Source organism: Podarcis erhardii (assembly GCF_964252035.2).
Source record: "Podarcis erhardii genome assembly, chromosome: 6".
Lineage (NCBI taxonomy): Eukaryota > Metazoa > Chordata > Lepidosauria > Squamata > Lacertidae > Podarcis > Podarcis erhardii.
In genome coordinates, this window is record NC_138510.1 from 77,666,119 (window position 1) to 77,904,822 (window position 238,704).

At 43.2% G+C, this 238,704-nt stretch overlaps 5 protein-coding genes and 1 long non-coding RNA gene across 53 annotated transcripts in view; 4 read left to right on the top strand and 2 right to left on the bottom strand.

Annotated features, from left to right (window-relative positions):
• MTF2 (metal response element binding transcription factor 2) overlaps positions 1-13,035 on the bottom strand; it is a 21,800-nt gene extending 8,765 nt beyond the window's left edge. Inside the window, exons 1-8 of the mRNA XM_081865933.1 lie at positions 12,755-13,035; positions 4,972-5,170; positions 4,806-4,887; positions 3,785-3,880; positions 2,974-3,074; positions 2,734-2,882; positions 1,815-1,910; positions 851-919 (exon numbers count right to left, since the gene is read on the bottom strand). Of these exons, the coding sequence (XP_081722059.1) occupies positions 851-919; positions 1,815-1,910; positions 2,734-2,882; positions 2,974-3,074; positions 3,785-3,880; positions 4,806-4,887; positions 4,972-5,170; positions 12,755-12,759 (797 nt within the window). The 5' untranslated portion in view covers positions 12,760-13,035. The remainder of the gene's footprint in view (positions 1-850; positions 920-1,814; positions 1,911-2,733; positions 2,883-2,973; positions 3,075-3,784; positions 3,881-4,805; positions 4,888-4,971; positions 5,171-12,754) is intronic.
• A 7,446-nt stretch (positions 13,036-20,481) lies between these two features.
• On the top strand, positions 20,482-50,109 carry LOC309343845 (putative ferric-chelate reductase 1). 2 transcript variants are annotated; one of them, XM_081865966.1, is made up of 17 exons: positions 20,483-20,738; positions 26,991-27,183; positions 29,037-29,173; positions 31,717-31,808; positions 32,309-32,393; positions 33,133-33,150; positions 33,671-33,856; positions 34,864-34,965; positions 35,809-35,953; positions 37,902-38,015; positions 40,366-40,478; positions 42,694-42,780; positions 43,924-44,021; positions 46,229-46,287; positions 47,546-47,683; positions 47,787-47,812; positions 48,877-50,097. In XM_081865966.1, exons 2-17 carry the CDS (start codon positions 26,991-26,993, stop codon positions 48,964-48,966), a joined length of 1,683 nt encoding a protein of 560 aa, XP_081722092.1. In that variant the 5' UTR covers positions 20,483-20,738; the 3' UTR covers positions 48,967-50,097. The 2 variants fall into 2 exon arrangements, 1 of the variants encoding a protein (XP_081722092.1); XR_014157407.1 differs by lacking the exon at positions 46,229-46,287 and having other exon boundaries at positions 20,482-20,738; positions 48,877-50,109.
• Positions 50,110-57,696: 7,587 nt separating this feature from the next.
• LOC309343778 (uncharacterized protein) lies at positions 57,697-191,877 on the top strand. 45 transcript variants are annotated; one of them, XR_014157400.1, is made up of 71 exons: positions 57,697-57,856; positions 63,877-64,072; positions 65,016-65,152; positions 66,399-66,490; positions 67,279-67,651; positions 68,660-68,692; positions 70,218-70,256; positions 70,942-70,983; positions 72,096-72,143; positions 137,368-137,409; positions 137,780-137,818; positions 138,554-138,583; positions 138,769-138,807; positions 138,910-138,927; positions 139,723-139,755; positions 140,157-140,189; positions 141,344-141,382; positions 141,614-141,643; positions 142,135-142,170; positions 143,479-143,517; positions 145,318-145,602; positions 146,101-146,133; positions 146,440-146,478; positions 146,733-146,771; positions 146,892-146,930; positions 147,068-147,106; positions 147,222-147,254; positions 148,700-148,744; positions 148,901-148,945; positions 149,751-149,822; positions 149,997-150,035; positions 150,547-150,585; positions 151,612-151,650; positions 152,036-152,071; positions 152,874-152,912; positions 153,952-153,987; positions 154,698-154,736; positions 157,440-157,487; positions 158,113-158,151; positions 158,637-158,681; positions 159,620-159,652; positions 160,551-160,592; positions 160,724-160,765; positions 161,892-161,960; positions 162,905-162,940; positions 164,237-164,278; positions 165,411-165,449; positions 167,537-167,569; positions 168,394-168,420; positions 169,157-169,189; positions 169,521-169,547; positions 169,707-169,747; positions 171,072-171,114; positions 171,808-171,849; positions 172,044-172,079; positions 172,428-172,499; positions 173,142-173,186; positions 173,616-173,648; positions 174,276-174,308; positions 174,755-174,787; positions 174,964-175,002; positions 175,164-175,208; positions 176,441-176,557; positions 180,240-180,278; positions 183,341-183,370; positions 183,744-183,851; positions 184,410-184,472; positions 185,784-185,822; positions 187,357-187,386; positions 189,180-189,460; positions 190,749-191,877. XR_014157400.1 is itself a non-coding variant. In XM_081865725.1 (70 exons), exons 2-70 carry the CDS (start codon positions 63,877-63,879, stop codon positions 189,264-189,266), a joined length of 3,801 nt encoding a protein of 1,266 aa, XP_081721851.1. In that variant the 5' UTR covers positions 57,697-57,856; the 3' UTR covers positions 189,267-191,877. The 45 variants fall into 45 exon arrangements, 44 of the variants coding, with proteins under 44 accessions (XP_081721851.1, XP_081721830.1, XP_081721872.1 ...); XM_081865725.1 differs by lacking the exon at positions 171,072-171,114 and adding an exon at positions 170,046-170,084 and having other exon boundaries at positions 169,707-169,748; positions 189,180-191,877; XM_081865704.1 differs by having other exon boundaries at positions 189,180-191,877.
• LOC309344237 (uncharacterized protein) lies at positions 72,789-91,453 on the top strand (the record flags this gene model as incomplete). Its single annotated transcript, XM_081866486.1, has 21 exons — positions 72,789-72,857; positions 73,418-73,579; positions 73,812-73,835; positions 79,807-79,845; positions 80,992-81,012; positions 82,535-82,570; positions 82,896-82,949; positions 83,257-83,286; positions 83,846-83,881; positions 84,621-84,668; positions 85,238-85,288; positions 85,720-85,767; positions 85,867-85,914; positions 86,266-86,313; positions 86,931-86,975; positions 87,462-87,503; positions 88,431-88,463; positions 89,075-89,170; positions 89,728-89,769; positions 90,414-90,455; positions 91,236-91,453. The coding sequence occupies 20 exons, from the start codon at positions 72,789-72,791 to the stop codon at positions 90,450-90,452; spliced, it is 1,011 nt and encodes a 336-aa protein (XP_081722612.1). The 3' UTR covers positions 90,453-90,455; positions 91,236-91,453.
• On the bottom strand, positions 123,147-126,179 carry LOC309344044. Its single transcript, XR_014157575.1, has 3 exons — positions 125,406-126,179; positions 125,023-125,111; positions 123,147-123,473 (listed from the first exon to the last, which is right to left on the bottom strand). It is a non-coding gene; the product is annotated as an uncharacterized lncRNA (long non-coding RNA).
• A 3,201-nt stretch (positions 191,878-195,078) lies between the features above and the next one.
• SLC35A3 (solute carrier family 35 member A3) lies at positions 195,079-224,823 on the top strand. Of its 3 annotated transcripts, none has more exons than XM_081866117.1 (8): positions 195,079-195,189; positions 209,554-209,758; positions 210,548-210,702; positions 210,804-210,926; positions 214,196-214,367; positions 216,691-216,809; positions 217,663-217,796; positions 222,639-224,823. In XM_081866117.1, the coding sequence occupies exons 2-8, from the start codon at positions 209,572-209,574 to the stop codon at positions 222,727-222,729; spliced, it is 981 nt and encodes a 326-aa protein (XP_081722243.1). In that variant the 5' UTR covers positions 195,079-195,189; positions 209,554-209,571; the 3' UTR covers positions 222,730-224,823. The 3 variants fall into 3 exon arrangements, with proteins under 3 accessions (XP_081722243.1, XP_081722241.1, XP_081722242.1); XM_081866115.1 differs by lacking the exon at positions 195,079-195,189 and adding an exon at positions 201,742-202,152; XM_081866116.1 differs by lacking the exon at positions 195,079-195,189 and adding an exon at positions 202,312-202,333.
• The last annotated feature ends 13,881 nt before the right edge of the window (positions 224,824-238,704 follow it).

Consider the following 238,704-nt stretch of genomic DNA (forward strand, 5'->3'; position numbering starts at 1 on the left):
GCCATGCCCCAGCTTGCTTTGCCTGCCAGCCAGGCCTACCTCCCGCTCTCTTGACAACCCCCCTTCTCCATTCCTTGCTCTCCCCTCCCCTGCTCATACTGTCTTCTTCACACCAATGACACTGTTTGAGATTCAGCAGAAGAGGTAGGAAGTGAGGGCAACAGAAGAACAGGACAACAGCTGGAGAGCCTTCCTCGCTCTCTCCACCACATCCCTTCTCACCCTCCAACACTGATATGATGGCCTAGCAGCTTGCAGAAGTCTGTTGTCATGCCATATTTCACAGCACAGCACAGCACAGCACTACCTGTTGGTGACCAAGAAAACTGACAACAGCCTTACCTTTTTATTAAGAATGACCACTTACTAGACATTTTATTTCTGTTTCTCAATATGAAGCCAGAGAGGAGGAATACACTAATAACAGTAATTGTTCACAAACTTACTAGAGGACTATTTGTGCTTTGTTTACAGCAAGGGTAGCTAATCTGTGCCCTGCTGTGATACCCAGTTTTTTGTCATCCTTCAACGTCGCCTCCCTTAACCCATTTTTTAAAAAGTATTTTAACTGACCACTCTCATGTGCACCCTACTGCAATTCTGTGCTGCCAAAACATTTTTGTGACCTTACAAAATCCCCAAATATGTCCCTTAGAAAAACCTTTAAAACTGTTGCACCTTCCTTGGCCATGCCAACTTTGACATCTGACCCCTAGAAGCCTGATCATGAGTCAATGGGGCCCTTGCCCCAGAAACATTAGCGAAAGGCATGTTATAAGAACCAACTAAAAACAACTTACTGAATTATTAGGTTACTGAATGATTTCTTCCAGTGCAACATTGTACTTACCATTGCAAGGGTAAACGTTTGAGGTATTCTGGTCCAGAACTACAAACTGAACAAATGAATGTATAAAACCTAAAAATAAAAATAAATAACCAAAAAAGTAATTGCTGAAAAGGTACTTACTTGTAGCAACATATTCACTTTTCACGATGTCTATGACTTCAAAGCCCAAAGGAGCCAATACATGCTACTTAGTAGCATATCAAATAATTATTAGTTATCTAGATTTGTGAACTTAAAATGCTTCCTTTGTTTTATATACATGCAAGTCCCAGTTACCAAACACAATGCATTCCCTGAAAATTGTTCGTTAAGTGAGCGTTCACAAAACAAGTCCATGATTCATATTGATTCTTATGGGAACATTTCTAATCTGGATTTGTCTGACCTCTTCACCTACCCTCTATGGTTTCTTCCCGAAATGTTTGCAGCCAACCAGCAAAAGAGAGACAAAGGAAAAACTGATTTGTCTAATCTCTCCTGCTCTCTCATTTGTCTCATTCCCCACTCCCTCCATAGTTTCTGCCCAAAATGGCTGCAGTCAACCAACAAAGCACGGAAAAGGTTGTTTGGCTATCTAAATCTGTGGCGTTTATGGTGAGGTTTGGGCATAATTCTTTAAGTTTGGAAAACTGAATTTTTGCATAAGGAGCGGTTATTATAAATATAATTGTTAAGATAACAATCTTTATCTAGGTAACTTTATATATACAGGCTAACTAAATACATAGCTAGGTATATATTCTGTCTTTCTGTAACAAATTACAAATAAAAATATAGACTAATACAATCCTAATAAGGAACAGCAATAAGAACGTCACCACATGTCATAACTGCAAGTGTGCAGAAAATAATAGTATTATGATGCTATAGGTATAAATGCATTCTTTCCTTGTCTCTCCCCCTGCCCTGCCCCCCAGAATAAAACCCTGACAAACACAAGTAAGATCAAGAAAATACACCTTACCTGTCACCAAACAGCATTGGCTTTTGGAGGCACTGCACACAAGCCTCATGAAACCACTGTTTGCATTTGCAGCACTGTAGCATCTTTAAATACCAGCTTCGTTAACAGAAGGAAGAAAGGAAAGAATTGAATTGGAATGTGTTACGTGTTCCCTACTGAAGTGCAAACACATGGGGCAGAATCCAAATTTGTGCAAACAGACTTCTGCTCACGGAACATGATTTCACCTTTCTCTCCTTCTCACTGCAGCCCTTCTCCAAAAAAACTTGCTCTGGAGAATCCCCCAACCTCCCGTAGGAGATTTTGAGGGCCCATAGGAGGCTGTAGGTGGGAAGAAAGGAAGGTGATGAGTGGAAGCCTGTTCTGCATGGCAGATCTGGATGAAATCCATTCCATTTCAGTAAATGGAAAAGTGACACTTAGCAGGCAAAAAGCTGAAGGAAATTTTATCATAATTTTACTCCAATGTGTGGCTTAATATTATGCATGTTTACTTGAAAGTAACTCCCACTGGGTGCTATTCAATGCTAGTCCTATTCAGAGTAGACTCACCTAAGGTAATCAACATAACCCTAGGTTCATTAATTTCTGTGGGTCTACTCTACTCCAAGTAGGACTTAGTTGAATACAGCCCAATGTGTTTAATGAAGCTTGCTCCCAAGTTAAACGTGTAGAAACGTGAGCTTAACAATCCTATTTTTATGAATGCAGACTTTAAAACTGAACAGAAAGTGTAATGAAAGCCTAGGGTCGCTGATACAATGGCCATTACTGTACTAAAATTGCCTTATAAATATATACTTAATATTTCTGGAACAGAACACAGCATTCAGCTCTCATACAGATTACTGGCATTTAATAGAATATACAGCAATAAATCTGAGAGAAAATCTTTTCATAAGAGTTTCAACATGCTTACTCTCCAGGACCTCCACAGTAGCAATAACACTGTTGGGCATTTGTTTTATGGCCTGCATCCCATTCAAGGTCGGATACATTGTAAGGCAATGTCTGCTTCATGACTTGCAGGGCTTTGGCATTTGGTCCTTTCTTAAGTGCGCCACCTCTCTGGAATAAAACAGATTGAAGCAGCGACCACTACTATACAAAATCAAGTTCAAATTTAAACTGTAGTCACTTCACTAAGTGGATAACTTACCTTTGTTGTTGTTGCAAAGACACACTGCCGGCAAAGCCATTTATCATCTGAATCTATCACGCTTGAATCAATATTTGGTGTGTGACACAGCTGGTGATAACCTGAATTTAAATATATATATATATTTTTATTACAGTAAGGTTACTAAACACCCTTGCCACCTTAACCTTTATGGCACGTGACAATAAAGAAAACCCAAACCATCTTCTGATTTACATTATAATTCAAATGTATTTTATGTCAAGAGGTACAATACATATCCCATTTGTACACAACCGTATCAATAGGACGACATGTAACAGTGCCAGCCTGTTTATGTAACAGACCTACAAGAGAACTTCCAATTCCTCTCCTACACACACCACACACACACCAAATCTGCTCTGAAGGGCTAGAGGACTCTCCAGCTGGAGGAGGGAAGAGAAGGATGAGGAAGACCTGTCAGGTCCACTGGCACAACACTCAATCTCACCCCATGTACTTACAGTGGATACAACACTAACTTAACTGTGTCACTCAGCTGATGGTAAGGCTTCCATCAGCAAAACAGGAAGGGGAGCAATTTTCTGCAAACCCCTGCCTCCAGCAATCTGCTCCAGAATTTTAAGGGAACTTGTGGAGTAGCTTCAAGAGCATATGAAAAGCTGTAGAGGGAATAGTAAATTGGCTAAATAAATAAACAGATACATAGATAAATAAATAAAATCCCCTTCCTCTTTTGCTGATGGAACCCTTGCCATCAGCTGAGTGACACTGTGTAATACAATCCTGAATTTTTTTTAAAATCTGCACATTAAGAAGTTCACTTTACCTTGACCACACTTATCACAAATAACCATTTCATTGGGTGCTTCTGAATATTCTTCCTGGCATATTGTACAGACCATTTCCCCACTTTCAGTAGCTCCTAAAACGATAAAAAGTTATGGTTTACATTAAATAAATAAAATACATACAGTAAACGGATACCAGTTGTATTACCGTATTTTTCTGTGTATTGTACGAGGCTTTTTGACTCAAAAATCACGTCAAAAAACTGGGGTCATCCAATACACCGATAGTGGCATTGAGGGGGGGGCAGGGAGAAGCAGGGCGCCGCCAGCCATCTGTTTGGCGGAAGTGCGGCTTCCCTCAATGCTGCAGCAAGTGGGGAGCGATCTGGGGAGTGTTTCCTGCCCGCATCTTTGGGGGGGGGGGGAGAAGCTGCACACCGCCAGCCAGCTCGCGGAATAAAACTACATGTTATTATTAAACTGATTTTTATATCACCCTCTTCGCCTCTTTCCTATAAAAGCTCAGGATGATGACCAGTGTAAAAATGATTGCAATAGCTAATCATGTTTTGGGGGCCAGCTGTTTACATCTAAACAGAAACAGATGCACTTCCCTGGGGAAGTTCCTCAAACAGGACATTGCCATACAGATGGCTCAGCCAGGTCTTGCTTCCAGCATAGGCATAAGAAATCGAAGGAGGTAAGACTTTAAGGCAGGCATAGGCAAATTCCGGCCCTCCAGGTGTTTGGGACTACAATTCCCATCACCCCTAGCTAACAGGACCAGTGGTCAGGGGTGATGGGAACTGTAGTCCCAAACATCTGGAGGGCTGGCATTTGCCTGTGCCTGCTTTAAGGCCAATGCTGATAAATGTTGCCCATCCAAGATCAATGCAGAGTTGTCAAAAAGGGACCTAAAGTGTCTATTAACGCAAACTCCCTGACCAAGCCTTCAACTTTATTCTGTTCCCTCCCGCGGGGTATCTCACTGGGACAAGACTGGAAATAGATGAGGCCTGAAATTTCAAAGTGTCAATAAAAATAAAGTAAGGTTCTTGCCTGTTTGTATGTCCTTCCAGAGAACCCAGGATTTGGAACTGTCTTCAAATATTATGAAGCAGCTCTGCTTAAGTTTGTTTATCTGAAAAGGACAATAAATGTTAGTGTTTAGGTGGCACAGCCTCAGAAGTATGATAATTTTACAAGGATGTTGGACACAAATTACCTTTTTGATAGTTCCAAGATAAAACAAGCCATCTGACCATCTAGCTAGGACATCTTGACCTTCTTCAAATTTGCACACTGGCTTTTTGGTTTTCTGTCCATCCCGCGAGGACAGTTTGGTCAAGGACGTTGGTGGTTTTTGGTTTCGGCGTAAAGGAGACCGCTTGTGGACCAGTGAATTACCCACCCCCGTAGAGTCTCTAAAGTAAGAACAAAAACAAATGTAGAATATGAATAATTTGTCACTTGCTCTTCTTCTTGTAGTAAAAATATAAAGCCCTCTTTGCACCTTGCAACCCTCCAGTTAAAAGCCATCAGAAAACTACAAGCCATGTGACACTACAATGCAAATAAATACAATCTAATAAAGTTAATATACTGAAAAAAGAGAGTACTCAAAATAGGAGTGGGACTGAAAGCAGAACTTATCTGAAGAAAAATCTGAGATATGAATCTGAAAGATGAAGTTAGCCTTTTTCCTGGGGAATTGTAGCTAGTGCAATATCAAAATACAGGGCTGGGGAAGTAGGTCATATTCCTGGATGTCAAGATTGAGCTGTAAACATCAGAGTTCTGCCATTTCTACTGCCAATATAATCCTCTGAAATTTCCTTTACAACCTGTCTCTTTGCAGTACTTTCCAAATACTCAAGTAGTACTGATCCGTAAGCAGTGAAACTTGCACATGCTAAGCCTATATTTTAGGGTGTCATCTGAATTACTTGCACAACTAACAAGTAAAATGGTCATTTGGTGCCATTTGTAATAATAAAAATCAATGTCGTTTTTAATTTTCTATTTACAGTACAGCAACAAATGCAAAATGCTTCCTTTCACTCTGCAAGTGCGATGTTGTACTTGTTCAGTGAGTATTTGCATAACACATCGGAACACAAAACCATAACCAAGGCACTTACAGAAAGTTATAAGGAAATAGAGCAAACACTGCTCTTGGCTTCTAAATCTTGGGATGGATGCAGTGCCAGGTAAATCATGAATTCCAACTTTCCGCACACAGTGAAAAGGAGAATGTGGTATTAATGAAAGAGTGTTCCCCTGCACCCAATAATTTATCTACCAAATTTTAACAAGTGAATTAGGCTAGCCTCATCTTCCCTATAATCACTGGGGAACACTGGGATAGAGGGATGGAACTCATCCATTGAAAATGTCTACTGATAGAAGAGCCCCCAAAACCAGCTGTACACAACACAACAACAATCTTGACAAGTACAGAATTGTGTTAAAAGAGAACATTCTATTATGTTCTTATATATGCTGGAAGCCACCCATACTGCCTGGGGCAACCCAGTCAGATGGGTATGCTACAAATAATAAAATTAGCATTATTATAATCCTACTCATGTTCACTACAGTGGTACCTCAGGATGCGAACGGAATCTATTCTGGAGCCCCGTTCGCATCCTGAATAGAACGTAAGACGCGACTGCGCGTCGCATTTCAGTGCTTCCGCTCATGACATCATTTTGACCGTCTGCGCATGTGGCGAAACCCGAAAGTAACGCACCCTGTTACTTCCGGGTCGCCGCGGAGCGCAACCTGAAAATACTTATCCTGAAGCATATTTATCCAGAGGTATGACTGTACAAAGCCCCACTGTGTTCAATGGGGCTTGCTCCACAGTATTTTAAGCAGTCCACATAAAAATACAAAATTCAATTTAAAAATTCCTAAAAACTAGATAAAAAAGCAAAACATGTATCACAAATAAAACCCCTTTAAAAAAGAAAAAGGACATAATCAAGAGTCCAGGAAAGCTTGGATAAACATATAGGGTGGTATTCAGCTAAGTTTTATTCAGAACAAACACTGAAATTAATGGGTCTACTTTTGAGTAAAGGTTTGCTGAATATGTTTTAGAGATCATTGCTGCTTCCATCCCAATTACCTGGGAGACAGCGTTCTGGAGAGTGGGCGCTATCACCAAGAAGGCCCATTTTACTTTTTTACCAAGTGACAATCCACTGGTCATGGCTACTTAGGATATTCAAACTGCAATTCTAAATTTATATTAATACTACAAACTTGCATTTGGTTGCCAATACCCAAATATACCCCAATAATTTAAAAAGGCAATGTCATCATTAAGAAAAGTCAATATACCACTAATACTTGTATAATCATTTTTTAAGATAAGCAAATTATGATGTTTTTGTGATTGTCAAGTGTTATGCTTATGAAAACAGTAGTAAAAAAGGTAATATTCCGTCATACCATTGATGACATGAGAGAATAATATTTTCCTTTAATACGCTCTTACTTTCTTAGTGATGGAAGGAGAAACTACAGTGGTACCTCGGGTTAAGTACTTAATTCGTTCCGGAGGTCCGTTCTTAACCTGAAGCACAACTTCAGCTAACGGGGCCTCCTGCTGCCGCCAGAGCACAATTTCTGTTCTCATCCTGAAACGAAGTTCTTAACCCAAGGTACTATTTCTGGGTTAGTGGAGTCTGTAAGCTGAAGCATATGTAACCCGAGGTACCACTGTATAGGAAATCCACATAGGGAAGCGGGCTTCTGCTCCCACAGTTGATAGATATCTGCATTCAGCTAGACCTCAAATAATTGGCTGAATTACAAAAAATTATATATATATATACCCAACTTTCCAAACAAGAACACAAAGCTCGTTACATTGGTTTCTAAATACATACGATTTCTAGACGTACATGGAACTAGAAGTGCACCAGGATGAGATTGGTAGCTTGGAAGAACTGCATAAGGAGTAGATGTTCACAGCTGATCAGTGGCACTGCTATCTAGCTCTCAGCTCAGTGCAAACAAAACAGGAAAGCAATAGTGCAACACTGAAGCAAAATGGTAAAATACTGTAGAGATAGCTGGACATGACTAAACTGGGGGCAGAAACAGAGCTGGCAAAGTCTAGAGCAGATCATGGCAATAGAAATGGTCTCCCCCCCCCCATCCCCATTTCCTCCTACTCTACCACCAACTGATGCTGGTAATGCAGAAGGTGGTACTTCCCCTTTCTGCACACCACAACTATCAGAAAACACGACACACAGATGCAGCAGACTGAGACTTACACATGTTCACACTGTGCACACAAGATGATAAAGCGCCACTGCACAAAGCAAGTTGAGCTTGCTCCCGCACGTATTCTTCTGCTCGAGCAAGTTGGTAAGCAGGAAAAGGTTAAAATTCTGAGTTGCCGCTGCTCTGAGAAGGGCTTGCTGCAACTGACTCTATTGGACTCCAAGTAGACCTACAGGATGCCACAGCCCTGCTTCCAGAGTAGGGCTAGCTCAGAGTCCCATTTCAACCGCTTAATAATGAGGACCCAGCAATGAAGCCGCTCTACATGCTGTAAGACATAGAAGTAAGTGATGGGGACTCAACTTGTCTGCCATGCAAATGGTTGCTGGCTACTGAAGGTAGATGAGATGTTAACTGGCCACCAATGACCACTTCACATGCTCCAGGGAATGTGAACAGCAGCCAGGAAGCAGCTGTGAGGTAATGAGGAATGGAACATGGCAATCACCAATCCTTCTGTTCTGCAGAAGGAAGTCAATGCCTCAATGAGGAGGTAAGGCTTAGATAAGAGCTGAAGACCCTGTCTTGTTTTGGTAATATGCACAAGGGATTTTGAGGATTGGGACAACCTGCCCACTAGTTTTCAAGTTAAAATAAAGAAAACATACAGATAACAGAGTATAGCTTTTCTTTTTTCCTTTTCCAAAGTTTGGACTGAAAAGTGAGGTGCATTCATATGTCATTGTGCTTTGCAGCAGCAGCAGCAGCAGCAGTAGTTTGAATTTGATATCCTGCTTTATCACTACCCGAAGGAGTCTCAAAGTGGCTAACATTCTCCTTTCCCTTCCCCCCCACATCCAACACTCTGTGAGGTGAGTGCGGCTGAGACTTCAGAGAAGTGTGACTAGCCCAAGGTCACCCAGCAGCTGCATGTGGAGGAGTGGAGATGCGAACCCGGTTCCCCACATTCTTTGAATGTGCACAAAAAGGCGGTTGCCTGTATTACCCTATTTTTTGCTCTATAAGACTCACTTTTTCCCTCCTGAAAAGTAAGGGGAAATGTGTGTGCATCTTATGGAGCGAATGCAGGCTGCACAGCTATCCCAGAAGCCAGAACAGCAAGAGGGATTGCTGCTTTCACTGCGCAGTGATCCCTCTCGCTGTTCTGGCTTCTGAGATTCAGAATTTTTTTTTCTTGTTTTCCTCCTCCAAAAACTAGGTGCGTCTTGTGGTCTGGTGTGTCTTATAGAGCGAAAAATACGGTACATTTCATGCTTTTGCATATAATATAACATGTTCAGTCCCAGGCAGTTCTAGTTCTAACAATTGTGTGTATTCTAGCTAGGAAGACCTCCACCTAGAACCCTTAAGGTGGACAACAAGGACAGTGTGGGTGTAAACTACTTAGAGGTTACTGTAGTTAAAAGTGATATAATAAGTGTGTAAATAAACAGCTAAACAGAGCAGGTAAGGAACTGTGTGCTGTGCAATGAACTTTGTAGGAAGTGACTATCTTACTTTTTTACACAGAAGTTTGAGGCTGCTATGCTCCCCCTCGTTTGTGGGCTTCACAAGCAACCAAGCTCCCATGTGTTGATTTTATCACTATCACTGAATCCACAATTTCTTTCATTTGTTGTGCGAACGTGCAGAAAGACAATGCAGGGGTGCACTTAGCTTGAATATATCAATTAATATATCAGAAAGAACGTGCTTCCCCAATACCCAGTCCCATGCTAATGTGCCCTCAGTAAGCCTGCAGTCCCCGCAACCTCTTGTTAAATCAAGTGAGATTAATTACCAAAATATTCCAGTAGATAAATAACACCTACCTGGAATATATTTTAAATCAATTAATTATATACTATATTTCTTGCAAGGAGCTCAAGGCACCCTACATGGCTGGTTCGATTCCCCGCTCCTCCACATGCAGCTGCTGGGTGACCTTGGGCTAGTCACATTTCTCTGAAGTCTCTCAGCCCCATTCATCTCCCAGAGTGTTTGTTGTGGGGGAGGAAGGGAAAGTGTTAGCCACTTTGAGACTCCTTAGGGTAGTGAGAAAGCAGGATATCAAATCCAAACTCTTCTTCTCAACAATCTTGTGAAGAAATTAGGCAAAGACTAAGTGACTAGCTAGCCCAGGGATAGGAAACATAAGGCCCATGGACCACAATCGGTCAACGGGGGTTGTTTAAATGGCCCATGAGCTGCCCTCGAATCGAGCCACCTGATCGGCGAGCCCCCTCCCCACTGCGCTAAACCAGTGCAACACGGTGCGGGGACTTGCTTCCGCGGTGCCGGAAATCGCGTGCGCACTCACACACGTGTACAATCCGGTCCACGGTGGGATCTCAGCTGGAGTGAACCGGCCCAGGGAAGGTAAACCTTGCCGACCCCTGAGCTAGCCCATGGGAACCCAGTAATCTTCACAACTGAAGAAGCACTTGAATCCAACTCTCCAAAGTCCTACTACTCTTAACCTCTAACCAGCCTTTCTCAACCTTAGGTCCCCAGATGTTGTTGGGACTACAACTCCCATCATCCCTGACCACTGGTCCTGCTAGCTAGGGATAATGGGAGTTGTCGTCCAGCATCTGGGGCCCCAAGGTTGAGATATGTTGCTCTTTCACAATACTGGCTCTCTCTTTTTCTTCACCAAAGAATAACTGACATTTTTCATTGTATAGTGTTAGTGGAGGCTTCGTTACTGGGCTGTCACAATGACTGCCTGTACAGGTAACCTGCAACTTACATTTAACACATGCAATTTCAGCTTTATGCAGTTGAAGGCCAGCTGGCTAAAATCACACAATTTACATGCATGGAAGCTGAAGAGCTTAAAAGCTCTTCTTGTACAGGGTTTTCCCAGGGTGGAAAGTTTTTAAGCTCTTAAGTCTTGCTTACCAGGCTCTTAGTCTTGCTTACCACGAGATCTTCTGAGAGCCTCCCAGAGTCTGGTAAGCAAGACTGACAACTTAAAAGCTCTCTGCCTTGCTTGTTGGAGCAAGACCCATGTGGTGCATCAGCTCCAGAAGGTAAGATTGCTTGCATGGAAGCGGTTCCAAGGGGGTTGTTCGAGTATATGTATTTTTGTGTGTGCACACCATCCCCAAAACGTACCCACTGTGCGATCGCACTGTACTTACTCAGCCTAACCATCTTCAGGGTTACTGCAAGGATAAAAGGGTGTGGAGAGACCTATGTATGCTGCCTTGAGTTCTTCAGAGAAAGGGTGGTATGTGTATGTATATATATATATGTATGTATGTGTGTGTGTGTGTGTGTGTGTGTGTATATATATATATATATATATATATATATATATACACACATATTACCTTTGTTCACCAGGAGGGTTGCCATGCCCCACTTATCTAGACTTTCTCAATATAGTTTTCTTACATACTGCTGCTCCAATTCCACCATACTGCCACAGAGTACCTGGAGTTCAGGAATTCTAAAGAGAGGCTGGCAGTCATAGTGGAGAATTTAGCATCCCAGAAATGAGTTAAAAGCTTGTGAAACTGATTTTTCCCCCAAAGAAAAGAGGACACCCTCAATTTAATTCATGAACTGAATCTGCTTTTCACATAAGGAACAAACAACCAAAACACTGAGATGAGTGGCACAGTAACATTTGAAAACCAGAATAATGTAATCTGTGCAATCCACATCAAAGAGAAAAAAAACCTAAAATACATTGCAATAGCGGTTAAGTGACAGTGGAAGGACATCAACCAAGACCACTAAGCAAACAGCAGCTGGACAGAAATTGCAATTAATCACAAGTAGGAAGGGACAACAAGGAATCATCTAGTCCTACCCCCTGCAATGCAGGAATCTTTTGCCCATCATGAGGATCGAGCCTAAGCGTGTGTGTATGTGTACACACACACACACACACACACACACGGTGAGTCCTTTAAAAGAGGCCCCACGGATACAGAGCACACATATTCCATGGGGCCTCTTTTAGAAGACTCACTGTGTGTGTGTGGCCATTTATCTATCTCAGGGCTGCTAAACTTCTTTTGCTCTAACATACCAGTAATGTGTTAAAACTATAAACATGGGATGAAGAGAAGGAGAGTAACGAACACCCTTTGAAATAATATGCAATACCATCTTTATTGGGGGTTGTTTTGTTTGTTTGTTTTTTTGCAAATCCAGAGTCTAAAATTACCGGACCCCCTCATTTTCTAAACACCACAGAAACATCTACACAAGAGCGACGATCATAACAAAACAACAAAACGCCGCGGGCTCGTTCATAGGTACGGATCAACAAAGCCAGGAAACTTCCCCGTTCCCTGGGAGTCGAGGTCGCCACGAGCTATCCAAGTGCCACCCTCTTCCCCACCCCCACCCGGGAGGCCCTCGCCTTTGTTTTGGTCTCCAGGTTGGGAGGGGGAATACAACCAGAAGCCCCTTCAAACCCACAAATACAGCTTTTCTGTCGCCAGTAATATTACCCAAACACCGCCTTCTTTTAACAAAGCGCACTTAAAAATAAGGTCGGAGTGGAGGGTGGAAGAGAGAGAGAGAGAGAGGCCTTCGTGATGTCGGTTCCCTCCACCCAACAAAACCGGATTTGGGGAGAACAGAGAAAGGAAATCCAGCCAGCGGAGGAAACTGAGGGCGCGGAGGGGGGAGGGGAGGGGAGACGGAGCCGAGCTCTTTCTCCCGCTCTCTGCGCCAGCCGGGGGGGGGGCTTCCCTTCCCGGGACCCCCCCCCAACAGCTACCCTACCCGCTCCCTTCACCCACCTCATTCGGTCTCTCCGGTGGGGCCACCCGCTTCATACAGGGAAATCAAGTGAGCTCAACGCGCTCCTCCCGAGAGAAGCCTCCCGCCGACCGGGCTCCTCGCGAACCAACCGCCTCACGGGGGTGGGCTGGGGGCTCTATAGGGCCCTTGGACCGGGGAGGGGGGGTGGGCTGGACGAGGACGAAGCTCAAGGCAGCCTCACGGGCAGCCCTTCGCCTCCACCGCAGCCCTTCGCCATTTTGCTTTCCCGCGGAGGAGGAGGAGGAGGAGGCGGCGCTGGTGCATTGTGGGGGAAAACACAAAAGGAGCCGCTTTCCAACGGCAACAACGGCGGCGGCGGCGGCCCCTCCCACGCGCCGGCCCCGGCCTCGCGCCGAATCACCTTCGGCGAGGGGCGGGGCGAGGGAGCGCGAGAGCAAGAGGCAGCCAGGCAGCCAACCAACAAACCCGCCCGCTTCTAGCTGCGTGCGGAAGGACACGGAGCCGCGAGAGTGCCTTGTCTGCGGGTGAACAAAGAGGGATTATTTTAACAGAGAGACACGGCTCCCTGCTCCTCCGCGTCTTTTTTAGCGAACTCTCCAGCGCGGGTAGAGAGAGTTTTGGAAGGAAATAGGGAATGTGTGTTAGGAAACAAGGCAGAGCCTTTAGCTTCGAGACCGAAGTGGACAACTTCTGCTCTTGCCTAACAGCGATATACTCAGTCCTTTTTTTTTTTCTTTAAATAAATGTTTAGGGGTACTCTTATTTTGACTCAAGAAAATCACAATTTTATAGTTCAAATCAGGAAAAATAAATACAGTAAATGGACAAAAGTACAAAGATTCACAGAATGTTTAGGGGTATGCGTGCCCCTGCGTAGCCCCAGAAAAAAGCACTGGATATACTCTATCCTGTATATTTTTCTGAAATATAAAAATGCATTCCTAGCTAAGGTGTTTTGCAGTCGCCACCCTGCTGCTCTTCTATGTCCCTGCTTCAGCTCAGAGAGGTATAATAATAATAGTAATAATAATAATAACAACATTTATACCCTGCCCATCCGGCTGGGTTTTCCCAGCCACTCTGGGCAGCTTCCAGCACAGGCTTCCTCAAACTCAGCCCTCCAGATGTTTTGAGACTACAATTTCCATCATCCCTGGTCACTGGTCCTGCTAGCTAGGAATCATGGGAGTTGTAGGCCAAAAACATCTGGAGGGCTGAGGTTGAGGAAGCCTGTTCCAGCACATATAAGAAAACTGTTTCTGCTCCCCTGCCCTGGTGGATCAGGCCCAACAAGGCACATTTGGTGGTTCTGACATCATGGTTCCTCTGGAAAGCCTACAAAAGGGGGCACAGGGCAACTGCCCTTTCTCCACTTCTACAACCACTTGGATGATGGACTCAAGGGCATCCTGATCAAATTTGCAGATGACACCAAACTGGGAGGGGTGGCTAACACCCCAGAGGACAGGATCACACTTCAAAACGACCTTGACAGATTAGAGAACTGGGCCAAAACAAACAAGATGAATTTTAACAGGGAGAAATGTAAAGTATTGCACTTGGGCAAAAAAAATGAGAGGCACAAATACAAGATGGGTGACACCTGGCTTGAGAGCAATACATGTGAAAAGGATCTAGGAGTCTTGGTTGACCACAAACTTGACATGAGCCAACAGTGTGACGCGGCAGCTAAAAAAGCCAATGCAATTCTGGGCTGCATCAATAGGAGTATAGCATCTAGATCAAGGGAAGTAATAGTGCCACTGTATTCTGCTCTGGTCAGACCTCACCTGGAGTACTGTGTCCAGTTCTGGGCACCACAGTTCAAGAAGGACACTGACAAACTGGAACGTGTCCAGAGGAGGGCAACCAAAATGGTCAAAGGCCTGGAAATGATGCCTTATGAGGAACGGCTAAGGGAGCTGGGCATGTTTAGCCTGGAGAAGAGGAGGTTAAGGGGTGATATGATAGCCATGTTCAAATATATAAAAGGATGTCACATAGAGGAGGGAGAAAGGTTGTTTTCTGCTGCTCCAGAGACACGGAGCAATGGATCCAAACTACAAGAAAGAAGATTCCACCTAAACATTAGGAAGAACTTCCTGACAGTAAGAGCTGTTCGACAGTGGAATTTGCTGCCAAGGAGTGTGGTGGAGTCTCCTTCTCTGGAGGTCTTTAAGCAGAGGCTTGACAACCATATGTCAGGAGTGCTCTGATGGTGTTTCCTGCTTGGCAGGGGGTTGGACTTGATGGCCCTTGTGGTCTCTTCCAACTCTATGATTCTATGATTCTACCAATAGACCAAATGCAACTATTATGGAAACCCAAATAAAGATGAGGCAAGGAGGGCTGGGTGAGTGTCAGTGTGTTACCATGACCCAGACTCAGCCTGAATTAGGGAGCTTGTAACTGTTGCTTTCTATCTAGAGAAGGTTGCAGCGTTGTTGTTATCTTCCTTCACTGATGGAAGGAGATGAGAGAGTCCGATAGGGAGGTTATGTTTATGTGATGATTCTGCAATGTTATTCAAATAACGAAGAGAAGAGTGGAAATGTTCCCAGGCTACCTTTGGCAGGGTGGTCCAGTCAGGGAGCATCTTCATTTCAGCTTGACAACAAAGCCAGTTCTCCTGTGGGGAGAATCTGGTCACAAAGGAGTGAAATTGAGCTTCTAGACCAGTTCCGGCAAGGAAACACAAACAGTCAGAGCTCAGGTTATTATTGGTAAAATCCCGTCAAAGAACACAGTGGCTTCAGACCGCTGATGATATATAAGCAGTGCTTGTTCTATGCACTTAGAATATGGTTTGGTCTCATATCCAACTGTGCCACTATCTCAGTGCAATAAATAACTCAAAAGTGAGATTAGCCAGTTACACCTTCAGCACTGCAGGAGAATATGCTGATTTGCCTGATTAAAAATATGATGTGTTTGTACTGCAGATCTGATTGGCTATTTTTACTTTGGAGCCATACTATAGCTAGCACAAAGGTTAATTATTTCAGCAGTGTTGCTAATGCTTATCTGCAGAGCAAAATCATACTGTGTGGAGTTTAGCTGAGGTTATACTGGCCACAGTTCAATACAGCGGTAGATGCATTTAAGCCAGTTGAAGTAAATGCAAGTATCCCTGCACCTAACCTTGAGTAGGACTATAGCAGAGCTTTCCAAACCGTGTGTTGTGACATGTTTAGTGTGTCGGCTGCAGTGTGTAGGTGTGTCACAGGAATGCTCTCTGCGATCTGCCCAGGGTTGGAAAAGGATTAGTTTAACCTCCGGCTTGCGAGGAAAACTGAATTACTGTGTCGCGAAATGATGCGTGTCTAAAAAGTTTGTCACCAACTTGAAAAGTTTGGAAAGTTCTGGGTTATAGAAGCACGCAGGTAGGTTAGGAATAAATTCCATTACATCTGTATTAAGGGATATTTAATCTTTCAAGAGTTGATTACTATTTCATTTGTTCATGTTGGTGCTTTGATAAGATGAAAACTCTAGGTGACCATAATAGCTGAAATGTTATCTCACCATGTGCAAGCGCACTTGGAATACTGTGTACAGTTCTAATTGCCACATCTCAAACAAGGTATTGAAGAGCTGGAAAGATTCTGAATAAGGAAACCACAGTGATCATGAGGCTTGAACAACTGCCCTATGAAGAAAGATCCTAACATTTTCTGGCTTTGGGGGGGGGAGGTGAGTAACGGGGGATGAACATGATAGATGTGTCTGAAACCAAGCATGTTGTGGATAAAGTGAATAGGGCGGCCTTTTTCTCCCTTTCTCAAAATACTAGAAGAAGCTGGGGTCACCCAGCGAAGCTGAATACTGGAAGATTCAGAACAGACAAAAGGAAGTACCACTTCACAAAGCACATAGTCACAACTATGGAATTTGCAACCACAAGCCAACTTGGATGGCTTTAAAAGGGGGATTAGACAAATGTTGTTTATCCTTGATGACTATGATCTCCCGCACTGGAGGCACCATGCATCTGAATACCGCTTGCCATGGAGTCCAGGTTGCAGAGAGGGCTAATGCATTCATGTTCTGCTTGCAGGTGTTGAATGGACATGAGGTGCCCACAATGGGAACAGAATGCTGGACTGGACAGGCTATTCTTATACTCTTCCCTAATCCCTGTTGTTGCTCTATTGTTATTCATTTAAAAACAACAACAAGTATATTGCAGCACTTTGTCAAAAGTTGTCTGTTTTTGAGATTCCTAATTATGGGTAGTATCCAGTGACGTCTCCCCACTTGTGAAATGGAATTCCACTTGTGCAATACAACATCTGGTTTCTCTTCCCCACACACCTTTACCCCACCCCCACAGGCCCAAAAGCCAATCTAGCAGGTTTCTCAATCCTCTGGAGCAGATTGTGGGGGCTGCAGGAGGAAGGGGAAGCCTGTTCGTGCTATCCTGGACCTCACTCACTCATGTATCAGATTTTCTTTAGGTTGTGCAATATACAGTTCTTTTTAAAAAAACCAAAAACTTCTCATTTATAGTTGGGGGGAAAAGAATCTGTTGATTGCCCCCCCCCCACAAATCCTACACTTATAACATATATAGAAATATTTTCATAACTAAATAAATACATTTATATACATCTCTATACATCTACACACACACACACACACACACACAATATTTACAGTGGTACCTCAGGTTACAGATGCTTCTGGCTACAGATGCTTCAGGTTACAGACTCTGCTAACCCAGAAATTGGGTTAAGAACTTTGCTTCAGGATGAGAACAGAAATTGTGCGGCGGTGGCAGCGGGAGGCCCCATTAGCTAAAGTGGTACCTCAGGTTAAGAACAGTTTCAGGTTAAGAACAGACCTCCAGAACAAATCAAGTTCTTAACCCGAGGTACCAATGTACTTGAATGCTAGGGCCAATTTGCAAGAGCAAATTTCTTCCTGACCAGGGCTTCCCTACTTTTGTGGGCCCATTGGAAACATCTGCCATGAGCACATGCAAGCATGCACAACCGAAGGCTTGTTTGGGCACATGGGAAGGCATCTGTGTTGCTCACAGGAGCTGTGGTGGCCATCCATGCTTGTATTGAACCTCTTCAGGGAGCTATCATGAGAGAAGCAAACTAGCTGAGCAAATAAGCATGCAGCTGATTCTGCACCTCCCGAACGGACATCTCCCACACCAGAAAACAATTGAGAATGCTCACCTCGGAACATGTCTTCTCAGAGATTATGTTTGCAGTCCTATTTTATTGTGTTTCCAGTGCTAGGTTTTTACTCCATGTTCATGTGACGTTATCCAAAATGCATATGTGTCCTTTAAAGCCTCATCCTTTAAACTGCAGAAAGAAATCTCATCCCACATTTAGAAGGACTGAGAGGAGCTTCCAAACGCACAGCTGAGTGAAATTGTGGGCTGTTTGTATTGCATTCATGGGTGTCCACAGGAATTTTTGGTGGGTGGTTGAGGGTGGGGAGCAAAGTGAAACACTGCAAAGGGGGCTAGCTTCTTAAACAAAACAAAACAAAAATGAGACTTGTAGTGCTTATAAATTGTGCCTCACCTTGAATTCTACAGATGCTGAAAACTTACTTTTCAAAAGAAATGAAAGCTGTGAACCTGGGGCTATGGTGACCACACCTTGCCCACCACCCATGCCCATTCTAGTAGGATTTAGACAAACATCCTGATCTTGGAAGTAATTAGGCATATGGAAAGGGGGACACGGGTGGTGCTGTGGGTAAAACCTCAGCGCCTAGGACTTGCTGATCGTCAGGTTGGTGGTTCAAATCCCCGCGGCAGGGTGCGCTTCCGTTGCTCGGTCCCAGCACCTACCAACCTAGCAGTTCGAAAGCACGTCAAAGTGCAAGTAGATAAATAGGTACCGCTCCAGCGGGAAGGTATACGGCATTCCGTGTGCTGCGCTGGCTCACCAGATGCAGCTTGTCACGCTGGCCACGTGACCCGGAAGTGTCTCCGGACAGCGTTGGCTCCCGGCCTATAGAGTGAGATGAGCACACAACCCTAGAGTCTGTCAAGACTGGCCCCTACGGGCAGGAATACCTTTACCTTTACCTAGGCATATGGAAGGCTATATTACCTCACATTGGGTCAGGCAAGGAAGCCTGAGGGTTGGGTAGAGAGGATAAAAGGAATGGAATATTTCCCAACCCCACAGCAGTGGGATGAAACAAGCATATTAAAAGGGTAGGAGCAAATTGCACAAACCACAAAAGTCTTTGTGGAACTATTTGGCATTCACATATCGGTGGGGCGTGTACAACACAAGCCTAAGACAAACGCTTCCCCCCTCGTTTATATTTTTCATAACTTGGACAAGGTAACAGTGAACTTCATTGGGAATAGCAGTGGAAGTGCCCTATACAGAAAATCTCTGCTTTGAGGCTCCCCACTGGCTACCACTAAAGGGGGAACTGTGGTGGCACTGGGACCTTCCTTCACCATGGTGAAGCCCCCTCCCCAACTGGTAGCATTCTTTGGTGGAGATTGGCGTGGGGAGAAAACCATGCTGAGAAACCTCAAGGACCGTCGCTTTCAATATGAACCTACCCAGACCCTGAGATCATCTTCTGAGGCCTTTCTTCGTGTGCCTCCTCCTTGAGAGGTGCGGAGGGTGACAACATGAGAACGGGCTTTCTCTGCAGTGGCTCCCCATCCCTTCTCCCCAGGGAAGTTCGCCTGGCGCCTTCATTATACACCTTTAGGCGTCAGACAAAAATGTTCCTTTTTAACCAGGCCTTTGGTTGCTCTGATTTACATCCTATGCCCTTTTCAAATGTGGGGTTTTTTGGGGGGGGGCTATTGGATTGTTGTTTTTATTTTTATTATGTATTTTGTGAGGGACATGGGTGGCGCTGTGGGTTAAACCACAAAGCCTAGGACTTGCCGATCAGAAGGTCAGCAGTTCGAATCCCCGCGACGGGGTGAGCTCCCGTTGCTCGGTCTCTGCTCCTGCCAACCTAGCAGTTCGAAAGCACATCAAAGTGCAAGTAGATAAATAGGTGCCGCTCCGACGGCAAGGTAAATGGCATTTCCGTGCACTGCTCTGGTTCACCAGAAGTGGCTTGGTCATGCTGGCCACATGACCCAGAAGCTGTATGCCAGCTCCCTCGGCCAATAAAGCGAGATGAGCGCTGCAACCCCAGAGTCGGCCACGACTGGACCTAATGGTCAGGGGTCCCTTTACCCTTTACCTTTTTGGTTGATCTGATTTATATCCTATGCCCTTTTAAAATGTGGGTTTTTTTGGGGGGGGCTATTGGGTTGTTGTTTTTATTTTTATTATGCATTTTGTGGTTTTATATCTTGATTTTATTCTGTGAACCGCCCTGAGACCCCTGCATATAGGGCAGTTTATACATTCAATAAACAACAACAACACCACACACACACGATGTGGGGGTTAGGATTGCACCCTTAGCCTAGATGCGACTTGATATTTCCGGGACCATTCAATGTCGGTCTAGCAACATCTCGATTCCTTTCCTTTTTCTTCGCGACTAACTTGACCCACTGAACTCAAGGGGACCCAAGTTCAGCTGACGTCCGGATCCAACCCTTTATGTCTAATTAAAGTTTCCCGAGTGGCCGTGAAGATAAAGGCACCCCCGCCCCGCGCGCCTTATTGATATGCGCGTGTTCCCGGGTCACAGCAATAAACAAAGCTCCGGGGAAAGGCAGTGGCCCACCTTGGCCAGCAGAGGGCCCAGGCGTGGTCTTAAAGCCAGGGAGGGGCGAGCGCAAAGGCTCCACTTTGCATCCAGCAGGCAGGTCGGCGGCTCGTGCGCAGGATCCCAAGGCTGGGCTGCAAAGAAAGGTGAAGCGAAGGCGAGGAGGAGTGGCCGCAGCAGGAATATTCGGAATGCGCCTAAGTTTGCCACGCTTTCCGTCTTGAAAGGCTCCTGTGCCTTCAAGAAGCTGACTTCGAGGGAGAGGCATTGCACGGCTGCATCTTTCACGTAGGAGGAGGTCCCGGGTTCATTCCTTGACCTAGCCAGGTAGGGCTGGAGACTGAAATGTTGGCAAGCTTTGGGCGTCTGCCTTGCATGCAGAACATCCCAGGTTCAGTCCAGGTTGGGCTGAGACAGAGACTCTGGCATGGATGTAGCCAAGGGGGTGGGGGGTAGAGAGGGGCAGCTGTCCCTCCTGTAAATCAATAAAAACACATAGCTAACTGAGGTTTTGCCCCTTCCCCCAAAGGTCTGTTCCCCTAACAAAAGGCCTGCCCCCTCCCAAACAAAAATCCTGGCTACGCCCATGGACTCTGGTCTGAAATTCTGGACAGCTGCTGCCGGTCAGTGTAGACCAGGGGTAGTCAACCTTTTTATATGTGAGCAAGTGTGGTGTAGTGGTTAAGAGTGTAATCTGGTGAACTGGGTTCGCGTCCCAGCTGCTCCACCTGCAGCTGCTGGGTGACCTTGGGCCAGTCACACTTCTCTGAAGTCTCTCAGTCCCACTCACCTCGCAGAGTGTTTGTTGTGGGGGAGGAAGGGAAAGGAGAATGTTAGCCGCTTTGAGACTCCTTCGGGTAGTGATAAAGTGGGATATCAAATCCAAACTCTTCTTCTTCTCTTCTTATACCTGCCGCCCACTAATGCATCTTTCTCAATGGTAAAATTTCCTTACCACCCACTAGTGCTCATGGAAGGAGGATTCAGCTTGTGCCGTAGAAGCCCCTATCGCCCACCTAGAATCCTGAAACTAGTGGGCGGTAGGGACCAGGTTGACAATCGTTGGTGTAGACAATACTGAACGAGATGAACCAGTGATCTTTATAGGAAGAGAACATAGTTTCCTACATTCCTGATATTCATTAGGTGAAGCTTTTCCAGTCAGTGCATTTTGGGGTTGATGAAAACTGCACCTGTTGAATGGGCTGCCTGCCTCGCAACTCTTAGCTATGCAGTTAATGGGATGTAGGAAGTGGGGAGCGAGACAGAGAATGAGAGGTGTGTGTTGCACCCCTGGATGCAGTTTTACTGGCCTCTTCACTATATACCTATAGATTGCTGGCATGTGGAATTTGTTAGCTTTGCTCCTTTGAGCTCATGTGTTTGAAAATGCTGTGTGAATGAGGCCGAGCTGGGGCCTGTGGCTTTATTTGTGCAAAAGGCATGGGAGATGTCATTCTGGGGAAATAACCTCTCACTTTTTCAGTTTGCCCATTGTACAGAATGGAAAGCACCAGAGCACAGTGGCTCGCTGCTTCGATCCTGGCAAGTGTGCTAGGTCTGTGCCTGCCCACTCATACAAAGCACCCTTCACCTATTTTAGTGCTGCATTTCTTCCAAGGTGGAGGAAATGGTACCTGGCTGATGAAAGAAAGCAGTGGTTTATGCAATGCAAAGTCTAGAATTTGCTTCCACAGGAGATGGTAGTGATAGGCACGGAGTTGGATGGCTTTAAAAGGGTAAGGCTATTGGTGGCTACTAGCCACAATGACTTTGTTATGCCTCCACTGTTGAAGGTGGATGCCAAGTACAGGGAATCACAACTTGGGAGAGTGCATAGGCTCTTTTTATATTCTTAAAGGTGACTCCAGAACACCTTACAGCCTCCAGTTCAGCCACATCTATATTACGTTGCTCACCTCCCAGTTCTCCAGTCCTAATTTTGCTAATTTCATTACAGGTCAGTTTTGTGTGTTCTATTGTATTTGCATAGCACCAAACATTAAAGAACACAGCACTCTTTTAGGGGGAATAAATGGATGCTACCAGCACTCAAAGTAACTAAGGTTGCAATCCTATACACCAGGCACTTAGCCCTTGAGGTGCTGTGGGACTACAGCTTCCATCAGTCCCAGCAAGCATGACCAATGGTCAGGAATACAGTGGTACCTCGGGTTAAGTACTTAATTCATTGTGGAGGTGCGTTCTTGACCTGAAACTGTTCTTAACCTGAAGCACCACTTTAGCTAATGGGGCCTCCCGCTGCCGCCACACCGCCGGAGCACGATTTGTGTTCTCATCCTGAAGCAAAGTTCTTAACCCGAGGTACTATTTCTGGGTTAGCGGAGTCTGTAACCTGAAGCGTCTGTAACCTGAAGTGTATGTAATCCGACTTACCACTGTAATGAGAATTGCAGTCCAACAAAAACTGCAGAGCACAGTGTTGGCTATGCCTGCTGTACTTACTTGGGACTTCATTGTGGCCTACTTCAGAGTAGACATGTATAGGGCAGCAGCTACTTATTTTATCACTTTCTGTATCTTACATTTGTGCCTCTACCTTTCTCCAAGAACGAAGGGCAGCTTTAAGTGCCCCTACTGAGGGTGGAAGAACAGTAAGCAAATCACACTAGGCTTTGTTGAAGGAGTACTTTAGTATCACTTAAAGCTTAAATCTTGAAGTGTTAGGCAGAGAGATGCTTCTTAGGAATAGGTGAAAGGTAGGTGATGGATATCTGCCTTTATAATGCATCGACTTACAGCTGAGTGCCTCAGGTATTACTAACACTTAACAAGGGCCAGCAGTTTCATAAGGGGTGGTTTAAATGAGAAGGTATTTGGTCATAGTAGATCTTAAACCAGAACTGACTTGTCTGTGGAAATCACTGAGAGATATAGAGCCCAACATCTTGTAGGTATCTCTGAACTGCCTCTGTGGAGAAGTATCTGATCTGAGAGGGACATCAATGATCTAAGAGCTCTGTGGTGAGTTATCTGCAAAGGGAAGAACTGAGGTTCAGCAGTAGAGCAAATGTTTGGCATGTAGAAGGTCCCAGGATCTATCCCTGGAATGTCCTGGTAGGGCAGAGAGAGAGAGAGAGACCCCTATCTGAAACCCTGGAGAGTTTTTGTCAGTAGCTGCCAGTGTAGCAGAGCAGAGCTCCTTACCCAGCTTCCCAGCACAGAAATCACTGCTAGTAAGGGAGAGCAGGGGACGCGGGTGGCACTGTGGGTTAAACCACAGAGCCTAGCACTTGCCGATCAGAAGGTCGACGGTTCGAATCCCCACGACGGGGTGAGCTCCTGTTACTCGGTCCCTGCTCCTGACAACGTAGCAGTTTGAAAGCACGTCAAAGTGCAAGTAGATAAATACCGTATGTTTCGCCCTATAGGGCGCACCGGCCCATAGGGCGCCCTTTTTTGGGGGGGGGAATAAAGAAAAAAAAATCCCCCCGAGCCCCAAAGAGCAAAGAAGCCATGACAGCGAGCGGGATGGATCGTTTTTAGCCTCGGGGCTGGGGGTCCAGGAGCGAAGGCGAGGTTGCGCTCAACCTCAACCTCAACCTCGCTCCCGGAGCTTGCTTGAGGGATGGGGGAAGCCCGTGCTTCCCCCGACCCCAGCCCCCAGAACAGGCTGTTGCCCGCAAGCCTTGCGAACCTGGCGGGAACTCCCGCCGGGCTCGCAAGGCTTGCAGACATCTGCGTGAAGCATGGGGCACGCTCCGGAGCATGCCTCGTGCTTCGGGCTGCAGGCTGCTGCCTGCAAGCCTTGAGAGCCCAGCGGGCACTCCCACCGGGCTCCCAAGGCTTGCAGATAGCTTCCTGAAGCCTGGAGAGCAAGAGGGGTCGGTGTGCACCGACGCCTCTCGCTCTCCATGCTTCAGCGAAAGCCTGCATTCGCCCCATAGGACGCACACACATTTCCCCTTCATTTTTGGAGGGGAAAAAGTGCGTCCTATGGGGTGAAAAATACGGTAGGTACTACTCCGGCAGGAAGGTAAATGGTGTTTCCATGCACTGCTCTGGTTCGCCAGAAGCGGCTTAGTCATACTGGCCACATGACCCGGAAGCTGTATGCCAGCTCCCTCGGCCAATAAAGCAAGATGAGCGCCGCAACCCCAGAGTCGGTCACGACTGGACCTAATGGTCAGGGGTCCCTTTACCTTTAAGGGAGAGCAGAGAGGTGGGGAGGTCAGTGCGGTGTGGACACAGGGAATTGCAGATTGACTCCACCGTTGCGCCTGCACCCCACTGACATCGCCATTTCCTTTACTGGCAGCCGCAAATCTCCACATTGGGAAGCCAAGCAAGTGACTTTGCCCTGCTCCTGGCTGCCCACTCCTGGCTTCTGATGGTCAGTGTTGACAGTATTGAGCAGGACAGACCAGGATACTATGGATAGCTTTGAATAGTCATCCTTAGTTTAAAAATGCCAAACTTGAAAATTATTATTATTTCCCCTATTTCTCTCTTTGTCCCACCCTAACCTCCAGGTCCTTAATTTGCTCTCATATTTGTCTGAAGTTTCACTTTCATGTGTCAGAAATCAATAAGCAACAGAACCCTGTGACAAAGTTCATTTTTAATTGGAAGAAAAATAGCTATTTATTTTAAAAGGCTGGATGGGTTACGTGAGATACGTGCAGCCGGGAGACTTTAGCGGTTTGGCTCTATTCCTGAAGTCTTAATCTCAGAAACAATGAAAATGCTGAATGAATTGAAAGCTGATAAGTTTAAGAAGAGAACCGCCCACACGTACTTAAGAGCTGCGTGTGAGCTGTGGGATGGGGCCGGGCGGCGATGACATGCTGATGGAGCCAATCTTGCACATCTACTGGTGCACCTATGCGAGCCCTGACATCACCACCTTTGCACCACTCCTGGAATTCTGTGTAATGTGGAAATTTGCTAACATCTATGGCAGGCCTGGTGAGGAGTACCCAGAGACTATACAGGCTTCCAGACAGCAGACCTAACATGGTCAAGTGTCATTTACATTTTCCCAAAGGGGTAGCTGGCAACAAGCTTTTAAGAAATTTAGATTTTTTTCCTGGAAAAAGTAATAAATCCAGATTAAACGGGGGTGGAGTAGGGAAATACGGACTGACGTTTTGCAGCCAATGGCATCCTATCGATGCTGGGGGGGGGGACCCCCAAAAGAAATTACATGAGGACACCCATCGCACAGTGCAGAACTGGCCCTGTTGCAGCTGCCATATTATACTCCTTTTTTACCCTGCCATATTATACTCCTTTTTACCCTGCCATATTATACTCCTTCTTTACCCTGGAACTCCCTGCCCACTGACCTCAACCAGGTGCGCCTTCACTGTATCTCCCTTTGGCACTTTCTAAAACCATTTTTGTTCAAGCAAGGCTATTCTGACATGTAGAAGCCGTCGTGTGTTTTATTTAATTCTAGCTTAATGCGGTTTTGAATTATTTTTAGTTTTAAATGCTTGATTTTTCACTGTTTGTCACTCTTAGTTTTATTGTTTTATTACCATCAAGTAGTATATAAATGTTGTGAAATAAAACAACCTCCTTGCCACCTCACGCTGCTCTGCTTTGGTGACCCAGCTGCTGGTGTCTCCCCACACAATGAGCAATGTCTGCTTCCAGGACTCAGGGAAATGAATTGGGGGCTCCTGCCAACCCCACCATCTGCCACCTGAGGCAGCTTCATCACTCTAATAGCAGGACTGACCCTGGTGGTCTTAATGACAGTGTATAGGACAGTCTCCCAGGTACAACAACTTTGTTGTTGGAGTAAGCAAATCAGTGCATAGCGTATTATTACCACCTTGTTGCCTGTTCAGCCCCACCCAATGCATGTCAGCACAATAACCAAAACAGTTCATTGGCATGGTGGAAGGTTTGGCTTTTTGGACTCACTGTGTATTGCTTCTTGCACCCAGAGGCTTGTAAGTGTGCTGCTCTGTGAATGCATGTGCTTGTTCCAGCTTGCTAAATAACTGCTCTGGGTTACAGTTGCTGCTGCTGCTGCTGTAATTCACCTTGTCTCTGGTATCAGTGGAACACCACATAAGTAGCATTATTGGGCCCCTGGTCTCTTGACTGGTGACTGGGGGCGGCCGCCGAGACCATATAACACCGGTCCTGGAAGACCAACATTGGCTCCCAGTACGTTTCCGAGCACAATTCAAAGTGTTGACCTCGGCCCAGTATACCTGAAGGAGTGTCTCCACCCCCATCATTCTGCCCGGACACTGAGGTCCAGCGCTGAGGACATTTGCTGTCTGCATCTTCATGGATGCAAAATACATGCTGTCTGAGGTAATGTCTTATTCTGTGGCTTATCATCTGAAAGTGTGTTTCCTTTAAGCTTAATTTTATTGCAAAAGTCTAAGCAACTGAGCAGGGCTGGGGAGCCTGTGGCCTTCAAGGTGCGGCTGGACTACAAATCCCATCATCGCTGGCCATTGACCATGCTTGCAGGTTCTCCACCCCCATAACAGAGGATATTGAGATATCCTTCCCCCATTTGCCTTTAAGCCTGCTTGTGCAATCGTCTGTTATCCTCACTTAAATGTTTCAAATGTTTTGCTTTCTTCACAGATGGAAAAGTTGGCTAGCTTCTTTCTTTTATGGGGAGCGTTTTCTTCAGGAGTCCTCGGCTACTCAAATGGAAAAATCAGTGTGGCTTGTAGCTCTATGGTTCCTGGACACGGACTCACTGCACAGAACTCTGCACCGCCATATGCCATCTCCACCTCCAAAACTTCATTTGCTCCAGGAGATGAAATTATAGGTGAATTCAGAACCATTTGTTGACTGCGATGTAAACCAAAAGTGATGTCAAAGGTCCACTCTAGGAAGTGCTTCCTTCCCACTCTACCTGCCCCCCCCCCATGTCTCTGCTTAACATCAAACCTTTGTTAAATAACTTTTTATCTCTAAGCCAAGGATGGGCAATCTGTTGCACTCCATAAATAGCTTTGACCGTCATTCCTGACCATTGGCCATGCTGGCTGGGGCTGATGGGAACTGAAGTCTAGCAATATCTGGAGGGAAGCAAGTTCTCTATCCCTGGTTTAAGCCCAAATGTGAAACGAACAGGATCCAAATTGCTCTGTGGGTGTGCATGTATATGCATTGATGCCATGTCTCCCTGCCCTCTGCCTCACTTTTTGCTGTAGCCCTTCACATTAGATCCTCCTTTTTTGACAATCTCAGTCTATTGGGAATGGTTGTTGGAACGGCGGGGGGGGGGGGGGAGCCCTGAATGCCATGCTAGATTCTTTTGGATCATTGCTCAGAGCTGCAATAAGTGTGTCATCTTTGGCCAACAAGATCACATGGATTAGTCATCTCTAGAGAGACAAAAGGATTCTTTGTCCAATGGAAAGCGTTTCCTATTTCAATCACATTACAGTTTGCTATAAAGAAAGTAGGCATGTTTTTGTACTTTGCCATGTGTGCTTGTCTGTGAAATGTACAGTTTGTTTTTCTCTGAGCCACACTGTAGTGGGAGGGAGGGTCTGGAGATCAGAGGTACTCATATCTCTGCATGCCAAGCCTAGAGAGGCAGTACCTAGTAGGCTTTCTACCTGGTGGGGCTGGGTGCTGTTTAGTGATAAATAAATAAAAAAGGTGTGTGGGTTTTTTTAAAGAGACCATTTTGCCCACTTTCAAATGTGTTCAGAATTTGGGCTTTGGTTATAGTTTGTTACTGTGATATTCCATGGGAGGGAGGGAGGGATAATAGTAGTAGTAGTGGTAACAACAACAACAACAACAACAACAACAACAACAACAACAGGAAGAAGAAGAAGAAGAAGAAGAAGAAGAAGAAGAAGAAGAAGAAGAAGAAGAAGAAGAAGATAATTATTATTTCCCCAGCCACTCTGGGCGGCTTCCAAACTGAATATTAAAAACAATACAGCATCAGACATTAAAAACTTCCCTAAACAGGGCTACCTTCAGATGTCTTCTAAAAGTCAGATAGTTGTTTATTTCCTTGACATCTGATGGGAGGGCGTTCCACAGGGCGGGCGCACTACCGAGCCAATATAGGTGTTTCAGGACCGGTGTTATATGGTCTTGGATGGATGAATGAATAGATAGTCATATTTTTCTTTAAAAAATGTTTAGGGGTACTCTCATTTTGACTGAAGAAAATCACCATTTTACAGTTCAAATTGGGTAAATGGACTAAAGTACAAAGAATCACAAAATTTTTAGGGGTATGCGTACCCCTGCATTCCTCCAGAAAAATGCACTGGACAGATAGATAGATAGATATAGTTGAGTGAGTACAGATCCCTAGTCTCTGGAATTTTGGGGGACTGGAGGAAAAGTCATTAAAGGCAGGGGAGAACAACACAGAACACAAATACATTTCATCAATCAGCCCCTACTAGTGTGGACAGGAAACATCAAGATAGATTTGAATTGAAAGCACTCGGGTGTAGACAAAAGTGCACAAATTAAAATCAGATCTGTGGGACACACCCTGGTGTGTGTACACAGCCCTTGTAGATTCTCACACTGAAGTGATGGTAGTAATTAAAGCAACTTTCATTTGTTGTTGCTTTTTGCCCTGAATATTTGTTGTGGCAAAACATTTAAACTGACTCTTTTTACAACATCCTTCGTACTCAGTATCTCTTACGGCAAGCGGCGATTCCAGTTTTGAGGGATTTTTACTCCAGGCCCGAGCAGTTGGAGGTGATGTTGCTGTGGGACATTTTCGAATCCTAGACCCTAACTCGCAAGGCCTTGCGTGTAACGACATTCAGGTATGTGTAACTTGTGTGGCTTGGGCTTGTGTAATTCTTTTGTTAGTAGCTTTTGCGATGCAAAAACAAGCTTTGGTTGCAGAGCAGAGACTCGTATACACTGAGGGAACTATCCTATGGCCTTGAATATGATGGGGGGATAGTCTGTTTTTTTGTCTGAAGAGCTAATCCCACGCTATATCCTACCACATATTCTTTTAAAACAGTGATGGGAAACTTTAGGCCTCCCAAGCCCTCTTTATCTGGCTCTCAGGACTCTCCTCAGGCTTGAGTATTTCTGTCTGGCTGAAATGTGTCCTTGAAATCTGATGATGCCTCTGGCTTGTCTGGACAGAGAGGCGTGAATGCAGAGCCTAGCCTACTCTACAATGGTAGACATTCATCGCTCTGCCCACCTTTGTTTCCTGCTCTGCCCATGACTGGCATGCGGCTTCTAGAAGGTCAAAACAGATTCCCCACACATGTTTTAAAGGTATATTTTGTTTTCAAATGCAGTTGGCTGTGAAAAGGTGTGGAGAGGGGAATGCTGATTGACTAACAGCAGCTCTGCAGGTGTCTTGGGTGCACAGAACTATATTCATGGTTCTTTTTGACCCTCGCCACAATACATGTGGAAGGAAGGAAGGAAGGAAGGAAGGAAGGAAGGAAGGAAGGAAGGAAGGAGTCAGGGCTGCAATCACAGCTTTGGGCCTCAGTTGGCAGAAAGAGAAGGATATTTTCTCCTCTCCCCCCCCCCAACCACCAATACTCTTTTCTGGGCTCAAAATGCTTTATAGTGGTACCTCTGGATAATAATATAATAATTTATTATTTGTACCCCGCCCATCTGTCTGGGTTTCCCCAGCCACTCTGGGCGGCTTCCACAAAGACCAAAATTACACTAAGATGTCACACATTAAAATCTTCCCTGAACAGGGATGCCTTAAGATGTCTTCTGAATGTCAGGTAGTTGTTTATCTCTTTGACATCTGATGGGAGGGTCTTCCACAGGGCGGGCGCCACTACCGAGAAGGCCCTCTGCCCTGTAGCTTTAATTCTCACAATGAGGGAACCACCAGAAGGCCCTCGGCGCTGGATCTCAGCATCTGGGCAGAACGATGGGGGTGGAGACACTCAGGTATACTGGGCCGAGGCCCTTTAGGGCTTTAAAGGTCAACACCAACACTTTGAATTGTGCTCGGAAACATACAGGGAGCCAATGTAGGTCTTTCAAGACCGGTGTTATGTGGTCTCGGTGGCTGCCCCCAGTCACCAGTCTAGCTGCCGCATTCTGGATTAGTTGTAGTTTCCGGGTCACCTTCAAAGGTAGCCCCACGTAGAGCGCATTGCAGTATTCCAAGCGGGAGATAACTTGAGCATGCACCACTCTGGCGAGACAGTCTGCGGGCAGGTAGGGTCTCAGCCTGCGTACCAGGTAGAGCTGGTAGACAGCTGCCCTACCTGGTTACAGAATTGACCTGCACCTCCATGGACAGCTGTGAGTCCAAAATGGCTCCCAGGCTGCTCACCTGGTCCTTCAGGTGCGCAGCCTGGAACGGGATCCGTTCCGGAGCCCCGTTCGCATCCAGAAGCAAACGCAACCCATGTCCGTGCATCTGCAGGTCGCAACTCGCTGCTTCTGCGCATGCGTGTGACATCATTTTGACTGTCTGCGCATGCGCGAGCAGCGAAACCCGGAATTAACGCGCTCCGTTACTTCCGGGTCGCTGCAGTGCGCAACCCAAAAATACTTATCCCGAAGCTACTTCAACCCGAGGTATGACTGTAGTCCTCAACCCAGCAGCTCTGAGACTCTGTATGTCTTATACTCCCCTTCCAGTTCCACAGGAGAGCAAGCCCATGGGAAGAAGAAGAAGAGTGTATCTTTGTTGTCTAAGGGGTCTCTGGCTCTCTGAGCGCTGCTGAACTTCATTTCTCATCAGCCTCAGCCAGCACATGGCCAGTGGTCGGAGTGGTGGGTGTTGTAGCCCAACAATATCTGGGCCACAAGATCCCCATCTTTGCACTACTGGCAGGGGTGTAAAATTGTGTTCCTAGCGGAGTGGGAGACACTTTCCCATCTTCCCCAGTGTGACTAATCAGATCATTGGGCAGACTGCTCCACTTCCCCATCACCCCAATACCAGTATTATTTTGTTTACAAGAGCAGCATGGTTCTTGTTTGTCCAACATCCTGCTAATCAAAATCGGACACTCCTTTTTTAAAAAAATATTGATCTTGCACAGGAGTTAGTTGATCCGCACCAGAGATCGAGATAAAAAACCAAGCATCTTTTGGTCCGGTGCTCGGCTGACTCACACCAGAAAGCTGAACCAAAATCAGGATATTCCGGGATCCAATCAGAAGCCTAAGGTGTCCCGCTTAATTTGGGACAGTTGAAGGGTATGCAATGAAAGTTGTTGGTGGTGGGGAATGGTTCTCTGTAATCACCCAGCTTCTCAAGGGACTCCATGGGCCCACTGTTCTGAGTTGTTTTTAGCATCTGAAATGTGCCTGATTTCCTTCTGCATCAGGTTTTCTTTCTCTTTCCCCCCCACTGTAGAATTCTTCCCTGAGTCACACAAACAAGGCAAAGAAGCAAAACATAACAGCAATTTGGATTGCTGCTCCTGGTGTAGGGCATGTTGAGTTCAGGTACAGGCTTGTTTTCTCTGTATAATGGAGCAGCACTTCCTAATGCCTTAATTTTCCCCAAAGTCTTAAATTACTTTATGGTTGTAAATGTATACTAGACTAGGAAGCCTACATCCTGCTGGGATTGGCTACATGAATCCATGTCTCTGCTGCAGAAGGGCCAAGCATTTTTCTAAATTTCACTGTGGCTTGGCTCTTTGGCACTGGGAACTGCTGCAGTGAAAACAATAAGCAGCATGCATAATTCCCATGACTTTAATCTGTTTTAACTGTTTTTGATTCTGAATTTTAAGTTGTTATAACTCACCCTGGGTAAAGGGTGGGTGGTGGTGGTATTAACAGTGTAGACTGAAGCTGTTAAATCAAAAAATTCCAGGCTATATAATAAATCAAATTTTATATTTGAAAAATAGAGTAGTGCAATGTGGAAGACTTGGTTGGCTGTACCTGGGCAATGCTTTCTAAAATTATTTACATGCTGTGTATTCCACCATTTTCAGAGCAACAGCGGTCTATAATTTTTCGGTATTCTGGACTCAAGTTCAAAGTCAAGTTCTCGTGTCTTCCAGTTCACCACTTGTTCCAGTAAGTTTTAATCTGGTTTACTGGCCACCTTGTTTTACAAGCATGTAATAATACTGTGCATTTCATTTAAACTATTCTTAGAGAACTCTATTTTTTGGTGTAAGGACTACCAGGTCATGTCAATAGTTTAAACATTCTATTGCTGAAAACTGCAGGGGGGGGGTGGGAACCACACTCATAAGCACAAAGGAGACCAACCTTTTTTTGGCCTGAAAACTACATTGACTGTAACCCACATCTCTGAAGGCCAAATACCAGCAACGTATACATACGATACAGACATATGGAGTAACAAGTGCCATATGTTATGTACTGAAGTTCTCACCCTGGGCCAGCAGGGGGATACTGTAGATAGTTTTCACTCAGGTCCACATATGCAAATAAGGGATTAAAAGTGACATTCAGTGATTGGATAGTTACAGAAAGTGTTACAGTTGCGTTGCAGTGGAGCTCTATATAAGCAGGCTGGCTGAACCCTTCAGTTCAGTTCTGTTCTGCCTATGAATAAACAAGAGCTGTTTGAAGAATTGCTGTGTCGTCTGATATGTTCACCCACAACTTAACACCATACACACTCCCCTGACATTTATTTCCTGGCAGGGCAGGGTACAACAATTAAAACAATATAGATAGCTCACAATCTCCTCCTCAATCCCAGGTTTTTTGACGGAAAAGCTGAGAAGTAAAATCCTTTTCCTTAACCATTTTTAAATGTAACCAATGTTCTTTTCTTTCACAGACCTTCTCCTCCACAACAGTAAGTGTTTGATCTTTGCATTTTGTTTTAATGTGACTTGTTTCCCACTTCATCCAAGCCCATTTCTTCCATGTCAGAAGTAACCTAAATATGTTTCTTTTGGAGAGGACAGTCGTTGTGTCCGAAACCCAGGCTCGCTTCTAGGTAATGTATGGAATTGTGCTATAAAGGGTGCTGTAAGTTTGGCAAACTCCGAGAATCCCTCCAGTGGAAATGTCACAAGGATTGTGTATCGAAAGCATGCTAAAAACAAATGCAAGAAGGCCTGCCAGCATTTATGCACTCCAGGTGTGTGTGTGTCTGTGTGTAATGTGTTCATTATGGTTGCAATGAATTTATCGACTTACCTGGGACTTACATGTACCCCTGAACACACATTCAAACAGGATTCCATTTATTTATCATGTACCTTTAGACAGGTGAACATAGTCTTATCGTAGAGGTGGAATTAATATTTTAGGGATATAACTAATAGCCATGTTTATTGCTGATGGTTGATGGGATCTACTCTTCCTTGCAGATCTCCACAGAGGAAGGGTGTGGCAAATACAAGTTCTGTTTCAGTAACCCTGCAGGCTGCAGCCCAAGCAACCCAAACTGTTACTTCATGTCATCTGCGGCATTACGGAGCGATGCTTTTCAATTCGAAATCAGTGGACTTTCAGACGGATATGTAGCCATTGCCTTTTCTGATGACACCATAATGGTGAGATACTGAATTATTTTTAATTTTTTTTTTTAAAAAAAAGATGCTTAGGGTCTAACTATATTACTTTAATGTACAAAGCTTGCAGCCATGTCACAATTTTTTAAAAAAATGTAGCCCTAGGTGCAGCAAACATGACAAAGGTAAAGCTAAAGGTAATAAGAGAGGAACAAGTTAAAATTGTGTCGTTTTCAACAGAATTTCACAAGTGTTCACATTGCATTGATTCTGCATACAAATTTGCAAGATTTTATTTCTTGCAAAAATTGAAAGCGCTATTTTTTTTTTAAAAAAACCCTAAACATTAAGCAACCCTTAAAAAAAAAAACAAGTAAGAAAAACTATTTGTATTGCGTTACATGTCGCTGAAAGTCAGCAGTGTTATGTACTGAAGTTCTCACCCTGGGCCAGCAGGGGGACACTGTAGATAGTTTTCACTCAGGTTCACATATGCAAATAAGGGATTGAAAGTGACGTTCAGTGATTGGATAGTTACAGAAAGTGTTACAGTTGCGTTGCAGTGGAGCTCTATATAAGCAGGCTGGCTGAACCCTTCAGTTCAGTTCTGTTCTGGCCTGTGAATAAACAAGAGCTGTTTGAAGAATCACTGTGTCGTCTGATATGTTCACCACCAACTTAACAAGCAGTCCCTGTGGTTATGAAAGCATAGAGCATTTATGGACACCAGAGCAAGCATGAATCTAGGAACATAGTAAGATGCCAAATACCATCATACCATTGGTCCATCTTGCTTAGTTTTCTCTACGCTGAATGGCAGTGGCTTTCCAGGGTACCAGACCACATATCTGCCTTCCCCTTCCCCACCTCCATTCATTGTCGTCAAGGCTTCTTCTTTTCTTATGCAATATGCATCCCATACTCAAACCTGGACGTAAGGTACCCTTAGCTAAACTGGCAGATTTTCCGTGGGCTAGTAACATTAGAATAAACAAATATAGCGTGCACTCATTCTGAATAACAGGAGACTGTTGTGTATCTTTTCCCAGGGAGATGATGATGTTTATATCTGTGGTAAGAATGAAACAGATCGCATAGAGGTTCAACACGCCTTCTCAACTGGACGTAGTCGTCCCAGCCCAAGGCCTCTGGTACTGGAAATGTCTTCTGCTACCTCCGTTTTTTTTAAAGTATGATGTGTGGAACTATCAGGAGTGTGGGAAACCTGTGGCCCATGATTTCTTATTGGATGACAGCTCTCCTCAGCCCCAACCGCCATGGATAATTTTAAAAGTCATCCTTATTTATTTAAGGCATTTCTACACCACTTACTTAATTCATATTTCTATGTGGTGTACATAAATATATATATATCCACAGACAATAAATAATACAAATTCATCATAATGCCAGACTGCGAACACTGGCCGCAGGCAGTGGGATTTGCAGTCAGACAACATCTAAAGGCCCATTGGCAGAAATGATTTGATCTCTGCTTAATAGGGCAAAGATTAGATGATGATCATCCCTTTCAGGGAAGTCAGTAAGCTTGAAGCCTATGCCGGAAACACCCAGAGTTCTATCCTTTTGTTTGGTGCTGGAAATGCTAGTCAAACTAGTCAAACTAGAAAAGCACAAGGGAATAGTGCCTTTTCTTCCTGAGTTGCAGTGGTGGGTTTTTCAAAGAATGGGAGAGAATATAGGTTTTCTTTTCAGGGGGGGTTGAGGTGCAATAATGATGAATCTTCAGGATTTGTATAAACTTATCCCCTTTTAGCTCTTTATTATAGGAAGAAAGCAGATACACACAATTGTGGATTGTATCTCCACAATTAGGTGAAAAGGCAGAGATATTATAATAGCATCACATTATTTTACTTGATTATTATGAGTTTATTCATTACTACTGTGTCTAGTTCTATAAGTTTATGTATAATGGGCAAAATGACTGTGACTGATAACTTTGCTCTGTGTGTGTGTGTGTGTGTGTTTAGGGTAATGTGGACGTTCTGACAACATCCTTCAGCGAGGGAATTATCAGGTGTTCTTTCATCTCGAGAAACCCCATATCAACCCAGCCAAGAAGCACTGACAGTTTGTACTACATATTTCTGGCTTTTGGGCCATCGCACGCTGATGGTGAGTTCCACATAGAAACTGGAAATGGGGACAGTGTTTACAAGAGCAACAGAATTCTGGAGCTCAAGGCTTAAAGAGCCTAATTGTAGCAAATTCCTTTACTTATCGCTCCAATACCGTCTGCAGATACTTAGAATGCCAATGGTATTCAACCAAAACATGTTATAAGATGCAAAGAGATCTTAGATTGTTGCCTAATCCTCAGACTAGGAGTGTTGTTGCTCATATACCCCCCCCCCAAAAAAAAACCCTACCTATGCAAAGAAGAAGAAGGAAACAGGACTTACCAGCAAGCTTGGGTGGAATGCTAAGTTTTGTGGAAGAACAGAAAAAAGCCCAAAGGGTGGGGATTCCTCTGCAAACAACCCGTTAGGGTAAGCATGCTCAGTGGCCATGGACTGCTGACTTGAGGGTAGGATGCAAAACCATATGTGGAATGTTAATCTGAAGTAAGGCTTAATAATAATAATAATAATCATAATCATAATCATAATAATTAATAATAATTTTTATTTATACCCCGCCCTCCCCAGCCAAGGCCAGGCTCAGGGCGGCTAACAACCAATAATAAAAAGGAGTTGAATGAATACAACTTAAAAACAAGATTAAAATACAACATTAAAACATAAAAAAACATTAAAATGCATCCTCATCACAGGAGGAGAAAGGAAAAAAGAAAGAGGGGGAGGGAATCAAATTGACTCCAAGCCAAAGGCCAGGCAGAACAACTCTGTCTTACAGGCCCTGCGGAAAGACCTGCAGGGTCCTGGTTTCATGAGACATAGCGTTCCACCAGGCCGGAGCCAGTGTTGAAAAAGCCCTGGCTCTGGTTGAAGCCAATCTAACTTCCTTAGGGCCTGGGACCTCTAGGGTGTTGCTATTTATGGACCTTAAGGTCCTCTGTGGGGCACACCGGGAGAGGTGGTCCCGTAGGTACGAGGGTCCTAGGCTTGAAACTGAACTACCAGTGCCTTGTTAAGGACAGGGCTGGCCTGAGCCATTTTGCCGCTGAAGGCAAAATGCCCCAGCAGTGCCCTGTTGCAGATTTGAGCTCCTGCCCGGCCCCTGCTGTCACATGTGTGCTTCCATCGCCAACTCCACCACTGCAACGGCACCCTGACACAGCGTCGGCAACTCGGGTGCAGCAGGTGAGGGGGGCAGCAGCACTATGGTGGAGCTGGCAGTGGTGCCACGGTCAGGGAGGGCACAGATCTGCCACCTGAAGCAGATGGCTTCACCTTGCCTCATTGAAGGGCCGCCCCTGGTTAAGGAGATGGTCGGGTTCATCAGATGCAAGCAAGGTCGGGTTTTAAAAGCACAAAGTCTAGCTTAAAAACAAGAACATTTTATGATTCGTTCCGAATCATAAATAACCTTGCCTTCTCATAACTGAAGATTTAAACACAGTTTTGGTTAACATACAAGTCAGTACCTACGTAGTTCGTGCACAGTGCTTCTCTTACAAAGCTGATCATGCTTAGACCAAAATTTCTAGGCTACCCAGAGTTTACCAGCTCTGAAAAGTATAAACAGTTTGAGTTGTGGAAATGGAAACGTCAGAGAGTATGGTGGTGCCAGGTCCATACTCCACACTTGCCCTAAATATTTTTTGGAAATAGATCTTTTTTGGAAATAGTCCATAGCTTAGTGAAGCAAATATTAGCACCTGTAGCCTGGGGCTGAAGTGCCCATATGTGGTTCCTCTCCTGAAGATTTTATTCTTGTTTTGCATTATCAGTATTATCTACCTTACTATGATACTGTGTTAAGTTTGGAAGACCCAGTCATCTTCCTTAACGTTGCCTGTACAGAACCTTCTTGCATGCTTGAGACCTGTTGATATTTAAATACTGTCGATAGCTTTGTTCAAGCAGGAATTCATTTTATAGCAAGAGGCCCTGTGATAACTAGTTCTTCTTCTTTTTTAAAAAAACAAAAACACTTGGAGGGACGATACGGAAGCATCCCAGGACACCCTTCATTACTGATCAGAAGGTGAACATTTCAAGCTTTGCAGCAGTAGGTGGCACCAGTTCTAGACCCCTGATCATCAAAGCTCATGGTAAGTAACTGTTTTGAGAGTGGAGTCCCAAAGTCTCTTCTTTCCATTCCACCTCTTGCAGTACCTCCTGTGAGAGATGCTCCTGGTGGGTCTTGTGGATAGATTATGTACATGTTTAAGTGAGCCTAGTTTAGCGGGGATGGATTAGTTGCCTTGTGTCTTTGTTTGTCCCTCCTCTCAAGTTCTGATAAAGGTAAAGGGAACCCTGACCATTAGGTCCAGTCGTGACCGACTCTGGTGCTGCGGCACTCATCTTGCTTTACTGGCCAAGGGAGCTGGCGTACAGCTTCCGGGTCATTTGGCCAACATGACTAAGTCACTTCTGGCGAACCAGAGCAGCGCACGGAAACACTGTTTACCTTCCCGCCGGAGCAGTACCTATTTATCTACTTGCACTTTGACGTGCTTTCGAACTGCTAGGTTGGCAGGAGCAGGGACCGAGCAACGGGAGCTCACCCCGTCACGGGGATTCAAACCGCTGACCTTCTGGTCAGCAAGTCCTAGGCTCTGTGGTTTAACCCACAGCGCCACCCATTGCGTGTTCAGACCCAGAAACCTCCCGCCTAAGTAAATTCACACATGACTCAAATTTTGGTTTTGGTTTTTGGCAGAATTTAGGCCACAACTTTATTGATTACAGAAAGTGATTGGTTGCATAGGCTCTGGTTCGATTAGCTCCCTGCCATGCAGGTAGCGCTGACCCAGGGTTCCAGCATAGGTCAGCCAAGGGTGAACACCTGGATGAGCGGAAATCTGGGATCGAGCTAACTCCGCCACCCAAAAGTCCCCCTGGACTCAGGCACAGGCACAACCCCCTCTCAGGGTTTGACCAAACCACTGAGTCCCTGGATTCCTTTAATGGAATACCCTTCTCATACGGATGGCGAGAGCTTTCTCCCATCCCTATCACCTGAACCAGAGCCTATCCGCAACCTTACAAGTTGTGATGATTTGCTACACGGCAGGCGAAACCCAAATGGCAACAGCCAGTCAGCCAAGTGGGGAAAATTCCTGCCGTGCCCCTGTCCCAACGAAAGACGACACAAGATGCCATAGCAAGGTCAAGCACAAAGCCCCCCAAATAGGGAGAGGTGGGCGGGTGTTCCGAATGCACACGCCAAAAGAGGAAGCTCTGGGTCACGTGCATGGGCATAAATAGGTCCCTTGATCCATATAGCTTGCATCCCATTGGCCTGATTAAACCCAACATCAAGGGACCTACCAACTGGGTGTTGTGGCTATTCAATTAAACCCACCCACAACACAGGGTTTGGTTGCCAGGTCTCACTGCGACATGTGCCCTCTTTAAGGGAGGACCCAATTTATCATCATCCTGCATGTCCATTTTAATTTTTAAAAATCATTAAAATTACTTATTGTCCATTCATATTTCCTTACAAATATTTCTAGAATCCTGCTAATGTATTAACCTGTGTACATTGCTTCTGTATATATGCAACAAAGTCCTTCCAGTCTTCTTCAAACTCGTTGTCGTCTCTTCCTCTTAATTTCAATATCAATCTTGCCATTTCAGCATATTCCATTAATTTAACTTGCCAATCTTCTTTAGCTGGGACACCTTCTTCTTTCCATTTCCTACTAAGGATCGAGCTGCTTGCTGAGTAATTTGAGAGCTGCTTTACCTTATAAACATGGGTGGCGCAGTCAGTGGCGTAGCGTGGGGGGTGCAGGGGGGGCCGGCCGCACTGGGCGCAACATCTGGGGGTTAGGGTTAGGGGTAGGGTTAGGGGGCGCAAATCCATGGGTTAGGGGGCGCAAATTACTTGCCTTGCCCCGGGTGCTGACAACCCACGCTACACCACTGGGCGCAGTACCCTACGTCGCCTGTAAAAACAAAATAAAGTACATGTCAGTTTACTAGAGAAATGGTACATCTTCCAGAATAGCTCCTAGAGTTTTGCCAAACATATATTTATTTTTATTAGTAAATATACATTCTATTTTTCTTGTGTTCCTTTGGCGTAGAAGAATGATGGGCATACCAATGTGTTTGTGAGACACAACACACTGTACACTTATTTATCTGAGGTACTTGCAACTCCTCTTCAATGGAAAAGAGCTCTGAGTGACTCACAACAGTCACAAAACAAGATGGCCCCTGCCTTCATGCTTAAAATCTAAAAGATAGAACACAAAAGGATAGGAGATTGGGACAGAGGAGGGAAAACTCCCCCCCCCCACAAAAACACACTCTTGAACACTTAATGAAAACCTTGTAGTTTTCGGGCGGGGAGCAGCTGAAGCAAGTTCCATGGAGCTGCTCCTTCTCAGGCCACTGATAAGTTGGTTTTTCTTTGTCTCCATGTGTTTTCTTTGCTTCTGTTCTAAGGAGCCCTCATGTTGATCGCTTGGATGACCACAGGCAGTGTGGGAATGATATTTGCCAGGTACTTGAAGAAATCCATCAAGAAACCTCTCTTGGGTAAAGATATTTGGTTTCAGGTACGCACATTAATAGATCTATGGTTGGGTAGAAAGGACTGTTAGGTTGGCCCCTACAAACAGGGGACTAGAGTAGTTTCAGCTGGCGAAATCGCATTCAAGCTTTGGGATTGCACAGATCGTAATAGAAGTGTGTGCACATCTTCAGGTTTTTTTTCTGAGTTCAATGCAGCAGCAGCAGCAGCAGCAGTAACCACAATACAACCACCACCATTTGTTCTGATTCTGCGCTAAAGTTACTGTTTCTCCAGAGAAAAGAGGCAGAGCAAATGGAGGTGTGGATAAACCCTCAGATTTTTTTAATTTATTGAATTTTATAACAATTAATGATACAAATCTCATTCATCATGTTATTTACAATTATTCTCCCTCCCCTCCTCTAGACTTCCCTCAACTCCCCCTCTGCTGAGTAATTTAGTTTTATTTATTGTATCCTGCTTTTCCTACACAAAAATAAAATCCCTTATCATTTCTCTAAAATATCTGTTACTCAAATGAAGTTGTGAAAGTTTATTCAAATCCTGCCAGTGAATCCAGTCCATTCTGTTGTTTCTGCAAATAAACTGTAAATGGTTCCCAGACTCTTTTGAAGTCCTTTTTGTCCTTCTCTCATAGTTTGTCTGTTAGCTTAGCCAATTCTACATAGTTCATCAGCTTTTCTTGCCATTGTTCCTTTGATAGTATTTCTTCCATCTTCCAATATTGTGCAATCAAGATTTTTGCCGCTGTTGTAGCATACATAATGTCCATTTTTCTTTCGGTAGCTCTTGATTTGAGATACCTAACAAAAAGGCTTCAGGGTGTTTAACAAAATTCATTTTAAACATTTTTTTCAATTCATTGTATATCATTTCCCAATATTTTTTAATGCATTTGCATTCCTACCACATATGATAAAATGTTCCTTCCTTTTCCTTACATCTCCAACATCTGTTATTTTCTTTCCTAAATATCTTTGCCATTTTCACTGGTGTGATATACCATCTATACATCATTTTTATGTAATTCTTTTAATAGTATGCAATCTGTGAATTTTATATCAACTTTCCATAATTTTCCCCAACTTTCAAATTGGATGTTGTGTCCCACATCCTGAGCCCATTTAATCATAACTGATTTAACCTCTTCATCTTTGGTTTCCCACTCTAATAAAATACTATATGCTTTTTTAAACAATTTAACATTCTCTTCCACTATTTCTTTTTGAAATCTGGAGATTGTATAACTAAACCCCTTTTTATTGTCTGTCTTAAAAATTTCATTTAATTGCCTATGGTGTAACCAACTTTGTAAATAGTCTTTCAGCTCATCATACTCTTTTAGTTTCAGTTTACCTTCTTTTGTTAACAACTCTCTATATGTCAACCAGCTTACTTTTTTGGTCGACTTAAGTGAAAATGCTTCAGTGGGTGACAGTCACCATGGTGTTTTCCACTCTAACAGATCTTTATATTTTTCCCACACTCTTATTAATGACTTTCTTATTATATGGTTTGAAAAACCTTTATGTATTTTCCCTTTCCCATACCATAAATATGAGTGCCAGCCAAATCTAGTGTCGTGTCCTTCTAAGTTCTAAGTTCTAACTCTTCTTCATTTTCCAATTTTATCCAATCCCTTATCCATACAAGACATGCTGCTTCAAAATACAATTTCAAATCTGGGAGAGAAAAGCCTCCTCTATCTCTTAAGTCTGTTAGTATCTTATGTTTTATCCTTGGTCTTTTCTCATTCTAGATAAATTTTGAAATATCTTTTTGCCATTTTTGAAGGATATATTGTTATTTCTGAAATAGAAATAGTATCTTTGGCAAAGCACTCATCATTATTGCTTCAATTTTCCCTAACGGGAAGGTTCATCCTTCCCCAGATTTCTAGAAGCCCTCAGACTTTTGAGTCTTACCCTGTTCTGCCTGTAGATGGTGAAAGTGAATTGGCTATTTTAAAGAAGGAACCAAGGCCACTGAGAGACTGTTTCCCCATCTGTACTATATATTTAAGGCAGTAACATTCAACTTTCAACTGTCATGGCTTCTTCGAAGGAATCCTGGGTACCACTTTGAGAACTGCTGTTCTGTGAGGGGGAATGAGGGTTAAAAATAAAAAAATAAAAATGGCTTTATACATATCTATTCTATATAATGGCAATAGACCAGTTAATCCTTCACTTTTCGCTGGTTTGCAATCTAATTTAAGCACATTTTTTCCCTTTCAGATCCACTTTTTGTTGATGTTGCTAACTGTCGTGGCAACGGCAATCGCTTTCATATTAAGCTTTGTGGCAGCAAATGGGTGGAGTGAAGTAAGTTTAGCTTTCCTTGATTTCTACAGTGCCTAGATCCCTGCTGAACAACTTACTTTGATGAAGGGTGATGAAGGAGGCTGATGATAGAGCAGGGTCCAATTTGCTACCCCTTTCCAAAGCAGATTGCCAGCAGCCTATAGCCAAAGCCGAAAAGACGTGCAACACACATATACTGTAAGACACCTCTGAGTTAGCAGCAGGGACCCACATGGTATCTTGAGGGTGCAGAAAGTGTTGGATTCAGCACAATCCTCTGCATATTTACTCATAAGCAAGCATGCTTCTGAACTGTTCATTGGGACTTACTTGTAATTGTGTGTTTTGTGATTGCAGTTTAAATTTTAAGTAATAGTGGTTGGTTTTTTTTAAAGGAAATGTCATCTAAAAATGCCCTGGAAATGGTGGCATGTTAAGAGATGTCAAACCTTCCTGAGTGACTGTACAGAGAAATAGCCGACTGACCACTTCTACCTATGGGTAGAATTCTTTTTTCGTTATACAGTGGTGCCTCGCAAGACGAAATTAATTCGTTCCGCAAGTTTTTTCTTCTTGCGAGTTTTTCATCTTGCGAAGCACGGTTTCCCATAGGAATGCATTGAAAATCAATCAATGCGTTCCTATAGAGACCGTCCGGGGACAGAGGGGAAGCGCCGCGCACCTTCCCCTTTGTCCCCAGACCTGTTTAAAGCAAGGGGCGGTGGGGGGAAGATTGCTTCTCCCCGTTGCCTGCCCCGCAATCTCTGGGGACAGAGGGGAAGGCGCCCTGGAGATTGCGGGGATTGCGATCTTCTCCCCCACCACCCCTTGCTTCAAAAGAGGTCCGGGGACAGCGGGGAAGACGCGCTGCGCTTCCCCGCTATCCCCGGAGCTTGCGGGGCAAGCTTCGTTTTGCGAAGCAAGCCCATAGGGAGATGCGTCTTGCGAAGCGGCTAAGAAAACGAAAAACTCCTTCGTCTAGCGAGTTTTTCGTCTTCCGAGGCGTTCGTCTTGCGGGACACCACTGTACATTGTTCTTTGCTGCCCCACGGTCCCTTTGCGAACAAGGATTTCCTACAAGAATAATTAAGGTGCAGTCTTTTCTAAAGGAGAGGTGGCTTTTGCAAAGCGTAAATAGGACTCATACCCTTTACTCTCTGACAGAGTGCAGGAGCCCATGCTGTTATTGGATGCATTGTCCTGATTCTCTCTTTGATTCAACCAGCCATAGCTTTCTTCCGACCATCTCTTCAAGATAACCGGTCAGTACATCAAATGTAATTAATGAGGTAAAAAAATAAATAAATACTTCCTTGAATTGCAGAAGCATTATACACTAAATGGGCAGAACAGCCTTCCTCCAAAAGCTGCTTTGGCTCTCAGCTGCAATACCACAATGTGTTGGTCATCAGTAACTCAGCACAGTGACAGCTGGATGCTAGCTACTTCAGAACTGCCTGTGGCAGAGTAAAAATATATTCATCGTAAGATCTCAGGGAGGTTCGCAGAAGCTACCCTTTCCCATCATCATTTCAGAAGCACTGAAATTATAGGGTTTTCTTGATTTTTAATTGTGCTGAGCAAAATTGTAAATACAGACAAGTGTTATTTTTAGCCATTTATTTCTCATAGTCAGAGCTTTTTTTCAATCAGAGCTCACAGGAACAGAGTTCTGGCACCTTTTAGGGATGTTCTGGCACCTGTTTTGTGAGCTACCTGCATAGCCACTGAGCAACCAAAACCATCAAATGCCAACAGTGCCCTTCAGCTCTCTATATTGGACAAACAGGACAATCCTTACGCCAAAGGATAAATGGACATAAATTTGAATCATAAAACAGAGAAACCAACAGGAGAACACTTCCATTTCCCAAGATCTTAAAGTAGCTGTCTTATTGCAAAAGAATTTTAGAAATACACTTGAAAGAGAAGTTGCTGAGTTACAACTCATTACCAAACTAAAAACTATGGAGAGACCTGGTTTGAATAGAGATATTGGATTCATGTCCCATTATGCACGCTGAAGCTAATTTTGGTCATCTATCCCTTTAAAAATCCCTTGCCCTTCCCTGTGGAACCAACTGCCATCATTAACAGTCATCAACAGTTATAAAGTTATAAAGTTGTAGCAACCTCGCTTCAGAGTATCTGAAGAAGTGTGTATACACACAAAAGCTCATACCTAGAAAGCTTATACTTAATTGGTCTTTAAGGTGCTACTGGAATTATTTTTTATATAAAAAATTGTGAAATATTCTTTTAAAGACTTTCTTAAGACAATAAGACTTGATTCTCTTAAGCGAGTTCTTTTTGGATCATCTTTTAATATTTTTTTCCCTTTCATCTTGTTATTTATTACAACCAAAACCAGTTCACAACCATATCTGGGATTAGGCAAAGCTAGTGGGGCTGAAGGCAAGGCCTTGGCACTTCTAGAACTAGATAACAATGAGATCCTGATTCCATAGCTCTGTATTTTGCCCACTGTGCAGTGTGCCAGGAATAGCAATGGAATTCCTGGCACAGGGCATGGATGGTGGCCAGCTTGCAAGACCTTTTTGGCGTCCAATGTGGAAGGTGAATCTGAGTTGGGGAATCTGTTTGACCCTTCAGAAGTTCTTGGGCTCCAATTGCCATCAGCCCCAGTCAGCATGGCCAGTGGTTAGGGATGATGGCAGTTGGGTGTCCAACCATGTCTACAGGGCCACAGGTTCTCCAGCCGTGTGAGAGCTCTTTGTGTCTATGCATATGTATGTTGGGGAAGAGGGACTAGTAGGTGTCTTGCATGCTCTCTCCCTTACGCTCTCCCTGTGAGATGTACTATAAGTGGCTTTAATTCTGCCCCCCTCTGACAGCATTGTCATAATCACTGCTGTGTAACTCAAGCCTGTTAGCTAGGCCCGCTGTTGTTGACGACATCCAGTGCCTTGTTGTTTTCTAGCTTACGGTAAAAACAAACCAACCCCTATTGCATTTGGGAAAGATAATGCTTTGCTCTGGTGCAGTGCCTTTAGGACTTACAGAAAACAAATCTGGAATGTGAACTGAATACAATGGTGTGCATAAAAAGAGACCTGCTGGAGCAGAATAAAGAGCCACCTCATTCATCATTGTGTTTCATGCAGAGACCAGCCAGATACTTTATAGGAAGTCCTCAAGCAGAACTTGAAGGCACCAGCATTCGCTGCTGTTGCACCCCACCAATTTGTAGTCAGTGGCACATGCCCTCTGAACATGTTTCAATAGGCTAACAGCAGTGTTGGTGTGCTCCATTTCCCCCAGTGGCAGCCATAGGTGTGCTAGATGAGTTCTCCACCTCCTATTTAGTAGAACTGAACCTTACTGCCCTCTCAAAGTCTGCTCCGACACGAGGAGAATGCAATGGACAGAGTAGGCATGATGTAACCAGCTGATGTTTACTCCTTGGGAGAGCAAAGATATCTAACAGTGTTTTGCATTGCACCAACAGGAGGTTTATTTTTAATTGGTTTCACATGCTAAACGCATTAGTCATCAAAGTTTTGGCAGGTAAGTGGATGGGTGCTTCTGTTGTAACTTACAAGTAGGGTGCTCGATTCCCACTGCAGAAGGCAGTCTAGAAAGGTGCAAGGCTAAGGTGGTGCGGCACAGAATGAGATGTCACCCACCTCAGTAAAATTAGGTCAGCAGCTGCAGTGGAATGTGAACACCCTGGTCCTAAGGACACATACTGAGAAACTCCAGCAATAGGTAGATACCTGGAACACAATAGCAGGTAATATACATAAGCAAAACTCGACATGACTTAGTAGCTCCAAACACGTGTGTTCAAAATCAGGCTGCAGGGAATCTCTGTTTTTGTTTTGAACAAGAAAGATTCTAGCTTTGCATTGTCCAGAGAAACCTAAGTACAAGTGGGCCATTTCTGTTGCAAGGGCTCCAGGTTAACGTTTGCCAAAGTCAGACAGGACATACTGTATACCCATATTAGAGACATTGGCATAACTGTATTTTTACTACTTATTTTCTGGGAGTCCTGCAAATTCTGTAGACCGGGGAGGAATCTTCCGACTGTGGAAAGGCCTGACAGTTTTAAGTGGTAAAAAGCCCCCAATGTATGTTTATAGGGCAGTATTCAACTCACTCTTCACCTGTGTAGAAGACCTTTTGCTTGTACAAGGCTTGTGCCCTTTGCTGTAGAATGGGCCTCCTAATTTTGTTCTGGAGTTTTCTCACACACCCCCCCCAGCAGATTTGGGGAGAGTGCAGGGCATGCACAGAGAGAGGTGGAAACATTCCCATTGTGCAAGCGGAAGTCATTCTACATGCGCAAGGTGTTAGCTGAACACGACCCAAAATATAAAAATTCAAGGAGGCAGGATTTCAGGGACACTTTATGAACCCGGTTGGGGTGGTGATAAAACTTCTCCTGTACCATTTGCACCCTGTAGCTGGGGGACCAAATGCGTTGATTATTACGCCTAGTTTTTTAAAAATTAAAAATAACCAGCCAGTGTGTCTCCAACAGGCTATTTTTCCACATGCGTTTGTAGGTGCTTCCAGATGCTGTGGATGTCAGTGTTCCTCATTCATGCAACAATGTTCACACAATGTCATGGATGCCAATATGCCGCCCCTAAATCCCCCCCCCCATTTGATTCAGATTTTATCTTTGCGAGGAAAATTTGATGTTAAAAACAACAACGTCCCAACCCTGTTGCTAAAACAACCTGTTTGTGGCGTTAAGTTTCCACTTGGAAGCACCAGATCATGGAAAGGTCTAATGCCTCACCTCTTCTTTCTTTAGTTGCTGCCATATTTCTGGGACTGCGAATGCTCAGCAGCTCTCCTAGCCAATGGATGGTTAAAACAATGGGAGGCTTTGTGGCCTGGGAAGTCTTAGCTGCTATCCTGATGGATGTAACTCTGTGGTTGAAAAAGAAAGGTGAAGCTTGATTCGGATCTATGTCTAAAAAGCTTTTCTTAACAAAGCACACAAGTAGGAATTAATAACATTCCTGTTTTTTGTTTTGCTTTGTATTTTACAGAAATGTATGAAGATTCAAACACCAAGGTAATCTTTTTGTTCTTGCAGGCATTATCAGTGTTTTGTTTTCTTAGATTTCTACTTGTGTGGAAGCTCCAAACCAGAAGGTTATTGGGAAAACCAAACAATATTGAAAATGTTGCTAGCTAACTATATGTGTGGGGTCCCGGTCCTCCTCTGCCCCACTTTAAGGAACCCTCCAGGCATTATTTTTATTATGCATGCATTATGATTTGTGCTCATGAGAGTATTGGACTGCTTATATGTGCAGCTCCAAAAGTTTGGGGGCAGTTATACTACTTTGTTTCCAGTCGGTGTGCATCCTGTAACTTCCTGTTGAAACCTTGAAATCACAAATATTCTGGTATTTATTTATTTATTTATTTTTCCTGCTTTTGTTGCGCTATAGCACAGGAGTGCCCTTCTGGACAGCAATAATCCAACAACATTGGGGCAGCATCACAGAAAAACTAATAATGTGGAATGGCATGTGGACAGTCCTGTATAAACCCACCACTAATGCAGTATTATTGCATCAATGGCATTTTGTAGAATAATACCCCCCCCCAAAAAAGTCTGGAGGAAGCCTAAAAAAGCTAAGTTGCTTCAGGAAGGGGGAAAAGCAGCCAGATGGTGTTGACAAACTTGCCAGGCCACAGTTATTAGATCTTCTCTCTTTTTTATGAACATCGATGAGCCGTTCAAAAGGAATACAGTGGTACCTCAGGTTAAAGACGCTTCAGGTTACAGACTCCGCTAACCCAGATATAGTACCCAGATATAGATATAGAACTTTGCTCAGGATGAGAACAGAAATCGCGCAGCAGCGGTGCAGCGGCAGTGAGAGGCCCCATTAGCTAAAGTGGTGCTTCAGGTTAAGAACAGTTTCAGCTTAAGAACGGACCTCCAGAACGAATTAAGTTCTTAACCTGAGGTACCACTGTATAGTGAACAGATTTCTCATGGAAGATCTCAAACTGTATATCACGTAGAGATTGTGATTAAGCTGCGTACAAGCTGCGGAAATAAAATTCAAAAACTTATAACTGTTAGGCAGAATTTTCATTGTTTTAATTTTGTTTCCTTTCTAGGTGAAAACTGAAGTGATACTGCTGCTGTTGTACCTGTGTGGCAACCTGGCATTTTTAATAGCTCTGCTTATAGGTATTGGAAGTTCTTAAAATCGGTTTCCCATTTGGAGGAAGAATGAAAATGGCTTCTGCTCTTTTTCTACCCAGACAGAAATTTCCAACCTCCTCTGTGCAATTGTCTACCTGGATGTACCGACTACTTGTCGAAAGGCATTAACCCTGATCATGAAAGTTGTCTGATAATGATTCTAAGGGAAACTAATTTACAAATGAAGCCAAATATGGCAGATGCAATTATGTGAGTGTGTTGACTTGAAATGCATCTTTAGTCCTGACCATGTTTGACGTATCTGATCAACCTTTGGATATTGGTAGGGTTTCTTTTTCAAGCCATGGCAAGAGAAACTCTCCCCCTTCTTTTGTGATGCCATCTTAATCAGTTATTCTGTTACTTTAAATTTAAGGCTGGATTTACAATTTCACTCTCAGACAAATTCTAAGTACTACAGAGGCTCCGTTAGTACTCCCTTTAACTTGACAAATGCAAGTACAATCAACATGCTCATTCTACCATGCTGAGGCTGCAACCCTGAAAACATTTATTTGCAAGTAAACCCTACTGGCTGCTTTGGAATGCAGGTCTGATTAAGACTGCAGTGCCTGTGTGGTCAGCTGCATGGAGATAAACACAGACCTCTCGGCTCTGCAGACTGCTCCATTCATTTCAGAGGAAGAACACAATCTGTGGTCACATTCTTGACATGAGTTCTGCTAGGGAGCTCTTTCATCAGTGAACAATTACTGGAGCACAGCATATATTTAATTATGACAACCCCCAAATTCATCACATTACTCTCTTAATGTTTTCTCCCATGGTTTTGCTGTCCTTAAATTACTGATCTAGTCCAGCAGCTATTGGCAAGACCTTGGATCGTCCCAAGCTGCAAATGTTTTGTCACATTTTACAACTCAGTACCAGTGTTCTAAAACCGTTAGCAATAGAAATATGTTTGCGTGGCGATTCCCGCCCCCTCCCACAGATGGAATAAATAAAGACACCGGACACCAGAATTTAGGTTAACGGGCGAAAAATGGCCACAACTTTATTGATTACAGGTAAGAGCGGTATTGGCTTTAGGCATTGGCCCTATCAGACTAACCAGTATAAGACCAGGAAGGGTTAAGCACCAGCAGGGGGAGCCCCCGAGATGCACATCCCTAGGCGCTCCCCGAGGGCTTACCGCTCGGGAGCGTGCTTTAGGCCCTAGCCTCCATAGGTTTCGGACGAGGCGATGCCCCCCGGAGTCCTTTAACGAACTACCCTTCAACATTTCCAGCGACCAGCCGAAGCCCATAGCAAAGTCCAAATGCAAACCTAGAGGGTGGGTGGGTGGGAAACCGCAGCAGCTGAAAGGGAAGAAAAGGGGCGAGCACGGGCTGCTCCGACCTTAAATGCCCCCTAGTAAGCCCGCCCCTGCCGCCAGCCATTTGGCTGGCACAATGAATAATGAATACTAATAGCCTGGGAATCCCCTAGTCCCGCGGGGCTGCAGCCAGCCCTGCGAGGATGTAGATGGGGACGTGAGCCCGCAACTCCCCCTCCTTATGTCGGGAGTGGCTTTCACATGTAACACTAATCATGATAGCTGTCGAAGCACAGATTTATGAATTTAGAATCCATTTGGCTCTGCGATCTAAATGCAATACTGCCTGCCTGCCCCTTACCTGAGCCTCGTTCTCTGTTCTTCATCCTCTTCCTTGATGCTTGCTCACTCCAGCCATCCAGCACAGAAGAGATGACTTCTTCTTTTTGCCTCCCACATACCTGCATTGTGTTATTTGCCTTCAATCTGCAATCCTCAACAATGTCCAAAGGGAATTTTGTGGTCTTCCTCCACAAGACAGCACTTGCTATTTAGCCTCACCCCCCACCTGTCCCTGAATACATAGAACCATAAAATTGTAGAGATGGAAGGGACTCTGAGGATCATCCAGTCCAAACCCCTGCAATGCAGGAATGCGCAACTGTCCCATACGGGGATCAAACATGCGACCTTGGAGTTATCAGCACCACACTCTAACTGATTGAGCTACCCATCCTATTCTCTTCTTGGCAACAGTGGCCAGAAAGAGGGGAGGAGAGCTCCATTCCCCCCCCCCCCCTGGGTTGTTGACAGCCCCAATGGGAACAGTCCATTTGGCTATGTAGACCTTGGCCTGGTCCAGCATGTTAATTCTTACGTCTGTAATAATCCAAAGCAAAACACCAGCATCAATGTTATGATCAACTTTTGTATTATTATTCATATGCTGATTTTTAAATATTCCTTTTGTATTGTTCAGATTTTATATGATTAAATGCAATTCTTTTTGCATCTGTAGAAATAAAAGTCTTGTTGAGCGACAAGTGGCATTCTCTCTTGCAAATGCAAGCAGGTCTTCTGTTTTCCTACAACTTCCCTACACAAACAGCTCAGAGAAGCTCAGGAAGCATGGTTATAACTCTTAAGGATTTGGAGAGTTGCTGCCCAAGATGTTTGATGTCTGATGCAAAGGATAAGAAGGGAGCCCCTTCCTGGTTCACCTACAGTTTGCAACCCATGAGGGTCATTTAGTCCAACCCCCTGCAATGCAGGAATCTTTTTGCCCAACGTGGGGCTCAAACCCAGGACCCTGAGATTCAGAGTCTCGTGCTCTGCTGTCTGAGCTATCCCACAGGATATAAGGCAACTTGATCTGCTAATCTCTAGAGAACCACAGCACATCCTTGATGAGGGGGGAAATGGACAAACCCTGAAATAGGATAAACGTTCCTACCCTGTGCATCACTTCTCTTCCTCTGTTGGTAACACAGGAGACCCCTTTCATAATTTGCCTTCCATCCATGGCCATTAAAAACGCTAACACAATAATGATTATAGGTATTCACTGTTGTTTGTACCAATCATCGTTGCCTCATTGCATAGCTTGCTGGCAGCCCCACATCCTCCAGGACAAGGAAGTAGTAATTGCTGGCATTCATGTGTACAGATAATTAGCAATCTGTTATAATCCGCTGACAGAAGGAGCTCTCCTCTTAAAGAATCTACATTTTGGGCTTCAGAGTATGTTAAATCTGGTCAATATCATGAGCACAGAACAAACTGTTGATGTATTATGTGCTCTTTTCTGCAGCTACAGAGAACTTTATACGAGCTCACAATGTTGTTATTTCTCCCTCCGCTGTCCCTGTGAAACCTCTCTCTCATATGGAGTTGCTCCTAGTTGTACCTTATTTTCTTGCCATTTCTTTCATTTCCTCAGATGTACTAGGACTTTTGATATCTGGAATACAGAAAATCAGTACTATTTAGGGGGGTTAGAACAGCAATATTCAAATTAAGGTAGCGGAGAGAATCGAAGAATTGTAGAGATGGAAGGGACCCTGAGAGTCATCTGGCCCAACCAACTGCAATGCAGGAATATGCCTCTGACAACCTGAGACAGGTTGAGAGTGTGGGGATCTTGGCGTTACTGGTTCCAGCATCCAGAGCTGGACAGTACTAGGACCAGCAGGATAATGTATAGGGAAGTTTTCAATCTTTGATGTTTTATTGTATTTGTTGGAAACTGGGCAGAGTGGCTGCAGCAATCCAATCAGATGGCCTGGTAAAAGGACCCCTGACCATTAGGTCCAGTCGTGGCCGACTCTGGGGTTGCGGCGCTCATCTTGCTTTATTGGCCGAGGGAGCCGGCGTACAGCTTCCGGATCATGTGGCCAGCATGACTAAGCCGCTTCTGGTGAACCAGAGCAGCACACGGAAACGCTGTTTACCTTCCCGCTGGAACGGTACCTATTTATCTACTTGCACTTTGACGTTCTTTCGAACTGCTAGGTTGGCAGGAGCGGGGACCAAGCAACGGGAGCTCACCCCGTCACGGGGATTCGAACTGCCGACCTTCTGATCAGCAAGTCCTAGGCTCTGTGGTTTAACCCACAGCACCGCCTGGTTACAAAGAATAAAAATACAATCACCATCATCATTAACCCATCCTTCTTGATACAGGAAATGTAGGGCAGCCCACAGGACAGAGGGTTGTTGCTGTTGCAGGATTCACATGCCAGTCTCTGAATCTGCCACCTCTGCAGCAGGAAAACTTTTGTTGGGGAAAAAATCAAAAGTATTATCGAAGACCAAATCACCGTAATGGTGTCCCATCGTATTCCGCTTGGTGGAACGGAAGACTGCATTCATCTATTTTTGAAGCTGCCCCCTGCTAAAGATGGCCAACAGGACCCCAGAGAACATTTTCCATAGGGTTGGGGTGTCTCAGAGGGAGCCCAGCACCCCAATAAAAGAAGTGGCAAATAAAGTTATGCTGAGGAAAAGAAGAAGGCTATGCCCCTTGGATGGTATCCAACATTACACGACTGGACCTCCCCTTCTTTTCCTCCTGAGGAAATAAAGAATGCATTGGGAGGGAACAGTGACCCATACTGCTGAAATTATCTACATCTTAAGGTCCACAGGTTAATCCTGTTCCAAATTTGAATGAGCATTTTTGCTGATGTAGGTCTCACATTCTCACTGAAAACTATTCAAAACAAGAAGCAGGAGCAGCGCTGTGTTAAAAATTGATTTAAAGGCAGGGTCAGTTACAATTGGCCAGTTCTGACTAGGAAGTCAAACTGGGTTCTTTCAGTCAGCTTTGTAATCTTACCAATGCATTCATAACCCTATATTAATAATCCACATCTTTATAAGAAGCAACTGGATGACTCTATTGAAACAACAGCTGTTGATCCGTGCTGTAACTTGTGTAATATAGCATGATTTGCTTGGGCTTCCTTATGTTTCCAAGCCGCACCTCTTGGCAGTCATGTCTTAAAATTAAGACATAGTGACACTTAGCTGGACATGCCTCAACGCACTTTCAATGAAACTGATTTTGGAGCCAGCAGAGCACAGGCTGAATATCAGGATATAAATGACAGAAAGCCAAGTTGCCCTGTGTTGTTCCCTTGGAAACAATGATCTGGTATCACCTGAGCGATTGCAGCACAGGATGTCAAGTGATGGAGAGATAATAGGTTTTGTACACAGTGGCCACACGCCCAGCTCTTCTCATTCTGCAGGGTTGGCAAGTAAGTCATCTTGACTCCAAGAGTCCTGCTTGCACAGCACAGAGGCAACCTCCCTCACTTAACAGGGAGGAGGACATCTACTCTACTTATGTGCCCGGCAAGGCTTAGCTTCCCCCTCTCTGTAGATAACAGCACAAAGAGAAAGCGGTCTTTTGCAGCAACAGAGAGGTTTACTGAACCCAGCACAAACATCCAGCATCCATTCTCATTGTGCAGGTGCTCCCATTTGAGTTCCTCCCACTTCCCTCTAGTTACTTCCGTCTTCCTGTCTCCTCACCACGTGATCCCTCCACCACTGAGCCTTCTGAGAGGCTGCCCTATCCAGACACATGGCTCTCAGGCTCATGGGATGCATACTTTCTAGTGAGGGAGAATCAACCAGCTCTCTCTCTTCCTGTTCCTCTCCCCTTGGTTGCTCTTCTCCCAGCTCAGCCCAACTGTCAGTTCCCAAACTGTGTCCTTCCACGAACCATTGCTCTAGGTCAATACTATCCTCCTACTCCAGAGGAGCTTCAGGATTAGGCCCTTGAGCAGAGGGAGAGGGGGGCTCCCACCATTCTTCCTCAGAGCAATAACCTTTAGTCTGGTTCCTGACATCATGGGATGAGGCATCCAGCTTACCTTAGTTATGATGACGTCACATGAAGCTCATACTCTTGACTTGGTTTTTCCCCCAGCCGGAACTTGCCGGAACTCAGTTCCAGCACCTCTCAGGTGGGCGCCATTGGCATTCTAAGAGAACAAGGGAGGTGGTCATGGTGAGTTCCGGCACCTCTTTTTCTAGAAAAATAGCACTGCTCATAAGGTCCAACTTGCAGAAGCCCAAGTACATGGAAATATGGGCTTCTGCAAGTTTGTTATACAGTGGTACCTCAGGTTAAGTACTTAATTCATTCCGGAGGTCCGTTCTTAACCTGAAACTGTTCTTAACCTTAAGCACCACTTTAGCTAATGGGGCCTCCCGCTGCTGCCATGCCGCTGGAGCATGATTTCTGTTCTCATCCTGAAGCAAAGTTCTTAACCTGAAGCACTATTTCTGGGTTAGCAGAGTCTGTAACCTGAAGCGTATGTAACCAGAGGTACCACTGTCTTTATATTTCACACAGGGTGTATGGAGTGTTAGGGGAGGGGTAGTAACTCTGGTGGAGGGCAGGCCATACTCCTTCTGGGGTAGTTTGTTCACCTATGGTCCCCACTGATCTTTCACTTGTGGCTCCTAGAAGCTGTCAGAATGGGACAGTGGCCACACCCCGGGAAACAGCTTTGACTCCAGCTAAATCAGATGATTGGTCTCAAATCCTTGGTGAGTTAGGGACTTTCCTTGCATACATAAACAGGATCTGGCAGATTGAGCAACCACTAGTAGGCCCAACAGTCAAGAAAGCAGTTTCTGCGTGTGCTGTAGGGGGAAGTGATGTGGCTTGTCAACCTGGGAAGATAGCCCATCTAGGAGAAGGAAAACTGACCCTAAACCTCCACTGCCTTGTGGCATGTCTTCGGGAAAGGAATAAGCCACAGGGTACATCGCTTATGTGTTTGGGGAAGGTATTGACTGCTCTGGCTAACAGCTGCTATAGCAACTTACGAACTGATGTCAGCAACAATTGTCTTCTGTAAGTGCTAAATAAGTCATCCCTGTTAAAATTATGATGCATCCTTGAAGCTCACAGGCACCCATCGAAGAGGAAATACTTATGACTTTATGTGACCTGATTGCAGCAGGTAGAGCTCTTGCAACATTTCCTAGAAAAGGCGATCCTGGTTCCTTCCTTTCAGCAGAACTGTCCCTTATGTTTCAAAAAGGTTCCTTTGTACTTCAAGAAACAAAGCTTATCCAACAGAGTTCATTCAGCTAGGAACATTACACAGTCACTCTTCTCTCAACCTGGTGTCTTCCAGGTGTTTTGGACCACAAGTCCCATTTTCCCTGACTGGGGCTGATGGAAGTTGGATTTCAACAAGAAACGAAGGGCATCAGGTTGGGGAAGGCTGCACACGGTCATTTGGGGAACATGGGAAAGCTGACATTTAAAGGAAAGCGAGAAGTAACATGGTCTCTGCTTCATCAAAAGAAACCTGTAGGCTTTGATCCAGAAACACACAAATCCTCACACGCTGCAGCTAGGGTTGCTGTTCCAATTCAAGCCAGGTCAGGAGAAAGGCACCAACCTGTTGTTTTGGGGAACAAAAGACTGTTGTCCAGAGGACGCCAGGCACTCCTGTCCTCCACTGCCTCCTGCAGCATGGTCAAACTCATGCTGGTAGCTTCGAGAACACTGTCCAACCATCTCATCCTCTGTCGTCCGCTTCTCCTTGTGCCCTCAATCTTTGCCAACATCAGGGTCTTTTCCAGGGAGTATTCTCTTCTCATGAGGTGGCCAAAGTATTGGAGCCTCAGCTTCAGGATCTGTCCTTCCAGTGAGCACTCAGGGCTGATTTCCCTAAGAATGGAGAGGTTTGATCTTCTTGCAGTCCATGGGACTCTCAAGAGTCTCCTCCAGCACCATAATTCAAAAGCATAAATTCTTTGGCGATCAGCCTTCTTTATGGTCCAGCTCTCACTTCCATACATCACTACTGGGAAAACCATAGCTTTGACTATACGGACCTTTGTTGGCAAGGTGATGTCTCTGCTTTTTAAGATGCTGTCTAGGTTTGTCAAGGTTTGTCATTGCTTTTCTCAACGAAAGACTATAGAGACTAAATCCAATTCCCAAACATCTAAATGGCATTGCTGCCAATATTCTCTTACCAGGATTATGTAGGCTGAGCTGCAAAGAACAGTGTCCCCTCACACAGCCATTCCTGGGTGGGCTCACTGTTTTTAGGAAGTTCACTTTACGCATCAAACTCCATTTTGTAGCTACACACCCCTAAGGTATTTACCACAAGCTCAACATAACCATATGCTGCAAAGCTGTTTTGTAATGGCCACATGATTTACACCTGTGCACAACCCCAAAAGTATGAGTGGATTGTGGATACAAAAAACCCCCCAACAACAGCACTTGAGTAAAATGTGAGAATTAGGGTCAAACCAGACATTGGAAGAGATGTAGATTACCGTATTTTTTGCTCTATACGACTCACTTTTTCCCTCCTAAAAAGCAAGGGGAAATGTGTGTGTGTCTTATGGAGTGAATGCAGGCTGCGCAGCTATCCCAGAAGCCAGAACAGCAAGAGGGATTGCTGCTTTCGCTGCGCAGCAATCCCTCTTGCTGTTCTGGCTTCTGAGACTCAGAATTTTTTTCTTCTTGTTTTCCTCCTCCAAAAACTAGGTGCATCTCATGGTCTGGTGCGTCTTATAGAGCGAAAAATACGGTGGTTCCCGTGATGTCTCTTCCTTGTAACACCTGACACAAAATGGCACAGATTAGTAGTAAATGTTGTATTTATTCACATCCTGCCTTTTTCCCTGTCAGGGACTCAAGGTGCCTTACAGCTAAAATAGAAACAGCTTTAAAGTTGTCAGGTTTGGGGTACAGGTTTGCTCTATTTCCCCACTGTGAGGAGAAAGACTTTGGGAAGTTGAAAACAACACAACAAAGCTGAAGCTTTGATTTGGCAAACTGTTACAACTTTAAGCAGCAAATGCAGATCACAGAAGGAAGGAAAGTATCTTCAAGGTCAGGGAAAGAATGACTACTGCCATAGATGATTTCATTTGCCATGTGGTAATTTCTGAGGTGGAGGCTAAGGTGTCATTAATGGGCTGTTCTCCATCCTCTGCCTTGCGACAGGTTGAGCCACCCAGTTCTTCCCTGCTATTTGTTACATTGCTCTCAGAGTCCTACACTACAAGGTTGCAGGACAGAGCCACAAGTACCAAGGCTGACCAGAAACAGGATTATTAAGGTAGGTTGCTGGAATTCTAAACAGTTTCCCCTTGCACCATTGATTTTCATAGATACTGAATTGTACTTAATGGAATGTCTTGACTGAAATGTTTTCAACTGGAGAATAAAGCCAGGCTTTGATATTGAACCCCGATAGGTGGACCCAAACTGGCTTGTTTGGGTTGTATTTTATTCAGAAAGTAAAGTTTGGGATGGAAAGGTGACATAACTGAGTGCTTGTTTAAGGTATTTGTTGTTACTATTAACTGAGGGGTTAAACCAAGATGTTGAGGATCAAATACACTTACTATGAACTTGGTAGCTGAGAAAAGTTAATGCAGAGAATGCAGGTTTATGGTGTATACAGTCCTATGAAGTCATGCCAAGTTAAATGTGAAGATTGATGGGCAATTGGGCATACATTCTGTTAACAGCAAGAAAATGAATATGGAAACATACAGTTCATTGAAGAAAGAGAAATCTTACTGCCTCCACTTCCTACATAAAATTCAATGGCCTTAAGCAGGAATTATCTCCATGTATCTGAAGAATGCAGGCAATTACTTTACTTCAACGAAATTGCTCTTTATTTTCACTCCGAATTGCGCAAGTTCTCGGGTGGTAAATATACACATTTCTTTCTCAATCTGAATTTGCATTTGGATTTCCTTGCACAACATTGCTAGCCTAGTCCAACCAGCTGAAAAAAGAGTGGGTTGTTGCTGTGACCGAGAAACAGGCCCATAGACCTGTTCGGGTGCATTCATTGTGGGCCCCTCCTTCATGCATCTGGAAGAAAGTGGGATCATCCAAAGTATACGTTTCATATTGGGCCTGGAAATGGCCTGTTGAGAGTTCTACCGAGGCAATTCAGGCCAGAAGACATGTAAGATCCCCTGCAAGATGAAGGATCCTACTGAACACCGAAGAGAGATGTGCAAGTTTGCCAATCCTTAGAGCCCAAAGCAAGAGTTGAAGGGAGCTGCTGCCCAAAGCATAACCTCTGAGTTGACCGCTCCCTGTCCCACAGGAGAAGGACTGTGAATAAGATGGGTTGATGTTTAGAGTGATTCTGCAGTGGCTAGTCTATACACTGGGCCTCTCTTCCTGGCTGCCAAGACTCCCTTGACCCCACTTCCTCCAAAGAACTATTACACTAGCTACACTGAATATTCATGCCTACACTTTACTGAAGGTATTTCCTCATGGGGAGGGTCTAAGCAGTAAGTCATGGAGTGTGAGGTCAACCCAAACTCTATCTCTGCACTAGTCTTGGTGTTGTTGGGTGGATGCACATTGCCTCTCCTCTGGAGACATTGAGAGCATAGCAATAGTAGTGGGGTTGTTGTCAGAGATCAAGATCTCCTACCTGAGTGATAGTCTTCCATATCCTAGGGAAAAGGCTGCCTTGATCTCCAATAGAGTCATTGGAATTGGACTCCACACTGTGATAGAGAATAACTTCTCCTCCATCTGCAATATAACTGGCCCTATGTCAAAGGTCCCAGTGCCTTTCCAGCATTGGCTGGCTTGCGTCAAAGTCAGCAAAAGGTCTCATGATAAGCAATATTTCCCATCCCTTCTTCTGGCCTTCCACCTTTGCCTGTGCTGAGATGGCAGGAATTGGAGCCACATATCTGGCCTATACAGTGGTACCTCGGTTCTTGAACGTAATCCATTCTGAAAGACTGTTCGAGTTCCGAAACGTTCGAAAATCGAGGCGCAAAGGGCTGCCTGCAAATTCAATTGAGAAAATTGAAAAACATGCAGCGGAAGCTGTTCAACTTTTGAGGCACGTTTGAAAACGGAAGCATTTGCTTCCGGGTTTTTGCCATTCGGGTTCTGAAACGTTTGTCAACGGAGACGTTCAAGAACTGAGGTACCACTGTACTTGAGATGTAAGAAATGAGTTTTCACTGCTTGGGGTCCATTTTGTGTATGCATTCAATATATTTCACATTTGTTGAATCTTTAATGCAAGGATTCTGGGAAAAAGTAACATGTCCTGTTGTTGTGTGGGATGTGGTTGTGCAAGTGTGATTCAAGGTGCCCATTGTGACATGTCTGGAAAGACCACAGTTCAGTGGCTGAACACACAGGGTGGTACCCAGCTAACTTGCTCCTTCAGCTCAGGGAATTCTGCTTGCGCAACAGGATGTTATGCCTCTCCGCCCCTGCACACACCCCTAAAACAGTTCTGGAGGTTCCCTCAGCCCTCTAGAGCAGATATGGGGATGATGAGGAGCATGAGCAGGGAAGTTCCTTGTGGTGATAGCACATTAGTTGGGTGCCATCCATGCTCTCCATACAGAAGGTTCCAGGTTCAATTCCTGATATCTCCAGTTTAAAAAAGAAACGTTGGAGGGTATAACAGAGTGGTTTGTAAGATTTCACCATTTTTGCCCAGCTTAATCCCTGCTTCCAAGCAGCCACATAACTTACAGCTAGTCTGCTCCCAGTCAGAAATGAAGGATCAAGAAGATTTTCCCCAGAGTCTGTCATTTATTTGGTGACAAGCCAGAGCATGTAAATCTATTGAGTATCTTAAGCAGCATTCCTGTTTACCAGTTTTTCCAGACCAGCTAATTTGAATGCAATGGAGTCAGAGTATCGATGGGTGCACACAGACTAATTTGAGTAGCAAAACACTTTGGAAGAACGTTCGGTTTCATGTTGGACCAACAATTTTGTGCCTGGGACTGAATTTAATTGGAACTGGTTCTGTTAGTTCGCTGCCAAAGCTGTCAGTGAATAGCACAGATTGGATTGGTCGCTGTGTTGTTACAAAATGCCTCCCCCTGTCCATTCGCCAGAGCAACATTTGCAATAATAAAAAGGAGTTGCTGGGCACTTTTAATAATAATAAGTTAATGGATGAATGTTCGTCTAACTGAATAAATGTAAATAAACAAAATGCCCATCTGAAACCTGAGGAGAGTCTCAAGTCTGAGAACTGAATCAGCCATGCAACTACACATATATTGTGTGTGTGTGTGTCATTAGTAGTGTGACAATTAGTGTGGGGAGACAGACTCGCTACCAAAGAGAAACAGAAGCACTAACTCCTGTTTTTAAAGTGCATTTGGTTGCACTATAATTAGAACAGAATCAAGTATATCAGCTTTATGAATCAGATGAAAATGGTTTCAAAAGAGCTCTAACTCAGGGTTTAAACTGGGAATACCGATTACTCACTCACTATATTGCCATGACAGCTCACAGGAGTTGGAATTGCAGGTGTTAGTAGAACTCTTTTACCTAGTAAGTCAGGTGACTCGTGGATATCCAATGAACTTCCTCCTGTCTTCTCTTATATGACCTCTGAGAATTCCTGAGCAATTTTTGATACACTTTTAGGAAACACAACACATGGCCGGCTCTCCTTTGCAGCAAGAATGAAACTAAATATTTATTATTCTTATTTATATTTTTCATTTATGAGAAACATTTCAAACAGAATCATCTTTACATATCATATTTCGACTTCACTCTCCCTCTTTCTGTGGTTTCTTATATTTACTCTATTTTCCTACATATCTCAATTTAAATCTATTTTATATTTTATTTCCATCCATTTCTCTCTTTTTTTAAAAAAAAATTGCACGTTTTTACATTAATCCTGCTAATGCCCTAATTTGTTTACGATGAATTTGAAAATATTCAATAAATGATTTCCATTCCCCCTTAAAGACTTTGTTATCTTGATTTTTTATTTTTCCAGTAAGTTTGGCCATTTCTGCATTTTCCATTAGTTTCTGTAGCCATTCTTCTTTTGACAGGACATCTTCCTCTTTCCATCTTTGGGCAAATACCATTCTTGCAGCAGTGGTTGCATACATAGATAAAATTTTATGGTGCTTAGGTAACTCCAATCCCATAATGCCTAAAAGAAAAGCTTCTGGGGTGGTTTTTTTTTTTTTTTTTTTTTTTACAAAAGCTCTCTTAAAACTCTTTTTCAATTCATTCTGTATCATTTCCCAGTAAGCTTTTATTTTACTACAGGTCCACCACATATGGAAAAAGTTACCTTTATTCTCTTTATATTTCCAACACCTACTCGATTTTAATTTGTACATTTTAGCTAATCTACCAGGTGTTAGATGCCCTCTATATAACATTTTCATATATATATTTTTCTTAAACCATAACATGCTGTAAGCTACAGATAGGTAGCCGTGTTGGTCTGCCATGGTCAAAACAAAATAAAAAAATTCCTTCCAGTAGCACCTTAAAGACCAACTGAGTTAGTTCTAGGTATGAGCTTTCGTGTGCATGCACACTTCTTCAGATACCTTCAGGTCATACCTAGAACTAGCTCATACCTAGAACTAGCTCATACCTAGAACTAACTCAGTTGGTCTTTAAGGTGCTACTGGAAGGAATTTTTTTATGCTGTAAGCTAAATAAACCCAGCCAACAATATACGACTGAAGATGAAAATGTGAATGAACAGTTTGCTACCTAGGTAGCTAAATGAAGAACAGACACAAACATGTTTCATTCCACCAGCTACACCCACAACCTACATTTAAAGAGCATTGCTCTCCCATCCACCAAAGGATCCTGGGAAATCATGGGTGTAGCCAAGGGTGAGGACAAGGAGGGGCAGCTGCCCCCCAATCAATAAAAATACATAGCAAATTGAGGTTCTGCCCCCCTAACAAAAGGCCTGCCCCCTAACAAAAATCCTTGCTACTCCCATGTGTGAAATGTTAAGAATGCTGGGAATTGTAGTGCTCTGAGAGGTAAACCACAATTCCCATGATTCTCTGGGGGAAGCAATGTGCTTTAAATTCCTGGTGGGGTTGTGACTTTCCATCATTCTTTCTACTGCTTCCCCCTACCCTCTTTGGTCGGGTCCAGTTCCAAAGTTTTCTTTCCAGACAGAGAACTATTTCCTCAACTGTTTCCTTATGGCATTAGAGGGTTAATTCTCAAGAGGAATTAACCCCACCTGCTTCCCTTCAGAACAGCACCCCATAATTTGGTAATTACAGATGGGAGTGCCCTTCAGCAATTCAACCTAGCAGTCTAAAGTTTCTTTCGGATTGCCTCGTGGATTTTGCCAGCTAACATGTCCCAAGCAGCTGTTTACAGTATTTAAAGAAAAGAGTTTCAAAGAAGATGTCTGCATATTTCTTACAGACACTAGGTTAATTCCCTAATATTTCAAAGATTCCCCACCTCCCTGTTTTAAGGGAGCACGTGTGACACCCTTATTCTGTGGCAACTACAAGATATAATGCCCTTTGGCATTTAAACCAGAACTATAAACCGCCTCTGTGGTTATAGGTTGCCTTAATAAACTATTGTGTTGATTAGTTCTGTTAGGCTGGCAAGTTCAGTAAAAGTCAACTGTTTCTTAATTCATTGAATATGGGCTTCATATGACTGTGGGGGGAAGATTAGCAACATGGGATTAAATAATAACAATGCATAACTTTAACTATATATACTATTATTTCTGAAACTTAACCAAGATCCATAGAGCTGAACTTATGCACACAGTATGTCATTCTTGGTCTGCTATGCTACTCCATTTCGACGACGAGGCAATTTTGGACAAGCCTGCCTCTTGGGATTTTCAGGTCTTTAAAAGTGGGAGATATATACTAGAGCTCACACATTATCTGGTGAAACTTAGTTTGGGTTAATAAAGTTGGTGAGGTCCAGTGGAAGCCAAAACAGCACTGTACTTTGGGTTTTTGCGGGTTTGAGCAACAGACGACAAAAGATACTGACTCGTTCCTCTTGTCCTTGGGTCTCCTTCTTGTAATACAGAAATACTATTGAGGTTTTCACATACTAAATACACAAGCAAGGTCCAGTTTGAATAGGTAAGGTTTGCTTATCAAAAGTGCTATGTCCATAATAACATTACTTTTACTAATATAATCATAATTAAGCAAATAACTGAATATAACAAAGATGCATACTCTTATTACCATTAACATTTAACTGAATTAAATGTTCTTTGTACATTGGTGTGAGCCATGGTATCTCCACCTTCTTATAAATAGCTTTATTCTCTTTCTTCAGATGGAGAAGTATTATTCCTTCGTGGTCATTTTTTGTGCTGTCTTCCTGCCCAAGGCCCTTGGATTTCCATATAAAGATGTTTCAATAGATTGTTTCTCCATGTTGCCGAATTGTGGAGGAGGACCACAGACATCTACTCCACCGTATGTCGTCTCTGTATCATTTGATAGATATGATCCAGGAAATGAAATACAAGGTACAATGCATAATCTGCTAACGTTGTGGATCAGAGATAGTTAATGAGTAGGAATGGGGGAGAAATGTGATTCAGTTCATTTTAAAAAAGCAAATCTACCAAATGTGTACTTCCAGAACTGCTCTTTCATATATATGTGATTTTATATTATGTTATCTTGCCTTGAGCTTTTAAATTTTGTAATTGGCGTTTTTTTAAAAAATTATACTAGTCATTGACCATAATAAAATGACTTGACTTGCACTTCCAGAACAACGCAAGAACCAAAACAGCCATTAATCAAAATTCACACTTCTCCAAATTTTCTAGTTAAGTAATTGCATCTTTCTGGTTAAGTAACGTGTTGAAAAATCATGTATTAGAGCATATATTAGTGAAAATGCACTATATTAGACAAAAATGTACTGGATTGGAGAATTCCTTAAATAGGAAGGTGCTACAGCTAGATTATTGTACCGTTTTGTTCTTTGAAGTTAGGTTATGTAGCAAAATATATTTCAGGATTCTGTGGTGGAGTCTAGTTTTTTGAATGCTGTAATTCCACAGTGCAGAAAAAACATAGGAGTTACTGAGCAGAGAATCTGAGCTTCTTCCTGGGTATTTAAACTCAAATTTGAAATGGAAATGGAAATAAATGCCGATGCATGTAGTCTTTTCATGAAAGCAGTGTTTCTTTGATGTAATGAACTCACAGAAGACACACTGGAGATGAGAACATATCTGATTCCTGAAGCTATTCAGAGGCGATTGCTATTCACTGCCATGGATGTAAATCATCCTGGCTTTCTAAATGCTGCAATCACTTAGCCAGTAAAGTTTTTGACCGAGACAAACCTGCTCTGCAAAAATGAAAGACCCAAGCGATCAAAGGGGGGAAATTCTGTTGCGTAGTTTAACTCTGTTAAAAGTCATTATATTAAATTTATCTGTTGGTTCCCCCCAGTGACTCTAGAAGGAACGTCGTCTGCTGGATTCACAGCATTTATGGTACAGGCTCGGGAAATTGATGGCAATGTTCCCGTTGGCATGTTTCGCATCAGGGATCCAAATACGCAAGGCTACCCATGTGCCAACATGACGGTATGTGTTCATTTAACATGAGAAATTGCTTTCTTGATGGTGCCAGAGTGGTATTCATTAGCCTCATACCAGAATGTATCATTGCTCTGTTTCTTCCTTTTCTTTAAAAATACGGAAGATGTACTGTATTTTTCCGTGTATTGGATGAGGTTTTTTTGACTCAAAAATCATGTCAAAAAACTGGGGTAGTCCAATTCACGGATAGTGGCATGGGGGGCAGGGAGAAGTGGGGCACCGCCAGCCATTTGGTTGGCTGGAGCGTGGCTTCCCCGATGGCACAGCGAGCGGGGAGCGATCTGGGGGGTGTTTCCTGCCCACAGCTGATTGGGCGGACAGGCTGAACAACTTTGGGCCATCTCCCCTTATTTTCTTAAAACTGAGTCCCCCCAAATAGGGGGGGTCTTATACATGGAGGCGTCCTATAGATGGGAAAATACCGTATCCGTCTTCCTCCTTTTTCATAACCAAACTATTTGTGATAGGCAAGGTAATTTTCCGCCGGGGCATCTGCCAAGGACACAAGTGTTTATAGAGCTGGGATAAATTTGCTACTCAAAATTTTTCTGTGTGGATTTTAACGGCAAATATTCTTGAAAACTGAATATCCAGCACATATTTGATATTTAATGGTGGCATTGTGCATACATTGGTTTTGATGGTATCTGGTAGCTGAAATGTGATAGCAGTCAATGTTTGCTGGCACCTGACATTTAGTGGTCAGTACCTGGTGCTATCCTACAGGTGGCTTGCAATTAAGGAACATTCTGGAAACACCTTCTTAAATACATAAAAACTCACGGCCAAAATTTTATGAAACTTTGAGTTAATATCAACACTAGAAGCCGAATTGCAAAGTATGAAAATCAATTTCATGTTTTCAGATTTAAATGCTGTCGAAAGGTCATTCAACTGTAAGAGTAGCCTAGGCTGTAATCCTGTACCAGTGTTTTCCTGGGAGTAAGTCCCATTGAACTTAATGGGACCTACTTTTGAATAGACATGGATAGGACTGCACTTTTAGAACCCAATTCTACACACATCGGCTCAGAAAAAAGTCCTGTTGAGTTCAGTGGGGTTACTCCCAATCTCGGGTAAGTAGCTATAGGACTGCAGCCTTAATTAGTGATCTCGTTTCAACTATAGCATGAGGAACAATTTACCTCAAATATTGTTTTTGAGCTGTGTTTGTTTGTTTTTGTTTTTACTTGTGTGTCTTGATTCTGTTTCATTTACCTTCTCCTTTCAGAATTCAGCAGTAAGTCACACGAGTCCCAGCGTAAAACACAAAGTCACAACTACTTGGGTTGCTCCTCAGGGTACGAATAAGATTCGCCTTATGTAAGTTGTGGATTTCTTGCTATGTAATATTTATCGAGGCACTTTAGTTCTTTAAAAAAGGAACAAAACATATCAAGGTTGCATGTGGTCATATATTTGGAAATCACAAATGTTTATGCAGGCAGGTGCACGACCTTCGTGGTAGTGGCACCTTCCTTGTGGAATGCCTTCCCTTTAGATGTCAAGGAGATAAAGAACTACATAACTTTTAGAAGACATCTGAAGGCGGCCCTGTATCAGGAAGTTTTTAATGTTTGATTATTATTATTATTATTATTATTATTATTATTATTATTATTATTTTATTTATACCCTGCCCATCTGGCTGGGTTTCCCCAGCCACTCTGGGCAGCTCCCAACAAAATATTTAAAATAGAATCAAACATTAAAAACTTCCCTAAAGGAAGGGCTGCCTTCAGATGTCTTCTAAAAGTTAGATAGTTGTTTATTTTCTTGACATCTGATGGGAGGGTGTTCCACAGGGCAGGCGCCACTACAGAGAAGGCCCTCTGCCTGTAACCTCACATCTCGCAGTGAGGGAACCGCCAGAAAGCCCTCGGTGCTGGACCTCAGTCTAATACATAGTGATGTATTACTATGTTTTTATATATGCTGTAACCCGCCCAGAGTAGCTGGGGAAATAGATAATTCTGGACTGAAAAGTATAATGCAAATTCCCCTGTGAAAAAATCTTATGTATAATATATATGATATTATAGAGCTCATTAGAGAAAAGTCTCCACACTAGAAATAGTGATGATTTCTTGGTGTTTTTTCTCCCCTCTCAGGGCTACTTTTCTTCAAGATTATGATACCTATTGGGTTGGCGTTCATAGCAAAACACTCTCACCCAGATTTTCAGAAGTGGCTAATATTTCCAAACCCATCAATGATTCCAAACCCATCAACGCTTCCAAACCCATCAGTGATTCCAAACCCATCAATGTTTCAATGGCAGCCAATAGCTCAGACCTAGCCAATGATTCTGTGGCATCAACGATTTCTGATATTACTGATGATTCTGAGGAGTACGATGATGATTTTGATTTCAACACCCTCCTTGGTGACACTGAGGCAGTTTATGACAATGAGATACCTGTTGATTCTGAGGCGACGCCGGACTCCAGAATAAAAAATGCCACAGAAAAGAGCAGGAGGAAGGTATTTGTGAAATACTTATTACAAACCAAAGGTGGGGCGTAATTCAGCTGAACAGAACAAGTGCATGTTTTTCAAACACTTGATCATGAATGTTGTGAATATGACCCACCATTATGTTCCTTTAGCAGCATGGTTGTATCTTCTGTATGGCTGCTTCTTGCCACATCACTCCAGTAACTTAAGAAATGGAGGAGACCCTTTAGAAGGGTAAATGTAAGCCTACAAAAGTTGCACTTGCCAGACCAATATGCAAACTAAAACACAGTATTCTTCTAAAGTTCTCATTTCTCTGATGCAGAATGCAAGCAGAAATTTGTACGTAATTGAAAAGTGCACATGAGAATGTTTATCAGTCTGCTTGCAGAAATCAAAACTGTATATGTTAGGAGAAAAACACAGGAAAATGAAATCAAATGTGCACACAAGCTTTTCCCCCTTAATTGCAAATGTATGTGGAAAGGTGGCAAACCAAATTTAAGATTTAGAAAAAGATAAACTAAAAATGATGGGATTTGTGCGTCCTCACCACCGAGGTGCCACAATACACAGTACCCCCATGAAGGAGTATGTGGATTTATGAATGGGATAAAAAACACCTCGGATTGATCAATCGATCAATCGATCAATCAATCAATCAATCAATCAATCAATCAACCAACCAACCAACCAATCAATAATGGAGCATATAACAGGAATGCTATCTTCACTGGCATCCCTGTGGTGATGGTATTCCTACTCCAGTAGCCAGCAGTTAGCTAGTGATTGCAGTACTAGTTTGTTTCCCATTGGTGGGCGATTGTCCGGGTTGGCAAATGGCTGGCGATGCATGAAGAACCATCAGTTGATGCTGCAGATTTCAAATGCTGCTAAAATGAAGGGCTAATAACATGGTGGAATTGTTGTAAGCAGATCCACCCTTACAGAACCACCAGGTATTCCTTCACAACTTTGCAACATTTTATTAGGTACAGTCCCTATTTTACAAAGCGGTATCTCTTTTCTTTTCAGTCCGTTCTGACTGTGAATGTCAACTGTGGCGAGGTAAGAACCTTTTTAAAAAAAGATTCCTCAGTGTTTCCCTCACTGTTAAGATCTTTTTAATTGCGTGCTTATATATTTACTGTGTCTGTAAGCTCACCCATAATATAAAGTTCTCTGTGTGGTTTACCCTAAATAAGTATAAACACAATGGGAATACAAGGTAAAATAAAATCTTACCGTTTAATGAAAAGCAACAAGAAAACAAAACTCTCCACAACCCCAAAGTTGAAGCACAAATTTAAAAACTGAGAGATCCAGCTATGTAAGTTATTTAAAACATTTGGATAAACAGAAAGGGCTAAAAAGGGTGGCACAAGGCGAAACTCTCTGGGAAGACTATTCCATAACTGGGGTACGCCCATCAGGTGTGCAGTAGCACAACTGGACACCTTCATCTGCCCCAGCTGCAACAAAACTTGTCGCTCCCGCATTGGTCTATACAGCCACATCAGGAGCTGCAACCATCCAACAGCTTGACCTCACTCCCAAAGGCACACTCCTTCATCCTCCTTTGTCTCTGGAGACAGACAGATGCCAACCAGTACCATTTCATAAAACAGAACAGCATGCACCTGGGTTGCACTCCTGAAATGTTTAGAACGGCCCACTCTGCTTGAGTTAATCGACTCTTTTCTTTACCTGGTGTGAACAAGTTCACCCAGTTATACTGGGAAAGAGACATATTTGTACTTGGCAGAAGGCTATAATGCAGTTTGACTGGTTAAGTAAAGTGAGTGGGCTGAGAACACTGCTTCATTTCACTGCTGTGAGCGCTATAGTACTTGAAATGCATAAGGAAGGAACCAAGTCCCTTTTAATATTACTCCTGGGCCGGCCCTACCATTAGGCAAAATGAGACAAATGCCTCAGGCAACAGATACTGAAGTGGGGAGTAGCACTCCCCTAGACTAGTCTGTGGGAGGCTACAAAGAGAGAAGTGGGGTGTTTCATTGCGTAAACAAGAGTCTGCTGCATAACTGGAAGAGCAGATGTGGCGTTTGCCCGTTCGTTTAGAAAATGTCTGTACAGGGGGGAGAAAAAGGGTTAAAATGTAGACCAATAGGAAAGCCGGAGGCGGAGCCTGCCTGTTTATAAAAGGGCTTAGCCCAATGTTTGAGTGATTAGTTGGTTGGTTTTAGTGGGTGGGTTGGTTGGGAAAGGCAGTTGGAAAAGCAGTTGGCAGGCAGTTGGCAATAGAGAGACAGTGCAGTGGGTTCTTGTGTGAGGGGAGGTAGAAGAGATAAAGACAGGACAAAATAAGACTAAGAAGGTAAAGAGTAACAACATTTGGAATGCAGTTAAAGATTGTTTGTGTCTGCAATAAACTACACTCTTCTTTGTTAACTTGAGAACCTGACTAAGATTTACTGGGGAGGACCTGGTTGGTGGCAGCGGATTAGTGGTGTATGGGTCAATAGTCTGTGAGAAGACCGAGGGTTCCTTACGAATGCCACAGCAGCGTTGTATAGAACCCAAAGTTCTTTAAAAAACAAAACAAAACTTGAACAATCTTATTTTTTCTCAGGCTGGAGCAGTACAGTCAAGCAGTGGTGGTTGTGTCAAGGTAAGCATTATTTCCTTAAAAGGTCCTTATTCCCCTACAGGACACGACAATTATATACACATTTGTCTTAAAATTTTAAAGAATCCTTCTGCACATAAACGCTGCAGACAGGTTTTTTATTCGGGTAAGTTTGAAGTGTCAGGCTCATTCTTCTGCATAAAATTATCCAGTCCTTATTAGTGTGTCTTCTGTCTGCGTTCCTGGTGTATCTGCATCAGTACAGCTGGACGCCTTCAACTGCCCTAGATGCAATGAAACATGTCTCTCCCATATTGTTCTCTACAGCTGTAACCCTCCAACAGTTTGACTTTACCCCCAAAAGCACACTCCTCCATTTTCTCCCTTTTTCTCTCTTCCTGTTTTGACCCAAATAACAGAGAGAGGAATTTTCACTTCTTTCATTTTTTGTTCTTGGTGCCTGCCCAAACAGATCACTTGCCAAAGATTCCACAGAGGCTTTTTAACTCTTCTTCCATGTCTTAAAAATTAAATCAACCTGTGCTACATTCGAGCGCAGTCAAAGGGTCCACTGAAATGAATTTCAGAGCAGCTCTGTTTATAATGAAATAATTCTTTTTTCCTTTTTTTATCTTTAAATATTAAAGGTTTGGGTTGCATTTATTCCCTCGTCATAATCCCTTATTTATTCCCTCATCATAATCTTAAATTCCTGATTAATTTTCAGAGTACACAAGGATCATCGCAGAGCAGTGGCAGTGAAGCCAAGGTAATTGCTGTTCTTTCCTTGCCATTAATTTTTTGTTTCTTCTCAGGACTTGATAGAGCCAAACTACATGTTACACCTCACTACAAACTACACAGTAGCCACAAGTAATGTTAGTCCCATCACAGCTGTTCCAATCCAAGCAGTCCTTGGGAGGGGACAATTTTATGAAGGAGAAGTGTTGTGTTGCTTCTCCTAACATCATTGGTGCTGCTCGTGCATGGAGGTTTTTTGCACAATCCACATGAAATAAATTCTCATCAAAATGCCTTCCCCATAGTATTTCCCCATTTAAACCAGATTTGCCGTTTCTGCAGGGAATCTGATAAGTCAACAGAAAAAGTACAGTGGAAACAGCAAATCAAAATTAAACGCTGGGCGTAGGGGTGGGGAATTGTGGAATTGCACTTTGATGAGGTCGACGCCATGTGGACACTGGGAGAAACTTGCATACATGAGCAACAGTAAGTCCACAAAAGTGCATCTGTTGGGAGCTTCCACACAGCCAGTGAATGCTTCAAAGTTTTGTATACAGTGGTACCTCTAGTTACGAACTTACCGTATTTTTCGCTCTATAAGATGCACCAGACCATAAGACGCACCTATTTTTTGGAGGAGGAAAAAAGAACAAAAATATTTTGAATCTCAGAAGCCAGAACAGCAAGAGGGATTGCTGCGTCTTATGGAGCGAATGCAGGCTGCGCAGCAATCCCTCTTGCTGTTCTGGCTTCTGGGATAGCTGCGCAGACTGCATTCGCTCCATAAGACGCACACACATTTCCCCTTACTTTTTAGGAGGGAAAAAGTGCGTCTTATAGAGCGAAAAATACGGTAATTCGTTCCAGAGGTCCATTCTTAACCTGAAACTGTTCTTAACCTGAGGTACCACTTTAGCTAATGGGACCTCCTGCTGCTGCCATGCCGCCGCCACGCAATTTCTGTTCTCACCCTGAGGTAAAGTTCTCAACTCGAGGTAACTCTTCCAGGTTAGCAGAGTTTGTAACCTGAAGTGTTTGTAACTCAAGGTACCACTGTACTGTGCAGTAGGCTGCAGTCCCCCCCCCCCCCAAAAAAAATCAGGCTCAGAAATGACTGGCATAATTTTTTCTTTCCAGGTCATAGTGGTCAAAGAAGGAAGCAGCAGTGGAAGTGGCTGCGGTGGGGTAAGTAAACACTCTGTCCTCTTGATTCTAGAATTTTGTCCCAGTGTAAATGTTGCATAACACAAGTTGTGCTCGAGGATTCGGTGAACTGTGTTACTGCAAAATAAGAGATTATCCCATTCCATAGCTGCCCCTCTCCAGTGCCGGATTTATGTAAAAGCTGAACAAGCTATTAGGGCCCCACTCTCTTGGGGACCCCTTAAAAAATTAAAGGAAAAAAACTTGGATGTACATTTCCAAAATATAAGATAAAAAACAAATAAAATAAAACCTACATACAGCAGCAGTGTTTTGTGTTGTGTATGGACCTATTAGGTCCATAAATTACCACATAGCATATATTCAACACAGAAAACAGTGACAATTTGTTGTTGACAAAGGACAACTGGACATATAAAGGGCCCTATTGCCTTCAGTAGCTGAGGGCCTCATCAAACCTAAATCCGGCCCTGCCCCTCTCTGTGTGATTTGATCTATCCAGTTTGATCTATCCATCTGAATGATATAGTCACAATTGTACCATATCCATGTGCACTGACGTGCCTGCTGACCAGCAAAAAAATAGACAACTGGCTTTTCTTTTGCTCACAGGGAGGAGTTGCAGGCGTGTACAACAAATTTGGCTGCAGAGATGTAAGTACTGGTATGCCTCTTTCTTTTGTGTTTTATTCCTGTTCCCTGCTCAACAACGCAGGGGAAGCTGCCATATACTGTGTCAGCCTATTGGTCAATTTCACTCAGTATTGTCTATATATCAAGGGTAAAGGTAAAGGTAAAGGGACCCCTGACTATTAGGTCCAGTCATGGATGACTCTGGGGTTGCGACGCTCATCTTGCTTTATTGGCCGAGGGAGCTGGCGCACAACTTCTGGGTCATGTGGCCAGCATGACTAAGCCACTTCTGGCAAACCAGAGCAGCGCACAGAAACGCTTTTTACCTTCCCGCTGGAGCAATACCTATTTATCTACTTGCACTTTGATGTGCTTTCGAATTGCTAGGTAGGCAGAAGCAGGAGCTCACCCCATCGCGGGGATTCGAACCGCCGACCTTCTGATAGGCAAGCCCTAGGCTCTGTGGTTTAACCCACAGCGCCACCCATGACCCTATATCAAGGGTAGGCTCCCCCTTTTAGCCTAAAGGCCGCTTGAAGTGGTTCTCATTTCTTACCAGTCCAACAGGGTGGTCTGCTATCCAGAATTCCTAGGATTTACACTGAATTTTAGCCTTATTACTACATTTTCTTGAATTCTAAAGGCTGCCCTAATAAATTTAGCTCCTGGACCAGCCTTCCTCCACTAAGCATCCAGTTACAGAGCTTATCATTTTCTTTCCCAAAGTATGCCTCTGGTTAAATCATACCATTCAGGAAATTAAGGGAGTTTTGGTTTGTTTACAGAATGCAGCTGCTTCTGGCAGTCAGTCTTCATATGGCCAGGTAAGAACGCTTTCCACATTATTATTTATTTTACGTGTATAAACTTTCTCCAAAGTTTAATGACTCAATTTACATCTTCAAAAAGGTAGATTGCACCAGGATGTGTGCTGAGTTGCGATCTTGACAGGGAGCAAACCATGCTTGAGATCTAGGTGCAAAACTGCTTTGTTGATGAGTTGGTGCATGGTATTTCAAGCGATTTTAACTAACGTTTATATTCTATATCTTACAGTCGGTTTCCACCAGCAAAGTAAAGGTATGTAGGTGATTTTTTTTCTTCCTTTCCAATAAAAATTTAAATGCTGGCAAACATTGATTGATCCTTGCTTCAGCAAGCCAAAGTTTTATACGTGTTTTGCTGTGAGGAAATCGGTTACAGTAGTCTTTTCTTTAAGAGATTGTGTGTCCATCCTGTGATGGGATAATGAGCTGCTTGTGCGTAAAGCTTGATCCCTCTGGGGTTTGGCTGGTCATCCCAACCTAGGCACTAACGGAGCTCCCCAAAGCATGACTCCGTTAGTCGCTGGTAGAATCTGACAGTGGGCGTCTACGGAACCTACGCCAACATAAAAGCTGTTTGACAGACATGCGCTTTCGTGACTCTCTGCGTGACAGTTTCCGGCGCAGGGTGGGAGTTCCTAACGGGGGTCTTGTTACCTCTTCGCTGTCGTCACTGGAAGTATCCCAGAGCCTCCCCTCCGCTGTGACTCCTGCACTCCCCCTGCTGGTTCCTTCTGCCGCAGATTCTCTCCTATTCTCATGGAACTTATCCACCACCTCTTTCTCCGATGGCAGTTCCCTGACATCCACCTCCCCCCCAGGGCCCCCTTCACCCCCTCCCGCCTCCTCTCCCACTGGCGGTGAGGACGGAAAGCCCCTGAAGGAACTCTCCTCGTCGTCCGAGGATTCAAACACTTCTAGCCACGGCGTACCGTCTCTCTCCCCGTCTTCCTCTTCTTCGTCTGAGTCGGCTTCCTCACCCACCCCTGACTCAGGGAACCCTTCAAACTCTCCTTCCTCATCGGTGGTACCAAAGTGTTCCCTTCTAAATCGTGCCACGGGTTGCGGTTTTCTTGGGAAACGCTGATGAAATGTTTCTATTAAAACCTCGTCATTGACTACCTCTGCTGGTACCCAAGTGTTTTCCGACTCTACTTCCCCCTCCCATTCTACCAGATATTCCACCTGATTCCCCTTCCACCTGGAATCAATGATTCCTGCCACGTTCATGTCGCGCTCTCTCTCTTCTATCACGGGCGTTTGGGTGGCCTCTCTCTCATGCTCCCCCCACTCACGTCCCTCTCGGTACGGCGACAGTAATGACCTGTGAAATACTGGGTGTAACTTCATGTGACTGGGCAGCCTGAGTTTGAATGCTACTGGGTTGACCTGCTGTATGACCTCAAAGGGTCCCAATCTTTTGGGTCTCAATTTCTTACACCCTCCTTTGAACGGTAGTCCTTGGGTGGATAACCACACCCGGTCCCCCACCCTTATGGTTTCACCTTCCCTCCTATTTTTGTCTGCTTGCTTCTTATATTCTTCCTTGGCTTTCTCTAAGTTAAGTTGAAGCTGACGGTGGATCGCTTCCATCTCTTCAAAAAAATATTCCGCCGCCGGCACGCTCCACCTCTCCCCTCCCTCTCCTGGGAATGCCCGGGGGTGACACCCATAATTTGCCAGAAAGGGACTCATCCCTGTGGACACGTTCTCCGCGTTGTTGTAGGCAAATTCTGCTAGAGGTAACTTATCCACCCAATCATTTTCTCTGTCTTTTACATAACACCTCAGGTATTGTTGTAAAATCCCATTTGCCCTTTCCGCTTGCCCATTGGTTTCTGGGTGCCGAGCAGTTGAGAAATTGAGTTCTACGTGTAATAAGCTCATCAGTTTCCTCCAGAACCTGGAAGTAAATTGTTTCCCTCTGTCGCTCAAAACCCTCAAGGGGGCGCCATGCAACCTAAAAATATGTTCTACAAACAACTTGGCGGTTTCCTCCGCTGTGACTGCATGTGAACAAGCTATAAAATGACACATCTTGGTTAATAGATCTACCACCACCATGACAGCTGTTTTGCCTTTGGATTTTGGCAGGTCCGTCATAAAATCTATGGATACTGCCTCCCATGGCCTTTCGGGCGTGGGTAAGGGTTGTAATAGCCCCGCTGGCGCCACCCTCTCTCCTTTTGCTCGCTGGCACCTGACGCAACCCCTGACATATTCCCGTACGTCCTCCCTCACCTTGGGCCACCAAAACTCCCTGGTAACCAACCACATGGTTTTGTGCTGTCCAAAATGTCCCGCGGTGGGGCTGTCATGCAACTGCTTGAGTACTCTGCCCCTCAGTTCCCCGTCGGGTATGTACAGTGCCCCTTTGTAATACAACGCCCCGTTCTTTTCTTCAAACCCCCCTGTGTTCTCCTCTGCCCTCCGGAGCTCTCTGAGTTTCCCTTGGGCGTATTCATCGTTCTCAGTACCCTCCATCAGTTCCCTCTGCCCCACCAATGCCGCCCCACACACCCAGCGGTCTTCAGGGATTACATGCCTTGCCTCGGGCGCTCCCTCCCCCTCTAAGTACTCAGGTTTCCTGGAAAGAGCGTCCGCCCTCACGTTCTCGGATCCGGGCACGTAACGAATCTCAAAGTGGAATTTGGAGAACTCCTGGGCCCATCGTACTTGTCTCTGGTTCAGCACTCGGGCTGTTCTCCAATATTCCAGATTTTTGTGGTCAGTTCGGACTTGAACCTTGTGCTGCGCCCCAATCAGCAAGTGCCGCCATTTCCGGAAGGCTTCATGAATGGCGAGCAGTTCTCGGTCGTATACTGTGTAGTTCCTCTCGGATTTGTTCAACTTCCGCGAGAAGAATGCACACGGTCTCCATTCAGACGTATCTTTTCCCGGCTGGAGAAGAACGGCCCCCACCGCTCGGTCTGACGCGTCAGTCTCCACTCTCATTGGTTGTTGTAGATCCACATGCAACAGTTGCTCTTCCGACGCAAACGCCTGCTTTAAGCGTTCGAACGCCCGCTGCGCTTCTTCCGTCCAAACAAATTTCTTTTTGCTACTAAGACAATCCGTGATAGGCGCTGTCAAATGGGCAAAGTTCTTGATGAACTTCCTATAGAAGTTTCCGAAGCCCAGGAACCTTTGCACGTCCTTCTTGGTCTTTGGTGTTTTCCATTCCAGTACCGCTTGAACCTTGCTGGGATCCATGGCCAACCCCTTGTCAGACAACCGGTACCCCAGGAATTCCACCTCCCTGGTATGAAACTGACACTTCTCCAGTTTCACCCACAGCCGATTTTCTCGCAACTTGCTCAGTACCTCTCTTACATCTCGCACATGCTGCTCCTCATTCGCTGAGTACACCAGGACGTCATCTAAGAACGCTACGCAGTTCTTGTAGAGCAGTGGCCCCAGGACGTGATTCATGAATGATTGAAAGCAGGCGGAGCCCGCTTGTAATCCGAAAGGCATAACTAAATACTCAAAAGCCCCCAAGGGGGTGAACATAGTGGTCTTCCACTCATCCCCCTTTCTCACACGTATCAAGTTATATGCCCCCCTAAGGTCCAGCTTGGTAAAAATTTTCCCTTTTCTCACCTGTGTCAGAATGTCATCAATTCTAGGCATAGGGAAAGTCACTGGTTCTGACACTGCATTTAGGCTTCTGAAGTCACATACAAGCCTCGGTTTGCCCGTGTGTTTTTTGTCCACAAAGAACACTGGGCTCCCCCCCACCGCTCGTGACTCTCTGATGAAACCTCGCTTGAGATTCTTGTCAATGAACTCCCTTAACTCCTGCATTTCACTGTCTGACATTGCATACAGCTTGCCCACTGGCAATTGTGCTCCTGGGAGTAAGTTAATTTGACAGTCAAAGGGTCTGTGCGGGGGCAGTCTATCTGCTTCCTTTTCGCTAAAGACGTCAATCAAGTCAGCATATTGTGGTGGCACCTTGCCCTTGCCCATCACTTCCACCCCTGCTAGAGTGGCCCTGGCCCCTGCCTGAACCTCTCCCTCTTTGCAGTGTTCTAGGCAATGTGCTGATCCAAAGGAAACCACTCTCTGATGCCAGCCTACTAGAGGATCGTGTAGTGCTAGCCAGCTCATTCCCAAAATAATGGGAGCTCCTCCCAAAGTGGCTACGTTAAACGCTATCAGTTCTGTGTGTCTTGCCACCCTCATTACCATTGGAACAGTCTGCTGGCTCACTTCTCCTCCCAACAGTTCCCTCCCATCAATCGTGGTAACCTGCAAAGGCTTACTTAATGGGATAGTCTGTATCTGGTGTTCAGCTGCAAACTCCTTACTCATGAAATTACAGGAGCTGCCTGAATCCAATAGCGCTTTTATCTTTAGTGGGTGTCCATTGGACAGTTCCAGCAACACCTCTATCACAAGCGCTGGTCTTGGAGGTTCTGGCGTGGGCACATTCACTTCTCCTCTGCCTGACTGCGGTGCCCTGATGCTGGCAGCCAGGCGTTGGCTTTTACTTGCTCGCTGCTTGTTTCTCCTTCCTCCTTCCCCCCAACAGTTCCCGCCATTCCTTGCCATTCCTTCCTTTGCGGACAGACTCTGGCAAAGTGACCTGGCTGTTGGCAGAGATAACATCTCTTGGCGCCCTTCCCCTCCTTCTTCCGCCCTTCACTGGTGTTTGAAACTGCGCGCGCGCGCGCTGTTCCAATTTCCATCGGCTCTGCTGGCGGGAAAGGCTGCTCCGGAATCTCTGGAATGCGGAAATCCTTCCAACGTTCCCCTTTTCCTTCCCGCTTTTCCAAAGCCCTTGCCTCCTGGCGCGCTCCTATGGACAGCGCTGATTTAGTCAGATGATCCATAGACTCCGCCCTGGGCGCCCGGGAAAGTTCATCTTTCACTGCCGGAGAGAGCCCTTCTTCAAACAGCATTTGAATAGGTTCACTCGCAAGGTCCCACCCCAGTCTATGAATCAGCATGCTGAACTCAGTCCAGTACTCACGTACAGATCGGCTCCCCTGTTTACACGCCATTAACTGCCTCCGCACCACCCCTTGCTCAATCTCACTGGAAAACATCAAGTCCATGGCGCGAAAAAACTTCATAGTGTCCTTTAAGATTTCATTATTGGCTGCCATCAGGGGCCGCACCCAGTCCCTCGCCCCTCCCTCTAGATGGCCGATCACGTACGCCACTCTAGAGTTCTCATCAGGGAAGTCATCAAACAGTAGGTTAAGAGCATATTGCATCTCTGTCCTAAAGGCTTGATAGTTCCTGGGATCCCCCCCAAATTTCTGCACCAATCCAGGCACCTTTCTGGCAAGTGGGGTGGGTTTCCCTTTATCCGCATCTTGAGCCCTCCTCTCCTCGAGCCTCGCCGTTTGCAGCGCGAGCTGGACCTCCAACGCCCTGTACCTGTCTTCCAGGCTTGGACCTCCTCCAGCCCCAGCTCCTGCACCTCCGGTTCCAGCTGGTTCGCTCATGATGCCCTCTGCTTGCACAAGCTGCTTTCAGAGACTGTCAGATTGCTGTGATGGGATAATGAGCTGCTTGTGCGTAAAGCTTGATCCCTCTGGGGTTTGGCTGGTCATCCCAACCTAGGCACTAACGGAGCTCCCCAAAGCATGACTCCGTTAGTCGCTGGTAGAATCTGACAGTGGGCGTCTACGGAACCTACGCCAACATAAAAGCTGTTTGACAGACATGCGCTTTCGTGACTCTCTGCGTGACAGTTTCCGGCGCAGGGTGGGAGTTCCTAACGGGGGTCTTGTTACCTCTTCGCTGTCGTCACTGGAAGTATCCCAGAGCCTCCCCTCCGCTGTGACTCCTGCACTCCCCCTGCTGGTTCCTTCTGCCGCAGATTCTCTCCTATTCTCATGGAACTTATCCACCACCTCTTTCTCCGATGGCAGTTCCCTGACACATCCGTTTTAGCCTCTTGGAATCTACAAAAGGACCTCTTTGTGCTCTTAACATTGGTAATAGCAAAGGGCTGTCATTACCCACAAAATACCTTCTTTTGGGGAAAATGGCAGATTTTCTTGCAAGAAAATTAAAACTGGGAAATAGGAGGGGGGATTATTTACTGAACTTCCTAGCTGTATGCTATTAGTATATAGAACGTGAATCTGCAGTGCTACATCTCCTCTCTTTCTGAGTATTTTGAAGACCTTTTTTGTTTCTTTGTTCAAAAAGCAGGGTAAACCACCAACACTTTATTAAAAAATACCCTACTTTTTTCTCATTAACAGGTTGTGACCTACCCAGACAGCAAACCTTTCCCACCTGAGGTAAACACTATTCTGTGCTGCATTTGTTTGTTTGATTTAAATTGTACCATTTAATGTAATTAAAATCTCTAAGCAGGTTACAATAAAAATGCAAATAATGTTCAGTTAAGGTAACCTTTAAAAAACTGGATTGAAAACGATCTCAAAACAGAACTGTGCATCACAGATCAAACTGAGCCCTGACCTAGTAGAAGTTAGGGTCCATCAAGCTAATGATGGGGACACCTGGGGCTCCCCAGATGTTATAGGACTACAACTCCCAGCATCCCTGACCATTAGTCATATTAGCTCATGGCAGTTTGAGGCTTGTGACACCTGGTTCTCCTTTCCTAGTTTATACTCAGCTGTGCTGAGCAAAACGGGTGTGTGGAGAGAGAGAGTTGAACAACTTTCCGCATCTGCTGTTTGACTCTCCTGACTCACTCCTACCCTGAACATTTTTTTTCCAAGCGAGCTTACTTTTGGGATCAGATCTGCGGATGAATGAATCTCTCCATTTCCATTTCTCTCAGTTTCTCATATTTCAATTCAGTTCTTTGCATTTCCACACCAGTTTGTAATTTTTCAAATAAAGAAATCCCCATCAAAATTGATCAGGATTTTCATGTGAATTATTAAAAACAAACACTTTTTTTTTGCATGCAGTTTCCCCCTAATACATATTTTTGAAGCTGTTTTCCCTAATACAATGCATTTTGTATGCTACTTTCACATCCATTTTTATGTACTCTTCCGCCCTAATATTTGCATTGTTGTACACATTGGCTGAACTGCATTGCAAAATTCGGAGACTTGCACATTTTAAAGGATAGCTGTGTCTCAGTTTGCATATTAGTTCCAGAAGTACAAATTAGGTACTCCTTCAATAAAATTAAAACTATATCTAATTTCTCTCCCATTCCTACTTAAAACTGAAGGGGGGAAAACATGTTAAGGACAGATAGTAGGGACATCGGTCACAGGCAGCAGGAGGGTTAAATGCTTGGGATCAAGTTGTTTCTACAGAGTTGGCACAATAAAAGGAACCTATAATGAGGTTGCATGTTATGCTTTCGTTTAATTTTTCATCCTTGATCTTTTCTGTAAAGAACCCTTTTGCAAGTGAATAACACCATTGTGTCTCTTTGCTTTTCCATTTCCTAATAGCGTGATTCTACTTATCCATCGGTAAGCAAAACATCTCATTTGAACAGATATTTGTATGAGAGCAAATCTTATGCTGCCTACCTCCCAACCCAATCTAACTGCGTAACCCTCTGCTTCCTTTTCATCAGCTGAGATGAGCTCTATAAGTATCCAGTTTCTCTGGAAAAGTCCCTTACCTCTGTAGTCATTTTCTGTGTTGTGAGTGGTTTCTGTGGACAGGAGCTTACAAACTTTTCCAGCTTCAAGGAATCGTTTCTGTAAAGACTTGCCTGCTGAGGGAACTTCTGCACGAATGCAGAAGTTTTGGGGAAGTGTTTTAGGTTCCTGGAGTTCCTGCAGGTTGCTGGACAAGTCTATGAGGCATCGCCATTGCTCTGAATGGGCTGGAAGTGCCATCTGGAACACACCCAACACAACGTTGTGGCTATGGTGCAAAATAGTGTCTATTCAGGGAATTGGCTTCCTCCCCCCGTGGCAGTAGATAAGCAGAACAGATGAAAAGGGGTCTTCTTACCAGTTAGAAACTTTAATAATCACAGCGAGAGAACAAGGAACATTTCTCCTAGACATGGTGGCGCTCATAATTAAGGATCACCCCCCCTTCCATCCCTATTCATCTACATCACTCCTATGTCTTGTAATCTGAGCTTGTACTCTCTGTGCTTTCTGTTCTGCCACTTTCTGAGCTCTTCTCGACCTTGTGCTGAGAGGAGGAATGCTGTCCAGAGACTGTGAATCTGTTAACCCTCTCTCTTCCAGTGTTTCTTCTCCTAGCTGTTCCCAATTCAGTATTTCCCAGCTTCTGCCTTCTGAACTAGGCCCCTCTGCAAACCACTGTTCCAAATCTATAATGTCCTCCTGCTCCTGGGAAGATTCAGGATCTGGATCTGGAGCAGGGGGAGGGGGAGGCTTTGGATCATAGAATTGTAGAACTGTAGAGTTGGGAGGGACCCCAAGCGTCATCTAGTATGACCCCCTGCAATGCAGGAATCTTTTGCCCAACGTGGGGCTCGAACCTACAATCATGCCGAAGGTCCCAGTTTCACTCCCAAACAACTCCAGCTAAGGCTGGAAACCCTGGAAAGCTGCTGCCAGTCCGGGCTAGATGGACCAATGGATTGCCTCAGTATAAGGCAGCTTCTTATGCTTGGCCTCTGATTACATGCCCAGAAGTTTGTTTTTAATAGCAGAACGATACTCATGATCCTGTCACAGAAAAATCCAGCTCCTGGTCCCCCCACCCAGCTTTCCACCATCCTTCATATTGGCAGCCTAATGAAGAAGAATAAAAAGCATTTTCATGATTACTTTTTAAAAACAACCGGGAGTGGGGATCCTTGCCGATCTACTGCAAGGAACTTGGAGCTCTCTTAGCAGATTCTCATCTAGCTTCCTTCGCTAAGGTTCTCTGCAACACAGTTTAAAAACCATGGCTATAGATGACCAGGAGTAGACAAGGGTTCAGATTACTTGCTCATATGCTTTACTGACTTTTCCACTAGCTGCATCATAGCCAAATTAAATGGTTCCAATTTTCTTTCAGAAAATTGCTAACGCTGGTGGAATAATCTATTCCCAGGTAAGAAGTCTTTCTTCATCCCGTCCCAGTGCTGCTGTGTTTGTGTTATCGACAACGCTGTTTTATGAAATGTAAATTTCTCCTTTTGATCTTATCAACTCCTTTCTGTGATGATGGGCAAACAGTTTTGTTGTTTTTTTGGTGAAGCTCGTTTACAGGGTAATTCTACAGCGCCACAGTCGCTGCATGATTTCTTTTAAGTTTTCATATTTGACTGTAATTTGGATGATTTTACTACTTGGAAGTCACTCTGTGTATCATTTTAATTTTTTTTAACAACAACCCCTTTCTAACTCGTCCCACCCTCATCATTCTTTCTCTACAGGGTCCCAGACCTCAAGGTGGTTCATCGGAAACTGTTCGTATTACCGTACAGGAGGTAACTATTGTTCAGTGACAAAGGAAATTTGGCATGGGGGAAATAAAGTTTCCCAGTTAAGGGCATTGTAGTAAGCCAGTCCTGGTTTTAAACTTATTTCTGTTTTACTTCTGTGTCTTAAAACAGAAGCTTCACCAAAATGCAGTGGGGGTGGTTGGGTTGAAAAGGGGGCCACAGTTTTTGGCTACATCTATTAGCCAATGTGTTGAAGAGGAGAAATAGGAATATACTATAAATGTGAAGTATGTTACATTGAAACAGGCACATAAGCAGCCAGCTCCCTGATTTCTTGATTTTGTTTTCACAGGGTGGGAAAGGTAGTCTGGCTTGTGATAAGGTGAGTGATTCGTCTCCACCATAACTTGTTTATATTTATATTTTATTATAATATTACTATTTCCCCCCCCCCCAATGTGGTGTGCTTATGCAGTGGCCTGGATTTTTTTTTAAAAAAACAAAACCTGATAAAAGACTGTCATCCTAAGAGGGTTTAGAACAGACAAAAGGAAACGCTCCTTCATAGAGCACATAGTCAAACTATGGAAGTTGCCACAGATGGTGCGATGGTTACCAAAATGGGGTTTAATGGTGGGAAATGGAGGGAAAAGTTATTACTGGCTACTAGTCATGATGGCAATATATGTACCAACCCCCTATCCTCCCCTGGGACAATCCACTTCAGGCCATTTTACAGGGAAGGAGGATTGTGGCAAATTCACTCCCCACCTCTAGAGTAGCAGCAGCATATTTGTGATGGCAACATACCACCTCCAGAGCCCACAAATTGGAGCTTTCAAATCCGCACAGGATCTAGAAACATTTATTGTTTTGATGTCTTAAAGGTTGTGTTCAGACAACCTGTTTCTCAATGAAGTAATTCCTTTACTCTTTTACAGACTTCACCCGCCTATAACGTCAAGATTTGTAATCAGGTAAGCACCTCCATTCCACATTACCTTGGATTTGACTGGATGGTGTTCATAGTTTTAAATACGTTAATAAATATTGTATCCTTGTTTTGCCCCCCCCCTTTCTTAAATAAACTCTGAAATAGGGATTGAAAGAGCTTTCAATTTTGATCCTCTTATTTGCTCATTTCCCCCACCTTAAATTTAGTTCTCCACATTTATGCAGCAAATTGCAATTTATCTTCTTTTTAATTCCTCTTGAAAATTCATCAGAATTTTAGAGCCAATTTCTCCCCAGAAACACATTTTCATATGCACTTCTGACTAATGTACATGTTTTAACAAATACATTTTCCCCAATACACTTTTATATATTATATATTTTGTAAAATATTTTCATATTTATGCATACTCTCGTCATATATGCATTTTTGTAAACACTGTTGGGTTAGAGAACTGCATTTCAAAATTTGGTTAATTACAGATTTTGAAACACAGCTGTGTTTGGGTTCTCCTTCTGTTCAGGAAAATGTGAATTTGATAAATTTGCCTTTAAATGCGAACTTTTGTGAATTTCTCTCCGATATCTACTCTAAAGTAAATGTTTCCATTTTGGATTGGCCTTTTTAATCAAGGACATCTGTTTTCATTATATAGTAGTAAGGTTTATATAAAATGTTGCTTGCTTTTCCGAAATAAAATTCAACTGCCAAAAATTTTGGTCAAGAATAGCCTTGCTGATGTCTGTTTTTCTTTGTAACAGAACCAGCTTTCAAACTCGCAGAGTACCAGCTCCTTCGGCGGCACACAGGTATATAGATATACACATTCACCGTTCTATTTAAATGTTGGCTACTTTCCTGATAATGCCACTCTTAGATTGGTTGGCAATAGTATGGCTAATAGGGACAAGCAAGCAGAAGGCTGCTAATGCCCCCAAATAAATTGGGTCTTCCCTTCTATAGCAGGTGCCAACAGTGGTTCTTTGTGTACCCAATAATAAAGTCCTTCCACAGTGCAATTCTGTAGAGCAGAGTCCCATTTAATTTGGTGGGATTAACTCTCAGGTAAAGCACCCTGCTTTCCAGGGAACAAGCCTCATCAAATTCAGAGGTGTTTACTTCTGAGTAGGCATGGTTAGGACTGCAGTGGAAGTGTAGACAATCCCTAAGTGACACTGATCTCAGTTGTATCTGGGTGAAGTCTGGAATTTCCTGTTGCTGTTCTGTTCTTGTTGGAGAGACACTAAGATCCTAGCTTCCTGGCTGGTATGTCCTCTAAGACAGGATAGAGTTGTGTGACCTGAACTGGAATAATAATTTTGTGTGGTTTTTTTATAGGAAAGCAGCTTAAATAACCCCCATCATTCTTTCTCTACAGGGTTTGAAACCTCAGGGTGGCTCATCAGAAACTGTCCGTGTTACCATCCAGGTAACTATTAGGGTTATGCAAAGAAAATACACACACACAACCCTTGGCACCTGCTGGGTAGTGTTAGCTTGGTGGCACGTACTGAAATTGTACTTCCTCACGGATCCTTGGCAGACGGTTACCTTACCTTGTTTTCTGAACCTTGGTTGACTGATCCATCGCCTATGAGGAGGAAAATAAATGCTTCAGTTTTCATCAGACTTGTATGAACCTTTTAAGCTGAGTAGCTCCTTCTGAAGATATCAGTGCTGCCAGATTTCAGTCACATAGGGACAGGGTTTTTGTGTGTGCTAGGTACCTCTTTAAAGCAAGGATCTTTCAGGAAGAGGGCTGGATTTTAATGTAGCCCAACCTTCTGAGGGCCACATTTGAAGGGAAGGCAAAAAGAATGACTAACAATAGCATGGCTGATGTCTTGTTTTTCTTCACAGGAGGGTCGGCCTTCAGGATCACAGGGCGGTAGCTCTGTTAGCATACAGGTATATACTTATATATCATACACTTTATAGCAAATGTTGACTTTATCTCAAAAATATTAACTCACAGCAGCAAGGTTGATGTCTTGTTTTTCTTCACAGGGGGGTCGGCCTTCAGGATCACAGGGCGGTAGCTCTGTTAGCATACAGGTATATACTTATATATTATACACTTTATAGCAAATGTTGACTGCTATGTACTGAAGTTATCACCCTGGGCCAGCAGGGGGATACTGTAGATAGTTATGCAAATGAAGGGTCGAAAGTGACGTTCAGTGATTGGATAGTTTTAGAAAATTGTTACAGTAACATGGTACTGGAGCTCTATATAAGCAGGCTGACTGAGCCCTTCAGTTCAGTTCTGTCCTGGCCTGTGAATAAACAAGAGCTGTTTGAAGAATCGCTGTGTCGTCTGATATGTTCACCCACAACTTAACATTGACTTTATCTCAAAAATATTAACTCACAGCAGCAAGGTTGATGTCTTGTTTTTCTTCACAGGGGGGTCAGCCTTCAGGATCACAGGGCGGTAGCTCTGTTGGCATACAGGTACATACAAACACATATATACTTCATATCAAATGTGAGGAGCAGATGGGGCTCATCAACCTGGGAAGGTAGCCCATCTGGGAGAAATAAAACTCTGATCCTAAACCTCTGCTGCCTTGTAGGATATCTTTGGGAGTAGAAAAAGCTAAGGAGAAAACCCCTTACAAATCTGGACTGGAGTCTTTAAGATGGTTGGATGACCTTGTAGGCCTCCTTCTAGAGAAGAAGTGGAGGTGGTGGTTCCTTGGTAGAGAGTAGAGTCTATTGGGGAGGGGGAAAGGACGCAAGCTGTACAACACAGCAATTGTAGCTCAGCAGCAATGATATCGGAAGGAAGGAAAAGTTAACAGCATGGAGATACTCTATGTCTCCTGAAATTTATGGGGAAAGTGTCTTCCAAGGAGCCACTAGGATTGTCCATCCTGGGCTCTTGGTAAATTTTTCTCCCTGGACATCAGAATGAGCTGCTGGTGGTGGCTGTATAATAAGGACAGGTGAACTGCTCAATGTAAGCTGCTTTGCCAACCCTGGCCTTGTAGGGATTGGGCAAAGAAATTGGCCTGTGCTAGCCCTCCTCCACAAGATCCTTAATGGTCATTGCCTGCTTTTCTTCACAGGGCCAGTCTTCAAGCTCACAGGGCAGCAGCTCCTCTGGCAACCAGGTATATATGCATGTGAAATCATACAATTGTACAGTTGGAAGGAACCCTGAGGATTATCTAATCCAACTCCCTGCAGTGCAGGAATACGTAGCTGTCCCACACAGGGATCGAACTTGCAACCTTGGCATTATCAGCACCATGCTCTAACCAACTGAGCTATCCAGGTTGTGTAGTGGTTTAAACAGTTTTGGACTCAGAGCTGTGAAATCTGATTTAAAACCCTTGCTTAGCCCAAGATGCTGGCTGTGTGACTCCAGGCCAGTCGTTTTATCTCAGGCCTAACATGGGAATGGTGGCAGTATTTTATTGTTTTGAAGTGATTTTTTTAAATAAAAAAAATTCTGGGAAGGAGTGTTAAAACAATTATAGACCGCAAGAAATTTTCAAGAAAACAACAGCAAACGAAACACAAACAGAGGGAATGTGTGTAGAAAATATATTACTTTGAAGGCGATAGTACATTGTTTTATTTCTTTGTTTTTAAAGCAGGGTGGATCTTATTCAACCGGTGGCAGTCCCTGTGGCAAGGTATATTCTTTTATTTGACAATATTTTGGAAGCAATCTCAGTATCGGTTGTCTTTTGTTGAGAAAGAGAAGATGTGAGCAAAACGTAAAGTATACAATAGGGAAGCTCTGCAATTCCTTGTTACTTCTGATAGCAAACAGTACTAGAATTGGTAATATACAAATATTTGCACACAGCAGATCTTTAGATATAAATTATTCTTGGACCAATGCTGGTGTAGAATTGCTTTTCCATGGAAGGAAGTGCTATTATCTTAACCTTAACCTGGCATGGCAACATCCCCTTTGAGGCTTTGTCTACATGTCAACAATATGAGAATGAGTGCAATTCTTGCCATGTGTTTCATATACAGTGGTACCTCGGTTTTCGGACGTAATCCGTTCCAGAGGACTGTTCAAGTTCTGAAACATTCAAAAAGGGTACAAAGGGCGGTTTGCAAACTTAATAGAGAAACTGGAAAAAAAACCTCAGTGGAAGCCGTTCGACTTCCGAGGCGCGTTCAAAAATGGAAGCATTTACTTCTGGGTTTTTGGCGTTTGAAAACCAAAGCGTTAGACTTCTGTGATGTTCAGAAACCGAAGTACCACTGTATATTGAATGTATCACTGAAATACTTTCTCTCTCTGCTTTCTAAGGCAAGAGAGAGAGAAGGGGGAAAGGGTGGGTGCTTGTGTTTTTGCATGGATGTGTGTGTGTGTGTGTGTGTGTGTGAGAGAGAGAGAGAGAGAGAGAGAGAGAGAGAGAGAGAGAATGAATATGAGAATGAAGGGCACTCTAGCCATGTGTCTGCATACATAGTGGTGCTGGTTTTAAGTACAGATGTGCTCAGATCCATGATCCAGGACTTTAAGAAACTAAAAAAAAAAGATAATTGCGTTAAAAAATGCAAACCTAACAATAACAAGAATAAACATTCATTTTAAACAGGGGATTACATATGACAGCAATCCCTGCAACCAGGTAAGATTTCCATTCTATTCACGTAAAAGACATATGTCAATGGAACATCTACTTTTGGGGTCTAACTACATGCAAATATAATGGATAAAAGCATTCATGATGCTTTGTGCAACTGATGGTATTGGGTTAGCTTTAAATGATTCTGCTTTGAATACTGTTCATACCTGCCAATGTTTTGGGGCAAACATGCTGTTTTGTTTCCATTTGGTGCATGTCCTGCTGAAATCCTACAACTTTTCATGGTATAAATGTTCTGGGCTCCCTCTTTCCCCGCTGTTCTTGCTATGCTGTTGCACAATAGCGTCCCTCTAGACAGCAATAAACATTGGGGAAGCTAGTTGAAAGCTGCTCAAGTGATCGGAATCTAAGAAGAGAAGAAGCCCAAACACATTTTGGTGTGGCAAATTCCCCAGAGTTTTGGGGAAAGGCCACGAAATAGAATATGCAGAAATAGCGTGGTGCATTATTTAGAATTTCAAACAAGCAATCTCTTGAGCAGCCAACAGCATTTGCAACTCTACCTCCGTCATAGAAATTATCGTGCATTTTCCACTCAAATAAGAGAAGATGGTAGCATTTGTGTGTGATTATTGATTTTGTGCTGCTTAAAGGGCCAAGCGTCACCGCCGTCATCATCATCATCATCATCATCATCATCATCATCATCATATTCATCGTCTTCTTCTTCACAAAGCACCTATGGCCAGGTAAGGGTTGTTTCCTTTAGCTGTTTCTTCCCAGTGTATGATGAATGGATGATGCACTGATTTTCAGGCACTTTAACTGGGAGAAAGGATCTGAAAATTCCCATAAGGAAGTGCACAAATGCAAAACATGGCAGCAAATGTGCTGACAGAATACTGGAAGGGCACAGGGGACCTATGCCAGAAACAGATGGCGTGCAGATCTTTAGACATTTTCATTTGGATCAGAATATAATGCATGATCAGAAAAAGTCCACTGGTGCTGAGACAACATAGGACATCAGCTCACTAGAAAGTTCTCCTTCACAAACTCCATTGCACTGTTGCACATCTCCCATTCCTTTCAAGGGAGTTTGCTCGTGCAAGAAAACATTTCGGCTGTTTGTGCCCTGGGTTTCCACACATTTCTAAATTTTCTTTTAAATTCCTGTGAGCCAAAATAATCTCCCCTTATTTTGAGTGCCCCCAAAAGATTCTGAACACTAGATTTCTGAAATTCAACTGACAAGAACTATTTTAATGTGTTTTCCTCCCCTCCCCACTCTGTTTGTCTTCTTTAGGGTGGCTCACAATATCAAGGCAACCCCAACGCTTGTCCTCCGGTATGTTCCCTTTCTCTTAAGTTTTATTATGATTTGCTACCTGACAAAGTTATATATATATGATTCTGTCCCTCTAATGCCTTTGTCAGCAACCAAGTTTTCCTTAAAGGCCAATTTCAGAAGCAAATGATGAGAGTCAGTTAGCGCCTCAGTCCTGTTACTTCTTCAAGGCAACCCAAGAGTGTTCATCAGTTGTTGTTTGTTTTCTTATATCTTTATCCTGCTTTTCTAACAAACATTGTCTGCCAAAGTGGCCCACTTCAGTAGCAAGCAAACAAACAAACAAACAAACAAACAAACAAACAAACAAACAAACGTGAGGCTTGTTCTCAGGCTTGCTAACCTAATTTTCTGTTCTGAACCATCCTGGGATCGGATCTTTGGATGAAAGGCGGTATACAAATTTAAATAATAATAATAATACAAGACACACAGAAGAGAAGGGGATTAGAGGAAACAAGCAGAGGAGGGAGATCAGTTTGACAATGCAAGGGATGAGTTGTATATATGCTTGTAGTCTTGTATGGACAAAGGCGTAAGAACTACGTGTATGAGAGAAATTCAATTTCATGCACATTTAAGGGTGAACTTACATAATTCACACTTGGCAAAGTAATTTCTGATTTTGTATTTCTCTCTCTCAGGGGATAGATACTTCTTCCAACAACAGAAACAGATGCTGAGTGGTAAATATCAGCTTTTATTATGCAAAGATGAATCTCAAAGTATGATAGTCTTTTATATCTACTCTTTGAATATTGCAGAGACATTTGTATTATGGGTTGCATTTGATGGATTTTCTGCGCAATCCCAGGGAAGCTTTCCCAAACCCAAGGGAACCATATAAAGGAAGGGGTACTGGAAGATTATATGCATGGGACTTAAATTTGTTACACAGCACATGAGGCTCCAGAAAGTGAACAAACTTCCACTTAACCTCAGAATATACCTCATAGTAAATGGAGTCCCAAATGTGATTGTAGGCGGCAACATTTTCATTTTACCGTGACAATTTCAATAAACAATAACCACATTGTGCTCGTGATAAACAAATTCACACTGTTCAGCCCATCAAGCAATTGATGTATAATGTCAAATTTAAATGAATTGGCAGATAGATAGGCAACTTGTATTTTGCCCATCGCTCTAAATATGAGATGGAAGTATTTAGCATTGTCTCCCGAGACAGACAGATGCCAACAACAGCTAGAACTGAGGCCTTGGTTCGCATAAATGATCTCAAGATTAGGTCATTAGCTGTCTCATTCCATACAAAGGAAGTTGGATTGTTAGTAAAATGTTACCAGAAAAGAATTTCAGCAATAAGGGATATGTAGGTTGCCTTTTTTTTTCTTTTTCTTTTTAAGAATCCTGCTATAGGTTAAATAATAATAATAATAATATAAATAATAACAACTTTAAATGAAATAGCTACAGAATGACATGGTTGTATTTATGTGTTTTAGCAATAAAGTGTTGAAACAGAAAACCGGTCTGGAGAGGAAGGATATAATTCAATAGTCACGAGAGCAACTGGAATTTCTCAAAGTTCAAATACATTGCAAAATTACCCGTCTGCAAGACACCTCCCTGACACCTCACGCTGCAGAACAGAAATGTTCGTGTTTTCACAAGTCAAAATCAGGAGTCGTGAAGTGAAATAAAAACAACTTTTTCCTTAAAATGCTCAAGTCTTTATTTTTATTGATTACATTTCTATCCATGCCTCCTCTCAAAGGAGCTCCAGGGAGTGTCTTCCCCTCATTTTGCACAGAAGCCTTGCAGAATCTGCACATCCTGATAAGCTCCCTGGTTTCTCTGCTGTCCTCCTTCACCCCAGTGAGAATATTTTACCCGCAGAGCTGGCAACCTTAACTGCAAACCAAACCTGAGGGTTGCAGGGAACAGCCGTTCAACGTGTCCAAACAGAACTGCCCCAAATGCATTGGAAAAAGGAGCAGGTTTCCTTCTTCAAAGCAAAAGGGGTGTGTGGGTGATTATGAAGACATCTCTTCTCTTCCTTCCCTGAGCTGTGTGCCTGCAGTTGCAGATCAGGGACACTAGAGGACACTGCTCCCCATTGGCGGTGCCAATAGTCCCTGACCAGCGTCACCGCAGCAAGCTGGGCTTTGCAGCTGCAAGTATAATATAACCCCATTGCACTCTAAAGCTCATACCCTTTCCAAACATGGTGTTGATGGTTGTGGCAAGAGAATTCTTAGGAGGAGAGACCAGTGACAACCGAAGTGACTACATGTGCCAAGAAAGTACGGCTGAGTTAGCATTTTGGAACATGGCATTTTCTGGGTACCAGCCATAGAAATTTAAGGGCTATTGGCTAAGTGCTAGAGTAATGCTTGATGTCATGGTGTGTAGGAACTGTCTTGGCCTACCTACGTATGTTGGGGGAATCCTACTAATCGCAGAACAGAAAAGGCAAAGAGAAGAACCAAGAACTAATGGTTAAGAATTCTCTTCAGGAACAGAAGCAAAGGGCCGGTGCCAGACTTGGCATAGTCTGGCAGATAGGCCCCCCACTGCCAAGCCTTCGCTTTGTGGAAGGGAAATATGAGTCCCTGTGACACACATGTATGGGGTAAATAACATGAGAATCATCTGGGTGCCTGGGTTCAAAACAAGATAAACTTGCCCTCCAGCAGGAGAGAGCCCCCAATCAAACAGCAGTATAGCTTTAGGAATATAGGTTGTTAGACCCTTTTGTCCTGTTTAGTTGCATCCAGCGCTCCCCTCTTTTAACGCCCCCCTCAATGAACAGACCACACACTGCTAAGCAGTGCTTTTTTCTAAAAAAATCTTAAGGGGTACTCTCATTTTCCTACTCAAATTGAAATACTGCCCCTCAATGAGGCCAAACTTAGATTCACAAAATTTTTATGGGTATGCATACCCCTGTGTCCCCCCTAGAAAAAAGCACTGCTGCTAAGTAAGTTTAAAATACTTTACTTACAAAATGCCCCAAAGGTCTGATTTGTGCATTTATCGAAGCAGCAGCAAAGAGCACACAGGCAGAATACTCTTTGGTAGAAAATACAGAGAAATTGCTTCAAAAAACGTGCTCTGAGCTTGGAGCTTGCTTAGACATGTCCTCCCTGGTGTGGTATGTGGCATGGGGAGAGAGGGAACAGGAAGAGAAGGCTTCACTCCCTCATCAGAAAAGAGGGGGGCGTGACCTAGTTGAGTCTAGGAATCTTAACCCCTTCATGCATAGCTAGATTTGACTGCAATTTCCCAGACACTTTGCTGCAGCAGCAGCACAGCCACCTTCACCACCACCTCTCTAAGCCTGTGCCACTGCTGTGGTCAGCCACAGCAGCTAAGAAGACTTTTAAAAAACTTAAGTTTGTTTGTTTTTAAGCTGCTATTGCTCAGTGGCAGCTTTCCTCCTACTAGTGGTCAGCAAGGCGGTGGCACCTCCATGACTTACCTGGAGGGAGAGGTGGCAGAGAAATCTGTGCCGTGCAAACACACTCTTGGGTGTGTCGGGTTGGTTCTGCTGGTGCCTTTGCACCAAATCAACCTCGCCCTTCTCCCTCCCAGTAAGCTTTAAGCCCCACCCCTACGGTGCTTTTGTCCTCTGCAGGTATGGCAGCTCAGCCGCAATGACTGATGAATGTCATTTCAAATGGTCCATTGGTCCATACATTGTCTTTCTCCTTGCAGACATCTATGTTAGCCAAAATATGTCCAGGGAGGAGGGCCTGAGGCTAAGACTGGCAGCTCTTCCCAGCCATCGTTGAGCCTTCTTCCCATAATGAATGCAGTCTCCAATACATTATTTAGAAACAAGACCAGACATGAATTGATTCTGAATAATATACAGTGGTACCTTGGGTTACAGGTTCAGATTACAGACTCCGCTAACCCAGAAATAGTACCTCGGGTTAAGAACTTTGCTTCAGGACGAGAACAGAAATTGCGCGGTGGCGGCATGGCAGCAGCGGGAGGCTCCATTAGCTAAAGTGGTACCTTAGGTTACGAACAATTTCAGGTTAAGAACGGACCTCCTGAACGAATTAAGTTCTTAGCACGAGGTACCACTGTACTTTGTGCTTGTACTAAGTGCATGTAGTTGTCACGAATCTTAAAACTTTAGGACAGTGGTGGGGCCCTCGGGAGCAACCAGGGGTGGGACAGGTAAAAACATGACTAGGCCAAAAAGGGGCACCTGGAAAGGCCTCCCCATAGTGCCTTGTGCAGCCCCAACAACCAGTCCTTGCAGACCACCAGCTGTTTGCTGATGTTTCAAAGTGCTGCACACTCCAGAAGATTAAAACAAGTCAAAGTCACCTAGCACCAGTGTGCCATCAAGTGATTGGCAGGTGGGTTAACTTGGCCCATGAGGCACGGGGGCAATTAGGATCCGGGCCTGCTGACTGGATCCAGTTTCCCACCCCTGCTCTGGGGCCTTATTTATATTATCACTGGAAGCACACCTCAGTCACATCCTGTCAGTCACATAACTGTATGCCCTGCAGTCCACAAGCAAGTAACATCCTAAAGAAAATAACTTCCTGGATGGAGGCACATAAATGACTGCAATAATGGGCAGCAGAACAAGGAGATGGAGTTATTTGAAAGTGGATGTTAACCCCTCAAAGTTCAAGCTGCAATAATGGGCAGCAGAACAAGGAGATGGAGTTATTTGAAAGTGGATGTTAACCCCTCAAAGTTCAAGCATTGTATTAAACCACAGATAGAAATAATTATGTGTATCAGCACTATGCTCGTGTGTATTAAAGCACTGTCTGTTTTTAATGTTGTGTGTGAACCAGGCCTACAGAAGCACAACGAAGCTATTCTGAGATGATGGGGGTGTTCAAATTGCAACTTTAAAAAAACAACAACACATCACTACCTGATGCAGATAGGTAGCCGTGTTGGTCTGCCATAGTCAAAACAAAATAAAAAAATTCCTTCCAGTAGCACCTTAAAGACCAACTAAGTACTCTCACTACCTGAGTACTAAGTACATCTCACTACCTGAGATGGAGAGCAGCCTGGGAACGAGGCTTCTCCAGAGGCATGTCTCTCTCTTTCCATTGTATACAATCACACACGATGCCCACAAAGTAACAATTAAACTGATGCATCCACTACAATTACAACTTGAGATAGTAAACCAACTGGCATCGTCAAGAGTTGGTTAAAGTTGCCATGGTACCAGGATGAAGGCTTGGGGCTTTACAAGAAGAGGAATAAAATATAGGCATTAGAGATTTGGAAGGCACGCTTAAGTGAAGCTAGTCCTTGCTTTTAAGCAGAGGTGTACCACCACCCTGCCTACAGAGTGACCTAATTTGATCGTCTATTCCTCCCTGTCTCTGCACTCCACCCAGGCCTCTGTATCTAGCAATATCTCTCTTCCTTCTCCACCCACTTCTGATTCCCTTCTAGTTTGCCTTCATGATTGCTCTGCACGTGGAAGAACCCCAAGGTCAGGAATGATTTGTCATTCCCTTTCTGCCTTCATTGATTTCACCACTAAGAACATATGGATCAGGCCAATGGCTCTTCTAGCCCAGAATCCTGTTCTCACAGTGGCCAACCAGATGCCTATGGGAAGCTTGCAAGCAGTGCCAGAAGTGCACAGCAGAGATCATTAGCTTTGCAACTCAAGGGTTAATTCTGTTAGTGCTGAAGAAAAGGGGTGGGTGGAGGTGCTCCTTAGCAACTAGACAGAATGGCATGATGTTGACAGACATTGCATGTGCCCTGACTGGCTGTGTAAGTCTGAGAGAGTTTTTATTCCGTATGTTTCGTTGAATGTCTACCTTCCATGTACAAGGTCGGAAGTAAAGAAAGGCAAATATTTTCTCTCCCTTTCTCCTCAGAATTGCACTGCTTATATCTATTTTCCTCAGTTAAGCATTATCAAGGCTATTCTCTCTGGACTCCGCACAGGGCCATCTTAAGCATATTCGGCGCCATGGTGCAAAGTTCCCTCTGACACCAAACACCCCCCCCCAATTTCCCAGAGTTGTCCACCTTTTTTTAAGGAGGATGGCGCTGCCGGCAGGGCTGGAGGAGGCGGGCAGCGGCTGGAGGGCGGCTTCTCTGGCGGGGAAGGGGTGGAGGCTGGACGTGGCGCCTCCCGACTCAGCTGGCCACTTTGTGCCGTGGTGGCCATGGCCGACGGAGGCTCCAGGCATGGCGCTGCTTCGGCGTGGCATGGCGGAGGCGGGCAAGGGCGGTGAGCTGATGCCGGGAGACCTCCCTCTCTTCCCTGGCGCCCTCCAGAACTTGGCACCCTGGCACCCCACGCCACTAGCCTCTATGGGTAAGACACCCCTGACTCCGCATTATTTAAGTCACGTTACTAACAAGCAGGAACTTATAGCCTGGATAGCTCGGTTTGTTAGAGCATGATGCTGATAATGCTAAGGTTGCAGGTTTGATCCCCGTATGGGACAGCTGCATATTCCTGCATTGCAGGGGGTTGGACTAGATGATCCTCAGGGTCCCATCCAACTCTATGATTCTATGGTATCTATGAATGCAGCAGCAGTTTCCCCTGTTTGATGCCTAAAATGAAGTTTCTTTTTTATTTTTTTTATTCAAAAACATAACAAGACATATTATCCAAAAACATATCATCCTTGTCCCCCCCCCCATTTTTCCTCCCTCCCCTCCTCCCACACAAAACCCACCCACCCCCTGACTTCCCTCAGTTCCAGTCTTTGGTTTCTCTAAGAATGCTGTTTTCTGCATGTTACAAAGTTGTATAGATCCTCAAACTATTTAGCTGGTTATTATCAATAAAAAGTTTATGAATGTTTATTCAAAACCTGCCAAGGAGTCCATAAAATGAGGTTTCTAGGCACGTAGTAGTTCCAAATTTCAAAATCCAAACCAGTTTGGTCTTCTCCTTCAAACTGAATTCCTAACACCCGAAGGCCTTTTCCACTGGCATTTTGCGTGGTTGTGGCAGACAGCATCTAAGGCATCTTTTGGGAGAGGAGCATAACCTTCACATGGCTTTCTCCACTTGTGGGTTCCCCAGCTTTTTCAGCCTCGTGGCAATAAATCTTTATAGCAGAGCTTGCCAACACACATTCTATACTTGGCAGCGATTTGTGATGTCGTGCCAGAGTCCTCCAAGTCCTTGGGTCCTCCCTGGGCCACAGCTATAAGCTATAATCACCTGCGTGCCAATGCAGTAAATAATGTCTGCAAATGCTCGTGAACAAATCCTGTCAGTCTGGATGAAAGCAAAAGGTAAAGCTTTACGGTGCTTGCAACCAGCTGCATTCTTGTTATACATGGCAAGCAGCCACTTTTGCCCAGCCAGCCTGAGGAAAAGTTCTGTTTAACTCTCAGGCTTGCATATCACAACCAGATTTGATACCTGCCTCTAGGGATGGGGGACAAATTCCACCCAGTTCCCATTTAATGCTGAAATTACCGAAGTCGTGCTTTCTGCAACAATATGCCCCCTGAGACACAGCCATCCTTTCAAATTTGTGCTTCTCCGAATTTTGCAAGGGGGTTCTCCAGCCAAGTAATTGTCCCCAAACGCAGAGGATATAAATGCACATCTTTCTGAAAATGACATATAAAAGCATTATATTAGTGGATACGGCTTTGCAACAATAGGTATGTTTGAAAAAATTACACACAGAATTGCATGTATAAGGAAGAAACACCGATTAATTTTCTTGAGGATTTTTTTAATGTAAAAAAATCACTGACTGAGGTAGAATTGTGGAGAACTGAACTCAAGACTGGGAAAATGAGAAACTGAATTTGACATATTAGCCCATCCCTACCTGTGTCATAGGTATCTCATTCGCTGAAACCACCTCCCTGGGACAGATTTTTCAACACTCATTGTCCTTTCTCAGTCACGGTTTCTTCTGAAGATGTGAAAGAGAGCTTCCCTAAAAAGCAGAACAGAGTGGTGCAGCCAGACAATTTTTAGACCCCGGACTTAATAATCCTACAGCTTGGGATGGGTTGTCCTCCTTTGTGGAGCTCAGTTCCAACATTTATCTTCTGTCCCCCACCACTCCATGAATGACAGCTGCTGCTACACTGCTGATACATTAGAGCAACAAACAAACATTATCCAGTTTGACAGCCATGAATTTCTTGTCTTCTTTAAAAAAGCAGAAATAGCCTGAGCGCATGCTGTTTCGCACTGTAAGCTCACCTAAATCATAGCACCACTATTATGCTTAAAAGAAAAAAATGTGGCTTGCTTCTGTTGCTGCGATTCTCAACACATTTGCTTGGGAATAAGCCAGTGTGGTGTAGTGGTTAGGAGCGATAGACTCGTAATCTGGGGAACCGGGTTCGCGTCTCCGCTCCTCCACATGCAGCTGCTGGGTGACCTTGGGCTAGTCACACTTCTCTGAAGTCTCTCAGCCCCACTCACCTCACAGAGTGTTTGTTGTGGGGGAGGAAGGGAAAGGAGATTGTTAGCCACTTTGAAATTCGTTAGGGTAGTGATAAAGCGGGATATCAAACCCAAACCCTTCTTCTTCTACATCTTGTTGTAGAAAATGGTTTTCAGTAGAAAGTCCACAGTAGCTGAAGACTCTTTGTTAGCATGTGAAATTAATGGGTACCAACTTCTGTGACGGAATCTCCCTGTCCAAAGCCATTGGCTACATGTATTAGTTGAATTAACTTGTCTGTCAAAGCCAATTTACATAATGATTGGGTACTGATTAAGTGTAGGCAGCTGAGTTGCTTTCCAGCTACTGGTTATTTCCATTCTAGCGGGCTGAAGACAACTATGGGTGGTATCCAACTCATACTCAAAGTAGACTCATTGCAAGCAATGGGCTTAATGGGTCAACTTTGAGTAAGACTTTTCCAGCTACCCTGTATACCGTATTTTTCGCTCTATAAGACGCACAAGACCACAAGACGCACCTAGTTTTTGGAGGAGGAAAACAAGGGGAAAAAATTCTGAATCTCAGAAGCCAGAACAGCAAGAGGGATTGCTGCGCAGCGAAAGCAGCGATCCCTCTTGTTGTCCTCACTTCTGGGATAGCTCTGCAGCCTGCATTTGCTCCATAAGACGCGCACACATTTCTCCTTACTTTTTAGGAGGGAAAAAGTGAGTCTTATATAGCAAAAAATACGGTAATTATTTCTAGTTTAGAGTGAGCATCTATATTTGGACATAGGAAACCTTCTACTGAGTCAGATCACTGATCCATCTAATTACCTACTGCGATTGGCAGCAGGTCTCCAGGGTAGCAGGCAGGGGCTGTTTCCATCACCCAAGAATAATAGAATTGTAGAGTTGGAAGGGACCCCGAGGGTCATCTAGTCCAACGCCCTGCAATGCAGGAATCTTTTGCACAACGCAGGGCGCAAACCCACAACCCTGGGATTATAAATCTGCAGGAGCCAATCTGCTACTGACTTAAAAGGCTTAGGATTCAACACTTTGAACATGACAAGAGAACCTGTGTAAAGCAGGCACAGGCTTTTGTGGAATAATTTGTGGATTCCAATGGGAAAAATCATTGGCATGCATCACCGATGGTATAATAATTATGGGAGTTGCAGAAAACCAGGTAATCCGCTTTTGTCACGCGGCCCCGGCTAAAAGCCGTGTAAAACTATTAAAGTTCCCAGGTGGCTCAGAGCAAATCGTTACTTTCCTAGTCCAGCCTACTTCAGAGGGGCTTTTGGAGAATGAAACTTGATCAACTTGGTTGTATCCTGCCCTCAGGATAAGACAGGAAAACTCAACAAACAAACAAACAAACAAACAAACAAACATAGATCACCAAATATCTTTCCCAAACTAAGGATAAAACTGGTTTGACAAGCTGCTTTCTCTTTGTCTTTGCAGAATAAGGCCCAGTCCACATAGGTAGCAGAATGAAATAATTGAATGGACTGTACCACTTCAGGTGACTGCTGTTTGCATAGCATGGATTTCCATCTTTTTAATGTCACCCACACACAAATACTGATTGGAAATAAAAACTAACACATCGGATGGAAAGGCGCTAACCCTATTGCTTTTTATGTGTGATGACCTTGTTTATCCATGGGATCATTAAAAAACATGACCCCACCTGCAATCTAAAGGGGTACAGCACATTCTCCAACCTTGGAATACTACCACTTCTTTCCACTATATTAGGTGTTAAAGAGGACTTCAGACTTCAGCATTTTTTCCCTCTCCCTCCAGGCAAATGGATATTTGCAATGTATCATTCCATTGCAGACCTGCTGCAGCAGATTGGAAGTAAATATTAGATGGGCTAAACTTTGTTTTTCATGTTGTCACTAGTACCTCCTCCTGTGCTGATTCTAGTTTTACCATGGTACTATTATGTCGGGTTATTATTATGGTACTATTATGTCGGGTACTATTTCTGGGTTAGCGGAGTCTGTAACCTGAAGCATATGTAACCCGAGGTACCACTGTACAGATTCCTGAGGCCATTCCTGACTCGTAACCAAACATACCATACATTTTAAGCCGTTGATTCCCCGCCCCCAGGCAGAGGCAGAGCAAGGTGGGGGCAGTACACCCCGGGTGGACTTCACCATGGGCGGCATCCCTCCCCCCTGGGACGCTCCCTGCCGCTGGCACACATCCCTGGGACATGCGCTGCCACCGCTAGCTCCACTTCTGCCCGTCCCTATGGGTGCGCCATGCCCAGTCCCTAGCCCCTATGAGCGCTGTGCTGTGTGCCCCACCCCTATGGGCAGTTTGCCCCGCCCCTGGGTGCACCGCCCCAGGTGCCTGAGAGGCTTCCTCCGCCACTGCCCAAAGGATTCTGGGAACTGTAGTGTGATAAGGGTGCTAGGGATTGTAGCTCTGTGAAGAGTAAACTGCAGTTCCTAGGATTCTGGGCGGTGGGAAGACATGTGCTTAGATGTGTTTTAATTGTATGGTGTGTTCATTGCGTTACAAATCGGCCTTTCACATAACAGGAGCAAGGTTCCTGTAATACAGGTGGGGAGCGGACAACTGTGCCCCATCCTAGGCTCTTAAATCTTATTTTTCTCTATAACTCATTTTACCCTACAACTCTCTCACATTTGTACCTCGCACTCCAGTCACCAATCACTTTTGCACAACTGCCGTATGTACCTGCCACTCTTTCCTGAGCTGTCTGTAATCTCTCATGCAGGCTTCTCTCTTTATTCCTTCGTATCAACTTGCTCCCAGTTTTCCAGAGCTCCTATCACCCTGGAAACCGATCACAAGGACTGAAAGAGCAATCATTTGGGAATGCATTACAGGGGATCAGATGAAAGAAAGCAATTATTCAGATTCAGCATTCCAAAATTGCAAATGAATATGCCTAACTATTTTGTCTGCCGCACTCCTTATTGGCATAGGCATCGCTTATGCATCAGGTTTGGAGTTATTTTTAATTAAAACATGTGCATAAATGGCACAGGTTCTTGTTGCTTACTAGTCTCCACACGCATATCTATCCAATCTCCTCACCTTTATCACCTGTGTGGCATTTTGTTAGGACAGAGGTAGTCAAGGTGTGTGCCTTCAAGATGTTCTTTGGTGCCACCTCCCAACAGGCCCAGCTGGCTTGTCCAATGTCCAGGGATTATGGGAGTTGAGTACAACAACATCTCAAGGGCACCATGTTGACTATCCTTGTGCTAGAAGTTTCTCTTGACAACTTCTTTCTGAAAACCAGATGGATGGTCTAAACCAGAGCTTCCCAAACTTGGGTCTTCATCCCTGGCCACTGGTCCTGCTAGCTATGGATGATGGGAGTTGTAGTCCAAAAAACCAGCTGAAGACCCAAGCCTGTGAAACCCTGGTCTAAACTAAACCTAATTCAAGTTTTCTGATACTATTCCACCGACCCATAAAATAGAAAAATGGAATGCCCTTCTTGTCTTGCCGGTCTTTGGCTGTATATCACTATACTTTTAAAGCACATCGAAGCACATTTTTCTGGGCACTGTAGTTTGTAACTCTGTGTGGGATAAGCTACCATGTCCATAATTCCTTTGGAGGAAGGATGTACTTGGAAATAATACTGTGCATATGCAGCCTTTGAAGCAATTGTCCTGATTCTACTTGAGGTGTGATTATGGTACAAGTAAAAGGGACATAATTGGTAGGCTATGTGTTTATTTCCTCGCCTTTGTGAGTGCGGATACAGATGCCTCAGCAATATTGCTCCGTCATTGGGTGTCTCACATGCATCTCATGATGCGTCAGTTGAAAAATACTTATATATTCAGAGCAATCATCTAATTGTTGGTTTAGCTGGGTTAAAGCTGTTGACATTTTGGGCTCCCCGGTTCCATTTTTAGCCATGCGGTTATAAATGGTTCCAAACACAGACATTATTTGCAACTGGGCTAAAGTTGGCAATGATGTTTTTCTCCATCAGGGGGACCCACTGTGCTTTCCTCCATGGCTGCAATTCATCCCTCTCCATTCATTAGCCACACAGATGAGAACCAGAGTCTGGCAACATCTGGAAGGTTCTGGAGGTGAAGGCGGGGAATCATTCGTTGTAGTATTAGGCAGAAAGCGTCACAAATGCACCTGAGCTGAATCAGGGTCAGTTCAGAATCAAATAGCTAATTTTTAGTCATCCAGATCTCATAACGGAACCTGTCAATTTAACATCCTGTCAATTTCATAGTCCTTTCCCTTCTCCACAATGACCGCTCCCCACTTAAAACGGGGGGTGCCTTTTGCGTGGACGCGTGCAGCCCTGGATCTGGAGTGGCCCCATCAGCATAGGCTTTGCCTTCCCCCAGGTGGGATACCTGGAGGTCCCCGCCTACCCCAGCGAGTTGTCCAATCCCACCTGGGGGAAGTGTTGCCAGGGAAACCAGGCCAGGTAAGGGGAGGGATTACCTGCCCACACAATAGAGGGTGGATCTTAATTGTTAATCCTCACTTGGCTCCAGAGCTTCTCCCACCCTACCCACCCTCAGTTAATGTCTTCTTTTGCAGGTTAACTTTTTTTTTTTCATAGGTTTTGCAGGTTAACCTGTCTCCACAGGTATGCGGGCGCTGCTACGATAAGGTCGCTGTTAAAGGGCCGGAAAGGAATTTCCCTGCATTGGCAGGTTTCGCCTTTCCCGTAGCAAAACGTCACAACTTTGGCGGTATCAGGCCTTGGGCGGAATCCTTTAGTCCATCTTCCTCTTTGCGGCGGCGATACCAGGGTTCCCCGTTAAAGGGGTTTTTGAAGGGAGGCTTTGGCCGTACGCCGAAAGGTCGTCATTGCTCTCCCCTGCGGCGGCGTAACGGGGGCGGCTATCTCTGCTTGAACATATGTTCTCCAGAGCCGGCCCATCCCCCCCACACACACTGGATAACCCTGATGCTCCCTAGGTCCCCGGCTGGGGACTAGGGAGGGAGAACGCCCAATGCCTGAGCCAAGGTCTACCCACATTTGAAATTTAATAAAGTTGTGGCCAATTTAATCCCATAGCACGTTGTCTTGAGTCGTTATTCCACATGACGGGGGGGACCACTCGGGATCTGGGGACTCCGCCTGTCCACGCAATGCAAGTTAGAGGGAAATCAGTGGCCGAACCCACATTTCAGCACTAAAATTGGTATGGCATTAATGACAATACACCAAAAAAATGAGAACCTTACTTGTAATTCATAGTCATACCCATTTCTAAGTAATTTTTGGAACAGTCCTCATTCATTGCCAAGGTGGTTTTGAAAAAAAAACACATTTAGAGTTTTGTGCCACTTCCATCCATATCAATTCACCTAATTATGTTTTTTCCCCAGTTATTGTCTAGCTTTACTTATCAGTAATGAAGATTTAAATCAGTCCACTTTTCAATTAAAAGAAACCGCATCCTTCATCAGAGAAGTGCATATTTTACAAGCAAGTGCAGTGTGTGTGTGTGTGTGTGTGTGTGTGTGTGTGTGTGTGTTTCTGAATGGAAAGTGCCTCCAGAGTTGCTCATATTTTTGGAGCAGAGGTACAACGTGAAGGATTTCTCTGAACGTTTGGGAGAATCTTACACACTGTAGGATTGGAATGCAACTCCCTGAACTCTTCGGCTGGCTGGGTAGCCCAAAGGAAGGCCAAACTTCCTTTTTGACTCAAAACAGTGTCACCATCTCTGAAGTACAAGGAGGAGCAAATGCCCTTCAGGGAACAGGAGATCTACTCCTATAAATAATTGCAGGGCGTTGATAATGAATCAATGCAAAACAGGATATGTTGAAACACACAGTCTTCACTCCACCGCTTGCCTGTGTGCAGCTCTCCAGCTGTCAGCATTTTGTGTTAATCTGTGTGGGTTGGTGTGGGTAGAACCCTTGCAAGTGTCTGGTACCTTTCAAGCCCATGGAAAGTTGAACTTTCCTTTTAGAAGACCGATTGGGGTTGTCTACAGCTGCTTCTAAGGGACACGGGTGGCACTGTAGGTTAAACCACAGAGCCTAGGACTTGCCGATCAGAAGGTCGGTGGTTCGAATCCCCACAAGGGGCTGAGCTCCCGTTGCTCGGTCCCTGCTCCTGCCAACCTAGCAGTTCGAAAGCATGTCAAAGTGTAAGTAGCTAAATAGGCAGGAAGGTAAACGGTGTTTCCGTGCGCTGCTCCGGTTCGCCAGAAGCGGCTTAATCATGCTGGCCACATGACCCAGAAGCTGTACGCCAATAAAGAGAGATGAGCGCCGCAACCCCAGAGTCGGCCATGACTGGACCTAATGGTCAGGGGTCCTTTACGGCTGCTTCTAAAAAGACCATGTTTCTAGATGTCTTCCTGTGTCTTCCCAGGCAAAGGAGATGCAATGGCTGCATTTCAGATATGGCGTGTTGGCTTGGATCCAGGGGTTCCCAGGAGTTCTCTGGGGAGGTTGTTGTAGGAAGGAGGGATATTCCTGGATCCAACCTTCTTCCTGCATCCCCTGTGCCCCTAAAAAGCTGTTCCAGAATGTGGGGGGGGGGCGCTTCTGGAATAGTGTGAGAAGTGGTGCAGGGCAAAAGGAAAGTCAGCAAAAATAATCTCCCTCCTCCTTCTGGCCTTCTCCTGGGTCTCAGTCTCTTCCATGAGCCAAACTGTTGTTTCTCTCTTTGGCCTTGATTTTGGCAGAGGTTCCTCTGACATTTTCATTGTATATCTTCTGTCATATGCTGAAGACATACCTCTTCACCCTGCCTTTGACACCTGAGATATATGTTTTTAGGATCCATGCTATTCTCTTGATTGTTTTGATTGTTTTTAATATTGCTTTGAACATGCCCTGCAACCTTATGGTGAATCATCATCATCATCTGGCTACCCCTCGGAAAATTGCTCCTTCTCTACATTATATGTCTGTCTGTCTGTCTGTCTGTCTCTCTCTCTCTCTCTCTCTCTCTCTGCGTGTGTGTGTGTGTGTGTGTGTGTCTTTAATCACCCAAGTGCATGTCTTGCAATAAACTTTGTCTTCCATTTCTGGTTCTGACCTGTGGAAGGAGGAGGAAATGATAGCGTTGTTTATTGCTTTTAGCATTTCTGTGGTTGCGTTGTTGTCATGTCTTTTCACTACATTACACAACGACTGGAAAAGAATAAACTAATTTCCCTTTCTGTTTGGATTACAACTCCTTAGTCTACACACAATGTAATTTAGCTAATATGGATTATGGCAGTCCATATTTAAAATAGAAGACACAGGCTGAAAATGGCCATCTACTCTTAGTGCTGATGGAAGTGAAAATGGTATAAGAAACAAGGGTGGTAAAAAATGCAGTGTTCTCTTGCAGTAAACCAGGAGATTTTTAACACCCCTTGACTCACAATGTGAAGATTACTCTGGGTATACCATAGGTCAGGTGTAGGAAGAAATGCAGCATTTTAGCTGTTGTTGGACTACAACTCTCACCATCCCTGATGGCTGGGATGGTGGTGGTCTGACTCCAACAACATTTGAAGGGCAAATCATGGCAATTGCATTGGTGAGTTGTCTGTGAGAGTGTGCAAGCAGACATTCATTGGTCTGCGGTTTTAGATCAGTGCAGAGTTTCAAGCTTTCCTAAAGTGTCATCAATTGCAATCTCAGTACCCACTTACCGGATGAGGCAAAGCAGAAATGGTGCTAAGGACAAACGCAATGTCTTAGACACAGCAGGATCACGACAACTCATTTGAAGCTGAAGGACCACTTAGTCTCCTGTTTTAGGAAAAGCTATGCATATGTCACACTTCTGAGCAAGCACACAATTACCGCTCACCCAGAAAAAGTGGTGGGCAGGGTTTGCAACCCGGCATGGGTTTCCTGTTCCTGGGTGACACCCCCTCGCTTGCTGGCAATTGCTCCGCCCCCTCCCCAGTTAACCAATCAACTGCTTTTGGGAGGGCGGAGTGAGGGTCAGGTACTGTGGGCTCCAGCTGACCGTCTCTCCAATCAGTCTTCGGAGCGTCACCCAACCACCCCACCCTCTAACTTTAACATGGTTTTCTTTCAGGTTATCTTTTCCTTCCCAGGTTCACAGGCGTTGCTACAGTCCATGGTGGTTGCTGTTTCCCAGGTTTTCTACAGGTTTTGCCTTCCCTGTAGCAATTGTCACAACTTTGGAGGTTTTAGGTCTTGAACTGTCTCCTATAGTCTTGGGGGTAGCATTATTATGTGCCCCCATGAGGCGCCGTTTGCAGGGCCCATTAAAGGGTTGATTGTGGGAGTCACTGGCCCTGAGCGGCGGCGTAAGGTCAAACTCCCTACTTCAGGTGAGGTGGGGGGGGGGAGCTGTGTAAATTCTCGTTTTACAGTCCCCCTCACAACACCTGTCTGCCCTGCGCATCCTCAGACCCAACCGGGGCTGAGAGGGTTGCCGTCCAATGCCTAAGCCAAGGTTTCCTACATCTGAAATCGACAAAGTTGTGGCCTAATTTTATCCCATACATCAGTGATGGCCAAACTTGGCCCTCCAGCTGTTTCGGGACTACAACTCCCATCATCCCTAGCTAACAGGACCGGTGGTCAGGGATGATGGGAATTGTAGTCCCAAAACTTCTGGAGGGCCACGTTTGGCCATCACTACCATAACATGGTTGTTGTGTCTCCTTATTTCAGGCTGGCTCCCGGGGCGGGGGGTTAGCACATGGGCTCGCAATTCATTGTTCCTTTGGTTAAACATTTTACACACACACACACACACACACACACACACACACACACAGAGTCTGTTTACTAACACACCATGCTAGTCAAATTATTGAAGAAGGCTGTTCCAAGCAAATTAATATAGCAGGCCTTTAATGATCTGTGGTGAAGGGGTGGAGGTTTTTCAAACCGTAATACAAGTTGATGTGATGATAGAGATGTTAGAAGTGCACAAAGGTGTGTCCATTTCCAGATGATGAGATGTAGTGAGACATGTTCTGCTGCCTGGCTGGCTGAACTGAGTCTGAGCTATGTGACATGGAGCCTCATATAGGCCCATTCCTCGCAAGATTTTGTATTCTTTCTCTCTTTTCACAATGGCTGGCAACTCCTAGACACTTATAGGTTTCCCTGAATGGGTCTAGAAAATGGTAAGGCCCAGGGGCTGGATCTGGCCCAATCGCCTTCTAAATCTGGCCCGTGGACGGTCCAGGAATCAGCGTGTTTTTACATGAGTAGAACATGTCCTTTTATTTACAATGCATCTCTGGGTTATTTGTGGGGCACAGGAATTTGTTCATTTCCCCCCAAAAAACATAGTCCGGCCCCCCACAAGGTCTGAGGGACAGTGGACCGGCCACCTGCTGAAAAAGTTTGCTGACCCCTGGTCTAGAATGCCAGGAAAGATTCACAAATGTGAATCTTGCCCTTGACATGGGCACTGCCATAGTTCAAGAGGCCCTAATGCAAGAGTGTCTCCATTTTCATCTGTGAAACGTTGGAGAATATACTCTGCGGCAGCAGGAAAGACGTATTTTAGGAAAGCTTCTCCACCACCATTACTGATCTTCTCATGGAAGAATCTTTGAGACACTTCCAGGAAGTCCCCGCATCATGCATCATTGTTCACAGGACCTCTGGTTTGTTGTGTCGCTGCTGCTTACCAGGAAGTAGAGGGGAAGGGGAAAGGTGGCGGCAAGGTTGGCATGGTGCAAACACACCAGTGGGAGTCCGGGACTGGCTCCACCTGTTTATTTGCACCACATCAACCTTACTACTGCCTTACTTATTGAATTCATATTGAATTTATCTACTACCGCCCATGAGTACTTGCCATTCCATCCCCCACATCATGTGCTACTGATGGCCAGGGTTCCCCGGAAGAACGCAGATCAAAAACAACCACTTCACTTCACGATGGCTTTGTTTTGCTTTGGAAAGGATGTCATTTAGACCTGTATCAGCAGCAAATCTGGACCAGCCCCTCATTAAGGTGTGACTCGTCTGATAATCAAACTGTTAACATCTCCTTTGTTTGTAATGAGCCCATAGACCAAACGGCAGCAATGAATGTTTATGCAGAAGCGACAAGGGCAAACGCTGCTGCAATTTGTCTGCAAAGTTGAATTGTTATGCCGCATCTGGAAACAGGGAATTATAATAATGTACTGTGGGGGCAGAGTCAACAATGTTAATGATCAAGTGAGATCCCAAAACTGCTGCAGTATGCAATCAATTTGATAGATTGGTAAGATTCCAAGAAACCTAACCTGTAGTACATCATCGTTACAGAGCTTGAACAAGTCAACTTCCTTGTTTGAGGCTAAGTGCTGGGTTGAAAGAGCTGGGTATGTTTAACTTGGAAAAGAGAAGAAAGAGGGATGATGTGGGGCCAGGACAGGCCAAAGGTTGTCATGCAGAAGAAGGGAGTCTTGTCTTGCCCCAGAGGACACAGCTCAGTCTTATTGACTTAACCTAGAGGAGGTTAGATTTTAGTGGAACATTAAAAGAATCTCATTGGTGGTGAGAGCAGTTTGACAATCAAACCAAAAGCTGGCACTCGGGGGCCAGGTGATTCAGCACCCAGGTATCAGATTTGACAACAGACCTGATAGGGTGAATATTTCACCAGCATTAGCATTAGAGATTGGTTGCAGATGTGACTGGTTTGGTGGCGGGTGAGCAGGGGGTGGTCAACTCAAGTGGCTGATAAGGTATTAGGTTGGTGGGCGGTGGGAGGGATCGAGAGCCCCCTCCAGTCCAAGAAATCAGGGTATCCCATTAATGGGATCCAATGGGAGGTGCTGTCCACGTGGCCAGATGGGGGCTGGTGGGACATAATACCCTCCCAAATGGTGATCTCAGTGGGCCACCCCGATCTGATGTATGTCATAGGGCAATCTTGTCATGGAAGATAGCTCAGCTGGTCATAGGTCTTTAACCTTAGTTAACCCTACCAAATAATCCCCCAACCGACAGGTTGGTTGATTCGGGAGACACACCCAATGCCTGTGCCAAAACATTGCCAGTATCTGTAATCACTAAAGTTGTGCTCTGTTTATATCCCATTTGGCTGCCCTGTATTTATTGCAGTTCACCATGCCTCAGTCTGCCACCCATGGCTTCACAGCACCTGGACCTGCAACTGATGTTTTAAACAATGCCTTCCAATGCTAATTGGTTGATGCTGTCATCAAGTCTCCACGGCAGCCTACAAAACCAAAATAATAATCATTTGATGACTACGCAGCACCATCTGCAACCCATTTCACAAATATTAACAAGGCGTCCTCAACACCTCTGAGGCATACATAAAAGTCTATTCTCAGTTTATGAGAAGAAACTCCTGTTAACTCACATGTAATCTCTTGTATCTTAACAACAATACCTTCAATAATCTTAAATGGTTTGGATTCTAACCCACTGCGTGTTCTTTTTTTCCTTTTTCCTTAATTTTTCACTATAGCAGCCCCAATCACTTCTCTGCATAACCATATTTTTTTATGATAGTTCAGCAGAGATTATAGAAAATTTACACACATATTGTGTTTCTTCCTCGGCATTACAGAGTGAATTCAAGCAAAAATTGCCTAAAAATGGCAGATTGTATATATCATAGCTTGGGATATGTACAACCACCTGGCTGATGTTGTTTTAATTAAGGATTGTATTCAGTGCTGTGTGAGCAGAGTTCCATTTGTGCACTCCTTTCCTTGCATGGCCCAGAAAACTGCTCCGCAGGGTCCCCCAACTCTCTGTAGCAGATCTTGAGGGTGAATAGGAGACTGCAGGAGACAAGAGAAGAGGAGAAAATTCTAATGTGCAAGTGTGCACACAGCCAGAGGGAAATAATGACACTGATTCTGGATACACTGCAAAGCACATTCCTTCCTTTCAGGTGGTGGTAAAATTGGGGATGAATGTCCAAGCACTATTAAAACTATACAGTGGTACCTCGGGTTAAGTACTTAATTCATTCCGGAGGTCTGTATTTAACCTGAAACTGTTCTTAACCTGAAGCACCACTTTAACTAATGGGGCCTCCACGCCGCTGCCACCACGCCGCCAGAGCACGATTTCCATGCTCATCCTGAAGCAAAGTTCTTAACCCGAAGCACTATTTCTGGGTTAGCGGAGTCTGTAACCTGAAGTGTATGTAACCTGAAGCGTATGTAACCTGAGGTACCACTGTATATGTGAACCACAATTGCAACTGGTGACATGTAAGGCCAGTAAGCCGTCAATTATAATCACATCATTAAATTGTGATAAAATAGGGTCGTCAGAATTTTGCTCTAAAGTTATGGTACCTCAGGCTTTGAATGTGTAAAAAAAAGGGTAAAGGTAGAGGACCCCTGGATGGTGAAGTCCAGTCAAAGACGTCTATGGGGTACAGCACTCATCTCGCTTTTCAGGCTGAGGGAGCCGGCGTTTGTCCACAGACAGCTTTCCAGGTCATGTGGCCAGCATAACTAAACCGCTTCTGGTGCAAGGGGACACCGTGCAGAAGCCAGAGAGCACGGAAACACTGTTTACCTTCCTGCTGCAGCAGCACCTATTTATCTACTTGCACTGGTGTACTTTTGAACTGCTAGGTTGACAGAAGCTGGGACAGAGCAACAGGAGCTCACACTGTCGTGGGATTCGAACCGCCAACCTTCTGATCAGCAAGCCCAAGAAGCTCCATGGTTTAGACCACAGCGCTACTCGCATCCTTATTGTTTGAATGTGTGCAAAATGCCTTTCCCTGCTGATGGGAAGTAGTGTTATAAACACAATCTGTGTACAGAGAGGATACCTTGAACATATAATTCAGAGCACCCCCTCTTCTGAAGTGTGCCATCTATCTAGGTAAAGGGTAAAGGGACCCCTGGCCATTAGGTCCAGTCGTGACCGACTCTGGGGTTGCGGCGCTCATCTCGCTTTATTGGCTGAGGGAGCCAGCGTACAGCTTCCGGGTCATGTGGCCAGCATGACTAAGCTGCTTCTAGTGAACCAAAGCAGCGCACAGAAACACTGTTTACCTTCCCGCCGGAGTGGTTCCTATTTATCTACTTGCACTTTGACGTGCTTTCGAACTGCTAGGTTGGCAGGAGCAGGGACCGAGCAACAGGAGTTCACCCCATCGCGGGGATTCGAACCGCCAACCTTCTGATCGGCAAGTCCTAGGCTCTGTGGTTTAACCCACAGCGCCACCTGCGTCCCTTATGCCAACTATCTACTTATGCATTTATTTTTTAAAAATGCATCTCATAAAAAGTATGGTTGTCACAAAAAAACACAAAGCAGAGAATGTTTCCTTCTGCCTCATTCTCTTCCCATCCTGGGAGAAGGTCACAATGAAATTTTGTCCTAGTATAATTCTGATTGACTAATAAAGTTGTGGTAAAGCCATTGTACACAGATACTAGCCAGCTTTGTATGCAGTGTGTGTTTACATTGTGAATAAATAAAGGTATACATATCTATGTCTAGCTGCTAATTGCTCTTTTGGCTCGTTCCCTTTAAATCAGCAATTAAACCTGCTCCGTCTTGCCCTTTTCTGCATCTGTTTATAGCAAGAGCACCTAATAGCTAACATGCTACATTTCCACACATGTAAAACACAACTAATAGCCACTTTCCGGTTTCAAAAGGGTGTTGTGAGAATTGGGGATTAAAGGACCAAGGCTGAAAGAAGTCTGGAAGTATTAGTAAGGCAGTGGTGGTGGAAGAACAAGTGTCACACCATTGGTGGGGGGAGTCACACCCTGGAACGTGCCTCATTGATTGGATGTTAGCTAGCAGGGACTGAAGATTTTAAATCCGCCATATCCTTTTCCCTTTAGGGCTTCTGCTAATGGAAGACTGAACTGTGAATCATAGGTGTTTCCATGTCAGTGAATAAGGCTTGTTTCCCCTACGATTCCACTCTGTGAGCATATTTCCATCCATTTCACACCAATCAGCAGTTCATACCTTGATTTAACTCAACTGTTCTCTTCCTGTAATAAAGAAGGAGGCATGCATAGAAAACTCATCTGCTACAGACACAGCACAACACGCATCCATTCAAAAGTTCTTAACATCTCCCCCAGATCCTTTTAATAGGATACCCCATTTTTGGAGGGGCCAGGCAGAGGCTACAACCTCCCCTCCAACCAACACTATGCCTATTCAATGCCTAAACCAGCAAAGTTGTCACAGTTGTTATGAGGAAAGTGAAAACCAGAGGGCTGGAGCCAATTTGCCAACTGGGAATATTCCAGCCTGGGCCCGAATTTGGCGACCGGCTACGCCATAGCAAGGGCGGGAGAACAACATGCAACAGCAATATATAAAGCAGGCTTCCTCAACCTTGGCCCTCCAGATGTTTTTGGCCTACAACTCCCATGATCCCTAGCTAGCAGGACCAGTGGACCAGTGGGAATTGTAGTCTCAAAACATCTGGAGGGCCGAGGTTGAGGAAGCCTGATATAAAGGGTGGGAGGGTGGGAGATCCAACAAAAAGTGGCTGCAGAGCAAGCCACATGCCTATGTCATATACTGGAGGGGTGGGCTGAGCCCTCACCCTGGTGGCCCATGCTGGCTCGCGATTCGCTGATTAGGTGAGTGGGTGGGACCAATTACCCAGGCAGCAAGCTCAGCCCAGAGGCCTCCTTTGCTGCCTAGGAAACAATCCCTGGGACCTCCCACGTCAGATGCTGGTGCTTGGGGGAATTCCAGCCCACAATGGTGCCCACCTAAGAGGGCAAGTAGACCAATAATAATAATAATGCGAACATGAGATTGTTTTGACACTGAGGCAATTAGTTTACTGTTGACAACACAGAGATGATTACTATCATTATCGTTATCAGATTGGAAGGATGGGCATGTGGTTAGAAACACTTTTCTTGGAATGTAAGAAAGCTCGAGTTTCTGTTCCAGTTCAGTGTTAGTAAACTGAGAATAGTGATGGATCTGCCAGCCTTGGTTCTCTTAGTTTTTCATTTTTCCAGTCTTAAATTCAGCTCTCCACATTTCTGCCTAATGATCTCCTGCTATATATTTTAATTCTCATAAAAATTCGTCAGCCTTTTAGTATGAATTTCTCCTAATAAACACATTTTCGTATGCGGTTTTGACTAATGTGCACATTTTTGCAAGCAATTCCCCCCCCCCAAGAAATGCATTTTTACATTATTTTCAGTAAGATATTCAGATGCATTTTTGTAAACATTTGTTGCAAAACTGTATCGCAAAATTCAGATAAGTGGGGATTTTGAAGTGTTATGGTTCACATATTGTTTCAGAATGTGTGGGTTTGATCCCTTACAGGGGATAATGATCCCTCCCACATTACTAGTACATTACTGAATAAATAAAGGAAAAACTATGAGCACTTATGTGTTGGGCTAAGTGTTCTTATTCAATGTGGTTCTGAATCCATTTTCAAAAGTTCAGATCACCTTACATTCAGTTCCCACAGCCCACAGGGGTTCAGCTGCGCCACTGTCATTAATGTGGTATGCAGTTTGTTGTATTTACTTTTTTAGAATCCCTTTTTCTCCATGTACTTCCATCTGTACCATTTTAGGTAAGTTGCCATCTGTAATATAATATCCCTCCAACTTATATTTGCTATGTCTGCTGTAAGGAACTGTGTTGCAGGATGATGGAATTGTCACCAAAACCTTGCTCAAATTTTACTTGCATGCATTCAGTTGATCTCATCTGATCTACTATCGAGAGTAACAGGTATCACAAGAGTTCCTTCCACAGTACTTAGAACAGTTGTTGTACTTCAGGTTAGTTTGTTTTCCACAGGTGAAGTTAGTGGGGTTGCCAGTCAAGATCTGCAAACCTTTAAGGCTTCTGATCTGAAGGCCAACACCGTTAATTGTTTAATTTATTCTGAAACGTAGAATGCCTGCATGTTTTGCTGAAAGGGTTTAACTGGAAGATTCCACTGAAGCTAAAAAAACAGCTCTCTAAGCACTTGGATGGGTTGACAATTAACTGTTGTTGCTCTTTGCTCTGTCATGTGCCTGACTTAGATCACATGAAAGAGATAGGATTACACTCTAAGCATATGTTAATCTGTGGGTCTCCATTTTGTGGTGAGTTGGTATTTATCTGAACGCCACAGAGAGACCAAGGAGGTGTAAATGAATCTCCTGAAGTGAGAGAAAAAAGCTCCAGACTAATAGAAACTGTTGTCTTTGTCCATGGAGTTTTCTTGGCAGAGATACTGGAGTGGCTTTCCGGTTCCTGCTGATCACCGAAGAATTGATGCTTTTGAATTATGGTGCTGGAGAAGACTCTTGAGAGTCCCATGGACTGCAAGAAGATCAAACCTACCCATTCTTAAGGAAATCAGCCCTGAGAGCTCACTGGAAGGACAGATCCTGAAGCTGAGGCTCCAATACTTTGGCAACCTCATGAGAAGAGAAGACTCCCTGGAAAAGACCCTGATGTTGGGAAAGATGGAGGGCACAAGGAGAAGGGGATGACAGAGGACGAGATGGTTGGACAGTGTTCTCGAAGCTACCAGCATGAGTTTGACCAAACTGCGGGAGGCAGTGGAAGACAGGAGTGCCTTGCATGCCCTGGTCCATGGGGTCACAAAGAGTCGGACACGACTAATGACTAAAAAACAATAGAAACTGTAGGAAGAGAGACCTTTGCTTCTAGGTCTATTTGGAATGATCTTTTATCCCCCCCCCCCCTTTTAAAATTAATTTTCCAAATTATTACAAGTCAAACTGAATTATTTGAATGAAATGATCTTTTTCTTCTTATCAGATGCTGAGCTTGTGCTACACATGCACAAGATATTACATGTATAGAATTATTCGGAAGTATCTTTGATCTTTTTTGTTCTGCTTTGAGAAGAAAGTTCTGCAAGTAAAGTTCTAAATAATAATTATGGGTCTGGACAATTTTTATTCCAAAAGGAGCCAGCTTTTATGCATCCAGCTTCTTCATGCTGCACATTATTAATATCTGCAATAGACATGCCATCCTAGCATGCCTGCTGGGAAATGCCGTGGAAGGTGTCCAGTATCCCATTGGAAACCTGAAACTGGTGGTGCCAGGCTCAGATTGGGAACTGGAGTTTCTCCTCAAGACGCCTTCTGAGGACCCCCGTTATGTTTAGATCCTACCAGGTGCCATTGCTATGAAGTTGCAACAGATATAAAGTAGCCTAACCATCACCTGCTATCCACTAAGGCAGGGTCCAGCAAACTTTTCCAGCTGGGTGCCGGTCCACTGTCCCTCAGACCTTTTGGGAGGCCAGACTATTTTTTTTGGGGGGGGGAACGAATAAATTCCTATGCCCCCACAAATAACCCAGAGATGCATTTTAAATAAAAGCACACATTCTCCTCATGTAAAAACACCAGGCAGGCCCCACAAATAACCCAGAGATGCATTTTAAATAAATAGGACACATTCTACTCATGTAAAAACACGCCGGTTTCTGGACCGTCCGCGGGCCAGATTGAGAAGGCGATTGGGCCGGATCCAGCCCCTGGACCTTAGTTTGCCTACCCGTGCACTAAGGGAAAGGCGAAAACCTCTCAGCCGAAGGCCAATTGTGGTTGTCCCTCTACTATTTAAATAAACAAGACTTTTAATTTTGGCTGGATTGAGACCACAGAGGAGCCTTTAGAATGCTGGTCTGCAACTAAGGATACACAATCAGAATTCAAAGAAAGGCCATTCTTCTAACAGAAATGACATACCAGCTCGGCCATTCTGCAGGGCAGGGACGGTCTAATTGCTCTGATATGTACAGCAGCCAGTGGAAAAGGATGTGGGCCTTAGGAGCTAATGCAATAAAACGTATAATAGTAGTTAATAATAAGTTCCTCTGAGTCAAGCAAAGGGAAAGAAAGAGGCTGCAGTGACTGAAGTATTCAACGCAGAGGTGCTGACATAGCCATGAGATCTTAAATGCCCAAAGCCTCGCCCAGCTGTCTCATGGATGTCACAGCAAATAGGCTTGCACCATCCGTCTCCCAACACCTCCTTTCAACACCTCCTTTGGTGATGATGCTGATGACACTGGGGACCGAAATACAATACTGTATTGTGCTGTCAGTGACGTCTGCAATGTATTTAGTTCAATGGGTGGAATTAGAGCATTTAAATTGGGGTATGTGTGAGCAGAATGAGGACCGCAGGACTTCTCCCACCTCTCCTGCCACTGCGTCCCCATAACTTGTTCTGGGGTTTCCTCCAACTCCCCAGAGCCAATTTAGGGGCATATACCCGTGGGGAGAAGAGAAGGGAAACGTCTCCTTGCTTGGGCGGACCTCGTTCCACTTAAACAACATAGTTCAGTGTTTCCCAAGCTGATTTTGGACCACAACTCCCATCATCCCTAGCTATCAGGACCAGTGGGCAGGGATGATGGGAACTGTACTCCAAAAACAGCTGGAGACCCAACACTGACTTAGTTGAATCCTGCCCAATAATCTTTTCAGCTTCCTGGTGTCATTCAAAACTCCCAAAGAGGCGAATGGTTAATACTCAGCATTGGAAATGTGTTATACTTTTTCTTCAAAGAGTTGGTGTGAAAGAAGGATGGTTTCTTGTAGTGTCCATACCCTCCCACTTTTGCTTCTCTAGTAACCCCACCACATGGTAAATATTACAGTGGTACCTCTGGTTACATACGCTTCAGGTTACAGACTCCTCTAACCCAGAAATATTACCTTGGGTTAAGAACTTTGCTTCAGGATGAGAACAGAAATTGTGCTCCAGTGGCGCAGCGGCAGCAGGAGGCCCCATTAGCTAAAGTGGTGCTTCAGGTTAAGAACAGTTCCAGGTTAAAAACAGACCTCCAGAACAAATTAAGTTCTTAACCCAAGGTACCACTGTATATGTTTGCAGCTAATATGGGTTTGAAGAGAATTCATCAAAATGATTGACTAATGGCTTGTAAGGTGCATACCGATTGTGTGTGTGTGTGTGTGCGCGCGCACGTGCACGCACACACACACATACAAAGAAGTTAAATAGTATATACCTGGGATGGGGAACCTTCAGTCTTCCAGATGTTACAGAACTACATCTCCCATCAACCTCAGTCAGCATAGTCAATAGCCTTGGCTGATGGGAGTTGTAGTTCAACAAAACCTGGAGTGCCAAAGGTTCCCCAACCTTGATGTCTAGGCTGGGATGGCCATGTGTTTTTCTCGACAGAGGAGAATCCTTCATTTAAAGAGCTGTTAGAGGACAGAGACTGGGATAGCGCACTTGGTAGAACATGAGACTCTTAGTCTCGGTCGTGGGTTCGAGCCTGACATTGGGCAAAAGATTCCTGCATTGCAGGGGGGTGGACTAGATAACCCTTGTGTTCCCTTCCAACTCTAAAAACCTGTGATTCCATGAGAGCGATAACAGACAGTGCTCTGTTTAGAGAAGTCCTCTGTTTGAATGGTAGTCTGGTGCAAGTCCATTTTTGAAGGCAAAGAACCATAAGGCAGAGCAGGGAACTTGTGCAAGGAGATATTACAAAGGTTATGGTTTCTGTTAATTCTTAGCTTTAGCAAATTGATTAGCCTGTTTTTTGTTTTGTTTTTTAAATAATTTTTATTAATTTTACAACATAAACAAAATACAAACAAACATAACACGACTTCCCCATACCTCCCCTTCACTGCATCCTTGTTTTAAAATTTTTTAGCAATCCTTCATCCATTTTTATATTTAATTCTCTTTAAAATTTTCTTAAGCTTAAATTTTTACAGCTGTAATTCTTTATATCAAATCCCTTGACATCTTAACATTCCGAAATTTTACAACAATTTTTAAGATAAATTTTAAATTTTTTCCAGTCCTCTTCCACTGTCTCTCTCCTCTGGTCACGAATTCTGCCGGTCATCTCTGCCAGTCCCATAAATTCAGTCACCTTGGTCTGCCATTCTTCCAGAGTAGGTAGTTCTTTAGTCTTCCAATACTTTGCCAAAAGAATTCTTGCTGCTGTTGTTGCGTACATAAAAAATGTTCTATCTTTCTTTGGAATCATTTGGCCTACCATGCCCAAGAGAAAAGCCTCCGGTTTCTTTGCAAATGTCCACAAGGATTTTCTTAATTTCATTATAGATCATTTCCCAGTAGGCCTTAATCTTCGGGCAGGTCCACCAAAGATGATAAAAAGTTCCTTCGCATTCATTACACTTCCAACAGTTGTTATTGGGCAAATGATATATCTTTGCAAGCTTGACTGGGGTCATGTACCACCTATAGATCATTTTCATTATATTCTCTTTTAAGGCACTACATGCCGTGAATTTAATACCTGTGGTCCATAACTGCTCCCAGTCAGCAAACATAATATCATGTCCAATGTCTTGTGCCCACTTAATCATAGCTGATTTAACCGTTTCATCCTGTGTGTTCCATTTTAGCAGCAGATTATACATTCTAGACAAATTCTTAGTATTGGGTTCTAACAATTCTGTTTCTAGCTTTGACCTCTCCTTCTGGAATCCTAGTTTCCTGTTAAATTGATTAGCCTGTTAGCCATGAAACGTGGCATGCCACATATTTTGGGAACCAAAAATGCTATTGTTTTCTACTAAATTAATGGTGGGGTAAATAGTTGCACTTTTACTTCCCTGAATGTCTGCCGTGTTTTGTTTGTCACTTTGCTTATTAACCTTAAGACTGTGCATGAATGTACAGTACTTGTCTGCTGCTAGAAGTATTTCACACAGTAATTTAGGCTAGGATTTATGGTTTTCTGTGCACGCCCCCAGACTTTTCAAGCTGTCCCCTTCTACTGCTGGACCTCAGGAAGTTTCTGATATTTGATGTTTTATTATGTTTTTATATGTGTTGGAAATCACCCAGAGTGGCCTGAGCAACCCAGAGAGATGGGTGGGGTATACATAATAAAATTATTATTATTATTATTATTGACATTCACGCTGGGACAGCAGGCGGGTGACCAGCTCACACAACTATGGCAAGCTTCATTGTATTTAAATTAGAGGAATTACTTCTAAGTTTGCCCATATATAAATAAATTAGCATGTGGAAATTGTGTGCAGTCCTGTGCTCTCCCTTGGTGACGCATTTCCTCTTTTGTGGCAGTGCGGAAGGGGACACCCAAATATCGGTCCCAACCCAAGCAATTGTGTGTGTATCAGGAACCACCAGACTGTCTCCAATTAGCACATTGGTGAGGCAGAGCGGATGCAATTAAACCCAGTATCCCTCTTCCTTAAGCTGTTTATTGGCAGAATTCCACCTTTTCTTATAATCAGAGCTTGAATTGCCTAGGACAGGGGAGACAGGATCGAGTCCCCTGTACCCTAATGGTCTCCTTTACCTATTACTTATAGAAGGTCACGAGGAGAGGCATGATTTGGGAATGTTGTGTGGGGAGGCTGAGGGCTTGTGGGTTTCATTAAGCCACCTCTGCCACATAATTTGAACACTGCTACTCACCCCTTCCCAAGCTGTTGTCTTGATCCAGGGAATCGTATAAGTAGCACTCATTTACTCACACAATTCGCATTTCAGCTACAGATTCATGAATGTTTAGCAGCCTCTAGCAGGATTTGGGCAAAAAAGCAATCCTGATTTTTGCAAGGAGAAATAGGCACCTGGGTACAGATGCAGATAAAGTGAATATCTGCTAATAAATGGGTTTGACTCTTAGAAACAATTTTTCCCCATGAATAAAGAATATTCAGAAGATCTGGGCAGTGTTTGGGCAGGAGGAGGTTTGCTTATTTTTTTGCCAGCTAATTTTGAAACTGCTGGCGATCTGATATCTTTGATTACTTAACTGCAGTTAACTTGTTGCGGTCTCTACATTTTTTGTTCTAGCCATACCTTGTTTCTCTTAACTATATACCTATTTGTATTTAATGTCTTTAGAATTCCTAGCATTGGGGTTTTTGAGGGTGAGGGAGCATAATTTCTTATTGATCATCATGATTTGTTTTTTAACAATTTGTTGTTTTTCACAAAGTGAATATAGCTTTTTTTTTATTAAAAAAAATCCTTTTCAAGGTCACATTGGCCTAATTTGCACATCTCTTTAAAGCACAAGTTAAACACAGTTTAAATGTGAACATGCAGAGTACTGGTGCATGGCGGCTGCTTTGCTCCTCCCCATATCCTGTCAGGAGCCAAACCATGGCTTGATTTAGTGTTACATTCAACATTTTGTGGTTAGTCTCTCTGCAAAATAACTATGATCTATACCCAAGGTTTGTTCTTGGATTAATGACTATGGTTTGTTTGGAGGGGTGCAGAAACAAACCATGAGCCCAGTTTTGGACATAACCCCAAGCCAAACCATAGGTTAGCTTGTGGCAGCACTACAACTGTAGGAAAGACGTGAAATAGCCAGCAGCGGAGGAAGCCACTCAGGCGCCTGGGGCAGTGCGCCCAGGGGCGGGGTGAGCTGCCAATAGGGGCAGGGCGAGGGAGGGGTGAGGGCGGGGCCTCCAGAGTCTGCCTGCCTCCTCCCACTCAGACGCCCTACAGCTGGGGGGGAGGCAGCGGGCGAACCGTTTGGGCAGCACAGAGCCTGCGCACGCCCAAGCCACCGCATCACTCCCAGGAGAGACGCATGGCTTGGGTGCGCTGCAGAATGCCACCCAGCATTTTGTCACCCCCCTCAGTGGTGACACCCGGGGTGTCCCACCCCCACTGCACCCCCCTTCCTCCGCCCCTGGAAACAGCCACAATTTTAGCCTCATGCACCAGCATGCCATACACTCATTTTTAAATCATAGCTACCTTTAACTGTGGTTTAAAGAGATCTGCGAACCATTGTCTGCAAACCCCTAGGCTGGCCAATATTTTTTTTTTAAAAAAAGTTTATAGTTGCCTGTAAATATTAATTTTCTCCCTTCCTTTCCTTTATATGAAATTTATCCTTTGGTAAATTTTCCTGAAGTGACTTCATGACATACAATCAGCTTAATATAAACATAGATTTTAACTTGGACACTAGAAAGGGGGAAGCCGAAATGTATCCTATTCTTCACTTCACAGTAATGTAATAGTAACAGTAAGATGCTTGCCTAGAGATGCAAATTCAAAATGATTTTTCATTTGAGATGCCAACAAAATGTGTAAACACTTGGGTTTCCTGTTACCTTCTCTTCGATTCCAACCAGAAGCCTTGGCTGGAAACAAATCTCTCCCTAGGCTCCATTTTTAAATCTACCAGTTTCAACACAGGTGGTTTTAAGGTCAGAGAAGGAGTGAGTCATGAACAGCGCGAATGGCTATTGCCACACTTTGGTGGAGGATTCCACCTGCTCTGTCCTAATTGTTGAGGGGGTGATACCAGTGTCTGTGATTGGCTGGCTTCCTTTCTCCGCCCTGCTTGTGATTGGTGTATCCACCCACCTCTGCTAGGCTTTCCTTGCCATTCTTAGCTCAGCTGTTGCACTCCAGGGCTGTACACTTGCTGCACATTGACCACAGGGGTTGCTCACAGCTGATCTGCACTCCAGAAACAAGGTGTGTTGGTTGGAATTTGTGGGAAGGAGAGGGGGAGAGGAGGAGGAGAAGTTTCACCTGCTCCCATTTTCACCACAGTTTGCTTTAATGGGATATTCTAGAGAGATTTCATTCCTAAAGGGAAAGGATGTGCTATGCTAAGAAATACTGGAGCTGGGTGGAAATCTGCCTGAGAAATGTGCAGTTGGGACAATGTCAAAAACAAAAAAAGCATGTGGCTTCTTTTGCTTCTTGAGTGTGCTCTTATTTAGGTTTTCTCCATAGGGATGAAATGGTAAATTATGAAATGCTAAATTATAAGTGGTAGGATGCTTTGTGTAAATGATTCGACAGTGCTGTCTGTGGTTGAGGGCAATAAGACTCGGAATGCTTTCAAGGACAAAATATAGTACAGCATTTATTTCACATTTGGCCAATTCAATGTCTGTAGTCTCTTCTTCCGTGATAGTTTTTATGAAATTCTGGATACATTTCTTTCCATGTGAATGTCACCCATTTCCTTTTGCTTAACATTTATTTTCAGGCCTGAATCAAAAAGTCCAAAAAATTACTATTTTTTAATCTCCAAACATCCTTTGTAATATTATGCAAAAGATATACATGATAACTTTGAGCATAGGATATCCACTTGGTATCTTTGCACAAGTTTCTTATTTGTTATAAGGGAAGAACACAACCATTTGTGGATTAGCTCCAGCTGTGTTAAGACCTCAGTCTGTGCAAACTGTGTGTCCGTGATTCTCAAAGGGTTTGGCAAGCCAGACTGGTGTGGCAAGAGAAGATGACAAGTGTGGCAGGAAGATTAAGGACAATCAAAGGAAGGATATTTTAGCGTAGCATAGTATCAAAATATTTTTTATATATATTTGCAGAATATGGATTGAGATCTTTTCAAAAAGAGAGGAAGAGTGTCAAGTGAGACTGAGGGCAACCTTAGTTGTGTTTTCCATTGTCTTGCTTATCAATAAAAAATTCAGTGTGGGGAACGAGCAACTCCCCCCCCCCCCGAAGTGTGGCCTAGAGAAACAAGTTTTAAACTGCTGTAGGTGAAGTGGTAAAACTTCATAATGTGTGTGTTGCGAGGGGTGGAGAGGAAATCACTGCATGCAAAATTAAAATATCAGGGAAAAGACAATTCTTTAGTCGTTTCCCCCAACATCTACTTTTGTGTGTCTAAACCCAGCCAGATGGGCAGGGTAAATAATAATAATAATAATAATAATAATAATAATAATAATAATAATAATAATAATAATAATTGCTTTGCATATGGAGGGGCATTCAGTCCCCGGCTATGCAATTTGAAGTGGAACATAGACTGTAGATACAGAATATATTTACCACCTCACCTGTTAATTGTATGAGCCAGGGTTGGTAGACATGTGAAGCAAACAAATGAGAATCTGGGGTTCCAACTCTGGTGGCGATGTTCTACCTCCACTGTCAGAGGCAATATCCTTCTAGAGAGGAGTTGCTGGAAGCCGCAGGTAGGGAGAATGCAAGTTGCACTCAAGTTGCTAGTGACTTGGTATGGACACTTGGTTGGCTACTGTGAGAACAGAATGTTTGACCCAACGGCCTGATCTAGCAGATCCTTCTTGTGTTCTTATGTCCCTCAGTGCAACTTTGATTTTGACCATGTTGGCAGTGCCCAGCATGGGCAGCAGCAATTTCTTGGGTAATTGTGAGGGCAGAATGAGGTAGAGGTCTGGAGAGAAGGTTTACTCTGCCTTATTTGCTGTGGTTACCCCAGTCAGGGATGCTTCAATGTGCAAAGGAGTTTTGGTTTTATATTTCCTTCCTGCTCTGGTTGCAGCCCCTCCTCAAGCAGCATTACTGACAAAATAAAAATGACTGGGAAAGGCTGCTACGGTGTTGTTGTTTGTTTGTTTGCACATGAAAGCAGAAGCTAAAAGGGAAAGAGAGAAGAGGGAAAGATTACATAGCTTTAATAAGGCTGAGTGGTGTGAAGGGCAGTTGATAGACCTAAGGTCATTGGTGCCCAAAGTTGAGAAGATGAAGGACATGGCAGGCATGAAAACATCTACAGATGTTTTCCTGAGGTGAAGTGGCTTGTGGCGCTGCTGTGAGAAAAAGCTGAGGGAGTGCAGGAGATGTGGGGCAGGCACATTAAGCTGCTCCAGAGACAAGGCCAGGCTACAATAAGACAAATGTGGGTTAAAATAGGCCACAACATAATTGTGGGGTTGGCATGGCATGTTCTCTGCTGCCAACGTCTGATGTTCTTTTCACAGAAAACCCATCCCAGAAAGCCAGCTGAGGAATGTCATGGGAGTTAACCAGTGGGGAGGATCTAACATGGTGGAAGTCATGCACGGGATGCCGCTGGCAACCTGAGTTGAGTGACACCAGGCTGAGCTCCACGGGAGCTATGATGGACTGCTTGGTGCATCACCTCAAGACCCAACATGGGGATCCCCATCCCCATGATTGAGATCCTGCCCAATGCTATGTCCTCCGCAAGAGTGGGCACATAGCAAACCACTTGCTGCCACCCTCACCTACCACAGCAGCCAGCCTGGCAAACCTGAGCATGGGACATCCTGCCTCTTAAAGAGTTCTGGAAAGAACAACGAAGAATTTTGAGGTTCTGGAATTGGCAATGGTATAAAACAGGGTTGAGCTGGTTGTAGCAAATATAATCCAAAGGCCTGTGGCATCTTAGGACTCCTGTTTAATGAAGACTCATCCTGATTTGCTGGCACAAAGCTTGCATGGAAATTATACAATGCCCACCTTTAACAAAGCATTCAGTCCTGGTTTCCCTGCAGGGAAGTTGTATGTCTTCCCATCAACCAGTCACTATCCTATCCTTTCTGGTGCACTTTGCTTTCCTAACTTCAAGAAGACATTTTTTTAAAAAAGGGAGTGGAGATTTGTTGCACCAAAGAATTTTAATCCATTTTAATTGTGCAAGACTTAATTTCTGCCATGCAATCGAATCCCTACCGCAAAAATACCGATCGTCCGGAGGTGAACTTAAGAGCCTATCACATTTATTGTGGCATAAATATTTGAGATCTACAGAAAACTTCATCAGATTCATGAAGTGATCTGGAAAGTTGGTCAGGCATATGGATTTGCAGAGGGAAATAATTCCCCACGTCTTGATTTGGAATATAATCCTGGTTCTTCTGTACTCTTCTGTATGGCCAAACAGCCATGCACTAATCAAGCTCTCTCAGCCATACTTGGGTTTCCTTTCCGTTTTGGGTAGAGTGGGCAATTGCTTCTCCTCCAGTCCAGCCCATTGCTTGGAGAAGAACAAGGAGACAAGGTCCCCTGCCCCACCCTCATGTCCCTGCAGGACCAGAACATGCAAATGCTAACTGCACATGTAAAATGCAACAAACGCCAGCTGAAATGATGCTGACGTTTGTCACATTTACGCTTCAGATTTTTATGTGTACTCTTAAACCATCTTAGGCTATACTCACCTAAACAAACACACACACCAACAACCGCAGTATATGAAGTGGTGCTTTCAGCTGATTGTGGTCAGGGATGCTGTGTTTTGCTCCTTCACCTCCAGGTCAAGAAGAAAGGAAGATAGTACAAAGTTCAAGTTTAGAATTATTTCAAAGCTCCTATTTCCCAAACCTGTCCGATTTAAATGCCACATTTCAGAACAGAACAGAGCGGCTCATTACTTAGGAGTTATGAGTCAGAGGGAAAGATCTCAACAACACAGAGACTAGCTCATATGAAATCGCTGTTTATCGCAGCACTTAAAAGAGCAGCACCCACATGCCATACTTAAGATTTAATTAGAGGTGGGTCAAGTGTATGTACCCACAGGAAAGCGAGCAACCACACCTACCACACTGATACCTGAACATAAATCCATGCGGAACATCCCATGTGAATGAGTTCCCTTGGCACCCGAGAGCGAAACAGTCTCCATCCCTTTTGTTTCGTAGGGATGGTCATTGTTCCTCCAGGCGTCTGATTGCTCACTACCTTGCATCGATTGTGACAACGGCAAAGCTTAAGCAGGTCCTCCTGGGCTGTTCCCCTGGCATGACTCAGTTCTTTCATCACAGCCTTTGCAACCTCCTCCTTTTTCTGCTGACACTGTGACTTGTTCCCATGGCTGCTTGGTTTCTGTTGTCACTTAAGCTTGTGAACCTAAAACACAGCTGCCAGAAGACTCCAGCAGCCCATGGATCTTGTTTGCTAGCTTTGGGATTTGAGCTTGCTGAAGTGGTGTTAAGCAGGAGATGGGGAAGCACAACTCACCCATACTCCTTTATAATATCCGAAATGGGGCTCAGAAGATGTGCTTGGTCCCACCTAGATCTTGTTGATGCTCCTCACTGATCCGAGTCTGCTTCACTTCTGTTGATCGACTCATGTACGATGATTCTGCTTTTGTTATTCGTGCCTTTTGCAAACATTCTTGCAAACTCTGTGTGTTTGTGTAGGTGCACATGGGTCTATATCCAGCACTTTCACCATCTCCTTCATGGCATCCGTCTCATGGGGGTAGGTTTATGCCAACTAAAACTCATGCCACAATAGATGCATCAGTCTCTTGGTGGTTTAAAATCTTGCACCCGTTAAGAAAGCACTCATTTCAGAAATGACAAAGAAAAAGTGCAAACGACTTCTATGTCCATATGCAACCCACTGACATCCTTAGCATTCATTGTCTTTATCGGTGGTTCTATGTCCACTCACTGTCTCTGATGGGTGCCATTGCGGACTGCCATTCCTGCACGCAGTAGAGTCTGACATGGGAAGTCCCAGGGACCATTTCCTAGGCAGCAAAGGAAGCCTCTGGGATTAAGCTTGCTGCCTGGGTAACTAGTCCCGCCCAATCGCCTAATCAGCAAATCACAAGTGGGCATGGGCCACCAGGGAGCAGGCTTAGCCTGCCCCTCCCGTATATAACATAGAGCCATGGCTTGCTCTGCAGTCACTTTTCATTGGACCCAGCGCATCCCTTGCCATTAACATTGGTTCTATATTGCTGCTACTTGGAAAAAATAAATTATATGCCGCTTTGTGATTTTTGTAGGATCCGACAGCAAGTCAATTCCTTTTGCTTTGCTTCAGGAAACTTTCCTCCACCTTGAAAATGTAGAACCTCGTGTGGACATTGCACAGGGACTTGGCAAGCAGTGTCTCCTTTGCAGGTCCTCCTAAAAAAAGCACACACAAACCCTTTTTTTTTGCCATGTGGACAGTCAGGGGAATTGACACAGGCTCCAGCTAGGGAATTGACACAGGCTCCAGTGTGGTGTAGTGGTTAAGAGTGGTGGACTCGTAATCTGGTGAACCAGGTTCACTTCCCCGCTCCTCCACATGCAGCTGCTGGGTGACCTTGGGCTAGTCACACTTCTCTGAAGTCTTTCAGCCCCACTCACCCCACAGAGTGTTTGTTGTGGGGGAGGAAGGGAAAGGAGATTGTTAGCCGCTTTGAGACTCCTTAGGGTAGTGATAAAGCAGGATATCAAATCCAATCTCCTCCTCCTCCTCCTCTTCTTCTAGAGATGTAATGAGTGAATGCAATACTGAGTACATCCAGTATGCTGAATAAAGGCTCATCCAGGTTTTCTAGGCATCACCCATGATTTCTAGGCATGGGTCCATAGTGTTGTTCTTTTGTCCCACTGCTTTTCCCAGGAAAATCCCATTGTTTACCCACTGAATAGGAATAAATGGAACAGGGCAAACGGAAGTGTGGACAAGCCCTACATTTGCAAAATCCCCTTCCTCCATAAGCCTGTGAGGATCTGTCCATCTGAAAAATTGTACCTAAAAAGCAACAGAATGTTGAACATTGGGCTTGTCCACCCTTCTGCTTCTCCTATGCCTAGAAAGCATGAGTTCCTAGCGGTTTTCCCCTTGCTCTGCTCCTTTCCCAAGGAAAACCTACTCTTTAGTGCTAACTCAGAGCAGACATCAATCCGGAGAAAACCCAAATTGCCATTTGCTCTGATTGAGTGGATTCCCCTGATGGAGGGCGGGAAGCAGCAGGACAAGAGGAAGTGTGACTATGCTCATTGTCAGGCCCTGGAGTATTAAATGAAGGCTGTAAGAGTAGCTTTCCAGTGGGGATGGGAAGGATCGGCGATGCTGAGTATGAATGGAATCCTTTAAAGGAAATTAATATGCCCTGAGCTCTGAATCAAACATGTCAGTGCAGGTTCTCAGCTGATGTGAGTCCTCATAAATAAGAATAAGGAAAACAGAAAAGAGGATCGTTCACTTAAGGTGAAACATCAAGTTGGGTTGCTTTCTAAAGATTTATGTGTTAAAAGATTTTGGTGGATTCACTGCACACATGATGCAAAAGGTGAAAGCAGTCATAATTGTTAAGGCAATGTGATTAACAACGTAGAGAAGGCTGTCATGAAACCACAACATTCTTTTTTTAAAATTCCTGCCCAGCCTTTCTTACAAAACCTTCTTGGGGTAAAAAGATGCACACTGTTGAATCCAAATCACTTCCCACAAATGGACTTTGGTTGATCAGTAGCTGCTTTGAATTTGACAGGTGTCAATCACCTGGTGTCATTATGATGGCTGGTGATTTCAGGTATAGGGCGGTATAGAAATAAAATTAATACTAGTAATAGTAATAACTGGGGAGTCGTTCTGCTCACCTCTCAAAGGTGATTCACTGGGGGGTGCGGAAATTAGGGGTTTGGCCCACTGAGCAGATCCCATTTCTATCCTCTAGTTAAACTGCTACTACATTTGCTGATTTCCTATCCCCTTAATATTGATTATTTAATTTAATAAAAATCACATACTTTTAATGTATTGCTCAATTTGCTGCTTGCACTATCTTTGGTGGCTGTTGCGATCAGTTGTTCCCCCTTTTTGGCTGAGATGCTTTCAAAATAGATGAAAACTGATATGCCTCTCACTTACATTTTTCATTGAGGCAGAAAAAGCTCATTCATTTTCATTGTCTAGAATTATACACAATGAAGTTGCTTAGCATTGGCTTAGATGATAAAACCCTAAAATGATACCAGCTTTTCGTGCATTGTCATCATAACTGATTTTCATGCTTTCCTGTCCTTTATAACTTTCTGAACCTTATTCTTAACTCCATAACAACTTAGCCAGTTATTCCTCATTTTGAATTTAATATAGTTTTGTGTTGATTAAGTCAATATGTCTTAAGACTGAACACAAGGAAATCAAATGCGCACTGAAGCCTTCGTGCACCATTTGTGCCATTGTTGTTCAAAGGCAATAAGCTGAGAAGGAGAAACGGAATGCCTGTTCTGATCATTTGCCAGTTTTGCAATCACATTAGGCATTGATTTCAGGGCAAGCCAATTTAAACTTGACGTATGAAAACACCCTCAGCCACCTTCTTAATCAGGACAGTCAGGCTTGATGGCTATGCAGAATAGATATTGCGTATAGGTGAGCCACCTGAAAAATGATGCCTGTGCAGGATGTTTTGTTATCAACATCCTGTAATGTGAGTGGCCAGCCTGCAATGCAAGGTACCACAACTGACATAGCACACTCTGTGTTTTCCTAGTGGTTCTAGGATGCTAGAATCTGGACTAGTTGAAGCTGAGATGCTATGTAGGATTCAAGCTTGCTCTGAACACAAGATAGACCAGAAAGGTTCTGGTAGGACTCAGTCTGAGGTTGAAGCTGTTGTAATGACACCATACTGTCTCTGCTTAGACCACTTCTCTATGTTTCCTTGGGTCCCTCAATATAATGACAGCTTCCACTCCAGCCCTTTACTTACTGCCAAAATTGCCTTGGCCAATGGTGGGCTCCAGGTGTAGTGTAGTGTATCAGAGTGACATCACCTCGTACTTTGACCCAAGAGGCTGGCTACTATGAGAGTCGTGCCATTTGTGTTTGCTTACTGCTTTGGTCATAGGGACATGGGTGGCACTGTGGTCTAAACCACAGAGCCTAGGACTTGCCAATCAGAAGGTCGGCGGTTTGAATCCCTGCGATGGGGTGAGCTCCCGTTGCTCGGTCCCTGCTCCTGCCAACCTAGCAGTTCAAAAGCACGTCAAAGTGCAAGTAGATAAATAAGTACCGCTCCGGCGGGAAGGTAAACGGTGTTTCCATGTGCTGCTCTGATTTGTCAGAAGCGGCTTAGTCATGCTGGCCACATGACCCGGAAGCTGTCTGTGGACAAATGCCGGCTCCCTCAGCCTATAGAGTGAGATGAGTGCCGCAAGCCCAGAGTCATCCGCAACTGGACCTAACATTCAGGGGTACCTTTACTGCTTTGGTCACTAGACTTCTGCTCACCTATTTCTTGTTCTCTGTTCCCCTTCAAGATGGAGCGGTACCACTTGGTTGTGCTTCTGCTCTGTGGTGTCTTCATGTCAAGAGTCTTCAGCGCTACATACAGGAATTTTTCAATAGACTGTGGAACTCTGTTGCCCGACGACCCAACTCGGCCTCAGGAATCTGAATTGCCCTATTCCATTTCTGTGCCATCAGAGGTGTACGACCCAGGAAGTGAAATAAAAGGTATGTTACATAAGCGTCCTCTCTTTCTCTGCGAATTTTGCTATAGTTCACCATCCTTCTTATTCTGAACACTTTCTTGGAAAGAAGGTGACTGGAATAAGATGGATGGTGAGTTATGAAAAGATAATGTGTCTTATGAGACCAACGTGTTGGTTTGTATGCCAAATTACTATAGCAAAATAGACTATAACTTTTTAATTCCCTAAAAGTGTCCATATTTTTCCTGCTTTTACAACCTGTGCATTGGGGTATTATAGAGATGCTTCTTTAAAATGGCTGTTTTAAATTACTCGTGATAGTGCTTGTATTCTTCTGATAAGCGACTGATATGTAGTGGACACCTTGTGGAGCAGGGAATTTTCTCCATGTCACCATCGGTCTTTTTGCCGGAATGGAATTTGGAAACCAGAAAATACATTGCATAACTCCTATTTCTGCTTTAATAGAAATATTATGGATTTAGCTACGGCAGCTAAAAATGTCCCATATTACTGAAATTAAGGCAATGTGGAGAGGCGTAAGTGAGGCCAACCATCCATATATTATGGTCAGTACTATTGAAACAGAATGCAGAATATGTTACACTTATGATTCTCATGTTCTGTGTTTCTCCAGTCGACATACAAGGAGCATCCAGAGCTGGATTTAAATGGTTTATGCTACAAGCCCGAGACATTGATGAGAACATCCCTGTTGGTTCGTTTCAAGTCACAGATCCAAATACACAGACCCACGACTGTTACAACATGACGGTATGTGTTTACTCCTTCAGCTTGGCTATTTAGCATGGTTGAATTTGTTGGTCCCATCTAGAGGAAATCTGTTTGGTACATTACACAGTAAGCTACATGAAAAGGGATTCTTAGTGGGACATCAGTCAGAGCTGTCTAGAGGGAAGACAACCTTTGATTTAACCCCAGAACGGCAGTAATAAACAAATCACTTTCGCAATAGCGGGAAATAAGCATTGGATTTCCCCCAAGAATAAATATTGGGACCGTTGCAATATATTTATGAATGAATACAGCTGCTGTTATACTTAATGAGGATGAAGCAGGGATGTGTTTATAATAGGGAATAACATTTCGACAACAGGCACCACTCTCTTACTATGTGAGCCTGCGTAGGGTGTGTACGGTGTCTGCACACGCACAGTTGTCTTCACTGGGCTGCCTTTGCAGGGCTCAGCCTCTTAAAATCAAATAGCAAATGGGGACATTTATTCTTGCAGGAGTCTGATCTGTACTTATGAGTACAAAGCTCTGGATCACGCAGTGGGTGGGAAAGGCATCTTGTTAACTGTTCACCTGAGGGGAAAGGATAATTTTGTTTGCGTCAAACCACTGGATTTCATTCAGTGTTCCAACCTTGTAGCATTCTGTTCTGTGTGCTTGGTAATGACTCCATGGTGATTCCCCAGGGCTGGGCCATTAGCACCACTTTAAAAGAAAGCAAGACGGCACCCTAGGGAGATGCAATTCAAACTGACAGAAACAGTGTTTTGCAGCATGGCCAGCTCCCCATGTGACCCATGGGGAATAGTCTCATTTTTCGTAATCTCTACAAAGGACAGAAGAAACCTTACCTAGGACAGAAAAAAACCTTATATTGTCCTGACACAAAGCAAAGCACAATAATGAGCTTCTGCAGAAAACACAGTGGGAATATTTTATTATACAACGCTAGCAATGCAGAAAAACACATCTGAGTTGCACATCAAGAGCATATGAGAGGGCATTACAGTGCTGTTGAATGCCTTGTTTTGTCATTTTCTGGAGTACCTATTTTAATTTTGCCTATTTATATACTACTCAGTAACCTTGCAAAAAGTAAACCGGAGTTCTGTCTCCAGTGCTGCTGTTAAAGGCATTTCCTTCAAAGAAGCAAGTTCAGTAAATGTCTAAAAATGAACGAATAATCTTAACGCTTGTCTTTAATTTTTCAGAATTCAGCATTAATTCACAAGGACTCAGAAGAGAAGCACAACATATCATCTCTTTGGGTTTCACCTGATGCTAAAAAGGTTCAGTTTATGTAAGTGCATATTAGAAAGGATTAAGCCTCGTTATGATTTTCTGTTTCTTTGGGTTTTATTTTTTAATCCAAAAATTTCTCTGATACTCACAAACATCCTCTAGTTTTGGGAGTGTTTTTTTTTTTTAAACTTCAGCTTGGCATTCAGATTAAATATTATAATACTGCATGCAGGGAAAGTTGCATGTTTTCGATAGACATGTAAATAGGGTGACATGCAAGCCACACCTGTTGAAACTCCCCCTTCTGCACAACTATTAAAGTCTCAGAAAGAGCTGTCTCTTCCCCCATCTGGCCGCCCAACATATGACATAGTGATCCATCTGGTTTGCTGGTGTGGTGATTCATTGAGTATGTACATTAGGGCCAACCGAAATGGTACAAAATAGTGTGCAAACTTCTGAGGTCTTCAGAACTCTTCATCAGGCTAGACAGTAAACAAAACCAGGGGGAGAAAGCTTGGCTGATGATGGAGCCTGCATTCAATCACACTCTTAAGATAGAATGTGAATTTATTAATAATCCTGGGTAGATGGAGAAGTATTAGAAAAGTGGAGGGGAGGGAGGGATTCAACAAATTATTTATATGTCAGAATGGTGTGACATATCATGTGATATTATAGTTTTGGTGAATAACAACAGTCTGTTAAAAATAGAAGAAATATGCGTACATTCGGATTTAATGGGAAAAACTGCAACCAGAAAGCCTACCTTAGAGCAATAAGGCAAAACCTGTTATTGACACTGCACGAGAAACCCATTCTGATCCAAACCATGACCTATTAACAACTGCATTTTCTTTCCAGAGCGACTGTTTTCCAAGATGCTGAAACATACTGGCTGGTTCCCAGCATAGTCCTGTTTCCTAAGCTTTCCAATGAGACTAAAGTTGAAGATGAGTCTAAAAAAGCCAATGTATCGTCAAAAAGTAGGAAGAAGGTATGCTGAAATAAAGACCAGATAAATCTTTGATATTCTCATGCACTTTCCCCCTACATTATTATGACTGGACTTTGGCCCAGACGGCGAACTTTTAAGTCCCACGGATTGCACAACCAGCGAGAAAAGTCTAAGTGTGAATTGTGTGGTTAGATAGGATGAGCCTTTGTGATTACGACATCTGTACTTGTAGAAGGGGCAGCTGTTTCACCCCATGTTCCTCTGGTTCACACGCTATGTAGTCTCTGATCCTCATACAGTCATGTGACAGAACGTGTTCACGTGATTTATTTTTATGTCAATGATACGTACAGCTTTAAAAAAAGCTGTAGCACAAGCCCTTTTCCTAAATCGTAATTATTTTTCTTTCTTTACAGTCCGTTACCATAAAAATAGACTGTGGACCAGTAAGTATCCTTGATCTCCTTATTTCCCATGATATCCCTTATTGACACAACTGCTTTTTTAATGCATTGTGTCCATTACTGTGCATTTAAAAGCAGCAAAATGGTTCTCAGCCGGCAGAATGACGGTATTTTTCTTCTCTGACACCTTTTCTTGTGCTGAAACCTTTGCCTACATCTGCCCTAATGCAATGGAGAAGGGAAGGAACAGGGAGTGCTGGTGGTTCCAACTTCCTGTCTCCATCTTCCTGCTTCTGTTTTTCTTTGGAATGCCTGGGAATGCGCTTTCTCCTCTCCCCCTTCACTAAACCTGAAACTGTACTACATTTGCAAAAGTCCTTAAAAAACCAAATGCCTTTTATTGCTTGCAGGGAGGAGCTCATGTAGGCAGCAGCAAGTGTGCCCAGGTAAGTGCTCGTTTTTTCAAAATATATGGCACAAATGACAATGTTAGCCCTTTGATAACCTTTCTATTATTTGCTGAAAGCTATTTCCTTTATCTTTACACATACTCTCTGTCTCTCTCTATTGAACTTCCCCCAAGCATAGCTGTCATCTTTTCCCTTTTCTTGCGAGAAATCCTATTCGGAATAAGGGAATTTCCCTTAAAAAAAGGGAAACGTTGACAGCTATGCCCCCAAGCCACCCCATATACTGGGATTACTGCTATAAATATTACCACTGCTAATTTTTGTTGTCAATGTATGCAGACACTTATACCTGACAAAAATGCCACACAGAGGTATTGTGAACAGAGGCTATGCTTGAGCAGACATGGCCGCTGTTCACAAGACTCAAACATGAATCTAGGGCAGGTGAGTCCAATATTTGAAATGTGGCACGTTGCTTTATACCAAGTTGAGCTGTTGGCCCATCAAGCTGACTTGCAGAGGGCACTTTCGGGTTTCAGACTGGAGATGTTCCCAGCTTTATCCAGACATATTGGGAATCAGGACCTTCTGCACTCACTGCAGGTGTTCTGCCACTGAGCGACATACGACCCTTCTTCATATTGCTCCTCCTTCCCTATCTTGAATGCTGTATTAAGCAGTTGGTCCCTTACCTTTCTCGCCCTGATCTGGTCACAGTGATCCATGCAACGGTCACCTCCAGTCTTGACTACTGTAATTCACTCTATGAGGGGCTGCCCTTGAAGCTGATCCAGAAACTCCAGCGGGTGCAGAATGCCGCGGCGAGGCTCCTTATGGGGTCCTTGCCACAGGATCACATTCATCCAGTGCTTTACCAACTGCACTGGCTCCCAGTGGAGTACAGGGTCAGGTTTAAGGTGCTGGTTTTGACCTTTAAAGCCCTATGTGGCCTAGGACCCACGTACCTATGGGACCTCCTCTCCTGGTATGTCCTGCGGAGGACTTTAAGGTCCACAAATGACAACATTTTGGAGGTCCCAAGTCCCAAGATGGTTAGATTGGTCTCAAATAGGGCCAGGGCCTTTTCAGTAATGGCCTCGACTTGGTGGAACGCTCTGTCACAAGAGACTAGGGCCCTGCGGGACTTGACATCTTTCCACAGGGCCTGCAAGACAGAGCTGTTCCGCCTGGCCTTTGGTTTGGACTCAGTCTGACCCTTACGTTTCCCTTCACTTATGGTTTTGATCTATGGGCTACTTTTAAAATGAGGCTGCATTTTAAATTGCATTTTAACCTGTATTTTAAATTGGTTTTCCCCCCCCATTATGTTTTTACTGTAATTTTACTGGTGTTAGCTGCCCTGAGTCCGGCTCTTATTCTTATTCTTATTCTTATTCTTATTATTAACTGTACACACATTTTTCATGTGAGCAGCTCAAGTAAGTTATGCCTGCTTATGTGGAAGCAAATCCCATTGAGTTCAACAGGGTTTACTGCCAAGGAGAGTGGGTGGAATTACCACTCAGATGATGCAGAGCAGCAGAATGATGTAAAATAAAACACAGGATAAGCTGAATAAGCCATTGTGTCCTGTTCATGCCATGAAGGAGGGTTATGGAAATTCTGTTATTTAACAGTTGTGCTTGATGGACAGAGCATCACGTTTTCGTTCCTTTTTGCTTTACAGGGTTCAACGTTTTCCTCTCAGGGTGGTAGCTCTCAAGGCCAGGTAAGCTCCGCTTTCCCCAGTATGTTACCAATTTCATAGGCTCACTCGTCTTCGCGATAATCTTGGGTCTTGCGCAACCACACCCAACTGCTCAGAGCAGACATTTACACTTACACAGAGAAACAAGAGTACAACAATTCCTTCCGGTGACTCCTTGATTGTGTGAATTAATGCAGTTCTGTGAAAATTCTTGGGAGAAAAGCAATGACAAGCCTAGACAGCATCTTAAAAAGCAGAGACATCACCTTGCCCACAAAGGTCCGTATAGTTAAAGCTATGGTTTTCCCAATAGTGATGTACGGAAGTGAGAGCTGTACCATAAAGAAGGCTGATCGCCGAAGAATTGATGCTTTTGAATTAAGGTGCTGGAGGAGACTCTTGAGAGTCCCATGGACTGCAAGAAGATCAAACCTATCCATTCTGAAGGAAATCAGCCCTGAGTGCTCACTGGAAGGACAGATCCTGAAGCTGAGGCTCCAATACTTTGGCCACCTCATGAGAGGAGGACTCCCTGGAAAAGACCCTGATGTTGGGAAAGATGGAGGGCACAAGGAGAAGGGGACGACAGAGGACGAGATGGTTGGACAGTGTTCTCGAAGCTACCAATGTGAGTTTGACCAAACTCCGGGAGGCAGTGGAAGACAGAAGTGCCTGGCCTGCTCTGGTCCATGGGGTCACAAAGAGTCAGAAACGACTAAACGACTAAACAACAAGAACAACATAGTCTGACGCAAATTGCATAGAAGTAATTCACTGCTGCCACCTTTGTTCTTCTCACGGCACCTTGTTTTCCATGTGTCGCATTCCATGCCCTTATATTTTACACATTTATGTACCAGTCTTAACGGCACGCAAAGCTATTTCTGTCCCAAAGGTATTTGCTTCGTTAGACTCCGCAGTTTGGGCTTTTAATGGATAAATGTGAGGGAGCCTGCTTCTGGACCTTTTCTCTTTCTCACCTGTACAACCCCTTCTGTGGCCAGTTAAGAATATTTTAGACTGAGGTCCCCAAGCTGGTACCCACCAAGACATCAAAATGCCAACCCCCATCCACCCCAATTTAATCTAGATTTACCCTTTCTGGAGAAAATCTGATACACTGAAAAATACCAACAACGTGTTTGCAAATTAAGTCCCCACCTGGAAGCATCCATTATTTCCAAGACACCAGCAGGCAGCAGCATCCCCTTGTCACTTTGCCCTGGTTGTGAATTAGTCATTTAGAGCAAGAGGATGAAGACTGAACAGGGGGAAATGAAAGCTCTTCTTGTCCTTCACCTGTATCAAAAGCAAGGAAGACACTTGAAGCATCCAGTGGGTTTCATTCTCCCTTTTACACCAAGACAGTTTCCAGGGTCTTTGCAGATTACACATGTCGCTCCCAAGGACAGCAGCTGTACTCTCAAGCAAGCTTCTCCATCCCCTCCAAACCGGATGGATTGCGATGAAGGCACTGCAGTTTTCTACGCCTGCATTGAATAAAATCTTTGACAAAGAAATAACCCATCCTTACTTCCTTTACAGGGAGTTATAGTGTACCAAGGAGGTGTAAAGAAAGGGGGAGGATGCCTTGCGGTAAGCAGACATTTTTCTGTTCTCATTTAAAACCTTGTCCCTGTGCTATTATTGTAGTTGAAAATCTAGGCAGCCTTTGTGGGAGTTCTGTATTCTGTATATATTAAACCTCCCACCCCCACCCCCCACGCCCGGCTGCATCCACTTCAATTGTCCTCAGCCATCAGAACCCATATTACTGTATACCATTAAATTCCATTTAACAGCAGACCAAGACAAAGAATCATATCAGTTCTCTGTTTTTTCCCCATACAGGGTGCCACTGCTAATATCTACAACAAGTTTGGCTGCTACGATGTAAGCATTCTCCTTCTTTACCTCATAGAAGTTTATTGTCACGGTTAGATATGTGATGGATGGTTTGTGTCGTAAGCAACGAGTGAATAGTCGTGCAAGTGAAAACCTCCACATTGTGTCTTTAGCTCATTTGGGTGTCTGAAATCTGAATTAGATTCTCCCAACCACCAACAAGGATTTCCCCAAGATCTACATATTTAAATTAAAGGTTAATCGGCAACAGAATGTCCCTTAATCAACACCGTTTTCCTGAATTCTTGCCATCTCTCTTTAAACTTACCATGGCAAATGGGTTTAATTTCTTAACGTAGCAATTTGTTGAAATGCGTGGCTTTTATAAAGAAGTAACTGAGGTTTCTTTTTTATGCAGCCTGGTGTAAGCTACGGTAGTGGCACTTCCTACGGACAGGTGAGGAACTAGCAATCAACTAGTCGTCGTCTTCTTCTTCTTCTTCTTCTTCTTCTTCTTCTTCTTCTTCTTCTTCTGCAATCAATCATAGCCAAGTAAGGTTGTCTTCCATAAACAAGGTTTTAACAGTGAGTCTGTAAGTGATTGTGGAGGCCAGTTCTGGATCCACACATCCTTCCACAGTGGGGACATAGGTTTCCGGGCGGGAGTTGATCACAGTGAGGGTTTGCCAAGCATGCCTTCCTCTTTCCACGTTTCTCCCTTTTGTCCTGAGTTCGAGTGTCTTCAAAGCCCATGACACCTTTGCTAAAGGCTGTTCTCCAATTGGAGCCCTCGCAGGCCAAAGCAATCAACTAGTACTGCTGTGTCAAAAGGGTCCCAAAATGTGGAACAGGCCTTCTAGAAAGGAAGTACCAGGGCAAGGATGAGGGACCTCAAAGCTGGGGACCAAATGTGCTGCTTGCTTGCTTGCTTGCCTGCTTGGATGGATGGAGGATAGAGGGTGTGTGTGTGTGTAGAAGCTAGCCTGCTATAGAAAGCTAAAATCCCCATTTACCTCTGGCTCTGCCCACCACTACCATGCGGCCCCTGAAATAATGCCCAGAAGGGACTGTGGCCCTTCAGTGGAAAACTGTTCCCTAATCCTCTCCTAGTACTCCCTGATGCTTCCAGCCCAGTCAGCTGAGCACAAGGGAACAAAAAGTATTCAATGTTTGCTTTCTGTTTTCCTTACAGTCCGTTTCAACTGTTTCAAACCAAGGGAAGGTATGTATCTCTTTCTGAACTAATTTCCTACTGATTTAAGCAACAGCTGGGATGAAGATTGGTGCAGCCATGCTGTCCTCAGTAGGGATGGCTCAAGATGTTTTGCCACCTGAGGCAGAACAGGAAATGTCTTTTGAAATCAACCCAATTTAACTTGTCATTTGATTATTATTACTTTTTGGCAGGTCATAGTGTATGCTCCCAGCCAGCCCTACCCACCCGAAGTAAGCTCTTTTAAAATATAATTTTGTGCTTTGAGGTTTTTATTAATGTGGGGAAAGTTATTTGGGAATGGCTAATTGTTTGTATTTCTGTTGTTTTCATAGCGCAACACATACCCGTCGGTAAGAATATTTTCATTTTTCTTGCTCTTAAGCTAATTCAATGCAAGAATTCTTCCGTTCCTGGAATTATTTCTGGAAGTGATATTTAGGCATGGGTACCTGTGGAACTACAACATATTTGTACTAGAATTTCTAATTATTATTTTTCTGCAAAATCTATTTGTTTAAAGAAGACGCTTTTGAGCAATTTATAAGAAAATTTGCCAAAACCTACACTTCCGACAAAATCTACGCTTCTTGCCTTATGTCCAGATTTTCCTGGACATTTCAGCAATTTCCACCCAGACACAGCTTCTGACAGCTGAATCCCAGCTGTGTCTGGGAAATTCGGGACGTATGCCAACCCTATGTTGTACTCCTGCTTTGCTTTTCATGAAATGCCCCCTGCAAAAAAACCCTACTTTGTTAATTTGTTTAGCTGCTTCTTCAGCAAGATTAAATTCAGTGGGGCTTTCCTCTGATGAATCACGCATAAGATTGCACTGTTCATTCCTGAACAACTTTGGGGTCCGCTTTCAAATAAAGCATCGCTTACTTTTTTTTTGCTGGACACTCTCATTTCATCGTTATGCCTAGAAGTCTTTATAAACAATTCATTTTTATTTCCGTGAAACAGCTTTGGGTTTATTCCCTTTTGAGCATGCCCTAATTATCAGCTGGTTTGTTTTGACAGAAGAAACATTCTTCCAGCCTCTCTTCCTAATCATTATCACAGCACAAAGTCATGACTATGAGAATAATGATGTGATGTGTGCATACACAGTACAAATAAAATGGTTTCTGATTCCTTTTTAGCAACTGGCCAACTCTAAATACAAACACATTCAGGTAAGCACTTCTACTCTGCTTGGTGCAGGAACCCTCACCCTAAGGGATTTGCCATTTGCTCAACTGAGCACTAAAGAGTGCTTTTCCCCACAGGGATGGAGAGCTGTGGGGCGAGAGGAAATGTAGATGAGCACTATGATGCAAAAATATATATGAATGAAGCGAGGGGAGAGGATTAGGTTTATTGTTTTGAACCGCTAGCTTCTTAGAACACTCCACTTCAGTGTAATGATGACACAGGGTTCAGGATGTAGAAGCAGGATATTATCCAGCAAATATTAATAACAATGCAGCACAAGGGATATCACTTGTAAGAATGGAGTACACACAAAGTTAGCAAGTATTTCAAGAAGGCAGGTACTCCTCTATGCTGAACTAATTAGTTTCCGGTTCCTTTGCAGAGCACTATATATGGGGACAAAATCAAGGCCCAGGTACGTTTTAATTTTTCTTTGCCATCTATAGGCTTCTCTGTAACAATTAACAGCTTGATTCTGGTCCTTGTTTGCACTGGCAGATTATCCTGTGTTACTGAGGATGCTTTCACAGAGTACTGTGGAAATATGTGCCAAACACCTGAGCTACAGTCTAAATTGCTAACAACTCAGGGGCCATGGAACCAGCATGTGCTGTTGCAATGGCTGCATAATTATTTTTTTTAAGATTGTGAAGAATTAGTAAATTCAGGATTGAAAGAATATTCAGCAAACTCCACGCCTCATAGATGAGAGCTGTAAACTTCCTCTCTTGACTGCTGAAGAAATAATACGCAGCAAAATAAATAAATAAACGTTGCAATCTGGTGGAGGAATGTGGTCAAATGAGAAATGAAGAAAGACCAAAATAGAGATATTTGCCCATCCAAAGTTAACAATCATCATCTCTCAGCCTCACTTTCCCATCTGTAAAATCAAAATACAACAACATAGCCTAAAAGCTTGTAAAGAGGACCCAAAATAGCCAAGGAATGTCAGACTTCTATTTCTTAAAAGACACCAACCTCCAGCAACACAGTGGTTTAGTCAAGCTGGTTACCCAGAGCGTGCTGGATTCTGACCTGTAAAAGTCAATTTATAAAGATATGGTGCAAACCATGTGTGGGAACAGACCCGATCTCTCTCACACACATCAGAATTTAGCTTCAGTGAAAGCAAGTGAGTTTTCAAGCACGCAAATTGCTATAGAATACTCCTTGCTTTAAGCAGAGTTCAGATGCGTTATATCCTCTTTCTAAGAAAATGTAGTTGCGATTATATCTTTATATCTCTTTAATTATATAATTGCACTTGCCCTTATGCTTTTATAACAGTACAGATCATTGTTGTGGCAACTTGCTTTGGTTTATGAGAGGGAGATCGCCGATTGTTCATGCAACAAATATTTATTTTTCCCATCCAGCTTGTCACCTGGGCAAGTGTGACATGCAACTAGTTCGCGGCTGTTATATGCCCTCTGTTATTAAATTACATTTTAATAAAAATTGTCATCTAGGGAAATCTTTGTAGCTATAGGACATTCTGCTGCCTGCACTTTGATTGCAAAATTGTTGCTGTTGTTTTTATTATTATTATCATCTTCTCCCCCACAGGGCTCAAAACCCCAAGATGACATCCGAATAACCATCCAGGTAATTATAGTGTAGCTGCACTAAATCCTCTAAGTGGCAAAAATGATAACAGTTGTGTTTCTCGGTAATGTTCACTTTGCATCACAAAACCAATTAGCGTTTATATTCGAGATCAGAAATGTGCTTAACAAACAGTCTTGACTGTAATGCGTGCAGGATTTTATTCTAACATGGTGCTATATTGCATTTGAAATATTTGTTTTACAATGGCTTCTATTTCCTCCCAATTAGAGTGGACAACCTGGGCGAGTTTGTGATAAGGTAAGTGCTGTTTCACCTCTGAGTTGGATACTAACTAACGTTGGCCTTCCGTCCAAGAAATAAGTTTGGAAGGAAGACTACCTGAACAACCAATAATGCATCAAACTTCCAATAACTGCTTTAAGGACCAAGCATTTGTAAAAGAAAAGAAAAGAAAAGAAAAGAAAAGAAAAGAAAAGAAAAGAAAAGAAAAGAAAAGAAAAGAAAAGAAAAGAAAAGAAAAGACCAGTGTATATGTGTCTGCAGTTATATATCAGTACTGAGGAAATTCCACAAAAATGTAAATTATTACAGATAGTAATCTGTACTATGCATAAACTCCCTGTCTCCTAACTATTTCACTATTTATTTTTCCAAAGAAATGATTTGTTTGGTCTTTAAGTAACCCTATGCCCATCAGATAACTTTTAACGGATGCTGAATTTTTCTGCATGTTAGCATATTAGTTGTGTTAATTCAGGAAGTAATTTCTTTCTTTTTCTACTTCACAGACCTCATCCTCCTACAACAGCCAAGCCTGTAAAATGGTAAACACATTCATATGGCTGCATATTGAAAGCATGTCAAAGTGCAAGTAGATAAATAGGTACCGCTCCGGCAGGAAGGTAAACGGCGTTTCCATGCGCTGCTCTGGTTCGCCAGAAGCGGCTTAGTCATGCTGGCGACATGATCTGGAAGCTGTACGCCGGCTCACTCGGCCAGTAAAGCGAGATGAGCACTGTAACCCCAGAGACATCCACGACTGGACCTAATGGTCAGGGGTCCCTTTACCTTTACCTTTAATCATGCTAGCAAAGAGATTTAGCATACATGGAGCAAAGCTACAGCTAGCAAAACATTTTGCCAAAGCATTTAAGGCCTTGAGACCAGTTCCAAGGCAACAAATACAGCAATGAAAGGAGAACACGATCAGAACGTGAAATCACAAGTCGCAGTACATGATATGGCTGTGTTGTGTATTAGCCTGTACCATTATATGTGAAATTACAACTCTTCTGACAATGAATGGAATTGCTATTCAAATGTTTTTATGCTTTTGTATTTGTTAATAGCCACCCAAACTGGCTGGGGTAACCTAGTCAGATGAGTGGGGTACAAATAAATTAATAATAATAATAATAATAATAATAATAATAATAATAATGTGCAGGTAGGAATCTTCTGCTTGTCTAGAGCTTCTAGTACAGGTCATGGGGACCTTGGGTCCTCCAGCTGTTGCTGAACTACAGCTCTCATCATTCTGGGCCATTCTGCAACTGATGGGAATTGTAGTCCAACAAAATCTGGAGGGCCAACAGTTCCCAAACCTGCTCTAAGTATTTCCAATAAGTGTTTGACAGATTAGTTTATTTCCAGCCCGTGTCACTTTTCACCCAATTCCTGTATAACACTGTGATTATTATTTTTTTAACTGCATGAAGACATTCCACAAACTTTAAAAAAAAAAAATAGCATGGAAATCCACATTTTTTGTATGCATTTTTTTTTAAAAAATTAAAAACCAAATTAGAAGGAAGGGGGCAGGAAGCAAAGTCAGGCACCAGTTCTTAAAGTTAAGAGTGAAGGCCAGGCAGGATGGAAATAGGAAGAGAAGCAATATTAAGATGGTTTCGTAGCAGAGCTGGTGGAGTGGTCCTGCTTCCCTTCTTCTGCTCTGTGGACTAATGGAATGGTTGCTTCTAGTAGATAACAGTTGAGAAAGAGCCAAAGGCAGCCAGTGGAAAACCCTACTTCCTTTCTTCCTCTCTCTGCTGCAGCTGTTGAAGCATTGCCTGCCATTTTTTCTACACAGCAAGGTGACCAAAATATCTGTTTTGTGTTGTTGTTTTTAACAGAGTATACAGTCACAGGGAGGCAGTTCCTATGGCTCTAAGGTAAATACAGTGGCACCTCGGGTTACAGACGCTTCAGGTTACAGACTCCACTCACCCAGAAATAGTACCTCGGGTTAAGAACTTTGCTTCAGGATGAGAACAGAAATTGTGCGGAGGCGGCGGGAGGCCCCATTAGCTAAAGTGGTACCTCAGGTTAAGAACACTTTCAGGTTAAGAACAGACCTCCAGAACGAATTACCGTATTTTTCGCTCTATAAGACGCACTAGACCATAAGACGCACCTAGTTTTTGGAGGAGGAAAACAAGAAAAAAAATATTCTGAATCCCAGAAGCCAGAACAGCAAGAGGGATCGCTGCCCAGCGAAAGCAGCAATCCCTCTTGCTGTTCTGGCTTCTGAGATAGCTGTGCAGCCTGCACTCGCTCCATAAGACGCACACGCATTTCCCCTTACTTTTTAGGAGGGAAAAAGTGAGTCTTATAGAGCAAAAAATACGGTAAGTTCTTAACCTGAGGTACCACTGTAGCCATGCATAATTCCTACTGGTTTCACTAGGAGTTCTTAGATGATTGTTATTATAGTGGTGTAGAAGAACTGCAGCTGGATAGTTCCTACAGCCATGCTGCTCTGGTAATGTCAGAAACCCAAATGCACCTGGGAGGGACCCACAATGATGCAGTTCATCCTTCCCATGCAAGTTTTGTCCCAGTTTCCGGGAGGGGCAGAGCAGGCATTTGAAGGAGCTCTTTGTGCAATCCTCCCATGTTACCGTTCCCTCGTCACAGAAATCTAATGCACAAGATTTCCACCCATGCATCCATGCACGGTTCTTGGGATACATCCACAGAACTTTCTTTTAAAAGAACCATGCTTTGTGCCAGCTGAGTTCTTGACAGCAAGTTGTGTGTGCTCCCTGCAAGCGGTTCCTAAGTGCGCTCGGTTTTTATTTTGATTATTTAAGCCAGTCATATATTGCTCAGTTACCTAAGTTTTTAAGAGGGATTTGCACCTGCAGTTGCATCAGCGAGAGGAACCCTTTTTGCAGCACATCTCACTACAGAAATGGTTTAATATTATGTGTTCGTATAGTTTTAACCCACCCTTGGACATTATGGTGAAGGGTGGGTAAGAAATCAATAATAATTAGAACAACAGCACATTTTTAAATGCAGAAATCGGTTGTCTTGAGTCTTGTCCCTGCCTGGATCAGAGCAAAAATGGCAAACATTAATGTTTTCTGAACACAATAATTTCATGACACACTATGGTTTTCCAAAACATTTCCTTTAGTCTTAAAATACGAAGCAAATGTTATTTGTTTAATTATTCCTGTAGCCTTAAAATATGGAGGAAATACTCTCTTCAGCAGTTGGAAATTACCCCCCCCCTTGCCTTATAATTTCCATGGCCATACCTTTTGCAAATCTTCATTCATTCATTCATTCATTCAGATTTATAATTTGCCCTTCCTCCCCAAAGGGTGTAAAGAGCAGCTCAGAATAATAACAACATTACTTAAAAACCAATTCAAAGCAGCTCTGTAACACACTACAGGCAGCATTTAAAACCAGCAGCGTAAAAATTTGGCCAGAGCCTGGATAAATAAGGGAAGTTTTACATGGGTTTTATTGAATGCAGGTAAAAAGGGGACCTGCCTGATTTCCTTTGGGAGACTGCTGCGTAGGTGGGGTGTCGACACTGGGAATGGTCCATCTTTATGCTATTCCTATTGATTTACCTCAGAAAGGGTTCCTCCCCAAGATAACAGATTTCAGGTTGAAAAGTACAGGTGATGGCGTTCTTTAATGCTGACAAGGTTCTTTGTGTGTATGGGCTTTAGCTGAGTGGATCCTCTACTTCGGTTGGTGGCAGTGGAGTCTCTGTGACATTCGGCGGCAGTGGATCCCCCGGCTCAGTTGGTGGCGGCAGATACCCTAATTCAGCTGGCGGCAGTGGATCCTCGACTTCAGTTGGCAACAGCGGGGTCTCTATTACTTTTGGAGGCAGTGGATCTCCTGGTTCTGTTGGCAGTGGATCCTCGAGTTCGGTCGTGAGCAGCGGATCCTCGAGTTCGGTCATGGGCAGTGGATCCTCTTCTAAAGCTGGAGGTAGCATCTGCAGCCAGGTAAGAATTGCCACAAATGGGTAAGAATTACCCCTATTTGATATAAGTCATAGGACTCCCCCTATTGGTGGTTTAGCCTTAGATGGACTCCCTGCAGATGGGCAGGAGTCAAAATATAGTCTGGCTTTACCCAATACGTAAGCCAAGCCGCTCACATCTGTAACCAATAAAGTTGTGGCCTATTTGAACCCATAAACCTAAATACTCGTGTCCGTGTGTTTTTTATCCACTAGGGAACGGAGCCTTTGCACGCAAATAAATACTGGTTGAAGAATCCATAGCAATTGTAAAAAGCATAGCTGATATATCTGTGCAGACCGTATTTGTCTGTCTATTAAGTCTTTGTCAGCTTGATAATTAATGCCCAGTTAGTAGTTTAATCAATTGACACAATCTCTTCTCGACCAATGGATTCGAAGATCGAAATAAATGTGCACCAGAAGTATGTTTTGTTTTTGAGGAGGATGATTAATATTAATGTTCATAATTTTCTCTTAGGGCTATACAACTGACGGCAATCCTTGCAAACCGGTAAGATTCCTCTGCTCTGAATTCTTTGAAGGCTCGTGTCCAGCATGGATCTTAATATTGTGAAACCTTTTCCCTGACTCAGCAGCTGTAATTTTGTATTGGGATTTAGTCTCCTGGTCTTGCTTCCCGCCGACTAATTTGGTCTCCATATTTAAAAAGGGTGGTACAGAGAGAAATACCACATTAATGTACTTGGGACCCCTACAGTGGGGGAAGCTAGCACCCCACCCTACTGTACCGAAAGTAGTGTAGACGCAGGTCCACACTTAACAAAATTAATGTTTTTATTAATTATTTCTCCCACAGGGTGGATCATCATCTCAGCAAAGTTCTGGAAGTATCCAGGTAAAGGATTCCTACTGAAAATAATCCTTCATGTGGCGTTTTTAATGATTCTAATTTATCATAAAATTCTATATTATTCTTTGTTGCTTGCCTCCTCGTTGCGTAACGATATAGCGTAACGTGACTATATACAGGATACAGTCCTCGTTTACTCCCTTTGCAAATCTTTCATATTTTTGTTGGTGTTAAAGCTGCCAATCTTTTTTTATATATATTCTGACAATATACAGCGTTTTAAATTATCTGCTTTTCAGGGTGGATCATCATCCCAGCAAACTTATGGAAGTTCCCAGGTAAAGCAACTCTTCATTTCCCTACATTTTAACCCATTTTGCTAAAAAAATTAATACTGCATCATTTGCCATTTCCCTGTTTCCAAGAAAACACTGGTTTTTGTATTGTTTCCATTGTAGGGTGGATCCTCGTCTCAACAATCTTACGGAAGTAGCCAGGTAGAACTGTTTTGAACCTTCCTATATTATTATGGACTAAGTATTAGTATTATTAACAATAATACTGCATCATTTGGTATTTGAAAAGCTCCCAGTTTGCGAGAAAATACTGTTTTTGTTCCTTCTTTCCCTTGTAGGGCGGATCATCATCCCAACAAACTTACGGGAGTAGCCAGGTAGAGCTGCTTTTAACTTAATAATAATAATAGTCATAATAAATATTGCATCATCTGGTATTTGAAAAGGTCCACTTTCACAAGTAAAGACTGTTTTTCCTCCTTTCCCTTGTAGGGCGGCTCATCCCAGCAAACTGGAAGCAAACAGGTAAATTGCATAGTGTGTCTTCCCCATTGGCATTATGGTCTAGCACACATTTGGGTCACCTGTGGGCCTTGGACTACAAGTCTAAACTGGACTGCATTGCTGATTATAGGCTGCACTGTCTGAGGCTGATGGGAGTTGGAGTCCAATGGGCACAGGTTCCCCATCCCTAAACATGAAGGACCCAATTGTACACAGCTGCTGCTCCCTGTACAAAAGCCGATAACAATGCAAAAGGGCACATCTGTATGGTTTATGCCTGCACAGACCATGATGGGTCCATGTAACAGTTTCCAGCACTCCACCTCCTGGAAGGAGAGCACACATTCTCACGGACATCACGACTGATTGTTTCAATTAAGTGTGCAGCCGTTGCTCATTTTATATTTAGAGAGTACATTGGTACCTCGGGTTACATATGCTTCAGGTTACATACTCCGCTAAGCCAGAAATAGTACCTTGGGTTAAGAACTTTTCTTCAGGATGAGAAGAGAAATCGTGCTCCAGTGGCGCAGCGGCAGTGGGAGGCCCCATTAGTTAAAGTGGTGCTTCAGGTCAAGAACAGTTTCAGGTTAAGTACGGACCTCCGGAATGAATTACCGTATTTTTCGCCCCATAGGGCACACCAGCCCATAAGACGCACCTAGTTTTTTGGGGGGGAAATAGCGGGGGGGGGAATTATTCCCCCCCCCAAGGCGCTAGGCTGGGGCGGGGGAAGCCCGAGCTTCCCCCAACCCCAGCCCCCAGAACAGGCTGCTCTCCGCAAGCCGAGGAAGCCCTCCCACGGCTTGCGCAGAGCTACCCGAAGCCCCGGCGCGACTGCTCAGCACACCGGGGCTTCGGGGTGCAGGCAGCGCTGCACAAGGGTGGGAGCCCGGGAGGAACTCCCGCGGGCTCCCACAGCTTGCAGATAGCTTCCTGAAGCCTGGAGAGCGAGAGGGATCGGTGCGCACCGACCCCTCTCGCTCTCAAGGATTCAGCGAAAGCCTGCATTCACCCCATAGGACGCACACACATTTCCCCTTCATTTTTGGAGGGGGAAAAGTGCGTCCTATAGGGCGAAAAATACGGTAAGTACTTAACCCGAGGTACCACTGTACCAACTTATTTCCAACTGGAAAATCATTTCACTTCTCTTTTAGCAGTACTGGGGAAGAACCTTTGGACCATGGGCTTTATTTGGCCCACCAGGTCTCTTCAAATGGTGCCTGAGGCCATTTTTTAAGCAAAATTCCTCCCCCTGCCAATCACGTGATGTCATTTCCTTCTCCCACCCTCATTTTCTTCCACTTTGGGCCCTTGGTCCAGAGGTTCCCCAGCCCTAATTATATTCTTTCCTAGACTGAATGTACCTTGATTTATGGAATATATATATATATATATATATATATATATATATATATATATGAAGTAACTGTTGTTTTTTCCTCCCTTCCAACTTTCCACAGGGTGGTTCATATTCCCAAGGAGGCAACTATAATCCTTGTGGACTGGTATGTCCCTTAGTTTAAGATATTTGGCTATAAAGTGCCAACTTCCCTGCTGGCTTTTGAAGTTGGATCTTTAACTGATAGCATATTATGCATTACTTTAGCAATAGTTTAAGTAAACCAGAGTGCCTTAAAAATGTATTATTTTTTTCCTTCCAGGATGGTTATACCGGTAAAATAACCAGCAGTAGCAACTGTCCACAGGTAAAATTTCTATGCCTTCTATGATCTTACACTAACAGGTGAAACCACAAGCAAGGTGTCTGTGGATGGGAGTGTGCTATTGTTGTTGTTGTTGTTGTTGTTGTTTAGTCATTTAGTCGTGTCCGACTCTTCGTGACCCCATGGACCAGAGCATGCCAGGCTATAGCTACACCAAATGTCCACAGTTAAGCATTTTCAGTGTGAAAAGCAGGGAGTTTCTGCTCTCGAATGCCCCATTTCAAGAGTTACTCAGTCCCTTTTTCCTTAATATGGGACCTCTTCCTAACTATGTGACCCCAGGCAATCCCTGGCAGCTTTTGAAGACTTTTCTTTTCTAAGCAAACAAATTATGCATAGGCAAACACAAGTGCCCTCGCTCCACATAATTCACTTCCACTGAAAGCTTATCCAGTACAGTCATACCTTGGTTTTCAAACAGCTTAGTTCTTGAACGTTTTGGCTCCTGAACGCCGCAAATCCGGAAGTGACCTGTTCTGGTTTGTGAACTATTTTTGGAAGCCAAACATCTGACGGCACTTCCACAGCTTCCGATTGGCTGCAGGAGCTTCCTGCAGCCAATCAGAAGCCTAGGTTTGGTTTCTGAATGTTTTGGAAGTTGCACGGACTTCCGGAACGGATTCCGTTTGACTTCCAAGGTATGACTGTACTGCCATCTGGCTCCCTGCAGGAATTGTAGGAATGTGCGCTTTCAGAAGCACCTGTGTGTCATTTAGTGGGTCTAAGCAGGAATAGTTGCTAATGTAATATTTTGAATACTTCAAAGTAATGCATATTTTCTCCATAGCGCGGACAAAGTGGATCATATAGCGGCAGCAGCGGAAGCAGCAGCGGAAGCAGCAGCAGCCAATATGGACAGGTAAAAGCTTTCAATGTGTAATAAAACTGATGGATTTCCTAAAAAGTTTTATTCCATTTTTGCTTCTAAATATAGAAAGTAACTTACTTAAGAGATTTTAAAGTGGCCACCAAATCTGTTTTGCAATTATTATTATTATTATTATTATTATTATTATTATTATTATTTGTATAGGTTGGCTCATATGGCAGCAGCAACAGCCAATACGGACAGGTAAAAATACCTTTTTCATATATAGCATATATAATATGTGCAATATATGGGAGTCATAGTATACAAGCAAGGCTTTTAAGCTCTCTGCCCTGCTTTCCAGGCTCTGGGATGCTTTCATGGGACTGTCCAAGTTTCCCTGAGATCTTGCGAGAGCATGCCAGAGCCTGATAAGTAAGGAAGAGAGATTAAAAGTTCTTTCTGCGCCAGGAAAGCACAGTGCAAATAGAGCTTTTAAGCTCCTCACCTTCCATGCATTTAATCTGTGTGGTTTCAGGCAGCCGGCCTTCAACCGTGCAAGGTTGAAATCACACAAGTTAAATGCGTGTAAGACATGATCATACTGTATGCCAGATGTGAGGAATCTTTTTCATACTGAGGGCCACAATCACTTCTGGGCAGCCTACCGAGGGCCACATGCCAGCACGCAGAGATCTAAAAAATAAAATAGAAAGTCGTTTGGTGCAGATATGTTAAAGTAATCCTTTTGTAGTAATACATGTTTTCTCTGCAGAGTGGATCATACGGTGGTGGCAGCAACCAATTTGGACAGGTAAAGCCACTTTTAATGTACAGTTTATAGTTTATCTAATATATGTGCTAGTAATAGTATACTCTAGGTGTAGGGGACATTTTTCAGCCTCAGGGCCACATTCTCATCTGGGGAGCATTCTGAGAGCACATAGAGATATGGGAAGTAAAAGTAAAAATGAAATAGAAATAATAATAATAATAATAATAATAATAATAATAATAATAATAATAATTTAATAAATAAATAATTTTAGTATTTATACCCAGCCCATCCTCCTGGGTTTTCCCAGCCATTCTGGGCAGTTTCCAGTACATATTATAACATAATAAAACATCAAACATTAAAACTTTCCTGATACAGGGCTGCCTTCAGGTGTCTTCTAAAAGTTGTGTAGTTCGTTATCTCCTTGACATCTGGTGGGAGGGTGTTCCACAGGAAGGGCACCACTTGCTGAGAAGGCCCTCTGCCTGGTTCCCTGTAACTTCACTTCTCACAGTGAGGTACCCACCAGAAGACCCTCGGAGGAGGACCTCAGTTTCTGGGCTGGAGGGTGGGGGTGGAGATGCTCCTTCGGGTATACTGGGCCGAGGCCATTTAGGGCTTTAAAGGTCAGCACCAACACTCTGAACTGTGCTCGGAAACACACTGGGAGCCAATGTAGATGTTTTAGGGCTGGTGTTACGGTCCTGGTCCTGGTGGCCACTCCCAATCACCAGTCTAGCTACCACATTCTGGATTAGTTGTAGTTTCTGAGTCATCTTCAAAGGTAGGCCCCACGTAGAGTGTATTGCAGTGGTCCAAGCGGGAGATAACCAAATCATGCACCATGCACCCGTCAAACAGTCTGAGGGCAAGTGGGGTCTCAGTCAGCGTACCAGATGGAGCTGGTAGACAGCTGCCCTGGCCACAGAATTGACCTGTTCCTCCATGGACTTCTGTGTTCCTAATGTGCTTGTGACTGCAGGGTTGCAGGTCCAGGTCCAGAAAGTAGCTTTGTGCAGATATATTAAATTAATCCTTCTGTAACAATTTTTTTCTCTGCAGAGTGGATCCTACGGTGGTGGCAGCAACCAATACGGACAGGTAAAATTTAAAGCAATACGGACAGGTAAAATTTAAAATAATAGAGAAAATAGTTTGGTGTGGATATATTAAAGTAACCCTTCTGTAATAAATGTTTTCTCTGCAGAGTGGATCCTACGGTGGTGGCAGCAACCAATATGGACAGGTAAAAGCACTTTTAATAGACATTTTATAGAGAATATAATATATATGCTAGTATTAGACAGTCTACTCTAGGCGTGGGGAAACATTTTCAGCCCGGGGTCCACATTCTCATCTGGGAAGCCTTCTGAGGGCCACACACCAGCCCACAGAAATTTAGGAAATAACATTAAAAATAATATAGAAAGTATCTTTGTGCAGATATCTTAAAGTAATCCTTCTATAACGAATGTTTTCTCTGCAGAGTGGCTCATACGGCAGCGGCAACAAATTTGGACAGGTAAAAAGACTTTTAATAGACAGCATATCCTAGTTGTTGGGAACCTTTTTCAGTCTTGAGGGCCACCTTCCATTCTGGGCAACCTTCCGATGGCCACATGCCAGATGTCCTAGATTTGATGAACACAGAGGAATAGTGGGAGGAACTACCCGGGAAACCCCCAAGGAAGAAGACTCAGAGCCCGGGGATTGGTGATGGGATGACAAAGAGTAGTCAGAGGGAGAAGACTGGGAGGAGGAGGCGTTGGAAGATGAGGAGGTAACAGGATTTAGTGAGCAGGAAGAGGCTGTGGTAGAGGGAAGTTCAGAAATAGGAGCGGAAGCAGGAGAGGAGGAAAGCCAAGAGGTAGAGATGAGTTCAGCTGGTGAAGAGGCATGGTTGTCTCCCTCTCCTGCTGCGACAAACTCCCGTCCCCCTGAGCCAGAAGAGGCATGAAAAGGGCAGCGGAGAGGTTTGCTCCATGTAGGCACAGTCTCAGATTGCTTGGGCAAAGCTTTGGAGGGGATGGTACTTAGATGGCTATGGAGAGGCAGGGACCTTCAGTCTTGGAAGCTGATTATTCATGTAGTAAGACCACTGGGAATGAGCTGCTCTGCTCATTAGGCCTGACATTCAGCCGAATCTGTGGAGGTTGTGTTTTAGCTAATAAAGAGTTAACGCCATCTTTGAACTGTGTGGTATTGACTAGCAGGCTCTTGTGAAACCAGCAGAGATACAAGAAATAAAATTTAAAATAATTGAGAAAATAGTTTGGTGTGGATATATTAAAGTAATCCTTCTGTAATAAATGTTTTCTCTGCAGAGTGGATCATACGGTGGTGGCAGCAACCAATACGGACAGGTAAAAGCACTTTTAATAGACAGTTTATAGAGTATATAATATATATGCTAGTAATAGACAGTCTACTCTAGATGTGTGGAAATGTTTTCACCCCGGGGCCACATTCTCATCTGGGAAGCCTTCTGAGGGCCACACGCCAGCACACACAGAGAGAGGAAATAAAATTAAAAATAATATAGAAAGTATCTTTGTGCAGATATCTTAAAGTAATCCTTCTGTAACGAATGTTTTCTCTGCAGAGTGGCTCATACGGCAGCAAATTTGGACAGGTAGAAAGACTTTTAATAGCATATCCTAGTTGTGGGGAAACTTTTTCAGTCTTGAGGGCCACCTTCCCTTCTGGGCAGCCTTCCGAGGGCCACATGCCAGATGTCATAGATTTGATGAACACAGAGAAATGGTGGAAGGAACTAGACGGGGAATCCCCAAGGGAAGAAGACTCAGAGCCTTTAATATGCAGGTTAAAGAGTATATATGTACTAGTAACAGACAGTATACGCCAGGTGTGGGGAACCTTTTTCATCGTGAGGGCATAAAAAGTGGATTATTTAAAATGTTCCATCCATGCTAACATCCGTCTTCTCCGCTTTCTGTTAAACAATATTTCTTTTAAGTCAAGGTGTCAGAAATCATTCATTTCTTTTCCCCACGAAAAGTCCGAGATTGTTATTATTGATAAATGCCAACCATATTATTTCTTTTGACTTTACCTCCCTTAATTCCCACTACCATTACTCCATATTGGGTAAATTCTTCTGTCCATGTCCATTTAAAAATCTCTCCACTGTGATCACATACTGGGCTAATATTCCCTATTTTTTTTTCTTATTATATATCCTTTAGTTCATGCCCATTTCCATATGTTCAAATTCCACTCCCTGGTGTATTTCCATTTCCTGTTGTGTTTATGATAGTATCCTGATCTCCTCCTTTAGGACCTTCTATTTTTTATTTTTCCAGCCTTAGAAACAATATATAGAAAGTAGGCTTGTGCATATATATTAAAGTAATCCTTCTAAAATAAATGTTTTCTCTGCAGAGTGGATCATATGGCAGCAGCAACCAATTTGGACAGGTAAAAACACTTGTAATATACCATTTATAGAGTATATAATATACGTGCTAGTAATAAACAGTATACACGGGTGGGGGGCTTTTTCAGCCTGAGGGCTGCATTTCCTTCTGAGCAGTCTTCTGAGGGCTACACGCCAGCACACACAAACATAGAAAATAAAATAAGAGTGAGATAGAAGTACCAACAGTGGAGGAATGGCAGATGAAGATGGTGGATTTTTGGGAGCTAGCCGACCTGACTGGAAGAGTCTGCCACCAAAAGGAGGAGGAGTATCAAGAGGAATGGAAAAAAAATTAAAGATTATTTAGTTAAATATGTTAAGATAACTTAAATAGAATTACTTGCGAGTACCAAATTGGCCTAGGATTTAAATATGTGATGTTGTAGAATACTATAGATAAAAGTTAAAATGAAAAGAAAGTAAGATGTTAAGGACTATGTAAATTATATATGAAATTAGTTTTGGAAAACAGCTACAATGATTTATGTAGAAACTCAGCTAGGAGGATTCAAGGAAGTCACTTAACAATGTTAACAAAATTGGATCTTTTACAGTTAGGATATATGTTTGTTTGTTTGCTTGTTGTTTTATTTTTTATGTTTATTGATATGTCTGTTTTAAATTTGGAAAACTAATTAAAAAATTGGGGGGGAAGTAACTGGGCAGATATATTCAAGTAACCCTCTTACAATAAATGTTTCCTGTACAGGGTGGGTCATACGGTGGTGGCAGCAGCCAATTTGGACAGGTAATTTCTATCTATCATCTATCTATCACCTATCTATCTATCTATCTATCTATCTATCTATCTATCTATCTATCTATCATCTATTATCTATCACCTATCTATCTATCTATCTATCTATCTATCTATCTATCTATCTATCTATCTATCATCTATCATCTATTATCTATCACCTATCTATCTATCTATCTATCTATCTATCTATCTATCTATCTATCTATCTATCTATCATCTATCATCTATCACCTATCTATCTATCTATCTATCTATCATCTATCATCTATTATCTATCACCTATCTATCTATCTATCTATCTATCTATCTATCTATCTATCTATCATCTATCATCTATCACCTATCTATCTATCTATCTATCTATCTATCTATCTATCTATCTATCTATCTATCTATCATCTATCTATCATCTATCTATCACCTATCTATCTATCTATCATCTATCTATCATCTATCTATCACCTATCTATCTATCTATCTATCTATCTATCATCTATCATCTATCATCTATTATCTATCATCTATCTATCTATCTATCTATCTATCTATCTATCTATCATCTATCTATCATCTATCTATCTATCATCTATCTATCATTTATCTATCTGTCTACATAAGGGTTTTTTTTTTAACCTGCTTCTGAATATAGAAAGTATAGTCATACCTTGGGTTGAATGTGCTTCAGGTTGAATGCTTTCGGGTTGCGCTCCACGGCAACCCGGAAGTAACGGAGCGCGCTACTTCCGGGTTTCGCGCAGACACTCAAAATGATGTCACATGCATGCGTGGAAGCAGCAAAACGTAACCCGCGCACGCACAGTCACGTCTTACATTCTATTCAGGATGCAAACAGGGCTCCAGAACGGATCCCATTCACATCCCGAGGTACCCCTGTAGCTTAGATTGTGTACACAGGATAAATGTGGGATGCTGTGTCACCCCCTAGAAGACATCCATTCACTTTGAATGCTGGTTGGAGAACAGGACTCTGTGTCTGTCTGTGGTCTTTCATTGTTTGTGACTGTGTTTTATATCTGTCTACACACACACACACACACACACACACAGGGTTATAGTTCGCATCAAACACTACTGTGGGGTTCTTAGGCTGCGTACCCACCATACATGTAAAACACCCCCTGCCTCAACAATTCTGGATAGTTTCACAGACCTGCAATTCCCAGCTCCCTTAACAAACTACATTTCCAAGGACTGTGGTGGTGAGGGTGAATGTGTGGTGTGTACAGACTCATAAGCTGTAGGTTTTAAAGGTGGGGTAGACAGAGAAACAAAGGTGGACCAACCAGCTCATCTAATGCCCTGGCAGGTTGTGCGAAAGCAGAACTGTGCCCATGCCCTCCTCCTCTGCCCTGTTCTCGTTTGCCTGTTTTAATTTACTGATTTCCAGTTACAATTCAGCAGATTACATAGCTCTGCAAGGGCAGAAATACAGTGGTGGGCTGGCATAGTTACTTCCCTGGTTTTTTTTGGGGGGGGCATGTCAGGGAACGAGGAAAGGCTGAGGATTTTCGGAATCCATGACTGTAAGATGCATTCAAGGAAGGTGACCCAGACCAAGTTATTTAGAGTAAGGTTACCAGACGTCCCCATTTCCCGGGGACAGTCCCCAGATTTACAAATCAGTCCCCGACAAAATCAATCTATTTAGTAGGAAATATTTAGGAAATGGTAGGAAATATTTAGTAGGAAGTTGAAAAGTGTCCCCAGATTCATTGGAAAAACCCTGGTTACCTTAATTTAGAGCAAACTATAACCCACCGGGAAGCGGGTGGCGCTGTGGGTTAAACCACAGAGCCTAGGACTTGCCAATCAGAAGGTCGGTGGTTCGAATCCCCGCGACGGGGTGAGCTCCTGTTGCTTGGTCCCAGCTCCTGCCAACCTAGCAGTTCAAAAGCATGTCAAAGTGCAAGCAGGTACCGTTCCGGTGGGAAGGTAAACAGTGTTTCCGTGCGCTGCTCTGGTTCTCCAGAAGCGGCTTAGTCATGCTGGCCACATGACCCGGAAGCTGTACGCCAGCTCCCTTGGCCAATAAAGCGAGATGAGCGCCGCAACCTCAGAGTCGGTCACGACTGGACCTAATGCTCAGGGGTCCCTTTACCTTTACCTATAACCCACCTTAAGCATGAGAAAAGTCCACCAGAAATCTATGGGATGTAGCCAACTAAAGTAGGCCCGGTGAAATCAATGGACCTACCAGTAAATGAATCCTAATCCATTAATGTCAGTGGTTCTGATCTGGGTAGTATCCAACCATGGTCATACTCAATCTCTTCTGTTGCCTTGAGGCTCAGTTCCTAGAACTCCTGAGCTTTTGTGCTCCGGACTGGAGCACATGAAACGCAGACTGGGGGCTTTCTCCTGATCTGTTCTTGGCACGCTCTCTTTCTCCTCTGTCATTATGGCAGTTCTGACCTAACATCAATGAGGTTAGGGCTATGAAGATAACCATGGTTCTGGGCAGGGGACCTGGGGTGAGATCTTCCTCTCCAAGTGTAGATCTCTCTCTCTTTCTCTGTCCTCAGAGAGGGAGATCCACTCTATCCTAGTGCCTCTTCCAGAGACCATATTATTGCAGGGCTGGTGCAGATGTATTAAATCAAGCTGGTATCTCAGCAGAAAAATCTGTTTTTTTAAAAAAATAACAATAATAAAAAACTGTATCCTCTGCAGGGTGGAACATACGGCAGTAGCAGCAGCAGCAGTACCCAATATGGAAAGGTAAAAACACTTTAAAAATACACATGATAGAGGGCTTGGTCACTCAATCAATCTAATCTTTTGTCAACCATCCATTACAGAGAGACCAAAATATGAAATAATAACAAAGTTCAGCCTCTGTAGAACCAGTTAATAAATATCAAAACTGACAGGTTAGGAAATAACAAACATAGCATGTCTAAGAGATATTACAACCTTCAGATATATTTTCCCCCTGTCGGTAATAAATTTATTGAACACCTCAATAAAGATACTCAGAAGGGTCTCTAAAGATCAAGTGATTTTTTTCTTTCTTTAATGCTTTGTATATATATATCCCTTGACACTTGAGATGTCTATTTTCAGAGTCCACCTTATTTAAGTTGTTTTACACACTGTTTTTAATACTGTGTTTTCATATTGATTTTTTAAAAATATTGTAAACATCCCTGGGGCCTTAGGGTGAAGGGTGGATAATTAATAATACCAATAACACTTGCTAATGTGCAAAGTATACACAGAGATCCGGAAAATAAAATGCAAATAAGTATCTCTGCTTATTTCTGCTCCCAAATAGAGGAAGTAGCTTTGTGCAGATAGGCTAAGCTAATCCTTTGTTAAATAAGACATATTTTTTTCTGTACAGGGTGGATCATTTGGTGGTGGCAGCAGTCAGTACGGACAGGTAAAACATTGTTTTAATATTATAGCATATGTGCAGATTATTCCATGGTATCGTCTGCAGAGAGACGGGGATATCAAGCCTATACTTAGGTTGGAACTAGAGATACACTTCTGCTTTGCCAAGGAAAAAGGCACGCTCAGCCCTGAAGGACAGGAAAAATATACACAGGTAGAAGATGCAAAGAAGTCATGAAAACCAACAGATGCCCATATACTTCCAGTAAATACTGCCGGTGCCCCATCAGTTCAGGAACTGGGCTGGTGATGACCATCTACATGTACCCAAACATGGAGGGACACACATCACACACACAACATGCAAGACATGGGACAGTGCCCCCCCCCATCTCCCCCAGTGACAGAGCCGGCAACAAACCTCTGGTGTTCCTTGGTGTGCAGCCTTCAGTTCCAGGCTCCTTAACCCATGATATTTATGCAGTTTTTCTCATGGTAAATAATTGGGTTCCTTATTTTACTTTTTGGCAGGGATCGCAGACTGGTGGACGTTACGGCAATATCATTTGCGATCAGGTAAGAGTAGCCCTTCTGCGTTGCACCTTACACTTGGCATGTGATGTGCTGATTATCCCCAGGAGATAACATTTCACTTGTTTCTGAAATGAAATCCTAAAGGGATACTCTCACAGTTTCCCCCCCACCTTCAAAGTTTTTTTTTAAGCATAGTCATCTTGCTCAATTACCTTTTCTACTTTGCTGAACTCAACTCATTTAAAAAATAAATAAATCATAAGCATGAATGTTATTTTTGTCTGAAATCTTCTACTTCACATTCTTCAAACAGTATTTTCGATATTATAAGGTGATACAACTGAAACTAGAATTTTAAAAAGCTGGTAAGACATTACATTTGTCTTGCAGTGCATTACATTTGCACAAAATGATTATACAGGATGAAATTAGTGCTTTTTTCATGATTAATTCGCTGGGCTAAAGGAAAGGCAGGAGAAAATAAGACATTTGACTAGGGAAAGCCATTTTCACAACTCTTTGTGTTTCTAATATCTGTACTTCAACTTTTAAAACCCACATGGAATCTGATATAAAAATGGCTGTCTTCTACTTTCTCTCACATTTTAACGAACAGCATCCCCTAGTGGCACATTTCAGATTGACAAACATTCCTAGGTCTGTTGATGATGTACACTTTTATCACTTTTCTACCTATATATCTTGGTGGTTTCCACCACGGAATCCTGTTTCATGAAAGTACTGACAGTTATCCACTAAAGCCCATTAAACCCTTAAAGAACTACAGTTCCTTAAAATTCCCTGGAGGAGGGGATGCTAAACCATTTCAGTTAGTACTATTGATGCATTCCTAGCATCGCTTTGGGCGAGGCGGGGGACGGGGACGAACACCTTATATTTAGATATCACAAATTAGTCTCTTGGTTCTGTTTTTCAAAATATATAAAATATATAACAATTTACTATTTCCCCCTCTGCAGGGTGATGCCTCTACTTATGGAGGAAAAGCTGTGGTAAGAGTAAAAAAATAAATATTTTTCATTTGTAATATTTTAAAATATCAGTTTAGGCATTGCCTGACACGGGTGGCGCTGTGGGTTAAACCACAGAGCCTAGGACTTGCCAATCAGAAGGTCGGCGGTTCGAATCCCCACAACGGGGTGAGCACCCGTTGCTTGGTCCCTGCTCCTGCCAACCTATCAGTTCGAAAGCACGTCAAAGTGCAAGTAGATAAATAAAGTAGGTAAACGGCGTTTCCGTGCACTGCTCTGGTTCGCCAGAAGCGGCTTAGTCATGCTGGCCACATGACCCGGAAGCTGTACGCCGGCTCCCTCGGCCAATAAAGCGAGATAAGCACCGCAACACCAGAGTCGGCCACGACTGGACCTAATGGTCAGGGGTCCCTTTGCCTTTAAGTTGAATTAGGGGGCCACACATTATCCTTTGAATCGGAAGAATATGACTCTCAGATTTGAACCCTATAATCATCGCTCATGCTCAGGAACCTAAGACTTGACTAACAAATATTCTAGAGTAGGCAACTGTTACAGGCTGTTTCAAAATGCAGCCCATGAAGGAAGTGATAATTCATATCTTGATATGGCTGCACTACTAAATGGAACCTAACACCAAAAATTTTCTATAGCCTTCCAGGTATGAGAGAAAGCTGGCTGGCTTTCCTTATTATATCACGAGGCTGCTGCACAATTGCACAGTTGTGGCGCTAGCAATTTCCATCGATCTATTGCATTTGGACCATTGCACATTTCAGAGGAATGTCAGGGACCTGGCTGGAGGGCTGAGTTCAGCTTCCACTTTCATGGCTCACAAATCGAGTGGGCATCGTTTTAATTTAAAAAAAATAAAAAAGCTTCCTGTTTTCATTTCATTCTATGCCACTTATCTCGACAGAGCTCAGCAAACTGTAGAGGCAGAAGGGACGTTGCAGCTCAAGTAAGTACTCTTTGGTTTCCACATGTTGGATTTGCTCCAAATATGCTTCTAAAGAGCATATTTGTGCAAACAAAGCCACAGAGGGATTCATTCAGCATCTGCTAACTTGGGTTTATGTTTTCCCCTTACAGGAGGCATTCACAGCTTTCGTCAGAAAGATTCAGGAAAAACGAGTAAGCACTACCTGTTACCATAATCTCAGTTTTAACTCTTAAAAGAGTCAGCAGGATTGGATTTTATTGGCAGCACTGGCTCATATGCTCTTGAAATTGTATAAATATATGTAGCTGTATCAACAGGATGCAGGATTCTTTGCCAGCTTTGAGGTCAAGAGAATAAATGCTTTCAAAAACTGTTTCAGGAAGTAGATAACTGCACACGGGTTCATGTACATTAGCAGAGAGTTTTAGTCATACATTATTGACCCTTCATGTTGGGTCATGGTGTGAGTGTGGTATTTGTAAACTGCCTGGTTCTAGCTACCCATGGTATTCTCTGTGGTGTTGTGTACCTAGGCACTTTTCCTAATGTGATATTATTATAATTTTTATTTGACTTGTATATTTGTCATCTCTGTATAGTCCAAGCCTTCATCCCAGAAGTTCATGTTTTCCTGCAAGAGATATAGTAATGGCATCAGGCCAAGGCAGTTTTAGCTGGTCCTTGCTAGTTTTACCAAATGATAATAAAGCAGAACTTTCAGCCAAATAGAAAAGAAAAAAACAGTTATTCCATAATTTTATATTACATCTCTCTCTCTCTCTCTCTCGTCTTTGATGTTGTATGTTTCATTTTTTATATGCAAATATACATATTTGTACAATACGCTCTTCCTGAGGATGTGCTCTGTAAGTAGAAAGACCTCACTAATAGATGGCGCCAACTTTATTGTGGAGCCTGAACACTCATGGGTGAATTGGCCAGTTTGTGTGGCAAAATATACCAGTCTTTTGAGCTGTTAAGTTGAGAAAGAGAAATGCGGTGAGCTTCGTAACTACAGAGACTTGAACCCAGCTCTTTCACATCTAGTGGAGGGAAGTCAACCTTCCCACTGCTGTTGATCCTCCCTTATAATGCACTCCAGACAAGAGTGTTGGGTGTGTTTCAAGGTGTATGCTAGGTTTATACAGAGTAATGCAGAGGCCCTGCAGGCCTACCTAAAACAATATTTTGTAAAATGCAGGTGTTCCTCAGTGATATGGAAAGGTTCCCTGAACGTAGGAATGTTGAGGAGCACTCCTCTCAGCTAGAAGCATAAATGTTATCTAAAACTAATGTTTTCTTTCCTTACTTCCCAAGGCACTACCTGTAATCAGAAAGGCACGGAGTGTGCAAAGCGCTCTCACCAGAAAGACCCGGAGTGAAAAAGTAAGCGCTACTTGTATATATCCTGGAATTGTAGAGTTGGAAGGGATCACAAGGATCCCTCTAGTCCAACCCCCTGCAATGCAGGAATCTTTTGCCCAACATGGGACTCGAACCCACCACCCTGACAATGGAAGGAAAAGCTGTGGCATGTTTCCAGCCAGGTGGTGTGTGTTGGCTTCCTCCCATTCTCCTTTGCACTATCTTTCAAATCCTTTTTGTTTGTTGTTTTAACATTCAGCTCAGGGAGATTGTAGAGATTGCTGTAGAAAGCCCATCCCGTTCAATCTTCTCTGCCAATCCAAATATTTTTTTTAAAAAAAAATAATTGGAAGATATGCTCCAGTACTGATTTCTTTCTATGCTCCTCCCACCCAGCCTGAATTACTGGAATAAAATATTATGTTGAGAGCAGAACTCCTAATCGGCTTTGTCCTCCAACACTCATTCAGAGATGGGGAAGATCCAAGAAGAGCTTTTTCAAAATTTGATCCCTTGTTATATCTCTGCCCCCGCGACGGGGTGAGCTCCCGTTGCTCGGTCCCTGGCTCCTGCCAACCTAGCAGTTTGAAAGCACGTCAAAGTGCAAGTAGATAACTAGGTACCGCTCTGGCGGGAAGGTAAACGGCGTTTCCGTGCGCTGCTCTGGTTCACCAGAAGTGGCTTAGTCATGCTGGCCACATGACCCGGAAGCTGTATGCCGGCTCCCTCAGCCAGTAAAGCGAGATGAGCACCGCAACCCCAGAGCCGGTCACGACTGGACCTAATGGTCAGGGGTCCCTTTACCTTTACCTATATCTCTGCAGTTCTTTCTGAGCTTCAGGTGACCCACATCATATTTTGCGAAGTGGCTAACCAAACTCTTAGTATGGTACACAGTAGTTTGCTTGATGTTCATTCAAATAAAAGCAAGACATTACAACTTTCCCTTGTCTCTCTCTCTGCAGGCTCGCGCTCTGATCAGAGCAGCTCGGAGTGAAAAAGTAAGAACTGCCTGACACCATTTTCTTCATTTTGACTCTTCAGCACCTGTTGTATTTGCTAGTGCCAAAATTAATTGTTTGTACTGTAGAGGTGTTAAAATAAAGTGCAGGAAATAGCTTTACCTTTGAAGCTAACACAACGCTTGCGCCTAGCAAGAGGCAGGAAGAAGCAAGACTCTCTCGCTGCAGACTGGTGGAGCGTTATAACATTTACAAATCAAGAAGGAACAGGGTGACCTGTACCTGTGGTATTTCGGAACATGTGGCTGGTCTAACTAATGCATATCTCTGAACGTACCTTTTTACATGATGTAACCTTTCTCTGATAACACTCAGCTTTCTCCTGCTTCCACCCACAAAAGACATATTTAGGTTTATGTTTCAATGTTTGTGTTATATGTGTGTTACTGTACTCAGTTGAATAATCTCAATAAACAAATTACAAATAAAATAAAAGAAGTGTTGTTTGGGCTGCATGAGGAGAGCTAAATGCAGCCCTACGGTGTAGTTAATGGAAGAAATGATTTGGGCCTTATTTCAGACAGGTCTTCGTCAAACAAAGCCTTATTGACTCAGCACTGCCTGCTTAAAACCTACATACATATAATTGTCCACTGAGCTGCTAATTGCAGCAGTGGAGGGGAGCTTCCCCCCCAAACCAGACATCTCTTAATGGCAAAGAAAAAGCACATCAGTCTAAATAAGCACATCAAATAAACAAGAGGATGTTTCCTGAAAACTTCTAGGATTATTTATACTCACTTTATACAATGTGTCTCTATATATCGGGGTAGGGAACCCCTTTCGGTCAATGGTCCAGATTCAATTATGGCCAACGCTTCATGGTCTACCTTTCACAGGTGGGTGGAACCACCTATCTGTCAGTCCCCCAGCATCATATATCACCAGGTGCAAAGCAGCGCTGAATGCAAGCCATGTTTGCAAAGGAACAATCTGGAGCCTGCTCTTACCAACAAACAATTTGGACCCCAGGCTCCTGATTGTTCCTTTGCAAACATGGCTTGCGTTCAGCACCACTGAAATTTGGCATCAAATGCAAAGTACATTGTCAATTCTCGAATGAATACAATGTCTACTGAAAGCAGCACAACTTGCTTTTTCATTTCCTTTGTAATTTTGGTGCTGCCTTTCCACTGATTGGGCTCTCAAAACTTCTATAGCTTTGAAAATCCAGTGAACAGGCAGATTTTCCTCTTTCGCCTTGTTTCGTTTATTTAAGCTGTTGCTCAGGCAAGCAAATAACTCTGCTTTCTGAAATTTCTGGCTTTGTTACAGAATGAAACCTCTAGTCCACCAAGTATCAATACCTATGGCCAGGTAAGGACATCCACTCCCCTCAAGTCTTCATTGAAACATACTAGCTATGACTTGAAATTAGGCCATTGTACATCGCTTGTGCCAGCCCACTGTGTGTGGTGTGGCACTACATGCTAAGAGCTCACTAACAGACAAATGAAGATACAATTGGGCACATGTGTGTTGCAGCTAAGAAATCAGCCATGCACACTTCCTCCCCTGAGGAATTTTCTTCATCTCACCTTAAACACCGTTGGCGAGCAAGGTGGGAACTATACTAACTGCTGCTCAGACAAGCTAGAACCTGCTTCAGAGGGATCAATAACCAGGGTTTGGAGCACAGTAAATCATGCACGCCTATTTGGTATAAAGGAGGACCTGTTACCAAAATTGGCATCCTCTCAGACTGCAGTATTAGGAGTTTTCAAGGACATGCAAACAACTGGTGCATTTTTTAATGACTGTTTTTTCAGTGGGCAGCAGAACCACCCACCCACCCACTACGTTGTATCAGGCTTTTGAAATTCCTCTTCATTTCAAAAGTGGTTTGCCTTTGCAACATGGTAGACTCCTGTCCAAGAAACAGAACTCCCCTCAGAGAATAAAAATGGTTTGCAGATCTAGGGGATGAAAGGAAGAAACACAAACCAGGCAGCTAAAGATCCAAATGCGAACGCTCAGCAGTTCACCTGAGACAGACTTGTTCCTCTTTCTCATCCTTTGGACAGTGAATTCCTATGAAAACAGATATGTCGTGCCCCGGAGCAATTTTGTGTCCCAGAGGAAGTAGAAGCAGCCCCAATGTCGTTGCATTGTAGTATTTTATGTAAGATGCTTTGAGGGTACTTCTCGATCAAAAGGTGGGATAGAAATTAAGTAAATAAATAACCTCTACAGTCTCTGGGTCCTGACTACAGTGGTCCTTTCAGTTAATTTCCCCAGATATTACTAATTTGGCTTTCACTTTAGTACATACCCCACACAATCCTGTCAGACTTTCTTGACGTTTCTGTATTTCAGTCACATCAGGCTGTTTGGTTCTTATTGTATATCCTAATGGCCATAGAGTAATTCTTTGCAAAGTTTTTAAATATTTCGATAATTACATTACAGAAATACATGGCGTTTATTTATTATTTTGCATCTTTCACAGGGCGAAAGCTTTTATAATAACGAAAACCATAATGTACAGGTAAGAATTTTCACCTTGTAGATCAATTTGATCAGATGGTCCTTCAGACAACTCTGATCCAAGAGTAATTACCACTCACTTTCTATAGTTTTCTGGTGTTCATACAAAGACAGTGAAAGCAAGTAACTCTCCAGGGAGTATATACTCTCCTATTGAAAGTGGGGGGGAAATAAAGGGTTCTTTATGCTTTTAATCAGGACGTGGCATAAATTTAGGAATTTTAATGAAATCGTTAATCTCATGCAATGACCGCTCCCCACTTAAAAAACGGGGGGCGCCCTTTGCGTGGACGCGCGCAGCCCTGGATCTGGAGTGGCCCCATCAACATAGGCTTTGCCTTCCCTCAGGTGGGATACCTGGAGGTCCCCGCCTACCCCAGTGAGTTGTCCAATCCCACCTGGGGGAAGTGTTGCCAGGGAAACCAGGCCAGGTAAAAAGAAAACGAAAAGAAACTCAACAAAAAAAATGTAAAATGATCTTCCAAAACACAATTTGGGCTTAAAAATAAAATAAAATCTGAACCCACGGGAAAAAATTTATGTAAGAAATATGAAGCACCAGAGTTTATTTGGAAATATACTCAGTGCATGTAGTCCAAATGAATATATTCTTCTTTAGGATTCCATTATGAAAAAAATGCAAATCTGGTTCTGAAAGGGAAAGCTAGTTACAGCAAATAAGCTGGAAAATGCAGCAGTCTTAGAGCATTTTAAAAGTGGTGGGCTGGCATAGTTTATTACTTAGTATAGGTAATTTATTGATAATAATATATATTATCTTGAGTTCATTGCTTTGCATTTGAGTTGCAAATCTGGGCTCACCCTGTGACTGCAGGATGCAATATGGGCTATCTTTCCCCCCTGTTCTTTCTGTCTTCACCCAATAACTTACATTGCTTCATATTGTTTATACAGGCACAATGCTAGAAAGTTAAAAACAGAAATTTCTGGATTGTAACATGAGCTCTTAAGTTGTACAAAGGTGCCTCCAGGTGCACTTTTGGGTGTATATTGTTGGTCATATAGGATAGCACTTATCACATAATGAAACTCAGGAGGACACTGGTGGGGAAATCCCATCTCTTTCAACAGCTGCTAGCAGGAAAATTGATTATGGCATAGGCTGTTTCCTGACATTCTAGCTTCCAGGGAGAATAACGTTCACTGGTCAGCAGCAAATCTTAGGGTCTTCCACCTACATTGTACAACAGCATGATAATCTTGTAAGGACAATTATGGCACTGATGCTCTCATATATATATATATATATGTCACATATCGCTATTCACAAAAAAAAATCAAAGTGGTTTACAACAATTGTGCATAAAACCATTCAATCGAAAACATATAAAATTAAAATAAAAACAGAAATCAGCTATACATTGTGGAAAGATTTGTTTTTAATTATTAAAAATTATTAAATAAATTATTAAATAAGCCTGACAGAATAGAAACATTTGCAGCAGGCATTTGAAAGTTGAAACCGAAGGTGCCTGCTAAATCTCTGCTGGTATAGTAATAGTATTCTGTAATACCGGGCCGATTACATTAAAGGCTCGGTTCCTTTTTTCTGTCGAATGAGCCTCGCCAACTCAGGCCACAACTGACAACGTTCCTGCAGTTGATCTCTGCAACTGTGCTGGGGCTGAGGTGCTCCTAAATTGTTCAGGGCTTTGTGAAATAATACAAGGCCCTTGAACCTTGCTCAGGAGTAGAAGAGCAACCATTGCACATGCATTAACAATTGTGGCAAATTTTGTCGGCCAGATGTCCCTGTCAGTAATCTGGCCATTGCATTCTACACCAGCTGGAACGTCTGAACCAGGCCCAGGGACAGCCCCACACAGAGCGCATAGCAGTAATCCAGCCTCGAGGTTACTAACACATGGACCACAGTGTGTGCATCAGCCTATAAACATCTGCCTTAAATACTTCAAAATTCAAATTATGTTTACTAATGCTGGAGCTTGGTGTGATTAAATAATTAAACACATGCAGCAAGCAGCACTTTGAACAGTGAAGTGCAGATAGAAGAATGAACTGTATATTGAGATGCTATTTGTTTTTAATTCACTTTGTCTTTTATAGGATGGATCATTTGTAGCTTATGCCAATAGGCAGGTAAGCAAATTTGATGGGACCTTGTTTAACTGTTTCTTGTATCCAAACGTTAATGGGAGAGTGAGAAGACTTCAGTTTTTATTCCTTCTTTCAATTGCTCCCCCCCCCCCCAATTCCTGGTCAATTTCCTTACGGCTTTCGGTTTTTCCAATCCTCAATTTCCTTGCCTCGCTACCTTTTATTGACAACCAGCCTCTTTCTGACACTTGGGCAACTGTAGTTCCTTTTCTTCTGCATTTCAAAGAAAATCTTAAGATTATCCCGAGTGACTTCCCTGTGCATTTGCTTCAGGTTTTTGCTCAGTTCATATCCTGACCTTCACCGGTTTCACCGGTTATAGGGCGAGCTGCATCTCAATACACATAATTTCATACAATAATTTTTAAAATAACTGGCAAGACAATCCAAGCCCTGGCTGGGCAGGGGTGGAACACGACAGGGTGTGGGGCCATTGCCACCACATTCACATCCCTATCGCTCAAGACAAATTGCTGCCCCAGCCTAGAGGTGGCACAGCAATTGGGCCTGACGCCATCAAGCAACAGCATGCTGGATATTCATCAGAAAACAGAAATCTATTTAACCTCAGAAATTCAGTAGGTGGATTTTCCCCCAGATGCTGATGCAACATTGGGGCTATCCCATGTAGGAATAGATTATGACTTAAATCCTTTTCAAAATTTACACATGTTACTTAAAATGTGGCAGAAGTGTCCATAGAATCTTGCAGCTCCCATTTTATTGATATAAACTTATGGGAAAGCGTTCTGCATTTCATCTGACTTCTTACAACAAAAATGGAGCTAACTTTTGTATTTTTACAGGGAGAATGTTTTTGCCCTGGTGCACAGGTAACTATTTTTCTTTACTGTTCCCAAACTGGTTGTCTCATGTGATTTCATTTAGACTTCATTTAGCATTGTTGTAGGTTGGAGGGAGTGGGTGGCGCTGTGATCTAAACCACTTGGACTTGCGGTTTGAATCCCTGCAATGGAGTGAGCTCCTGTTGCTCTGTCCCTGCTCCTGAAAACCTAGCAGTTCAAAAGCACACCAGTGCAAGTAGATAAATACGTACCACTGTGGCAGGAAGGTAAATGGCATATCCATGTGCTCTGGCTTCCGTGTCCTGTTGCGCCAGAACCAGAAGCGGTTTAGTCATGCTGGCCACATGACCCAGAAAGCTGTCTGTGGACAAACAGCGGCTCACTTAGCCTGAAAGTGACATGAGCGCCACAACCCCATAGTCCCTTTGACTGGACTTAACCGCCCAGGGGTCCTTTACCTTACCTTTTACCCAGTTATAGGTAATAGGACACCTGGTTCACACAAGATTACTTTTCCTGGTCATGGGGTAGGGAAGACAATAAATAGGAAAGCTACTCTTTCTTCCTCTGTGGTGACACAGGTCTGGCAAGGCAGTTGCTGACTTTAGTCTGTCCCCCCCCCCCAACTTTTGGGATTGCTCATCCCATGTACAGTAGATACTTTTACATTTATCAGTATTTCCACAGTGCAGACCTATTAAAGTGATATAGCATCTTTAGCAATTGGGTTTTGTTGTTGTTGAAGTCATTGTTTTCTGTGCAGGGTGGTGGATCGTATGGCAGTCAATATGGACAGGTAAAAACTCTTTTTTGATACTTAGCATATATGAAATGCATCATGTAGTAATACTATACACTAAGATTTTAAAAATGAATGGAAAAATGGGTTTTATGGGTGATATCCAGCATCAGTCATACTCTTGGCAGACCCATTGAAGTCAATGGACTTAAGCATCTTCAGTCAATTAATATTAATGGGTCTACTTGGAGTATGACTTAGTAAGATATTCCTCTGCTTTTTTGCTGCTCCTGAACATTAAAAAATAGTTTAGTGTGCATATATTAGTGTAATACAACAGATCATCAAGAACCTTTTTGAAGTATGGATTGTTTGTTTTTTCCTACAGGGTGGATCATATGGTGGCGGCAGCCAGGTAATAACTTTTAATAAATAGCAAGAACTTTTAATAGGCATTACAACTAGCATACCCAGAGATATTAAAAGCATTTCTGATTATTCCTGCTTCTGAATGTAGAAAGCAATATGTTTTTTTTCCAGCAACATTTTTTTACAATAACTATTTTCTGTACAGGGTGGACGGTTCGGATATGGCAGCAGCAGCCAATATGGACAGGTAAAAGCACTTTTAATTTATAGCACGTACAGAGTATATACTGCACCATGGCTTGCATCCAGCTAAGTCATATTCAGAGTAAGCCCACTGAAATTATTCGACATCAGTTAACTATGACTAACTTTATTTCAGTGGTTCTGCTCTGAGTATGATTTAGCCAGACACAACACCATGGTAAATATACAGTATATGCAGAGACATGAAAATAAAACCTGTTTAATGCTTATTTTGCTCTAAAAATTGAGAGTTGCTCAGGGCAGATACATGAATGTATTTTTTAAAATGTCTCCTGCACAGGGAGGAACGTACGGTGGCGGCAGCAGCCAATATGGGCAGGTAAAAACTCTTTTAACATACAGTGTATAAGTAATGGAGAGTGTGGCGCTGTGGTCTAAACCACAGAACCTAGGACTTGCTGATCAGAAGGTCGGTGGTTTAAATCCCCACAACGGAGTGAGCTCCTGTTGCTCTGTCCCAGCTCCTGCCAACCTAGCAGTTTGAAAGCATGCCAGTGCAAGTAGATAAATAGGTACCACTGCAGCAGGAAGGTAAACGGTGTTTCCGTGCACTCTGGTTTCCGTCACGGTATTCCGTTGCACCAGAAGTGGCTTGGTCATGCTGGCCACATGACCCGGAAAGCTGAGAAAGCAAGATGAGCGCTGCAACCCCATAGTCATTTGATTGGACTGAACTATCCAGGGGTCCTTTACCTTTTTACCTTCACTATATGTAATATATATGAGGTCTTACATGGTATACATATTTTTATTATTACTCTGATCCTCCACATAAAAGTAGCTTAGAATTCAATCCTAAATTGAATTGGAATAGTGATGGAATAGCCACCACTTCCATACCGTGCCAGCTTGTGCTGGCCCAAGTAGATGGTGTTGGGGTGTGATTTTCTTTTTGGCTAGGTGGGTGTTTTGTTTTTAATCCCCACTTCCCCAGTCCGAATGGGAAATGGGCAGGAGATAAGTAAGGCCAGCTCCATGCTAACAGAGGGTAAGAGCTCAATTCAGGAGCCCATCTGGCAAATGAAGAGGCCTTGGATCAAGGCGGCCCAAGGCCACCTTTGTCTCTCCCCTGCTGAATTTCTGTTTTGAGTCCTAACACCAGCAAAATAAGGCACAGCCGTTTCTGTATGACCATGGAGGAACATAACAGGGCATAACAGGAACCCCCATGTCCTTTGCTGCCCAAGTTCATCTCTAGCAAAGGAGACAAACCTGCACTCCTTCCTAACCCCATTTAGCCAGTGGTAGGATTGTACTGCACATGTGCTAAGGTAATATTATTAAGGTAATAATTGTTTTCTGTTCCGGGTGGACAGAGTGGATCCTATGGTGGCAGCCAATATGGACAGGTAAAAATCATTTTATCTAGTATATGTAATATAGATAGATGATAGATAGATAGATAGATAGATAGATAGATAATAGATAGATGATAGATAGATAGATAGATAGATAGATAGATAGATAGATAGAGATAGATAGAGATAGATAGATATAGATAGATGATAGATAGATAGATAGATAGATAGATAGATAGATAGATAGATAGATGATAGATAGATAGATAGATAGATAGATAGATAGATAGATAGATAGAGATGATAGATAGATAGATAGATAGATAGATAGATAGATAGATAGATAGATAGTTACAGATAGGTAGCCGTGTTGGTCTGCCATAGTCAAAACAAAAAATTCCTTCCAGTAGCACCTTAAAGACCAACTAAGTTAGTTCTAGGTATGAGCTTTCGTGTGCATGCACACTTCTTCAGATACACTTCAGATGTGTATCTGAAGAAGTGTGCATGCACACGAAAGCTCATACCTAGAACTAACTTAGTTGGTCTTTAAGGTGCTACTGGAAGGAATTTTTTGAGATAGATAGATAGATAGATAGATGATAGAATAGATATATATACTAATAAACGATGTGCTATTATATAGATAAAAGTTTAGTGGGTTTTTTCTGCCTTTGAATATAGGAAGCTAGTTGAGATATATTAAAGTAATCCTTTTCCAATTTATAATTGTTTTCTGTTCAGGGTGGACAGAGTGGATCTTATGGTGGCAGCCAATATGGACAGGTAAAAAGTATTTTGTTATTGTGTGTGTGTGTGTGTGTGTGTGTGTGTGTGTGTGTGTGTGTGTGTATTGTAATACACAGTGTGCTATTATATAGATAAAAGTTTAGTGGGGGGTTTTCTGTCTTTGAATATAGGAAGCTAGTTGAGATGTATTAAAATAATCCTTTTTCAATTTATAATTGTTTTCTGTTCAGGGTGGATCATATGGCAGCAGCAACCAATATGGACAGGTAAATGTTATTTTGTAATATAGCATATGGAGAGACAGACAGAGAGAAAGAGAGAATTATGAGGGGGAAAATTATGCTTATTTCCTGGTTATAGAAAGTAACTGAGTGCATATATATTTCAGCAACATAGTGTTTCAGCATCAGAGAATATTTCTTGAAATAGCTGTTTTCTGGTCAGTGGGATCATATGGGGACAACTGCCAATATGGTTGTTTCTCCTATATTTCTCCCCAGCTTTGACTATTTATCTACAGTTTATTTATTATGCAGTTATATTGAGCTTGCATTTTTTTTAAAAAAAATGGTTGTAATAAGTAGTAATAAGTAATAAGACTTTTTCAAATACAGGGTGGATCATATGGTTATGGTCATCCATATGGACAGGGTGGATCATATGGTGGTAGCAGTCAATATGGACAGGTAAAAGAATTATACATGCATGTAATTATACATGCATGGCATTATCTGTGCTCTGGTAAGAGCCAGGCTAGACTATTGGTTGTTACATTATTTGTCATTTGAAAGCTTTTTAGAAACTTCACTTAAATTCAGAACATGCTATCAAGATTATTAATGCTGGTCTGAACATATTTTATCCATCTCTAGCTAACAGTTTGTTGGTTTGTTGGTAGGTTGGTTTCTGGGCACCACTAAATGTGGTGCTTTTCCTCTAAAGAGCCCTAAATAGCTTAAGACTAGGTTATTGAAGGAGCATTTTTTTCCTCCTATGTTCTTGCATAATCCTTAAGATCTGCTTCAGAGGCCCTTTTTTATGAGGTGGGTGGTAACTAGAGAGAAATCCATGAGGTGTTAACTCGTAGCAGACATTTGGACTAGGAGACCTTTGATGTCCATTCCATTAACTTGAATGACAATAATGTTAAGCTGAATTCACGGCACTGGAATTCCTGTCTTGTCTCCAGCTAGATCAACCAAGGCAGTTTCTTTGCAAATACCAGAAAGAAATGGATCCCGATTACTTGCACAATGTGCGTTAAGCATATGGTACTATGGCATCTCAAAGAAACAATCTTTTTTTGAAGTAACATGTTTTCTGTTCAGGGTGGACAGAGTGGATCATATGGGAGCAGCAACCAATACGGACAGGTAAATGTGTGTGTGTAAATGTAATCTCTACAGATGTTCTTCGGCCTTGGGTCTCCAGACACTGGATTCCAGCTTCCATCATCTGCAGCAAGCATAACCAATGGCCATGAATTATGGGAGTTATACTCCAGCAACATCTGGAGACATTGTCTATACCAGTGTTTCCTAGCCTTGGGTCTCCAGCTGTTTTTGGACTACAACTCCCATCATCCTTAGCTAGCAAGACTAGTGGTCAGGGATGAAAGGAATTGTTGTCCAAAAACACTGGTCTATACCGTAGTGTTAGACAGTATGCACAAAGATGTCTTATCGTAAAAGTGTTATGCTTATTTCTGTTCCACAATACCGAAAGTAGCTTAGTGTCAGATATACTAATATAATGTGGTATTGCACCAACCTTATCTGAAGTAGTAATTGTTTTCTGTTTAGGGTGGATCATATGGCGGCGGCAGCAGCGGACAGGTAAGAACTATGTTAATATATACAGTGGTACCTCGGGTTACATACGCTTCAGTTTACATACGCTTCAGGTTACAGACTCTGCTAACCCAGAAATAGTACCTCGTGTTAAGAACTTTGCTTCAGGATGAGAACAGAAATCGTGCTCCAGCGGCGTGGTGGCAGCAGGAGGCCCCATTAGCTAAAGTGGTGCTTCAGGTTGAGAACAGTTTCAGGTTAAGAGTGGACCTCCAGAATGAATTACCGTATTTTTCGCTCTGTAACATGCACCCAACCATAACACGCACGTAGTTTTTAGAGGAGGAAAATCCGTAGGCATGCCACCCGTAGGCATTCCCTCCATAACACGCACAGACATTTCCCCTTACTTTTTAGGAGGAAAAAAGTGAGTGTTATGGTGCAAAAAATACGGTAAGTATTTAACCCGAGGTACCACTGTAAATGAAATATCTGACATAGTAATATTACACACACACACACACACACACACGCTATGCTTATTTTGCTCTTAAATCTTGAAAATATCTTGGAGAAGGTTTGCTATTCTTAAATGATGATGATGATGATAATAATAATAATAATAATAATAATAATAATAATAATAATAATAAATAAGTATTTTCTCCCCAGGGTGGATCATATGGCAGCGGCAGCAGCGGACAGGTAAGAACTATGTTAATAGATACAGTTGTACCTCTGGATACGAACGAGATCCGTTCCTGAGCCCCATTCGCACCCTGAAGTAAAAGTAAAATGCGACTGCTCATGTGCGTGGGTTGCGTTGCACCGCTTCCGCGCATGAGCGTGACGTCATTTTAAGCGTCTGTGCATGCGCAAGCGGCGAAACCCAGAAGTAACGTGCTCCGTTACTTCCGGGTAACCACGGAGCGCAACCCGAAAATACTTAACTTGAAGCTACTTAAACCCGAGGTATGACTGTAAATGAAATACCTGCCATAGTAATATTACACACACAGAGACACACACACAAACATATATGCTATGCTTATTTTGCTCTTAAATCTTGAAAATATCTTAGGGAAGGTTTGTTATTCTTAAATAATAATAATAATAATGATGATGATGATAAATAAGTATTTTCTCCCCAGGGTGGATCATATGGCAGCGGCAGCAGCGGACAGGTAAGAACTATGTTAATAGATAAATGAAATACCTGCCATAGTAATATGACACACACACACACTATGCTTATTTTGCTCTTAAATCTTGAAAATATCTTAGAGAAGGTTTGCTATTCTATAATAATAATAATAATAATAATAATAATAATAATAATAATAAAGCATTTTCTCCCCAGGGTGGATCTTATGGCGGTGGCAGCAGTCAGTATGGACAGGTAAAAACTCATTTAATGTATGTATATTAAATAACATATGCCTTAGCATAAACACAGCTATAAAAAATAAATAAAAGAAAACATTTATATGCTAATTTCTGCTCCTGATAATAGAAAGCAGCCATAAAAAGTAGCTATTGTAATTAATGTTTCCCATGCAGGGTGGACAGAGTGGCTCATACGGTGGAGGCAGCCAATATGGGCAGGTAAAAACAAATTCATAAAGTAGCATACATAGATGTGAGATAGATGATAGATAGATAGATAGATAGATAGATAGATAGATAGATGATAGATAGATAGATAGATAGATAGATAGATAGATAGATGATAGATAGATGATAGATTAGATAGACTGATAGATGATAGATAGATGATAGATAGATAGATAGATAGATAGATAGATAGATAGATAGATAGATAGATATCTCAAGCTGGCAGAGGGCCATCTGGACTTCACCTTCTGTAGATGGAAGGTTTTCTTCTGCCCACAAAGCTTTCTGATCCATTGGATGAATCTGGTGGAAGTTGGGGGGGGTGACTTTCTGCCACTTCCTCCCTCTCCCTGCTCCCCACCCCCCATCCTTCCTTGCTGTCCTGGATGAAGACACTGAAACCCTCTAGAACAGTGTGGCACTGAGGGCTACAGCGGGAGGTGCAAAATTAGCCTCCCCATCCATGATAGGAGTGAAGCCTGGATCCAATCCATACATATGGAGACAAATGTGTGGGTTGCCTTGAATGGTGCCATCTACTGGGAGATAACTTTGCCAGTTTCCTTCCCTCTATGCACAAGGGATGCGGGTGGTGCTGTCGGTTAAACCACAGAGCCTTGGACTTGCCGATCAGAAGGCTGGCAGTTCGAATCCGCGTGAGCTCCCATTGCTCGGTCCCTGCTCCTGCCAACCTAGCAGTTCAAAAGCATGTCAAAGTGCAAGTAGATAAATAGGTACCACTCCAGCGGGAAGATAAACAGTGTTTCTGTGCACTGCTCTGGTTCGCCAGAAGCGGTGTAGTCATGCTGGCGACATGACCAGGAAGCTGTACGCCGGCTCCCTCGGCCAGTAAACCGAGATGAGCGCCACAACCCCAGAGTCGGTCACGACTGGACCTAATCATCAGGGGTCCCTTTACCTTTACCTTTTTCCTCTATGCAGGTCCCCAGCAGCCCTTGGAGATTTTTTCCAGAGGCTCCTGGGACCTTCCAGAAGAGATTTTCAGGAGGTGCTGGAGACTGGAGGAGGCGAAATCTGCAAAATTTGCCAGTAGTGAATGGATGCCTCCCACTGAATCAAGAGTACTAGCAGGGCCAAGAAGATTTTCTGCTTATTTCTGCTTAGAGAGTGGCTTGCTGTAGATATTTTTTAATATGGTAATATCGTGCATCAGTGACAAACCATCTTTTTTAAAAAAATAATAATAATTGTTTTCTGGACAGGGTGGCTCATACGGTGGCGGCAGCAATCAGTATGGGCAGAGTGGATCATATGGTGGAAGCAGCGGCAGCCAGTATGGGCAGGGTGGATCGTACGGCAGTGGCAGCCAATATGGAAAGGTAAAATATCTTTCCCATTTATAATTCCCTTACCATTGACAGTGAATGCGCCTTTATAATTGGAACATTGGCTCCTCCTTAGTACAGGTTTGGTCCATGAGTATTTGGAATTTGAATAGAAGGCTTTTTGTTTAGTCCCAGAAAGAATATTCCAATGTAATCATGCTTTAAATATACTTCTAAGATGCGATCATCTTTTAATGTGTGGAGCTGAGACATGCATTTGAGAAATCTTTCCAAGGGTCTTGAAAACTGGTGTTCTCTTGTTTATCAGAATGTGTTCGCAGCTCAGTCTAATAACTGTTAGGAACCATTATGATAACTGCGAAATAGTAACAAAATACTATGCTGCAGTTTTCCAAATCTGGTCAGCCGAGTCTGCATATTAAGCAAATCTGCCGGCTATGCAAATCAAGAGGAAAAAATGCGGTGACATCAGACACAAGAAAGAAAGAAAGAAAGAAAGAAAGAAAGAAAGAAAGAAAGAAAGAAAGAAGATCTCAAAATTATTCTCTCTCTCTCTCTCTCTCTCTCTCTTTTTCTGTGTAAAATGTCCAGTGCATTTTGGCAAAAGCTTTCTTCAAGGGCATTGAAGGAACTATGAAAGAGAAATAAATAAATATTTTTTTATTTATACCCCGCCCTTCCCGGTTCAGAAAACCAGGCTCAGGGCGGCTAACAACAAATTTAAAACACTTAATTATGATACAACCAAAAACAGCATAAAATACAGTATAAAAGTGTGAATAACAATAAATTCCAAGTTCAAAAATCAATTTGGGGGGAAATCCATCCAATAAACAGTAGATAGTCACCAGGGCTAACTGGCTAAATTAGTCCTATTTGGGCCAGTGCGGAGGCCAGGGGAGAATTAGCTGTGGGGTCCCAGAGCAGGTAATCTTCATAAAAAGGGGAAGGGGAGGGAAGAGAGGGGAATAAAAGATCAGGCTAAATTCAAATTGAAAGCCATGTGGAATAGCTCTGTCTTACAGGCCCGACGGAAGGAGGTTAAATCCTGCAGGGCCCTAGTCTCATGGGACAGAGCATTCCATCAGGTCGGAGCCATCACTGAGAAGGCCCTGGCCCTGGTGGAGGATAATCTGACTTCCTTAGGGCCTGGGACTTCTAAACTATGATTATTCATGGACCTTAAGGTCCTCTGCGGGGCATACCAGTAGAGGCGGTCCCGTAAATACGAGGGCCCTAAGAAAAGAACGAAAGAAAGAAAGAAAGAAAGAAAGAAAGAAAGAAAGAAAGAAAGAAAGAAAGAAAGATTATATATTATATACATAGTTACTCATAATTAAAGAATCTGGTTTTTAAAAAGTTAATGAAGGAAAGTAGAATCTTGGATTAGGGGAGCCAAAATGTAAAGTTGCATTGGAGTTCAGTGTCTGGGGGAGAAGAATCTTGATTTAGGACGAAGGGGAGACGAAGGGATTGGTATCCACGGGATTTCTTCAAGCATCGGAAATACAGGACCAGGCTTGGAAATCATAAGATTGTATGAGATACTTTGCCTTAAGCTGACTTATTTTTAGAAGCCTATTAAAATCTAGGAAGCGGAAAAGTTGGGCAGCTTCCCTTCAGATAGATTATAAAAAAGAGCAAATACGTTGACAAGGAGGAGATCGTAAATTGCTTCTTGCATTGCTTTGTAATAATAATAATAATAATAATAATAATAATAATAATAATAATAATTTATTTTTTATACCCCGCCCATCTGGCTGGGTTTCCCCAGCCACTCTGGGTGGCTTCCAACTGAATATTAAAAACAGTACAGCATCAGACATTAAAAACTTCCCTAAAGAGGGCTGCCTTCAGTTGTCTTTTAAAAGTAAAAAGTAAAATAGTTGTTTATTGCCTTGACATCTGCTGGGAGGGCGTTCCACAGGGAGGGTGCCACTACCGAGAAGGCCCTCTGCCTGGTTCCCTGTAACCTTACTTCTCGCAATGAGGGAACCGCCAGAAGGCCCTCGGCGCTGGATCTCAGTGTCCAGGCTGAACGATGGGGGTGGAGACGCTCCTTCAGGTATACAGGACCGAGGCCGTTTAGGGCTTTAAAGGTCAGCACCAACACTTTGAATTATGCTCGGAAACGCACTGGGAGCCAATGCAGATCTCTCAGAACCGGTGTTATGTGGTCCCGGCGGCCACTCCCAGTCACCAGTCTAGCTGCCGCATTCTGAATTAATTGCAGTTTCCGGGTCACCTTCAAAGGTAGCCCCACATAGAGCGCGTTGCAGTAGTCCAAGCGGGAGATAACTAGAGCATGCACCACTCTGGCAAGACAGTCCGCGGGCAGGTAGGGTCTTAGCCTGCGTACCAGGTGGAGCTGGTAGACAGCTGCCCTGGACACAGAATTAACCTGTGCCTCCATGGACAGCTGTGATCCAAAATGACTCCCAGGCTGCGCACCTGGTCCTTCAGGGGCACAGTTACCCCATTCAGGACCAGGGAATCCCCCACACCCGCCTGTCCCCTGTCCCCCCAAAACAGTACTTCTGTCTTGTCAGGATTCAACTTCAATCTGTTAGCCGCCATCCATCCTCCAACAGCCTCCAGGCACTCACACAGGACCTTCACCACCTTCACTGGTTCTGATTTAAAGGAGAGGTAGAGCTGGGTGTCATCTGCATACTGATGAAAACCCAGCCCAAACCCCCTGATGATCTCTCCCAGCGGCTTCATATAGATATTAAAAAGCATGGGGGACAGGACGGAACCCTGAGGCACCCCACAAGTGAGGGCCCAAGGGTCTGAACACTCATCCCCCACCACCACTTTCTGGACACGGCCCAAGAGAAAGGAGCGGAACCACCGTATAACAGTGCCCCCAGCTCCCAGCCCCTCTAGACGGTCCAGAAGGATGTTATGGTTGATGGTGTCAAAGGCTGCTGAGAGATCCAGCAGAACTAGGAAACAGCTCTCACCTTTGTCCCTAGCCCACCGGAGAACCAGTGTGACCAAGGCAGTTTTAATCCCATGGTGAGCCCTGAATCCCAATTGGAAGGGATCCAAATGGTCGGCATCCTCCAGGCGTGCTTGGGAGCGGTCCTCCCACCCAGCACTCACTAGAGGAGCAGCAGCAGTAGCCATCAGTTTATGAAAGAGGGAAACAAAGGTGGCTATCGCTGCTATTCTGTATGGCAATCATAGCTGTGTCATCCTTCCTAAGACAATGGAAGGCAGACACAGACTTGGCGTCTTGCTAAACAATTGGCCAGAATCTTCCTGTGGTTTTGCCTCATATCTCCGGGTCTACAAAAGCTGGCAATTTACTATTTTTTTAAACGGAAGCTGGAAATGTGGCCCAAACGGCCCACACTGGATGGCATGCTCAGAATCTGGCCAAAACTTGGACAAGCAGGCCATATAGCAAACTTATTTATATCTTTAAAGATACCCTATCACACACTAGATGCACATGCGTACTGCTGTCAGAAAAATCAGCAATCGGAGCAGTCAGCTGTTCAGAAGGACTGCAGGTGGTAGTAGATTTAGTCTCTTTCTCATGAGCCATAGGAAAGGAACTCTGGATGCAAAGCAAATTGGTGCTGCTCTCATCCAGCATTAGAGACGCATGCAGCAGGGTCAGAATATAGACGTTTACCTGTTTCCAAAGAAGCGTACCGCAAAGTATCAGGAGCAGAAACAATCAATTCCTAATTTTTTGCAGAACAACTCTTCCTCAGGAGGCAGTCAGCCTGGTGGAAAGGTAAGAATTTGGCAACTAGCTGGATTGAGGTATAGACGTTCTATTATTTCCAAAAGAAATCTAAACCACCCAAAGATTGCTTGGTTGTTGCTTTTTAAAAGGGACAGAAACAAACACTTCCTATTCTTTTACAGAACTCGACTTCTTCAGGAGGCAGTCAATCTGTTGGACAGGTAAGAAGTTAACATGCAGAAGGGGGGGGGGAGAAACCACACAAAGAGAAATCAGTATCTTGCCATATTAGCACAGAAATTGATTGCTTGTGTATTGCTTTTAGGGGTCGTCAGGAGGAAGCCAGTCTGGACAGGTAATGGTTACTTAAAATATTAACATTTCATAAATTTGCTGTAATATTTTGTAAATTTGCTGTAATATTTCGTAAATTTGCTGTAATATTTTGTGAATTTGCTGCAATATTTTAGAGCAAATGTGCAATTTGTCATTTGCCTGCTCTGCGAGTAAACAGATGATCACATTGTGGCTCTTGTCTGCATCTCTCATCCCCTTTATTTTATTTATTACATAAATATATTGACTTTTTTCCATGGTGAAATTCAAGGCATCAGACATATATAGGGCTCCCAGATGGTCTATGGAGACACTGACTAGGCTCAGATCAGCTTAACTTTAGCAAGGTTGCTGTATCATGTGTCTCCATCCCAAAGCCAGTGTCAACCACAGATGAGGCCAATCAGCTTCCATTTAACTTTGTTTCTTAACCAGGATTTGAAGCCGATTAATGATGGGCCGCTGGAACACAGACCATCATCGTTCTCCCCTGATTCCTTTATCAAACTTTTTCCACATTTAATGCCTTAGGAGTTAGTTCATATTAGCCTAACCCTCCACAATCAAGGCCTTTTCCAGTCTGTGTTGACTGTGTAATGGCCACTTTATTTTATCATAAAGCTTTATTATCATATTCCGCATACTGTATAAAAATCAGAAAGCCATTGCTATATATATGACCTGTGTTTTCACTGTATAATTACAGGGTTCATCCCCTTCAGGAAGCCAGCAGGGTAGTCCGGTAAGCATTTTTCCCTCACACAATTGATACTGTAATTACTGGATGCTATTGGTAGACTCTTGTGTAGTGATAGATAGACAAGTTTAGAACATGAAAGCCTGTTGGTTTGTTTTTGCAAATATAGAGCTCATCATACGCCGGAGGCAGGCAACCCGGTGGACAGGTAAGCATTTTCTCATTACCATGCTTGTTAATTGTGTGCCCAGGCGGACATCCCCCCCCAGCCCCGAGAGACCACCAGAAGGAATAATGACTCATGACAACGTGTTATGGGATTAAAAATTGGCCACAACTTTATTAAACCTTTCAGACATAGGAAGACCTTGGCTTAGGCATTGGGCGTGTATCCCTCCCAGCCCCCCAGCCGGGGGAACTGGGGCTTTTCAGGGTGAATGGGATATGGGAGGGTGCACAGCAAGACGCTTGTGTACGCTGGCAGCCCACCCCATATCCCTGCAACGCAGGGGAGTTTACTGACAGCCTTTCAGTGTATGGCCAGAGACTCCCATATACAAACCCCTTTAAGAGGTGAAATATACTTGGAGTCGAGAGTGGATTTCATGCTCTTTATTCAGCTCATAGTGGTGAGGAGGAATGGAAGTTCCCCCAGAATGTCTGCTTTATAGACATTATTTACACAATGGGCCCCACGTAATTGGCTAATTCCAGGATTCTCCTGTAGGCCAATCAGGTTGCGGATTCACTTCCACCTGGAGCTGGATTGGGTGGCTCCTGTGGACCAATCAGACTGCGGATTCACTTCCACTTGGAGCTGGATTGGGTGGCTCCTGTGGACCAATCAGACTGCTGCATTCTGGATCCTATTGTTCTAGGACCAATCAGACTGCTGCATTCTGAATCCTATTGTTCTAGGACCAATCAGACTGCTGCATTCTGAATTCTATTGTTCTAGGACCAATCAGACTGCTGCATTTTGGATCCTATTCAACTCAGTACATAACACCCCTCCCCTCTAACTTCCAGTCCTGCCCGGGAGGTTGTATTCATAGTCCTCAAGGTATGCTGGCCTCAGTACATAACAAGAGGGAACCCTGGAATCGCCATCGGGGGGGGGGGAGTCACCACTTCATGGCCCCCCCCCATTTAGGAAAGACAGACTAAAGGATTCCGCCCAAGGCCTAAAACCGCCAAAGTTGTGACGAATTGCTACGGGGAAGGCAAAACCTGCCAATGCAAGGAAATTCCTTCCCAGCTCTTCAACAGCAACCACTGAACAGCACCCGCTGAACAGGAAGGAAAATGGTTAACCTGCAAAATAGCATTGAACAAAGGGAGGGTTGGGTGGGTGGGTGGGTGAAGTTCCAGAGCCAATCACATGGTTGCTGCCAGCTCCGCCTCCTATTTAAGCAGCTGGCCCCGCCTTCCTGCAGGGCTGATTGGCTAACTGAGGTTTGGCAGGAACCTCCAAGGACTAGCACGGGGAGGCAGGCCAGCCCAACCAGCTGGTGGGTCCCAAATGGGCCGTGGTGCCGTGTGCAGTCCCGCAAAGGGCACCCACAAAGAAGGGTGTGAGCGCTCATTGCATGCATTCAGGTACAAGCCAGCTGAATGTACCTGAATTTTTAAGAAAACAGACCCTGTGCAAAAAAGGTTTGCTATCTAATGTAGACAACGCAACAGAAATGAAATACAAAGAAGAATATCAAAACCGAAACCTTAGCAATGTTCGGAAAATGCATCTTGGAAGAACTAAGAGCTGAAGTTTTAGGGTCCAGAATAATAATAATAATAATAATAATAATAATAATAATAATAATAATAAATTTTATTATTTATACCCCACCCATCTTGCTGGGTTTCCCCACCCAGTCACTCAGGGTAGCTTACAACACATAAAAAATTGTAAAACATTAAACATTTAAAAATTTCCTGATACAGGGTTGTGTTTTGTGATTTTTAAAGTGTAAAGAATCATTGATCAATCTTAATTCACACAAAATTCCTCCGTAAAAACGGCATTCTAGTAAGATCGCTAAAGAAATATGACAAGTGTTTTGTGTTTTCTTTTCAGCCTGGGTGTTATTGTCCGGGTGGAATGACTGTAAGTACCCATTGCCTGCTGTATTCATTTTTATGTTTTGGAAGCCATATGAGATGGATGCATTTCTTTGTGTGTGTTTGTCTATTTATGAATGAACTACTTTCCAAAACTCCTGTTTTCTGCAGCATGAGTGCAGCTAATTCTTTTGTGGTTGCCCACCTAATCTCTTGTGTGTCCTGTTTCAGTTATTAAATGTTTGAGGCTAGTCTGTTGTGGCATATATTTTAAACATATCTATATTACCCTTAAAAGATACGAACAAATGGCATTATTTCTAAGTAATTGTCCTTCTGACTCCATATAGGGACAAGGAATAAACTTCAACCACATTAATTGCATTAAAAACCTGCCTTATGTGTTGTTGTTTTTACAGGGTTCTCAGTCAGGAAGTAGCCAGTATGGTGGCAGCCAAGGCGGTCAATACGGCCAATATGGCCAATATGGCGGCAACAATCAATATGGTGGTGGACGATATGGACAAGTAAGGAACAATTTTCAACAGAATTTACATTTAGGAGCTTGTGAAATTTTTTTGTTTTTCAAAAAGCAGCCTTAAAGCCCTTGAGTTCAGGGCTATTTTTGTGGGGTAACCAATTTCAGTGTGCCAATTTTGTGCAGCTAGCAGTCGTGGAGATTGAAACCTAGAGGCACCCATATTGTGCCTGTATCCCTTTCAACTTTGAATAATATTGGGGGAGAGGGGTTGCATTGAAAAACTTCTACAGAGGCAATGGATTATACCCTCTCCCCCAGTGCAAAAAGAGAAACAGGAGCTCCAGTCACAGTACTCCAACATCTTATTTAGTTTGGCCTATATATGGAGCTTTTTTCTTTTTTACATGAGTGGTGGATAAAATCAGAGCTTTCCTTTACAGGATTGTACCAAAATGGTGGAAACCAAAGTAGCCAGCGTGGTGGTGGACAAGACAGAAATTTTCTCTACAGCATTAACAAATAAAATATTGGTGTTTACATTATATATATATATATATATATATATATATATATATATATATACTCATTTCTGTTTTGATTCTAGGGTTACCCCTATGGAAGTAGCCAGTATGGTGGCGGACGGCTAGGCAGCCAATATGGTGGATATGTAAGGACTGTTTAAGAAATGTATTTGTTATTTATAAGTACCAATAAACTTTGTAGAACTAACTTCTCAGTAAATCATCATGGACCCATGCTAAATTGCTTTGTCCTCTCAATATGATATGGCAATGTGCTTTATGCTTTTCAGAGCCGAGACAAAATTTATCAGAAGACATTTTTTCTGAGGAAGTTTTGCAGATTTTTCTTTTTCTCACCCTCAGAGAAAAATAAGGCAGCTTTCTCACAATACCCTCACTATTTTTTGTTGCCACTGCCCTGTCCCCCTCACAGTGCCCAGAATTCTGCTAGGTCTTGCATGTTGTTTGAAGGATTCAAAATGGCGGGCAGGATGTCAACATGATTGCTGCTCCTTCCAATGGCAGGAAAGAAAGCAAAGCTGCCCGTCACTCCTAATCTTTCCCAGTTACAGTGAAACTCAACAGGCCTAGCCAGTGCCTCATGAGAACCGAGTGTGAAACTGGGCAACGAAAGGGTTTTATGGCAGATACACCTATATTCCTCAGCAGACAAGTAGGCATGGCAGTAGTTCTCTCAGGGTAGAAAGTTTGAAAACACTTAATTCGTTTGGATTTCAAGCCTATGTCATCCTTATGAAATAACCGGCTGTACAAAGAGTCCAATAATCCACATAAAGGGTTGTTAGAAGGGTTGTCAGTAGAACAGCATTACAGGATAGTGGATCTTATAGCATAGTAGTGTATGAGCCTGTTCTACTGATGAAGCCTAGGATGGCGAAACAAGGCTAATATTCCAGAAATCCTTGTCTTTAGACTCTGTGAAAGGATTCTGTGGAACTGTAACAACCCTTCATGTGGATTATTGGACTCTTTGAACAGCCAGTTGGAATAGATGGACCTTATGCATGAACTGACTTAGAGAATGAACTGTATAGTATACCTCATTTATTCAAAAGCACAGTCGGTTATGTCTTGTGTGTTTATTGAGTATGTTTCACGTAACCATAGGTTTGTTGTTGTTGTTTTGCTATCCTTATGAAGTAGGCTTTCGCCTGCTCTTTCAAAATATGTGACTAAATACTTTTAAAACCAAAGAGTATTTACACACTGGTGCTGAGAAGCGAGGGACAATCCTGTATCTGCTTATCTGGGAGTAAACTCCATTGAACCCAATGGAGCTTTCTTCTGAGTTTACATTTCTAGGATTGTTCTGTAACCTTGGTTAGAATCAGTGGCCAATGTTCACAAGGAGGACCATAACTGAGTAGGTGATTCCTCCACCCCAGCTGGATAGTAGCGCACGTTTTCTAGATTTAATGGGTTTCTCATTTTTACAGGGTTCACCATACGGAAGTAGGCCATATGGTTCCAACAAGGTAAGCAGCCTTTCTGCATTAGCTTTTAATCTTCTTCTTGGCTTGGGGAGCATTTCTAAAAGTATATATATGACTTTGAAAGTATCAGCAAAGCTCCTAAATAGTCCAGGACTGTAATCAATCATGAAGCACTCGACCCAGTATTAAAACTCGTTTATTGCATGTCAAAGCCCCCCAGGACACCCCCAAATAAAGACACAGTTCACACAACATTTTTGTTTTGGTTTTTGGCATAATTTTGGCCACAACTTTATTGAATTACAGTATGGGAGTTGTTGCTTAGGCATTGGTTAGCGACTGTCTGTTCCCACATAGAGGTAGGAACAGAACTGACAACGGCAAGCCTGTGGAAGTCAGTAAGGGTAAAGATTTTGGGGGAACGAATAGAGCTGGGCGCCAGGCTCTCACCTCTCCCCAAATGCTCCCAGGGGCTCTTGCGTGGCCCTAGCCCCTTGCCAGGGGTTCAGACAAGAGCATGGCGAGCCCCTGGATTCCTTCACTGAAATATCCTTGCAGCAGCAGCAGCATTGGAGGGGCAGGCACAGCCAACCACATCCCCTCCACCAACCAAAATTAACCAATGCCTAACCGCAACCTTACAAGTTGTGACAATTTGCTACGCAGTAGGCAAAAAACCAAATGGCACCAGCCAATCAGCCAAATGGTAAAAATTCCTACCAGGCCCCTGCCCCAAAGCAGATGACCCCATGACAGGCATAGCAAGGTCATCACAAACAAACCCTAAATATAGGGAAAGTGGGTGGGTAAACCGATGTGCGCAGCGAAAAGAGGAAGCTCAACGCTGCGCACAGGGAATAAATAGCACCCCATCAATCAAACAATTCTGCAACATTAAATTCTCCCCAGCAACAATTGGAGGTGCCCAATCAAATTCGCGGCCATCCATACTAACCCACCCAGCAACAGGGGATGTCATGGTTGCCCCCACCGCAACATGTGCTCTTTATGAAGGAGAACTCGCTTTATCATGTGCTGTGATATTTTCACAAGTTAACACTAATAGCCTAATCCGATATATCTCTACACAAAAGTAAGCTTGACTGAATTCAGTGGGATTTACTTCCTAGTAAGTGTGCTTAGAATTGCTGCCTAAAATACACTTTCATGGGAGTTGTTGGCCTTTAATTCTGCCAGACTTCTTCACAAATAAACAAGTATAGGAATGTGCCGCAAGTCTGTGATCGTGTGTATTCTTAAAGAGTAAATTTTGTTGAACAATCTGCATGGTTGCAGTTTTCTATGCCCTTACAGAAGAAAGTGCCTTGCTTCTGTGTAGGAATGCTGCCAAACTCCTCCTTGGCAAAAATCTGTGCCACATCTTAGAAATCTGGAGGGAACTGTGTTTCAATAAGAAAAGGGGAAATTCTGGGCTCTGGAGGTCCCATCATGAGCCAGAGGCTCCTAGGCTATGCACAGAAAGGCCTCTGCACCTTGAGGCTATATGAGGACTTACTATGAATGTGCCGAGGCTGAGTTGCTGAAATAATTTGCACTCATTTCCCCCCTTCTGCAGGGTTTTCAAAGCAATCAGGCTCCTCACTCTGTAAGTACAGTGTTTTCAGAACATTTACACACACACCCTTCCTTATTTCTGTTAAATGACAATGGCCATGTTCAAAATTATACTGTGAACAATATTGGATGGTATTGAGTTGGTGGCATAGACTAGAAATGTGCATTGATCTTTTTGTGCAACTTTGGTTGACTGCCACATCTGGGTGCCTTCTTCTTCTTCTTCTTCTTCTTCTTCTTCTTCTTCTTCTTCTTCTTCTTCTTCTTCCTCCTCTTCCTCTTCCTCTTCCTCTTCCTCTTCCTCTTCCTCTTCCTCTTCCTCTTCCTCTTCTAACAATGCTTTGAAGTGATGCACTGGAGTCTAAGGGAGCAGACACCTTTCTCTCTCTCTTGTATATCCACCCAATGTATGTGTACAGTAGAAATGTGGATTGGGTTTCTCAAAGGGAGGGTGCAGGAGAGGGGAGTGGACCCTCCCTTTCTTCCACACTCCAGGTATTTTCTCCACTTCCAATTCACTTCTAGTATCAGAGCTGCATAGGGAGAAAATTACTTGCAGCAATTGACAAGAAGAGGAAAAGGCAAGAGAGGAGGAGGATTCAAAGTCCCTCTCCTGCCTGCTCCTTTTACTGTTAAAATTAGTCACACACACCGCTTTGTATTTAAATGGAAGTTTTCACATATCTTTTGTCTGAAAAGGGTTCTTATCGTAACTTGTAAAAATTACAGTCCTGTTAACATTTTGTAGTTGGACTTTAGCCAAAGGATCCTGTCATAGGATAAAAGGATGGGTTATCAGGAAGGTAAATAGTTAAGTACCCTTAGGACTTGTCCAGAGACTGATGCTATTTAATCTCAGGCATCGTAATGCAGTGGCAGAATGGACTGTACCACTGCGTTCTGAAGGTGGTGCGTGCCATTTTTTGAAAGTTTCCCACAAGTTCACTGCAAGCAAAACAAAAACCTAGGATGTGAGGGAGAAAGGTTTTATCCTGGCCTCTTCTCTGTTTGAAATTTCCACTTTCAAGTGCATGTTTGGGCTATTGCTTTTTAACATAGGGAAACACTTAACGATTGTGATGCTTCCACTGGCAGTCTGAAGCGGTACAGTTCATTCTAGCGCCTCATGAGCAGACAAGGCCTTATTCATAAATGATGTGCAGTCAGGTGGTCGGGTTTGTGGATGCCACCAAATTGTTTGCGATGGTGGGAAGCAGATTGCGAAACCTTCCAAATGGAGCTCTCCAAACTGGGGAATGGGCAACAAAATAAATGCCCACCAAAATTCAGTGGAAGAAAGGGCCAAGGGATTCACATTGTGGCCAATAGGCACTGAAAGGATCTGTGACTCCCCAGCAAAGGTAAACATCAATTCATTGTGTGCCAGCCATGAAGCATGCATATTTTATGATGCAAATTACTAGCAGAAGGGATTGAAAATAAAAAAATGATGAGTGCCATAATGCCATTATAGAAGTCTCTTGCGTGTGTGCATTAGGAATACTGTGTGCTAGGATATTGCAGAGCTAGAAAAAGATATAGAAAATGACTACTGCCCAAATCACCGAGCAATTAAAGCACTTTCCTATGAGGAAAGGCTAAGGTTGCATTCTTAGGCCTACTGACTTAAGAGTAAGCCTCACTGAACCTAATTGAGAGAAATCATGTATAGAACTGCTGTAATGTGTTGTGGGGCTTTTTTGTATGGGGTAAATATGAGGGCTGAAAGAGGTTTCTACAACTATGCAGAAAGGGAATTTTTTCACTGCCTCACAATACTAGAAACTGATTCTAGAGTTATTATATATGTGTGTTCTTTTGCAGGACGCTTCTGGCAAACAACCGATCTTCAGCCTGATACTTTTCAGTGTTCTCGCACCTCTACTATCTCTTATTCAATGGATGATCTAAACTTCTGAAGCCATACCAATAAGGAAGATTGGCTTCTTCAACAGAATACTACTTTCTATATGAAACGATTGAGTCGAATTTATGGACTGATAAAACATTTATTCCTCCCCATGCTCACCCCTGGGTTAACAATGCAATAGGTCATGACACTGACTCTTCTTGTCTCTTTATTTTCATAGCAGAGCTTCATATGCGTCGTATGAAGTAGGGATATTAATTGCAAGAAATATGATGTTTTATTTGCTTCTTGAGATGTAATGAATGCTTCCTCTGCATTTGCTCTAAGCAGGATTCTATTCGTTCTAAAGAATTTGGGAGTTATAGGTGACAATCCATTTAGTAACAATAGTAATAATAATAATTTTATTATATATACCCCGCCCACCTGGCTAGGTTTCCCCAGCCACCCTGGGCAGCTTACAGCACATAAAAAATTGTAAAACATTAGGCATTAAAAATTTCCCAATACAGAGTTGCCTACAATAGGCTAGGCCTATTGTTATCAAGAGAATTAAACATATTTTAAAATGTTGTCTTGTGGTCCTAGAATAGTGAAAACTCCAACATGCCAAGACCCCTAAATGGATGTATAGAATGGTAATAATACAAACCTTCGGCAATACACCTTAATTTTCAGAAAGTGACCCACAGTAAGATAACAAGGATGATTATCCTCAGTGAATTTATAGTAATCTGCCTAGAGATTACGAAAGAGAAACTATTCTTGCATATCTCAACATCCCCTCTTCTTCATAAGCACAATTATGTCAGACCTTTATGATGATTATAAGAGAATAAAGATAAGCTATATTCAATTTCAAATAGATGCACGGATTTAAATAACCAGGAACCACTCACAAGCTTGAGCATTCCTATATTCATACAAATAGCTATGACATCAAGGCTTTTACTGATGGGGTGAACTTGTGCTGGATGCACAAATTAAAATTCCACAATGTTTCTGTAAATCCCCTCTTGCCTAACTTGCCTTCCAAAGGCCAAGCAAAATGGCCACAATAATATGGAGCAAAAGTTGATTGATTCTGTCTTGCTCAAAGCTAGCAATTGCATCCTGTCCCAGCTTTTTCGTGGCGCCCTCTCTTCACTAGAGCTACAGTCCTTACTGGTGTGGCATCATCTTTCTTACAAGAGGGTGGGAGACTGCTCAGGCTCCCTTATCTCCAGCCAGCTCCAGTAGATCAACTCTAGCTCCTCCCTAAGTTACCAGTTGCGAGCTACCCTGCAACGTAGTTATAATTTTTGTTTTTGTTTTAAATCAGCCCCATCCAGTCTGTAACTCAAAAGGCTTGCCTTTCAGACACCTCTCAAGCAGGGATGATGAGGACATACATTTTGAGAAGGCTTGTTCTAAAATTACAAATGTTTGGGCTATTTTTTTAATTTAAAAACAACAACACCCACCCCTACTTGTGGATCCACCCCCCCCCCCAATGAACAGACTCTTAGAGAGAAATGTGATAGCATCACATACAGTATGTACCAGGTACACTAGTGATGATCTAAATTAAAAATGTTTATTACATTGCCTCTGACCCACTAATACAATGGAGTGGGGGTTTTTTTTCTGCAACAGCATGCTTTGTGTTTGCATATAACTTTTTAAAAGGTTTCAGAAATTTAAGACCACTTAAATTCCTGTCATCTTTAGTATAACATGTCCTTAAACTTAGAAACGGCATAGGCATTTTAAAATGGGCCTTTTGTTTGAATAGAATTAGGACAACACATCATTATCCATAATTCAGTTAAGACAGTCTATTTGCAATTAAATTAGTGTGTTTATTAAGCACATCCAGAGTCAGAATTCAGCAGTGCTTGAAGGGGGATCAAACCCTAACTCTACTGTTGTTTTTTTTAATCCCACTTCAAGTATCTCAGATTATAAAAGTACAAAGAGTTTCTCGAAGTGTATGTTTGTAGGACCCCGCTTATTTTTATGGTTGCTAAGTTGTTTTAAATTGTTTTTCATGTTGTGTTTTAATGCTCTTGAGACCTTAGAGTGAAGGGCAGGAAATAAAAAATAAAATAAACAATAGGTGTTTATTTTATTGGGTGTTGTTCATAGCTCAAAATCAGAATTCAGGACATTCTAAACAATACTACATAGCTATTGAAGTCCTTATTGTAACATCCCTAAAGCAGGAACCTCTATGACACTTTAGTACCTATAAAATACAAGAGAGAGGATTTGGGTTGAGCCTAAACTCCATTAAAATTCTATGGACCTTTGGTAGTCAAATAATTAACTGTCAGGAAAGGGTTTTTCAGTCTCACTCTTAAGCCAGTCTCACTTGAGAGGAATTGATGGACTCAAATCACTTAAGTCCATTGTGATTTCAATGGATCTACTCTAAGTAACCATGGCTGCCCCCCCCCCCCAGTGTTCACATGTGCCTAACCCTTTAAAGCTTGCATCATTGTTTTACATAGCTTGTGGCAAAAACACATTTTTTTCTCAAATAAGGCTTTTAGGATTCTGTTCAAAACCAATTTATAGATACAACTTCGAAAGGTCTTTAGGATGTAATATACTGTTCATTTGAATAGGTATTAAATTGTTCTAATAAATTTATTATTGGTTTCATACGAACTGCCGTGCCTTTGCAATTTGTTGTTCTATTTTCAGTAACTGTATTTGAGAGACTGAAGAAGCCAATTTACGTAGGTTTCATAAAGTTTATGCCTGGGAACATAAGCTAGATATTCTGGCTATATGTTGAAACGGGAATGCCTAAAGGTTTATTTAAGGGAATGTAGTGCTTTAGGGAAACTAAGGGAATCTGGTGCTTTCAGATAGCTGGAAATAGACACCAAAGCAACATAGATGGAGAAGTAGGAAGGAATGATGAACATGAATCAAAGATATCCCTTTGCCAAAATGACAGACTGACGTTGTTGTTTTGTATACACCACCGAATAAATAAATAAATAAATGTTTCAGTAGAATGGCTGAAATGCAGCTGGGGGGAGAAACCTTTGAATGATTGTGCAGATGAGTCTGTCTTTAACTTTTTCTAAGATAAGAATACAATTTTAAGTGCTCATCAACAAATCCAATGTTTAAAATTCTACTAGGGAATTTTGTGGCCAGGCTAGTTCTATGTAAATGAACATTAAATTTAGGAATTTACAGATGGTTGGCCACAACATAGCTTCAATTGCTGAAAGCATTTATTAGCGCCTTTCATCTGTGGGTCCAGAATTGGCCTCCACAGTCACTTACGGACTCACTGTTAAGACTGTTCATGGAAGACAATCTCACTCGGCTACGAGTGAATGCCAAAGAAGAACCTGCCTTCATAGCATCTCAAGACAAAGCCAGCCACACAGACTGCTTCACAGATACAGTGGTACCTCGGGTTAAGTACTTAATTCGTTCCGGAGGTCCATACTTAACCTGAAACTGTTCTTAACCTGAAGCACCACTTTAGCTAATGGGGCCTCCTGCTGCCGCCGCGCCACCGGAGCATGATTTCTGTTCTCATCCTGAAGCAAAGTTCTTAACCTGAAGCACTATTTCTGGGTTAGCGGAGTCTGTAACCTGAAGCGTATGTAACCTGAGGTACCACTGTAAACAGTTTTAAAGAGGGCATTGTACATTCCACACTGGGGACCACACTGCAGCAAATACTACACTAACAGTCTACCATGAGAAGAGGACCTTAGTGCCATGTATAAATTCATATTTATATCCAGTACCAGAGACATACTGGCACAGTGGTACCTCAGGTTACATATGCATCAGGTTACATACGCTTCAGGTTTCAGACTCCGCTAACCCAGAAATAGTGCTTTAGGTTAAGAACTTTGCTTCAGGATGAGAACAGAAATAGTTCTCTAGCGGCGCGGCGGCAGCAGGAGGCCCCATTAGCTAAAGTGGTGCTTCAGGTTAAGAACAGTTTCAGGTTAAGTACAGACCTCCGGAACGAATTAAGTACTTAACCTGAGGTACCACTGTACATAGCATTCTGTAAAGTCACACAAAATATATTACCATTCTGTGCATCTAGTCAGAAAAGAGACATAATGGAACCGGCATGGACACACAATTCTCTGTTTGTGGCTGTGGTTTCATCATTGTCTTCACTTTTCCCTTGCTACACCTGCCACTCCCAAATATTCTTCAGAGAATATGAGTTAAGGAAGAACTCAGGTTTCTTGTTTCAGAAACAGAAACTTAATAGCATTCAAAGAGAGCACAATAGGCCTTTAAAAGAAGAGAAACATACCCATAGGCCTTATGAATCTGGAATTGCAAGCAATGAACAGGAAAAGCCAGTTTGGCACCATTATAATGCCCAGGACTGACCTGCTTACATACTTTGACTTGCTTTACCAGAAAGAACAACTATGTTAGGAACTTGCACAACGGCTACTGAAAATGTCATTCATAATTACCAACCCCTGTGACACGTGGTAGTTTCCAAAGACACAATGGGATCATACTGGACACTCGCAAAGTTTTTATTAACATGCTTTCAGCTGTTTGCAGTTCAGCTTGACAGTTCACTCTTTGCTTTTGAATTTTCAGACAAGATATCAAAAGCAAATTTATGAAGCCCTTGGTGGGCTTCCATTCATGGTGGGTGGGGTGCATTTTGCTTGAATGGTCACAGATATGCAGGTCTATCTTAGGTGGTGGGAAGGCAAATGTTATTTGGAAGGGGGCCAAGAAAGATCCTGGCTACCTGCCGTGTCTCACAAATATTGTGAGCACAAAATTTAAACAATGTCCTTTATAGTTTGTTATAAGAAAAATACTGCTACCTTTCCCTTACAGATTCCTTAAGTAGGTTCTCTATTGGTAGGAGAAAATAACAGAGGCCAACCAGGGAATATTGAGAAGCAAAGCAGCTAGTAAGCATGATCTTTATTAAACTGTTGCAACAGGGTCCCCTGCAACAGGGTCCCCTGCTCACCCCATGCAGGGAGGGCGGAGAGGAACCTAGAACAATGGTGTTCAAGCTCTTATATAGACATTTGAAAATTGCCTCCCCTGTAGCTCAAGACCACCCCGCAAAACATCATACATACCATACATCACTGAAGGGGAGGTCTACAGCAGAAAACCTGTCTGCCAGGATACCTGATAATGGTCACTGATTGCTTTTACCTAGGCATCCTGGCCATTCTTTTGTTCCTGAATCCAGGTCACGCTTTTCATACACAGACACGCCCTTAAGACAGGATTTATGAGCAAAGAGACAACGGGGAAGCTTTCCCATTCTCTTCCTCCTTGCAGAGAAACATTTCAGGTCCATTGGGAAGAGTCAAGATGGTTTCGGGATTGCTCTCCTGTACTGTTTCAGACACATAGTTTAATATATTGTCCTTATGTATGTGTTTGCCTTGTAAATTTATGAACATATGATTTATATACTGTATAGACCTTAGAATTCCTATAACACTGTTATTGAAAGTTACCCATTCTCATGTAGAAGAAAAAGAGAGATAATGTTTACCATGAAGGAGAACATGGTTAAATAATAATAATAAGAAGAATAATAATCAACAACTGTGTGAGAGAAGATAGGCTTATGGCACCATAAATCTGTCCCAGGACTGTGCATGGCGCTTGTAAAAAGGGGTGGAAGAGGTGGGCCAGGGCGAGGGGTGCCTGCTGCCCTCCGCTCGCTTCCAGCCCCTCAGCCTCCTTTCCCCGGCCCTGCGGAAAGCTTCTCCCGCCCGCACTCCGGGGGTTCCCCGGGGCTTCGGCAAGAGGCCTCGGAGAACGGAAGGGCCGTCCGGGGCGCTGGGAACCGAGCGGGCGGAGCCGCGGCAGCAGCCGGAGCGTTGTCGGGGCGGGACCGGGAGTGGATGGCGGCGGCGGCGGCGGCGGCGGCTGGTGGGGGGGAGAAAGCAGCACCCGGAAGGGAAGCGCGCCAGGCTCCCCGCGCGGCAGGTGAGGATGGGAAGCGAAGGGGACCCGGGCGGGAAGGAAGGGCAGCTCCTCCTGGCCGAGGGAGGCAGCGGGAGGAATCGGGACCCGGAGGGGACGCGAAGCTGGAGGAGGCGGGGCTCTTCGGGGTGGGGGCGGCTTGGCTTTCAAGCACCCCCCACCCCATCCCCGAGGGATTGGGCTCCCCCACCGAACGCCGGTGGTCCCTCCGAGCATGTGCAGAGTGCCGTCCCGCCCAACCGCAGCCAGAAGCAGCCAGCCCGTTCTCGGCCGTGCCTGACGCTTTGGGATCGCGGCGAGGAAAGGAAAGTTTCGTGTTCTCTCCTTCGCCTTGCGCATTGCCCTCAGGAGTCCCTCGAGGAGCTTTGATTTTTTTTGTTCCAGGATAAAAGATGGGCTTTTTAGCTGGGAGGCAGCTCTCAGTCGGTGATGCATGAGGCCCTTGATCTCAGGGTGAAGGGTTCAAGTCAAAGGATCCCGCGCCGCAGGGGGGTTGGACTAGATGACCCCCGAGGTCCCTTCCAACTCTGCAGTTCTGTGATTGGTGCAGTGGGTCAACGTGTCTGGCTGTTGGGGGTTTGAGGCTACCCAGGGACCGCTGTGGGCTGCATTCCTGAGTTGCAAGGGGGTTGGACTAGATGACCCCCCGAGACCCCCTCCAACTCTGCAGTTCTGTGATTCTTGTTTTAGAAATGTCTGGCGCCAAGGAAAGCGACCACTGAGCTTAGAATTGGCAAGTTAAGCTTGAGGGTTGCAAAAATTTAAGGAGACATTTGGATCAGGGATGCATGAAGTGAAGAGACTTCTTGCCATTCCTTTGTGCCTTATGCCACTCCTGGCAAATAGTTGCCTGCTTGTTGGTGGGCTCAACTTGAAGGACTGTTGAGAAACAAATTTATTACTATTGTGCATCGAGTTCTTTGGACACTGAGATGGCCTGGATTCTAGTAACTTGTACTTTGGCAAGCGAGGAACACAGGAGACATGGCAGTTAATTAGAAACAACAGCAACTCCTCTATGGTTTTATTTAACAAATTTATGCTAGTTTGTTGCAAGCCAGGAGCATGTAGCCCAGGGGTGTAGGTAGGTAAGGAACTGCATTTTGAGGGAAAATTTGAATCTTAACACTGGGAAAGATGCAATGAAAAAGGACTGCCATTCCTTGCATATGAAAAAGACACAAACAGCCAAAACTCCCAGAATTACTACACTTGTATTAATTCAGTTTATACTGTACCTAAGGATTAATGGCACATTTGTCCAAATCTTAGGAGAAGTGCAGTCTGGTCTCACTGAGCTTTACTCTCAAGAAAATATGTATAGGTGTATAGGATTGCAGCCTAAAGTTACTATGTGTACTTTACCAGCTGGCACCTATCACTATATTATAGAAAGAGAAAACTCGGAGTAACATTTACACAATGAAAACCTTGTATGTACTATTTATGAATAAAGAGAGGGAAACGATTCCATTTACTTTTGCCACAGAGAGTTGGACACAGGAACTCCTAAGTCAATATCAAACTCTTGCTTCTCTGTGCGTGCACAGTAACAGTTAATCTGTGGAGTAATGTAAACCTATGAGGTCCAGAATTTCCTGTGTATCAGGATTCTGGTTTTGCGCTCTTCCTTATTTGATATCTGAATAGCAGCCATCTAATCACACCTTTGTGTATTGTGTCAGGGAATTTCTGTTTGGCAGGGAGGAATAGAGGAGGCTGAACATGTTTTACAGGTTACAGCCTGACTCTACATTGCCTCTTTGAAAGGTTTTCCCACACAATTAGGTTGTACAATTTCCAGAAGTATTAAAAGCATAGTGAAACAGGTTTCTCATATCCTCCCTGGTAATTGAAATTTGGTGGCGGGGGGAGACAGTGATCTTGGAAAGTATCCTAAAATATCTGTGTCTTTGTAGAATTACTATTGAAGGGGAACTGAAGGCTTAAGAAGTAGAATTTGATTTTTGATTGTTGACCAAGAACTAGAAAAAATAACAGGAGGGTGAAAGAAGATGATAAGAAATGACTCAGTGGCTTACAAAAGGAAGGCAGTGGTACAGTGGTACCTCAGGTTACATACGCTTCAGGTTACAGACTCCGCTAACCCAGAAATAGTACCTTGGGTTAAGAACTTTCCTTCAGGATGAGAACAGAAATCGTGCTCTGGCGGCATGGTGGCAGTGGCGTGGAGGCCCCATTAGCTAAAGTGGTGCTTCAGGTTAAGAACAGTTTCAGGTTAAGAACAGACCTTCGGAACAAATTAAGTTCTTAACCCGAGGTACCACTGTACTGTTAAAGAAGGGGTGAGGTAGACAGAGAGCATATTGGGATCTACTGGCAAATCTGTGTAAGTTGCAGTAGATCTGTGTGGGTTTCCAACTCTGATTGTTTAACAATAGCAACAGCAAAATGACTTTTACAGCTCAATTAGACTGCTGAAATGAAGAAAAGTTGAAGTAACTAGGAGTGGACTCTGGTGCAAAAGAAAGTAAGCTCTTTTCTAGTAGTCCTGTGCATGCAAACAACCATTTTATGTCTCTTGCACCTGACTCTGGTTGGTAATCTTTTGATTCTAGGAAGAGACAAAATAGATTCGCAAGCCTGAACTCTGCCCACCCCTGATTTGAAAGTCAAGCTAATAATTGCCTACAAATGTTAGTACCACTGCTACTGTCATCAGTCTTTGAAAAACACATCTACCTTTGCCAAGTGCTTTGTTGAAATAACTATGGATGAGGTTGCATCACAGCTTAAGCTGTGTGAGATTTGCGTCACACCTTGAAATGGGTGGGATACCCTTTTCTGCTTTGAGCAGTGAATAAATCTTTATTTTCATGGCTGGTGTGGTGCTTTTTAGATAGTCGTCGTGAGTATTACTACTGCTGGAAGCGTGCGTTGATGTGATGTTTTGGACCACAACTTCCATCCTCTTGCAATTTAGCTTAGGTAGTATGGAACAAAGATGGGTGAGGTTAGGCGATAGCAAGTAGAACAGGAAAACTGAGGGTATTTATTCCTTCACGAATCCTGCTTTTCTGCTTGAAAAATTGCTCAAGGCACTTAACAATTGTGTTTGCGTGTTTTTAAGTGATTATACAACTTTTTTAAAAAAATTACACAATCGAAACAGACAAGCAGCAGGGCAGATAAACAAGCCAAACATGACAGAATAATAAACTTGACTAGATTTCTACTACCTTCACACTATGAGACTGGAATATCAGTCTTAATTTTTTTTAAAAAATGCAGTCTGGTTTAGGAGAAGCTTTTGAAATAATTAAATAAGTGAAGGGTTCTGTTCTCAAAGAAATGGATACCCTGCCCCCCCCCCCCCCGATTTTCTTTTATGGCCTGCTTCAACAACTTTTGACAATGTGAAGGGGAAAGTTGTAATTCTCTGCAAAGTACTTGCGAGTGAGGTCTGACGTTGGAAATACTGAACTAGAGAGAGGTTTGAACAAACAGAACTATGTTTACATTGATGGGTGTAGACCAGGGGCCAGATCCGGCCCAATCACCTTCTAAATCCGGCCCGCAGACGGTCTGGGAATCAGTGTGTTTTTACATGAGTAGATTGTGCCCTTTTATTTATAACGCATCTCTGGGTTTTTTGTAGGGCCTGCCTGGTGTTTTTACATGAGTAGAAAGTGTGCTTCTATTTAAAATGCATCTTTGGGCTATTTATGGGGCTTAGGAATTCGTTCATATTTTTTCCCAATATATAATCTGGCCCCCCACAAGGTCTGAGGGACAGTGGACCGGACCCCTGCTGAAAAAGTTTGCTGACCCCTGGTGTAGGCCAATGTAGTTGGTGCATGTGCTGACTAGCCTTTATTTTTTATTTTTTAAATAATATTTATTACTTTTAAACCTTACAAAAGAAAGAAGAAAAAGAAAAGAAAAAAAGAAAAAGCAAAAGAAAGAAAAAACAATACATTACAATATACACAACACAACATTAACACATTAGACTAAACAAAACAGAACAAAAACAGTTTAAAAACATACATCATACCATTTCAATGTCTTATCCTTCATTCCCTTGTTTCCTCGACCTCCTCTCACCTCCCTTTTTGTATTCCAATTCTATTAATTGTTTCAGCAATTCCTTTCCATCTTTCTCTATTTTCTGTCTTATAATTATCTTGACTTATTTTAACCTTATTTTCCATTAATACTATAATACTTATTTATGCTTAACTCCTTATAACATTTCTACTAAAGCCATATAATTTCATTCCAACATTTTTCTAACACTCATTAATTTTACAATATTTCTATAAATAAACTTTAAACTTTTTCCAATCTTCTTCCACCGTCTCTTCTCCCTGGTCTCGGATTCTGCCAGTCATTTCCGTCAATTCCATATAGTCCATCAACCTGGTGATCTTCTGTCCGAGGCTCTTAACTCCTTTCCAAGTCCCTTCTGCATGTCTTCTTCATATTTATACATGCACTTTACTTTGTCTTCTGCTGATCTTGTTCTGAATTTCCTTCCTTTGATGCTGAAGAGTAGATCTCGGGGAAGCTCCGACCTAGCAATGTTTTTATTCCTTCTCGACAGGTCAGCCAAATCTCCGTAGTTAAAACTAAAATCCAAAAGATATTTCAGGACGTGTTTCAAAATTCCTCCAAATCTGAAGGTCCCCACAACTCCAATCTCCTCCTGACCCAGGTCCAGGTCCCAAAGGTCAGTAAATCCCTGCATGAGGGGATCTATCCAACTTTCCTTCTCCAGTCCAAGCAGGGCTCCAATCCTCAAAATCTGACTTTGTCTGAATTCACTCATAGAAGGCAACAACTTATAATCATCAAATTGCCTCTGTAAAACTGGGGCTCTCTCCCTCTCCACTTGTATTACTTTAGGTTCAGCAACAACAACTTTCTCCCTCGCCTTTATTCATACCCTGAAGCATTGTGAGGAATTTAAATGGTGGCTCCAAGCTGCCCCGAGGTTGGGTCCACAGCTACCTTGACCAACTACATTCCTTCTGCAACACCCCTGTGGGGCTCAGGAGCTCAGTTACGTCACCCCTTGCCTGCAGAGCCAGAAGCCTCCTCACCCCTTTTCAAATACCCTCCCTTGTGGAGTGTTCCCCCAGCCTCCTCTCCTTGGGAGTCCTCTGGGCAGCCACTGCTGCTTCCCCTGGTCTCTGAGCTGCCCCCCCCCCCCCCGCCCCAAAGAGAGACACCTCCTCACATTGCCCCACAGGGGCCTGGAAAGCACCCCCTGGCCAGCCCCAGAGGCACCATTCATCTGGGGAGCTTGTAACCAGGGCTGCAGCAACAAACTTTTGGGAGGCAGAGACGCGAGAGAGCATCAGAGGACGGAGGGAAGGGAAAAGGGACAGAGGCCAGGGTTGCCTGCAGCACCCTGATCATCAGTCAAGGCACCCCAGGGTGCCACAGCACCCTGGTTGAAAACCACTGGGTTAGGGGAACACTGATGATACAGTTCACCACTAGGTAACTCCATTGGGGATTGGTGAGTGTTCAACTGATGTAGGAGGGGCCCAGGGGCTGAAACTATGCCAAAGACCCAGTCAATGCTGCAGCCAGCCCAGATTTAGCCTATTATTGTAAGGTGGGCAAACACATGCAGCACACTCACAGTAATAATAATAATAATAATAATAATAATAATAATAATAATAATATAATATTAAAAATAATTTTATTTATATCCCACCCTCCCCAGCCAAAGCGGGGCTCAGAGCGGCTAATAACAGTAAAACAATACAGCATTCTAAAATCAATTCAGTACCTTTATGTTCAAGATTTTATCTTCTAATCTGAATAATCACAGTTCCTATTTTAATTCCTAATGCCTCTATTCCATAAGGCTTAAATGTTCATAGTGCAATCCTATGCATGTCTGCTCAGGAACAGGTTCTGTTGAGTTCAGTAGGACTAGCCATAAGTGTGTTCAAGGCTGCAGGCTTTCAGCCTTAGTTTTCTAAAAGTCTCCCTTGGCTAATTTGTTCTGTTGCCCAGTAGTTTCTACAAATAGGAAGATTTCCAGCGTAAAACCCCTGTGTTAAAACCTGAGCCCATTGCTTTTTGCCATCATATCCGCCCCTTCAAAAAACCATTGGTAAAGTATTTCTTACATTGTTTTTGACAAGGTTATAGATATTTAATATTTACCCCTAAAATTATACTGCTGAATATAATAAAAATGCACCACATCCTCTGCTGCTCAGCAAAACTCCATTCATTTTGGTCTTTCATGCACCATGCACTGTTCTAAAGGAGCAAATAAAATTATCAACCTGCGTCTTAGAAACATTTTGTAGTTGTCCATTTCCACAGATACATAGCAGGGTTAAACCTTATGTTGAAAGTTTCTATGTTCGTAAATATTTAGCGTATATAAAGTGCTTTGTGGAATTCAGTCTCTGTTTTGAAGATCTTTAGTCTGAGATTTCTTATCTAGAGGAATCACGATATTTAAATAAATATCTCTAAACAGGCTGTGCTTTGCAGCGTGCTTAACAGTGAGTGGTTTATCGTTTCAGTAGAACGCGTAGCATATTGCTAGTTACACAATTTCTGACACGTCACTTGTCTTAAAGGCGGTGTTAGGTACAGCATAGCATCGAAAGTGCTTTTCTGTGTGCAAGGTACTTAAGTGTCCACATGAGGAATCGGTCTTTTGGAGTCACCTCTTGACATAGAAAAACGTTTTCCCTACAAGAAAATGAAATCATTTTGCATATGCTACAAAGGTTGGTGTTTGCTGAAGAAGGACAGCAAGCAAAATTGGCATATAGCAAGCTGATGCTGCACAAAACTTGGAAATCTAATGCTTTCTTCTAAGACTGCTTTGGAAGAAAATGTGGCATGGAACTTACCAACTGATACCTGATGGGTCGTTCTTCAGCGAGGTTGACTGAATAATTCTATGTGCCTAACATTTCAGTTTTTGAAATGGCAGATAATGGAGAGAAGATTATACTTGAAGTTAGTATATCTCTATGGTTTTTTGGTTTTTTTAACCATTTTCTACCGTATATGTTATTATTAAGAATGCTCTTAAGAAAATACATAACAGTGCTGAATATGTTGGGGGTTTTCTTGTTGGCTGAACTCTTAATGGGGGTGAGGATCCAAAGAGCGACTTCTGGTATGCCAAAGGAATTAGGTATGTCAAAGAAATCTTTGCCCCCTGCCTTCAAATAATAGATGTGTATGCTATATTGCAAACCACTTTTGGAAATCCCCTTAGTTTCAAAAGTGGTTTGTATGTGGCATAGTTGTTTTTCTCTCTGATTGTCATAAGCCCAAAATCTACTTGAACATGCAGAATTAGTCCTGAGCCATTTAAGGCATTATAGGTAAAAACCAGCACTTTGAATTGGGCCCAGAAACTAATTGGTAGCCAGTGCAGTCGAACCAGAATCAGTGTAATACGCTCAATCCGTCTTGCTCTGATGAGCAACCTGGCTGCTGAATTCTGCACCAGCTGAAGTTTCCGAACCAACTTCAGAGGCATCTCTACGCATAACGCATTGCAATAATCTAACCTTGAGGTTATCAGAGCATAGACAACAGTAGTTGGCCTATCCCTGTCCAGATAAGGGTGTAGCTGGGCCACCAGCCGAAGCTGGTTTGACATAAAAGTTGAGAAACTTGTCATTCAGGAGAAACAGCCGTCTGTCTTCTGTTGGACTTGTTTATTAGGCCATAGTTAGCAGCTCGTATGTTAAGGTAGTTCATGAAAATTTAAATCGCTATTTCTTTCTGGCTTGTATTTCGTTTAGTTATTCAGATGTTAGACAAATATAAAATGCGTGCAGGAGAATTCTAAGAACAGTTAGACGTGTTCTTTTCACTTCCAGGACATTTGTGCAAAACTCAAAATGCTGGTCAATGTGAAATACATCTGTCTTTGAATTGAAATGTTACAAATGTACAAATTCATTTATGCCTTGCCCCTTCCCAGAGTGTCAGGATGCCTTACGATATTGTAACTCCTTCCTGTGGGCTTATTCCTATCTTATTCCCTTACAGCTATTTCTTCTAATCCTTGAACCGTTTTTTTAAAAAGCCACAGATAGTCGTTCTCATTCCCTTTTGTCAGATTAGCATTTCTTCACCTAAGTTTCCATAAGCAACTCATACAGTTTCATGAAATAACGCTTTCTGAGCTCTCCCGCTTTCATTTGACACTGAAATCAAGGCTGGGTCTGTTCCCAAATCATCCTCTTCTTGGGTACCAGGCATCCATTAGGTTCCTAAATGTGGCATCATCTAAAATAGAAAAGGTGTAAAGAAAAGGTGAAATTGGTCACAGACGCAATGGAAAGTCACCTAGCTGTAAACTCCCTTCCTTCCTTCTAGTCTTAGTGACAGCTACTACCACTTTGTGGTATAATCCTCTATCCCAAACTTTGGTTTTCAGCTCTAAATCCACATTGCTCTGGAAAACTCAAGGCAAGAACCCATCAGATATTTTTCTCTGAAATGTCATTTGGAAATAAGCATTGTGGGATGTTAAGTTCACATTTGACTAAGATTGCAGTATTCAGTTGATCGACATATTAATCAGTTAAAAAAAACCTTTTGGTCAAGCAAAAAGTTGCTGGTTATCTGGGCAGCAGATTGAAAAAAAACTTTATTATTTTAATATTTGCTTAGAAAAAGCACAAGTATTGGGTGCCATCCTAAAATAACATATATATTTTTTGTCCTAAAGTGCCACAGTAGTAGTATACTGAGTTTCACTTATATATCTCAAATCAATTTACAAAACTTAGTAAAAAACCATTAAGAACAGTGTAAAAAAATAAGAAAAGATGGATTTAAAAAACAATACAAAACAGACCCCCCTGGCAGAGATCTGTTCAGCCAACTGGGAAAGCTTGTTGAATCGAAAAGGCATTTTAATTTCTTCCGGAAAGTACAAATAGTGGGAGGCATTTATCGCATCTGGGATTTCTTCTCTGGGTTACTAAAATAAGAGGCTATTCAGGATCCTTGACTGGCTAGCAGGTAATAGGAGCTTGCTGAAGAAAGAGCTAGCACCTGACCTTTTCATGTCTTCATAATTTCCTGCCCTCCAAGCCAGTGTGGACAGGACAGGTTGAGGGGTTGAACAGCTTGGGCAAACATCTATTATTTAATTAATTAATTAATTAATTAATTAATTTGTATACCGCCCTTCAGCCATAGATCACAGTGCAGTTTGCAACATAAAAATACAACTGGAAAACAAACAAACAAAATGCATAATAAAAATAAGAGCAAAAACACACTGGTAATCCCCACTCCCATGACACATTTAAGGGTATCGTATGTTAACCAGCCAAAATCGTTTCAGGCCTTCTCCTAAGGCTGTCATAGATTCCCATACACCCACCCCACTGCTGATAAGAGGCCATTGGAGAACGCACAGAGGAACATTTTTTGCAAGCCCCAGACCCTCCCAAGTGTCCTTATTTTCTAGGGACAGATCTGGATTTACAGAAGCCATCCAGGTTTCTGATTTGATCCTGGAATGTTCCGCTTTTCCTTAGGATGTCTCTATTTCCATCGGAGAAATGTTGGAGGCTGTGAATTTATGCGACCCTCCACACACCCAAGCCAAGGAGATAAGTCACTAGAAGACATCTGAAAGCAGCTCTGTAAAGGGAAGTTTAAAAATGTTTTTTTTTTCCTAGGTTTTTTATATTTGTTGGAAGCCACCCACAGTGGCTGGGGCAACCCAGTCAATTGGGTGGGATAATAATAATAATAATAATAATAATAATAATAATAATAATAATAATATACCCCGCCCATCTGTGACTGGGCCTCCCCAGCCACTCTGGGTGGCTTCCAACAAAATACTAAAATACGGTAATGCATCAAACATTAAAAGCTTCCCTAAACAGGGCTGCCTTCAGATGTCTTCTAAAATAATGTCCCTATTTTCATCGGAGAAACATTGGAGGGAATGCTGCCCTCTTGAGAGCGGAGGAGCTACACAAGTCCAGTGAGATCCATGCTCTTCCCCTTCCTGTCTTGGGGGCAGAGAAGGAGGAAACTGAGAAGGCTGGAGGTTGGCCTGTCTTCCCTGTCAAAATGGCACCCAGCAGCAACCAGCCCCTTAGAGAGCGTTGAAGGCTTTGTACCCAGAGAGGCTCTTCTTTCCTGACTTTTATTTTTTCTTACTTTGGCATCATTGCAAAAGCAGCGTTGCAGCTCATGCCAGCTATCCCCTCCATAGAGGCAGAGCAGGCACCAGCCTCCTCTGCTGAGCATCTCTCTCATCCTCTTATGAGAGGCAGTCCTGGACCGTGGCAAAAGGGAAGCACCATGGCGCCTAGCCTGGGAGAGACCAGTGCAATGGAGAAGGTTAGCTAGTCCCCGTTTCCAACCTCTCCTGGCGGCAAGCAACTTTCCCTCTCTGTTACGGGGTAAAGAGCTGGAATGGGGTAAGAGCCAAATGGCCTGACGGAGGAACGAGCAAAGCCGAGATAGATGGCAGCTTCTCTTTCCACGCTCCGAGTTTCTTCCCATGAAGGTTTTATCGAGGGTGAATAAGTAGCTAAAAGGTAAAGGTACCGCTGACCATTAGGTCCAGTCATGACCGACTCTGGGTTTGCAGTGCTCATCTCGCTTTATTGGCCGAGGGAGCCAGAGTACAGCTTCCGGGTCATGTGCCATTATGACTAAGCTGCTTCTGGCGAACCAGAGCAGCGCATGGAAATGCCGTTTACCTTCCCGCTGGAGCGGTACCTATTTATCTACTTGCACTTTGACGTGCTTTCAAACTGCTAGGTTGGCAGGAGCAGGACCGAGCAATGGGAGCTCACCCCGTCGCAGGGATTCGAACTGCCGACCTTTTGATCGGCAAGTCCTAGACTCTGTGGTTTAACCGACAGCGCCACCCGCAGGCCTCCCAAAAAGCTTGTCACCCACACACGCCCACAATATCCTGAAAACTGGCCTTTCTCTTCTTCTCAGACATATGTAGACACTCTCAAGCCCAGAAGACTTTCATCATCATCATCATCCTCATCCTCATAAAATTTTATTTATATCCCGCCCTCCCCAGCCGAAGCCGGGCTCAGAGCGGCTAACAACAATGAGAAAAGTTTGATAAGATGTTGGGGTGGGGAATTGTAAGGGCCAAACAAAATTGTTATTTTAAATATAAATTTGAGAAACTGATTTGCTGAGTGATTGCCCCCATGTTGGAGACTAACTTCATGCGATGTTAACCATATAATTAGTTATATAATAACTTCCTGTGGCTTTATGGTATGGCTTTATGTTGCTGTAAACTGCTTTGTTATATATATATTTATGATACAGCAGTATACAATTTTAAAAAAAGAAATACATAAATACCTTTATGAGGGCCAACGAAAATATCACAACATTTTGGCAAGCTTGCTCTTTGTAAGGTGAAAAAAGCTGGTTTAATGTCAAGTGAAGGATGTCAGCTGGAGACAAAATAAGAAAGGAAGCGGTATGGGAGGGGAAATTATGGACATATGTTGGCAACAGGAGCAGGAAACCTGATTTTAAGAAATTGTATTAAATTTAAGTAATTTGGTTTGATTTGTTATAATTTGGAAAAATAATTAAAATAATTAAAACCTTTTGGCAAGCTTGTGAGTTCTGCACAACTCTTCATCAAACATGAATGGGGGGGGGTGGAATGAGAAAAGTTTTTTTTTGTTGTTTTTTAAGTACAAAAAAATGTGATATTAGAGCCGTAAGGTCAGAGGTGTAGGCTCTGTTCTGAGATAGAGATGGCAGCCAGAATAAGTTTCTCTCAGGTGCTACACCCCAAAGAGCAATAGCTCTCTATTGTGGGATGATAAATCCTGACATGTAACCCAGATCTGCCCTGTACCTTAAACAAAACAATCAGATTCCAAGATAAATAGAAAGCAGAAGTAAAGAAAAACAGGGGTGTCTTTATCTTGGTGAAATTAGAGATTAAGTTTGAATAATGTACTAGTTAAGAGAGAAGCAAAATAGTGCAGTATAACCTAGTTGCTGATGGAGATGTAACCCTCAAAAGTCAAAGTGTTTGTATCCTGAATCAGGGATAAGAGGGTTGTGTCCAACAAAATTCTACTCAAATCAGACCCATTGAAATTAATTGGGAGTGGGTTCCTTTTATGATCTGATCATGCAGTTGTAACACCAGCTAATTGGCACTGGCAACCAAGTTAGTGCTTCTGGCCTTCCAGGATAGTATCGCAGGTCTTTTCATTCCTTTGTGTACCATGTCTCCAAAGGCCTGCGTTGATCCCCAGAGAAACTTAAATTTTGTTCTGCTGCAACAGGATGCCAGCAAGGTCATTGTCAAAGTATAGATGCCTTTGACAACCTTTCAAGTAATCTGTAGAAGTTTCCTCAGCAGACTGAGGGGCCTATTTGGCGAGCCTGAGAGTGGATTCCTCTCCCTCATTGATTCCAGAAGATTAAATTTGGATATAGCTGTCCATGGCCCCCAGCCTGGCTCTGACAATTTGTATAGCTTTCTTGTGTATTAAGGGCATGATGCAACTCTTGTGCAACCCTAATAAAGTCTACATTTGGGAGGAGAGTACGCTCCAAAGTCTGCTTTATTAACAGTATGCTCCTATTAGTATGGAACTACATGAGACAACGTCAGGCCCAAATATTCATGCGCACACAGCATTCTAGTAAAGTTGTATGTCAGACCCTCAAAGTGTCCCTATTTTCCAGGGACAGTCCTGGATTTACAGAAGTTTTCTAATTTGATCCTGGAATGTCCCACTTTTCCTTAGGACATCCTTATGGAGGGTATGGTTATGTGCCCCCCCCCCCAAGCAGTAAGTAACTTTACAGCCTTTAGAAGATATCTGAAGGTAGCCCTGTATAGAGATTTTTTTAATAAAAAAAGTTTAATGTTTTATTTTGTTTTCATATATGTTGGAAGCCTCCCAAAGTGGCTGGGGCAACCCAGTCAGATGGGTGGGGTATGATACTACTACTACTACTACAGATGATTGATGATGGAATAAGGTAAAGGTAAAGGGACCCCTGACCATTGGGTCCAGTCGTGGCCGACTCTGGGGTTGCGACGCTCATCTCGCTTTATTGGCCGAGGGAGCCGGCGTACAGCTTCCGGGTCATGTGGCCAGCAGCCTCTGGCGAACCAGAGCAGCACACAGAAATGCCATTTACCTTCCCGCCAGAGCGGTACCTATTTATCTACTTGCACTTGATGTGCTTTCGAACTGCTAGGTTGGCAGGAGCAGGGACTGAGCAACGGGAGCTCACCCCGTCGTGGAGATTTGAACCGCTGACCTTCTGATCGGCAAGTCCTAGGCTCTGTGGTTTAACCCACAGCGTCACCCGCGTCCCTGATGATGGAATAGGGCATGTGTATTTTCAGTGGAGAAATGTTGGAGGGTATGGTATGTGTGTAAATTTGACTTCCAGTGGGGGAAGGAGAGGTGCTGAAACCTTCAGATACAGAAGAATAGCCGCCAGCTCTTGAAAAATCATGATGAAATTCTAAAGGCGTGTAAAAGAGTAGGTTGGAGTTGCTTTTTACACAGTTCTGACTTTCTAATCAGCTTTTGCTATGCCCCATTTTCAAATGGGGAACCTGTGGCCAGACCAATGTTCTCGGACTACAACTCACATCAGCCCCATAGGGAAGGATGATGGGAGCTGTAGTCTAGGTTCCCTATTCCTGCTTTGACATTCAGTGCTTGGTCTTTTCCATAGCTTTCACCAGCAGTGGAATTCTTCACTGCCACACAGACTGTTTTATTCCAGCAGGCTTTGTATTAGCATTGGCATTTGAAGTGGACCCTGTTACTTCCTTGCTGTGCTACTTTGATTGTTTTATTGCATGATGAATGTTGTTGGCTGCACTGAATACTACTTTAGTAAGTGGAAGGGCAGGTTATAAATAAGAATCACCCATCTGTTAGTTAATTTGTAAAATAAACCATGTAACATGGGGTGGTTTTTTAACTACCTGCTGATTTGTGAGTATATAGTTTAAGAAGCCACATTTGTTTTTCTTAACTGTCTTCAAAATGCTTCCTGCTCTTGAGTAGCTTGAAGTTTTAATTGGGAATTGACAGGCGGCTCAAAGAAAAACCCACTGAGCAATAGTCCTTAAAGCAAGTGGCAACAGCCAAAGTAAGCAAAAACAAGGTATTGTTCTGTTGCATTGGCTCAGCGCTGCCACTACAGACCATTTGTTCTACCTGTAATGCAGTGGTTTCATTTAAAAAAACTTGGTTCGTTATTCCTTGACTTCAGAGACTTCTTTTTGTACTGAAAGCAATTCCTAAACAGGCTTCAATATATTATTTTACTCAGTAGTCCCTGTATTACATTTGATATATATGTTTTCTGTTCTCCCCCCCACCCCAGGAAAGCGATAGTCAAGCGATGTCTACCAACTTAAAATACCTTTCCTTGGGGATTTTGGTCTTCCAGACAACTAGCTTGGTTTTGACTATGCGGTATTCAAGGACACTGAAAGAAGAAGGACCTCGTTATCTATCTTCAACTGCAGTGGTTATTGCTGAGCTTTTGAAGATCACAGCCTGTATTTTGTTGGTTTACAAAGACAGCAGTAGGTGTCTGCTATTTATTTGTTTGTTTGTTTGTTTATTATGAGGCGGTTAATACTTTTTTCAATACAAGGTGGGACCTTTAGCAAAATATTGCATTGTATCCTCCCTCCTAAATGAAATGCTCCTGTTCAGTGTTGCAGGAACTCGTCTTCCTAAAAAAGAAAATTCCACTCTTCTTCCCACCTGTCTTTTGTTTCCCCCAACTGTATTCCACAACTACTGAGCATGCTCAGACCTCAATGGGCTGGGGGTTTTTTTTGGGGGGGGGAGCAGTTTGACCTCTTAATCTTGTTTGTGTGTGTGTAAAAAAAAAATAAAAAAATCCACGTCTTGTAAACTCAGGTTTTCCCATCCACAATTATAATCTTCTTGTTTCTTGGTGGTCCTGTTTTTGCTACAATTCTGTTGCCACTCACCACCTAAATTAACTATTAGAAATGTACAGAATTGTATTTTGGACACAGCAACAACTTCTTCATTTTGCTGCCAGTGTTCCTAGTGCTGAAGAGATGAGTTAGATGTCTTCATCAGCAAGAACTAGATATTGCTATATCTTAATCGGGACAAACCATTGTCAGCTTTGCACAGTTATGCAATGAAGACGCCGCAGTAAACCCATTGCTGTAAATGGACATTAACTACATAGCTATGCAAATTTTTCCCTAGGAATGTCATGTTTAAAAACAAAGCTCTAAAAGTTTTTAGCAAAAAAGCTCATTATAATTAATAGGCCACACTAATCTGTTTTTAAACTTACAAAGAATTTATTATCCTCTCTTTTTGCATAGAGTGCAATTTACGATCTCTGAACAGAGTGTTGCATGATGAAATCCTTAATAAGCCTATGGAGACACTTAAACTGGCTATTCCTTCTGGGATTTACACACTACAGAATAATCTCCTGTATGTTGCCTTGTCAAACCTAGATGCAGCCACTTACCAGGTATGGTATGCTTTTGAGGAGTTTGCTGTTGCTTGTTTTTAAAATTGTGCACACAAATAATGAGTCATTAATCAAGAGTCACCTTGATTTGGTCTTTTCAGGTCACGTATCAGCTGAAAATTCTCACCACTGCGTTATTTTCTGTGTCCATGCTCAGTAAGAAATTAGGTGTGTATCAATGGCTTTCATTAGTGATTTTGATGGCTGGAGTTGCATTTGTACAGGTAAATATTAACATAAACATACTCCTGAATATTAAAAGTGTAGATCTTATTTGCTTTACTACTTAATACCTGGGGTAGTATCCAGTGATGATTCCCCCCCCCCAAAAAAAATATGTTTAGGGGTACTCTCATTATCCTACTCATATTAAAATACTGCTCCTCAATGAGGCCAAACTTAGATTCACAAAATGTTTAGGGGTATGCGTACCCCTGCATCTCCCCAGAAAAAAAGCACTGGTAGTATCCAATGAAGTGACTGCACCGTGGAACATCCCTTCCTTCTCTCCCTCTGTGCCCCCTAAATCTGTTCTGGGAGGATTGTTTTTTTATTGATATGTATAAATGAGAGAATAGGGGTGGAATCCGTATTAAATGTTGATTCCCAGATCAGTTTATCCATTGACTTCAGATGCTGTCAGCTGAGAAATGAGACAATACAGAGTACAGTGGTACCTTGGGTTAAGAACTTAATTCATTCTGGAGGTCTGTTCTTAACCTGAAACTGTTCTTAACCTGAAGCACTACTTTAGCTAATGGGGCCTCCCGCTGCTACAGCGCTGCCACCACGCGATTTCTGTCCTCATCCTGAAGCAAAGTTCTTAACCCAAGGTACTATTTCTGGGTTAGCGGAGTCTGTAACCTGAAGCATCTGTAACCCGAGGTACCACTGTACAAGACACAAAATCATAGCCCCAGTAAAATATCAAAGAAGATCCAAGAGACTTTAAAACATTTAAATATTTGGGCACTTGCTTGGTAATAAATGTATTGGTACCTTCTAGGAACATGTTCAGAAGGGTGTTTTAAGATTGGCCAGGAAGGAGTCTCATAACAAGATATATTGTGTGTTCTCTATTCTGATGATAAAAACTGTTATAAAAGAACACATGAAGGATAGTTTTGACATGTTGCCTACGGACTGAGCCCAACTAATAATGGTGTTTCTTTCTGGGATCATGCACATTTGCACAGTCTTCCTAAGCCAACGTTTGGCTTGGCATGTTGTGTGAAGCAGATCAATAGGTGCAACAGAACCTCGGGATCCATTTCATGTGTTTGAACTTGGTTGCAATGAAGTTGGGCAAACTCTTTTCTCTGTGTTCGTGTCAAAAAATCCATAATTGGATAGTAAAGGTAAAGGGACCCCTGACCATTAGGTCCAGTCGTGACCGACTCTGGGGTTGCGGCGCTCATCTCGCTTTATTGGCCGAGGGAGCCGGCGTACAGCTTCCGGGTCATGTGGCCAGCATGACTAAGCCGCTTCTGGCGAACCAGAGCAGTGCACGGAAACGCCGTTTACCTTCCCGCCGGAGCAGTACCTATTTATCTACTTGCACTTTGACGTGCTTTCGAACTGCTAGGTTGGCAGGAGCTGGGACCGAGCAACGGGAGCTCACCCTGTCGCGGGATTCGAACCGCCGACCTTCTGATCGGCAAGTCCTAGGCTCTGGGGTTTAACCCACAGCGCCACCCGCACCCCCTATAATTGGATATTAAATGGCAAAAGAGAATAAAGAAATAGAACACAATTGCAATCAGTTCTTTTGTCAATAAACATCCCTCCCTGGATCTCTGCTTGTGATTCATTCATCAAATATACCTTCTGGGTGCACTGAACTCCTGATTAATTGAACATTGATAAGCAGATGGTGAGGCTGCAGAGCAACATGGGCCAAATCTTCACAACTCTTTTGGGCACTGTTTAATAATCTTGTTATTTTGGAAGGAAGTAGCAGAATAAATACTGTCCTAAACATATTTCACATGTTCAATTTATGCATGCTGTTCTGGGATATGATCCCGAGATATAGGCCATGTCACCAGTAAATGTACCTAGCTCTTTAGGGGCACCACTTACAAAACATAGAATTCAGTGCTCCCAGTGTTCAACATCTGTTGAAGGACTTGCTGGATTAGTTGTTTATTATTATTATTATTATTATTATTATTATTATTATTATTATTATTCCCTGCACATCTGGCTGGGGTTCCTCAGCAACTCTGGGCGGCTTACAGCATATATAAAACATAGTAAAACATCAAACATTAAAAACATCCCAATACAGGATTGGCTTCAGATATCTTCTAAAATTTGTGTAGTTTTTTTATCTCCTTGACATCTGAAGGGAGGGCATTCCACAGGGAGGGCACCACTACTGAGAAGGCCCTCTGCCTGGTTAGATAACACAAAAACAGCATTTAATAAAATAGTAAACCTGAGAAACCCAAAATGCTTCAGAAGACTGGGTTAAGAACTAATGTTTTTATTAGCATGCATTACAGCACAATTCTGTTTGTGTTTGTTTGGAAACATGGCTCTCTGTATTCAGTAAGGCTTAGTCTCAGCTAAACATGCTTAACCTTGCAAATGTGCAGCCCAGTCCAAAGCATGTTTTCTTGGAATTCGCAATTAAGTGTCCACAGGGTTGCAACCTTGAACTACCAGCACATGCAAACTTATATGAGAGTTTGTCTCATTGAGATACGTGGGACTGGCTTCTGCATAAACATCAGGGCAGCCTGAATATGTTTAGAGCCACAAACCTAAAAGTTGCCCAAACAAAATGGTGGGCATTAATTTGGGCGGAAATATTTATATTTTTTAAATGTGAAGGACTATGCCTAGGCATGGAACGCGGATGGTGCTGTGGGTTAAACCACAGAGCCTAGGACTTGCCGATCAGAAGGTCGGCGGTTCGAATCCCCGCAATAGGGTGAGCTTCTGTTGTTTGGTCCCTGCTCCTGCCAACCTAGCAGTTCGAAAGCACGTCAAAGTGCAAGTAGATAAATAGGTACCACTCTGGCGGGAAGGTAAACGGCGTTTCTGGGCGCTGCTCTGGTTCGCCAGAAGTGGCTTAATCATGCTGGCCACATGACCCGGAAGTTGTACGCCGGCTCCCTCGGCCAATAAAGCGAGATGAGCGCCGCAACCCCAGAGTCGGTCATGACTCAACCTAATGGTCAGGGGTCCCTTTACCTTTACGCCTAGGCATGCAACTTTTAAAGGGAATTATTAAAAACCCAATTCTATTGTCAGTACAGTTTGATTCACTGCAAACTTGGAATGCCATCAATAGCTGCTTATGGGTATAAAGATGTGAATAAGGACTAAACAAGAGCTGGATGAGAAATGTTTCTGGTATTTCATTGCCTCTTTTCGTTTCCTGTCAGCAAGAACAAAGCACAAACTTCTGCGCTATGTTAAATTATATTTGGCAACTTGCTGTACGATTTTAATATACATGTTTTATTTTGCTTGTTTCCTTTAGTGGCCATCAGATTCACAAGAAGCAGCCACTAAAGAACTCTCAGCAGGATCACAGTTTGTGGGCCTGATGGCAGTACTTATAGCCTGCTTTTCAAGTGGATTTGCTGGAGTGTATTTTGAGAAAATCTTGAAAGAAACAAAACAGTCAGTATGGATCAGGAACATTCAGCTGGGTGAGTCTTGTCTCGAGAAAAAGACAGAACGGAGATTCAGATTTCCAGCAGAATCTAATCAGAGTACCTCAACATGCTTTTGTGTAATTAAATTGTTACAGAAGCATATGCCAAATTTGCCATTAACTTTGCTAACAGGAACTCTAAATGCTGCATCCTGTTCGGAATACAATTGTTGTTCATTTAACATCTGAGTCAGCTTGTTTTGTTTGATTTGATATCATCTAATGGGTGCTAAATACAGTGGCTGAGATTCAAACCACAGTGCAACTAAAATTCTCTTTTAGGGGATTTTTTAATGCTTTGTCATTTTCCACGAGGGTCCTCTGTTTAAAGATTAAAAAGTCAAACACTCCGTCTGAAGTGTCGCAAGTTCACGGGCAAACCTAAGATAAGACTTTGGATCCTGGCTCATGTATTGTACTAGAACTAGATTAAATTTGACTGCATGTTTCCAATTTAATGCATAATCCTAATGTGGCAGTTATTTATACTATGCCTTTATTTTGAAAATAAACTGGGAATATCATGTATCCTACAAACATTTTCTTGATGAATACTTAAATCCCTCCCCCCAGGTCTGTAATAGAATTGTGTAATAAAAACACGCATGAATTCCTTTTGTTTAAAACAAAACATATCATTTCTCAACAACTGATTACAGGATTATGGACTGCCATTTTAAAAATATGATTGCATGTATATTTGTAGAGATATAGAAATCTGTAGAAAAGCTCCTCTGCAGTTCATAGGTTAGATCTGAATTGACTGTACAATTGTGCTATGAGACCTCATGTTAGCAGTTGAATCCATCCTTATTAATTTTGCTAATTGCCTTTCTCCTAAATGCACTCAAGGCAGCATTGAAAAATCCAGTATTGGTTACACAGTAAAATGTAACTGCAATTTTTTTTAAAGCACAGGAAAATAGAAATGCATTTACAGTATGATTACATCTTACAAGGGGGTTTGGTTCCAAGGGTTCAGCAGACACAGAAAAATGCATATATATTGAAATTCTTGGAACTGTCCCCATGCGAGCATCCTGGGCATTCTGGAGCCCATGCACTGAGAAAGACAGAGAATTTTAAAGCAGATCTTAAAAAGTGGGGAGGCCCAGATTTTTATTCTGTTTATTTATTTTAAACTGTATACGCCAGCTTTCTTCACAAGCAACAATTGGCACACCGCTTTCCTCTAACAAATTGCTCCCAAAGCAGCTAATAATAATAATAATAATAATAATAATAATAATAATAATAATACCCTGCCCATCTCGCTGGGTTTCTCCAGCCACTCTCGGCAGCTTCCAACAAAGATTAAAAATACATTAAAACACCAGTCATTAAAAACTTCCCTAAACAGGGCTGCCTTCAGATGTCATCTAAACGTCAGACAGTTGTTTATCTCTTTGACATCTGATGGGAGGGCACCACTGATGAGAAGGCCCTCTGCCTGGTTCCCTGTAACTTCACTTCTTGCAGTGAGGGAACTGCTAGAAGGCCTTCAGCGCTGGACCTCAGTGTCTGGGCAGAATGATGGGGATGAAGACGCTCCTTCGTGTATATAAAACAGAAAAGCAATGATCGATAAAATAGTTTGCAGCTAATAAAAATGCAAAAACATAGGCTCAAAATGAAGAACTCGTAGCTTCAGATCAAAATAGCCTTTTTAAAAGGGGAAACTCTTAAAAGGGACAGACTCACAAATTAAAAGCTTGCTTTAATAAATACATTTTCAAATCTAAGGGGAAAGACATTCCTTTTGACAGATATGCTGTGAGCATGTTGTTTAGGGCTTTAAATATCATAATATCCTGCTCCGGGTGGGTGCCAGTTTCAACCGTCACAGGCTGAACACCATGCCCAGGGTGGCGAGCAGTCATGTTCCAGCGGCCAGCTGGCATAAATTCCATGGCCAGCCACATTGCAGGGCAGAACAGCCCACCAAGTCTAAAGCTCAAACTGCCCAGTCATGGGCAATCAATAGGGTGACGCTTGGTTGGTGGACCTGGGCGAGAGAGTTCCCACTCTGGTCTGGTGGCTAAGGATAAAAGGATTAAAAAATCATAACAAAGGCCTTGAACAGGAGAGGCAGCCAGTTTACTTTTTACCTATGACCAGCACCTGCCAGTAAACAAACAGAGCTTTATACTAGTTGCAAGCACCAGGACATGATTCGGGATTCCCCACGTGGAGCACATTAATTGACGCAGGAGGGGACCAACCTGCGTTTCTACATGCAGGTGAATTAAGAGAGTTTCTTCTTTTATTTTTGAGGTTCATTTCACTGTGCTTTAAAAAATCTGTCTCGTCTTTTTTAGGATTTTTTGGCAGCATATTTGGCTTGATGGGCGTGTACATTTATGATGGGGAACTTGTATCGAAGAATGGATTTTTTCAAGGTTACAACCAGCTCACCTGGATAGTCGTCGTTCTGCAGGTAATGCATCCAGAGTTACATTTTACTCAAAAAACCAGCAGAACATATTCTCTCGCAGGATAAAGATGTCAGTTTTCTGGGATAAGTACCGCTGCTTCTTATTGAGGAGGGTCAGTTATCTTTATTCAGTTCAATTACTAGTTTAAAATACTTTGACTTATTAAAAAGCACCCCCCCCCCATTAATCAGACATTATTTTTCCTAAATTGTAATATACATATGATGGCAAATTCCACCACCAAATCAAACTTCCAACACAAAGCATAATGTCTCTTCTAAGACAGTGCAGGTGTCATCTTATAATAGTTTCATTTTTTACTTCAGATTATTCATAGTCAGATTTAATTGACAAAACCCCAATTAATCAACTAAGTTCTCTTCAGTCAGTTGACAGCCCTATTATTAATGTGATATAATTTTGCACTTCCTCACCCTACTCATGGGTAGGCAAACTAAGACCCGGGCGCCGGATGCGGCCCAATCGCCTTCTAAATTCGGCCTGCAGACAGTCTGGGGATCAGTGTGTTTTTACATGAGCAGAATGTGTGCTTTTATTTAAAATGCATCTCTGGGTTATTTGTGGAGCATAGGAATTCGTCCTTCTCCCCCAAAATATAGTCCGGCCCCCCACAAGGTCTGAGGGACAGTGGACTGGCCCCCAGCTAAAAAAGTTTGCTGACCCCTGCCCTACATGTTAGTGTTACAAATACCTATTTAATGCAATACTTACAAAAGCCATAGGGGAGGTGCCGTCTTTGAAAAGACAGTCTTCCATTTTCTTTGCATAGTAAGGAAGGCCTCTCCTTAGAAGTTTTCAAATATGATGACAACTTACTTTTCAATGTTTTGTCAGGCGCTTGGAGGCCTTGTTATAGCTGCTGTTATAAAATATGCAGACAACATTTTAAAAGGATTTGCAACATCTTTGTCTATTATACTGTCAACATTAATCTCATACTTCTGGCTGCAAGATTTTGTCCCTACAAGGTAAGAGTACGTTATATAAATAACTTGAAATTTGTGTCTCAACTGATTTTAAGTAAATTTAACTGCTTAGGTTAGTATGCACTCGAAATACATTGCAATAGGATGCAGCCTTTGTACATTATCGTGGAGAATAGTGATTGTCATGGTTGCTGAGAGCAGGTGGGTTATAAGTTCTTTGTGGTGTAAATGGGCATTGTTGTCTTGGAAGATGTTATAACATCATAACCAGACACTGGAGAGACCTGTCAGGAGTAAGCATGGACCAATGGTACCAAATAGTATGGGAAACAGCCCTACTAGAAAAATTAACTAATAAACTGAAACTGACACGGGGACAAACAGAAGAAGACGCCTTCACCCCGGTATGGCTCCCCTTTATCACATACACAGCCCAACAGGACAACGACAATAATCCACCAACAGCATACAAATCAATATGGCTAACCTGATCCAAAACACCCACCCACCTCACTCACACACGAAAACAAAGATCACCACAGCCAATCACAAGCAAACAATCACACCCTAAGCCAACCCCAACCTCTCTCACCACCAAAGGAACACAAGTGAACAACACAAGCAACGCTGACACCAAACTCTACATACATTAAACATAATAGAAACACCGCCACCCGACCCCACCCCCATCCATCCTCCCTCTCCCCACCCCCCTTTCTTTTTTCTTTCTGTTTTCCTCTCCCCCTAATGCCTCAACAAATGAAACGGATTTGTAAAAATGTTACATGGAAGAAGAAGAAGAAAGAAAAAAAAAACGAGGCACTACACTTCTGTAAAACAAGAAAATCCTTAATAAAAAATATTTTAAAAAAAAATAGTGATTGTCATGCGGATTACAAAATATAGATTCTAGTCGGAGACTATCAAAGGTTATTAAATGCACATTTATGGTCACTTATGTCACTATTTCAGGACCTTTTCACATGCTTCTTTTTTGACCGACTCAGTTTTTATGCCTGAATTGCACTGATTGACTTCATTAAACTGACTACGCGGTTCTTAGCGTTAAGCTAGACATAAACTGTGCAGTTCTTGTGTAGCCTGGTGATGCACATTTTTTAAAATTTAAGACCGAATTGCTGGGGACGTGAGTCCTATCATGACCACAGCCTTCAGGGAGAGGAGATACAACCCTTCTCTCCCCAGCAACATGATGAACCCCCTGCTCCTGCAAATGTCGCAACTCATTTCCCTCCATGTTGCGATTCCAATAAAAATTGCTCCCCTCGTTTATTATTAATTTATTTTTTTGAAAAAGAAAAACTCCAAGCATGGCTGTTAACCATGCAACTGAAATATTTTTTAATATTTATTTATTTCAGTGGGTTTATTCTGAGCCAAACATACTACTTTTCGTTTCCGCTAAAATCAACATATGCAAAGAGTAATGGTCACAGTGTTTTACTGTTTAGGGAAGGAAATATGAAATTAAGGCATTTTAGACTACTTCCATATTAATCTAGACTCAAATATTTTTCAGAGTGATTCTTTGAAATAGGTGGAATATATCTTTATGTAAAACCATATTATGAATTTGTGTCCCCCCCAAAAAAAAAACCCCCTTCATTGTGAGTTTCATTGAATACAGAGGAACTTGATTACAAGTACATATGGTTAGCAACTGTAAGATATTTAAAAGAGCTCTACCTTTTTCCCCCTCAAAAAAAAACACCTCTGTATCTGCTGATCTTGATTTTGTTTAGTGTTTAAATGTGAGGTGCTATCTACAAGAACTAAAGTTACAGTTCAACCAGAAGCCCATTATTAATAGCTCAAACATTAACTCAGACAAGGAAAATGATCAAATTCAGTATGCCAGAGTGCAAAACATCTAGCTGAGTCAGCTTTGGTTTGCTACTAATTTTCACTGGTATAATATTCAAGTAATACAGTCATACCTTGGTTCTCGAACAAAATACATTCTGGGAGACTGTTCGACTCCCAGAACTGTTCAACAAGCAAGATGCGGCTTCCGATTCGCTGCAGGAGCATCCTGCAGCCAATCGGAAGCCGTGGAAGCCACGCTGGACGTTCGGCTTCCGAAAATTGTTCGAAAACCGGAACACTCACTTCCGGTTTTTTATTGTTCGGGAGCCGAAACGTACGAGTTCCAAGAAGTTCGGCAGCCAAGGTATGACTCTACAGTGGTACCTCGGATTAAGAACCAAATTCGTTCTGGAAGTCTGTTCTTAACCTGAAGCACCACTTTAGCTAATGGCCTCCTGCTGCTGCCACGCCGCCAGAGCACGATTTCTGTTCTCATCATGAAGCAGAGTTCTTAACCTGAGGTACTATTTCTGGGTTAGTGGAGTCTGTAACCTGAAGCATATGTAACCTAAAGCGTATGTAACCCGAGGTACCACTGTATATATTTTTGAAGCCAATATTCACCATCTGTTGTTGGACTAATGTTGGGCATCCTGAGTTCTAATTCAGTACATATTCAGGTATCAGTATTTGCCTGGCAATTGTAATCAAACTGTAAATGAACTAAACAACTAAACTAAACAGTGGGGATTAGGTGTTTTTCAGAAAGTTTAATGGTGATTAGACACACAAATGGCATGCCCATTTAAAGCCCTCCAAAGCCTCACCCAGCAGGGTCAACAAAGATTAGGCTTTTATTGATGGAGCTTGTTGCCCATCTATCTGCTCCAAGTTCCATGGTCCACCCACTTCTTGTGCAGATTCTTTTCCATTCATTGCTGAGCTGTGCCAGTTCTGTTCATCAGATGTGAAAAGCTCAATTTGATATCATTCAGTGTGAGCAAGTCTGAGTCCCAGTGGCGTAGCGTGGGGGGTGCAGGGGGGGCCAGCCACACCGGGCGCAACATCTGGGGGTTAGGGTTAGGGGGCGCAAATCCATGGGTTAGGGGGCGCAAATTACTTGCCTTGCCCCGGGTGCTGACAACCCACGCTACGCCACTGCTGAGTCCTGTTTTTCCTGGTGGAAAAGCAGTTCCTTCAGCAAAAGTGTTTTTGTGAAAACCTCTGAGGATTGGGGATTTTTGCAAGCCCCGAATCAGTGACTTCGTCTGCTTGTGTGACTATCACTGGCGTGTCAGGATTTCTGTGTAGAGAAATGCTATGGCAACAAAACTGCTGCACTACCCTTACAAGCATACAATATTGGCTCCCGTTTATGATGGAGGAAGGGAGATTTGGGGCCTAAAGTTTCTTGCTGCTCAACTGCAATTTCATGTGCTCTAGCACAGCCTTCAGGTAAGAACAGGGGCGATCGACACGTTACACCATCTGGTAGAATGAAGAAAAGATCTATAATCTTCTCCTCTAGAATGGGAGCTAGGGAACAAGGAGGGCACTATTGATAGTGCACCTGCAACGGTTTCCCTTGTTTGACACTCAGGATTGTAGCTCAGTAACAGAATAGTACATGCTTTTGATGCAGTAATCTCTATTACAGTCATTGATGGTGTAATGTGTCGATCACCCCTGTTCTTACCTGAGGGCTGTGCTATAGCACATGAAATTGCAGCTGAGCAGGAAGAAATTTTAAGCCAAAAATCTTCCTTCCTCCATTATAAATGGGAGCCAATATTGTACAGTGGTACCTCGGGTTACATACGCTTCAGGTTACAGACTCTGCTAACCCATAAATAGTACCTCGGGTTAAGAACTTTGCTTCAGGATGAGAACAGAAATCTTGCTCCAGCAGCGCAGCGGCAGCGGGAGGCTCCAATAGCTAAAGTGGTGCTTCAGGTTAAGAACAGTTTCAGGTTAAGAACGGACCTCCGGAACGAATTAAGTACTTAACCCGAGGTAGCACTGCATGCTTGTAAGGATAGCGCAGCAGTTTTGTTGCCATAGCAGTTCTCTACACAGAAATCCTGACATGCCAGGGATAGTCATACAAGCAGACAAAGTCACTGATTTGGGGCTTGCAAAAATCCCCAATCCTCAGAGGTTTTCACAAAAACACTTTTGCTGAAGGAACTGCTTTTCCACCAGGAAAAACAGGACTCAGACTTGTTCACACTGAATGACATCAGATTGAGCTTTTCAGGTAGGATTCGGAAAAACCATTTATACCATTTATAAAACCCTTCTACTGCCAGTCATTGATTGAGCTGGACGAGCCAACAGTTTGATTTTCCATCGGGCAGCTTCTTATGTTCCCAAGTTGAACATAAGTTGATTAGAATCTTTCCTTTCCTTATTTGCATACTTTTAAGAGAGAATATTAAAACACCAGCAGTGCATTCAGTCAGAAACGGAAGAAAAATATTTAACTCCAATAGAAATATCTTAGAGCAGGTACATACTTGCTTGAATTTTGAAAGCCCACTCTTTTGATAGCCACAATTTTTTGATACCCTGAATTTTGATGCACACTTTTTCAGCCATTTTGAACCCTGCAGCCTACATATTGGACTTCTCAGTCTAAGCCACTGTCTTCCATGCCTGTGGAAGTGTCCAAAGCAAAACAATGGCTTTTTTGTCCAATTCTTTCTCAGACAACATCATGAGACTTTAACAGTAACCATTTGCAAGCTGGGAAGTTCTGTCATGTTGCCGTGCAAAAGTCTCATATTTGCTCACTGCATCTATTTAATAAGGCGCTATTTTATCACTTTTATTTTATTGTTCCAGTTCCTTTGCAGACCTCTGTATGTGTCCTGGTGTTTCATTATATGACCAGGTTAAGAGAAAAGCCAGATATCTGCTTGTAAAAAGAATGGGGAAATGGGAAAAGCAAAACTAATGAACATTTTGGCCATAAAATAAATACATTTAAGTAAATGATATCTAGTTTATGAATGTATATGGTCTTAAGTCTCTCCCCCCCCCCCTTTTCACTTTCAGTGTTTTTTTCCTTGGAGCCGTTCTTGTAATAGCTGCTACATTCCTATACGGTTATGATCCAAAGCCTGCGGGGAATCCTATTAAAGCATAGCAGAATCTTCAGTGCCAGCCCTTTTTTTTTTTTTTTTGCAAAAACTGTGCATTAAGGACCTCAAAATAATTATATGGAGGACCACCAAGCACTGGAATGGAAAAGTTTACATGGTATCTGAAGAATGACAACATATTAAAATAATGGTTTATGGGAGACCAAACTACAGAAAGACAGAAAACAGTATGTACCTCTGGAAACGAAGGAAGTCCTAGAACAAAACTTGAAGGGAACACACTGCACCTAATACCTACAATTAGAAATGCTTCCTGCTTGAACTCTGAGGTTAAATCAGAATTATTTACTGTATTTGACAGCTGCAGAAATGCCCTATGCACTCTTCTTGCAAGAGCACATGACATTTGTTGAATCATACCTTTTTTCTTTTCTTTTTTGCAAATTGACTGTTTCATCTTAGTATGGTTTTTTTTTGACTTGCTGTATATTTGTAATGATCAAATCAAAGTGAAATAAGACTTGGTGCAACCATGGCGTTTCTGATTTGGTATTCCAATTTAAACTGCAAAGTAGGATTGAATCGTTCTCATTTCAGACATTTTATATATTTTATATAGAAAGCTGTACAAGTAAACAGAAATTGGTGTTGGGAAACATATCTATACACATTTCTTACGGTCACAATAAACATTTTTGATAAGATTCCCAGAGAGGAAGAATTTGAATCCACAAATAATAAAAAGGATTAATCAGAAGTGTTGTAGGGATCAGGTCACAATGTACACTGCTGCAGCACTACCACTGAGTCTGAGCAAAGGCTTCGTAAAAACAAATTGAAGAGGCACAGCTACTGTGCTTTTATTCAACAAAAGGCTATGATAGAGTGCCAGAGCTGGCACCAGATATGTGTGTGTTCAAAGAGCAAATCCTTTTTATATAAAGATATAAAAGCAAAAAAAAATTCTTGTCATTACCTTACAGTGCATTTCATTGCTTCAAAATTTAATCTGAAAATATTTTAAACTGTATTTTTAAAATTAGTCATGGAAATGTTTAAAGGTATTATCGTTCCTTTCGGAGCCATGGTGATCTATCATGTGAATATACTGTATTATATTACAGAGCTTTAAAAACACACACACACGTAAGAATTATGTAACTGAGAGTGGTTTTTGTCCAGTCTTGTGAAGAATACATGCTAACTGTATTAATATTGATAACATTATTGTGCAATGAGTATGGGGGGGATTGCCAAAGAACCTTCTTTCCTTCATCCTGGAATGGCTGGACAAACCTTCTTGGAATTTTGTTATGGCTTAATATTGTGGGCAAATCTGGTGTTAAACTGCTTACGGTAACATATCAAAAGTAAGGAAATGTCTTCAAAACACCCCACTTACACATCTGTGTAACAACCATGGTTCTTCTTGCCTTCTGCCCCAACATGTTTCTAATAATAATAATAATTAATAATAATAATTTATTATTTATACCCCGCCCATCTATCTGGGTTTTCCCAGCCACTCTGGGCGGCTTCCAACAAAAGATTAAAAATACATTAAAACATCAGTCATTAAAAACTTCCCTAAACAGGGCTGCCTTTGGATGTCTTCTAAACATCAGATAGTTGTTTATTTCTTTGACATCTGATGGGAGGGCGTTCCACAGATGTCAAAGAAATAAATGTCAAAGAAATAAATAGATGTTTCTGTGATGCTGCTAGGAGTCTCAGAGCACTCTTGTGATTCTCACAGCTACAATTCTATGAGCTCTTCGTGGAGAGCTATGAGTTACATTAATTTAATGTTACTTTGCTCCAGAATTAGTCTGTTAAAATATTTCAGAGCATAATCCCATGCATTTCTGCTCAGGTGCAAGTTCCCATTACATTCAGTGGGACTTTCTCCCAGGTAAGTGTGTATGGGATTGAAATCTCGAAGTCCGTTAAGTCAAACCTAATCAAAGTGTCAGGTTAGTGCACAGCTTTTTTCTTTTTTACAGTAAAGAATTAATTTACAAACGGTGCATTAATGATCGCTTTTCTGCAGCGTTTCCACTGGTAACGGTTCAAAGTGAAAGTAATTTATATTCCAAACATTGGCATTAGCAAAGAAATAAAGTGTTTATGAAAACAAAGGAGGTTTTATTTTTTCAAAATTGTAATGGTGATTTGACAAATGGTATTTAACAAAAAATGCTGTATCGTTTTGACTATCCACTGATGTATCCACCCGCATTGGTTTACCAACCTTGAACCTCATTTATAAGTCATTGTTGTTTTAGTATTACAAGGAGAAAATAGGAAATTTTATCAGTCTGTTGTGATACTGGCTGAAACTTCTCAGGCAGTGGAACCATGCATGTTTTGAAGAAATTCTACCCATTTGTGCAAGAAATCCAGTGCACATATTGTTGGATCTGTTACACAGAGGAGGTAGGTGTCAAACTAACAGATAAATCATGGGTAGGCAAACCAAGGCCCGGGGGCCGGATCTGGCCCATTCACCGTCTCAATCCGGCCCGAAGACAGTCCGGGAATCAGTGTGTTTTTATATGAGTAGAATGTGTCCTTTTATTTAAAATGCATCTCTGGGTTATTTGTGGGGCATAGGCATTTGTTCACTTTTTTCCTTCAAAATATAGTGTGGCCCCCCACAAGGTCTGAGGGACAGTGGACCGGCCCCCTGCTGAATAAGTTTGCTGACCCCAGAGATAAATGCTTTCTGAACATGTCTTCTTATAAGCACAAATCTAGGGCAGAGGAGAATCAGTGTTTGGGGGTGGAGAGGATGCCTAACCCTTTCTACATCTTAACTCACAATGCAAAAGCTGCTCTCCCAGTGCCATTTCCTTGCATCCTAACTTCTTCCAACATCATAACCTGACTGGGGTTGGGATGGAGAGAGAACAACTTCAGACCTTAATTTAGAAACAATTGAGAAGCCATGAAAGTATTCCAGTGTTCCCATTTCCTGTACCATGAGCAATTTTCTAACAGTCCATATGTTATTCAGCCCTGCACCGAATGCTTTTTTTATTAATTATAACCCTGCCCTCCAACTGCTCCCAAGGTGGGTGGATGTTGTTGCCATCATCACTAATGTTTTAATTGCCTTCTACACCATCATCTCAAGGCGAGGTACAGTACAAACTGCCAAAACCTTTGAACACCAAAAGTTTTGTTTTAAAACAAAACTAGGTAAAGGTAAAGGGACCCCTGACCATTAGGTCCAGTTGTGACCGACTCTGGGGTTGTAGCGCTCATCTTGCTTTATTGGCCAAGGGAGCCGGCGTACAGCTTCCGGGTCATGGGGCCAGCATGACTAAGCTGCTTCTGGCGAACCAGAGCAGCACATGGAAATGCCGTTTACCTTCCCGCCGGAGTGGTACCTATTTAACTACTTTCACTTTGACGTGCTTTTGAACTGCTAGGTTGGCAGGAGCAGGGACCGAGGAATGGGAGCTCACCCCGTCGCAGGGATTCGAACCACCAAACTTCTGATTGGCAAGTCCTAGGCTCTGTGGTTTAACCCACAGTGCCACCTGCGTCCCCTAAAACAAAACAAAACTAAAACAACACAAAATAGATGCATTTATCCAGCTGAGAGAGAAGCCTGTTGGAACAAAAATGTCTTCTACTGTTTCTTGAAAATGCAGAGAGTGGGTTTCTGTTGTATCTTGACAGGAACGCTGTTCCATAGAGCAGGGATATCCATACTGAAATTGTGCAGAATGCAATACTAAAACCAACAAATATAGAAAATAAACGGCTGGAAAGTCCCAAATACAAATAATTATATAAAAATAAACAACCAACCATTGCATTCAGACTGCAATTCCATACCTGCTTTCCTAGAAACAGGAAACTCCATAGAATGTACTTCTGAGTAGACTTTATAGGATCGCACTGCAAGATTTTAGAACTAGAAAGACCTATAAACACAACTGACATTTTTTAAACAACAACAACAACTGGCCATTGTGAAGAGAATTAATTATGAAAGTTTAGTCATCTCATGTTGGTGGAAGGGAGCTCAGGGTGGAAGACGATGTTTTTCCTTAAATTCTGTTTTACTTTTTGCTTATTACAAAGCTGCACTTGGAATTCATTCGTTTTTCCTCCCATGCTTGTTTGGTTAAAACTACTAAGAAATTTGGGCTATCCCTGAATTCAGCATGGGCATGGAACAGAGTTACAGTAGGCATGAATTTCCCAGTATTATTAGGGTTCTCTTTCGTTCTTTGTGGGCTCTTGAATTGGACAAATTCAGGCATTGTCAGAGACATAGTCATTCAGTTGAAATGGCAGCTAGCTGATAACTGGATAAGTTTATTTATCAAGAGGGTGGGTTCCTATTGCCCCTGCCCCAAACACAGTATTTCTCAGGAGACATTATACTGGTCTTGATCATTTTGGCTATCTCATCTTGAAAATTCCTTTCTGTTGGGCGAACAGAGTGCTTGTTTATTTAGCAACCCTAATTCAGAGGATTAGCAAATCACTTTATATATAAAAAATCAATACAGCATATTTTAATCATTTTGACAGTATCCGCACCCCCTCCCCGAAGCCATTGGATGAAATTGGGCCTGTGATTAACTGAAATACAGAACTCAACATAATAGTTTGAGATTAAGCCGTTATCATTTTTAATTACTTGAATGTGCTTCACTTACCTGGGAGAAAGATCCATTGAACCCAATAGGATTAATTTCTGAGGCGACAGGGATTGCTCTATAATAGGATATCTGAATCCTGTAATCTGAGGAAATAATTGGTACTATGGTGTTGAACAACCTCTGTAAGTAAGAATAAAAGTTTGGAAATACTAAAATTGGCTGATGGAGGTGGGGAGAAGAATGACCTTAAAGGGCGATGTAACAGTTCAGTGTCCACTGAATGCTGTTTAGCTGTTCAATTGTCTTCACAGCAATCCTGCAACTTTTATCACTATTAAATTCCATTTTACAGATGGGGAAAGTTTTGCCTAAAGTCACACTGTGCCATCCTGACTGGCAAGTGAACTGAACTTAGATCCCAGAACAAAATAGAAAATAGCTATCCCACCCCCCGAAAAAGCGCCAATTAAAACTAGTTAAATATCTGAAGCAGGCGCTCAGAGAACAATGCAGCGACTACTTCACATTTTTAAAATGGCACAATCAGATTCATTTTTAAAATGGAACAATCGGATTCATTCCATACATTGCTACCCTGCTCTGTATCCCAAAGTTTCCAGATTAGCTCACCAATCAAGAAGAAATTAAAACCTTAAAAAACCCTCTCATGCAGCAAGTAATTAAAAACCAATACACTTTTCTAATCACAGAAGTAACGGCTGCAATCTTCCATGATTCCACACTTTACAGATTAATTGAAACTCTTAGAAAAGTTATTGAAAAATTTGATGCTCCTACTGAGGAGTCTTGCTTGCCCTTATTATTACCCTTGCACAGACATTATTGGAGAAGCATGCAGTGAAGAAGAGGGGAAATAGCAAACATATCACTGGTTGAGTAAGAATGGATCCTCAGACAGGGGACACGGGTGGCGCTGTGGTCTAAACCACTGAGCCTCTTGGGCTTGCTGATTGGAAGGTCTGCGGTTCAAATCCCCGCAACAGGGTAAGCTCCCGTTGCTCTATCCCAGCTCCTGCCAACCTAGCAGTTCGAAAGCATGCCAGTGCAAGTAGATAAATAGGTACCGCTGCGGCGGGAAGGTAAATGGCGTTTCCGTGCGCTCTGGCACTCGTTAAGGTCCTTCGTGCACCGGTAGCGGTTTAGTCAAGCTGGCCACATGACCCGGAAAACTGTGGACAAACACCGGCTCCCTCGGCCTGAAAGCGACATGAGCGCCGCAACCCCATAGTCACCTTTGACTGGACCGTCCAGGGTCCTTTACCTATATCATACATTACAATTAGGGGAGCTGATTTATGCTGTAACATTTAAAAGCTTGCCACCACATGGTGGGAGCTAACTAAACCATTCTGGCATAGCTGGGACAGCAGCAATAATAATGAGCTAAGGACCCTTTATAAAGGTCCCTCTCACATGCCGGCATGCCTCTAAATGCTACAGCAGCACCATCTATGGGATAAACCTGCAGAAGAACAGCTCTCATGCCACTTCTGAAACACCCAGACTACCCAAGATGCCTTTGTTTGTAGTTTCTGCAGCCAAGAATTCACTAGTGTACAGTATTTGAAAGTGCCTAGTTTTGATATACTTAAATCAACCTTGCCAATTAATACCTCACTATGTCACACCCACATTATTTATAATGAGTGCCAATTTATTTTACAAGCGTACATGCACGTAGTAGGAATATTTCACTGTTGTATCTGATCATCTTAGGAATATGTTTTCCATACATCTTAAACAAGCCAGAGCAATGGCTAGAGAAACAAAACAATAGCTACCTGCTGTTGATGTGAAGAATTATTGTGAGTTTAAACTTGGCATATGCAGCAATAGCAAAACAGAAGACGACCAGGTTTCTTGGCTCATCGTTAGAGAGACCCACAGATGCAAAACTGAATTTGTTAAGCAGATTCATTGATTTCACTTATGACTGCTACCAGTCATCATTCTCCCCTGTCACTTCTTTCTTTTGACATAATACCTGTTTGTCAAAGTCCATTTTGGCAGATTTAGCTCTGGCACTGGTTGAAACGGATAGCGGATTTGGATAAACAATACTGTACATGAATTGTATGTACATATACACAAAACTGGATATAGAACTTCCTATGAAACAATAAAATTGAACTGAATTTGCTTGTAGTTTTTCTTACATTCTAGGCTTAGCCAAAGAATAATTGTTCCCCTGCCAGTCATTTGCACACAGAAAGATGAGCAATTTTTTTGTCCTTGCTTGTAAAAACTATATTTTTACTGTGACCTGCTGCTGCTGTTTTGTCTCCCTTTAGAAAGTGGACTGTATGTTTGGCCAGAATATTTGCTTTTTACATAATAGGATGTTTTATTATGATGCATACGTGTTGCTGGAGTTGTAGAAATGTAATTTGATGGCTACCGTTTGGAAGAATTTAAAGACCTGATTTTGTTCACTTTTTAAAATAGATAAATCTTCCCTGATATTTATAATGCTGGACTGATTTCATGTTAGCAGCTGCTTCTATGCGAAAGAATGTTTGGATGAAAGATTTCATGCATGTGCTCTTGCATCAATTGATGATGAGGATGATCCTTTTACCCTGATGAAACCCAAAGCTCTATGCATACTGAAGGAAATTTTGTACCTTCCAAGTCAGAATTCACTTGCTGTTGTTGTTTAGTTGTTTAGCCGTGTCCGACTCTTCGAGACCCCATGGACCAGAGCAGGCCAGGCACTCCTGTCTTCCACTGCCTCCCGCAGTTTAGTCATACTCATGCTGGTAGCTTCGAGAACACTATCCAACCAACTCGTCCTCTGTCGTCCCCTTCTCCTTGTGCCCTCAATCTTTCCCAAGATCAGGGTCTTTTCCAGGGAATCTTCTCTTCTCATGAGGTGGCCAAAGTATTGGAGCCTCAGCTTCAGGATCTGTCCTTCCACTAAGCACTCAGGGCTGATTTCCTTAAGAATTCACTTAGGAGAGTCCTAAGTTCACAACCTGTGGTGCAAGCCCAGCCGCAATATTGGTGATGATCTGCGGGGAGGAAACTATGGAAGTGGTAAACTTCCAGAGAGCCAAAGGGAGCTCCTTCTTCCCTAGTCACTTTTTAGCTCTGTAGGCTTCCACTGACTCCAAAAAGGTGGTAAGAACTCCCTCCCTCTGCCCCCATAGCTGCAGCTTGCTGATACATACAGCCAACCTCATTTCTGTAGAGAGCTTCCCTGCTCTAGGCAGAGACGGTATTTCTTTGGCAGACAGTAAAAAGGTAAAGGGACCCCTGACCGTAAGGTCCAATCGCAGACGACTCTGGTGTTGCGGCGCTCATCTCGCTTTACTGGCTGAGGGAGCCAGCGTACAGCTTCCGGGTCGTAGCCAGCATGACTAAGCCACTTCTGACCAAACCAGAGCAGCACAGGGAAACGCCATTTACCTATTTATCAACTTGCACTTTGACGTGCTTTCGAACTGCTAGGTTGGCAGGAGCAGGGACCGAGCAACGGGAGCTCACCCCGTCGCGGGTATTCAAACCGCCAACCTTCTGATCGGCAAGTCCTAGGCAATTGCATGACTGTTCAGCTCCACAAGCTCATTTCAAGTTTGGGGGATTGGAAGCAAAACAGGTAGAAAAAAGGGGTAGTGTGGTCTAAGCTTTTAAAAAAAGTTTTGAGAAATTATTACTTGGGTGCCTGACCAATCTATGGCCCAAAATATGCTACAACAGGAGACACCTTATTAGTCACCTCCTGAAGCATTTGTTTTATTCTATTCACTTCCTCACCAGTAGGTAAGAGCGTGGGCTGAGGTTTAATCTTGTTCAGCTTCCAAAAGACAGAACACCAGTCCTGCTTCCCCTCAGGCCTTTCAGTTTATAATATGCATACACAGCCACCTTCTCGAAGCTGCAGACAGGTAAGCAGCCTCTTTGCTCTGTCAAAACCTGTTGCGGCAGGTGCCTGTTATGAACCTTTCCCCTTCCCAAGGTGTAATATAATCTCAAAAATACAATCTCAGCTGCAGAACATTGTGAAAGGGTTGTAGGCAACTCGCCAAGGATTTCAGTTGGTAAGGTGAAAATGATTTTTCCATTTGGGTCCAGAACCTGATGGGATAAAGATGAAAAGAAGGAGGATAATTTGGTAGACATCCTGTTTTAGAACCGCAAGCTATCGGAATAATGGATGCCCTTTTCAGACTATTTAAAGAAATATTTTATGATGAATTTGAACTGGAGGGCCAAAAGAAGTAAATGAAAGAAACCCTTGTAAGCTGTGAGGTCTCACTTCCAAAACATGCTTTCTGCTAATCTCAGTGTGCGTTTTCTGCTCTTGGCTTGCCTTCTTCCAAATGCATAGGCTAGACTAAGTAAAGGTAAAGGGACCCCTGACCATAAGGTCCAGTCATGGCCGACTCTGGGGTTGCAGCGCTCATCTCGCTTTATTGGCCGAGGGAGCTGGTGTACAACTTCCAGGTCATGTGGCCAGCATGACTAAGCCGCTTCTGGCGAACCAGAGCAGCGCACGGAAATGCCGTTTACCTTCCCGCCGGAGCGGTCCCTATTTATCTACTTGCACTTTGACGTGCTTTCGAACTGCTAGGTTGGCAGGAGCAGGGACTGAGCAACGGGAGCTCACCCTGTCACAGGGATTCAAACCGCCAACCTGATCAGCAAGCCCTAGGCTCTGTGGTTTAACCCACAGCGCCACTCGCGTCCCCTCATAGGCTAGACTACCCGGAGGTTAAGAACGTAAGTAGAGATTTCTGGATCAGGCCAGAGCCCCATCTAGACCAGCATCCTATTCTCACAGCGACCAGCTGGACATCTATGTAGCGCACCCAAGCAGGACTTTGTTTTGTCTGTCTTGAGCCTTCCAATGAAGCAGAACATTGGATGCCCATGGGTTCTTCTGCTGTGAAAGAGGGAGAATCTTTTTTGTCTTTATCTTTCTTCATCCCACACGTGCTGTTATGTGCTTCTCTTATGTCATCTCTTGCTCACCTTTTCTCTAAACTAAAAAGCCCCAAATGCTGCGACCGTTCTTCATAAGGTAGTTGTTCCAGTCCTTTGATCATTTTGGCTGCCCTTTTCTGAAACTTTTCTGACACTACCAAATCCTTTTTGAGGTGAGACATCAAGAACTGGGCACAGTATTCCTAATGTCGCCACGGCATAGATTTGTATAACAGCAGAATGGCAGTGGCAGTTTTATTTTATATTCCTTTCCTAATGATCCCTAGAATTTGCCTTTTTCATGGCCTCCACACACCAGGTTGACATCTGACCTATCCACTATGACCTCAAGGTCTTCCTAGTTAGTTCTGGTTGGGCTGTTCTTTCTTTCTTTCTTTCTTTCTCCTTCTTCCTTTAAAACAAAAAATTAAAACAAACCAATACAAAACAACCACAACAATTCCAAGGATCACGTCAAGAGAGGGGGGGAAACGTACATGAACGATATGTCCTCATTACATGTGTTTGGAAAGAATATATCTATAAATGCCAAACATATAGGATCAATTACAACAGCAGACTTACAAAGTTGAAAATAACCTTCTTTAAACCTTGGAGACAGTCAACATGATACCTAAATAAATAAAAATCTGGAAGTTCAGTAAATATCTCAAAATAAATATAGAACAGAAGGTGGTCCAGGTTTTTCTACTGAGGAATTAATGAAAGAAATTAATGGAGACCAGTTATCATAAAATTTATCTCTGTTAATATTGCCCCTGACTTCTCCACAATGTTGTGTTCGTCTGTCTACAAGCACAACCTTCCAAACCCTATCATAGCAGTTTTGCATAGCTGAGTCTTACTCTTTACACACACTAAAAGCAAATATTTAAGACTGTAAGAAGAAAGTGTCGTTCCAATTTAAATTCGGGCCAGGGAGTGGGGAGAAGTCTGCCAAAGTTTGCAGAAGCTCTTTGGGCAACAGTGGCCTGCATGAAAGGTGGTGATGGATGAGCTCCACTTGGCTTGCTGCAGAAGTCACTTAAAAAAGAAAAAAGCTTTTCTAATAAATGTTTTAAAAATAACAACCCAATTCTGAGTCGTTAAAAAACCAACATCTTGACTATCCTTGGCAAGGGAGGGAAATAAATGGAAGTGAGAAGGGTTTGCTTCCAGCATGAGAATTGCTGTGCATGTTGGTGAACGCTGTTTCCTGCTGGAGAGCATGAGATCTGTAGTTTCCCCTGCCTCCCAATCAGAGTAGGGAAGCAGAGAAAACTTCAAATCTCAGGTTGCTTGTTATGTACTGAGTTGAATAGGATCCAAACTGCAGCAGTCTGATTGGTCCTAGAACAATAGGCTCCAAAAGGCAGCAGTCTGATTGGTCCTAGAACAATAGGATTCAGAATGCAGCAGTCTGATTGGTCCTAGAACAATGCAGCAGTATGATTGGTTAGCAGGAACCACCCAATCATGCTCCAGATAGAAGTGAATCCACAACCTGATTGGCCTACAGTAGAATCCTGGAATTAGCCAATCATGTGCAGCCCATTGTGTAAATAATGTATATAAAGCAGATACTTTGAGGGGACATTCATTCATTCCTCCTCACCACTATGAGCTGAATAAAGAGCATGAAATCACTTTGCGACTCTGAGTATATTTCACTGGCGACGAGGATGGGATCCCGCTGAGCTGACTGCCACACACAGCACCGCAGCACCGCCACCTGCCGCACCGCTGCCTCGCACCGTGTATCCAGGCTTCAGCTCCGGGACACAAGGAACTCAGAATGGCAACTGACAGCAGCTTCTCGCCATTCAACCCAGCATCTGGAGACTGGGAAGCGTACGCCTCCCGTTTCACCTTCCTCCTAGAAGCCAAAGGGGTCACCGATGAAGAAGACGCCAAGAAGAGGGCAATATTCTTCAGCGTCTGCGGAGAGGAGACATTTGAAATCGCCCGGGCTCTCCTTGCGCCTGAAGACGTCGCTACTGTTCCATACAAAACAATAATGGAACAGCTGAAGGGGCACTTTTCGCCACAGCCCTCAGTGGTGGCTTGTCGAAATGCCTTCTACGCAAAGCGGCAAGCCCCTGGGGAAACCATAACTGGGTTTGTGACCTCTCTCCGCCAAGCCGCCCGGTTCTGCAACTTCTCAGAGCTGGAGAACATGCTTCGTGACCGCCTCGTCGGTGGCCTGAAGGATGAGAAGCTGCAACGACGCCTCTACGCTAAGAAGAACCTAACGTTCCAGGTCGCTCTGGAGGAGGCCCTGGCAACGGAAGCTGCTGAGAGGTCGACGCAAGAGGCACGGCTGAGCCAGCCGTCCCAACCGAGGGTCCACCACGAAGACCTCACCAACGACTCGGGATCCGACAGGGAGGAGGTGCACCGAGTACAGCAGCGCACTCAAGCAGCCCACATACCACAGCTGCCTCGACGAGAAGGAGGGAACTGCGCAAGCTGTGGAGAAAGTCACGAGAGGAGGACCTGCCGTTTCCGCAACGCAGAGTGCAGGCAGTGCAGAAAATTGGGACACATCGCCCGGGTGTGTCGGGCTCGGCCCACCCGAAGCCAGGCATCAGATGACCAATCCAAGAGCCCCAGGTCCCGGGGCCCAACGCACCAAGGCAACTCGACGGAGCTCACAGACTTCCAGGTATACCAGTTGCCCCACCCCAACGTAGAGAAAATTTATGTAGAGGTACAGATAGAGGGGGCCCCATGCCGCATGGAGCTTGACACGGGTTCAACTCTATCCATAATCTCGGCAAGGACCTTAAGGAAACTGTGTCCTACTGGGGGTCCCAAACTCAGGCCGGCCCCATTCACCCTCCGGGACTTCCAGAAACGTAAGGTCCCCACAATGGGGGTGGGGACCTTCAGGGTGCAATACCGAGGGCGGACGCGGCAACTGAACTTGCTTGTGGTCAAGGGCCCCTACATTAGCTTACTGGGGTTGGCATGGTTTGGACCACTGGGACTAGCCATCACCGGGGTGAACCACATGAGCTTACAAGTGGACGTGGACGCCATATGCAAGGAGTTTCCGGGGGTTTTCGATGGGAAATTGGGACAGTATACGGGCCCCCCCATTGCTCTACAGCTTGACCCCGCAGTACGACCAGTCAGGCTCAAGGCCCGCCGGGTCCCATTCGCCCTGAAACCCCGTATAGACGAGGAATTGGACCAACTCGTGGAGCAAGGAGTGCTGGAGCCGGTGCCTAATGCCCCCTGGGAAACCCCAATCGTCACACCCGTCAAGCCTAATGGTTCGGTCCGCATCTGCGCAGACTACAAATGTACCATAAACAAGGCCCTCATGGCCCATGCATACCCAGTGCCAGTGGTCAGCCATGTCCTTGCCACCCTGGCTGGGTCGAAATTTTTTGGCAAGCTGGACTTGGCCCAAGCATATCAACAGCTGCCAGTAGATGAGGCCACAGCAGAGGCACAGACGATTGTGACGCACAGAGGAGCGTTCAGGGTAAAGCGGCTGCAATTCGGGGTCAGCGTGGCACCAGGCATATTCCAGAATCTAATGGACTCTCTCCTTAAAGGGATTCCTGGTGTCACCCCCTTCTTTGATGATGTGTTGATTGCCGGGCCCACACCAGAGGAGTTTGAGGACCGCCTCCGCACTGTTCTGCACCGTTTCCAGATGGCGGGTCTCAAGGTGAAGCGGGAAAAATGTCTACTAGGAGTGCCTCAAGTGGACTTTCTGGGATTTATGGTGGATGCAGAAGGGGTTCACCCGACTGGGGACAAGGTACGGGCCATTTGTGATGCCCCAGCGCCCAAGAACAAGACTGAACTTCAGGCCTTCTTGGGATTATTGAACTTTTACCATTCCTTCCTTCCCCACAAGGCGGCGGTAGCGGAGCCCCTACACAGACTCCTGGACAAGCGGGCCCCTTGGGTGTGGGGCCAGCGCCAGGAGGCCGCATTCCAGGCAGTCAAGGACTTGCTTGTCTCAAACTCGGTCTTGGCACACTTCGACGAGAGGCTGCCGGTGGTGCTAGCATGCGACGCCTCGCCCTATGGCATCGGCGCTGTCCTGGGACACCAACTCCCGGATGGAAGAGAGGTACCGGTAGCATACTTTTCCCAGACACTCAACGAAACCGAGCGGAACTACTCGCAAATCGACAAGGAGGGTCTGGCAATCGTGAAGGGAGTAAAAAAATTCCATGATTTCTTGTACGGGCGGCCCTTCACCGTGGTGACTGACCACAAGCCGTTGCTTGGCTTGTTTGCCCCCGAAAAGCAGACCCCCCAAGTGCTGTCTCCTCGCGTCCTCAGGTGGTCAATTTTCCTTGCCAGCTACCAGTATGTATGTATATAAAGCAGATACTTTGAGGGGACATTCATTCATTCCTCCTCACCACTATGAGCTGAATAAAGAGCATGAAATCACTTTGCGACTCTGAGTATATTTCATTGCTCATCAGGAACCTGATGTTTCATCACATAGGAGCTCATTTCCATTCAAGAGTAAGGCTTACCCTTTTCCTGTCTTGATGAGAAGCAAGCCCTTCTCATCCACAGTTCCTTCCTTCCAATCCTTTCCAAGGGTATTTTGTTTGGTTGGAGGAGGGTATGGTGATGTGGACAGGATTGCAGTGGAAATGGAGACAAACCCTAGAACGAACTCTAAATTCTGAGGCATCATAACTGAGGCTTTCCAAACTGACGGATTTTTGTATTTCAGACTCCTCCAATTCCCTATTTGCCCTCATTTGTGGAAGGCAAAGGGCATCTCATAAGTTGCAGGCTAGCAGCAAGTAAAGTCCTGTGTGAAATAGGGCAGTTGAAAAGTAGAACTACATCCATCCGTCTCTGTTCTCTGAAGTTTAACCAGTGAGTTAAGCTTCATAAAGGACATTTTTCTACTAGTCACAAAGTGTGACGTCTGTGTCAAATTCATTCTGCTGCTCCGTGTATCAGTTAAAGATTTATACTGCCAGTGCCTCTCATTTAAATGGCTCTGAGAGCAGTAGGGTTGCACAGGGCCTATGTGAGTTAGTATATGTATTGACCAGGAGGGTCAATAAACCCAGTGTGCAAGAACTGGCTTAATGTGAGAGAGGGGAAAAAATAATAATGGAAGAATGAAATACATTAATGTACACGTTGTAGTTCCCTTTTTATTGCACAATGTAAATATAACCCAATGTACTATATTTACCACACAAGGTGTAAACATACAGTATCTTTAAAAAATAAATAAATGTTGTTACATTCATAGCAGAACAGGACATCTACACCTGAACCAAATGGGTGTGATTTGTATACTGTTGGATGCTCCCTCAATCTCCTAGTGGTGTGAGATTCCAGGAGCTTATGCAGGGTTCGTATTTTGTTTTGGAATGAAACACAGTGAAGACGGTGGTGTCTTTACAACCTGAGCCGTAATGGAGGGGTTCACAGCATTGACATCCCAAAAAGGTCTTGCCTTGGATTCAAACACCAATTGAATATTATACCTCGTTGACATTCCAGCTTGCTACTTTATGTTGACTTTCTGGCTCACTTGGCACAAACTCAATTCTAAACTCTGGCTTTTTTCTGATTTGAAAGAGGGGCTCCAACCATTTTGTATCTAGCACAGAGCCCCCTTTCCTTTGCTCTCTTAATGGCCCATTCCCCAGGCCTGAACACAATAAACTAGCCTGTCTTGATTAGCTTTTAACACTTGCAGAGTCCAGGGATTAGGTGTCTGGCACTCAGTTTAACACCCCAAGCTTGATTCCAACTCTTACTGGATCCAGGAATAGAGGGGTCTGGCACCAGCAAACACATAACAATACTTTTGGTTGTACCTAATTAAAGCATTTAATTCAGTACTTTAGGTTGTACCCAATTAAGCCATACTTGGAACAGAGCCACTGAAATAACAGAATCATAGAATTAAGTCCAAATGAATGGATTTAAATCCATTGGTTTTAAATGGATCTACTTGCAGGGCACTCTAGCAACATTGATATGAGCTGCGATTTCAGATTATTGTTGTTTTATCTCATTTAAAGGCCTGCACATACCACCCACTTACAAAAAAAGGCAGTTTATTATTATTTTAGGGCATTGGTACTCCTGCTTTTCATCCAAAACATACAATCCATTCAAAGTAGGCAGGCTTACAAAGGGGGGGGGGCACAGGCAGGGGAGAGTCAGGGCGGGAAAGCAAAATCAGGAACCAATTCTTCAAACTGGAACTCTGAATTATTATTTATTATTATTATCATCATTTGAATTTATATACCGCCTTACACCCAGAAGTCTGGCGGTTCACAGAAAAAGATCACAGTATATAAAATAATAATAAAAGCAATAATAATAATAATAAAATAAGACCGCAGCCTCATTTTAACTTATGAAATCTTGGTACATTCATGCCTACAGAGCTAGAAAAGGGAAGAGTGACGCGCCGCCCTCACGAGGCTC

Excerpts from the sequence above, each read along its gene's own strand:
- LOC309343845 (XM_081865966.1), top strand. The coding sequence starts at position 26,991 with ATGGAAAAGTTGGCTAGCTTCTTTCTTTTATGGGGAGCGTTTTCTTCA. Across the intron at positions 35,954-37,901 it reads TGGGCCATCGCACGCTGATG|GGACGATACGGAAGCATCCC; the intron begins GTGAGTTCCACA and ends AAACACTTGGAG. Across the intron at positions 42,781-43,923 it reads CAGCAAATGGGTGGAGTGAA|AGTGCAGGAGCCCATGCTGT; the intron begins GTAAGTTTAGCT and ends ACTCTCTGACAG.
- LOC309343778 (XM_081865704.1), top strand. The coding sequence starts at position 63,877 with ATGGAGAAGTATTATTCCTTCGTGGTCATTTTTTGTGCTGTCTTCCTG. Across the intron at positions 146,134-146,439 it reads ACGGCAATCCTTGCAAACCG|GGTGGATCATCATCTCAGCA; the intron begins GTAAGATTCCTC and ends TTTCTCCCACAG. Across the intron at positions 146,772-146,891 it reads AAACTTATGGAAGTTCCCAG|GGTGGATCCTCGTCTCAACA; the intron begins GTAAAGCAACTC and ends TTTCCATTGTAG.
- SLC35A3 (XM_081866115.1), top strand. The coding sequence starts at position 202,120 with ATGGCAGATAATGGAGAGAAGATTATACTTGAA. Across the intron at positions 202,153-209,553 it reads GAGAGAAGATTATACTTGAA|GAAAGCGATAGTCAAGCGAT; the intron begins GTTAGTATATCT and ends CCCCCACCCCAG. Across the intron at positions 210,703-210,803 it reads TAGATGCAGCCACTTACCAG|GTCACGTATCAGCTGAAAAT; the intron begins GTATGGTATGCT and ends TGGTCTTTTCAG.